Source organism: Dasypus novemcinctus, chromosome X, assembly GCF_030445035.2.
Source record: "Dasypus novemcinctus isolate mDasNov1 chromosome X, mDasNov1.1.hap2, whole genome shotgun sequence".
In the NCBI taxonomy this organism is placed as follows: Eukaryota; Metazoa; Chordata; class Mammalia; order Cingulata; family Dasypodidae; genus Dasypus; species Dasypus novemcinctus.
Genome location: NC_080704.1, coordinates 132,262,476 through 132,550,833, shown reverse-complemented (window position 1 = coordinate 132,550,833; position 288,358 = coordinate 132,262,476). Strand labels below are relative to the sequence as shown.

The 288,358-nt window shown below is 38.2% G+C and overlaps 1 pseudogene; it reads right to left on the bottom strand.

The window, feature by feature from the left end:
* Window positions 1–221,273: 221,273 nt before the first annotated feature.
* LOC101420733 (14-3-3 protein zeta/delta pseudogene) lies at window positions 221,274–223,050 on the bottom strand (annotated as a pseudogene).
* Between the last annotated feature and the right edge of the window lie 65,308 nt (window positions 223,051–288,358).

The following is a 288,358-nucleotide window of genomic DNA, read 5'->3' as shown; positions in this document are numbered from 1 at the left end:
AAGAAAGGATTGTTGAGCTTGAAGTAATGACCTCTGAAAGTGATCATATAAAAGAACAGATCAAGAAAAGAATGGAAAATATTGAACAAGGTCTCAGGGCAAAAAATGGCAGCAAAAGCATGCAAACATATGTGTCATGGGTGTCCCAGAAGGTGAAGAGAAGGGAAAAGGGGTAGAAGGAATATTTGAAAAATAATGGGAGAATATTTCTTAACCCTATTGAAGGACAAAGATATCCGTCTGTAAAACACAATGTACACCCATCTGAAAAAAAATCCTAATAGAACAACCTGAGACACATACTAATCAAAATGTCATACGCCAAGACAAAGAGAGAATTCTGAAAACAGCAAGAGAAAAGCAATCCATAACATACATGGGATAGCCAATGAGATTAAGTGCTGATTTCTCACCAGAAACCATGGAGGCAAGAAGACAGTGGTATGATATATTTAAGATAGTACAAGAGAAAAAATTCCAGCCAAGAATCTTATATCTGGCAAGATTGTCATTCAAAAATGAGGGCAAGATTAGAATATTCACAGAAACTGAAAGTATTTCTAACAAAGAGATCAGATTTTCAGGAAATGCTAAAGGGTGTGCTAGAGCCTGACAGTAGAGACAGTAGAGACAGTAGAGAGAGGCCTGGAAGAGAGTCGATAAATGAAGATTATATCTTTAAAAGTAAATAAAAGTGTCAAAATAATGGTGAAAATAAAATATGTCAGATAAAATTCAAATAGTCAGGAATAAACTTAATCAATGATATAAAGCTAAAGCACTTATATTCAGAAAACTGCAACTCAATGTTAAAAGAAATTTTAATAAAGGCCTAAATAACAAAGAACTTTCTATGCACAGATTGGAAGACTAAATATCATTAAGATGTCAGTTCTACTCAACATGATATACAGATTCAATGCAATTCCAATAAAAATTCCACCAGCATTTTTAATAAGAAAAATTGAAAACACTATTATCAAATTTCTTTGGAATGTTAAAGCATCCTGAATAGCCAGAAATATCTCAAAAAAGAAAAGCAAACCTTAATCTCCAGACTTTAAATAATATTACCTAGCTATAGTTGTAAAAACAGTATGGTACTTGCATAAAGATAGACACATAAACCAATGGAAACAAATGGATGGTTCAGAAGCATACCCTCACACATATGGTCAAGTGATTTTTGATTAGCCTGTCAAAACCACACAGCTCAGGCAGTACAGTCCATTAAATAATAGTGCTGAGAAATAGGATATCCATAACCAAAAAGAAAGGAAAGAGAACCCATATCTCACACCTTATCCAAAAATTAACACAAAATGGCTCAAAAACCTAAAAATAAAAGCAAGAACCTTAAAGCTTCTAGAAGAAATTGTAGGAAAATATCTTCAAGACCTGGTGGTATATGGGAGATTCTTAAGGGAGATAAGAGGAGGTCTGAGAGGAACTACTGATGTTCAATCAATGTATGTGGAAGTTTTAATTAGCTTTACTGTAATAGTGTGGAAATGTATAGAGTGGATGGTAAAAAATTGTGAGCAACTGCCAGTTCATAAATGGGGGTGTAGTTGAAAATCATAGTATAGGGATGTAAATGCCATTTGACAGAATGCTCAAGAATAATCTGGGAACTGAATAGCACAGTAAACCAACGGGTGGGTGAGAATTGTGGTTGATGGTTCAGATGCAAGAGTGTCCTTTGTGAGCTAGAGCAAATGTATATCACTATTGCAGGGTGTTGGGAATGTGGAGACGCATGGGAAAAATACAACTGGAGTGACCTATGGACTGTGGTTAGCAGTTATAATATAATATTCTTGCATCTATGCCAAAGATATAGTGTGTTCATAATTGGGCAGTATGGAAATTTGTGCCAACTATACACTATGGCTATGGTAACAATGAGATGATATTATCTTATCTGTAACAAATGTTCCACCACAGTGTGATATGTTGATAGAGGGATGCTTTTTGTGAATTCTGCACATGTCCATGACAGTTTTATAAGTTTACAGCTTCTGTTATAAAAATATATTTAAAAAATAATAACAGGGTGGTTTGGGGAAAAACACACCCAATATAACATAAGGACCATAATTTGTAGTAGGATTTTGACAATATTCTTTCATAATTTGTAACAAATATCTCACGACAATGCAAGGGGTTGGTGGAGGGTTGATGTATGCAACACCTGCATCATGTTATGCATGTTTGTTTTGTAAGTTCACAAATTTTACTATACTCTTTTTGTTTATATGTTATTCATATATAAATGATATAAAGATAATAATAATAGGGTGTGTTGGAGTAAAAGAATTTGTTTAGTGTTAATATTTTGACAAAGCTCTTTAATCATTTGTTAAAAATGTTTAACAACTATCCAAAGTATTGTTGGTAGAGTTATGAAATTCCTGTATGATGTTACATATTTTTGCTTTGTAAGTTCACAGCTATTAATATACTACACTTATTGTTTATGTATGAGTAATATACTTCAATAAATTTTATAAAAAGAAAAAAAATTATCAGAACCAGTATATGATTTCAGCAAAGTGATGGGATAAAAGATTAATATGCACAATTCATTAACATTTCTATGCACTACTGATGTGCAATCTGAGGCAGAAATTAGAAAAAAATCCATTTATAATTCTGACTGTATTAGGGTTCTCTAGGAAACAGAGTCAACAGGAGATATCTCTAAATGGTATGAGATTTTATAAGATTCTTTCAAGTTACTGTAGGTATATACAACCAGGTTCTGCAACAGGTTGCAAACCAGGGGATCCAATGAAAGTCCAATGAAGGTCTTTGATGAGTTTCCTGGAGATGTTGGCTGTCCAAATACAAGGTGAAAAGTTCTCTCTGTTGACATGACTTCCCCTTTTAAGGAATTCAAGTGATTGTTTAATATATCACTCAGATACTTAATTCTGGTAGCAATCTCTCTAATTGCTCATAGATATAATCAGACATAAATGTCCTTGTATTACAATTGGCCAAGTGCTTGCTTTATCAAACATCTGGGCACAAGTCCCTGGATGAGTTGACAAATTAACCTAACCATCACAGTAAATAAAACAATAAAATATTTAGGAATAACTTAGCCAAGGGCCTAAAGGACCTGTATTCAGAAAAGTAAAATCATTACTAAAAGAAACCAAAGGAAGACTTAGATAAATTGAAGGACATTCTGTGTTCATGACCTGGAAGACTATCGTCAAGATGTCAATTATATATATATAAACAAAACTGATTTACAGATTCAATGCAATCCCAATAAAATTCCCAACTACAGAAATGGAAAAAGCAATCATCAAATTTATTTGGAAGCATAAGTGGCCCTGAAGAGCCAAAAAGTTATTTCAAAGATAATGAAGTTGTAGGACTCTCACTTCTTGACTTGAATGCATATTATTTAGCTAGAGTGGTAAAAACAGCATGGTACTGGCATAAATACAGACACATTAACCAATGGAACTGAACCAAAACTCAGAAATAGACTCTCACATCTATAGTCAAGTGATTTTTCCAAAGTCGAAAAGCCCTCCCTGTGGGGCCAAAACAGTCTATTCAACAGATGATGCTGGGAGAACTGGATATCCATATTCAAGAGAAAGAAAAGAGATCTCTCTCTCAAACATTATACAAAAATTAACTCAATATATTGATATATTTGATCAAATCCAATATATTTGATCAAAGACACAAATATAAAAGTGACAAGTGCAAAACCCTTAGAAGAAAATGTAGGAAATTTTCTTGAGAGTCTTTTGGTATGCAATAGTTTTTTCAACCTTATACCCAAAGCACAATCAATAAAAGAAAAAATTGATGAATGGGACCTCCTCAAAATTAAACACTTTTGCACCCCAAAGGACTTTGTCAAAAGGGTAAAAATGTAGCCAACTCAATGGGAGAAAATATTTGGCCATCACCTATCCAATAAATCTTTAATACCCATGGTATACAGAGATGATACAACTCAACAATAAATAGACAAATTACCCAACTGAAATATGGGCAACACACTTGCAAAGGCAATTGTCAAAGAATAAGTGCAAATGGTAAAGAAACACATGAAAAAATGTTCAACACCACTAGGAATTATGGAAATGCAAATCAAAACTACAATGAGATAATTTATATCTATTTGACTGACCACTATTAAATAGACAATAAACTGCTAATGTTGGTAAGGATGTTGAGAGATAGGAGTGTTGATCCACTGTTGGTGGGAATGTAGAATGGTACAGCCACTGTGTTGGACTGCTTGACAGTTCCTAAGTAATTTGAATATAGAAATGCCATGTGACCTGGCAATACCATTATTAGGTATATACACAGAAAAGTTGACAGTAGAGACACAAACAAACATCTGCTCACCAATGTTCATAGGGGCATTATTCATGATTGTGCAAAGTTGGAAACAACCCAGGTGTCCATCAACTGAGGAGTGGATAAACAAATTTTGGTGTATACACACTGTGGAATATTATGCAGTGGCAAGAAATGAATTTATGAAGCATATGACAACATGGATGAAACTACAGAACATTATGTTGAGTGAAGCAAGACAGACACAAAAGGACAAATACTATATGATTTCACTATTATGAAATAAATATAATATACAAACTCATGGAAATAATTAGAATGTAGGTCACCAGAAATAAGAAGGAAGGTAGAGAATGGAAAGCTGATGTTTAATCATTGCAGAAATGGTACAGAGGTTGTTTGTAAATCTGTGGAAATGAATAGATATGATTAAAGTATATTATGGTGTTTGTAACTAGCGCAGCTATTATTTTGATATGACAGTGGTTGAAAGGGAAAGTCTAAGGTCATGTATATTACTAGAAGGAAAGCTTAAAATGCTAACATAGGGCTGTATAATATAGTGAAACCTCATGTAAAACATGAATGTGGGTGTCATTACATATTTAAGACCGTATTTACAAAATATAAATACAAATATATTAGAAGGAAAAAGAATAGCAACTATGTATGGCAGGAGAAGCATAGAGAGATTGAGAGGTGATGACTTTTGTTTGTTATTATTATTATTAGAATAATGAAAGTGTCTAAGAATGATTGAAGTGATGAATGCACAAATATGTGATTATACTGAATACCATTGATTGTGCACTTTGGATTTATGTTTTATTAATATGTATAAATAAAATTGATTGAAAAGTAAATCCCTTAAAAGAACAAAAATTAGGTAAAAGAGTAGGCAGTTCTCCAAAAGCATATACGAATGGCTAAAAAACACATGAAAAGATGTTCAGCATCACTTGCTATTAAGGAAATTTGAATCAAAACCGCAAGGACATATCCTTTTTCACATAATAGAATGACTACCCTTAAGCAGAAAACTACAAGTTCTGGAGAGGATGTGGAGAAGCAGGACTTCTCATTCAGTTTTGCTGAGAATATAAAATGATGTAGCCAGTGTGGGAGATTTTGGCATTTCCTTAGATAGCTAACTATGGAACTATCATATGAACCAGCAATCATACTGCAAGGTATATACCCAAGGGATGAAAGCAGAGATTCAAAAACATATTTGCACAACAATGTTCATAACTTTGTTATTCACAATTGTCAAAAAATGGAAGAAACCTAAGTGTCCACCAACCAATTAGGGAATAAACAGAACATGATATATACATATAATGGAATATTATTCAGACTTAAAAGAAGGAATGAAATTCTGATAGTTGTGACAACATGGATGAACCTTGAAGACATTTGCTGAGTGAAATAAGTCAGACCCAAAGGAACAAATATTGTATAATCTCAATGATATTAAATAATTAGAATAAGCAAACCCATAGAGTCAAAATATGTAATAAATTACCAGCAGGGAGGATTGGTATTGGGAATGGGGAGTTAATGCACACATTGTACATAATTTCTATTGGGGTAGATTGTAAAGTTTTGGTAATGGATAATGGTAATGGTAGCACAACATTTTAACTGTAATTAATAGCAAATCAATTATATATGTGAATGTGAATAAAATGGGAAATTTTAGGTTGAATATATGTCATCAGAATAAAAATGAAAAGGACAAACATAGGACACTGAAAAACATGATGAATCCTATTGCTAACAAATATTCATTAATGCAATGTGTTTGTAATACAGAGGTATATGAAAACTCTATATTTACATATTTTACAAATGATATTTTGTAAGCCAGTTTCTAACATAAGCAATTATTAATAAAGACAATAAGGGAAAGATTAAGATATTCCTAAATAAACAATAACTGAGGGAGTCCATGCCCACTAGATCAGCCTTACAAGAGATGATGAAGAGAGTTCTGCAACTTGAAATGAAAGGATAGTAGAAAATAGACTGAAGCTACATGAAGAAATAAAGATCTCTTGTAGTGGTAATTATATGGGTAAACATAAATATCAGTACTGTTTAATTGTTTTGTAATAGAACTTTTTATTTCTTGTAGTATTTAAAAGGCAAATGCATGAAATGTAATGATAAATCAGTGGTTTGGAAATCACAAGGCAAAATCACGTAAATTGTGAAGAGAACTATATAATAGTGGGGAAATGAAGGAATATAGGAACATGGTTTGTGCATACTATTGAAGTAAATGTGGTGTCAAAGCAAATGTGATTCTTATAGATTTTGACTGTTAAATTTGAGCTCCATGGTGACTAAAAGGAAATAGAAAATATTTGAGGTCAGGAGACAGAAAGTACAGTGCAGGTTGCTAGGGGTGTGGGGCAGAAGGAATGAGGAATTAATGCATAATGGGTATACATTTTCTCTTTTGGGAGATGACAAAATTTTAATAAGGGAAGTTGGTTAGGGTACCACAGCATAGTGTACGTGATTAATCCCACTGAATGGTATACTTGGAAGTGTTTGAAATGGGAAAGTATACACTGAATATATGCTCCCCCAATTTAAAAAGAAAAAATTAAAAAGTGAAAATTAAGTACATCACCCTGAATAAGATCTAACAAGGGAGTAAGAAAGACCCCAAAAGATTCTGAGTGGAGGGAGAGCAAAGAATATGTGTAACAAGCAGTATTTTGGGACATTGGAATTGCCCTGAATGACATTTGCAATGACAGATACAGGCCACTATGGATTTTGTCAAAACCTATAAAATTGTGTGGTATGAAGTGCAAACTACAATGTAAAGTATAGAGCATGGTTAGTAGGAGTGCTTCAATACGTGTTCAGTTGTAACGAATGTACCACACTATTAAAGGATGTTGTTAGTGGGGGAATGTGTGGGAGAGGGAAGGTCGGGAGTATATGAGAAATCCTATATATATTACATAACATTTATACAATCTAAATCTTTAAAAATAAAAAAATAGTTCTATTTAAGGAACATACTTACTTAGGCTACACATGCTTTAAATTATATGTTGATCAAGCTGTCACCTTCTAAAATTAAGCTTACCATATACAAATCATGTATATGTTTTGTGTGAATACACATATAATTTTTATAGTATGTTCATTTATGCTCACTTAGTGGGTAAGAATGTTGACTTCTGTTTATTCACAGATGCCCCACTTTTTCCATAATGCCTAGATCAGTGTTCCCTGTAACTTATGGTGTAGTATGTGCAAAATAGACATTGAATAAATTCTTGTACTTAATAACATAATGGAACATACACAATGTGAGCATTCAATAAATATTATTCACAAGCAAAGCCTGTGCATAAGAACAAGGCCTAGAGATGCAGGGTGCCTAAGAGTTACCTACTGAGAGCCTCCATGTTGCTCAAATGTGACCAGTCTCGAAGCCAAACTCAGCATGTAAATGTGTTGCCTTCCCCCCAGCGTGGGACATGTCTCCTGGGGATGAACCTCCCTGGCACCGAGGGATTACTACCAAGTACCAGCTGATGATGTAACTAGAAAATGAGTGTGAATAAAAGGGTCAACTAGGACCAGCAGAATATCACAGTCTACATATAATACCAGGAGTTAAAAGTGCTTTTTGACCTGAATCAAGTGGGAAATGGAAAGGACAATATGAGTTTATATGACTATGAGTCTCCAAAAAGAACTGGGAGGTTATCAGAGGGGTTGCCCTTATGGACACCTGAGCAGAGTCCCAGAGATAGGTAAAGTAGATACAACCCCACTTATTGGTTCTCTGAGAGTTTCAGAGACCCACAGAGTCTATGGTCATGGCAGATGGAGTTCAGTGCCATCTCACTTGGCCCTACTTTGGAGTTTGTGTTTCTGTGCAATGGAGCTGGACTTAGATGTGATCTTTGTCCACAAGTCTCTCATTTTACTTTTACTGGAACTGTAGTTGGTGCTGACATTTAATGTATACCCAGGGGACCTGAATCTCTGGACTGACCATGTGATAGCCAGGCCCTGAGCCTCAACAGACTTGCAACTCCTGTACTCTGTTTTATTGGACTTACCCCACTCATCTAACATGGAGGTGAAGAAGTCAACCACCATACCATGGAGCCAAGACTGCCTGCAACTGAAAGCAGGAGAATTGCATACAGCCTCCATGTGGACTCTAAGCTCCCTCTTGATATAGATGTGGAGTGGATATAACCATTCTAAGGTCCACAGGATGGAGAAATAGAGTATGGATTAGAGTGGACTTGCCGATATTCTATTCATGAACTTTTGTGATTAGTAATCGAAGAAAACGTGGCATTGGTGGGGAGAAAGTGGCCATGGTGGCTCCTGGGGGTAGGGAGTGGGAGAAAAAGAAGAGATGTGGGGGTGTTTTGGGGACTTGGAGTTGTCCTGGGCGGTGCTGCAAGAACAGTTTTTAGACATTGTATGTCCTCCCATGGCCCACTGGGTGGAATGTGGGAGAGTGTGGGCTATGATGTGGACCACTGACCATGAGGTGCAGTGGTGCTCAGAGACGTATTCACCAAATGCAATGAATGTCTCATGATGATGGAGGAGATTGTTGTTATGGGGGGAGGAGTGGGGTGAGGGGGTGGAAAGTATATGGGGACCTCATATTTTTTGAATGTAATATTAAAAATATAAGGAAAAAATAATAATAAATAAATATTATTGATTGACTAGCTTTGTTAGGCTAAACACTTTCCTAAATGTCATTCAGGAGAATTATTTTTGAGTTTAAAGTCATTTATTTGCTATTATTCATCATGTTTAATTAATGGAAAGCTGGATGGCTTAGTAATTTATTTTGGAGTAAGCCTTCAAAATGATTATTGTTGACCCTAGTGTCCTCTACCTACATTTTTAGTAACCCCCCTCATCTAAATCACTGAATACTCTCCTTTCAAACCTCATTATCTTCTCAATTTTGCTACATAAACCTCTTTCACTTTACCTGTTCATGGACAGTAGATGAGTAGAAACAATGCACAAAAGTATTTCATGTTTTGCCTGACAGGTTTTAATATGATAAAGGAGTTTCTGTGAGGAAGAAAAAAGCCTAAGTATAAAGGCCAATTTTTATTTAGAGGAACTATAGCTTTAAATTAATTAAAACAAGGATGTGCTGCCTGAGAAAAAAGTTTGGTATTGATGCATACAAATACCAGTAGTCTACTACAATATTCTGAATGCATTAACTTAATAAAAAGTATACCTGAACTGAATAAGTCATGCCTAACAGAACATATTTTTCAAAATTGATGTGAAACTCCATCTACTTACTTCTAGCATAATCCTGTCCTAGAAATTTGTATCATAAATCCCTGACTTCAATCCTAGCTGCCACTATGCTATTAGAATTTGGAGAAACTTAAAGCTTAGGTCTTCACACTAATGCCAAAGTGTTTCTCTTTGTTAAAGACCTCTTGATTGATTTTAAAGTGAGTTCTCTTTAAAACAGAAGTTCTTAATGTTTTTTGTTCCATGAAACTCTGCCATTCAGGTGAAAACCATAGACCCCTTACTAAATTCACACTCTACCATGTATTATTTAATAAATATATCACACCTACACCAAAATGTCCTCACAAGAATAATTTTTCTTAATTTATTTAAATTTAAGATCACAGACACCTGGTGAAGAACTCCTGCTCTAAATTAAGGTTGGTCTATCTTACATCGGATTATTCTATTCTTTAAAAAAACTGTCATTTCTCTAATAAAGTCACCACCAATCTATTAATTCTTTCCAGGGCCTCCTTCTGATTACCTCCTGCAGCTCACAAAATGAATAAGCATTCTAAATTAGTAAGACCATCCAAATATTTTGCTCATATTTTTGTGCTCATTTACACATAGTGCAAGAGAATGGATTCTCAAAAAAAAACTACAAGATATTGAACAAATTTGGTTTTTAAAAAAACATCCTGAAAGTATGTACACAATATAAATCCCAAGATTCCCAGAAGCCTCCTTTAACACTGTATCTACCTTCCTAGATAAGGATACTTCCATGTCATAAAAAATATATCTTGATATATTTCCATGTCATATTTTTTATCAATTGCCAACCTACTAAAAAGCACCTGGTAATCAGTCTGCTTTACGATAAAGTACAGCAACTATATGTGAATTTCCCCTTATGCATTTAAATTGCATGTCTAAAATAATTCACTTTTTGTGCCTCCACATTTTCCTAATTATTTTAATTGCCCAAGCAATTATCATTTGTCAGTTCAGAAATTAAAGAGAAACAATGATAAATACCTGACTTTGGGTTTTTTATTCTTGGAACAAATAACATTTGCTTATCACTCTGATCTGAATGGCAATGTTTTACTTTGGGTGAGAGATCTTTTTAATTCAAGAGGGAGCCAAATGATCTTTTATGCTTTCCTTAAATTGATGTCTCTCACTTGAGGAGACCTATATATGGAAAATATAATATTGCAAATTTTCTTTTCATACCAAGTCATAGAGGAATGGAAGCACATTTCAGAGTTTGTAAGAGAGGTGGGCAGAGTGGAGGAACATATGTGAATTAAAAACATAGCACATAGTATAAAAGTACTACATGGGAGATTTTTAGGTTGGGTCATAATTTAGAAAATTACAGGAGGCTATCTTTTCCACCCTTAAAATGAGAACAAGTGGAATAAGCTAAAAAACCATATTTTTAACAAAATAGAGAGCTGAGGATGCAAAGAAACACAAGTGATCTAAATGCCTTTAAGGAATGAACTCTTCTTAGGAAAGAAGAAACTTATTTGCTTAATTGCTGAACAAAGAAATGGTAATAAACTTGGCATAAACTAGGGAAAAGATAAACAAGCCTATCTATTAAGTTAATGTTAATAAGGACATGTTGGCTGGCATGGTGGATTAGAATCCTGCAAAGCCGTAATCATAGAGTAAGTGTACATCAACCTGTTCATATTTTCCCATAGAACTTTCATTATGTGCTCAGTGGCAGTATACCAAAGACTGGTGGCAAGAAAGGAGAGCTAATACTTCAAAGGGGTGGCAGACTTGGCCCAGTGGTTAGGGCATCCGTCTACCACATTGGAGGTCCGTGGTTCAAACCCTGGGCCTCCTTGACCCATGTGGAACTGGCCCTTACACAGTGCTGATGCGTGCAAGGAGTGCCCTGCCACACAGTGGTGTCCCCTGCATATGCGGAGTCCCACGTGCAAGGAGTGCATCCTGTAAGGAGAGTTGCCCAGCGCGAAAGAAAGTGCAGCCTGCCCAGGAATGGTGCCACACACACGGAGAGCTGACACAACAAGATGACACAACAAAAGAAACACAGATTCCCATGCCACTGACAACAACATAAGCAGACAAAGAAGACGCAGCAGATAGACACAGAGAAGAGACAACTGGGGTGGGGAGGGGAGGGGAGAAAAATAAATAAATAAATCTTTTAAAAAAAGACTTCAAAGATGCATAGGAGCTATGGTGAGTAAATTAAATGGACAGATAAAAGGTTGAAAATTAACAGATAAATGCAGTCCTGAGATATACCATACTTCACCAAATATACAGAATGACCTAACAAAGTCTGGGGGATGCAGAGAAATAAATCAAGGCTTGGAAAACCAGAGGAAGAGTTAGAGAGCAAAGAGAACAACCCAATTAATAAACTGATAGGTCCTGGGTTATAAAGCAAAAATAAAGCTCCTGTTATTTGGAAATTTGACAGGTGGACCCTAAAACAGAGAGTTTACAGTGTCTCACCAGTGCATGGATTATAAACTCTGAATTAATGAAAGTCCTGATCTCATCTTCATAACATTTCAAATCAGTAATGAATTAAGATTAACTAAATCTGCCACAAAGTCCAGATTCATATAGTCTCCCCAAGGAAAGAAGGATGGGATCAGAGTTCTCTAAAACTGAAGTCTCAGAACTTTTGGAGGGAGACTGACAGTGAGGAAGGACAACCTAGGAAAAAGAAGTCTGGGCATCTGTATAAGATTGCCTTGAGTAATTAGCTAAAGTCTAAGCTAAACATTGAAAGGATGAGACTTCACCAAGGAAGGCAAAGAATAAATGGGGAGAAAAACTGAACAATTATCACAGTACAGAAAGGATTGAGAAAAATTCAATTTCTCAGCAAATGGAGTTGAAAGATCATATTGAACATACAAATTATTCAGTATAAATACCAGGAAGTTCATGAGAGATGAGTAGAGCTAAATCAGTACTAGTAAAGACTACTTTAAACCTACTCTAAAAAAGTTTAAAACAAACTCAAAAAGATAGAGAAGATTATTTCACTACTTCTCAGAAAAGACATTCATCTTTTTCTTTTTCCTTTTAACATAAATGGAGTGTATTTTTTTATTTTGTATTATTTTTAATTGTCTTTTTTAAAGATAAATTGATCACAAATAATGTTATGCTAAAAAATAGAGGGGTTCCCATATACACCACACCACACCACACCACACTCCTCCCACCTCAACAACATCTTTCATCATTGTGGCATATTCATTGCATTTGGAGAATACATTTTGGAGCACTGCTTCATCACATAGATATAGTTTACATTGTAGTTTACACTATTCCCCATTTAATTCAGTGGGCTATGGCAGGATATATAATGTTCAGCATCTGTTCCTGCAATATCATTTAGAACAACTCCAAGTCCAGAAAAAGTGCCCAAATCACATTTCTTCTCTCTCCCTGCCTTCAACAACTAACATGGCCACTCTCTCCACATAAGAGATACAATTTCTTCCATTATTAATCATAATTCTTCTATAGTAGAATACCAGTAAGTCCACTTTAATACATATTTCTTCCTCCATCCTGTGGACCATGGGAGGGTGATGTCCATTCCACCCCTAACTCAAGAGGGAAGTTAGATCCCAAATGGTTGATAGATGCAATTCTCCTTGGTGTTGTAGGCATTCTTAGTTCCCTGGTGTCCTGGTTGACCATTTTCACGTCCCTGTTAACTGATCTGGGTAAGTCCAACAAACCAGAGAGAAGGATTTGCAACTCTGCTGAGGTTCAGGCCTCAGCTGGAATATGGTGAGTCCAGAGATTCAAGTCTCCTGAGTACACACTAACCCCAGGGCCAACCACAGGTTCAGTAAAAGTGACAGAAGAGGCATGTGTAGAAAATTCATATCTGAGATCAAATCCATCAAACACAGGAGTACAAATTCCAAAATAGGTCTGCTGACAAGGCACTGAACTCCAGAGCCATCTGCCATGACTGTAGAGCCCTTGCATCCCTGTAGCCCTCAGGAGTACCAGTACCTGGGGTTGTATCTACTTTGACTGTCTCTGGGATCCTGCTGAGAAGTGTGTAAGTGAAAACTTTCTGATAACTTCCTGACTTATTTTGAAGTCTCTATAAACTGTTTTATCTTTACCATTTCCCCCTTTTATTAAAGGTCTTCATCTAGTGGCATCACCAGCTAGTTATTGGAAGTATTCCCTCAGCACCAGGATGGCTTATCCCTAGGAGTCAGGTCCCAAGCTGGGAGGAAGGTAATGCATTTACATGTTGAATTTGCATTAGAAAGTGGCCACATTTGAGCAACAAGGATGTTCTCAGGAAGTAACTCTTAGGCACCCAGCAGCTCTAGGACAAGTAGAAATTTCAGGCACACAGGCTCATAAGCATAGTCACCAGTATCAAGGGCTCATCATTGGGCCATCTTTCTTCACTAGTCTCTGCTCTTGCACTTGGGGGATTGTTGCTGTTCCATTGGGGAATGTGACAGAGCTCCACTGGCTAGGAACGTAGCCTTGCTTCAATTGTCATGTATAACTCTAACTACTAGGACAATAACCTACAAATATCCATATATTTCTATATATCCTATATATACATGATGTGGAGAACGCCCTCTCAAGTCATGTGTCCCCAGTCAATAGCACCCCACCGCACTGTTTTTCCCCTAGCATAGTTGAACACTTTGTGGTCAAAGACTTCTTCAAAAATGAAATCTAATATATTGCCAAATTCAATTATTAGGAAAATGAAATAGTAATGATGGGTTTAAATGTTAAAAATATATATATACTAATTAAGAAAAACTAAAATAAAGTAAAAAAATAAATTGGGGTATTAAAAAATGAAAAATACCATAAAACTTTGTTTTTGACATTTTGCATTTTATTACTGAAATAGGTGTTGCCCTGTATGTACAGTGGCAAGGAATTTCTTTCATTTCTTCCTCAGTGTCTATATTCTTTTTTTTTTAATTTTTAATTTTGTCTTCAAAAAACTTTTAGATCACAGTAAAGTCACATATACTATGTAGGGCACTCCCATATATCCAAAATCAAAACATTTTCCCCTTTCCCAAGCAATGATTTTTTTACATGTTCATGTTATATTTGATGCAGCTGATGTACAGATATTGAAATAGAGCTACCAAATATGGTTCCATTTTGATTTACTTTATGGTTTATATTTTAGACTGTACACTTTTCAAAAAAATTTTAGTTACATTCTGGTCTACATTATGGTTTACATTTTAATTTATATTTTAATTTTAAAAATATTTTTCCTTTATTTTTTAATGTTACATTCAAAAAATATGAGGTCCCCATATACCCCCTACCCACCTCACCCCACTCGTTCCATAACAACAACTTCCTCCATCCTCATGGGACATTCATTTCACTTGGTGAATACATCTCTGAGCACTGCAGCACTGTGAGCTGCTATTCCAAGTTAGCAACCCCTGCTGTGGGCTGCTATTCTAAGTTAGCAACCCCTGCTGTGGGCTGCTATTCTAAGTTAGCAACCTACGAGGACTGGGCGGGCTTCCACGGCTCGGCGGTGAGCCCCTAGGCCAGCGCGTAGGCCTAGGTTCTCCAGGCGTGGGGGACGCGCGGTAAAAACCATGGAGACAGCCTGTGAGAATGAGCTAGTCTACTTTATTGCGGAAACACACTTGATTATATAAGGTCGGGTCAAGGGAGGGGTAGGAATTGGGGCGGGTTAACTACGGGGCGGTAGTGGATAGGCGGAACTGTGCAGGCAGCTATGAAGTAGGCGGTGATTAAGAAAGGGGGCAGATTATGAGTTGGCTAAGTGGACGGGACTGGCGGGAAGGATAGCAACGGCTGGAAAAGGGAGATAACAAAGGCTAGGAGGAGGGGTGAAGGGAGGCAGCAACAATTGCTCCTTTTGTTTTATTAAAAAAAAGGGCGTGAGAGATAGGGGGATGGGCTGTGGAGGGTGAGAGAAAAAAGGGGGCAGGATTGACTGGCGATGGGCAAATGACATATCATTTGGCCATAATGTATGCATAGCCCTTAGGGTCGGTGCGTGCCGGTGCTAGACGAAATATCTAACATGATGTTGCGAATGCTTTTTTGGGGTGGATAGCGCTGTGGCTGGCTTAACCGCGAAGGACTCTCAGACGTATAGCAATAAAGGGGGGCGGAGGGTGCACCCAAGCCCTTTACGCCGAGGGAAACAAACCCGTGCCGGCGGCTAAAGTCAGGGAGTTTCACAGCAAGCAGCTTCACAGGCGGGAAGTACGGTGGGAAGGGGGGCGAGGACAAGGGCGAGATTGAGGAGCGAGATCAGAGGTAGCAAGACGGTGGTAATGGATTTGAACAAAGGAGGAAAATACACTGTCAGCATGATCTTTGGCAAGGCGGATGATTCGTCGAATGGCCCAAGGACCAACGGTGAGACCTAGGATGATGAGCAGAACTGGGGTTATTAGCGGGAGGAGATAGGGGAGGAGGGGCTGCAGGAAGCCCCAGGAACCAGCAGTTTGGGCTCGTTCAAGTCGGCGTTGGTTGAGACCTTTTTCAAGTTCTTTTAAGCTGGAGTCTACTAAACCGGTATAGTTGGCATAGACACAGCATTCTTCTCCCAGAGCTGCACATAGGCCACCTTCTTTGAGGAGGAGGAGGTCAAGGCCTCGGCGGTTTTGCAGGACAACTTCTGAAAGGGAATTGAGGGAGTCTTTAAGATATTTGACTGCATCTCGGAGGTAGATGATATCAGAGTCTACTGCTTGTCTGAGGTTTTGGAGGGCGGAGGCTTGTGTGGCTAGGGCTGCAACACCAGTGGCAGCTCCAGCTGCAGCTAGGAGGGAAGTGACAGTGAGTACAGCAGTAATAGGTTCGCGTTTGTGGAGGTAAATAGCTTCTTGAGTGTGGTCAAAGGCTTCAAAGAAATGTAGAGGAGTGTGATAGATGACTCGAGGCGTGAGGAGGATGAGAGCACACGTTTCTTTGGTCTTGTTAAGTGTGGCAACAGATAAGCATGGGGTAAGTCCGGTGGAAGAGCAGAGCCATTGGGTGGTGTTTAGGGGAACTAAGTATTTGGCAGAGATGTTTGGGGAGGTATAGTTGGTACAGGCAGTAAGGCTAGGAGTGTGGGAAGAACGGGGGTGAATGCATAAACCTTTGGAAGAGATGTGCGTAAAAGTGAGTGGGACATGAGTAGATTGATTCCAATTGCAGGAAGAGGGGGAATCGTCGATGGAGGAAGTAAAGAGTGGTGAAGGGATAGCAAGTGGATCATAGAGGGGGAGGCTGGGGGAAAGACACAACCAGCAAGAGCGAGTGAGGTTGGGGTGGGAGGCGTTGAGAGAGGAATAGGAGGCGTTTAGGAGTTTGAAGTAGGGACTAGAGGGGATGAGAGGATGTGGTTGTATACCTGAAGCGGGGGGGGGAAGTGGGGCTTGTAGAAGGGACGACGGCGGCCGAGGTGGAAGAGATTTTGAGGGGGGTAGATGAGGACGGAAGAAGGTGAACAGTGGGTGAGGGAGGAGGGTTAAGGATGTGGTTGGGACCAATAGCAGAGGGTGGGGCGGAGACAACACGCTTTTGGATTTCAAACAAAGCGCCACGATCATAGTTGCTCATATACAACCGGAGTCCATAGGGGCGAGCGGCCAGCCATGTATCGTCGTTTGGGTTTTTTACTGTCAGCCAAATGAAGTCCCAACGGGAATTGTTGGCTACTTGGAGAGAGAGATACGGGTCTCTGTTGGGGGCGCCAGACCATCCATGGGCCATGGTCACACATCCCCAAGAGGGGCAGTAGAAGTGTGATGGGTCATGACAAACTCGAGCACTAGCAGGACAGATGTAAAAACCAGACACAGGGTTGAATTGAGGGCCAAGGAGACGGTTGTTTCGAGAAAGCAGGCATGCTGTATTCCCACCTCGACAGGATGAGGAGGAGTGGTGGCCTACTTTCGCTTTTCTGATGTTGCTTATTTGGCATTCGGGACGGAAGGAAATTCCAGCAAGAGGGCAGACGTGTGTGAGAAAGGAGGGAGCGACACTAGTAACATTATAAGCGAGAATGCGTTTTTCCGGGAATGTCTGCAAGGTCCAGTTGAATGGCTGATGGGATGAGGAGCTTTGGGCAGAGGAGGCTAGAGACAACATGAGAATGAGGAGATGAATGAGGTGGGGGAGGGTGGGGGAGCAGGAGGCAGGGCTATGAACAGAGCGGGCTTGTCGGAGGAGTTGGAGAACTTGGCGCTCGATGGGGTCATCATCTTCAAGGGAAAGACGGCTTAGGCGGCGGGCAAAGAAGCGTTGTCGACGTTGTTCGCGGCGAGAGAGAGCTGGTGTGGTCCCCATGGGCGATGGTGTTGGAGTAGCAGGCTCAGATGAATGTACTTGGGGGCGCATAGTAGTCATGGGAGGAGGACAACAAGGGAGGTGAAGATGCCAATCAGAAGCAGCCAGGCGACAGAGAGGAGAAGGCGTTGACGAAGGTTCCAATCTGTCGGGGCTGTGGCTGCGAGCAGACAGCTGAAAAGATTGTTAAAAAAATGAAGACTATAAAAAAGAAGTATAAAAGTGGGTGAGGGTGCGAGGGGAGTGGGAAGAGCATCTGCACTGAGAGTTTTTCTCTGATAAATTGTAAGGCACGTTTCGGTGGAGGTTAGGCACTTGTCAGCAGCAGGTTGTAGAGGCGGCAATAAGGCTCTTCTTGTAGACTGTGCAGAGGTGAGTCCTTTTGGGGAATCTGTAAAGACAAAGAAAGGAGAAGAGAGCCCTCATAGGGGAGGGACAATCAGCAGAAGGAAACTCGGAGAGAGCACTTATCTAATGTAAACATTTCAGGGAGGGGCTGGTTGGTGCTGGATTTGAGCGAATGGGGCGACATCTGGGCCTCCGCAGTCGATGTTGTTTCTTACGGAGGGCATAGTGTGTTCATCATTCGGTGGAACTTTGGGGTCGGTGGCAGGCCGGATGTAGCGCCCAGGAACCCAGAGCGGTTGTGGCTCGGAGTCTGGGAAGACACAAGCAAAACCTCTCCCCTGTGCTAGCAAGGGAGCTGGATCTTGCCAAGGGTTTGTGGCAGGGTCTTTCCAATGAACAAGGGGAACTTGCGAAGGTTGCCACATGGGTCCCCAATGTTTATGGGTTGGGGAGAGTCCTTTGTCATCGAAGGTCAGGAGATTGTGATGAATAAGGCAGGCAGTGATGACGTTGGCAGGGGCTTTATGGGGAGAGGAAACTTTCTTTTTGAATGAGTAGCTTGAGCTGTTGGTGAGTGCGCTCAACAATTCCTTGCCCCTGTGGGTTATAGGGGATGCCGAAATGGTGTGTGATGCGGTACATTTGTACGAAGCTGGCAAAGGTGGCACTGCGATAGGCTGGTCCATTGTCGGTTTTGAGATCCCAGGGAATTCCCATGAATAGAATGGCTTGTCGGAGTGCTTTGATGCAATGTTTAGCGCTCTCTCCTGTGAGGGGCACGGCGTAGCACAGGTGCGAGAAAGTATCAACTGCAACATGAAGATACTTAAGGCGTCCAAAGGCGCTAACGTGTGTGATGTCAAGTTGCCAGCGGGAGTTAGGCCGTAGGCCGCGGGGATTAGCTCCGCGAGGCTGCAAGGGTCCAAGAGGCAGCAAAGGTGCACATGTTTGGCAGGAACGCACAAGATGTTTACATGTTTCAATGGGGAGGTCTGGGAAGAGCTTTTGAATGGATCACGCTGAGAAGTGGAACTGAGAGTGTAGGAGCTTAGCTTGGTTGACAAAGTCTCCCAGTCTTGTTTTGTCAGTGAGGTTTTCTTGAATGGCAACTGGGCATACATGGCGGCCGGATGCTAAAGCATCGGCGAGGGCATTTCCTTGAGCTAGCGGTCCTGGCAGGCCAGAGTGACTTCTGATATGAGCAATGAACCAGGGTTGTTGCCTTTCTTCAAGCAGTCGCTGTACAAAAGCGAGTGCTTGGTCTATAGATGAGTCGCTGGGTAGAAAGGTAGCAAGTGGGAGGCTGCGACATACCTGTAAGGTGTACAAGCTGTCTGTAAAGATGTTGAGAGGCTGGTCTGGGTAAAGATTGAGGACTGCAGCGACAGCTAAGAGTTCACCCACTTGAACAGAAAGGTGATTGGCAAACATCAACTGTCGTGGCTCAAGCTTTCCTGGCACATATATGACAGCAGCGAAGCCCCTTTTTGAGGCATCAGTGAAAGCAGTGATGGCAAAGGGGATTGGCTTTCTTGCGGGCAGTGGACGGAACGGGTTGAAAAATGCTAATTGAGATACACCTTGCAGCAGTGGATGATGAGGATAGTGGTTGTCGAAGGAGCCACGAAAGAACTCTATTAGGCTCTGCATTTGAGCATTATTCATGATAAGGGAAGTAACTTCTTTTGCATCAAAGGGCCAAACAATGGTGTGTGGCGGGACGCCGTACGTCTGTATGGAGAGAAGTACTAAGTCCATGGCTAATGTGATCCAAGCCCTTGTAAATGGGCAGATTTTTGGGAGTTTACTTTTTGACGTGTGTAGAAAAAGAAGAGGACCATCTTGCCATAGGAGACCCGTTGGGGTGACTGGTGTTGGCAAAACTAAGGCAAGGATTGGGAGATCGGGAGAGAATCGCTCTAGGCGGCATTGCTGGAGTGCAGCATTTACTTGTTGGATGGCTTCTTTGGCAGCTGGGGTGATGGTGATGGGGCGAACGACTGCAGCGGATGGACTGCACTTAGTCTGCAGGAGCTCGAAAAGGGGTTGCATTTGCGCCGTTGTGATGGGGAGTGCTGATCGAAGCCAATTGATTTGTCCGCAAAGCCGTTAGAGTTCAGTCAGCGTCATGTGATCAGAAACATGGATTTGCGGGCTGGTGGGCCGAATATATTGATGAAAATGAAAGCCTAAGAACTGGAAAGGTGGCTGGGGGTTGACTTTGTCAGGTTGCACTATTAATCCAAGACTTGAAAGGTTCGTCGTAACTGCAGAGAGTAAATCATTGAGAAGTGTGTTAGAACTTGCTGCTAAAAGGAGGTCATCCATATAGTGGATGATGTATGTGTGCTCTGGATGGAACTTAGAGTGTAGCGGCTCAATGGCATGATTGACATAGAGCTGACATATAGTTGGACTGTACCGCATGCCTTGTGGTAGTACTCGCCATTGGAATCGGAGTGCTGCTCCTTGATTGTTGGTACGCGGGACTGTAAACACAAACCGTGGACAGTCTCGCGGGTGAAGAGGAATGGAGAAAAAGCAATCTTTGATGTCAATGGTGGCTGCATAAAAATGCTGAGGGACTGCAGTGGGATGCGGGCAGCCAAGCTGAGGTGATCCCATTGGCTTAATATGCTTGTTAATTTCTCGAAGGTCGTGGAGGAGGCGAAACTTACTTGTGTTCTTTTTGTTGATGACGAAGATTGGCGAATTGTAGGGACTGGTAGACGGCTCAACATGCCCTGCTTGTAGCTGTTCTTCGACGAGGGCAGAGAGAGCTTGCAGTTTATGAGTTGGCAAGGGCCACTGCTCGACCCAGATGGGCTCCTCTGTGTCCCATTCCAGAGGGATAGGGTCAGGTCTTGAAACAGGAGCAGTGGCCCCTATAAGGGGGGGCGGCGCAGCTAAGAAGGCTTCTGTGGTGATTCGAGCTTTTAGCTGGCTGAGTACATCTCTTCCCCACAGGATGGTTTGGACTGAAGAGAGGACGAGTGGACGAATTTGACCTTCGTTACCCTCTCGGTCGCTCCAATGCAGAGGGTGAGATGTTTTCCAAGAAGTAGCAGCTCCTGTGGCGCCAATGACTTGAGGGCCAGTTTCGAGGGGCCAATGATTGAAGGTGGCGATTTCAAAGGGAATACAAGAGATTTCAGCACCAGAGTCTAAGAGCCCTTTAAGCCATTGTCCGTCTATTTTAAGCTCTAAGGAAGGTTTTTGGTGACGTTTGATAGGCATTGTCCACATTAAGGTTTTGGAGCTCTCTGGAGGGCCTCTTGGGGGAGGGGCTGAGGCCTGCCCCGCTGGAAGTTTAAAGGCTGGGAGATACGTTGCGATGAGCGGCAATCGCGGGCCCAGTGATACCCCTTGCCACAGCGCGGGCATGGTGTGGGGGGGCCTCTTGGTCTGTGCAGTGCTACGGCAGGGCGGGAAGCTGCCGGTTGAGGGCACTCGCGAACAAAATGACCGGGTTGACCGCATCGGAAGCAGGCAGAAGTGGAGGCAGATGAGACAGCCATGGCGGAAGCGAAGGCAGCAGTAAGTGCTTTAGTCTGTGGGTCAATGTCTCGACAAGCTAGGACCCATTCGTGCATTGGCTTGTCGCGGATAGGAAGGATGACAGCTCGGAAGGGCGCGAGGCACCCATCGAGAATGAGTTCTTTTGCTAACGCAAACTGAGCATCTTCGTTAGTAATTTTACGTTGGCATGCTTCGATAACGCGGGCGACAAATGCCGGAAAGGTTTCTTGCGAGTCTTGAAGCATTTGCGCGAACTTGGTGGATTGTTTAGTGGAAATTAAAGAGAATGACCGCTGAACGAGAACTTTCACTCGGTGCCAAAACCCTGGGTCCATGTTTACATAGGAACGAGGGTCAGCATAGTTGTTAACTCCTGTGTAGGCATCAGCTGGATCTTGGACACCCGCTCGAACATTTTCCACTACTTGTTGATCAATAACTACTTGATAGTGAGCGCGCCATTCAAGGAACTGGCCTGGCTGAAGGATGGAACGGGCTAGAGAAATCCAATCATAAGGAAGAACAAGCTGAACCCCCAACTCTTCTATTAGTTGTCAAACATATGGGCTATCAATGCCATCTTCTTTAACGGCTTTACGAAGAGTTTTAACTTCTTCTACTGTGAAGGGAAGCCAAGTTTGAGGGCGTTGCTGCGTGGGCAGCAGGTTGAGCGGGTATAGCTGGGGGGCGGGAGAATGTGCTTCGCTAGAAGTAGGTGGGGAGCTGCTGCCATACGGTGGTGGCGAGGGATGAACGGTAGCGGGAAACAGATGAGAGAATGATGGCTTAGCAGCGTCAAGGCGGCAACAAACTGGCGGCGGGATATTTTTGGGTGCTGGACAAGATGGCGGAGCGGCGACGTCACTTTTAGGCGCCTGCCAAGATGGCGGTGTAGTTACGTCATTGTTGGGCGCCGGCCAAGATGGCGGCGAAGTCACGTCATTTCCGGGAGCCGGCCAAGATGGCGGCGAAGTCACGTCATTTCCGGGAGCCGGCCAAGATGGCGACTGTATTATTTCCGGGGCAGGGCCGGAAGATGACGAGACAGGGAGGGACGGGTAAAGGTGAGAGGAAGCGCCTTTGTTCTCGCCGGCAGGCTCGGACATAGGTGAAGAAGAAGCCGGAAGTGCGCCATTTTGGGCAGAGGTGGAAGAAGAAGGAGAAAGTCCGCTATTTTGAGGAGCTACTGAAGCGGCTTCTGCTGGCCGTGGGGAGCGCGGGCGGGGAGGTTCGCGCTCAAGAGCGGCGGCGACCTGGTCAGACAGAGAATTTGTGTCGCCAGGATCATCGGGTTCATAGTCATTGGGTTGCTTAACCGATTTGTCTCGGATAGCTTCTGACGGCGCACCAAGGAGACAGGCACGTATGGCTACTAGAGCAGGCAGCAGGCCGTGCGGAAAAGACCGCTTTTCATGCTCTATGGCGGAGGTGACTCCATCTATGAGTCGAGAGTATGTGTCTGGGCTCCAGAGCTGGCAGGTGGCAAGCCACGGATTAAAAGGGAGTAGCAGGTCCCAGTATTTTTGGAGCTGTTTCAGGGAAACGCCGACTCCATTGGTATCAAGCAGGGCGGCTAAAAGCCGAACCTGAGGGGTATGGTGTGAGGAGAGAGAGGTGCCCATAGTGGGAGAAGAAAAGACGGCGATGGGGTCCCTACCTGGAGAGCTGAAATGGTCGCCAGTAGACAGCAGCAGCAGCAGCAGAGAGGGGCCGGAGGGCGGTGGAAGGAAAGGATCCCGATCCCGGACGGGCCCCCAGCTGTGAGCTGCTATTCTAAGTTAGCAACCCCTGCTGTGGGCTGCTATTCTAAGTTAGCAACCCCTGCTGTGGGCTGCTATTCTAAGTTAGCAACCCACGAGGACCGGGCGGGCTTCCACGGCTCGGCGGTGAGCCCCTAGGCCAGCGCGTAGGCCTAGGTTCTCCAGGCGTGGGGGACGCGTGGTAAAAACCACGGAGACAGCCTGTGAGAATGAGCTAGTCTACTTTATTGCGGAAACACACTTGATTATATAAGGTCGGGTCAAGGGAGGGGTAGGAATTGGGGCGGGTTAACTACAGGGTGGTAGTGGATAGGCGGAACTGTGCAGGCAGCTATGAAGTAGGCGGTGATTAAGAAAGGGGGCAGATTATGAGTTGGCTAAGTGGACGGGACTGGCGGGAAGGATAGCAACGGCTGGAAAAGGGAGATAACAAAGGCTAGGAGGAGGGGTGAAGGGAGGCAGCAACACAGCACTACATGGTCAATGGTCCACATTATAGTTTACACTCTCCCCCAGTCCACACAGAGGGACATGGGAGGACATACAATGTTCAGTAACTGTCTCAGCAGTACAACCCAGGACAATTCCAAGTCCTGAAAATGTCCCACATCACATCTCTTCTTCCCACTTCCATTCCTGAGCAGCTACCATGGCCACATTCTCCACATCAGTGCTACATTTTCTTTGATTAATAATCACAATAGTTCATGAATAGAATAACAGTAAGTCCACTCTAATCCATACTCTAGTCCTCCATCCTGTGGATCTTAGAATGGTTGGGTCCACTCTACATGTATATAACGAGGGGGCTTAGATTCCAAATGGATGATAGATGCAATTCTCTTGCTTTCAGTTGTAGGCACTCTTGGCTCCCTGGTGTGCTGATTGACCTTCTTCAACTCCCTGTTACCTTTTTTTTTTTTTTTACTCAATAAGTCCAGTAAAAACAGGAATTTAATTTGTAGACCACTGTGTTTACACTGTTGTATTTATTTGGCTTTGTCAAGTGGTTTCAAAAAGATATGGTGAGTGGGAATGGGTGTAATTCAGTTGCTGAGCACCTGCTTCATATATACAAGGTCCTGGTCTCAATTCCTGGCACCTCCTGTGAACTCATCATGAGTTTGAACACAAATGGCATTGAAAACTTGAGCCTTCTCCTTTCCAAAGTAAACATCCTTCTCTTCTTCAACCTAAATGATGTTTTGTTCATTGGTGACAATTTCAGACTAAGGAATATCCAAAAGTCTAGATAAGACAAAAGACTAGATAAGACTTATTGGGGTAAGTCCAATAAACCAGAGGGTAGGAGTTGCAAGCCTGTTGAGGCTCAGGGCCTGGCTCTCACATGGACAGTCCAGAAATTCAGGTCCTCTGGGTATACACTAAATCCCAGCATCAACCACAGTTGTGGTAAAAGTAACAGGAGAGGCTTGTGAACAAAGATGACATCTGAGTCCAGCTCCATCATACAGAAATACAAACTCCAAAGGAGGGTCAACTGACCTGGCACTGAACTCCATCTGCAATGACCATAGTACCTGTGGGTTTCTGTAGCCCTCAGAAGAAGCAATACCTGGGGTTGTATCTACTTTATCTGTCTCTGGGACTCTGCTGAGTTTTGGGTAAGGGCGACCCCTCTGATAACCTCCTGGCTCTTTTTTGGAGACTCATAGCCATATAAACTCATTTGTCCTTTCCATTTCCCCCTTTTATTCAGGTCAAAAAGCATTTTTAACTCCTGATATTATATGTAGGCTGAGATATTCTGCTGGTCTGGTTTGACCCTTTTATTCAAGGTCATTTTCTAGTTACATCATCAGCTGGTACTTGGTAGTAATCCCTCGGCACCAGGGAGGCTCATAGCTGGGATACATGTCCCAAGCTGAGGAAAGGCAATGCATTTACATGATGAGTTTGGCTTCGAGACTGGCCATATTTTTGCAACATGGAGGCACTCAGGAGGTAACTCTTAAGCACCTGGCAGTACTAGGCCTTGTTCTTATTTCAGGTGCACAGGACTCATTGTTGGACCATCCTTCTTTTTTGGTCTTTGCTGTTGCACTTGGGGGATTGTTGCTGTTCCATTAGGGGATGTGATAGAGTTCACCTGGCTAGGAACTCAGCACTCCCTCAGTTGTCATTTTTAACTGTAACCACTATGAAAATATCCAAACATTTTTATGTACCTTGGATATATGCCCTGGAGAACTCCCTGCCAACCATCTGTCCCCTGTCAATAACATCCCACACCAGTATTCCTCCCCTGCCATTGTTGAAGCTCTGTATTCCAAAACTTCTTAAAAAATGAAGGGCAATATATCGCCAGGTTCCGTTAATAGTAAAATGGAATATAGCGATGAGTTTAAAGGTTAGATAAAGAATACATATCAATTTAGAAAATTAATGTAAAAATAAATTGGGGAATCAAAAAATTAAAAATTAAAACTTTGTTTTGGATGTTTGAACTTCCATCATTGCAATAATTGTTGCCCTGTATGCAAAAGGCAACACAACTTCTTCCATCTTATCCTCAGTGTCTACATCTTTTCTTTTTCTTTTATTTTCTAATTATTAAGCTTTTCTTCACAAAAGATTTAGATCACAGTAATTCTTATATACAGTATTCGGTACTCCCCTATATCCAACATAAAACCATTTTTCCCTCCCACAGCAATAATCTTTATACATGTAGATACCATATTTAATGAAACTGATGTACAGATATTGAGACAATAGCTTTCAAACAAGATAACACTTGTGTTTACATTGTGGTTTATATTTTAGACTATACAATTTTCTAAATTTTTAGTTATCTTTTGTTTTACGTTATGATTTACATTTTAGCCTATAGGTCCGTATGCATTTTTGGTGTAATTTAACATGTCCTACATACATCCATGCATAATCTTGTGGAACATTTACATTGCCCCACATTTGCAATGATTCCATCTATTCAATACCTCTTTCCCCCTCCTTTCAGGGCCCACAGTGACAATCAATCTTCATTGCTTGAAGTGCCATGTTCAGAGATACTTGCAACAGTGCTGAGGGCTTGACATGCTTGACTGCCCTAACGCACTGGGAGCCACCATTTCTCTCGAGAGACACAATTCCCTCTATTTGAGAACATCAGTCCTCCCCAGGCTGTGGATATACCTTCACTCTCATTGAATGGGACTCCACCCAATGATATAAAACACTATGACAAAAAGAGCACTCACACACTCCCTAGAAGCCTGTCCTACATCAGATTCTCCCCTTTAAGCATCTTAAACAGGTAAGCTTCCTTATTATATTTTTGAAAATTTTCTCAACATTGTATTCTCAAATACCTGACAATCACTTATGTTCATATTTCCTCCACCTTCCCCCCAATTTCTTGGGCAATATTACACATCCTCCCACCCTAGGCTCCCTCAAGCCCACAATGCCCACCCAAAGTTATCCTTAAGCCCCCATTGTATCCCTTCCTTGTAACATACTTACCTCTAGCTTATCATATATTTCACCCATGTAGGCATCAGCTTGCATCCTTTCTCTACACCCCAAATTACTTTAAGCCTATCATCCAGTCTCTAGCTTTCTGAGACCACTTGGTTTACTTATTTCATATCATTGAGGTCATGTAATATTTGTCCTTCAATGCCTGGGTTGCTTCACTCAACATAATGTTCTCAAGTTTCATCCATGTTATCACATGTGTTTTTAGTGTATTTGTTCTTAAAGCTGAGCAGTATCCCATTGTGTGTATATGCCACATTTTATTTATCCATTCATCTGTTGATGGGCATTTGGGTTGATTCCAACTTTTGGCAATAGTGAACAATGCTGTTATAACATTGGTGTACGTATATCGGTTTGTGTCCTTGTTTTCAGTTCTACTGGGTATATACCCAGCAGTGGATTTGCTGGGTCATATGGCAAATCTATAGCTAATTTTTTGAGAAACTGCCAAACTGTCCTAAAGAATGGCTGGATCCTTCTGCATTCCCACCAGCAGTGGATGAGTGTTCCCATTTCTCCACATCCTCTCCAGCATATGTAGTCATCTGTTTTTTTCTTTTTTTAAGAGATTTATTTCTTTATTACTCTCCCCTCCCCCCTGCCCCAGTTGTCTGTTCTCTGTGTCTATTTCTGCGTCTTCTTCTTTGTCCGCTTCTATTGTTCTCAGAGGCACAGGAATCTCTGTTTCTGTTTGTTGTGTAATCATGTTGTGTCAGGTCTCCATGTGGGCAGCGCCATTCTTGGGCAGGCTGCACTTTCTTTCACCCAGGGTGGCTCTCCTTACAGGATGCACTCTTTTTGCATGAGTCTCCCCTACACGGGGGACACCCCTGCATGTCACAGCACTCCTGGCGTGCATCGGCACTTAACATGTGCCATTTCCACATGGGTCAAGGAGGCCCGGGGTTTGAATCCCGGACCTCCCATATGGTAGACCGATGCCCTAACCACTGGGCCAAGTCTGCTTCCCTTCTGTATTTTTCATAGCTGCCACTCTTATGGGAGTAAGATGGTATCTCATTGTAGTTTTGATTTGCATATCTCTAATAGCTGGAAATTTGGAGCTTTTTTTCATGTGCTTTTTAGCCACTTATATTTCTTCTTTGGAGAAGTGTCTGTTTAAATCTTGTTCCCATTTTTTAAGTGGGTTGTTTGTCTTTCCATATTCAAGATAAAGGTGTTCTTTATATATGCAGGTTATAAGTCTCCTATCAGATATATGGTTACCAAATATTTTCTCCCATTGTGTAAGCTCTCTTTTAACTTTCTTGACAAACTCCTTTGAGGTGCAGAAGGCTTTAATTTTGAGGAGGTCCCATTTATCTATTTGTTCTTTTGCTGCTCATGCTTTTGTTGTGAAGTTCATGAAGCCATTTCCTATTACATGGTCCTGTAGATGCTTCCCTACACTGCGCTCCAATGTCTTTATGGTCTTGGCTCTTATATTTAGATCTTTGATCTGTCTTGAATTGATTTTTTATAAGGTGTGAGTTGGTAATCCTCTTTCATTCTTTTATACATGGATATCCAGTTCTCCAGGCACCATTTGTTGAAGAGGCCATTCTCTCCCAGTTGAAAGGGTTTGATGGATTTAATGAATATTATATGACTGTATATATGAGGATCAACATCAGAACTGTCAATTCAGTTCCATTGATCTGTGTGTCTCTCCTTGTGCCAATACCATGCCGTTTTCCCTATTGTAGATTAGTAGTATGTTTTGAAGTCAGATAGTGTGATTCCTCCAATTACATTTTTCTTTTTCAACATGTCTTTAGCTATTCAGGGCCTCTTTCCTTTCCAAATAAATTTCATAGCTATTTTTTCTAGTTCCTTAAAGAATGCTGTGTTGATTTTTATTGGGATTTCATTAAATCTGTACATCAGGTTTGGTAGGATAGACATTTTAATAATATTTAATCTTCCTGTCCATGAACAGGGAATATTCTTCCATTTATTTAGGTCTTCTTTGATTTCCTTCAACAGTGTTGTGTAATTCTCTGTGCATAGGTCTTTTACATGTTTAGTTAAATTTATCCCTAGGTATTTGATTTTTTAATTTACTATTTCAAATGGTATTTGTTTCTTTATTTCCTCCTGAGCTTGTTCATTATTGGTTTACAGAAATGCTACTGATTTTTGTGCATTGATCTTATAACCTGTGAATTTACTGAACTCATTCATGAGTTCCCGAATCATTCTTGTAGATATCTCATCTTTTTCTATGTATATGATCATGTCATCTGCAAATAAAGAAATTTTTATTCTTCCTTTCCAATTTGAATGCCTTTTATACCTCTTTCTTGCCTCACTGCTCAAGCAAGTACTTCTAAGACAATGTTAAATAGAAGAGGTGATAGTGGGCATCCATGTCTTGTTCCTGATCTTAGAGGGGAAGATTTTATGATTTCACCATTGTAAACAATATTGGCTGTGGTTTTTTTATGTATACTCTTTATCACGTTTTGAAAATTTCCTTGTATTACTAAATTTTGCAGGTTTTTTTTTTAATCAAGAGAGGGTGCTGTATTTTGTCAAATGCTTGTTCTGCATCTAAAGATATAATATGTGATTTTTTCATTCAGTTGGTTTATATGGTGTATTACACTGATTGATTTTCTTATGTTGAACAATCCTTGCATTTCCGAAATTAATCCCATTTAGTCATGGCGTATAATTCGTTTAATGTGTTGTTGAATACATTTAGCAAGTATTTTGTTGAGGAATTTTGTTTCTAAGTTCATTGGAGAAATTGGTCTGTAATTTTCCTTTCTTTTTGTGTCTTTGGCTTTAGTACTAGGGTAATGTTGGCATCATAGAATGAGTTAGGCAATGTTAATTTTCTTTCAATTTTTTTGGAAAAGTTTCAGCAAGATTGGCATTAGTTCTTTCCAGAATGTTTTATAGAATTTACCTGTGAACCCATCTGGCCCAGGGCTCTTCTTAGTTGTGAGGTTTTTTGTTTGTTTGTTTTGTTTTGTTTTAATTTTTTTAATTATAGAAGTTGTTTGTTTACAGAAAAATCATGTGGAAGTACACACCCTCCTCCCCATCATTATCATTGCACATTAGTGTCACAGCAGTGTTACAATTGAGGAAAGAATATTTTTCATAATTGCACTTTTAACTATTAAGTCACAGTTTTACATTAGGGATTCACTGTTCGTCTTGTACCATCCGATGGTTTTGTTTTTTTTAAAATTTTGGTAACATATTTACAACTGTTTTAGTTTCCTAGGATGCTGAAGGCAAATACCAGAAAATGGGTTGGTTTTAAACAATTGGAACCTATTAGCTTACAGTTTGAGGTCTAGAAAAATTTCCAAATCAAAGCATCATCAAGGCAATGCTTTCTTCCTGAAGACCAAATACCGATGATCCATGGCTCCTCTGCCACATGGCAAGGCACACGACAGCATAGCTGGTCTCTCCCTTCTCCTCTCCTAGTTTTGCTGCCTTCAGCTTCTTGCTTTCATGGCCCTCCATTTGTCTGAATTTTATTCTTTTATAAAGGACTCCAACAAAAGAATTAAAACCCATACTGAGCTAACTCTTAACTAAAATAACCCCATCCAAAGGCTCCACTCACAATAGGTTCACACCGACAGGAATAGATCAGCTCAAGAACATGATTTTCTGTGTTACATACAGTTCCAAATTATCACACTCTACCCTCTTACTCCAAAAAGACATGTTCTTTTCATATGCAAATGCATTCATTCCATCAGCACAATATCCTAATACCCTTAATTCCTTTCAGAAACCATGCTTAGTACAAAGTTTCATCAAAATTGTTTATGGGTATGACAATTACCTTCTGTCTGTGGAACAGTGAAACCTAGAGAACAAATTATCTGCTTCTAATGTACAATGGAAGCACAGGCATAGGATAAATATTCCCATTCTAGAAGAGAGAAATTGGAAGGAAAGCAGGAGTTTCCAAAGAATGGCATACTCCATTACATTTCAAGGTGTGAGAGTAATCTATGGAATAATGTTTTGGCTTCCTGACCTGATAGAGCAGCTATCCCACACTTTTCAAATGCTTGCACAGAGGCCATGCTCTACCCAAATACTGGGATGCTGCTCTCTCTGAATATGGGGTCAAAAATTCCACACACATCAAGCATTGGGATGGCAGTCAGACTCGTGAAACATTGGAATGGTGGCCAGAGTCTTCACTCTTTCCCAGACATCTGAGAAATCTGGGGTGGTAACATTTTTCCCGAATAATGTGGTAGAAGGCCTGCCTCTCCAACTGCAAGGGCATATTCACCCTTTCCACACACATAGGTAGGCTCACTCTCTTGTACTGAGATGTGTTCAGTCTAGTTATCAACTTCCATGGTGTTACTTTTGAAGTCATTTTTTCTTCAATCTCTCCCATTTCTATTCCTTTTAGTCCAGGCTGGCAGTGGTTCTGTTAATTGTAAAACCCTTGTCGATTCTGCATGTAGAACAAAGGGGTCCAAATCATCAGACGAAAGAACTTTCTGCAAATCAGTTTTTGCGGCGGCTTGCTCAGTCAGTAGAGGTGGGGTCTGGCTGCGGACGAGGGGTCGGTCCAGCTCTGGACGAGGGGTCGGTCCCGCTTGGGACGAGGGGTCGGTCCCACCTGGGACGAGGGGTCGGTCCGGCAGCAGACGAGGGATCGGTCTCACAAGGGGTTGCGCGGTTCGGCTGACAGGGTCGCCCGGCGAAGCCGGCGACGAACTGGGGACAAGGGAGGCCAGGCCCTTGTCGGGGGCTCTCAGGACTGGAGGGCGCACGGCAGAAGAACTACCGCGGAGACAAGGTAAACACGCAAGTCCACTTTACTGAGGGAGAGGCAACAGTTTTATAGGGGCTGGGGAAGGCTGATTGGTCGAAGCCACGCCCTGTTCTGATTGGTTGCCGGCAAAAGGTCAGTGGGCGGTACTGGACGGGGGAGGGGTGGTGGTTAGGGATTGGCTGTCGCTGTTGCTGGGGGAAGGGGTAGGGTTTAGGGATTGGTGGCTGCTGTTGCTGGGGTGGAGGGCAGACTGGATTTTTCCGCCCACGCCTGGCTGTTGCTGCTGTCGGGGGAGGGGAAAAGGGCAGACTGGATTTTTCCGCCCTGCGCCTGCGCAGGGAGAAAGAAGAAGGGTGCCGTCCCACAGGCATCGTGTGGCACCATCCGGGAGGAGGGGTGGCCACGGAAGCATGGCTGCCGAGAAGGGGAGACCTGAGGGCACTCTGCACCCATGCCGAGCTCCCTTCAGGGGTGGCGGTGAGTCCGACCAGCCACCCTATTATGGGGGCAGCGGCTTGGCCTGCCACGGCCGCTCCCCCGCCAGGCCAGCAAACCACACTTCAGCCTGAGCGGTGACCGCAAGTTTTGTAAAACTGCATTTCCTCTCCTAACTTTCACTGAAATGGCTGACTGATTCCATGGTCATTTAACCCCCGTTGTGAGGTTTTTAATGACTGATTCTATCTCTTTACTTGTGAATGGTTTGTTGAGATTGTTAATTTCTTCTTTCATCAATAAAAGCTGCTTATGTGTTCTAAGAATTGGTACATTTCCTCAAAATTGTCTTTCTTAATGGAATATAGTTTTTCAAAATATCCTCTTATGACATTCTTTATTTCTGTGGTGTCAGTAGTGATATCTTCTTTCTCATTTCTTATTTTGTGTATTTGCATCTTCTCTCTTTTTTTCTTTGTTAGTCTAGCTAAGCATTTGTCAATTTTATTGATCTTCTCAAAGAACCAGCTCTTGGTTTTATTTATATTTTCATGTGCTTTCTTATTTTCTATTTCATTTAGGTCTGCTCTTATCTTTGTTATTTCTTTCTTTCTTCTTCCTGTGGGGTTACCTTGTTGTTGTTGTTTTTTACTAATTCCTCCAAATGTGTAGTTCTTCAATTTTTGCTCTTTCTTCTTTTTTTGATGTGTGAATTTATGGTACAAATTTCCCTCTCTGTACTGCTTTTGCAGCATACCATAAATATTGGTATGTTGTGTTATCATTTTCATTAGTTTCAAGGTAGTTATTAATTTCCTTTGCGAATTCCTCCTTGAACCACTGTTTTCTAAGAGTATGCTGTTTAATTTCCATATCTTGGTGTGAAATATGGGCCTCTGGTCCTTGCAGATTTCCAACTTCACTCCACTGTGGTCAGAAATTAATTTGTATAATATTGATCTTTCTGAACTCATTGAGCCTTTCTTTGTGGCCCAGGATATGGTCATTTTGTAGAATGATCCATGTGCACTTGAGAAAAATGTATATCCTGTTGTATTCGGGTGTAATGACCTGTATATGTCTATTAGGTCCATCTCCTATAATATACTGTTCAAAGTTTTTGCTTCTTTATTGATTCTCTTTTGAGATGTTCTGTCCAAATTTGATAGTGGTGTATTAAAGTCCCCCACTATAATTATAGAGGCATCTATTCTTTCACTTAGTTTTTCCAGTGTTTGCCTCACATATTTGGAGGCACCCTTGTTAGGAGCATAAGTATTTATGATTGTTTGTTCTTCTTGAAAGATTATCCCTTTCACTAACATGTAGTATCCTTCTTTGTCTCTCACAATTGCTTCACATTTAAAGTCTATTTTGTCTGATATTAATATAGCTACTCCTGCCTGTTTTTGGTTGTTTGCTTGTAAGATTGTTTTCCAGCCATTAACTTTCAATTTCCTTGAATCCCTGGGTATAAGATGTATTTCTTGTAGACAGCATATAGATGGGTCATATTTCCTTATCCAATTTTCTTTCTGAATCTTTTGACAGGTGAGTTTAATCCATTGACATTCAGTGTTATTACTTTCAAGGAACTATTGACGTTAGCCATATTTTCTTTGGACTTGTGTTTGTCATATTTTGGTTTTTTTCATCTGTTTTTTGTCTGTTTTGTTGCTCTTACATTCTTCTCCAACTCTGCCTCTCCTATTATTTTCTTTCTTCCTGCAAAACAACCTTTAGTATTTCTTGGAGGGCAGGGTTCTTGTTGGCATAGACTCTTAGTTTCTGTTTATTTGTGAATATTTTGAACTCTCCATCATTTTTGAATGTTTGCTTCCCTGGATAGAGTATTCTTGGTTGGAATTTTTTTTTCTTTTTGTACCTTGACTATATCATACCACTTCCTTCTTGCCTCAATGGTTTCAGAAGAAAAATCAGCACTAAATCTCATGGAGCCTCCTTTGTATGTGATGGTTCTCTTATCTCTTACTGCTTTTAGAATTTTCTCTTTGTTTTGCGCATTGGAGAATTTGACAACTGTATGTCTTGGGGAAGACCTGTTGGGATTTATGCTGTTTGGGGTGTGTTATGCTTCCTAGACATGTACTTCCATCTCCCTCAGTAGATTTGGGAAGTTTCTGTGATTATTTCCTCCAACACTGCTCTTATCCCCTTTCTCTTCCCTTCTCCTTCTGGAATGCCTATAATGCATATGTTTGCACATTTTTCATTATCATTCAGGTCCCTAAGACACAGTTGGGTTTATTCTATCTTTTTATCCATCAGCTCTACTACCTGTTTGATTTCAGATGTACTGTCTTCCACATCACTAATTCTCTCCTCTGCCTCTTCTAATATGCATTTATTTGCTGAGAATGTATTTTTGATTCTTGAACTGTGGTGTTAATCACCATCGTATCTTTTATCTTTTTGCATATGACTGCAATTTCTTCTGTATTCTCTTCAAGTGTTTTCTTCATATTCTTAATCTATTCCTTTACTTCCTTAAATTGGTCACTAATATATGTTTTGACAGCTTTAATTACTTGTTCGATGTTCTCCTCTTCCTGGTTTTTAGTTTGTTCACTGGATTTGGCCTTGTTTTCCTGATTATTGGTTTGGTTTATAGTTTTTTGTTGCTGTCTGCTCATCATTTTATCTTGACAGATTTAATGTTTAATCAGTTTCTTAGCTTCTTTGTCTAGTCTTTGGGTTAAATTAGCTGTTGTTTATGCATAAGTATTATGTCTTCTCTTTGTCACTTTGTTCTTCATATTCAATTTTCTTGTTGTTTGCTAAGTTCAGTTTGAAGGAAAATATTAGAGTCAGGGATAACAAAATGAGTAAGAAAAGAAAATGTGTAAAGTAGTATTGGTAATAAATGTTAACAGAGCTGCAGTGTGAGATCTAGGAGAATGGATATTAGATTCATTTAAGTTGTGAGGATTTATAGCAGTAAGTACAGTACCTATAATGAGACAGTCAACTGAATATAGGGAGGAAAATAGTATGAATTAAAAGGCCAGGGTTTTCATGAGAGAGGGAAAGAGAAAAGAAGGACAATAATACAAAGAGTGAATAAAAGAAAGAAAACAGAACAAAGGTATTATAAATAAAAAGTCAGACAAACAAACAAAGCTAGGTGGAATGTAAGAGTAACAGTAGATGATGTAGGATCGAAAGATGTAGAGGAAATGTGATAGTGTAGGTGGCCAAAATCAATAAACACAGAAAAGAGGAAATGGAGAATGAGAAAACACAGCAAATGTGAATCACTCACTGCAGCACTTATTATATTAAAAAAATAAAAGAAAAAGGAAGAAAAAGAAAAAAAGAAAAAAAGAGAAAAAAGGGTTGAACAAAAATGGGGGAAGCAAGCAAGAAAAACAAAAAGAGAAAAAAAATAAAGAAAAGAAAAAGGGCCTTGGGGGGATAAAATGGGAGAAAAAAAAACAGGAGAAAATGCAACAATAGTGCCCATGACAAAAAATAAATAAATATAGAACCAACGTTTCAAGCTAGGAATTCTCTTTGCAGTTAAATAAAACTCAGGATATGACATTCCCCCTTTCTCCCTTCGTCACTTCTCTCTCTTCCAGGGCAGCACAAAAGTTGCATAATGGGTACAGTAGGAGAATCAAGTGGGCCCTTTTGAACCAACTCAACACAGAAGACAATGACTCTTTATTTCCAGCGTGAAAGCACTTACACCTCACCAGAAACCCCAAATGTGCTATTGGAAGCTTGGATAGCACATCCTACAGTCTCTCCCCCTTAGGTGTGCTAGGCGAATTCTAATTGATTTTCTGACTCCACCTTCTCCCAGACCAAGTTTATCCCAGGATGTTTAGGTAAATTGAGCTTTTTCAGCAGATTCACCTCTCTTTTCTTCCCAGACTCTCCTCAAGTCAGCTGGTACACTCCTCCAAGCTCAAAGAAAAATAAAACTAAAACAAAAAATGTGGAGGGCTAGGGTAATCACGGACGTCAGTTGGAATTCAGTGTGTGCTGGATTTGGGAATGGGAATTCTGGGATATTGCAGACTCAAGGTATGTGAGTCTGCTGAGCATGGGCTACCAGGGTTTAGGGGATACAGACCTGGGAACCATGCATACAGTAAACATGGGGTTTGGGAACACCACAACACAACAAAGTTTTCAGTGATCACTGTGGCCAGGCTGCCAGCCCTAGGGGAAGGTTCCCACGCACAACTTCTGACCCCCGTGTCAGAAACCTAATATTCTACCTCTTGCAGGACTCTCTTCTGTCACTGTCTCACCAAATCGACATCTGGACACCTTCTGCCCTTCAAGCCCCAAAACAGCTTGCTTGGGGTTTGGGAACTCCACAGCACTACCATGGTTTACATTTTAGATTATACACTTTTAAAAATTTTTGGTAAAATTTAACATGTCCTATATCCATCATTGCACGATCTTGTGGAACACTTCCATTGTCCCCTAGTTACCTCTGCTTTCATCTATTCTATTTCTCTTTCTTCTTACCCTCAGGGTCCACAGTGACAACCACTTCACTGCTGGAAGGACCAGATTCAGAGAATGGCAACAATGCTAAGAGATTGATACTCTAGTCTGTCCAGCCATTTTGGATCCACCAATTCTCTCAAGAGACACCCTTCCTTCTGTTGGAGATCATCAGGCCTCCCCATGATGTATGTACACCTTTTCACTCATTGTATGTTTCTCCACCCAATGATATAACATACTATGACAAGATGAGCACTCACACATTCCCTAGAAGCATGCCCCTGTGCCAGATGCACGATGTTAAGCACCTTAAACAAGTAACTCTTCCTTATTATATTTTCTAAAGAGATTTCTCAACATTAGAACTTCAACCACATACTTGGTTCAATAGATAGAGCGTCTGCCTACCATATGGGAGTCTGCAGTTCAAACCCAGGACCTCCTAGATCCATGTAGTGTTGGCCCATGCACAGTGCTGATGCATGCAAGGAGTACTATGCCATGCAGGGGTGTCCCTGTATAGAGGAGCCCCACACACAAGGAGTGCACCCAATAAGGAGAGCCACCCAGTGTGAAAGAAATTCCAGCCTGCCCAGGAGTGGCACTGCACACACGTAGAGTTGATGCAGAAAGATGAAGCAACAAGGGGAGACACAGATTACTGGGATGTTGACAAGAATAGAAGCGGACACAGAAGAACATACAGTAAATGGATGCAGAAAGCAGACAACTGTTGGGGGGAGGGGAGAGTAATAAATTAAAAAAAGAAAAAATCTCTCATGTTCATCTGCTCCTCCCAACCCTCCCCCCAATTCATTGGGCAATCTGACCCATCCTCCCAACCCACCCCTCAAGCATGCAACACCCCACCCAATAGTATCCCTATACCCCATCTTATCACTTCCCTGTACAACTATTTACCACCAATTTATCATAGATTTCACCCATGTAAGCATCAGTTCACAACCTTCTTCTCCCCCCAGTTTCTTGTAAGCCTATCATCCAGTCTCTGGCTCTCTGAGACAGCTTGATTTGCTTATTTCATATCAGAGAGGTTATGTAGTATTTGTCCTTCAATGCCTGGCTTGCTTCACTTAACATAAGGTCCTCAAGATTCACCAGTGTTATCCCATGTGTTTGTACTGTATTCCCTTTTATTGCTGAGTAGCATTCCATTGTATATATGTACCACATTTAGTTTATCCATTCATCTGTTGATAGACATTAAGGTTCATTCAAACTTTTGGCAATAGTGAATAATGCTACTATGAACATTGGTGTGCATATATCTGTTCATGTCCCTGTTTTCAATTCTTCTGGATATATATCCAGCAGTGAAATTGCTGGGTCATATGGCAAATCTATAGCTAGTTTTTTGAGGAACTGCCAAACTTTCCTCCAGAATGTCTGGATCTTTCTGCATTCCCTCCAGTAGTGCATGTGTGTTCCCATTCTTCCACATCCACTCCAACACTTATAGTTTTGTGTTTTTTTAATAGCCACCATTAATGGAAGTTAGATGGTATCTCATTATAGAAATGGCTAAAAAGCACACGAAAATGTTTTCATATTTGTTCCATTAACCACAATCTTCCATGAAATGATTTACTGTGTTAAACAGTCACATGCTCTGTAATATCCATTCAAAATGTACTCTCATTGGAACAATTTTGAAAAGATTCTCTTATGAACTATAACATATTTATTATACTACTACAGGTGTCAGTAACCAGGTTGGTTGGGGGGAAAATAGACATAATGTAAGATATTGGCTATAGGAAGTAGTAAAATTTTGATTATTCTCTTTTATGATTTGTAACAACTGTTTCAAAACAAGGCAAGGTGTTGGTGGTGAGGTAATGTATGGGTGCCCTGTATGAAGATATGCATGTTTCTTTTGTAAGCGCATAAATTTTATTATACATTTAATGTTTATGGATGTTCATTTATGAAAGATAGTTTTCAATATAAAAAAGTTTTAAGAATCAAAAAGCACAGGAAAAAATGCTCAGAACACTAGCTTTTGGAGAAAGGCAAATAATCTCTCTTTAAATATATATATATATACACATACATATGTATATATCCAAACATAATATTCATAATGTCTATGATACAATAAAATTTAAGACATTTAAAGAAGAATAGTTTTTCCCCAAAAATGAAAATAAATGAGAAAACAGAAGCACTCCTAAAAGTGACAGCTCTAATTGACAGAAGATTAACAAATAAAATAATTTAAAGGAGATATTATAAATAGATCACACAAAATTTTATCTTAAAAAAGACAATAAAAAAATTAAAAAATAAGAAAACTTTAGTAAACTAAAAAATACATAAAAAGTTTTAAAAAGAAGGTATTATAGGTAAGTGCAAGTGACTCAATTATGGCTTTCCTACACATTGCTCATCTGTCCCTTCTATTTAAACATATACTTGGTGCTGGAATTTGTAGGTGTACATCCAAGAGACTGGAATTTATGGGCTGACCATGTGCCAGCTTAGACCTGTAGCCTCAGCAGAGTTGCAATATCTGTTCTCTAATTCTTTGGACTGACCCAGGACAATTAACAAGGAGGTGAGGATCGACAACCACCATAACAATGAGAGAGTCCACAACTGCAAGCAAGAAAGTCCCATCCATCAGCTGTATGGGATGGAATCCCCTTCTAAATTAGAGGTGGAGTGGACATCCTCATCCCAGAAACTTTAGGAGTCGGGAATGAACAATGGACTAGAATGCATTTACTGGTATTCTACTATAGACTTATTATGATTCTAGCAATGGAAGAAATTACAACATTGATGTGGATGTAGTGGCCACTGGAAGCTTTGAGGGCAGGGAAAGGGAAAAACAGGTGTAAAACAGGAACTTTTTGGAACTTGGGAATCGTCCTGAATGACATTGCAATGACAGATATAGGCCATTTTATATATTCCCATAACATGTAGAATTGTGTGGGAAAGAGTGTAAACTACAATATGAACTATGGTTCATGCTCAGTGTCAATTCTCCAGGATGTGTTTATCAATTGCCATGAATGTGCCACACTAGTGAAGGATCTTGTTTATCTGGGATGGTGTGGGAGGTGTGGGGAGCGGGACTTTTGGGATTCCCTATATTTTGTGTGTAACAGTTATGTAATGTAAGTATTTTTTAAAATATATTATTAAAAAATAAAGAGGAGAAAAGGGGAAACACAAACATAATAAGGACAGCAGTAGAGAGGATATACCACCTCTTGTCTGCCACAAAGTTGCGATAATAATACCTCCAAAAAAATCAGAACCTTTTAAGACTGAGTTTGAAACCATGAGCAGCTGGAAATTATCCTTCTTAACTCTTGCTTAAGTACATATGATTGCTTAAAATAAAATTTAAATCATATATAAAAGTTCAGCCTAGAAATGGCATTTTTAAAGTTTTTAGCTTAAAATGTATGTGCTACTACAACTGAAAAATGAATTTAGCAAAGTGTCAGGGTGCAAGGTCAACACATAATAACAATTGTGTTCTTAGCACTAGCAATGAACAATCAAAAAAGGAAATTAAGGTAATAATTCCATTTTAAATAGCACCTAAAATAATATAATATATAGGAATAAATTTAACTAATGATGCAAAAGATTTAGGTACTTAAAAATACAAAACATTGCTGAAAGAAATTAAAGACATAAATAAAGGGCAATACATCCTATGTTCATGGATGGGATGATTTAATATTATATCAATATTATCTAAAGGAATTTACAAATTCGATGTAATGTTATCAAAATTCCAGGAGCATTTTTTTCATAAAATGGATAAACCAATCAAATATATAGAACTATAAAGAGCCTTGATCAGCTAAACAATCTTGAAAAAATAACTGGGTTGGAGTATCCACATATCCTGATTTCAGAGTGTATAAAAAGCTAAAGTAATCAAAAGAGTGTGAACAAATACATCTATTGAACAGAATTGAAAGTCCAGAAATTGACCACATATCTATGGCCAAGCAATTTTTGACAAGTGCATTAAGTTTATGCAGCAGGGAAAGAATAGTCTTTTCAAAAAAATAGTATTGGATACTACATGACCTCAATGATATGAAACAAGTAAACCAAGCTGCCTCAGAGAGCTAGAGACTGGATGATAGGCTTACAAGAAATCAGGGGGTAGAGGAAGGATGTAAGCTGACACCTACATAGGTGAAATCTATGATAAGCTGGAGGTAAGTATTTGTACTAGGAAGGGATAAAATGGGGGGCATAGGGTTACCTTTGAGTGCGGCTTTGCAAGCTTGAGGGGTCTAGGGATGAGAGGATGGCTAATATTGCCCAAGAAATTGGGGGGAGGGTGGGGCAACATACAAACATAGGAGATTGTCAGGTATTTGGTTAAGAGTATAATGCTGCTAAAATCTTTTCAAAAATATAATAAGGAAAGTTAACTGTTTAAGATGCTTTAAGGGAATAATCTGATGCAGGCCAGGTTTCTAGGGAATATGTGAATGCTCATTTTGCCATAGTGGGTTATATCATTGGATAGAGACACATATAATGAGAGTGAAGGTATACACACATCCTGGGGAGGACAGATGCCCTCAAATAGAGGGAATGGTATCTCTCGAGAGAAATGGAGACTCCCAGTGCATTACGGCAGTTGAGCATGTCAAGCCCTCAACACTGTTGCAAGTATCTCTGAACATGGCCCTTCAAACAATGAAGATTGACTGTCACTGTGGGCCCTAGGGGGAGGGGGAAAGAGGTATTGAATAGATGGAACCAATGTAACTGTGTGGGCAAGAGAAGTGTTCCACAAGAGTATGCAAGGATGGATATAAGACTTGTAAAATTACATCAAAAATATATAGGGGCTGATAAGCTAAAATGTAAATCATAATGTAAAACATAAGATAACTAAAAATTTAAAAAATTGTATAGTCTCAAATATAAACCACAATGTAAACACAAATGTTACCTTGTTTGAAAGCTATTGTTTCAATATCTGTACATCAGTTTCAGTAAATAGAGTATGAATATGTAAAAAGATTATTGCTGTGGAAGGGAAAAGGTTCTATATTGGATATGTGGGAGTACTGCATATTTTATATATGAATTACTGTGATCTAAAACTCTTGTGAAAATAAGCTTAATAATTAGAAAAAAGAAAAGAAATAGATAGGATGTAGACACTGAGGAAAAGATGGAAGTAGTTGCCTTGCCAATCTGCATACAAGGCAACACTTATTGCAGTGATGGAAGGCAAAACATCAAAAACAAAGCTTTTGCATTTTTAAATTTTTCAATACCCCAATTTATTTTTACCTTAATTTTTCCACTATAATATGTACTCTACATCTAACCTTTACACTCATTGCTATATTCCATTTTACTAATAAGGGAACCTGACAAAATATCGGGCTTCACTTTTCAGGAAGTTTTGGATCACAGAGAGGTTCAACAATGGCAGCAGAGGAATACTGGTGTGGGATGTTATTGACAGGGGACACATGGTTGGCAGGGAGTACTCCACATCATATATCCCGGGTACATAAAAATGTTTTGATATTTCCATAGTGGATACAATTAAAAACAACAACTGAGGGAATGCTGAGTTCCTAGCCAGGGGAGCTCTATCACAGGACCTAAAGGAACAGCAACAATCCCCCAAGTGCAATGGCAAAGACCAAAAAAAATGAAGGTCCAACAATGAGCTCTTGATACTAATGAATGTGCTTGTGAGCCTGTGCACCTGAAATAAGAACAAGGCCTAGAGCTGCAGGGTGCCTAAGGGTTACCTCCTGAGAGCCTCCATGTTGCTCCAATGTGGTCAGTCTCAAAGCCAAACAGCATGTAAATGGGTTGCCTTCCCCCCAGTATGGGACATGACTCCCGGGGATGAGCCTCCCTGGTGCTGAGGGATTACTACCAAGTACCAGCTGATGATGTAACCAGAAAATGACCTTGAAGAAAAGGGTCAACTTAGACCAGCAGAATATCTCAATCTACATATAATACCAGGTGTTAAAAATGCTTTTTGACCTGAATCAAGGGGGAAATGGAAAGGAGAAATGAGTTTATATGGCTATGAGTCTCCAGAAAAGAGCCAGGGGGTTATCAGAGGGGTCACCTTTATGCACACCTTAGCAGAGTCCCAGAGACAGATAAAGTAGATACAACCCCAGGTATTGGTTCTTCTGAGGGCTACAGAGACCCACAGGTTCTATGGTCATTGCAGATGGAGTTCAGTGCCATGTCAGTTGGCCCTTCTTTGAAGTTTGTGTTTCTGTGTGATGGAGCTGGACTCGGATGTGATCTTTTCTCACAAGCCTCTCCTGTTACATTTACCAGAACTGTAGTTGGTGCAGGAGTTTAATATATACCCAGAGGATCTGAATCTCTGGACTGACCATATGATAGCCAGGCCCTGAGCCTCAACAGACTTCAGTTCTTACACTCTGGTTTATTGGACTTACCCCACTCAGACAACATGGAGTTGAAGAAGGTCACCCACCACACCATGGAGCCAAGAGTGCCTATAGCTGAAAGCAGGAGGATTGCATCCAGCATCCATGTAGAATCTAAGCCCCCTCTTGATATAGATGTGGAGTGGACACAACCAATCCAAGGTCCACAGGATGGAGGAATAGAATATGGATTAGAGGGGACTTACTAATATTCTATTCATGAAATAATGTGATTTGTATTCGAAGAAAATGTGGCATTGGTGTGGAGAAAGTGGCCATGGTGGCTGCTGGGTATGGGGAATGGGAGGAAGAGTTGAGATGTGGAGGCATTTTTGGGACTTGGAGTTGTCCTGGGTGGTGCTGCAGGGACAATTACCGGACATTGTATGTCCTCCCATGGTCCACTACATGGATCGTGGGAGAGTGTGGGTTATTATGTGGACCACTGACCATGTGGTACAGCGGAGCGGTGCTCAGAGATGTATTCACCAAATGCAATGAATGTCTCATGATGATGGAGGAGATTGTTGCTATGGGGGGAGGAGTGGGGTGAGGGGGATGTGGGGTATATGGGGACCTCATATTTTCTGAATGTAATATAAAAAATAATTAATTAATTAAAAAATAGTATTGGGAAAATTGGATATTTACATGCAAAAGAATGAAGTTAGAACCCTACCTCAGAGAGGTGGGACACGATGGCATCCAGGTAAGTACACCAATCGTCATCTCTCCCACAAAGGACTGGCTGTGTGGTGATGGAACTCTGCCAGAGCAGGTTGTTTTGGGAACGTACAGGGCAGGAGGTGTCTGGACATTGATCTGGCAAGACTGTAGCAGAATTAGTGCTTGCTCAAGGTAGAACAGCGGGTTTCTAACACCGAACTTGGAAACCATGGGAAGGTAAATCCCTTTCCCCTAGGGCTGAAGGCTTACCACCCCCAGAGAGCTGCCATTTGGATGGCAGAGTTCTCAAACCCCATATTCCCCAAATTTATGAACCCCAGGTCCGTGTTCCCTGAAACCCCGCAACCCACATTTCACAGACCTGCATACCCTGAGTCCACATTCTCCTGGGGCTCTGTTTCCTGAGCCCAGTACTTCCAGAAACCTGGCATTGCCCTACCTACCCCTCCAGTTGCTGACTAACTCCAGGAGTGGGTGAGTTTAGGTGGGAGGTGCAGAGGGGCCCAAGGAGTACAGGTTCAATTTTCAGGTCCCCCCATTTTTATTGAGTTTGGAGGAGCATATCAGCTGACTTGGGGAGAGCCTAGGAAGAGAGGAGAGGGGAATCTGCTGAGAAAGCCTGATTTACCTAAATGCCCTGGGATAGGAAACTTGGTCTGGGAGAAGGTAGAGTCAGAAAATTAACTAGCCTCCCATTAGCACAAATAAAGAAGAGGGACAATAGAACGGACTTTCCATGCTGTAAATAGCATATCTAGGTTTCCTGGCAAGGGGAGGCTGTTCTCTTTCAAGAAATTAAGAGACATTATTTTCTGAAGTGAATTGGTTCACCAGGAGCCCTCAGGCAGGCAGTGATTAAAGGAGAAAGGGGGAAGGTCAGACTCCTAAGCAGTTTATTCAATTACAAAGAGGATTCCTTGCCTGAGGATTTATCTGGTCTTTTTAGCTGGTTTGTTTTCTTGTATTTCTTTCCCTTTTATCCACCCCATGACCTTGTTTTTCTTGCTTGCTCTTTTATTTTTTCTCTTAATTTTTTCTTTCTTTTTTATATTAGGGACTGCAGGCAACATTTCTTATTTGCTGTGCTTCCTCATCCTCATTTCCTCTTTTCTGTGTGTACCTATTTTGGCTAACAACGCTATCCCCCTTCCTTTGCATCATTTTATCCTCCATCACTTATTGTTTCCCTTACATTCCACCTCTCTTTGTTTAACCCCCAATATTTCTGACATTTTATCTCTAATTACTTCCATCTATTTTCTATCTTTTATTCACTCTTTATATTACTGTCCTTTCTTTTCTCTTTCTCTCTCTCCTGACCACACTGGCCTTTTAATTCCTCCCCATATTCAGTTTACTATCTCATTATAGGTACTCTGCTTTTCTACAGTTATAACTATACACGGATAATATGTTCAATATTCATCCTTCTAGTTCTCACATGGTTCTTCTGCTAATATTCACTATCAATACTGTTGGAGTTATGAGGTGGGTAGGTTGGTTGTTTTGATTAATTATTTATTAGTTTTCAGTGAAGAATTAAAGACAAATTTTCTGGGTAGCATCCAGGATCCTGTTTTTAGAAGTCCTTCTGCAGTTATCCTGGGGCCACTGGTACTCACGTGGATTTTCAGTTAGTCTTTAGATCCATTTATTAATTTTATTTTACCTTTAAAGAGTTTATACCTTTAATCTTAAAGGGGTGCTGAAGGGAAATGATTATTTTTTTGTAGCTGCTTCCTGTTAGCCATGGGCTGTAGTTACTGCCTAACAAGGTGTAAAACTTTTATTTTATTTTAACTGAAGGAAGATGGATCTGGCAATTTGTACGAATCTACATGAAGTTTTCATATGGTTAATAAGATGTTTATTTTGAAAGCAACATACTTAACTAAAAATTTGGCATACCCATTTTTAAAAGAGGACATTGGAATACAGAGGTCAACAAGGTTAGGTGCTTATAAAGATGGCACCCCTTTTAAAAGCTGGTCAAGGTTAGGTGCTTATAAAGATGGCACCCCTTTTAAAAGCTGGTGGGAATAGTATCTATCTATCTATCTATCTATCTATCTATCTATCTATCTATCTATCTATTTATCTGTCTAGATATATAAAAGCTGGTGGGAATAGTATATATATATAGATATATATATAGAGATATATAAAGTTATTTATTTTCAGAGGGAAATTGCAACAGATACTTAGCTTTGTTTTGAAGATGCATTTCAGGCTGTTTAATTATTGGTACTCATGTGCTCTGTCAGATGCTCCTGGTGAACTGGCACTTTTTGGGCAGTTGGTTTCATTCAGGATTACACACCAAGTTGGAATTTTTTTTTTAGTTTTTAGCTGTGGGAGTGATTAGAGCTACAGAATAAAGTTTTTTACATTTTGATTTTAATTGTACAAATTCTGGTAATTTTGACTGTTCAATAGGTGACCCATAATTAGCAAGCAAGCCTTATTTTTGCTGTAAAGTAGAGTATACAGTAGAATAGTAGGGTGGTTGAGCCTGGCACCAATTAACTGGTTACCTGCAAGCTACTGGTGGCCCCAAAGTTTTTCAGCTAAGGCAGTTACTTTATTTTATAGACAAGTTTATTAACTATTTAGAAAATGAAGTTACCAGGAATTTAACAAGTTTAATGTACTTTTGTACCTGATTCAGAATAGAAAAGATAACATTATAATTATTAGGCATATATTTATACAGGATAAAAGTACAGCACTTAATATTAATTAATGTATTACTTAATGTATAAGGATTTTGAGTTGCAATTAATAGTTTTAAGTTTCAGATTTGTAATACTTTACATGCTATTTTTCCATAGGAGCAGGCCATTATGCCAATTGTGTTTAACTTTTATTTACAGTACACTGGTAATCATGGCTCCACTTAACATGTTTTTCAGACAGTGAGCAGGTTGCAGCATAGTTTATTTTAGAGAGATTTTTCAGTATTTTATTAGCCTGCTGCATAGTGCTTTCTGGCACTATGGAACAGTGTCAGTATGGAGGTGATATCCATTGTACGCTTGACTGTACTGAGTTATCATTGGCTGCTGCAGAAGTTTGAAACTGCAACATGGTTTCCATTGACTTTAGGACCATAATCAGAGGCTGATATAGCATATATATTTATTTGAGGGGTCAATGACCAGCCTAGTTAATAACTCACATGGAGAGGCAACCTGTATTGTATTCAAGACCTGGTTTGAGTGCACAAAAGTGTTTGACAATGTTAAAGTTTCTTTCTTGATTTTATATATATTTTAAACATATTTAAAGCAACGTATTATATATTAAATGACTGTTTATTTTTTTCACTTTTACCATTAAGATACTAGCAGGCCTTTTACCTTATAGTAGAAGGAGAAAGAACTATTTTTCATTGTTAAAATAAGAATGGAAGTTTCCCAATAGAATTAAGATAACCTTTTATTACCATTTACTTAAATATGCACCTTGTGGTGACCTTTAGACAGGTTTTATTATTAAAAAGTGGGGTTTTTTTTGCCATTAATATGTTGCAGAATAAGTCCAGGTCTCGCCAAAAAACCCAAGCATGCACTCAGAAAGATGGAGGATATCAGGTTTCATTATGCACGTAGACCCAGAGGAGAGTTCAGTCTCCATATTCTGGGCCCCAAGCTGCGGTTTTCAGGGGCTTATATAGGGTGCAGGAAGCAAGAGGGAGTACAGAAGCAAATTTTGCTGTTAGCTAAGATAAATGGACCCAGGCTGAGGCAAGGCTGCTATCTTAGATTACCCTGCTGACTTGCACAAGCAAGTTCTTACTGGTACACTCCCTGCAGCCCTCAGCAGACACACATACCCAAGGGCAAGGGCTGCATTGTCAGAAAGCAGCTTGTTTCAGCATTGCACAATGGAGAAGATGGAAGGGGAAAAGGGTTGCCTCCAGAAAGGGGAAGGGGATTCTTTCAATAAATACACTCAGTTCAGGTGTTTAGTTAATAATGACTTTTAGAACTAGAACCATTTAAATGCCTCAGTTTGGAAGATGTTTTTACAAACTCTTTATTATTGACCACAACAACAAAGACTAGTTTCCTTACATTTAAATAAACTTATTAAATTACAATTACCAACCACAGAAGTTTACTTTATTTATTTAAGAGTACATGTCTAAAACTTTATTTTTTACCTTAATTTTATTAACATCAACTTACAATTTTCATTATTCCAAATATTTTGTACATATAATGTTAATTTATTTAATGGGTATTTTATAACTTAAGGGAGATTACACCCAAGCAAATTAAAACTGAAATGATTATAGTTTATGCAAGGAATGCTTTCCTCATGGGAAGCCAAAACCTCTTTTCTTTAAGATCTGAAACTGTGAATAATTTTAAAAGCATACTGACTACTGGGTTCTGAAACATTATAATCGCATCATTTGTTTAATTGTAATCCAGGAACGATTTTTCCATAGCTTTTATGGACTTTTTTTTACTTACTGAAATTCGGCAACAAAACCACTAACCACCCTTATTTTAAGGCTGTTAAAAAGTTTAAACTGGGAAATTATAGGGCAAACTAAATCTTAATTTCCCAACCTAGTAGAGAGATTTAATCTGCCACACTTAGGTTTGCCCTCAAAGCTCTTGTAAAGAGAAGGCCTTTTTAAATAGTTTTTATAATCAGATTTTTTTTGTATTCTTTTTTTAATTATATATATTTTTAAATTTTTTTATTATAATCAGATTTTTATACGAACTTTATATCCTGCTTAGTTTAATTTGGGCTCCCAGAATATTTATTCACATATATAACTGGATATTTAATTTTTAACAATTTGAATAGAGCTTTTTAAAGAATTTTTATTTGTTAATTTGATATTATTATCCTGATTTATGAAGATATACACTGAGCAAATAGGCAGACACAAATAAAATTAGACACAGAAACACAATTTATTGATGTTACTTATAATTTGCATTATTTTATATACCGTTTAGTTTAATTTGGGTTCCAGAAATATATATAACATATATAACTGTATATTTAACACCAACAATTTGAGTAAATAGGCAGATATGAATTGTTTGACACAGAAACATAACTTAGTTACTTAAAACTTTCATTTTCACAAAATAAATGTGACTGCAAAACATTTGAAAGACTCCTGAAAGTTTTTCTTAATTTGCACTATGACCATGCAGCTTTGCAAAAGAATTTTGTTTTTTAACTAATGGCTTGTAAACCAAAATGTTCCCAATGCTTTAACACATTTTTTTGTTTTGTTTTCGAACATTATATTTTACCTTGAATTTCATGAGAGAAAGCAGGGTTACTAATAGCAATAGTTCAGGAGACAGGGATGTCTCACATTTGCTTTTTCCTGGGCTTCTGGGGCAGAAGCTTTTATGAAACACCCATAAGCAAAGGTAAGGGGTGAGGCTAGGCTTGAAGTGACCATAATGAAGGTGAGTTTAGAATTTACATTTATAATAATAGATTTAGGTTAAATATACCCAGTTATAATTTCAGTTATTATTATTTCACTGTTTTATAATATAAAGGCATCTATAAATGATCTTAACACTTAGTTACAGTTTTTATTAAGTTTTAACCTTAAGGTGAAATGGATACCTTTATTAATTAAGCTACAGGAATTTTGTTAGTAAAAATTTTGTGAAGTTCTGCCTTTTTCTAGTAATGGAACAAATTTTCCTTTTTGAGTTATGTACTTAATTTACCAGCAAGAGAGTATTGGCATTTAAATATTTAGCTTTAAACTACTGTTTTACCATAAATTTTTAGGCACCAGCAACTGACAAAAGCCAAACAAATTTTTTTCTATTGTAGTTTTACAACCCTGATGTTCCCAGCCAGACTATTAAAAAGGCTATCAAGTGATTGCAGCTTTATTGTTTTAAGCAATAGCCTCCTTTTTCTTGACAAGTTTACAGTTTTAAAACACTTCAAAACATTATTATATAGTTTCACAGAAAGAGAGAGATTTGGAAAAGCAGAAGAGCTTGGGAAGAATGAAAATTTATTTTGGCCTTTGACACCCTAGGGAGGGAACTTAATTGCATTTATTTTTATCTTGCTTTACATCCCCTTTGCCTCCCCCTTCATGGCAGTTGGGTGCACAGCAATTAAATAGGAATACAGCTTATGAATAGCAGGCATGAACTCACTGGAAAGGGGCAAGCCACTTCCCCATTTCCAGCTTTCTGCCAAAATGGGCGTAAAGAACCTACTGAAATTTGCCGACCCTCCATGGGACCCAGCCATACTGACTGGGGCCAACCCAAACAAATCCGGGTGTGTGGCATGGACATGGATGACCCCCAAGCCTCAGCAAAGGGGCAGACCAGAGATGAGACAGCAGAGCACGCACAAACATCCAGACTCCACAGTTTTGCCCCATAATCAATTCGCCCCCTTGCCAATGGCAAGGGAGGGTTCCAATTCAACCAAATTTCACCACTTTACATAACCACACAACATCAACACTAGCATTGAACTGACACAAACAAAAGCACAATACTTATTAATTTGACCCACAAGTTCTATATATATACATTTTTTTTCAGCACAGCTGCCCCTGCAGCCATTACAAACTTTAGAAAGGGAGAACTTTCAACATTAACAACCGATATGAAGCAAATTCATTTGCAATTCAGCACCATGACAAAAGATTCCAGCTAGACCTTTTTCACTGTTTAATTCTACACCCAGACCAAGTTTCACTAGAAAATCTGATTTATTTTCCTGTAAACAAGCTTTTCAAAATCCAGACCAATTTCCAGGATTTTAGGACTCAAACCTGTAGCCTCCACTCTTTCAGCAGGGACAAGACTAGCACTTGATTTTAACATGCAATTAGACACACCCAAAACACCAGGCTTTCTCCCTTTTTTCTCCTTTTCCACACCTAGAGACCGGCTTCCCTGCCAAATTTCTGGAGGTACTACATTTTTGGGGGGAGGTGATCAGGCTCCCTCCCCAGGAATTAAAGCCAGGGTTTTTCCTGACTATGCTCCCTCGGGAGTCTTACTTTCCTCCACATCTGGAGTTTTTTTTTTTTTTCAGTTCCAGAATTTTTCTTTTCAGAACTTACATTTCCCTCGATTTTTTTTTTTTTTAAACAATGGGAATTTATTAGCTCATGTTTAAAATCCAGGAAAATGTCCAAATCTAACCATCATCAAGGTGATGATTTCTTCCCAAAGACCAGTTACTGGTGATCATTGGCTCCTCTGCCACATGGTAAGGCATATGGTGGCATCTGCTGGTCTCTTTCTTCTCTTCCAGGTTCTGTTGATTTCAGGGTTTCTGTGGCTTGCTCTCTGTTTTGTTCCATTTATAAAGGACTCCAGTAATAGGATTAAGACCTATCCTGAATAAGGTGGGTCACACCTTAACTGGAGGAGCTTCATCAAATGGGTTCACACTTGTGAGTAAGTAGAGAAGAAGTCTGGTCCAGGCATTTCAAGAATATAATGGAGAATATTGATGTAACTTTAGAATTGCTGATCTGCTGATTCTACCTCTTGCCTCAGTCTGCTGTTTTTCTGTTAGAAGGACTTTATTGAGTTTAGTGTTCAAGTATGCAGTCATTTCTCCCCTTGCTGAGTTCTCTCTTCTCCTTTTTCAAAATTCTATCACAAATTTGACACAGTCCCCTCTGAAGCACCATCCAGGGCAGCTCCATGTCCCGAAGACGCCTCCACCTCTCATCTCTTCCTGCCTTTCCCCATACCCTTTGTCCATTATGTCCACTTTTCCCAATCCAATGCCACCTCTTCTATGTGGACACTGGATTGGTTGTGTCCATTGCACCTTTATGTCAAGAGGAGGCTCAGATTCCACCTGGATGCTGGATGCAATCCTCCCATTTTCAGTTGTAATCACTCTAGGCTCCATGGTGTGGTGGTTGTCCTTCTTCACCTCCATCTTAGCTGAGTGTGGTAAGTCCAATAAATCAGATTGTAGGTGCTGGAGTCTGTTGAGGCTCAGGATCTGGCTATCACATTGTCAGTCCAGAGATTCAAATCCCCTAAATATATCTTAAACCCCAACATTAACTGCACCTCCAGCACATTAGCATGAAAGTCTTATGAAGGGAGATCCCATCTGAGTCCAGATTCATCACACATAAACACCATTTCCAAAGAGGGGCCATCTGCCCTGGTAGTTAACCCCATCGGCCATGACCATAACTCCCATGGGTCTCTTTAGCCCTCAAAGGAACCAATATCTGGGGGTTGTATCTGCTTTATCTGTCTCTCTGACTCTGCTCAGTTGTGCATGAGGGCAAACCTTCTGCCAGCCTCCAGACTCTTTTTTAGAAACTCGTAGCCATATAAACTCATTTCTCCTTTCCATTTCCCCCTTACTTTAGGTCAAACAGCATTTTAAAGTCATGGTATTTTATGTAGACATGGATATTCTGCTGATCCGCATTGAACCTTCCGTATAAGGTCATTTTCCAGTTGCATCATCAGTTGGTAGTTGATAGTGGTCCCTCGTTGCCAGGGAGGCTCATCCCCGGGTGTCATGTCCCACGCTGGGGGGAAGGCATTGCATTTACATGCTGAGTTTGGCTTCGTCCCTCGATTTTTATTGTGAAGAATCTGGGGGAGATCACATCTTTTCTGGATTAAATTTAATCCATGGGTGCCCAGATTGGGGTTCATCCGAGTCCTCCCAGCTTCCTAGAGAATTTGGAAGGGGCAGCAAAATGCTACCATTTTTGGTCTTCTTTTGCAATCCTGGATGAGCCCCCACTAATGTTGTAGAAGTTGAGAGATTTAATTATTTGCATATAGAAAGGCCAGGACTCAAGAATAATTTTTGGGAAGGAAAAATGATTTATTTATGACCTTCCAAGCTCAGAGGTTTTCATTTCAAAATCTGAGCCCCAAACAAGATTTTTGAGTTCCTTTTATATTGAAAGGAAGGGTTAAATTTGTTTTTTTGTTTTAGTGATCAATAGGCTTGAATTATCATATATCTTCCACATCCTAGTTAAGCTTTTAGCATGGACTTCATACATTCTAGTTAACCTTTTAGCATATTTGGTTTGCATTTTTCCTGAATATATAAAGTTTATAGAGTTTGCCTTGATAAATTGTTTCCTGGGACTGGAATTGTTGTCATGGTTACCAAGGGCAGGGCTGCAGACTTTCACTGTTCCACACCCACGTCAGGACACAGACAGCTTAGGTTATTTACAAAGAGATGAACAGCTTCCCACCCATAGCCCACATCAAAACTACTATAATATTTTATTTTCTTATCCCTTTTGCTTTCTCTAACCCTAATGTTTCCTTCAAGGGAACTTAACCAACAACAAGGAAATAGAATAAGAAGAACAAAGTGACTAAGAGAAGACTTAACACACAGAAAGAAACAACAACAAATTAAACCATAAGATGAATAAGCTAATCAGCTGAATAAGCTCAACAAAATAAAATGATGACCAGATAGCAATAAAAAATTACAGACCATATCAATAATCAGGAAAACATGGCCCATTCCAATGAACAAACTAAAAACCAGGAAGAGAAGTGGAACACCAAACAAATAATTAATCTCTCAAAACATGTATCATGGACCAATTCAATAAAGTGAAGGAAGAGATTAAAAATATTAAGAAAACCCTTGAAGAGCATACAGAAGAAATTGTAATCATGTGCAAAAACACACTGGATGTGATGGGATCAGCAGCAAAATCCAAGGAATCAAAAATACAATCTCAGCAAATAACAGCAGATTTGAAGAGGCAGAGGAAAGAATTAGTGATGCGGAAGACAATACATCTGAAATCAAACAGATAGTAAAAATGATCAATAAAAAGAGAGAAAAATCCAGCAGGGACTTAGACACCTGAATGACAATGCAAAACGCACAAACATAGGGATCATAGGCATCCCAGACAAAGAAGAGAAGTGAAAGGGGACAGAATGTGTGTAGGAGGAACTAATGGCTGAAAACACCCCAAAACTATTGAGGAAGATGAATGTACATATCCAGGAAGCATAATGCACCCCAAAGAGCATAAATCCCAACAGGTCTAGCACAAGACACATACTTGTCCAATTATCCAATGTGCAAGACAAAGAAAAAATGCTAAAAGCAGCAAGAAAAAAGAGAATCATTATATACAAAGGAGGCTCCATAAAATTAAGTGTTGATTTCTCAAAAGAAACCATGGAGGCAGGAAGGCAGTGGTATGACATAGTCAAAGAACTAAAAGAAAAGAATTTCCAACCAAGAATACTCTATCAAGCAAAGCTAGCCTCCAAAAATGATGAAGAGTTCAAAATATTCACAGATAAACAGAAACTAAGAGTATGCCAACAAGAAATCTGTCCTTCAGAAAATACTAAAGGGAGTTCTGTAGGAGGAAAGAAAAAAACTGGAGAGACAGAATTGGAGGAGAGTGTAAAACCAACTAAAATGACAAAAAAAAAAAACAACCCAAACAATATATAACAAACACAAGTCCAAAGAAAATATAGCTAATATAAGTAACTTCTTGAAAGTAATAACACTGAATGTCAATGGATTAAACTCACATGTTAAGAGACACAGAATGGAAAATTGGATAAGGAAATATAACCAATCTGTATGCTGTCTGCAAGAAACATGTCTTAGACCCAGGGATTCAAGGAGCTTGAAAGCGAATGGCTGGAAAATAATCTTGCAGGCAAACAATAACCAAAAAAGGGCAGGTATAGCTATATTAATATTGGACAAAATAGAATTTAAAATCAAAATTACATTGAGAGACAAAGATGGACACTATATATTAATGAAAGGGATAATCTTTCAAGAAGAAAGAACAATCATAATCATTTATGCCCCTAAAAAGGGCACCTCCAAATACTTGAGGTGAACACTGGAGAAACTAAGTGAAGAAATAGATGTCTGTACAATTATAATGATGGACTTTAAAATTGATGACCTCAACAAACAGATCACAATAAAGAGATTGAACCTGTCATTAAAAACCTCACAACTAAGAAGAGCCCTCCGCCAGACAGTTTCTCAGATGAATTCTACCGAACATTCCAGAAAGAACTAACACTAATCTTGCTTAAACTCTTCCAAAAAATTGAAATAAAAGGAGCATTGCCTAACAAATTTTATGATGCCAACATAACCCTAATACCAAAGCCAAACAAAGACACCAGAAGACATGAAAATTACAGACCAAAATCTCTAATGAATCTAGATGTGAAAATCCTCAACAAAATACTAGGTAATCACATTCAACAACATGTAAAAAGAATTATACACCATGACCAAGTGGGGTTCATTTCTGGTATTCAAGGATGTTTCAACATAAGAAAATCAATTAATGTAATACACCACATAAAGAGACTGAAGGGAAAAACACACATGATCATATCTATAGATGCACAAAAAGCATTTGACAAAATACAACACCCTTTCATGAAAAAGAAACACTGCAAAAGATGGGAATAGGAGGAAACTTTCTAAATACAATAATGGATTTGTATGAAAAACCCACAGCTAGCATCATTTACAATGCTGAAAGCCTAAAATCCTGCCCTCTAAGATAAGGAACAAGACAAGGATGTCCACTATCATCCCTTCTATTTTACATTGTTTTAGAAGTACTTGCTTGAGCACTGAGGCAAGATCAAGGTATAAAAGGGATCCAAATAGGAAGAGAAGAAATCAAAATTTCACTATTTGCACATGCAATCATCCTATACATAGAAAGCCCTGAGAAGTCTACAACAAAGCTTCTAGAACTTATAAATGAGTTCAGTAAAATTGCAGAGTATAAGATCAATGCATAAAAATCAGTAGCCATTCTGTACAATGATGATGAACAATCTGAGGGTAAAATCAAGAAACAAATACCATTTACAATAGAAAATTTTAAAAAATCAAATACCTAGGAATAAATTTAACTAAAGATGTAAAAGACTTATGCACAGAAAACCACATAACACTGTTCAAGAAAATTAAAGAACACCTAAACAAATGGAAGAATATTCCTTGTTCATTGATAGGAAGACTCAAAATTATTAAGATGTCCATCCTACCAAAACTAATCCACAGATTCTATGCAATCCAAATAAAAATCAACAGCGTTTTTTAATGAACTGGTAACCTGACTATGAAATTTAATTGGAAAGGAAAGAGACCCCGAAAAGCCAAAGACACAGTGAAAAAGACAAATGTAACTGGGTGAATCACATTACCTGACTTCAAAACATACTAAAAATCTAGATTAGTGAAAACACCATGGTATTGGCACAAGGAGAGACAAAACGACCAATGGAACCCGATTTGAGAGTTGCAATATAGATCCTCATATATACAGTCATCTGATATTTGACAATGCCACCAAACCCCTTCAACTGGGAGAGAATGACCTCTTCAACAAATGGTGACTGGAGAACTGGATATCCATATGTAAAAGAAAGAAAGAGGATTACCAATGCACACCTTATAAAAAATCAACTCAAGATGGATTGAAGATCTCAATGTAAGAGTCAAGACCATAAATACCTTGGAAAGCAATGTAGGGAAGCATCTATAGGAACTTGTAATAAGAAATGCCTTCGTGAACTTCACATACAAAGTATGACCAGCAAAAGAACAAATATATAAATGGTACTTCCTCAAAATTAAGGTTTTTACACCTGAAAGAATTTTGTCAAGAATGTGATAAGAGAGCCTACACAATGGGAGAAAATATTTGTAACCATATATCTGATAGGAGACATATCCTGCATCTATAAAGAAATACTATATCTCCAAAATAAAAAGACAAACAACCCATTTTAAAAATGTAACACTTCTCCAAAGAAGATATACAAATGGCTAAAAAACACATGAAGAAAAGCTCAAAATCACTAGCTATTATGGAACTGCAAATCAAAACAACAATGATAAACAATCTTCTTCCCATAAGATTGGCAGCTATCAAAAAATCAGAAGACTACAAGTGAGGGAGAGGATGTGGAGGAATGGGAACACTCATCCACTGCTGGTGGGAATGCAGAAGGGAACAGACATTCTGGAGGATAGTTTGGCAATATCTCAAAAACTAGCTATAAATTTGCCATATGATCCAGCAATTCCACTGCTGTTTACATACCCAGTAAAACTGAAAACAAGGACACAAACAGATATATGCACACCAATGTTCATAGTAGCACTATTCACTACTGCCAAAAGTTGGAATCAACCCAAAAGCCCATTAACAGATGAATGGATAAACTATAAACTGGAACAAAGGCTTAAAGGAAGGTGGGGGTTAGAGGAAGTTTGTGAGCTGACACCTACATGGGTGAAATGTATGATAGGCTGTAGGTAAGTATTTGTACAGGGAAGGGATAAAATGGGGGCATAGGAATAGCTTGGGTGGAGCTTTTTGTGCTTTAGGGAGTCTAGGGATGGGAAGATGTGTCAGATGGCCCTAGAAATTGGGGGGAGGGTGGTGGGAACATTTGAACATAGGAGATTGAGAGGTATGTGGTTGAAATTATAATGCAATGAAAACATTGTAGAAAATATAATATGGAAGGTTAACTGTACAAGATGCTTAAGTGGGGGCATCTGAAACAGAGCAAGCTTCTAGGGAGTGTGTGAGTGATTCATTTTGTCATAGTGAGTTGCATCATTGGGTGGAGACCCATACAATGAGAGTGAAGGTACACCCACATCCTGGGAAGACTAATGTTCTCGAACAGAGGGAATTGTATCTCTTGAGAGAGTTGGTGGCTCCCACTGCATTAGGGCAGTCAAGCATGTCAAGCCCTGAACATTGTTTCAAGTATCTCTGAATATGGTCCTTCAAGGAATGAATATTGATTGTCATTTTGGTTCCTGAGTGTAGAGTGAAAGAGGTGTTGAATAGATGGAATCTGTGTAATAGTGGGGCAATGGAAGTGTTCCACAAGATCATGCAATGATGTATATAGGATATGTTAAATTACACCAAAATTTATAAAAGTCTATAGGCTAAAATTTAAACCATAATGTAAAACATAAGAGAACTAAAATTTTAGAAATTTGTATATTCTAAAATATAAACCATAATGTAAACCCAAATGGAAAAATGTTTGAAAGTTACTGTTTCAATATCTGTACATCAGTGCAGCAAATATAATAAGAACATGTAAAAAGATTATTGGGAAGGGACAAAGGGTTTGATATTGGATGTGTGGGAGTATCATATATTGTATATGTGAATTACTGTGTTCTAAAACTTATGTGAAGACTAACTTAATAATTACAAGAAAAGAAAAAGAAAGGATGTAGACACTGAGGAAGAATTGGAAGAAACTGCCTTGCCACTGTACATACAGGGCAAAACCTTTAGCAGTGATGAAAGCAAAAATGTCAAAAACAAAGCTTTTCCTTTTTTTCATTTTTTGATCTCCCAATTTATTCTGACTTATTTAATTTTTCTAAATTAGTTTGTATTCCATACCTAACCTTTAAACCCATCACTGTATTCTATTTTACTATTAATGGAACCTGGCAAATATTATGCTTCATTTTAAAAGAAGTTTTGGACAAAAGAGAGGTTTAACTATGGCAGGGGAGGAACACTGGTTTGGTGTGTTATTGATAGGGAGCACATGGTTGAGAGGGAGTTCTCCAGGGCATGTATACAGGGTATATAAAAATGTTTGGATGTTTTCATAGTGGTTTCAGTTAAAAATGACAACTGAGGGAGTGCTTGGTACCTAGCCAGGAGAGCACCATCATGTTCCCCAATGGAACAGAAACAATCCCCCAAGTGCAAAGGCAATGACCAATAAAATGGATGGTCCAACAATGAGTCTTTGATACTGATGCCTACGGTTATGAGCCTGTGTGCCTGAAATATGAACTAGGACTAGAGATGCACATTGCCTAAGAGTTACCTCTGTGAGTCTCCATGTTTCTCAAATGTTTCCTCTCTCTATTCCAAACTCATCATGTAAATGCTTTACTTTCCAACCAGCATGGGACATTACTCCCAGGGGTGAGCTTCCCTGACCCTGAGGGATTACTACCAAGCACTAGCTGATGATGTTACTAGAAAAAGGCCTTGAATAAAAGGGCCAATTCAGACCAGCAGAATATCTCAACCTACATCTAATATCAGGTGTTAAAAACTGCTTTTTGACTTTGGATAAAAGGGGGAAATGGAAATGACAAATGAGTTTATATGCCCATGAGTCTCCAAAAAATGGTCAAAAGGTCATCAGAGGGGTAACACTTGCAGACACCTCAGCAGGATACAAGAGAAAGCCAAAGTAGAATGAAACCTGGATACTGGCTCTCCTGAGGGATACAGAGACCCACAGGTTCTATGGTCATGGCAGATGATTCTGGAGTTAAGTACCATGAAAACTGATCCTACTTTGGAATTTGTGTTCCTGAGTGTGATGGAGTTGGACTGTCCTTTCTACACATGCCTCTTCTGTTATTTTTACCAAATATGTGGTTGGTGTTTTGGTTGGTATACTCAGGATATCTGAATCTCTGGACTTTCCACGTGAAGGCCAGGCCCTGGGCTTCAACTGATTTGCATATCCTACGCTATGGTTTATTGGACTTATTCTGGCCACTGAACAGGGAGGTGAAGAAGGTCAACCACCACACCAGGAAGTCAAGAGTGCCTACAACTGCAAGTAGGAGAACTGTATCCATCATCCATGTGGAATATAAGTCCCCTCTTGATGTAGAGGGAGACTGGACATAACCATCCCAGGGTCCACAGAGTGAAGGAATAGTGTGTGGATTAGAGTCAACTTACTGATATTCTTCTATCGAACTATTGTGATTAGTAATGGAAGAAATTGTAGCATTGATGTCGAGAAAGTGGCCACGATTGCTGCTGATGTTAGGGATAGGGAAGTAGAGATGTGATTTGGGGGCATTTTCAGGATTTGGAGTTGTACTGGGTGGTGCTGCAGGGACAGATGCTGAACATTGTGTGTCCTGCCCTGGCCCACTGGGTGGAATGGGGAAGAGTGTAGACTACAATGTAGACCACTGTCCATGTGATGCTGCAGTGCTCCCAAATGTATTCACCAGTTGCAGTGAAAAATCAAATCAAATGAAATAAATAAATAAGTGTAAAACAAAATAAAAATAAATTTTAAAAAAGAACACTATGTCATACTGTATACAAATATCAACTGGAAATGGACCAAGGACATTAAATATAATAGCTAAAACTATAAAACTATTAGAGGATAATATAGAGGCAAATCTCCATGGCCTGGGATTGAACAGTTGACTCCAAAATATAATACAAGATGCACAAGCAAGAAAAGAAACAATAGATAAAGTTGATAAATTTTGTCTTTGTGTGTGTGTGTGTAATGTATGCATGTATGCAGAGGAATATCAATCCATTTTATCCACTATGATATATTTTATACAAAAATCACCTAATTTTTTAAATGCTGGCAATTAATTCATTTTCCTAAAAAAATAATATTCAGGACATAAATGTGGGAATTACAAAATACATCTCTGAGCAGATTTGACTTCATGAAGAATAACTGTGTGGCAGTTTGTGATTCAATTCAGTAATGGAAGAATAGAAGATCAAGCCCAGGTGCACAGCCTATAAATGTATAACAATTTGTGTAGTTAGTTGCTATTAAAAACTCATAAAATTGTATTCATGAAGCAGATGTGGCTCAAGTAGTTGAGCAGCTGCCTTCCACATGGGAGGTCCTGTATTCAGATTCCAGTGCCTTCTGAAAAAACAAAAACAAACAACAAGCAAAACAAATGAAAAAAACAACTTAGGGAAGCATATGTGGCTCAGTGGTTGAGCCCTGGCTTCCCAAAAGTGAGGTCTTGGGTTCAATTCTCAGCTCTGAGTACCACATAAAAATTTTGTATTTATTCTTACAAGGTGGCAAATGCCTGGTAAAATAATATTCCACAAATACTTAGATGAATACATTGAAAATAAAAATTATGTTCCTGGAAGGACAACTACCAAGATGATGGGGGAGTAAGGAGACCCTAGAGTCAACTCCTGCTACAAAGCAGTTAGTAAACACCCAGAGCTATCTGGAGCTATCTGAAGTAATTATGTGGGGGCACCAGGAGACCAGAGCAGCATCTTGCAACATACTAAAAGGAATGGAAGGAGAAGACTGCCAATCTGATGAGAAGATTTGTAAACAGAGTACTCCACGCTTTGGAGGCTAGTGCCCATCTCCCACTGGAGGTACAAGTGGCCTCTGGAGCTGTTCTATGGCCAGAATTGAAAGCTCCACTTCCCCAAAATGGGGGAGGAAGAGATATTTGGGCATCAACTTCAGCTACTGATGAGTAAATTCAGCTGGCTAAAGTATAATCCTAAGATCAGCTAAAGTTTCAACATGTCCAAGTCAGGAAGAAGCCAGTAGCCACCATCTTGACACTACACCTGGCAAGAGGGGAGGAAGGGCAGACTGAAAATCACAGCGCTGGTGGTGACTGGTTTCTTTACATCCAGATAAGATTGTAGCTCCACCCTAGGCCCCAGTGCCACATCCATTAGGGAGGAAGCTGCAGAGACCTGCACCAGGCTCTCCAGGAAATTGCAGACAAAGCCATGGATGCTGGTGATTATCCTATACTGGAAGCACAAGCCACCCCAGGAGCTATTCTACTGCTGGAATTGGAAGCTCTCTTTCCCAACTACAGGAGAGGAGGAGATGGTTGGCTAACGATTTCAGTTACTAATTAGTAGACTTGGTTGGCTAAGGTATAATCCTGGGAAGAGCTGGGATGTGAATCTGCCCAAGTCAGAAAGAGGCTGGTGGGTGTCATTTTGACTCTGCCCCCAACATGAGGGGAAATCGGGTTGACCAAGAAAAACAGTGAAGGTAAGAATCGGTTTCTTTCACCCAGATCAGCCTGCAGCACTAGACTAGGCTTCAGCTGTACCTCTGGCAGGGAGGAGGCTGGAGGGCTCTGCACCAGTCTATCCAGGTAACTGCAGGTACCATTGGCTGGCACAGATTGAATAATCAGAATTCTACTGGGTCAAATGAAGTCATCTTGGACCTGCCCTGCATAGATTGCTGCCCACACCTGAAGCTCCATCCCTGTGCCAGGCAGGAGAGAAAAGGGGAGGAAGCTTCATCAGTCTCTCTGGGAAACTACAGTATAGGCCTCCATGTCTTGGATTATTCAACACAGCTGTGACTCTGTCCCAACCCCTGGCAAAGGAGAAAGTTGAGAGAAGCTTCATTGATCCCAGGTTCAATGAGGGCATCTTGAGCCTACACAACTTATAGCACCAAGTACATCTTTCTTTCCTACTGCACAGCCAGCAAGGGAGAAAGAACTAAAGAGAAAAACTTCACCCAGAATAAATACTCTAGTAAACCAAATATGAAGACACCAACAAAAAATTTAATCCACACCAAGAAACAGGAAGCTAAGGCCCATTTAAAGGAATAAGATAAACCTCCAGATGACATAAAGAAGTTGAGACAACTAATCATAGAAAATTCAAACAAATCTCCTTAATAAATTCAATGAGACGGCTAAAGAGATTAATGATATTAATAAGACACTGGATGAGCACAAAGAAAAATTTGAAAGCATACATAGAAAAATAGCAGATCTTATGGGAATGAAAGGCACAATGAAATAAATTTTAAAACATTGGAAACATATAATAGAAGATTTGAGGATTCAGAAGAAAGGATTGGTGAGCTTGAAGAAATGGCCTCCGAAAGTGAACACACAAAAGAAAAGATGAAGAAAAGAATGGATAAAATTGAACAAGGTTTTAGAGAACTTAAAGATAACAAAAATGTGCAAACATACATGTCATGGGTGTCCCAGAAGGAGAAGAGAAGGGAAAAGGGGCAGAAGGACAATTTGAAGTAATAATGGTGGAAAATTTCCCAACCCTATTGAAGAAAATAGATATTCACATCCAAGAAGCACAATATACTCCCTTCCAAAAAAATCTGAATAGACCAACTAAGAGACACATACTTATCAGATTGTCAAATACCAAAGACAAAGAGAGAATTCTGAGAACAGCAAGATAAAATCAGTGCATAACTTAAAAGGGATACTCAAAAAGATTAAGTGCAGATTTCTCAGCACAAACCATGAAGGCAAGAAGACAGTAGTCTGATATATTTAAGACACTACAAGAAAAAAAAAATTCCAGTGAAGACACTTATATCCAGCAAGACTGTCTTTCAAAAATGAGGGTGAGATTAGACTATTCCCAGGTAAACAGAAACTGAGAGAATTTCTAAGCAGGAGACCAGATTTTTAGGAAATACTAAAAGGTGTACTAGAACCTGAAAAGAAAAGACAGGAGAGAAGGGCCTGGAAGAGAGTTTGGAGATGAAAATTGTATCAATAAAAGTAACTAAAAGTGTCAAAAGAGTGGTGAAAATAAAATATGACAGATAAAGCCAAATATTTAAGAAAAAACTTAACCAAAAATATAAAGCAATTGTATTCATTACACTACAACTCAATGTTAAAAGAAATCAAGAAAGGCCTAAAGAATTGGAGGAGCATTCCATGCACACGGATTGGAAGACTAAATATCATTAAGATGTCAATTCTAATCAAATTGATGTACAGATTCAATGCAATTCCAATAAAAATTACACCAGCATTTTAAAAAATTAAAAACATGATTATCGAAATTATTTGAAAGGGTAAGGGGTCCTGAATAGCCAGAACCATTAAAAAAAGGTAAGGCAAACCCTCATCTCCAGAGTGGAACCTCATATATTTGTTTGTTTGTTTGTTTTTAAAGATTTATTTATTTATTTATTTCTCTCCCCTTCCCCCCCTCCCCGGTTGTGTGTTCTCTGTGTCTATTTGCTGTGTTTCTTCTTTGTCTGCTTCTGTTGTTGTCAGTGGCATAGGAATCTGTGTTGCTTTTTTGTTGCATCATCTTGTTGTGTTAGCTCTCCATGTGTGCAGCACTATTCCTGGGCAGGCTGCACATTATTTCGTGCTGGGCAGCTATCCTTACAAGGCGCATTCCTTGCGTGTGGGTTTCCCCTACATGGGAGACACCCCTACATGTCACGGCACTCTTTGTGCACATCAACACTGTGCATGGACCAGCTCCACACGGGTCAAGGAGACCCGGGGATTGAACCGTGGAACTCCCATGTGGTAGACGGACACCCTAACCACTGGGCCAAGTCCTCCACCTCTTATATTTTTTTAATGTTATATTTTTCTTGTGATGTATATATTTTCAAAAAAATACAATTTACAAAAATGATGGGGTAGGGGAGTGGAGATTGGGGTATATGGAAACCTCAGTATTTTTATGTTTTTTAAAAATATTTTCATTGTAACAATTTTTGTGATCTATTAACTTTAATAAAAGAAGTGTAAAAAAATCATATTACCTAACTATAGTAATAAAAACCGCATGGTACTGGCATAAAGACAGACCCGTTGACAAATGTAACCAAATTGTTGGTTCAGAAACAGACCTTTGCATGTATGGTCAAGTGATTTTTTACTAACCTGTCAAATCCACACAGTTCAGACAGATCAGTCCATTCAGTGAATGGTGCTGAAAAAACTGTGTATCCATAGACAAAAGAAGGAAATTGAACCTCTATCTCACACCTTATACAATGGTTAATTCAAATGGATTAAAAAGCCTAAAAATCAAACCTATAACCATAAAACTTCTAGAATAAATTGAAGCAAAATATCTTCAAGACCTAGTAGTAGGTGGTAGATTCTTTTTTTTTTTAGAGTTTCTCGTCTTTATTTTTAATAAAAATATGATAAACCTAACTCTCAGAATGTTTAAATCATGTTTTTTTAATTGATTTTGTAAAAATATTACATTAAAAAAATATATGAGGACCCCTTCAACCCCACCACCCCCACCCCACCACTCCCCCCCCCCCCCAGCAACACTCATTCCCATCATCATGACACATCCATTGCATTTGGTAAGTACGTCTCTGGGCACCTCTGCACCGCATGGTCAATGGTCCACATCATGGCCCATACTCTCCCCCATTCCATCCAGTGGGCCCTGTGAGGATTTACAATGTCCGGTGATTGCCCCTGAAGCACCATCCAGGGCAGCTCCAAGTCCCTAAGACGCCTCCACATCTCGTCTCTTCCTGCCATTCCCCATACCCATTAGCCACCATGTCCACTTTTCCCACTCCAATGCCACCTTTTCTCTGTGGACATTGGATTGGTTGTGTCCATTGCACCTCTATGTCAAGATTCTTAAAGGAGATAACAAGAGGACTGAGATGGACTACTGATATTTAATGCATGCAGAAGTTTTAATTAGCTTTAATGTAAAAGTGTGGAAAAGTATAGAGCACATGGTAACAAATAGTAACAGGTAGTTTATAAAAGGTAATGTGACTGAAAATGGTAGTCTAGGATTGTAAATACTAATTGAAAGAATGCTAGAGAATAATCTAGGAACTGAAAAGCACAGTAAACCAAGGGGTGGATGAGAATTGTGGTGGATGGATGGTACATATGCAAGATTGTCCTTTGTGAGTTAGAGTAAATATACATCACTACTGCAGGGTGTTGGGCAAGTGGAGAGGCATGGGAAAAATACAACTGGAGTGACGTATGGGCTATGGTTAATAGTAATACTGTAATATGCTTGCATCTATGCCAAAGATGTACTGTGTTCATAATGAGGCAGTATGAAAAATGTGAGCCAAATACACAGTATGGACTTGGTAACAGTCAGATAATATCTTATCTGTAAAAAATGTTCAACCACATTTTGGTGTGTTGATAGATGGGTGTTGTATGGGAATCCTGCACATATGCATGACTGTTGTGTAAGTTTACAACTTCTGTCATAAAAAATATATATTTAAAAAATAATAATACAGTGGTTTCTGGGAAAAACACTAAATGTAAGATAAGGACTGTAATTAGTAGTAAGATTTTGACAACATTCCTTAATAATTTGTAACAAACATCTCATGACAATGCAAGGTGTTGGTGGAGGGTTGATGTATGGGACACCTGTAAGATGTTATGCATGTTTGCTTTGTAAGTTCATAAATTTTATTATACATGTAATTGTTTAGGAATGTTGGTATATAAATGATATAGTGATATAATAGGGTGATTGGGGGAAAATACTTTGGTTAGTAGTAATATTTGGCAATGCTCTTTAGTCATTAGTTAAAAAGGTTTAACAAAAATGTAAGGTATTGGTGGTAGGGTGAGTTATGAGAGTTCTGTATGATATTATATATGTTTGTTTTGTAAGTTCACAACCATTACTATACAATTACTGTTTATGTATATTTATGTATGAGTGATATACATCAATAAATTATTTAAAAATATGCTCCTGTCATCTACCACTGCCATTCCCTTTATTTAACCTATATTAACATTGTGAAATAAAATTGACATCACTGTGAAAAGAAATCATGAAATGTGTGGAAAATCAGGAAAAGTGTGGCCATTTTTTAAGACAAAATGTCTGCAAACAGAAGGTAAATAAAAGAAAATGTTTAGAAAATGATAATTCATACTTCAGCAGGTTCTCACCTAACTTTTGGTTGTAGAGTTTCAACCTACCACCAACATTCTGTGAGGCCCCTCAGGAAGGAGAGAGCAGCTTATTAATAAATCTTGGCAGAGCCCAAGGACTAGGAGAGCCTAGGGCAAGGGGCAAGGGCTCTATGTTGACAGGATGGGCATGAAGCTGCTGAGGTGGGTGTGCATTGAGCACTGCAGCACCAGAAGTACCTGAGGGTCGAAGGGGACACAAATAATAATCAACAAAGGTATGGAGAAGTGATATTGATAATGGAAAAAATAGCTTTTAAAGGAAAAACTGTTATAGGAGATGATGAAGGTCATTATATATTAATAAATTGTCAATTCACCAATAAGAAATAATTATAATAAATATTTATTCATCTAACCTAGGTGACCCAAGATGGCAGGCACACACAGGCAAAACTGAAGGGAAAGTAGAAATTCTCCAACAATAGTTAGATATTTCATTACACCACTTACAGTATTGGATAGAACATCTGGAAAGAGGATAAATAAGGAAAAAGATATGTTAATTAATATGATAAATGTGCTAGACCTAACAATTATAGAACATTATGCCCCAAAACAGGACGATATAAATTCTTTTCAACTATTCGTGTACCTTTCACAAGATAGAATATATGTTGGTTCACAAAAGAGGTCCCAATAAATTTTAAATGAATGAAATAAAAAAAAAACCACTTTCTCTCATCATAGTAGAATGAAGCTGAAAATTATTTATGGACATAGAAAGGGAAAATTCACAAATATATGGAGATTAAACAAGACACTATTAAGTAAACAGTGGGTCAAAAAGAAATTATAGGAGAAATAATTTATTATTGTGAGACAAATGAAAACAAGTGCACAACATATCAAAACATATTTGATACAGCATGTCAGTGCTGAGATAGAAATGTAAAGCCCTCATTGATTAAATTAAAAAGGAAGAAGGAGCTAAAGTTGAAGATCTAGTTGCATTCCTGAAGGAAAAGAAAGGGACTAGCATACTAATCCCAAACCAAGCTGAAGGAAAGAAAAAAGATCAGAGCAGAAATAAATGAAATTGATATTTAAAAAAAAAAAACTACAGAAATTCCACAAACCCAGAATTAGTTATTTGAGAAGGTCGCCAAAATTAAAAACCCTTAGCTAGAATCACAAAGAAAAGAGGGGAAAATACACCAGTAAATAAAATTAGAAACGAGAGTGGGATATTACCACTGGTCCCCTGGAAATAAGAAAGAACATAAGACGATGCTATGGACAACTGTATGCCAACAAACTAGACAATAAAGACAAAATGGACAAATGGAAACACAAAAACAACCTACACTGAACCAGGAAGAAATAGAGGACCTCAAAAATGCAGTCATAAGAGATTGAAACAGTCATCAAAAACATCCCAAAACATGGAGCTGCCCTGGATGGTGCTTCAGAGATAATCACCGGACATTGTAAATCCTCACAGGGCCTACATGATGGAATAGAGGAGAGTATGGGCCATGATGTGAACCAATGTATATGAGGTGCAGAGGTGCCCAAAGATGTACTTACCAAATCCAATGGATGTGTCATGATGATGGGAACGAGTGTTGTTGGGGGGGGGAGAGGGGGGGGTGGGGGGGTGGGGTTGAATGGGACCTCACATATATATTTTTAATGTAATATTATTACAAAGTCAATAAAAAATAAAAAAATTAAAAAAAAAAAAAAAAAAAAAAAAAAAAAAAAACATCCCAAAGATGAAAAGCCCAGGACCAGAAGATTTAATAGATTAATTCTACCAACCATGTACATATGATGTAATAACAATCTTGTTCAAGCACTTCCAAAAATCAAACAAGAATGAATGCTACCGTACTCATTCTATGAATTCAAAATCATAATATCAAAATCAAATAAAGATACTAAAAAGGAAGTTACAGACAAACTACTCTAATGAACATAGATACACATCAAAACACTTGCAAACCAGGAAGTGGGGCAAGAAGGAATCTGAGTGAGTGCACCTCATAATCTCTCCTAAAAAGAATCAGCTGAGGAGGGTCGAAGTCCTGTTGGACCAGACTGTTTTGGGTGTTGGCAGGGCAGAAGGTATCTGGACATCGATTTGGTGGGAAGGTGACAGAGGAGATTCTAGCAAGAGGTGCTGCAGGGAGTGCTTCACATTTGCTGTGTTTCCTCATCCTCCATTTCCTCTTTTCTGTGTGTATTGATTTTGGCCACCTACACTATCCCCTTTCCCCTACATCCTTAAATCCTCCATCATCTACTGTTTCTCTTATATTCCACCTCACTTTGTTTGGCCCCCAAATTGTCTGACTTTTATTTCTAATACCTTTTTTCTGTTATCTGTCTCTTATCCACTCTTTGTATTATTTTCTTTTCTCTTTCCCTCTCTCATGATAACATCGGCCTTTTAATTCATACTATAATTCTCCCCATATTCAGTTGACTGTTTCATTATACATACTCTACTTACTGCTATAACACCACACAACTTACATGAGTCTAATATCCATTCTCCTAGATCTCACATTGTTGCTCTGTTAACATTTATTACCAAGAACAATCAACACAGTTTATTTTCTTACTCATTTAGCTTTCCCTGGCCCTAATATTCTCCTTCAAAGTGAAAGTAGCCAGCAACAAGAAAATAGACTAAGAAGAACAAAGTGAGAGAAAAGACATAATATTACACATGAACAATAACTAATTAATCCCCAAGACTAGACAGAGAAGCTAAGGAACTGACTAAACCCGTCAAGATAAAATGATGACCAGACAGCAACAAAAAACTACAAACCAAACCAATAAACAGGAAAACATGACCAAATCCAATGGAAAAACAAAAACCAGTAAGAGGAGAAGAACATCAGACAAGTAATTAAAGATCTCAAAATATATATTAGAGCTCAATTTAATGAAGTAAATGAAGAGATTAACAAGATGAGGAAAACACTTGGAGAGGACATTGCAGACATACACAAAGAAATAACAAATATGATGGTGACGAATACTACAGTTCAAGAAATCAAAAATACACTCTCAGCAAATACCAGCAGATTAGAAGAGGCAGAGGAGAGAATTAATGGTGTGGAAGACAGTACATATGAAATCAAAAAGATAGTAGAACTGATCGATAAAGAGATTAAAAAAAAAACCCAGCTAGGACTTAGGGACTTGAATGACAATACAAAATGCACAAACATACATATTATAGGCATCCCAGGAGGAGAAGAGAAGGGAAAGCGGATAGGAGGGGTGGTGGAGGAAATAATGGCTGAAAACTTCCCAAATCTACTGAGAGAGATGGATGTACATGTTCAGGAAGCACAATGCACCTCAAACACTATAAATCCAAACAGGCCTACCCCAAGACATATACTTGTCAAATTATCCAATGCTCAAGACAAAGAGAAAATTCTAAAAGCAGCAAGAGAAAAGAAAACCACCACATACAAGGGAGGCTCCATAAGATTAAGTGCTGATTTGTCATCTGAAACAATGAAGGCAAGCAGGCAGTGGTATGATATAGTCAAGGTACTAAAAGAAAAAAAATTTCCAACCAAGGATACTCTACCCAGCTAAGCTAGCATTCAAAAATGATGGAGAATTCAAAATATTCATAGATAAAGAGAAATAAAAAGAGTATGTCAACAAGAAACCTGCCCTTCAAGAAATACTAAAGGGGGTTCTGCAGGAAGAGAGAAAAAAACAGGAGAGGCAGAGTTGGAGGAGAGTGTAAGAGCAACAGAAAAAAGAAAATGAGAAGGAAAAAAAACAAAGAAAATATGACAAACACAAGACCAAAGAAAATATGGCTAACATCAATAATTCCTTGAAAGTAATAACACTGAATGTCAATGGATTAAACTAAGCTGTCAAAAGATGCAGACTGGAAGACTGGATAAGGAAATAAGACCCATCTATATGCTGTCTACAAGAAACACATTTTAGACCCATGGATTCAAGGAGGTTGAAAGTGAATGGCTGGAAAATGATCTTACAAGCAAACAATAACCAAAAAAGGCAGGAGTAGCTATATTAATATCAGACAAAATAGATGTTAAATGTGAGACAATTGTGAGACAAAGATGGATACTACATATTAGTGAAAAGGATAAACTTTCAAGAAGAATAAATAATCATAAATATTTATGCTCCTAACAAGGGCGCCTCCAAAGATGTGAGGCAAACACTGGAAAAATTAAGTGAAAGAGTAGATGCCTCTACAATTATAATGGGAGAATTTAATACACTACTATCAACTTTGAACAGAACATCTCAAAAGAGAATCAATAAAGAAGCAAAAACTTTGAACAGTATATTAGAGGAGCTGGATCTAATAGACATATCCATATCATTACACCTGAATACAGGAGGATATACATTTTTCTAAGGTGCACATGGATCATTCTCCAAGATAGACCATATTCTAGGCCACAAAGAAAGGCTCAATGAATTCAGAAAGATCGAAATCATACAAAATAATTTTTCTGAACACAGTGGAGTGAAGCTGGAAATCTGCAAGGGCCAGAGGCACAGATTTCACACCAAGATATGGAAATTAAACAGCACACTCTTAGAAAAACAGTGGGCCAAAGAGGAAGTCTCAAAAGAAATTAATAACTACTTTGAAACTAAAGAAAATAATAACACAACACACTAAATCTTTTTTTTAAGATTTATTTATTTATTTATTTCTCTCCCCTTCCCCCCACCTCCCCAGTTGTCTTTTCTCTGTGTCTATTGGCTGCGTCTTTTTCTTTGTCCACTTCTGTTGTTGTCAGTGGCATGGGAATCTGTGTTCCTTTTGTTTTGTCATCTTGTGTCAGCTCTCTGTGTGGGAGGTGCCATTCTTAGGCAGATTGCACTTTCTTTCATGCTGGGTGGCTCTCCTTATGGGGCAAACTCCTTACACACCGTATACAGGGACACCCTTTTGTGGCATTGCACTCCTTATGCATATCAGCACTGTGCATGGGCCAGCTGCACACGGGTCAAGGAGGCTTGGGGATTGAACTGAGGTCCTCCCATGTGGTAGATGGATGCCCAAACCACTGGTCCAAGTCCGCCGCCCAAACCAAATCTTATGGGATGCAGCAAAGGCAGTACTGAGAGGGAAATTTAAAGCCATAAATTCATACATCAAAAAAGAAGAGCAAAAATTGAAGAACTAACTGCACATTTGGAGGAATTAGGAAAAAAACAACAAAATAGCCCCACAGGAAGAAGAAAGAAAGAAAGAACAAAGATAAGAGCAGAACTAAATGAAATAGAAAGTAAGACAGCACTTGAAAAGATAAAACCAAGAGCTGGTTCTTTGAGAAGATCAATAAAATTGACAAACCCTCAGCTAGACTGACAAAGAAAAAAAAGGGAGAAGATGCAAATACACAAAATAAGACATGGGAAAGGAGATAGCACCACTGACACCACAGAAATAAAGACTATCATAAGAGGATACTTTGAAAAACTATATTCCAAGAAAAAATGAAAATTCAAAGGAAACGGACAACTTCCTGAAAACACATAAGCAGCCTCTATTGATGAAAGAAGAAATTGACAATCTCAACAAACCAATCACAAGTAAAGAGATAAAATCAGTCACTAAAAACCTCCTAATTAAGAAGAGTGCAGTGCCAGAAGGCTTCACAGGGGATTTGTACAAAACATTCCTGAAAGAACTAACACCAATCTTGCTGAAACTCTTCGAAAAAATCAAAAGGAACATTACCTAACTCATTCTATGATGCCAATATTACCCTAGTACCAAAGCCAAACAAAGACACCACAAGAAAGGAAAATTACAGACCAATTTCTGTAATGAACCTAAATGCAAAAATCCTCAACAAAATACTTGCTAACCGTATTTAACAACACATTAAACGAATTACACACCATGACCAAGTGGGATTCCTTCCAGGTATGCAAGGATGGTTCAACATAAGAAAGTCAATCAATGTAATACACCATATAAACAGATTGAAGGAAAAAAAAATCACATGATTATATCTATAGATGCAGAAAATTCATTTGACAAAACACAGCACACTTTCTTGATAAAAACACTCCAAAAGATTGGAAAAGAAGGAAATTTTCTGAATATGATAAAGAGTATATATGAAAAACCCACAGCCAACATGGTTTACAATGGTGAAATCCTAAAATCTTTCCCTCTAAGATCAGGAACAAGACAAGGATGCCCAGTATCACCTCTTCTATTTAACATTCTCTTAGAAGTACTTGCTCGAGCACTCAGGCAAGAACCAGATATAAAGGCATTCATATTGGAAAGGAAGAAGTCAAAATTTCATTATTTGCAGATGACATGATCCTATACATAGAAAACACTGAGAGGTCTACAACAAAGCTTCTAGAACACATAAAATAGTTTAGTAAAGTCGCAGGTTATAAGATCAATGTGCAAAAATCAGTAGCATTTCTGTACACCAATAATGAACAAGCTCAGGAGGAAATCAAGAAACAAATACCATTTAAAATAGTAAATAAAAAAATCAAATACCTAGGAATAAATTTAACTGAAGATGTAAAAAACTTTTACACATAGAACTACACAACACTGTTCAAGGAAATCAAAGAAGACCTAAATGAATGGAAGAATATTTCCTGTTCATGGATAGGAAGCCTAAATATTATTAAGAGGTCTATCCTACCCAAACTGATCTACACATTCAATGCAATCCCAATAAAAATCAGCACAGCATTCTTTAAGAAACTAGAAAAACTAACTGTGAAATTTATTAGGAAAGGAAAGAGGCCCTGAATAGCCGAAGACATATTGAAAGACATATTGAAAAAGAAACACTACTAGCCTTCAAAACATACTAGAAAGCTACAGTAGTGAAAAAAGCATGGCATTGGCAAAAGGAGAGATACACTGACCAATGGAACCAAACTGAGAGTTCTGATATAGATCCTCATATGTATATTGTCATATAATATTTGAAAAAGCCACCAAACCCTCTCAACTGGGAGAGAATGACCTGTTCAACAAATGGTGCCTGGAGAACTGGATATCCATATGTAAAAGAATGAAATAGGATTACCAACTCACATCTTATACAAAAATCAATTCGAGATGGATCAAAGACCTAAATATAAGAACCAGGACCATAAAGACTTTGGAAAGCAGTGTAGGGAAGCATCTACAGGACCTTGTAATAGAAAATGTCTTCATGAACTTCACAGCAAAAGCACTAGAAGCAAAAGAACAATTAGATAAATGGGACTTCCTCAAAATTAAAGACTTCTGCACCTCAAAGGAGTTTGCCAAGAAAGTGAAAAGAAAGCCTACACAATGGGAGAAAATATTTGGTAACCATATATCTGATAGGAGACTTATAACCTGCATATACAAAGACTCCTTCATCTCGAAAATAAAAAGACAAACCCATTCAAAAAATGGAAAAAAAAGATTTAAATAGAGCACTTCTCCAAAGAAGAAATACAAATGGCTAAAATGCACATGAAAAAATGCTCCAAATATCTAGCTATTAGGGAAATGTAAATCAAAACTACAATGAGATACCATCTTCCTCCCATAAGATTGGCAGCTATGAAAAAACAGAAGACTACAAATGCTGGAGAGGATATGAAGGAATGGGAACACCCATTCACTGCTGGTGGGAATGCAGAAGGATCCAGCCATTCTGGAGGATTGTTTGGCAGTTTCTCAAAAAAGTAGCTATAGATTTGCCATATGACCCAGCAATTCCACTGCTGGGTATATACTCAATAGAACTGAAAACAAGTAAACAAACCGATATATGCACACCAATGTTCATAACAGCATTGTTCACTATTGCCAAAAGTTGGAATCAACCCAAATGCCCATCAACAGATGAATGGATAAATAAAATGTGGCATATACACACAATGGAATACTACTCAGCTTTAAGAACAAATACACTACAAACACATGTGATAACATGGATGAAACTTGAGAACATGTTGGGTGAAGCAACCCAGGCATTGAAGGGCAATTACTACATGACCTCAATGATATGAAATAAGTAAACCAAGCTGCCTCAGAGTGCTAGAGACTGGATGATAGGCTTAAAGGAAATTGGGGTAGAGGAAGGATGCAAGCTGACACCTACTTGATTGAAATGTATGAAAAGCTGGAGGTAAGTATTTGTACAGGGAAGGGATAAAATGGGGGCATAGGGATACATTTAGGTTGGGCTTCGTGGGCTTGAGGGGGTCTAGGAAGGGGACAATGTGTAATATGGACCAAGAAATTGGGGGAAGGGTGGTGGACCATATAAACATAGGAGATTGTCACGTATTTGGTTGAGAGTATAATGCTGAGAAAACTTTTTCGAAAATATAATAAGGAAGGTTACCTCTTTAAGATGCTTAAAGGGGATAATCTGATGCAGGACACCTTCTTGGGAGTGTGTTAGTGCTCATTTTGTCATAGTGCATTATATCATTGGACAGAGACCCATATAATGAGAGTGAAGGTATACACACATCCTGGGGAGGACTGATGTTCTCAAATAGAGGGAATTGTACCTCTTTAGAGAAATTGTGTCTCCCAATGTATTAGGGCAGTTGAACAGGTCAAGCCCTCAACACTGTTGCAAGTATCTCTGAACATGGACCTTCAAGCAATGAAAATGGACGGTCACTGTGGGACCTGAGCAGAGGGGGAAAGAGGTATTGAATAGATGGAATCAACATAACTGTGTGGGCAATAGAAGTGTTCACAAGGTTTTGCAAGGATGGATATAAGACGTGTTAAATTGCACCAAAAATATATAGGGTCTGATAGGCTAAAATGTAAATCATAATGTAAAACATTAGAAAATTGTATAGTCTAATATATAAACCACAATATAAACCCAAATGTTACCTTGTTTGAAAGCTATTGTCTCACTACCTGTGCATCAGTTTCAGTAAATATAAGATGAACATGTCAAAAGATTATTGCTGTGGAAGGGAAAATTATTTTATGTTGGATATTTGGTTGTACTGTATATATAAATTATTGTGATCTAAATCTTCTGTGATAATAAAGTTAATAATTAGGAAAAGAAAAAGAAAAAGAAGGACGTAGACACTGAGGAAAAGACGGAAGAATTTGCCTTGCCAATTTGCATACAAGACAACACTTATTGCTGTGATGGAAGACAAAACATTAAAAACAAAGCTTTTGAATTTTTAAATTTTTTGATACCCCAATTTATTTTTACCTTGATTTTTCTAAATTAATATGTATTCTATATCTAACCTTTAAACTCATCACTGTATTCCGTTTTACTATTAATGGAACCTGGCAATATATTGGGTTTCATTCTTGAAGAAGTTTTGGGTCACAGAGAGGTTCAACAATGGCAGTGGAGGAGTACTGGTGCAGGATGTTTTTGACAGGGGACACATGGTTGGTAAGTTCTCCAGGGCATATCTCCAGGGTACATAAAAATGTTTGGATATTTTCACAGTGGTTACAATTAAAAACAATGACTGAGGAAGTGCTGAGTTCCTAGCCAAGGGAGCTCTATCACAGGCCCTAAAGGAACAGCAACAATCCTCCAAGTACAACGGCAAAGACCAAAAAAGAAGCTAGGTCTAGCAATGAGCCCTTGATACTAATGACTATGCTTGTAAGCCTGTGCACCTGAAATAAGAACAAGGCCTAGAGCTGCAGGGTGCCTAAGAGTTACCTCCTGAGAGCCTCCATGTTGCTCCAATGTGGTCAGTGTCGAAGCCAAATTCAGCATGTAAATGTCTTGCCTTCCCCCCAGTGTGGATCATGACTCCCAAGGATGAGCCTCCCTGGCACCGAGGGATTACTACCAATTACCAGCTGATGATGTAACTAGAAAATGAACTTGAATAAAAGCGTCAACTCGGACCAGCAGAATATCTCAGTCTACATATAATACCAGGAGTTAAAAATGCTTTTTGACCTGAATCAAAGGGAGAAATGGAAAGGACAAATGAGTTTATATGGCTATTAGTCTCCAAAAAGAGCTGAGAGTTTATCAGAGTGTTTGGCCTTATGCACACCTGAACAGAGTCCCAGAGACAGATAAAAGTAGATGCAACCCCAGGTATTGGTTCTTCTGAGGGCTTCAGAGACCCACAGTTTCTATGGTCATGGCAGATGGAGTTCAGTGCCATCTCAGTTGGCCCTACTTTGGAGTTTGTGCTTCTGTGTGAGGGACCTGGACTCTGATGTAATATTTGTCCACAAGCCTCTCCTGTTACTTTTACCAGAATTGTAGTTGATGCTGGGCTTTAATGTACACCCAGTGATCTGAATCTCTGTACTGACCATGTGATAGCCAGGCCCTGAGCCTCAACGAACTTACAGCTCCTACACTCTGGTTTATTGGAATTACCCCACTCAGCTAACATGGAGATGAAGAAGGTCAACCACCGCACCAGGGAGCCAAGAGCGCCTACAACCAAAAGCAGGAGACTTGCATTCAGCATCCATGTGAAATCTAAGCCCTCCTCTTGATATAGATGTGGAGTGGACATAGCCATTCTAGGGTCCACAGATTTGAGGAATAGAGAATGGATTAGGGTGGACTTACAGATATTTACTTCATGAACTATTGTGATTAGCAATTGAAGAAAATGTGGCATTCGTGTGGAGAAAGTGCCCATGGTGGCTGCTGGGTGTAGGGAGTGAGAGGAAGAGATGTGATGTGGGGGCATTTTCGGGGGTTGTAGTTGTCCTGCGTGGTGCTGCAGGGACAGGTACTGTGGACCATTGACCATGAGGTGCAGCAGTGCTCAGAGATGTATCCACCAAATGCAATGAATGTCTCATGATGATGGTGGTGATTGTTATATTTGGCGGAGGAGTGGGATGAGAGGTGGGCAGTATATGGGGACCTCATATTTTTTTAATGTAGCATTGAAAAATAAATAAAGAGAAAAAAAAACCCTTGCGAACCAAATACAAAAACCACATTAAAAGAATTATACACCACAATCAGGTGGGTTTTATCCCAGATATGTAAGCACGGTTCAAGAAAATCACTTAGCATAGTAAACCATAGTAATAAAAAGAAGAAAAATCACATGATCATCTGAATTGAAGCAGAAAGTTATTAGACAAAATACAGCACCCTTTCTTGATAAAAACACTCCAAAAGACAGAAATAGAAGGGAACTTTATCAAGATGGTAAAGTGCACATAGGAAAAAGTCACAGTTAGTTTTGCATTTAATGGTGAAAGCCTGAAAGTTCTCCTGCTGAGATCAGGAATAAGACACAAATACACACTGCCACCACTGTTATTCAGTGTTGTACTGGAAGTTCTAACTAGAACAATTAGGCAAGATAAAGAAATCGAAGGCACTCAAATAGGAAAGGAAGTAATAAAACCTTCACTATTCACACATAATATTAACCTGTATCTGGAAATCCTGAAAATCCACTAGGCTAAGAGAATTATTAGACATGTTTAGCAAAGTGGGCAGGATACAAGATTAATTTGTAAAATAAGTAACATTTCTATTTACTACGAATGAGTAATCTGAGTAAGAAGAAAAAAATCCATTTATAATAGCAACAAAAAGAATAAAATATTTAAGAATAAGCTTAACTAAGGACATAAAGGACCTGTGTTCAGAAAACTGCAAACCATTGCTAAAAGAAGCCAAATACCTAAATAAATGGAAGGGTATTCTGTGTTCAAGGACTGAAACACCAAATATAGTTAAGATGTTCATAACACCCAAAGTAATTTACAGATTCAACACAATCTCAGGAAAAAAATCATAATGGCCTTTTTTGCAGAAATGAAAAGCCAATTATCAAATTTATTTGGAAAGATAAGGGGACCTGAATAGCCAAAAATATCTTAGAAGTGAAGAATGAAGCTGGAGGACTCTCATTTCCTCAATTTGAAGCATATTACTTAGCTACAATAGTAAAAACATCATGGTACTGGCATAAAGACAGGCATACTAATGAAAGGAACCAAACTAATAACTCAGAAATAGACCCTCACGTCTACAGTCAAGTGATTTTTGACAAGGTTTTGAAACCTACCAAAATGGTCCAGAACAGTCTATTCAACAAATGGTCTAGAAAAAATGGATATCCATAATCAAATGAAAGAAAGAGGACCCCTACCTCACATCTTATATAAAAATTAACTGAAAATTTATCAAGGGCCTAAATATAAAAGCTACAATAATACTTCTAGAAGAAAATGTAGGGAAACAACTTCAAGATCTTTTGGTAATCAGTAGTTTTTCAGCCTTATATTCAAAGCATGAGCAACAAAATAAAATTAATATAAATGTTGCCTCCTCAAAAAGCAAACATTTTTGATATTCAAAAGACATTTTTAAGTAAGTAAAAGGGCAGCCTACTCAATCGGAGAAAATATTTGGAAACCACATATCCAACAAGTGTTTGATAGCCATGTCGTATAAAGAGATGATACAACTCAACGATAAACAGAAAAGTAAGCCAATTTAAAATTGAGGAGGCAAGATGGCGGCTGAGTGAACATCCCTGTTAGGGTCTTCTGTAGGGAATCGGCTGGGCGGCATTGGAGACTCTTTGGGACCGGATTGTTTCGGGATTTTTGCTGGTCCGGAGGTGTCTGGACATCGATTTGGAGGGAAGGTAACAGAGAGGATTCGTCTGTGAAAGATACACGGAGATCCCAGCTACCTGTAGAGGATTCCCTCCTTGGGTAGGCTGAAACGAGGCATCTAGCCCCGCTCGGTGGGGCTGAGCCAGGTCGGGCCGTAGCGGCGGACGCCGGAGCCGGGCCGGGCTGCGCCGGCGGCGAGCGGGGCCGGGCGGGGCCGGGCGGGGCCGAGCAGGGCCGAGCCGGGCCGCGGTGGTGTGCGGGCCGGGCCGCGGCGGCATACGGAGCCGGGCGGGGCTGGTGCAGGCCGTGGTGGCGAGAGGCGGACGCCGGAGCTGGGCCGGGCCGCTGTAGCGAGCGGAACCAGGTGGAGCCGGGTCAGGCCGCGGCGGGTACGGAGCCGGGCGGGGCCGGTCCAGGGCGCGGTGGCGAGAGGCGGACGCAGGAGCTGGGCCGGGCCGCTGTAGCGAGCGGAGCCAGGCGGAGCCGAGTCAGGCCACGGAGGGTACGGAGGCGGGCGGGGCCGGTCCAGGCCGCGGTGGCGGGAGGTGGACGCGGGAGCCGGCTGGGCCGCTGTAGCGAACGGAGCCGGGCGGAGCCAGGCCAGGCCGAGGCAGCGTAAGGTGCCGGGCAGAGCCGGTCCAAGCCTCCGCAGCGGGTGGAGCCGGGCCTGCGGAGGGGTTTCTGTTCTTTTTTTTTTTTTTTTAATTTATTTTACTTTATTTTATTTTATTTTATTTTTTTTTTGGAACATCTGCAGTACTGGGGAGTTCGTGGGCCCTGGGCGGCCTATTGGGGGTTTGTGGGAAGGGAGGTGCTTGCAGACCCATTTGGGCAGACAGACGGGGGGTTTTAGGGCAAAGCGGGGGGAAGTTGTTGTTTTAGATAGTGTTGCAATTGTGACACGTGTATACCTGTATCTCTCTTCTCCCTATCCCTTCCCCACTGTTTGCCCATCCTCTTTTTCTTTCTTCCTTTCTTCTTGTCTTTCTTTTTTCTTTATTATAATTAGTTTTTTTTTTCGGTTTTCTCTTTCCCTCTTGTCCCTCATCTTCCACTTATTTTTATTTTAATTCAAGTATACAATAGGTGCTACAGGGAACACCTCACATTTGCAGGGTTTTCTGATCCTCCACTGCCTCATTTCTGTGTGAACTGATTTAGGCTACCTACACTATCCCCCTTCCCCTGCATCTTGATATCCACTATCATCTACTGTCTCTCCTATATTCCACTCCCAACCTCCCATTCTTTGATCCACAAAGTGTCTAACTCTTAATTTCTAATACCTTTGTTCTGTTTTCTGTCTATTATCCACTCTTGAAACTATTACCTCTCCTTTCTTTCTCCCTCTCTCATGAAAACAATAGCTTTGTAGTCCATACCATATTCCTCCCAAATTCAGTCATCTGCTTCATAAAAGGTACTCTACATACAGCTATAACTCTATACAATCTACATGAATCTAACCTCCATCCTTCCAGATCTCATATTCTTGCTTTGTTAAGATACATCACCAATACAACTTTACACTTTTCCCTTGCTTACACAATTGCCTTTCCCCAACACTAATACTTTCCTCTAAAGTGAACTTAACCAACAAGTAACTAGAATAAGAAGAAAAATCTGACAAAGAGAAGATATAACACCTATGCAAAAATAACAACTAATTAACCTCCAAGAGCAGACAAAGAAGCTAAGGAACTGATTAAATTCATCAAAATAAAGAGATGACCAGAAAGCAACAAAAATCTACAAACCAAACCAATAATCAGGAAAACATGGCTGAATCCAATCAACAAACCAATAATCACGAAGGGCAGCAAAACTTGGCACAAGCAATGAAAGATCTTAGAACATTTGTCACCGACAAATTTGATGCAGTAATGAAAGAGGTTAACAACATGAAGATATCACTTGGAGGGGAAATTGCAGACATACGCAAAAACATAACAGATATGATGGGAATGAACACCACAGTTCAAGAAATCAAAAATACACTTGCAGCAAATATCAGCAGACTAGAAGAGACAGAGCAGAGAATTAGTGATGTGGAAGACACTACATCAGAAATCAAACAGATAGTAGAAGGGGTCAATAAGAAGATAGAAAAAATCCAGTTAGGATTTAGGGACCTGAATGACAATGCAAAACGCTCAAACATACGTATTATAGGCATTCCAGAAGGTGAAGAGAAGGGAAAGGGGTCAGAAAGAGTGTTGCAGGAAATAATGGCTGAAAACTTCCCAAATATACTGAAAGAGACAGATGTACATATCCAAGAAGCACAGCGCACTCCACAAGTCATAAACCCCAACAGGCCCACCCCAAGACATATACTTGTCAAATTATCCAATGCTCAAGACAAAGAGAAAATCCTAAAAGCAGCAAGAGAAAAGAAAACCATCACATACAAGGGAAGCTCAATTAGATTAAGTGCTGATTTCTCTTCTGAAACCATGGAGGCAAGAAGACAGTGGTATGACATAGTCAAGGTACTAAAGGAAAGAAATTTCCAACCAAGAATACTTTATCCAGCTAAACTAGCATTCAAATATGATGGAGAGTTCAAAATATTCGCAGACAAACAGAAACTGAAAGAGTATACCAACAAGAAACCTCCCCTTCAAGAAATTCTAAAGGGAGTGCTGCAGGAAGAAAGGAAAAAACAGGAAAGGCAAAGTTGGAGGAGAGTATAAGACCAACAACAACAACAAAAAAGACAAAAAAAATATACAAACAAAATATGACAAACACAAATCCAATCAAAGTATGGCTAACACAAATAATTCCTTGATAGTAATAACACTGAATGTCAATGGATTAAACTCACCTATCAAAAGATTCAGACTGGGACATTGGATAAGGAAATATGACCCATCCATATGCTGTCTACAAGAGACACATCTTAGACCCAGAGACGCATGGAGATTGAAAGTGAAAGGCTGGAAAACAATCATACAAGCTAACAATAACCAAAAAAAGGCAGGAGTACCTATATTAATATCAGACAAAATAGACTTTAAATGTGAAACAATTGTGAGAGACAAAGAAGGATACTACATTTTAGTCAAAGGGAAAATCTGTCAAGAAGATCGAACAATCATAAATATCTATGCCCCTAACAAGGGTGCCTCTAAATACGTCAGGCAAACACTGGAAAAACTAAGTGAAAGAATAGATACATCTACAAGTATAGTGGGGGATTTTAATACACCACTATCAACTCTGGACAGAACATCTCAAAAGAGAATCACCAAAGAAACAAAACATCTGAATAGTATATTAGAGGAGCTCGATCTAATAGACATATATAGATGGCTACACCCAAACACAGCAGGATATACATTTTTCTCAAGCGCACATGGATCATTCTCCAAGATAGATCATATGCTAGGCCACAAAGAAAGGCTGAACGAATTCAGAAAGATTGAAATCATACAAAACATTATCTCTGACCACAGTGGAGTCAAGCTGGAGATTTGCAAGGGACAGAAGCCCAGATTTCACACCACGATTTGGAAATTAAACAGCACACTCTTAGAAAAACAGTGGGTCAAAGAGGAAATCTCAAAAGAAATCAATGACTACCTTGAAACAAATGATAATGATAACACAACATACCAAAATTTATGGGATGCAGCAAAAGCGGTACTGAGAGGGAAGTTTATAGCCATAAATTCATATATCAAAAAAGAAAAAAGAGCAAAAATTGAAGAACTAACTGCACATTTGAAGGAATTAGAAAAACAACAACAAAGCAACCCAACAGGAAGAAGAAGGAAGGAAATAACAAAGATAAGAGCAGAACTAAATGAAATAGAAAATAAGAAAGCACTTGAACAGATAAACAAGACCAAGAGCTGGTTTTTTGAGAAGATTAACAAAATTGACAAACCTTTAGCAACACTAACAAAGAAAAAAAGAGAGAAGATGCAAATACACAAAATAAGAAATGAGAAAGGCGATATCACCACTGACCCCACAGAAATAAAGACTATCATAAGAGGATATTTTGAAAAACTATATTCCAACAAAAATGACAATCTAGAGGAAATGGACAAATTCCTGGAAACACATAAACAGCCCATATTGACAAAAGAAGAAATTGATGATCTTAACAAACCAATCACAAGCAGAGAGATAGAATCAGTTATTAAAAATCTCCCAACTAAGAAGAGCCCAGGGCCAGATGGCTTCACAGGTGAATTCTACAAAACATTCCGGAAAGAACTGACACCAATCCTGCTGAAACTATTCCAAAACATCGAAACAGAAAGAATGTTACCCAACTCCTTCTATGATGCCAACATTACCCTAGTACCAAAGCCAAACAAAGACATCACAAGAAAGGAAAATTACAGACCAATTTCTCTAATGAACCTAGACGCAAAAATACTTAACAAAATACTTGCTAATCGCATTCAACAACACATTAAACGTATTATACACCACGACCAAGTGGGATTCATCCCAGGTATGCAAGGATGGTTCAACATAAGAAAATCAATCAACGTAATGCACCATATAAACAGATTGAAGGAAAAAAAAACATGATTATATCTATTGATGCAGAAAAAGCATTTGACAAAATACAGCACCCTTTCTTGATAAAAACACTCCAAAAGGTTGGAATACAAGGGAATCTTTTGAACATGATAAAGAGTATATATGAAAAACCTAAAGCCAATATTGTTTACAATGGAGAAATCCTAGACTCCTTCCCTCTAAACTCAGGAACAAGACAAGGATGCCCACTGTCTCCGCTCCTATTTATCATTGTCTTAGAAGTACTTGCTCGAGCACTGAGGCAAGAACCAGAAATAAAAGGCATTCAAATTGGAAAGGAAGAAGTCAAAATTTCATTATTTGCAGATGACATGATCCTATACATAGAAAACCCTGAGAGATCTACAACGAAGATTCTAGAACTCATAAATGAGTTTAGTAAAGTCGCAGGTTATAAGATCAATGCGCAAAAATCAGTAGCATTTCTGTACACCAATAATGAGCAAGATCAGGAGGAAATCAAGAAACAAATACCATTCACAATAGTAAATAAAAAAATCAAATACTTAGGAATAAATTTAACTAAAGAGGTAAAGAACTTATACACCGAGAACTATACAAGATTGTTCAAGGAAATCAAAGAAGACCTAAATAAATGAAAGACTATTCCTTGTTCATGGATAGGAAGACTGAACATTATTAAGATGTCTATCCTACCAAAACTGATCTACACATTCAATGCAATCCCAATAAAAATCAATGCAGCCTTCTTTAAGGAACTAGAAAAAGTAACTATGAAATTTATTTGGAAAGGAAAGAGACCCTGAATACCAAAGACATACTGAAAAAGAAAAACGAAATTGGAGGAATCACACTACCTGACTTCAAAACATACTATAAAGCCACGGTGGTGAAAACAGCATGGTATTGGCATAAGGAGAGACACATAGACCAATGGAATCGAATTGAAAGCTCTGATAAAGAACCTCACATATACAACCACATAATATTTGATAAAGCCACCAAACCCTCTCAACTGGGAGAGAGTGGCCTATTCAACAAATGGTGTCTGGAGAACTGGATAGCCATATGTAGAAGAATGAAAGAGGATTACCATCTCACACCTTATACAAAGATCAACTCAAGATGGATCAAAGACCTAAATATAAGAGCGAAGACCATAAAAACCTTAGAAAGCAGTGTAGGGAAACATCTACAGGACCTTGTAATAGGAAATGGATTTATGAATATCTCACCAAAAGCACGAGCAGCAAAAGAACTAATAGATAAATGGGACTTCCTCAAATTTAAAGCCTTCTGCACCTCAAAGGAGTTTGTCAAGAAAGTAAAAAGGGAGCCCACACAGTGGGAGAAAATATTTGGCAACCATATATCTGATAAGAAACTTATAACTTGCATATATAAAGAACTCCTATATCTTGAAAATAAAAAGATAAACAACCCATTTAAAAAATGGGAAAAAGACTTAAACAGACACTTCTCCGAAGAAGAAATACAAATGGCAAGAAAGCACATGAAAAAATGTTCCAAATCTCTAGCTATCAGGGTAATGCAAATCAAAACTACAATGAGATACCATCTTACACCCATAAGATTGGCAGCTATGAAAAAAACAGAAGAATACAAGTGCTGGAGAGGATGTGAAGGAAGGGGAACATTCATCCACTGCTGGTGGGAATGCAGAAGGATCCAACCATTCTGGAGGACAGTATGGTGGTTTCTCAAAAAACTAGCCATAGATTTGCCATATGACCCAGCAATACCACTGCTGGGTATATACCCAGCAGAACTGAAAACAAGAACAGAAACCGATATATGTACACCAATGTTCATAGCAGCATTGTTCACTATTGCCAAAAGTTGGAATCAACCCAAATGCCCATCAACAGATGAGTGGATCAATAAAATGTGGTATATATACACAATGGAATACTACTCGGCTGTAAGAACAAACACACTACAAACACATGTGATAACATGGATGAATCTTGAGAACCTTATGTTGAGTGAAGCAACCCAGACATTGAAGGACAAATACTACATGACCTCAATGATATGAAATAAACAAGCTGCCCTAGATAGCAAGAGACTGAACGATAGGCTTACACGAAATCGGAGGGTGGAGGAAGGATATGAGCCGATGTCTGCAGGGGTCGAATTTAAGACGAGATGGTGGTAAGTATGAACACAAAGAAGAGAAAAAAGGGGGGCAAGGGGTTGCCTTTGCTTGGGGCTTTGCGGGTTTGAGGGTGGCTGGGGAGGGACGGATGGGTAACGTTGCCCAAAAGTGGGGGGAGGGAGGGGTAGCATACAAACCAGGAGAGGGTCAGGTGTTGGTGGAGAGTAAAATGCCAAGAAAATCATATCAAAATATAATAAAGAGGGTTACCTGTTTAGAATGCTCGGAGGGGAGGGTCTGATGCAGGACGGACTCCTGGGGAATGTCTAAATGCTCATTCTGCCAGAGTGGGTGACACCATGAGGTAGAAACCCAAGTAGTGAGAGTGGGGGTGGACCCACATCCTGGGGAGGACTAATGCCATCAAATAGAGGGAACTGTATCCCTCGAGAGAAAGGGTGGCTCCCAGGGCATTGGGGCAGTTGAGTAAGTTAGGACCTGAACACTATTCCATCTATCTCTGGAAGTGGCTCCTCAGGAAACGGAGGTTGGCTATCACTGAGGACACCAAGGTGGAAGGGAAAATGGACGTTAAATGTGTGGAACCAAAGTAAATGGGGGGTAAGAGAGGAGTTTCTTGAGAGTACACAAGGATGGATATAAAACATGTAATATTACACTATAACATATAGGAGATGACAGACTGATAATGTAAACCATAATGTAAAACATAGGATAACTAAAAATGTAAAGAACTGTGTATCCTAAAGTATGCACCACAATGTAAGCACAGATGTCACCTTGTTAGAAAGCTAATGTCTCAGACTCTGTACATCACTTTAAGTAAATATTATATGAATAGGGCGTAAGAGTATCACTGTGGAAGGGAAAAGGTTTTCTGGTGGATGTGTGGGAGTGCTGTATATTATATATATACATTGCTGTGGTCTAGGACTCCTGTGAAGAAAAGCTGAATAATTAGGGGGGGGGGGAAAGAAAAAGATAGGATGTGGAATTTTTTCAAGTCAAAAATCTTTATCTAAGTTCTTTATGTAACTTTATCCAAGTTCTTTATCTATCCTTTAAGCTCATCGCTATATGCCATTCCCTAGTAAGGGACCATGAAATTATATTGGGCTTCAAATTTTGGGGAGTTCTGGATCACAGAGTGTTTCAACAATGGCAATGGAGGGATACTGGTATGGGGTACCAATGACAGGTGATATATGGCTGACAGGGAGCTGTACAGAACATATGTCCAGGGTGCATGGTAATGTTTGGATATACTCATAGTGGCAACATTTAAAAACCACAGTAGGGGGGATACTGGGTTCCTGGCCAGTGGTGCTCTGTCGTGGTCCCTAGGGGAGCAGCGACAGTCTCCCAGGTACAGTGGCGGGGATTGGGAGGGAGTGAGGGTTCAACAGTGAGCCCCTGATGCTAATGACTATGCTTGTGAGCTGATAAACCCAAAATAAGAACAAGGCCTAGAACAACTTTGTGCCTGGGAATTTCCTCCTGTCAGCCTTCATGTTACTCAAATGTGGCCAGTCTCGAAGCCAAACTCAGCATGTAAATGCAATGCCTTCCCCCCAGCGTGGGACATGACACCCGGGGATGAGCCTCCCTGGCAACGAGGGACCACTATCAACTACCAACTGATGATGCAACTGGAAAATGACCTTATACGGAAAGTTCAATGCGGATCAGTAGAATATCCATGTCTACATAAAATACCATGATTTTAAAATGCTGTTTGACCTAAAGTAAGGGGGAAATGGAAAGGAGAAATGAGTTTATATGGCTACGAGTTTCTAAAAAAGAGTCTGGAGGCTGGCAGAAGGTTTGCCCTCATGCACAACTGAGCAGAGTCAGAGAGACAGATAAAGCAGATACAACCCCCAGATATTGGTTCCTTTGAGGGCTAAAGAGACCCACGGGAGTTATGGTCATGGCCGATGGGGTTAACTACCAGGGCAGATGGCCCCTCTTTGGAAATGGTGTTTATGTGTGATGAATCTGGACTCAGATGGGATCTCCCTTCATAAGACTTTCATGCCAATGTGCTGGAGGTGCAGTTAATGTTGGGGTTTAAGATATATTTAGGGGATTTGAATCTCTGGACTGACAATGTGATAGCCAGATCCTGAGCCTCAACAGACTCCAGCACCTACAATCTGATTTATTGGACTTACCACACTCAGCTAAGATGGAGTTGAAGAAGGACAACCACCACACCACCATGGAGCCTAGAGTGATTACAACTGAAAATGGGAGGATTGCCTCCAGCATCCAGGTGGAATCTGACCCTCCTCTTGACATAGAGGTGCAATGGACACAACCAATCCAATGTCCACATAGAAGAGGTGGCATTGGAATGGGAAAAGTGGACATAGTGGACGAAGCGTATGGGGAAAGGCAGGAAGAGATGAGAGGTGGAGGCGTCTTTGGGACATGGAGCTGCCCTGGATGGTACTTCAGAGGCAATCACCGGACATTGTAAATCCTCACAGGGCCCACTGGATGGAATGGAGGAGAGTATGGGCTATGATGTGAACCAATGTATATGAGGTGCAGAGGTGCCCAAAGATGTACTTACCAAATCCAATGGATGTGTCATGATGATGGGAATGAGTGTTGTTGTGGGGGGGAGAGGGGGGGTGGGGGGATGGGGTTGAATGGGACCTCACATATGTATTTTTAATGTAATATTATTACAAAGTCAATAAAAAATAAAAAAAATTTAAAAAAATGAAATAAAATAAAATAAAATTGAGCAGGCTCAGGGAATGGATGTGGCTCAAGCAGTTGGGCACCTGCCTCCCACATGGGAGTTCCCAGGTTCACTTCCTGGTGACTCCTGAAGAAGTTGAGCAAGAGAGCAAGATGACATGACAGACAGGCACAGACAGCTGTTGCAACAAGATGACGAAGAGATGATGCAATGAGGAGGAACAATGAGAAAATGAGAGGCACAATAAGCAGAAGTGAATGTGGTTCCAGTGATTGGGCTCCTCCCTCCCACGTAGGTTTTCCCAGGTTTGGTTCCTGGTGCCACTTAGAAGAAGATGAGCAGATACAGAGAACATACAACAGACAGACCTGGAGAGCTGACAGCAAGCACAAACAACAAGGAGTGGGGGAATCAATCAACTGTTAAATCTTTTTAAAAAAATTGGGCAGGCTTGAATATTCATTTTTCCAAAGAGGAAATACAAATGGCTTAAAGCACATGAAAACATGTTCAACATCACTAGCTATTGGGAAAATGCAGATAAAAAATTCATTGAGATGCCATTTCACTCCTTTGAGAATAGCCATTATCAAAATACAGAAATTATTTGGTATAAGATATGGGCCATAGTTTGTAGTAATACTTTAATGATGTTCTTTCATACTTTGTAACAATTATTTCACAACAATGCAAAGTGGTGGTAGGGAGATGTATGGGAACCCTGTATGATGGTATGGATGTTTTGTTTTGTAAATTCACAAATTTTACTGCACACTTTTTATGTATGTTCATGTATGAATGATATACCTAAATAAAATTTTATTTAAGAAAATGACAGAGTGGAATAATGGATTGTAAATAGTATGAGCCAATTACAATTTGCTAACACAAGGTTCACCTTATTTGCAAAAGCACAAATAGTTTGAAAGTGAAATTTTTCTAAAAGATATTCCATACAAATAGTAAAAAGAAAAATGAGCTGGTGTAACTGTATTAATGGAGAATAAAATAGATTTTAAGGCAAAAATTTTTAAAGAGACAACAATGATGGAATAAAGAAGACCTTTATTTTAACATCATGGGCTAGTGATTTCTGAGGCCCATTTAAAAATAAAAATAATCAGTAACAATTAAATGAATGTACCACATTAATGAAAGAAGTTGCCAATGTGGGAGGAGTGGGGGGTGTGGGGAGTGGAGTATATGGGAACTTCATATTTTTTAATGTAACATTTTGTGTGATCCATGTATCTTTAAAAATTAAAAATAACAAAATAAAAAATAAGAAATTAAGAAGTCACTAACATTTATTCAGCATTTAATATGATACTAGGCACTTAGGTTTTACCTATATTGTCTCATTTAATCTTAAAAAATGTATATGCTATATGCTGATTGAACCATGAATCTCAGCAATGTTGCAGCCAACACTTACTCTCCAGTTCATTGGACTTGCTCAGAACAACTAACAAAATGGTAATAATGAATAACGCCCATCTCAAAAAACAGAATGCATCTACAACTACAAGTTAGAGAGTTCCACCCATCTGTACCATGTGATCTAAGACCCCTCTCAAACAGAAGGAGCATGAGCATCACCATGACAAAATCCTCAAGATTGAGGAATGAGCAAATATAAGGGGGAGATTCACCAATGGACCAAAGTAGACTTATTATTATTATATTAATAGAGGAAATTGTAATATTGATATAAAGACAGTGGTCACAGAGGTTCTGAAGGGAAGGAGAGGCAAGAATAGTTGTAACATGGGTCATTTGGGGGATGTTGGAAATTCTTTGCATGATATTGCAATGGTGGATACAGGTCATCATAATTTCTGTCAAAACCAATAAAACTGTAAGCTACAAAGTGTAAATCATAAAGTAAACCATAGACCATGGTTAGCAGCAATGCTTCAATATATGTTCATCAATTATAACAAAAGTAACACAATGAAAAGTGTTATTAATAGGGGAAAATGTAAGAGGCAGACAGGGTGGCATACACGGGGACCCCGTATATTTTTAATGCAATTTTAATGCAATTTAAAGAATTTGTGTTCCTGAGTGTGAAAGAGTTGGACTCAGATGTGACCATTCTACACACGCCTCTTTTGTCACTTTCACTGAACCTATGGTTGGCGCTGGGGTTGGTGTATATTCAGGAGACTTGAATCTCTGGACTCAACATGTGCCAGCTGGGCCCTGAGTCTCAGCAGAATTGCAACTCCTACTCTCTTGTGCATTGGACTTACCCAGGTCAGCTAACAGGAAGGTGAAGTTGGTCTACCACCACACCTGGGAACAGAGAGTGCCTATATCTCCAAGCAGGAGAATCACATCCTTCAACTATGTGGGATCTAAGGCCCTTCTTGATATAGAGGTGGAGGGGAAATCACCACCCCAGAGTACACAGGATGGAGGAATAAAATATGGATTAATTCTACAACTTATAAATGAGTTCAGAAAAGTCCCATATTACAAGATCAAGGTGCAAAAATCAGTAGCATTTCTGTACACCAATAAAGAGCAATATGTGGAGGAAATCAGGAAAAAAAATACCATTTACAATAGCAAATTGAAAAATTGAATACCTGGGAATAAATTTAACTAAAGATGTAAAAGACTTATATACAGAAAACTACACAATACAATTCAAGGAAGTCAAAGAAGACCTAAATAAATGGAAGAATATTCCCTGTTCATGGATAGGAAGATGAAATATTAATAAAATGTCTATCCTACCAAAACTGATCTGCAGATTCAATGCAATCCCAATAAAAATGAACACATCATTCTTTAATGAACTAGAAAAACTAACTATGAAATTTATTTGGAAAGGTAAGAGGTCCGGAATAGCCAAAGACATATTGAAAAACAAAAACGAAATTGGAGGAATCACATTTCCTGACTTCGAAACATACTACAAAGCTACAGTAGTGCGAACAGCATGGTATTGGCATAAGGAGAGACACACAGACCAATGGAATCGAATTGAAAGTTCTGATATAGAACCTCATATATATAGCCATATAATATTCGATAAAGCCACCAAACCCTCTCAACTGGGAGAGAATGGCCTATTCAACAAATGGTGCCTGGAGAACTGGATAGCCATATGTAGAAGAAAGAAAGAGGATTACATCTCACACCTTATACAAAGATCAATTCAAGATGGATCAAAGACCTAAATATAAGAGCCAACACCATAAAGATCTTGGAAAGCAGTGTAGGGAAACATCTACAGGACATTGTAATAGGAAATGGATTCATGAATATCATACCAAAAGCACGAGCAGCCAAAGAACAAATAGATAAATGGGACTTCCTCAAAATTAAAGACTTCTTTTTTTTTTTAATTTTTTTATTTTTTATTGACTTTGTAATAATATTACATTAAAAATATATATGTGAGGTCCCATTCAACCCCATCCTCCCACCCCCCCCTCTCCCCCCCCCCCCAACAACACTCGTTCCCATCATCATGACACATCCATTGGATTTGGTAAGTACATCTTTGGGCACCTCTGCACCTCATATACATTGGTTCACATCATAGCCCATACTCTCCTCCATTCCATCCAGTGGGCCCTGTGAGGATTTACAATGTCCGGTGATTGCCTCTGAAGTACCATCCAGGGCAGCTCCATGTCCCAAAGACGCCTCCACCTCTCATCTCTTCCTGCCTTTCCCCATACGCTTCGTCCACTATGTCCACTTTTCCCATTCCAATGCCACCTCTTCTATGTGGACATTGGATTGGTTGTGTCCATTGCACCTCTATGTCAAGAGGAGGCTCAGATTCCACCTGGATGCTGGATGCAATCCTCCCATTTTCAGATGTAATCACTCTAGGCTCCATGGTGTGGTGGTTGTCCTTCTTCAACTCCATCTTAGCTGAGTGTGGTAAGTCCAATAAATCAGATTGTAGGTGCTGGAGTCTGTTGAGGCTCAGGATCTGGCTATCACATTGTCAGTCCAGAGATTCAAATCCCCTAAATATATCTTAAACCCCAACATTAACTGCACCTCCAGCACATTGGCATGAAAGTCTTATGAAGGGAGATCCCATCTGAGTCCAGATTCATCACACATAAACACCATTTCCAAAGAGGGGCCATCTGCCCTGGTAGTTAACCCCATCGGCCATGACCATAACTCCCGTGGGTCTCTTTAGCCCTCAAAGGAACCAATATCTGGGGGTTGTATCTGCTTTATCTGTCTCTCTGACTCTGCTCAGTTGTGCATGAGGGCAAACCTTCTGCCAGCCTCCAGACTCTTTTTTAGAAATTCGTAGCCATATAAACTCATTTCTCCTTTCCATTTCCCCCTTACTTTAGGTCAAACAGCATTTTAAAGTCATGGTATTTTATGTAGACATGGATATTCTGCTGATCCGCATTGAACCTTCCGTATAAGGTCCAAAATTAAAGACTTCTGAACCTCAAAGAAGTTTGTCACGAAAGAGGAAAGAGAACCTACACCAAGGGGAAAAATATTTGGTAACTGGATATCCAATAGGAGACTTATAGCCTGCATATATAAAGAACTCTTATATTTAAAAAATAAAAAGGAAAACAACCCATTTAAAAAAATGGGTAAAAGATTTGAACAGACACTTCTCCAAAGAAGATATACAAATGGCTAAAAAGCACGTGAGAAAATGCTCAAAATCACTAGCTATTAGTGAAACGCAAACCAAAACAGCAATGAAATACGATGTTACTTCCATAAGAGTGGCACCTATGGAAAAAAAAAAAAGAATACAATTGCTGGAGAGCATGTGGAGGAATGGGATGGGAACACTCATTCACTGCTGGTGGGAATGCAGAAGGATCCAGCCATTCTGGAGGACAGTTTGGCAGTTTCTCAAAAAACTAGCTATAGATTTCCCCTATGGCCCACCAATTACACTGCTGGGTATATACCCAGTAGAACTGAAAACAAGGACACAAACAGATATATGCACACCAATGTCCACAGCAGCACTATTCACTATTGCAAAAAGTTGAAATAAACACAAATGTCCATCAACAGATAAATGGATAAATAAAATGTGGTATATACATACAATGGGATACTACTCAGCTATAAGAACGAATACAGTACAAACACATGTGATAACATGACTGAATCTTGAGAACATTATATTGAGTGAAGCAACCCAGGCATTGAAGGATAAATACTACATGAACTCTCTGATATGAAATAAGTAAACTAAGCTGCCTCAGAGAGCTAGAGACTGGGAGACAGGTCTAAAGGAATTTGGGGGTAGAGGAAGGTTGTGAGCTGACACCTACATTGGTGAAATCTGTGATAGGCTGGAGGAAAGTATTTGTACATGGAAGGGAGAAAATGGGGGCATAGAGATACCTTTGGATGGGACTTTTGGGGCTTGAAGGGGGCTAGGGATTGGAGGGAGGGACAAATGGCCCATTTAATTGGTGGGAGGGTAGGGGAACATTTGAACATAGGATATTTTCAGATATGTGGTTGAAACTATAATGTAGAGAAAACTTTAGAAAATATAATATGAAAGGTTAACTGTACAAGATGCTTAAAGGGGCGAGGCCTCTGACACAGAGCAAGCTTCTAGGGAGTGTGTGAGTGATTCGTTTTGTCATAGTAGGTTATATCATTGGTTGAAGACCCATACAATGAGAGTGAAGGAATACCCACATCCTCCGGAGGACTGTTGTTCTCAAACAGATGGAATTGTATCTCTCGAGAGAATTGGTGGCTCCCAATCTTTTAGGGCAGTTGAGTATGTCAAGCCCTCAACATTGTTGCAAGTATCTCTGAATATGGTCCTTCAAGGAATGAAGACTGATTGTCACTGTGGGCCCTTAGAGGAGGGGGAAATAGGTATTGAATAGATGGAATCAATGTAAATATGGGGCAATGGAAATATTCCACAAGATCTTGCAATGATGGATATACGACATGTTAAATTACACCAAACATTTATAAAAGTCTATAGGCTAAAGTGTAAACCATAATGTAAACATAAGATAAATATAAATTTAGAAAATTTATAGTCTAATATATGAACCATAATGTAAACCCAAATTGAACAATGTTTGAAAGTTATTGATTCGATAGCTGTACATCAGCTGCAGCAAAATAATATGAACATATAAAAAGATCATTGCTGGGAAAGGGACAAAGGGTTTGATGTTGGATATGTGGGAGTACCATATATTGTATATGTGAATTACTATAATCTAAAACTTTTGTGAAGATAAACAATAAGTAGAAAAATAACGAATGTAGACACTGAGGAAGTAATGGAAGAAATTGCATTCCTACTATACCTATAGCAGTGATGAAAGGTAAAAAGTCAAAAACAAAGCTTTTTCATTTTTCATTTTTTGATACACTAATTTATTTTTATGTTATTTAATTTTTCTAAATTTGTATGTATTGTATATCTAACCTTTTAACGCATCACTATATTCCATTTTACTATTAATGGAAACTGGCCATATATTAGGCTTCATTTTTAAAGAAGTTTCAGACTACAGAGAGGTTCAACCATGACAGGGGAGGAACACAGGTGTGGGGTGTTATTGATAGGGCGCACATGTTTGGGAGGGAGTTCTCCAAGTCATGTATATAAAGTACATAAAAGTATTTGGATATTTTCATAGTGGTTTCAGTTAAAAACAACAACTGAGGGATTGCTGATTTCCTAGCCAGGGGAGCTCAATCACATTCCCCAATGGAACAGCAATAATCCCACAAGTGCAATGGCAAAGGCCAATAAAGAAGGATGGTCCAACAATGAGCCCATGATGCTGATGGCTATGATTATGTGCCTGTGTGCCTGAAATATGAACTAGGCCTAGAGCTGCAGGATGCCTGAGGGTTACCTCCTGAGATCCTCCATGTTGCTCAAATGTGGCCATTCTCTAAGTTAAACTCAGCATTTAAGTGTATTACCTACTCCAAGTGTGGGACGTGACTCCAGGTGATGAGCCTCCCTGATCCCAAGGGATTACTACCAAGCACCAGCTGATGATGTAACTAGAAAAGTCCTTGAATAAAAGGGTCAACTAAGACTAGCAGAATATCTCAGCTTACAGATAATATCAGGAGTTAAAAACGGCTTTATGGCTTTGGATAAGAGGAGAAAATGGAAAGGACAAATGAGTTTATATGGTTCTGAGTCTCCAAAAAAGAGTCTGGAGTTCAACAGAGGGTTAATGCTTATGCATGCCTCAGCAGGGTCCCAGAGACAGCCAAAGTAGATAGAAGGCCAGGTACTAGTACTCCTGAGGGTTAGAGACCCACAGTTCTACAGTCATGGCAGATGGCTCTGGAGCTCAGGGCCATGTCAGTTAGCCCTACTTTGGAGTTTGTGTTCCTGAGTGTGACGGAGTTGGACTCAGATATGACTTTTCTACACTTGCCCCTTCTGTTACTTTTACTGGACCTGTGGTCGGTGCTGGGGTTGGTGTATACTCAGGAGACCTGGATCTCTGGACTGTCTATGTGACAGCCAGGCCCTGAGCCTCAGCAGACTTTTAACTCCTACCATCTGGTTTATTGGACTTACCGTGGCCAGCTAACAGAGAGGTGAAGAAGGTGAACCACCACACCAGATAACCAAGAGTCCCTACAACTGCAAGCAGGAGAATTGCATCCATCATCCATGTGGAATCTAAATCCCCTCTTGATATAGAGTGGTAGTGGTCATAACCTTCCCAGGGTCCACACACTGGAGAAGTAGAGTATGGAAATAGAGTGGACTTACTGATATTCTACTATGGAAATATTGTGATTAGTAATGGAAGAAATTGTAGCAATGATGTGGAGAAAGTGGACACAGCAGCTGCTGAAGGTAGGGAGAGGGAAGAAGAGATGTAATGTGGGGGCAATTTCAGGGCTTGGATTTGTCCTGTATGGTACTGAGGGGACAGATGCTGGACATTGTATGTACTGCCATGGCACACTGGGTGGGCTGGGGGAGAGTATAAACTGCAATGTAAACCAGTACCCATGTGGTGTAGCAGTGCCCCAAAATGTATTCACCAAAGGCAATGAATGTGCCACCATGATGAAAGAGGTTGTTGATGTGGGTGGAGTGGGTTGAGGTGGGTGGGGGGTATATTGGGACCTCATATTTTTTTAATGTAACATTTACAGAAAATAAAGAAGGAAAAATATGGATTAGAGTGGATTTTCTGGTATTCTACTATGGAACTATTTTGACTAATAATGGAATAAACTGTAGCATTGATTTGTAGAAAGTGGCCATGGTATATTCTGAGGGCAGGGAGGGAGAAGAAGAGATATGATTTGGGGGCATTTTTGGGACATGGACTTGTCCTAAATGATATTGCAGGGATAGATGCTGGACATTATATTTCCTGTCATTATCCACTGGTGTACTGGGGGAGAGTATAAAGTATAATGTAAATTATAATCCATGTAGTGCAGCAGTGCTCCAAAATGTATTCACCAAAGGCAATGAATGTGCCACAGTAATGGAAAAGGTTGTTGATGCTGGAAGAGAGGGGGTTGGGGTTGGGGGTTATATGGGAACTTCTTATATTTTTTAATGTAACATTTTTTTGTGATTGATGCATGTTCAATAAATACAAGAAAAATAATTTCTCAAAAAACTACTGTATATGCTAGTTACCATCTTTATTCCCACTAGATCTTTGGTGAAACTGTGATGCAGAGATTTTCCATTTTTTCCAGGATTACACAGATATTTAAGTGATGGGATGGCTCTTAACTGCTTCTTATGTGAAGAAAAAAATAGAATAGTTGTTAACGGAAGAACTTGTAACATTGATATTAGATAGTAATTGCTACTGGTTCATAAGTGAGGGGTAGGGATGAATAGGTGGAATACAGGGCATAATTAGGGTAGTGAAATTATTCTGTATTATACTGCATTGAAAGACACATCACATACACATGCCAAAGCCTAGAACACTATACAGCACAAAGTGAAAACCCTAATGTAAACTACAGATTTTGATTAGTAGCAATACTTCAATATTTGTTCATCAATTGTAAAAAGGCAAAACAAAAATATAAGATGTTAATAATAGGGGAAACTATGTGTGTGGGTTTGTTTGGGGGCGTTATATATGAATTCTGTATATTTTCAGCGTAATTTTTCTGTAAATCTAAAATGTCTCTAAATATATTATTACACATATATACATAATATAGTAATCTTATGTATATTCCTTACTTATAATGATAGCAATGAAAACAACTATTTTATTTTATTTTATTTTTTATTGATTTTGTAAAAATATTACATTAAAAAAAATATGAGGTCCCATTCGACCCCACCACCCCCACCGCACCCCTCCCCCCGCCAGCAACACTCACTCCCATCATCATGACACATCCATTGCATTTGGTAAGTACATCTCTGGGTATCTCTGCACCTCATGGTCATTGGTCCACATCATGGCCCACACTCTCCCCCATTCCATCCAGTGAGCCCTGGGAGGATTAACAATGTCCGGTGATTGTCCCTGAAGCACCATCCAGGGCAACTCCAAGTCCCAAAGGTGCCTCCACATCTCATCTCTTCCTGCCATTCCCCATACACATCAGCCACCATGTCCACTTTTCCCACTCCAATGCCACCTTTTCTCAGAGGTCCTTGGATTGGTTGTGTCCGTTGCACCTCTATGTCAAGAGGAGGCTCAGATTCCACATTGTTACTGGATGCAATCCTCCTGATTTCAGTTGTAGGCACTCTAGGCTTCATGTTGTGGTGGTTGTCCTTCTTCAACTCCATCTTAGCTGAGTGAGGTGAGTCCAATAAGTCAGATTGTAGGAGCTGGAGTCTGTTGAGGCTCAGGGCCTGGTTATCATATTGTCAGTAAAAATATTCAATCCCCTAAATATATCTGAAATCCCAATACCAACTACAATTCCAGTAAAGTAGCATGATAGTCTTATGAAAAGAGATCCCCTCTGGGTCCAGTTTCATCATGCAGAAACACCAGCTCCAAAGAAGGGCCATCTGTTATGGCAATGAACCCTATCTTCCATGACCATAGAACCCGTGGGTCCCTTTATCCCTCAAAGGAACCAATACCTGGGGATTGTATCTACTTCATCTGTCTCTTTGATTCTGCTCAGTTGTGCATAAAGGCAATCCTTCTGACAGCCTCCAGACTCTTTTTTAGAGACTCGTAGCCATATAAACTCATTTCTCCTTTCCATTTCCCCCTTACATTAGGTCAAACAGCATTTTAAAGTCATGTTATTATATGTGGACAGGGATATTCTGCTAGATCCGCATTGAACCTTCAATTCAAGGTCATTTTCCAGTTGCATCATCAGTTGGTACTTGATAGTGATCCTTCGGTGCCAGGGAGGCTCATCCCCGGGTGTCATGTCCCACGCTGGGGGGAAGGCATTGCATTTAGATGCTGAGTTAGGCTTCGAGAGTGGCCATATTTGAGTAACATAAAGGCTGTCAGGAGGAAATTCCCAGGCACAGTGCTACTCTAGACCTTGTTCTTATTTCAGGCATATAGGCTCACAAGCATAGTCATTAGTATCAGGGGCTCACTGTTGGACCCTCATTCCTTCTCGGTCCTTGCCGCTGCACTTGGGGGACTGCCGCTGCTCCCCTAGGGACCACAGCACAGCACCCCCAGCAAGGGACCCAGTACCCCCCCAGCTTTAGTTTTTAATTGTTGCCACTATGAGTATATCCAAACATTACCATGCACCCTGGACATATGCCCTGTATAGCTCCCTGTCAGCCATATATCCCCTGTCAATAGTATCCTATACCAGTATTCCTCCGCTGCCATTGTTGGACCACTCTGGGATCCAGAACTTCCTGAATATTGAAGCCCCAATATCATGTCAGGATCTCTTACTAGCAAAATGGGATATAGCGATGGGTTTAAAGGTTAGATATAGAATATGTGTTGACTTGGAAAAATTCTACATCCTATCTTTTTCTTTTCCTTTTTTTTTCCCCCTAATTATTGATCTTCTCTTCACAGGAGCCCTAGACCACAGCAATTCATGTATGCAATATACAGCACTCCCACACATCCACCACAAAACCTTTTCCCTTCCACAGCGATACTCTAACAGCCTATTCACAACATTTACTTAAGGTGATGTACAGAGTCTGAGACAATAGCTTTCAAACCAGGTGACATCTGTGCTTACATTGTGGTGCATACTTTAGGACACGCAGTAACAACTATTTTAAATGAGTGTTTACTCTATGTCTGGTGCTGTACCAAGGAGTTTAATGCAGTATTAAGTTTATTTCTTAAAATAACCTGCCAAATACTAGTATTAATATGCCCATTTCACAAATAAATTGCAAAGACCTTCTGAAGGTACATGGTTAATATAGCAAAACAAGTATCACATGCAAATCTGCCTCACTTCAAAGTCTCTCTTAACCAGCAGGCTTAGTTCTTCAGCAATTTTATTTCTAATAGGTGAAATCTAAGCCGAAGCAAACTGATTTGGGATTCCCTGGTCCAAGGTTTCTCCTCTTCCTGCTTTTCTTCTCTCCCAGTACCTATTTCTTTTCAAAGTCCATTCCAGTTATGATTTTCTCCTCCTCAAGCCTTGGATCTAATGAATTAAATTTTAGAACATGCAAAAGTGACCATGTTCAGTTTATGTATTACAATTCAAGTCAGATGCAGAGCATACCTTTCCTATCAACCTTGGCTTCTTCCTCTTTCTCTTCAAAGAACTCAGAGACAGGATAACGCAATGAGCTGAGGTAGATGAAACAAAGCACTCCTTTCTATCAATTACCCCAGATAATTCTAATTCACATAATTGGATAAGCATCCAAAATGGATTCACCAAGCAACCTTGTCTCATTTCAAGATGAGATGAGCAGATTCAGGAAAAAAAAAAGATACTTTAATAAAAATCCTCTACATTTCTGATCTTCACAAAAATCAAAAGAAAGAAATAGCACAAACTTCTCTACCATCAACAGTATTTATATCAAGGACTTCTTAGGGCTTTAGAGGAGCTACTTAATAAGAACTAGCTGGTATAATACCTCACACAGGAAAGCTGGAGGAACCTATTAGTTAATAAAGGATCTGGAGAAAATTGGGGCTGTTTAATTTATAGAGGCTGCTAACTCCCAGAGAAAGGGAATCTTGCTTTAATGTCTGAATTCCGAGAAGAGTAATGTGGGGTGTATAAGAACATCCACAGACACCAAGGGCTGAAAAGCAGAATCAGCAGCAGCAGCTACAGGTTATTTAAACAGCATCATTTAGACCATTGATACACAAGAGGAGGTGATAGTTAGGTTGGTTGGAAGGTTGAACTGTGTTGCAGTGTATGTATAGGTGCTGAGTCACTGGGAACAAGGTGAGTTTCAAAAATTGTAAATCAGTTTACATCCTCTCGTTCTACATAATTTTCACAAAAATAAGTAATATGCATCTCTGTGTTTGCCAGATTTAAATGCATCTGTACGAGATGGAGAAATTTCTTCTAATTCAAGCCATATATTGGAAGAACAAATAAAAGACAAATGAGTGCACATATATAAGAAGTTTGATAGAGCACTGAGAGAGAGGGTGAAGGTGTGGAATTCATCAGTTCACCTACCTTAGGCACAGAAAGTCTCAAGGTTGATAAATTTAGTTACTTCCTCAAAGGCATTATGTTTGTTGTCTGTGTTTCTTCTCTGAACACATGCTCATTTAAACTTTCAACTTTTGTTTTCAGAGTCCCACAGATCTTATTAACCAAGATGAAAAAATACGCATTGCTTAATGTTCCTATTAAAACTGGATAGTATTTCTAAACAGTTACAAATCCACAAAGAGGATGTTCTTTATTCCCCTCCTCACATCTCATTTTTCCTGTAACACCAGACTTGAAGTTGGAGAGAGGAAGTAGACATAAAATTACCTCTTCCAGTTCTACACTCTGAACCATTTTTTTTCCTTCTTCCCCTGCCCAGTAGTCACTTTTGAATCTGAAGAGAAAGGAGGAAGGGAAAAAAGTGATTCTGAGGAAGGAAATAGTTTGTGTGTGTGTGTGTGTGTAAGAGTAGAGAGTGATAGGGTTGGCATAAGGAGCACTCTGGAGTGGTCATCTTCAGCCTTTGGGAAATATAAATAATAATCTCATTTCACTATTGCCCTCATAACTCTGCCAAATGCTACCATACTATCTGTTGCATAATGATCAAAGACAGAAGGTATGGATGATCGATGCAATTCTCATGCTTGCAGTTGTAAGCACTCTTGGCTCCCTGGTGTGGTGGTTGACCTTCTTCACCTTCCTGTTTGATGGCCAGGGTAAGTCCAATAAACCAGACAGTAGAAGTTGCAAGTCTGTTGAGGCTCAGGGCCTGGCTGTCACATGGACAATCCAGAGATTCAGGTCTCCTGAGTATACACCAACCCCAGCACCAACCACAGGCCTGGTAAAAGTAACAGAAGAGGCATGTATAGAAAGGTCACATCTGAGTCCAACTCTGTCACATTTAGGAAAACAAACTCCATATTAGGACCAACTGACATGGTCGTGAACTCCAGAGCCATCTTCCATGACAATAGAATTTGCGGGTCTCTGTAGCCCTCAGGAGAACCAGTACTTGGGCTTCTATCTACTTGGCCAGTCTCTGGTACCCTGCTGAGGCATGCTCAAGCATTACTCCTCTGATGACCTCCCGACTCTTTTTTGGAGACTCATAGCCAGTGGACACAACCATCCCAGGGTCCACACGGTGGAGGAATAAAGTATGGATTAGAGTGGACTTACAGATATTCTACTATGGAACTATTGTGATTAGTAATGGAAGAAATTCTAGCAGTGATGTGAAGAAAGTGGACACGGTACCTGCTGAGGGTAGGGAGAGGGATGAAGAGTTATGATATGGGGGCATTTTAAGGACTTGGAGTTGTCCTGAATTGTACTGCAGGGACAGATGCTGGACATTGTATGTCCTGCCGTGGCCCACTGGGTGGACTGTGGGAGAGTGTAAACTACAATGTAAACCACTATCCATGCGGTGCAGCAGTGCTCCAAAATGTATGCACCAAATGCAATGCACCAAATGCAATGAATGTCCCACGATGATCAAAGAGGTTGTTGATGTGGGAGGAGTGGGGTGAGGGGGGTCGAGGGTATATGGGCACCTCATATTTTTTTAATGTAACATTTTAAAAAAATTAAGAAAGGAAAAAAGAGAGAAGGCAACAAGATAAATATGCAGGCATTAAATAGGTAAATAAGTAAAAATTTTAATTAGAGATTGTGATAAGTGTTATAAAGTAAATAAACAGGATGATATAATGGAGAATGAGTTCGGTCATTTTAGGTTGAGTGTTTATGCAAATCTTTTCTGGGAAAGAGACATGAACAAAGAGAATGATCCAGGTGGCAGTGGGAGCAGTAGTGGGGTGGCTGTATTAAGGAGATGAAATTAAGGTTGAATAAAGTCATCTTTCCTTACAATGTAATAAAAAAAAATTTTCTATTATCAGTGCCTGTTTAACTACAACCATACTAGGAAGGCAGGGATGTTTTCATGCCATTTTATCAATGAGGTAACTGAGACTAGGCAAGATTGCTCATTTAGAGGGACATAGTTTGTAAGAGATAGAATTAGTTTCTTGACTTTAGTCCAGGTTACATTCTAGCATACCTTTCTTCCTTAATGAAGAGGAAAACAGAAAATTGATATGGGGAAGGGGTTTCATTTGTATTGGAACAAACCATTCCTTGTCTCTCTCTTTATAGAATTCATTTCAGAAACTTTACACTTGCAGCACAATTTGTTAAGTAATATAGCTAGAATAGAAATTGAGTTGTTTGCATACATTAACCCAATAATAGAGGAAATTCTTAAATCAGAAATGCCAAAGGAAGGAAAGCTGACCATAACAAGGTGGTCCATAATGTCAGTCTGCCAAGAACATCAGGATGGATGTGTTTAAGTATTCTTCCTTTGAAAAAGATCAATGTTGATAATAGTTAATGTGTACTTACTATGTGTCAGACACATATATAAGTACTATTAATTCATTTACTCCTTACAACAACAGCATAAAGTAGGTATTATTACTGTACCTATTTTCAGATGACACAGAAAATTATTTAACTTGCCTAAGGTCATACAGGCAGTAAGTGACTTAAACACCCACTTAATGTATGAGTGTGAAAATACAACTAGTGCTGTTACTTGGGAATGTTCTATTATACAATATAAAAATAGCCCTTCCATTCCCCTACTTACTGACCCCAACCAGGTGCAAGGACAGCTCTTTATCCTGTCATCCCAGGGATAAAAGAAAATAAGGAATTTATGATTGTTAAGTTCATGTGTCAACTTGACTAGGTTATGTTGTCCACTTGTTTGGTCAAGCACACACTGGCCTGAGGGGTTATTTCATGAATTTAAATTATCAGTAAGTTTATATATATACTTACTGATTATATATATATATATATATATATATATATCCTGGGTGTTCTGTTTCCCTGGAGAACCCTGAAAACATACAGTCTACCATATATGGGTGGGCCAGTGTTCACTGGCATCTAATAGGGCCTAAAATTCTGATTTGGTGTTAAATTCTGGGGGAATGCACTGCAGGAATTCCTCTTAATTCTTAATAAACAGGTTCTAGGAGGAAGAGAAATTTCTTCAGAGATGGTATTGAAGCCAAAACAAATGCATTATATGACATTTTTTTCTTTGGTACCAACTTTCTATACACACTTGAGAGTACTTTTGCAATAAAATCAATTTCTGTTCCAAATGTTGAAGAGTTAATTATAATTAGGCCAGATATATGTTCTATTTTCATACCTGGGTCTCACAGGTAAACATACAACAATGTTAATGTCTCTGACCCTATTTCAGTCTGGGTCTGGTTTCAATCTCACTTCTGTAATCACCTTATGCTACAAATTTCATTAGAAGTGTCCCAAATGAGCAGTGAGCAATTTCCCAACAAATTGCATACAACTCTAGAAATGAGTCACCAGTGTTGCTCACTTGTGTTGTTTGTGCTTCTTTGACCTTCAGGTCTTATCCGGTTATGGCTAAAATATCTGCTCAGATGAGTTCAATCACTTTTGGCTTGCTGTGAACCACAAATTTGTCAGATAATAAATGCTTTAAAGCATTGCCATTTTAAAAGTTGAGTTATGTTCTTTGGGGACTATTTTCATCCTCACAAAAAATGCCTCCTGAAAAATCTCACCTGAACATGGAAAGAAAAGAAAATAGTCTTTCAAAGACTTTGTGAGATCTTTCTTTAAGGGAAATCTGCCTCTGGCCCTTTATACAAAAAGATCTCATTTAAACTTTAAAATAATTGGAAATATATAAAAGGAAAAATAATTGATAACTAACCCTCCAAACCTTTAATACCAGATAACCCTATAGATGATATCCATTCCACCATGAGGAATATTTTGTAAAACATGAAGAAAAAATTTGTATGCCCATTTGGTTTCATTTTATCATTTAACTCTATGTTTCCTAACAGGCTTTGTTAGGGAAAAAGCTTACCTGTTTGTGTTCAAGATCTACTCTACTTTCTGATCTATCCCATTATTGATTGTCTTTTATTTCAAATTGTTGTCTACATTGCTTTTTAAACCATGTACTACTCCTGTTGGGCAACAAAGAAAAGCATGGAGATAGATAATTGTATGCAAAAAACCATGTCTAAACTATCCTGAAAATTAGGAAAATGTCAGGTAAACTCAGCACTTAACATATTTCCTTTTTTTGGTACTTCTCTGGGGATCAGAAAGTGTCATCAGTGCAAATAAATTTTCCCATCCACTTGATAATGAATGGGTGATATTCAGTTATTTGACTCTAATGTGTAAGGCTCCAACATAATATGGAACATTTATAACATCCTCTCACTGTGGGCTTGACACATAAAAATGTTTTCAAGTTTTATTGAAAGGAGAAATTCTCTAACAAATATATCATCAGATTTATGTCAAATGATGTGATAGTTTGATATTATTTATGAATTCCAAAAAGAGATATTGATTATGTTTGTAAACTAGTATGTTCCTCTGGGGATGATAACCCATTGAATGTATTGTATTCAGCTGAGACATCTGATTAAATTTTGTTAAGATTTGGGCTTTGATTCAAACACATCATTAGAGTGTGACTCAGCATTGATTCCCAGCCCCAATGGGCTGATAAAACAGACTCTCAATGGAAGTAGATACACAGAGAATGTACACAGAGTATCCTGCAGCACCAGGAAGGAGGATGATCCTGATAGTTTACAGCTGACCTTGTGAAGAGACTAGAGCAGCTGAGTCCAGAAAGAAAACAAGCCCCAGAGGAAGAGAGGCAAACTCTATGCCAATCTACATCTGAGATCTGAAGAAGCTGGAACCATGGAGCCTTAAAGAGAAAAGAAGAAAGCTGAACCATTGTAGACATTACCCACCATCTTGCATCAACAAGTGGCAACAGACTTTGGGTGACAAAGTACCTCTTATGGTGCCTTCAGTTGGACACTTTAGAGCCTGGTAACTGTAAGCATCTACCACAAAAAAATATCCTGTTAAAAAGTCAATAGCTTTCTGGTACTTTGCATCAGCACGCCTTTGCTGACTAATACAGATGGCAAGATATTAAAGTTCAGCTATTTTGGCATGTCATTCTCCTAGAGATATATTTTCGAAAAGCTGGAACATATCAAATAATTTTAATTCCAAGTCAGTTCCTTTAATGAAAGTAACAAGTTGGGAGAATATTTATTCAAAGATAGTACTGTTCTGCTATAATCTCTGAAAAATATAGTCAATTTCTCAAAATTTATCTCAATACTGGAACACACCTGTATTAGTCAGACAAAGGGGTGCTTATGTTAAGTATCAAAAATCTGTTGGCTTTTAAAAAGGGTATTTACTTGAGGTAGAAGCTTACAGTTACCAGACCATAATAATTTACTTCCGTTACCAAAGTCTGTTGCCATGTATTGGAGCGAGATGCCTGCCGATGTTGGCAAGGATTCGGCCTCCCTCTTCCTCTTAAGGCTCTGTGGTCCCAGCTTCTTCCAATATCATATGTAGGCTGGGATAAATCTCGTCTCTCTTTCAGGGATCATTCCTCTCTGGGCTCAGCTGCTCTGATACCTCCACAAAGTCAGCTATAGAAAATCAGTCAAATGGCTCCCCTCTCTTCCCAGTACTTTTGCATTGTCAAATGGAGCCTTCTCTCTTTCCTCACATATCTGCTTCTCTGTGCGTTTACTTCCTGTGGCTCCAATATCAAAACTCCAACTAAATCCTCTGACATTTAGTTTTCTCTGTGACTTTCTGCCCACAGAGGAGGTAAGGACTTGATGTCTCACTGATGTGACCCAATCAAAGTCCTAAGCACAAATCAATCAAGTAAAAGTGAAACCTCTGAATCCAATACAATCTAATATCCCCACAGGAAAAGATCAGTTCACAAACATAATCCAATATGGATTTTTAGAATTCATATACAATATCATCTCTTTTAACAGGGAAATAAAATACATTTTCCGAAGTCTTTTTTTGCACAGACTTCAAGATTTGATTTCTTTGGATCTGAAAAATTAACCAAATTCACAGGGTGATTTGTCTCTTTTCTATATGGTAGTGCTTATTGCAGTGGTAGAGATAGGTTGGGGGAATATATAGCCTTTAAGAGAAAACCTATAGAAAGTAGATGAGAACGTGTGCAGTTCTCAACAAGACAGAGCCCTTAGCCCCAATTTTTTCTGGTCCTGACCTGAACCTTCTAGCAATGCAAAAGGTATTTTCTGAAAGTCTAAGCAATAAATAAAGGAAATGACCGCAGAACACTCTAAACTGGATTGAGGGTCTAGCATTGTAGAAGTCAGAGAATATTTCTCTAGCTAGAGAGTTTGGCCTTCCTTATCATCTAACCATCCCATTACAGATAGAATATAGAAAAAGTCAAATATTTTTCTTCTATTCCTCCCCAAAGTTAAACTACTAGTTATTTCTACCATCTGACCCCAAGCTGCTTCTTTCAAGGCAAAGAACAGTCACAATGCCATAGATCATAAATTACAGATTATATTTTGAAGCAATATCACTTTTAACTTGTACTGTCAATGTCTTAACTTACCTGACTCTTGCTTCCACAGCAATGTTTTGAAGTAGAAGCTGTTCATTTTCTCACAACTTTCATGTAGTAACAGGAGCTACAAATGAAAATGGCATGTATTTTACTCTCCAATACCACATTCAAATCATTACTTATCTTTAATGTAAATAGCACTTGCTCCTTCATGACTCAAGCCATCTGGCTGAACCATCTTTCCTTTCATTCTTTGAAGATTCTGGCATCTACTTTATAGTTTCCCTTTTTTAGAAAAAAACCCTGCCATCATTTTGGGAGACTTGAACAACTCCATGGATGACCCATCCCAAATCCTTGCATCCTTGAACTCTTTATCCTCAGTTACTTTCTCTATCTTATCCTTACCACTCTGTTACTCTCTGATGCTTTTTCACAACTGGAACTGATCAACCAATTAAATCTTAAATTCACATATTCTACTTTCAGAGCATTATCTCCTTTACTTCTAGAATTCTCACTCCATTATCTTATGGCACATGTTCTTTCTTCATTCTTTATGAGGAGACAATATAGCATAGCAATTTACTGATTCAAATTTATTAATCACTATAGGACTAGTGAAGTTGTCTATCTTTCCTTGAGTCAATTTTGATCATTTATATTTTACTAGGAAATTGTTCATTGTTTCTATTTCTTTAAATATATTCCTATAAATTTATTCATAATGTTCTTAGGATTTCTATGTTCCCAGCTGCATTTGTATTTATGTTTTTTCCCAATGTATTCTAATAATGATTTTGCTTTCTCTTTATTTTCTTTGAGCAATCTTACCAAAGATTTGTTCATTTGTTTATAGTTTCAATTAGGATTATTTCATTCTTTCTGTCATATTTATATTTTGTTTTGTTTTTTTTTACTTCTTCCCTCACTTAAGTTTGTTATATTGGTATTTTTTCCTAAAGTGTGTGTTATATAAGTCATCAAAAACAGAAAAAATTTAATAAGTCTGGACTGTGATCCATCTTTACCTATAAAGTATTACCATAAAGTCTAATAACCTCAATAAATTCATGTTGTTGTTTTTTTTTTCTTTTTCAGATTTAGTCTCTGAACTCTTTGGCTATACTGAAGGTATCAGCTCCAGGAAGCATCATGACAAAACACATAGCTAATCTAAAAAGTACATAGGGGAAGAAATTGGATAATGGGTGCAGAGTTTAAAATAATGCTTTTCAAATCAAAGTCAAAATTACTGAAAAAAGGAAAAAAAAAACCTTCAGTGTGTAGCTATCTTCCAGTGTCACTGAGGCTGAAATCTCATACAAATTGCATTTATAGACCTCCTATGGTCTAAAAAAGTAAATAAAATAAGCTTGAAGTCTAAGATCTCAGCTATCTGGTCTAGCATTCCCAGAGCAACCCATTAACAAGTACATAGTACTCACTACTAGTTCCAGTATTCCAAAAGAGGACTTTCAGGGCCAAAGTAGGCCTGAAAGAGGTTTCTTTCCTAATGAATACAAAAATGTCAAACTGAATGTCCACTGAATGGTGGAAGAATATTCTCTTCCAGAAATGGTGCTGAATAAATGGGATCGCAATATGCAAAAGAATGTAGATAGTCTCCTACCTCACACCACGTACAGTAATTAACTCAAAATTGATCAAAGACCTAAATATAAGAGCTAAAATTGTAAACTTCTCAGAAGAAGACATAGGGAAATATATTTAGGAAACTGTTAAACAGTGATTTCCTGGACTTTACCCTAGAAGAATTAGCAACAAAATAAAAAATAGATAAATGGGAAATAAAAAAAACATTTTGTATATAAAAGGACTTTATCAGGAAAGTTAAAAGACTCCTTACACAATGAGATAAAATATTTAGAAGGCTTATATCTAATAAGTGTTTAATATGTAGATTATATAAAGACTCCTAAAACTCAACAAGGAAAAGACAAAAAACACAATATAAAAATGGACTAAAGACTTGAATAGACATTTCTCCAAAGAACATAAACAAATGGCCATTAAATACATGAAAAGACAATGTCATTAACAATTAGGGAAATGCAAATCAAAACCCCAATGAGACACCATATTATATCCACTAGAATAGATACTATAAAAATAAATGAAAAATAGCAAGAGTTGTCTTGCAAAGTTGTGTAGCCATTGTGGAAAGCATTATGGGAATTCCTCATAAAGTGAAGTATGGAATTACCATATGACCCAGCAATCCCAATTCTAAGTACATAATTGAAAGTAATGAAAGTAGAGATTCAAACAGATATTTGCACAATGATGCTCATAGCAGCATTATTCACAATTGCCAAAATGTGGAAGTAACTCAAGGGTCCATCCGTGCATGAATGGATAGGAAAATGTGCTGTATATATACACAATGGAATGTAATTTGGCAGTAAAAAGGAACAAAGTTCTGAAGCATGCAAAAAAATGAATGAACCAGGCGGTGGACTTGGCCCAGTGCTTAGGGTGTCCGTCTACCACATGGGAGGTCCGTGGTTCAAACTCCGGTCTTCCTTGACCCATGTGGAGTTGGCCCATGCGCAGTGCTGATGCGCACAAGGAGTGCCATGCCACACAGAGGTGTCCGCCATGTAGGGGAGCCCCACGCTCAAGGAGTGCACCCTGTAAGGAGAGCCACCCAGTGCAAAAGAAAGTGCAGCCTGCCAAGGAATGGTGCCACACATAGGGAGAGCTGACACAACAAGATGACACAACAAAAAGAGACACAGATTCCCTTGCCGCTGACTACAACAGAAGCAGACAAAGAAGCCGCAGCAAACAGACACAGAGAACAGACAACCGGGGTTGTGGGGGGGAGGGGAGAGAAATAAATAAATAAATAAATAAATCTTTTTTTAAAAAGATTCTAATTCTATTTTAAAAAATGGATGAACCTTGAAGAAATAATGTTGAATGAAAGAAGGCAAACACAAAACGACAAATATTACATGTTCTCACTTATATGAAATAATTAAAATATGCAAATTTTAAAAGTCAGAAACAAGAATACACATTAACAGTGGCATGTATGGGGAGAGGAATGGGAATTTAATGTTTAATTGGTATAGAGTTTCTGTTTTGTGTGATGGAAGTTTTGGCAATGAATGATAGCTGTGGTGATGTAATGTAGTTAAAGCTGAATGTCATGCTCAAATTGTGTGTCTGAAAATGGATGAAAAAAGAAATTTTAGTTTGTATATATGTTACCACACACACACACGAAACAGAACTTTATAACACACTGAGAACCCTAATGTAAAAAGTGAGCTCAAGTTAATAGCATACTTATAATACTACCTTTTCATCAATTGTAATAAAATTACTACACTAATACAAACTGTATTTTCTCTCTGAATTAAATGTTAATAATGACAACCATGTGTGTGAGAGGGGGTTACATGGGAAATCTATATATTCTGCAGTATTTTTTTGTAAACTTACTACTCTAAACAAAGAATCATCCCCCATAAAAACCCCACATCACCTAGTCCAGGGCTCAGCCCAGAGTAGGTAGACAGTAATTACAGTTTTTGAAATGACTTGACCAAGTTCATTTGGTGTTGATGACTTTTTTGTGTGTATCTATTTTTTTTTAAATATATTTTTATTATCTGTTTTTGAAATTTTTATTTAATTGCCCTTTTTTGAAGATAAATAGATTAAAAAAATGTTACATTAAAAATATAAGAAGTTCTCATGTACCCCACACTCACCCCACTGCTCCAACATCAACAACCTCTTTCATCATTGTGGCACATTCATTGCATTTGGTGAATACATTTTAGAGCAATGCATGATTATAGTTTACATTGTAGCTTGCCCTCTCCCCCAGTACATTCAGTGGGTTATAGCAGGATACATAATGTCCAGCATGTGTCCCTGAAATATCATTTAGGACAACTGCATGTCCCAAAAATGACCCCAAATCACACCTCTTCTTCCATCTCCCTGCCTGCAGCAAATTCCATGCTAATGTCTCCACATCAATGATACAATTTCTTCCATTGCTAGAGTCACAATATTTGTATAGTAGAATACCAGTAAATCGACTCTAATCCATATTGTATTCCTCCATCCTGTGGACCCTGGGATGGTGATGTCCACTCCACCTCTAAATCAAGAGGGGGCTTAGATCCCACATGGTTGAGGGATGCAATTCTCCTGCTTGCAATTGTAGGCATTCTTGGAACCCAGGTGTGGTGTTTGACCATTTTTACATCCTTGTTAGCAGACATGGTTAAATCCAATGAACCAGAGAGTAGGATTTGCAACTCTGCTGAGGTTCAGGGTCCAGCTGGTGAATGGTCAGTCCAGAGATTCAAGAGGTCATCATTGGACTCATCAATATATACAATATCTTTCAGTACAACTCCAAGTATCAAAAGTGCCCTCATATCACACCTCTTTTTCCCTGCTCCTGCCTTCAACAACTCCTGAGACCACTGTTCTCCACATCAATAATATAATTTCTTCCATTGATAGAATCATGATAATTCTATAATAGACCAGTAAATCCACACTAATCCATATTTTATTCCTCCATCCTGAGAACCCTGGGATGGTGATGTTCACTCTCCCTCTAAATTGAGAGAGGGTTTATATCTCACATGGCTGATGGATGGAATTATCCTGCTTGCAACTTTAGACTCTCTCAGTTCCCTGGTGTGTTGGTTGACCTTCCTCACCTCCCTGTTAGCTTACTTGGGTAAGTCAAATGAGTTGGAGCATAGGTGTTGCAAGTCTGCTGAGGCTCAGGGCCCAGCTGGCACATAGATAGCCCAGAGATTCAAATCTCCTGATCATATATGAACCGCAGTGCCAACCACAGGTTCAGTAAAAGTGACAGAAGAGGCATGCATAGAGAGGTCACATCTGAGTCCAACTGCATCACACTCAAAAACACACATTTCAAATTAGGGCCCCCTGGCAAGGCACTGAACTCCAGAGCCAGCTGTCATGACTGTAGAACCTGGGTACCTCCATAGTCCTCAGGAGCACCCCTACTTGGGGTTGTATCTACTTTGGTTTTCTCAGATCCTGCTGAAATGTGCATAAGTGCGACCCCTCTGATGACCCCCATACTCATTTTGAAGTCTCTTAGCCATATAAACTCATTTGGTTTTACCACTTCCCCATTTTATTCAAGGTCTTTTTCTAGTTGTATCACCAGTCAGTGCTTGGTAGTAATCCCTCACCATCAGGGAGGCTCATTCTTGGGAGTCTTCTCCCATGAGGGGGGAAGGTTTTATTTCTATGCTCATTCAATGCTAAGTTTTTTATCAAATGCTTTGTAATGAATTCCCAAGAATAGTTTAGAAATACAAATTTTAGCAGTGGGGAAGCCTGTGACACGAGGTATGGACATTAAAGCAGGGGTTCTTAACCAGCTATCAACAGTATGATTTCAGGGTGCCCATGAGCTTGAACTGAAAAAAAAAATCAACTCATATTGATGTCCAACATGATATTTGTTGACTTTTCTAAAACTACACCACAGTTTAATATTCTTATTCAAGATAAACAACAACAGTTTGCACGTTGACATGTCTTTAAAAAATTAAATCTAACCCTAGCTTTCCTATATTTTGATGCATTGGATTAGTATTTAATGCATTAAGAAAAAATCACATCTGTATATTATTACATAATGTGTTTTATTATAGTAACTATATTTCAATATATGTAACCGATTTCCTTTATAATTATATTGATGCATTTAAAAACATTATTCTTGTAGAGACATGTTGGTGTGGGTGTGATATATCTGTTAAATACTGCAAAGTGGAATGTGGACTTAGTATGATTTTTATTTTGATGTAGTGTGTTCTGAGTGCAGAGTATAACTGCCTGCAAAATGGTTGGTAAAGATGGTGGAGATGGTTTTATGATACTATGGGAAAACTCGAATTTCTAAATGTTTGCCAAAAATGACCATTTGAACAAATGTTGAACTGCTTTAGGTTATCAGATATTGAAATTATGAGAAAGTTGTAAAATGTAATTTTGAATAAATTTTACCTGATTGGCAAAGGAGTCCATGGGACAAAAAGATGAAAAACCTGTGCATTAAAGCCAAGCACCATCTCCAGAATTTAGTTTATCAGAAACAATTTGTTGAAATGTAATATGTCCATAGCTTAATTATTAGACCACTGTTTCATGCTAGACACATACTCAGAGTACTCACAATTCAAAAAGAGAAGACACTTTCTTTAAATAATATGCTTAGGACTAAATTGGTGAAAGGGATAACAAGTAGACCTTTTCTAAATAAAGAGAGTAAGAAAACGAATTCAATGAACCATTGAAATATCAGCCTACATATTGAAGGAGTCATTTTCCTTATGGTAATTATGAATACATTCCATTGAGCTGTTCAAGGGTAATGTTCAAGATGAGAGAAAACCATGAGAGATAGGTATTTCAGGGTAGGGGCCTCAGATGGGGAGCTGACTTGCTATAAGGTTTTACTGGTAGAAAATGAATAAGGGCCACCTCAGTTTCCCCTGGAGTTGACATTATTTACCTACCTCTTCATTAAGCTATGTTCTTTAAAATAATATATCTACCTGCCTTTCGTATAGGATCATAAAATTACTAGGACCTCATTGTAATAGTGATGAAAATAAGAAAGTAAATTTAAAGCACTTAAAATCTCATCACATAGAATTAGTTAGGATTAAGATTTTGATGAATTCTCTTCTTGCCAGCTTTCAAATTTCAGTTGTATTTCATTAAATCAAAGGATAGATTAGCATGAAACCACCTATGTTATTGCCTGTCTCCAAGGTTTGGCCAATCTGAGGTGTGCAGTTTGTAATTAGAAGATGGAAGATAAAAGAAATTTGGCCCTGTTGAGGCCAAAGCTGTGATTTATCTTTGATTTAATGTGCTTCAATTTAACCAGCAACATAGGGAAACATATTAGAAATGCAAATTTTCAGGTCCACCCCAGCCATACTGAACCAGAAACTTTGGTGTGGGGACCAGCAATCATCACTTTAACAAGCCTACAAGTGTTCCACACTCAAGTTTGGGAACCACTTCCCTAAATAAATTTGCTACCTGAAAGTTGACAACCAGGGTGAGAATGATAATTACTAACTCTTTCTGAGTACTTATATTCCAGTAATTGTACCAACAACTTAGAATACATGATGTTACTTTTTTGGGGGGTGGTGTTTTTTTTTAATGGTATATTAAAAAATATGCGGTCCCCATATATCCCCCACCCCCCTCACCCCACTCCTTCCCCCATAAGAACAACCTCCTCAGTCACCATGAGAAATTCATTGCATTTGGTGAATACATCTCTGAGCACTGCTGCACCTCATGGTCAATGGTCCACATCATAGCCCACACTCTCCCACAGTCCACCCAGTGGGCCATGGGAGGACATACAATGTCCAGTAACTGTCCCTGCAGCACCACACAGGATAACTCCAAGTCCCGAAAATGCCCCCACATCTCATCTCTTCCTCCCATTCCCCATCCCCGGCAGCCATCATGGCCAATTTGTCCTTCAATGACTGGATTGCTTCACTCAACATAAGGATCTCAAGATTCATCCATGTTATAAAGTGTGTTTGTCATGTATTCATTCTTAAAACTGAGTAGTATTCCATTGTATATATATACCACATTTTATTCATCCATTCATCTGTTGATGGGCATTTGGGTGATTCCAACTTTTGGCAATAGTGAACAATGCTGCTATGAACATTGCTGTGCATATATCAGTTGGGTGTATACCCAGCAGTGGAATTGTTGGGTCATATGGCAAATCTATAGCTAGTTTTTTGAGAAACCGCCAAACTGTCCTCCAGAATGGCTGGATCCTTCTGCATTTCCATCAGCAGTGGATGAGTGTTTCCATTCCTCCACATCCTCTCCAACATTTGTAGTCTTTTGTTTTTTTCATAGCTGCCAATCTTATGGGAGTAAGATGGTATCTCATTGTAGTTTTGATTTTCATTTCCCTGATAACTAGAGATTTGGAGCATTTATTTATGTGCTTTTTAGCCATATTTATACCTTCTTTGAAGAAGTGTCTGTTTAAATCTTTTCCCCATTTATTAAATGGGGTGTTTGTCTTTTTATTTTCAAGATATAGGAGTTCTTTATATATGCAGATTATAAGTCTCCTATCAGATATATGGTTACCAAATATTTTCTCCATTGTGTAGACTCTCTTTTCACTTTCATGACAAACTCCTTTCAGGTGCAGAAAGTTTTAATTTTGAGGAAGTCCCATTTATCTATTTTTTCTTTTGCTGCTCATGCTTTTGATATGAAGTTCATGAAGCCATTTCCTATTACAATATACATTCTTGTATATGCTTCCCTACACTGCTTTCCAAAATCCTTATGGTCTTGGCTCTTATATTTAAGATTTTGATCCATCTTGAGTTGATTTTTGTATAAGGTATGAGATGATAATCCTCTTTCATTCTTTTACATATGGATATCCAGTTCTCCAGACACCATTTGTTGAATAGGCCATTCTCTTCCAGTTGAGAGGGTTTGGTGGCTTTAACAAAATATTATATGACTATATATATGAGGAACTATAACAGAAGTCTCAATTCAGTTACATTGGTCTGTGTGTCTCTCCTTGTACCAATACCATGCTATTTCACTACTGTATCTTTGGAGTATGATTTGAACTCAGGCAGTGTTATTCCTCCAATTTCATTTTTCTTTTTCAATATGTCTTTGGTTATTCAGGGCCTCTTTCCTTTCAAAATAAATTTCTTTTTTTTTTTTAAAGATTTATTTATTTATTTATTTCTCTCCCCTCCCCACCCCAGTTTTCTGTTCTCTGTGTCTATTTGCTGCATCTTGTTTCTTTGTCTGTGGCATGGGAATCTGTGTCTCTTTTTGTTGCTGTCATCTTGTTGTCTCAGCTCTCCGTGTGGGTGGTGCCATTCTTAGGCAGGCTGCATTTTCTTTTGTGCTGGGTGGCTCTCCTTAGGGGGTGCACTCCTTGTGCGTGGGGCTCCCCTTCGCAGGGGACACCCCTGCATGGCTCAGCACTCCTTGCACGCATCAGCACTATGTGTGGGTCAGCTCCACATGGGTCAAAGAGGCCCAGGGTTTGAACCGCGGACCTCCCATGTGGTAGACAGATGCCCTAACGACTGGTCCAAGTCCGGTTACCCCAAATAAATTTCATAGTTAGTTTTTCTAGTTCCGTAAAGAATGCTATGTTGATTTTTATTGGGATTGCATTGAATGTATAGATCAGTTTTGGTAGGATAGACATCTTAATAATATTTAGTGTTCCTATCCATGAACAGGAAATATTCTTCCATTTCTTTAGGTCTTCTTTGATTTCCTTGAACAGCATTGTGTAGTTCTCTGTGTATAATTTTTTTACATCTTTAGTTAAATTTTTTCATAGGTATTTAATTTATTTATTGAATATTGTAAATGTATGTTTCTTGTATTCCTCCTGAGCTTGCTCATTATTGGTGTACAGAAATGCTACTGATTTTTGCGCATTGATCTTATAACCTGCGACTTTTCTAAACTCATTTATGAGTTCTAGAAGCTTTGTTGTAGACCTCTCAGGGTTTTCTATGTATAGGATCATGTCATCTGCAAATAATGCAATTTTGACTTCTTCCTCTCCAATTTGAATGCCTTTTATATCTGGTTCTTGCCCCAGTGCTCAAGCAAATACTTCTAAGGCAATGTTAATTAGAAGAGGTGATAGTGGAAATCCTTGTCTTTTTCCTGATCTTAGAGGCAAAGAATTTAGGATTTCACCATTGTAAATGACTATATCATACCACTGCCTTCTTACCTTCATTGTTTCAGATGACAAATCAGCACTTAATCTTATGGAGTCTCCCTTGTATGTGATGGTTCTCTTTTCTCTTGCTGCTTTTAGAAATTTCTCTTTGTCTTGAGCATTTGATAATTTGACAAGTATATGTCTTGGGGTAGGTCTGTTGGGATTTATAGTGTTTGCGGTGCATTGTGCTTCCTGGACATGTACATCCATCTCTCTCAGTAGATTTGGGAATTTTTCAGGCATTATTTCCTCCAACACCCCTTCTGTCCCCTTTCCCTTCTCTTCTCCTTCTGGCATGCCTATAATACATATGTTTGTGCATTTTGCATTGTCATTCAGGTCCCTAAGTCCTAGCTGGATTTTTCCTATCTTTATATCTATCAGTTCTACTGTCTGTTTGATTTCAGATGTACTGTCTTCCATGTCGCTAATTCTCCCTCTGCCTCTTCTTATCTGCTGCTATTTGTTGAAAATGTACTTTTGATTCTTGAACTGTGGTGTTCATCACCATCATATCTGTTATCTTTTTGCATATGTCTGCAATTTCCTCTCCAAATGTTTTCTTCATATTGGTAATCTCTTCCTTTACTTCATTAAGTTGGTCTTTAATATATGTTTTGAGATCTTTAATTACATGCCCAATGTTCTGCTCCTCTTCCTCGTTTTTAGTTTGTTCATTGTATTAAGCCATGTTTTCCTGATTATTAGTTTTGTTTGTAGTTTTTCATTGCTGTCTGGTCATCATTTTATTGATGGGTGTGATCAGTTCCTTAGCTTCTTTGTCTAGTCTTGGGGATTAATTAGTTGTTGTTCATGCGTAAGTGTCATGTCTTCTCTTTGTCACTTTGTTCTTCTTACTCTTTTTTTCTTACTGGCTAAGCTCACTTTCAAGGAAATTATTAGGGCCAGGGAAAGCAAAATGTGTAAGAAAAGAAGATGTATAAAGTAGTATTGGTAATAAATGTTAACAGAGCAACAATGTGAGGTCTAGGAGAATGGATATCAGACTCATTTAAGTTGTGTAGAGTTATAGTAGTAAGTAGAGTACTTATAATGAGACAGTCAACTGAATATGGGGAGGATTATAGTATGAATTAAAAGGCCAGTGTTTTCATGAGAGAGGGAAAAAGAAAAGAAAGACAATAATATCAAGAGTGGATAAAAGACGGAAAACAGAACAATGGTATTAGAAATAAAAAGTCAGACAATTTGAGGGCCAAAAAAGAGAGGTAGAATGTAAGAGAAATAGCAGATGATGGAAGATAGAAAGATGTGGGGGAAAGGGGAGAGTGTAGGTGGCCAAAATCAATACACACAGAAAAGGGGAAATGGAGGAGAAGGAAACACAGCAAGTGTGAAATGCTCCCTGCAGCACCTCTTGCAGGAATCTCCTCTGTCACCATCCCACCTAATCGACGTCCAGACACCTCCTGACCTGCAAACACCTGAAACAGCCCAGTCCAGCAGGACTCCAACCCTACTCAGCCACTTCTTTGCAAGAGAGATTATGAGGTGCACTCACTCAGATGTCATCTTGTCCCGCCTCCTACATGATGTCACTTATTCTCACACTTATTATGAGGTAAGTACTATTATCCTCATTTTGCAAATGAGGAAACCAAGGTGTTCAGGTAAATTTCCAAATGTTACACAGCTAATAAACAGTGGACTCATGGCTAAACTCCAGGCAGTCTGTTTCCAGAGATTCACTTTTTAACCAGTATATTATATCAATTTCTACCTTAGAATACTAAGGCAAAGCTAGCCTGAATATTCCTATTCACAAGGCTGCATAGAAATAGATGCTGTTCTCAAAGAAAACTTTCTCATCACATGAACATAAATGGGGGAGAGAAATTTGTTTTTTTTTATTCTCAGATGACTCAAGGCATCTCATACCTCTTTTCTGTCACAGTTACTAAACTCAAGAAAATAAATTATGACCTAGTTGTCAAACTTTGGGATCAATGGCTCAGTACTTCGTAGTTGAGTCATTTGTTTCTTTAAATTATCAGTTTCCTCCTTAATAAAATATGGAAAAATAATAATACCTAATTAAAAATAAATTTGTTGTGATGATTAAATTAAACTCTGTGTGTGTATGTTTGTTGTTGTAGTAGCAGTAGTAATAGTAGTAGTAGTAGTAGTAGTTGATGCTGCTTTTTTTGTTGCCTTGCCTTTTTTATTTTTTATTAAATTGTTTTTTTAAAAAAATCCCTAAATTACAAAAAATGTTACATTAAATATATAAGAGGTTCCCTATAATCCATGCCTTGCCTTTTTTAAATAAAATTTTATTGAAGTATATCATTCATACATGAACATACATAAACAATATGTGTATAGTAAAATTTGAGAATTTATAAAACAAACATGCATATCATCATATAAGGCTCCCATACATTTCCCCAACACCAGCATCTTGCATTGTTGCAAAATATTTGTTACAAACTATGAAAGAACGTTGTCAGAATATTACTACTAACTATAGCCCATACCTTATATTGGGTGCACTTTTCCCCAAACCACCCGATTATTAATACCTCATATCAGTATTTTATATTTGTTATCATTCATGAGAGAACATTCTCATATTTGTCCTGTTAACCAGAGTCTATCATACACCATTGAATTCCCTGTGTTATACAGTCCCATGTTGTTGCCTTGCTCTTTTCTCATTAATGATTTTATTTTTTCTTTATTTATCCCTCCCTTGTGACTTGCTTGCTGTCTGCTCTCTGTGTCCATTCACTGTGCTTTCTTCTGTGTCTGCTTGTCTCCCTTTGTTGTGTGATCTTGCTGTGCAAGCTCTCCACTGGCATGGGCCATCAACACTTTATGGGTGCAGGCCAGCTTGCCTTCACAAGGAGAACATGGGATGTGAACCCAGGGACTCCCATATGGTAGATGGGAGCCCAAATGGTTAAGCCACATCCACTTCCCCTGTTGCCATGCCTTTTGATAAGCTCATCAGGGTTCTCTAAGTGGAAGGTATTTGGAAGGACTTGGAAACATGAACCCTGACTAAATAAGTTCAATCTCCACAATCTGGATCTGGTACTCGATATTTCACTCACAGTTAAACTTGTCACACTATTTCCTTAGGTTATTAGAAAAATTAGTTTGATTAATCATCTTGGAATACTTAAGTAGAATTTAGCCAACTGGGCTAGAATTTCACTATGAGATTAGCGGGCAGCTTAGAGTTACAGAGGTTTTGAATACCTAGCAAAAGTCTAGCCTCATTAGGAATTTGAAAGAGCCTCTCCAAAGTTGTTTCAGCCCTCAGGACCTCTGAACACTAAGAACACTAATCATTTTATCATTTGGCATTTACATATATGCTGATTTTTATTAGTCACACATGTTAGATTTAAGTCCCCAACCAGGTTACAAATTCCCTGAAAGCAAAGACATAAAAGAATCACATCTGTGGCAGGGGAGAATCATTGATGCTGGGTGTCAGTGATGGGGATATATGGGAGGAATTTCAACTGGGCATACATATAAGGCATATAAATGTGTTCAAATATTCATAAGGCATTGTAATAGTGGGTGGAGATTCATACAATAACTGAAAAAATACCAAATTCCCATCCTGGGGGAACTCTCCCACATTCTCTAATGGAGTAGCAAGAATCCTCCAAGTAGAGGAGCAATGACTAGTGAAAGAAGAAGGTCCACTGACAGGCTCTTGATATTGATGGCTGTGCTTATGAAATTTTGCTCTTGAAATTCAAACTTAGCCTAGTATTATAGGGTGCCTAATTGTTACCTCCTGAGGGCCTTCTTGTGCTTCAAATGTGGTTTTTCTGTAAGCCAAACTCAGCATGTAAATGCAATGACATCCTTCCATTGTGGGACATGACTTCTGGGAATGAGCTTCCGTGGCACCAAGGGATTGCTCCCAGGCACCAAGTAGCAATGCAAATGGAAAAAGACCTTGGCCCAAAGGGGGAAAATGTAAAGACAAATGAGTTTATATGGCTAGGAAACTTCAAAGTGAGTTGGTATGTCTATCCAGAAGTTATGATTATGCACGTCTTGTCAAAGACCATATTTTACCTAAAATAGTATTAAACATATGGAAGGGACCTAATGTTTATATAATTGTCACAAATATTCATCAAGTCCCCAATTTTTACTTGACACTCTTCTAGATGATATATATGCATTACATCTAATCCTTAAAAAGAGGTTGAATGGTAAATATGTTATCTACTGTGTTTGAAGAAAAAAGTAAGGCTCAGAAAGAGTATGCAACTTGCCCAAGGATGACAAAGTTAGTAAGAGGCCATGTCAGAATTCCAACCTAAGTCTGTATTACAGAGCTTCTGCTCTTAACTACTACATCACAACGTCTCCAGTTTTCATGATAATATTGCTTCAAGCCAACCTTTCCCTTGCACTGCCATAGCCATTAACAGTATTTAAGATAATTGGAAAGGAATACAAATTAGACATCAAATTACCCCCAATCTGTCTCACAGTCTTTTCCTAATCCAATACATGGTTTACAATAGTGCTAAATTAATCTTCCTGAAGCACAGATATGATCAATTCCCCCTAATGGAAAACATTGAAGAGCATTATGTTGTCTACCAAATGAACTTAACCAGGCAAGTAAATGGCATCTATAAACTGTTCTCAACAAACCTTTCCAGACTTTTTATTTGATCATTAAAATATGCCCTAGACTCAATCCAAAGAAAACAACTTGCCATTTTCCAAACATAAACTGTGTTTCTTACTTTGGCATATTTTTATGCCATATTTCTATCTTGAATAGAGTCAAATATCTGTTCAGCAAAATTCAACCCATCTTTCCAACATATATAAGATCAAATATCCTATTATAATGTCAGCAACTATTTACTGTGTTTCCTATATGCTAGGCTTAATTGTGCTTTACATGCATTAAGCAAATCATAGCAACTCTATGGAGAAACTGATGTTATCCTCATTTTAGTGATCAGGGAACTAAGAAGGGCAAAGATTTTTACACCCAAGAATTCTGCCCTGAGAGATCATCTTCTTTAACTCTATGCTATAATGACTTAAGCATCTGTAAAGAACTACTCTAAATCAATAAGAAAAATATGAATAATTCAATAAAAATGAGCAAAGGCATTGAAAAAACAATTCATAAGAGAAGAAATACAGGTGGCCAACAAATATATGAAAAGACGTTTTACCTCATAATCAGATAAATGTAAATAAAAATAACACTATTTTCCACTCACAAAAATGGAAAAAAATTAAAAGGTTCACTTATGTCCAGTGTCTCTTACAGCTTTTGGAATTGGGTAATTTTTATAGGAGTGTAAATAATAATGTCTTTGTTAAAATTCAATTTGGTTGTATGTTCCCAAATTTTAAAGTACATACAAATATCAACCAAGCAAGAAACATCCACTGTGTGCAAAAAGAGACATGTTCCTATGTTTCTGTGTCTGACCAATAAACCATTCTGATTGATACCTTATTCTTTTAATTTCATTTGGGTTTTATGAAAACTCCTGCTCCTGTAGATTTGTTTTTTCTTTTCCAGGTGATTTTGCATATCTTATGTGCTCCCCATATGCTGATTTCATACTTTTATTCTTAGTCACTTTTAAGTTCTTGGGGGTAAACTTCACTTCTACCCCTCATATACTACCCGTATTTAACAAGAAGTTCTCAGAATTCATAGATTGACCTTTCTACACACAGATATTGTCAGAATATTGTTCCTCTGTAACCATGTGTAAACATTTGCAATCATCTCAATAGCTCTCTCTATAAGGCCTTTTCCCTTAATTTCCTTATGATTGGATTGGGTGGAGCATTACATCTTCATTCCCTCCTAGAGAAAAGCCTAAATAAATGAGAGTAAATTCATTTTCTTAGATGTTATATCACAAACTCTTCATGTATAAGATACCTACTATGTGTCACTATATTTTACATTTAAACCAAACCATTATTTTGGGAAAAGAACGTAATATTATCATAATTAATATGAATAAATGGAATCTGAGCTAGATTAAGGGACTTTCCTATAATGAAATACTAGATTTGCATAATCAGGGACTGAAACCCAGTCAAGTTGATTAGCTGATCTGCATTCTTTCCAGTGCATCAAACAGCTTCCACTCTACAAACTAACCTTGGCATTACACAACACATTTTGTTTGTATCCTCCACTTAAACAAGGAAGAATGGTAGTGTTATATGAGGTTTTGGAATCAAATCAGACATGACTTTTGGCTTCAATTTCCTCAATTTAAGAAAGGAGAGAGTAAAATTATGTACCTCACAAGCAGTTAGGAGAATAAAGTGAAGTAACTAACATATATAAAGTGCCTAATCCGGTTTTGGAAACATACGATGGATTTAAATTTTGTCTTCTATCTTCACAAGTAGGCTAGCAGCCCAGCAAGCTCCTTCTAGACTCATTGAAGGGCCAAAATTGTTGAATGGGTGTCAGCTTTATTCTACTAGGAGCTGACCTGATAAGTGTTTATCTTAACCAGCACCGGTAGTTCAGGATTTCTCACATAAAATTCTTTTAAAAATATGAATAGAATGTATCCCTACATTGTCATTACTACAATCTGGTCTCCAAAAGACTGCTTCCAAATGAAAAAGTAACCAACGAATTCACATCTAATGACAAATTAAAAGTGGTATCTTAGATGGAGTTGAAGAAGGACAACCACCACACCATGGAGCCTAGAGTGATTACAACTGAAAATGGGAGGATTGCATCCAGCATCCATGTGGAATCTGAGCCTCCTCTTGACATAGAGGTGCAATGGACACAACCAATCCAATGTCCACATAGAAGAGGTGGCATTGGATTGGGAAAAGTGGACATGGTGTATGATGGGTATGGGGAAAGGCAGGAAGAGATGAGAGGTGGAGGCGTCTTTGGGACATGGAGCTGCCCTGGATGGTGCTTCAGAGGTAATCATCAGACATTGTAAATCCTCACAGGGCCCACTGGATGGAATGGAGGAGAGTATGGGCCATGATGTGGACCATTGTCTATGAGGTGCAGAGGTGCCCAAAGATGTACTTACCAAATCCAATAGATGTGTCATGATGATGGGAACGAGTGTTGTTGGGGGGGGAGAGGGGGGGTGGGAGGGTGGGGTTGAATGGGACCTCACATATATATTTTTAATGTAATAGTATTACAAAGTCAATAAAAAAATGCAAAAAAAAATAAAGTCACATAAAAACACACACACACACACACAAAAGTGGTATCTTAATGTCCTATTTTCAAATTACTTGGATTCCTACTATTAATAAAAGGCATTCACTTAAAAATTTTATATATTGTGTTGTAGTTTTTATTTCTCCCCTTGTATTAAAAAACAGAAGGATGTAGTATAGTCCCTCTTGATAGTTATTGAATTGCTGGGTTGGTCACTTTGTCCATTGGATGCTAATAGATGCTTCCTTTACTTATGCCTTAAGAAACCAAACTGGAAGTTTCTATTTCCAAATCATTCTTTCTTTACTTGAATAAATAATGAACACTATTGCTCTTCATAGACTTAATTCCCAGAATAGAGACTTATCACATGCTACTGTACCTTCTGTTGTTTTCCTATATTTGTGTCATTTCTCCTGCATGCTCCATAAGGTCAGGGATTCATCCTTTTTGCCCCAGAGTGTGTAAGAGAGTGAAGAGCACATCAGAGATTTACCTTAAACATACATTAAATAAGCTGACTAATGGAATACAAATATGAATGATATCAAGAGTTCTTAAAGTAAATTTTGCCTGAATTTTAAATTAAGATTTGGTTGAAAACTAAAAACAATTTTTATAAAGCATTGTCTAAAATGTGTTGCAATATACAATTTAACTTATTTGCATAATGACATTTGTAGATTATTTATAAAAATGTCATCATTCATTTGGTGGTGTTTACAGCCTTTAATCCTATAGAACAAACTGTTATAATATTGTGAACGATTCCTTCAGAGGGAATAAAGAAAATAATGTAAATAGGAAAACACAGTATTAAAAGTAACTCTCCATTTCTAGGACTGTGAGTCCAGCTTCCAAGTCATCAACACTCCTTATATCTTAGCTTCTTACTACTCAGTGCAACTTGTCAATTACACTTGAATCAAGATAGCATTGGTTTTGAAGTCAGAAAACATTGTTTAAATCCAAGTATGACTTTTCTTAAGTAGCAATTTACCTCTCTGAACCTCAGTTTCCTAGGTTTAATATAATCGAGGTTGCAGGGTTTTTTGAGGATTGAAATAATGAGGATTGGAAAGAATATATCTCACTTTAAATTATAAAAATTACCAATATTGGCATTCACATGCAAATTGAATGGAAAAGAGATTAAATTAAAACTAGTTTTCTTGTTTGTGAGCTATTTTGGTAAATAATTTGAAGGGAGAACAAATAAAAACTAAGGGATTTAAATGAGAAAGATTATGTATGGATTCCAATTATTGTTACCTTTTTTTTCCCTTCACTTTATTTATTTTTTTAATGTTACATTAAAAAAAATATGAGGTCCCCATATACTCCCCAGCCCCCTCATCCCACTCCTCCCCCCATAACAACATGATGGAGGAGGTTGTTGTTTTCCTTACCTTTTGACTCTCCCATAATTCTTCCCCATACATTTCAGTTAGTTGGCCTTTTTGTAAATCCAAATTTATCCAGAATTAGTTAGTTTTATAAACACATGTGAAATATTCTTTGACAATATTATAAAACACAACTTTTTACCAGAGTAGCAGTTTTCACAGGTAAAATGGAAGCATTTCCTTGTTCACAATAAAAATATGCAGAATATTACATTAGAGTTATAGCTTAAGTTTGATCTGAATATCAGAGAAGGCAGGAAAAATCAAACCCTCCTGCATGCACAAAAAAAGAATATATTTAGAGTTGCCTTTTTTCTATAATGATTGAGGCATTGCTACAATTTCAAACTCACAACAATTAGCTGTACAAACGATGCCTTCAATTTTTTATCCCTCATGCCCATTGCAATGGGTGGTAATGGCGCTTCAATCACAATTGCAGGTATACACTATCCTCCCATGTATATTCATTTTTCTCGATGTAAACCCACAATCAGCACTAAAGAATATGGTTCTATGCTATGCACTCACAGAAAATCTAATGAAAATAATAAATTATAGAGAAATAAGTTATGAGTTACTAACATGATCCCCAATACATGGGCCCTGAAATCCTTTAACATATGCCAAAACTACAATAGTGGGGGAAATGAAAAAGAAGAAAAATCCAGAGAGTCCAAATCTAGAATATAGGTTACCAGGGGATGGAGTGGAGGTAGGAAATATGGAGTATAGGATCAAAATGTACAGAGGATTGTATATGGGATTACTGTATTTTATGCATGATTGTTCTGTAAACCCAAAACCTCTCTAATTAAAAAGAAAGAACAGCTAGAGACTTCCACAGAAGGGTTTCTTCTAGGGTAGCTGTTCTCAACATATGTCCACGGAATCCTAGGATTACATAAGAGAGATCCAGAGAATTCATGAGGACCAAATTATTTTCATAATAATGATAAAATGTTATTTATCTTTTCCATTCTCACTCTTTCATGAGTACACAGTGGGGCTTTTCCAGAGGCATTATGATGTGTGATATCACATCAGATCGAATACAGATGCCAAAAAAAAAAAAAAAAACACACAACACTACCCAAATGTGGAAAACAGGAAAAATTAACATGAATTGGAAAGGACCTTCTTTTTGTTTTCATTTACATAATATCATGGTTATGCAGTGAATTCAGTGCACTACGTAGATTGTTAGGTTGTTATGAAAAAATAGATTGTATATTGCCATATTTTTGACATGAATAGAGTGGTATAGATCTCTACCACTCCAGTATATTGGGAGAAGAGTAATTATATAAAGTGCAAAAATATTTCAAGGAATTCTCCCTTGACAGAATTTCCTCTCCCCATAGCTAAGTAACCCAAATTACAGATAATATCTTACCTTCATATGTATTGATGGTCACCAAAATCTCTCCTGACAAAAATCTTTCCCTTCCACAGACATGCCACAGAACAAGAAATCTTCATGTTACCCACATGTTTGGATAGAGTCTATATTCTGGTGACCATGTAACTATATCATCTGAATGGATGGCAGGTTAAACCAAATGTCCTATGAACCATACCAAACCATATGAACTGTGTTTTATTTGACCAGAAAGTGATAAAAAAGATTTAAACTTTGAGACCTTTCACATAAACACTTAGATCCATCATTCTTTCAAAAATTCATGAAATCTGGCAACACTAAATTCACTTTCTTGCAAAGAGAATAGTGACTATGGACAAATTTCATCTCTGAGTCTCAGTTTCCTCCTCTATAAAATGATGTCTAGATGGTATGATTGTTTATTGTGATTAAACAAGATAATATTCAGAGATAGGTTACTAAATATGAAGGATTTGATAGATGATAGTAATTGTAAGAACCAATTTTTTATAGCTGTCCGCTATAGATATGGCATTTACCCTCCAATTTGACACCAACACTCCCATACCTGATTTTTCCTCCAAATACTGCTAATGAACATTAGTGGTCATTTTGTCAGTACATTTATGTTGTCACCAATTTTATTCTCTGATTCATTCAGACTTCAGAATGAAGAAATGGGACCTCAGTACAATCAAATATTTATTTAATTACAGCTCAGTTTTGCAACTCGAACATGATCAGGGCAGCAATGGAAATGCCACCTGGTGTTGCAGCTCAAGCTTGGGTGAGGCACAAGCCTGGCTGAGGCACCAGTGGAAGTGCCCTCATTACAAAGACTGAGGTGCATGGCTTATTTTGCAGCTTGACTCAGCATCCTTGCTTGATGTTTGTCATCATAACTCAGCTCAGTGTCACAGCTTGGTCTGTTTTCATGGCTCAACACTGCAGCGTGGCTTGGTGTTTAGCTAGGCTGTGTTGCAGCTTGGTGTTCATCTGGCAGGGGTGAAGATGGCATACACACTCATGAATTCATGGTCTCTCTCGATATATGTTTGCTGTGTCTCCACACTTGGTTTGGAGTCCCCAGTTGTGATGCTCTGATTGATCAATCATCTAGTACACATGAAAGCATTAGTTAGGGTTTGGAGAGCATATTATATAAATAGGATATCCTAACTGGGAGCTGCTGATTTGTTGATTATGGGAAGTGTTGACTGGCTGAATATTAAGATAATGGTTCTATTGGTTGAAAACAATCATATCCTACTGGTTGGCTCAGATTCCTCTTCTTATTGGTTGGCCCAGGATTCCTCTGCCTAGGGGTCCCAGCTCAATTACCAGTCTGCTCCTTCATTTCCCTTTTTCTCATATGGGAGATAAGGCACATTTTCTGAGTTGAGCTACTCCTGCTGTACAGGAGCATAGTTAAAAAGTGTGTGGGGGGGGGGGTGAGCAAAAGGTGGAACAAAGGACCTGGCAGCCTGATCCAGTTTCCTCAGGGCAGGTTGGAGTACAAGCTGAGATTTAATGGCAGCCACTGGGGAGAATACGTGAGAGTATAGAGTGGATCCAAAAGCCACTCGATCAAGAATAGCTAGGAGCCAGAGAGGCAAAACCTAATTGTGTTTAAAAAAAAAGTGAAATACGCATGAGAGGGACATTAAAAAAATACTTCACAGAAAGATATGCAAGGAGGTCTTTTGGGGTCTTCAACAGCAAGTGGATATTTTCCAGAACAAGAAATTGAGATATTTTATGGGCTTGCAGGAATACGTGGGGGTCTCCAGAGCCTTAACAGAAGGGACTGTAAGGGTAAAGTGTTCAACATGGGTAACGTGGACCCAGGCCTGGAGGGAATCTAGTTTTACATCAGTTGGAGTACTGAGAGTGACCATGTGAGGGCCCTTCCAAATCAGTTCAAGGATGTCTTCCACCTCTTTGTTGAAGGATTTCAGGTAGACAAGATCACCTGATTGGTATTCTTTAGCTGCCTCCTGTCCTGGGGTTGGAAGGAAAGAGTTCACATAGCCCTGAATTACCTGCTGCGTGAAGAAAATCTTCATGCACCAGGAGTGTGAAGCCATTGTCCAGTCCATCATTCACATCTGGACTGGCCGGGAGCTGTTGCAGCCCTTCTTCATCCCCAACACACTGAAACTCAGCCAAAAGACATCCATGGAACACTGCTTTACTTAATTTAGGTAGGTCAGATCCTAGTTTATGGTCAGCTGCCTCTAATTTAGCAGGTTTTGAATGCTATTTAGGACTATTTCATAGTGATTTACATAGGGAGAAACTGCAGGAAATGAAAACAGGCAAGGTTTCCTAAGGGGTGTCTGGTTTGCTCTACCCCTAGCAATAGACATTTGCATTAGAGTTAGAGGAAACAGCTGACTTTGACACAGACACTACTTCGCATTTTTTTCTTGAAGAGGAATTTCAGGCCACCCAATGACTGGCACTCATATGACCTATCAGGTGCTTCTGGTGAGCTGGAACTTCCCTGGGCAGCTGGCTTCACTAGAGTTAAGGGCACCCACACAGCTATCATAGTCAAAAGGATTGCCAGCTGGGTGGGCTTAACTGTAATAGCTGTGGGAGCGATAGGAACTACAGAGTGAAGTTCCTTCTATTTTGGCTCTAATTGAGAGTGAGGCTAGTTTTGTGTTTTGTTTTGCCAGGTTGTGATCAGAACCTGGTTTCCAGGTCCTGGGTGTGGAAAGATTACCCATAGACTATCTCGAAGAGCTTAAGCTGAAGTGGGTCCTAGTCACCTCATTTGCCATTTCCTTCCTGGTGAGAAAATGCTTAGCCCTGGCAAGATAGCATGTAGGTTTGCCAGTCACCCCCAGTATATGAGTGGGGGAGGTTTTGAAAAAGGGCTAGGAGGGAGACTTGGATTAAGCATGTTCAATAACTACTTAGAAAATGAAGTTTAACAGGACCTTATAAGTATTCAGTATTCCTCTTCATATGATCTAGGAAAGATATCACCATAATTATCAGGCATTTATCTAAGATAGGAAAGATACAGGTACAGTACTTAATACTAATCAATGCCAATAACTAATACATAAGTTTCTCTTTGAGCTGCAGTTAATAGATCTAAGTTCCAGGTTTGCAAAACAACACATGTCTCTCGGTAGAAGCAGGCCATAATGCCAATTGTGTTTAAGCTCTACTTACATCACTCTGGTAATCATTGCTTCATTTGGTATGTCCTTCACACAGCCAGCGTGCTGTAACACTGTTGACCCTGGAGAGAAGCTAGGAAGGTAAGTTCCAGTACTCCACTGTCCAGATGCATAGCACCCTTTGGCACCATGAAACACTGCCAGTCTGGTAGTGATATCCACTGTACATTTGGCCATTTTGAGCCATCGCTGGCTGCTACAAGAGTCCAAAACTGTCCATCCACTTCAGGAACACAACCAGAGATGTAGTAGATAAGTTTGCTTTTGGGGTCAGTGACCAACTTAGACAATAACTCAAATGGAGAGGCAAAATGTACCATACTGAAAGCCTGGTTTGAATGTACAAGAGAGTCTGATAATGCTAACGTCCATCTCTTTGGATTTTTATACATATTTTAAAACACTTCCAGTGCAATGTGTAACAAAACAAATGAACTTAACTTTTTAGTTCTTTGCTTTTTACTTCTACAGCTTTACCATGAAGACATTAATTAATAGGTATTTTACTTTAACAGTACAGGACAAGCTATTCATTTCAATTTAGCTTAGGAGGACCCTATATTTTTCTCTCCTCCTGGGGTCCTGGGAGCAAAATGATCAAGCTGTAAAATGTTATAATTCAAAACCCCATTAACTAGCCATTGTTATTCAAATTCTAGTTTGTATTGAGGCTGTTCTACATCACAGAAGAACACCATTCATTTGCATTTCAAGTCAGACAAGCCAAAATCTTTCCAGTGTGTGAAAATACAACTGAGAGAGGTATCCTAGGAGGTGAATTCTCCTTGCCACATCCTGCCAGTGACCTTGGAAGTCAATGACCTAGGAGGCCAATTGGACATTGCTGGGGAGCTTCTCTGCCCATAAATGAACATGCTTTCCCAATGAGATAGGAGCCCAATGACCTTGGATGCCAAGTGGACAAAACACAGAGAGGTACACACTTCTCTTCCCACTGAGCCACCACTTCCAAACTGGCAGAAGGGGAGTGGCCTTGGGATGTGGGGACAAGGAGTGGACTGACCTGACTGGGATCCTGCTGCGATCACAGTCATGTAGAAGGGTTGGTTGTGCTGGTCTTGGTCACGTATTCCTGGGTTTTGGCAACAAATATTGTCACCAATTTTATTCTCTGGTTCTGACAGACTTCAGAATGAAGACACATGAACTCAGTCAAACATTTATTTATTTACAGCTCAGTGTTGCAGCTTGAACCTGGTCGGATGAACAATGGAAATGCCCCCCCCCCCCCTTGTTGCAGGTCAAGCCTATTTGAGGCTCAAGCCTGGCTGAGGTGTCAATGGAAATACTTTCAGTGTTACAGCTCAAGCCTGGGCCAAGGCAAAAGCCTGGCCTAGGCACCAGTGGAAAGAACCCTCAGGGTGAAGTTGGAAGTGCACAGCTTGGTTCAGCATCGTGTTCAGCTCAACTCAGAACTGCAGCTAGGGTTGGCATCACAACTTGGTGTTCCTCACCACAGCTTGGCATTGCAGCTTGTCTAAGTGTTGTAGCTAGGCTCATTGTCACAGCTTGGTGTTCATCCGTCCAGGGTAAAGATGGAATTCACTCTTAGGGCTTTGTGGCCACTCTCGATATAGGTTTGATGTGTCACCACCCCTTGGGGTGCAGTCCCCAGTTGCAATGTTCTGATCAGTCTATCACCGTGTCTGTGCAAGGGCTTTCATTAGAGTTTGAAGAGTATATAGTGAATAGCATATCCTAACAGGGAGGTGTTGATAGGCTGTTTATTAATTCAGATAATGGATTCTATTGGTTGAAAACTCTTTTCTCCTATTGGATGGCTCAGGATCCCTGTTCCTTTTGGTTGGCTCAGAATCCCTCTGCCTAGAGGTCCCAGCTCAGTTTCTAGTCTGCTGCTTCAATTCACACTGTTTTTATCTCTATTACAAGAATATTTCTCTTTTACAAAAGGAGAGAAATGAATGATAAACTGACGAGGCTGTTGTAATTCAAGAAAATAGGAAAGAACTTTAAACTACGATTGATCTCCATATTCTTCAAATACAGCCTAATTTCTAAGTAAGGTAGTATATGCCCACCATGAAAATGTTACTTTAAAGATTCTACCTTTTTGGAAATAGTGTTTTTTTCACATTGTATTCTCAGAGTATTCATTCTCAGTCTCAAAGTTTCAAGATTTTAATGACCCCAAGCTATCTGAGTAGTATAATAAAAAAAAAGTTGCTTTGTTTAAGTCTAATATGTTCAAGAATAAAAAGATGGATATCCAGTTCTCCAGGCACCATTTGTTGAATAGGCCATTCTCTCCCAGTTGAGAGGGTTTGGTGGCTTTATCAAATATTATATGGCTATATATATGAGGTTCTATTTCAGAACTTTCAGTTCAATTCCATTGGTCTGTGTGTCTCTCCTTATGCCAATACTATGCTGTTTTCACTACTGTAGCTTTGTAGTATGTTTTGAAGTCAGGTTGTGTGATTCCTCCAATTTTGTTTTTCTTTTTCAATATGTCTTTGGCTATTCGGGGCCTCTTTCCTTTGCAAATAAATTTCATAGTTAGTTTTTCTAGTTCCTTAAAGAAGGCTGTGTTGATTTTTATTGGGATTGCATTGAATGTGTAGATCAGTTTTGGTAAGATAGACATCTTAAGAATATTTAGTCTTCCTATCCATGAACAAGGAATATTCTTCCATTTATTAAGTCTTCTTTGATTTCCTTGAACAGTCTTGTATAGTTCTCAGTGTATAAGTTTTTTACATCTTTAGTTAAATTTATTTTCTGCGTGATGGAGATGGACACAGATGGGATCTCTTTTCACAAGACTTTCATGCTACTTTACTGGAATTGTAGTTGGTGCTGGGGTTTAAGATATATCTAGGGGATTTGAATCTCTGGACTGACAATATGATAGCCAGGCCCTGAGCCTCAACAGACTTCAACTCCTACACTCTGATTTATTGGACTTACCCCACTCAGCTAACATGGAGTTGAAGAATGTCAACCACCACACCATGGAGCCTAGAGTGCCTACAACTGAAAGCAGGAGGATTGCATCCAGTATCCATGTGGAATCTAAGCCTCCTCTTGACATAGATGTGCAATGGACACAACCAATCCACGGTCCACAGAGAAAATGTGGCATTGGTGTGGGAAAAGTGGCCATGGTGACTGCTGGGTGTGGGGAATGGGAGGAAGAGATGAGATGTGGAGGCGTTTTCGGGACTTGGAGTTGTCCTGGGTGGTGCTTCAGGGACAATTACCGGACATTGTAGATCCTCCCAGGGCCCACTGAATGGAACTTGGGAGAGTATGGGCTATGATGTGGACCGTTGACCATGGAGTGCAGCGATGCCCAGATATGTACTTACCAGGTGCAATGGATGTGTCATGATGATGGCAGAGAGTGTTGCTGTGGGGGGAGTGGTGAGGTGGGGGCAGTGGGGTTGAATGGGACCTCATATTTTTTGAATGTAATATTTTTTAAAAATGAATAAAAAAATTTTAAAAAAAGAATAAAAAGATGAATCATCTTCTGTAGCTGTACTGCTTATTCTGTTTTCCCCTAACCCTCCTCCACAGATCCATTCCCTGTCATTTTCTAATCTGTTCTGCACTGTTGGAAGGTTGATCTCTACTGACAGCATTACTGGTACTCTTTCGTAGGCTGGCTTCCAGTTAGGTGGCACCAGAAGGAGATTAGAGGGCTGGAAGTGAGGGAGAGAGTGGTAAGAGGCCCCATCCCCACTCTCTTGCTGTGCCTAGCTCTTATTCCTTTATGGCCATACTTCCTGTAGGGCGAATACCCTTCCACAGCTTTAAGTGCTCTCAAAACTCCTTGCCTCTTCAGACTTAGAGATGGTAATGACTTCCTACTGTAATTATTTCCTGGGAACCTCCACATCCCTTACTAGTTCCCTTAACCCGGACCATACCTCTCTTAAGTAGTCTATTGAAACATTGAATTAAGTTGTATATCCTGAAAGGACCCTGACTTATACAGAAGTCATCGCCAAACCTAATAGTTTATAATTATATATACAAATATTTATAATAAATTTTCGAACTATATTTTTAAACCAGTAAAAAGAAAACCTTTTAATAGTATACAATGATTCTATAAAGCTTGTAATATTTATCATTGAATAGACTTATGACCATTTAAGTGTTTCCTTTTACAAAGGCAAGCTCATATGGATTTATGCCAGGTTAGTATCATTCATTTTGTTATAAGAGAAAAAAAAAGAATAAAGTAATCCTGGCAACAACTCTAATTATTGCTTTATCTGACAGATTGTTAACTATCAAAGAAATCTCTTGAATCAATTGATGTTGTATGGTGAGCATGACAGTATTCCATGTACTGGAAATAATAATTGTTTAGTAACAAACTTTTTTAGCCTTGGGGTTGAGTATGCCTTGAAACTCAAGAGACCAAGAAATTTTCACTTTTATGAAAGTCAGAGCATTAGGATATTGAAATAAGTGTGCTTTCAGCACCTTGGCATTTATGAAAGAAAAGTAACTAAGAAATGTGTTAACAAGGATTTACTAAAAAAATTCACCCCTAAGACCTGTCCAGTACCAAAGACAGACTTTTTTCATCAATATCTTTTCATTTCTAACCAAAACACTGGTCAATAGACATCAATGTTAATCATGATGTTAATCATGAACACTTGAAATATTCTAAAGTACCTATTAAATTATTAAAGAAATCAAGATATGCTATGCCTAGTTTTGGTTTTATGTAAACTTAATTACATTATTTTATATAACTTTGGTAACTGCTAATGGACATATGTAATACATTTAAGAAATAAATTTGCATGCCTATTTCATGAAAAATGTGTTCAGAATTTTGGCCGAAATGACAGGGAGTAATAATGCTGTCTGAAATATCTTGTTAATTGAGAAGAATTTTCAAGGCCATTAACCATTTTACACATATCTTATACAGCTCCCTACCATATTTTATACAGTTTTTCTCTGTGTGGTCATGTGTTCAATATAAATGTAAAATTGCTAGGTTGTGTTTCATAATGACTTTTCTTTCTTACCAATTTCTGAACTCACCACAATTGTTACATTTGCAATAATCAGCAGAATGGTTGCTATTCATACTTTGGGTAAATATTTGTATTTCTTGTTGTTTACTTGATAATATATTCTGCTTTAGGCTATGTGCATCTGTGATGGTGACAAGGAAATTCGAATCTCTCAAAGATGATGCATTTATTAAGCTTCACTTCGAGTCAGTAGAGGGAGAGCTTCTCTAAAATGTAATACCAAGTGAGTTACTTTTACTTATTATCTCTGTAGTGAAAGAGAATGTGAACATGACATGTCATCTTATGCTGATCTGAAAAATATGGAGTCCATCCACTGCCAAGTACCTTTTGTGTTTCACATATATGTGGGTAAGTAAAGTGCAAAAAAATGAGTCTGCTCTTTTAGCAGCAGAGTTTTCAAACATGGGAATTTGGGTAGAATATACCTGTGGACCCTACAACATCTGTCTCTGCCTCATTGTATATCTAATCATCACTCTTGCTTTATGAATTGTACCTCTTAAATATCCCTGGAATACATCACAACTCTCCATCCCCATGCCACTTACCTAGGCCAAGCCATCCTCAAATCTTTCCTGCACCATTGCATTTTCCTCCTAAAACTTCCTTCATCCAGTCTTATCTCATTCCAAAATACTTTATATATTGCAGCCTGTACTTTCTAAAACACAATCATCTCACCTGCCCCCTTTCCATCTTGCCGTAAGGCTTTCCATTGCCCACTGAGTTAATTTTAAATATCTTAAGGCATGTGAGTGCAGTCTCATCTCCTGTTGCTAACTACCACCATCACTATGTAGTAATATTTTATGCTTTATTCTCACTAAACTGGTTATAGCGCCACATACATTCATTTACTCTCTCATAGCCAGATTTTGCACCTGGTAGTTCCTTTTCCCTCGACACCCTTTACCACCACCAACCCCACTTTTTCTGAATTTATCTCTGATTCATTCCTCATGCCTCAGCTAAGAGGTCCTTCCTCCAGGAAGGCTCCTCTGATCCTCAAATGCTGTCATAGATTCCATTCCTTTGGTTTCCAAAGTACTCTGTAATTCCTTGATCATGTAATTTAATCCTACTGTGTTTTAATTGCCTGTTTGTCTAGCTCTTTCACCTGACTTCAAGTTCCATAAGAACAGTTTTGTCTAGTTCATCATTACACCCCCAATATCTTCCATAATGGTTGCAAATAATAGTTCTATTGTTAAATGAATGGCCTCCTATCACATATCCAGAATTTTTGGCTTCAGAGAATCAGTAACCAAGTGGACAACCTGAAAATGGCTGAGCTTTACAGTTTGGGGGAAAGGGAAACTGACAAGTTATTTTGCATATCCAGAAACTGAACCTATTAAAGTGCTATTCTATATAAAGGGTGCACTCTTCAAGGATTTTTTTTTACATTAGTAGTAAAAGGTACCCACAGAAGCTTTAAAATTATGAGGAATTTCCATCTTTTTAAGTCAGTGTTGGCGAAATTTAAAATATCCTCTTAAGGCAGTGAATTCTCTCCACATGATGTAGAAAAGAATGCAAGTGGTTTTATTATTGAGTAAACACTAAACCAGATTACAGCACACGTCATAGGCAATCTGCTAGGAGTTAGGAAGACAAAAAAAAATTCTACCTTTAAATTCCAAGCACTTACAATTCATTACATATGTGTTCTCCACATTAGTGGTAATTTGTGTTCCCATAAGAGGACCTTACAAAACCATTTTCTATGCTTTCTTTCGTACTTCATGACAAACTCATTTGCTTATTGAAGTTTTAGCAAATTGTCTTTGAAGGATTCCTAAAATTATTGCTAGGACAAGCAGTTGGTTATAGCTCAGAGCAAAGCACTTCCACAGTGCCTGGGAGATAAAGACATTGTTTCTTGGTATTTACATGTCGAAGAATGGCTCCCATATCCTTAAGTAAAACACTCTTAGGTTTTGAAGAGTGTTTAAGAGACTTCCCTAGCCTTTAAAAAGATCTATGTAAATAACAAAGGTACAGAGGAAGGATTCATAAACACTAGCTTTCACACAGAAATATGCTGAGAAAGGGAAGAGGAGAAGTTACTTTCCCTTTTGGCAATAGGAAAAATTCATTTTTTCAATTTATCCTTACATCAGTCAGTTCAAGTATATAGATAGGGCTTTGTTCCACCTTAATATGTAGGCCTCCCTCGTAGAACATAATTATTTCTCTCCTAATCCATATACCTCATTATTAGGAGATAGGATTGTTTGTTCTTTACTTCCATCTATAAAATCAATGTATTGGGAAAGCCAAACTCATGACTTTTTTAAAAAGTATGTACGCTAATGTTTGCCAGAACTACATTTGATGTGGGCTACGGGTGGGAGGCTTTTTGTTTCTTAAGAGATAACCTAAACTATCTGTGACTTGTGGGTGTGGGATGATAAAAGGCTGCAGTCCTGCCCTTGGTGACCATGGCAAGGATTCCAGTCCCAGAAAACAGTTTGACAATGCAAGATCTATAAACTTTAAGTATTCAGGGGAAATGCAAACAAAATATGCTAAAAGCTTATCTAGAATGCCTGAAGTCCATGCTAAAAACTTACCTAAGCTGTGGAAGATATATATGCTAATTCAAGCCTATTGAGAACTGAAGCAAAAGGACCATTTAACCTCTCCTCTCCATATAAAAGAACTCGAAAGTCTTGTTCAGGGCTTGGGTTTGCAACAGGAAGCTCTCGAGTCTGGCCGTCTGTCATTAAACCATTTTTCCTTCTCAAAATCATTCCTGAGTCCTGGCCTCTCTATACACAAATAATTGAACCTCTGTCAAATTCTACAACACATTACTGGGTCCAACCTTTCTCTTGAACTCAAGACTCATATACAGCGAATATATTAAAATATATAAAGATTGCTACTGCATTGATATTGACCAGTCAGAAGAGATACCAGGCCTTTACCCCATATAGGGGTGTCTGTATATATGTGAGGGGGTCTAGTAGGTCTCTAGCCAGACCTTCCCTTACTTAAGAAAACCTTGGCCCTCAGTAAACTGCTTCCATGCCCCAGGACACAAGCTAAAATATAACAAACCTCCTCCCAAGTAAATGATGTACAGAAGGCATCTTAAACTATAATTTTTCTCCTGGCTGTACAATTCCTTCCTACAGTAACATCACAGATCCCATTTATGTGATTCATGTGACAAAAGCATAAATTCTGTTATAAAATGTCTTTGTTCTGAGACCCTATATATTGCCCCTCATTTTTGCACTTCTTTGCAGAGTGCTATATACATACTCTGGACCACTGCCACAAGAGAGAATCTCTCCTGTCTGTAAGTCCCAATAAATAAAGCTCATGTCTGACACATTGTTGATTGAGTCCTTTGATCTTGACACAGCCCTGACCCATGCCCTTCAGGAGTTGGGTTGCAACAATATGCAACTGCCTATTTGAAATCTCCATTTGAATAACTAATGGGCATTTTAAACCTAACGTGTCCAAATCTTAAACATGTCCAAAACTTTCCATCTTTATGCTGCTACTCCCACAGTGTCCCCCATACTCGTAAATGTTGACTCTGTTCTTTCACTTCTTAGACCAAAAACCTGTAGTCAACCCTAACTCTTCTCTGTCCAGCTTGTCAGGAAAACCTGATTTCTCAAACTTTAAAATGTGTACCCAAATCTAAACCCTTCTCATCACCTCCACTACTAACATCTTAGTCCAACTACCATCGTTTTTGCCTAAATTTTGCAAAAACCTACTAACTAGTCTCCATTTTGTACTTTGTGTCCCTATATTTCCTTATCCATTCAAAAGCAAGAATAAGTCCTTAAAAATGCACATCAGATCATGTCTCTCTTTTGCTCAAACCTCCAATGACTTCTTATTTTACTATAAGGCAAAATGTGTACAAGAGCCTACAAACATTCACATTTTCTGGCTCTTATTACCTCTGGCCACTTTGCTGTACCTAAAACATGCAAGAGCATGCAACTTTGGGATTGTTGCCAGATTTTCTCTAGATTCTTGGCTAAGCTATGGGAAATAAATTTCAAGAGCAAGCTAGATTAGTTAGGCCAGTAATTTATTATGGAAGGGAGTAAGGAGAAATGGGAGAAAATAACAGATTATAGATTCCAGGTAGAGAGGAAAGGGTCTGAAAAGGGATAAAGAGGGTTGATTTATAGACTACGATTCCCCATTACAGATTATAATACACCCAGGTTTACTAGTGTACTGATCCAGATAGAGGTGAAAGGCAAAAACAGGGGTTTGTTTGCCTTTGGCGCTTGCATTTGAAACCATTAGTTATTCTGCCCCTTTCATACCGACAGGAGAGGAGTCCCGCTTGTTTGCTGTTTTGATTTAATACACCGCCCAACAATCCCCCTGGAGAGCCCAATGATAAGGCCCTGGGAGAATATTAGGGCCTTCTCCTGGCTTCCAGAGGAAATTTCATTCTGAATGGAGGTTCTCACAAGGGTCGTCTACCAGCCATCTTGTGTGGTATTCACAGCCACTTGGATTTCCTGCCAGGTTCCAGCTCCATCTACTGAAACCCTATTTTAGTAGCCTGCCTCAGGATCTTTGAGCTGGCTGTTACTTCTCATTTGAATTCTCATTCCCTGGCTATGACATGACTCTCTTCTTCACTTTCTTCTTCTTTTCTTAAAAGTAATTTTTATTTGAGATACAATTTACATGCCATAATATTCACCATTTTAAAGCATACAGAATTGCAAGACCATCAGCACTTTCTGATTCCATAACTTTTTCATCACTTCAAAAGGAAATTCCATATCCATTACGCAGTCACTTCTTTTTTAACCCTCCTCCCAGGCCCTGCCAAACACTGATTTACCTTCAGTGTCTATGTATTTGTTTATTCTGGTTATTTTGCAAAATTGGAATCATACTGAAGCAGACTAGTTTAGGGAATAAAAAGATGAATTTGGAACCTGGCAACAAATCACAGCCATGAACCACATGGCCATGGGAATCCCACCTGAAGGAAAGACCCTACAAGATAGCTGCTGGAAGAATCTCACAAGAATTCCCAATTCAGAATGGGATTTGACTTGGATTAAGGAAAATTCTTGGAATTTCTCAAGGGACCTTATCATTGGGCCCACCCAGGGAATTGATGAATGGGGTAAACAATCAAAATAGCAAACACTGGGACTCTTCCCCCAAGCATTAACAAGGAGCAGGGTAATCATTGGTCTAAAAATAAAAAAATAAATAAATAAAAAATAAAAGTAATATAAAGCAGGGAGGAAAAAAGTATTAATTAATGTAACCTAGCAACCTACTGCCTCGGTCTTCCACTGAGGTGGAGTGGACATAACCATCCCAGGGTCCACAGGATGGAGGAATAGAGTATGAATTAGAGTGGACTTACTGACATTCTACTATGGAAATATTGTGATTAATAAGGGAAGAAATTGTAGCATTGATGTGGAGAAAGTGGCCATGGTAGCTGCTGAGGGTAGGGAGAGGGAAGAAGTGATGTGATGTGGGGGCATTTCCAGGACTTGGAGTTGTCCTGGGTGGTACTGCAGGGACAGATGCTGGACATTGTATATCCTGCCATGGCCCACTGGGTGGACTGCGTGAGAGTGTAAACTACAATGTAAACCACTATCGATGTATTCACCAAACGCAATGAATGTCCCACAATGATGAAAAAGGTTGTTTATGTGGGATGAGTGGGGTGAGGGGGGTGGGGAGTATATGGGGACCTCATTTTTAAAAAATTTCTCTCCCCTTCCCCCCACCCCTCAGTTGTCTGCTCTCTGTGTCCATTCGCTGCGTGTTCTTCTGTTACTGCTTCTATCTTTATCAGCAACACCGAAAATCTGTGTTTCTTTTTGTTACATCATCTTGTTGTGTCTGCTCTCCCTATGTGCAGCACCATTGTTAGGAAGGCTGCACTTTCTTTCGTGCTGGGCAGGTATCCTTATGGGGTGCACTCCTTGTGCGTGGGGCTCCCCTATGTGGAGATACCCCTGTGTGGCACGGCACTCCTTGTGCGTATCAGCACTGCACATGGGCCAGCTCCACATGGGTCAAGGAGGCCCGGGGTTTGAACCGCCAACCTCCCATGTGATAAGCGGATGCCCTATCCATTGGGCCAAGTCCACCTCCCCTCATATTTTTTTAAAGTCTCATTTAAAAAATAAATAAATGAAATCATTAAAAAAAGAGAGAAAAAAAAAGGAAACCACCTTAAGTCAGTCCTAGAGCTGGTAGAAAGGATGCACAAAAAAGAGCTATGTCAATACCAATTCAGCACTGAATTCCATTCCTTATTTGGCAAAGGAACAAGTAAAAGCCAAAAACGGTTGTAATATGATGGGGAAAAGTGTTAATTAAAAACTGGAGGAATTGCATGGGAAAATTAGACTTCTCAGATAGGCTGTAACTTCTAAAGTATCCCATCTATGGAGAAACAGAAAATAGGCTTGCATGCTAGGTTTAGAGATATAAATCATGTAATTTTCCTTTGTTCAGGGTGCTAACCACATTTTCTGGTTGTGCATACCATCTTGCAAAATCGAGAATAGATTCTTTTCTTCTTAAATTAAAAAAAAAAAAACAATGCAAACACAGAAAATAAATCGGCCCTGATTTTTGCTATTATGCCCTTTCTTTCCTGACCTGGACCAGAATTCAAGTAGACCTGGGGACTTTTATTCTGTAATGGGGACTTGTATTCTGTAAGTCAGCACTTTTTACCATTTTTGCCCCTTTTTAGCTTTTTTCCTCTCTCTGCCTGGACCAACTCACAATTATACCTGGAACCCGTATCTGTTCTTTTCTCCTATTTCTCTTCTCTAATTTTCTTAATAAGCCACTGGCCTAACTGAACTGGCATGTACTTAAAATTCTTTTCTATAACATAGAGCCTAGAGAAAATCTAGCAATAATATTATACATGGTCTTTTGTGTCTGGTTTCTTTCACATAGCATAAAATTGTCAAGGTTCATCATGTGGTAGCATAAACCAGTACTGTTCTCCTTTCATGGCTAAGTAATATTTATCCATTTATAGTTGATGGACAGGAGCATTGAATTTTAATTATTAAAGTATAAGTTCAAAATTAGTGCACAAAATTATCATTATTAATGTCAAAATCATACATGATGCAAACAGAATGCTGTATGGATATAGTAGGTAAATTATTAGTCAGCCATTATTTGTCAGACCACTTCTAGCTCTGATTTTTTTACATATGTGAATGTGTAACCAAGAGTTAAGAGTTACCAAATGATTATGGTACCAAGGAAAAGCAGGGTCTTTCTTCCTGTTGTGCCTTTAAAGCCAATTCCTGAGATATGCTTCATTAATGACCAATTAATTTATTGGTTGTGCAAGCAAAAGATCACTGTGTCCTCCTGGCTCAAAACTGCCTCTCTTATCTGAAGAAATTGTAATATTCCTAATATTCTAATAACATTGGAATACCAATAAATAATTGGCGTGGAGCTGAACACATGTTCTTTCGTTAATAAACACTAAGGGGCCGAACAGGATGGAGTTGGGTGGGGTAGCAAACAAAGGCCAGTCTGAAGGATTTGGGATAAAGGTCAATTACAAGGTCTTTCATATTGATATTAGAGGTGGGTGGAGTGGGTAGTATCTCAATAATATGTATTCAGAAGGGTGTGCTCAATCTAGAATTATCATCAGAATAGCAAGCATACCCAAGGATGAGATTATGACTAGAGCAACTATAAACACAGGAGAACCACCCTAACCAGTTATAGTAATGTCAGGTATTAAACTTTTGCTGTTTTATAATGTAAAGCAATCTATATAATGATTTAATAGCCATAATTATTTATTAATTCTTAGTCCTTGGTTACAACTATGATACTGAAACACTATATAGATGCCTTCTACTTTCCAGTATACTGTAGAAAAGTCAAATACCTGAAATTACTGAAATGTATTGATCTAGAATACAGATACCTTGATCTCTAACAATAGTTGTAAAATTATATAACATTTATCTTGTGATTGTTAAAACCTGGTGACTCACCCCTGTTTGTACCCACTCCCCATCCTGTTTCACAATTTTTAAATCTTCTCTTATATTTTCACTAGACAGCCACTTAATGTTCATTAATGAATGAACCTGAGCCAGCTCCTCTCCAATTACTCCTTAATATAAAACTCCCTTTCCTTGGATATACAAAACTATCAGAATTGCTGCATTTGGGGAGCTAGACATTAGGCCAGGAACCACCTAACCTCCTAGATATGTGATCGTAATAAAACTCTCTGAAATGGCAATGTCTCAGAAATTGGTAATTAATGATGCATATCAGGCAATGAACCACACTTTTGCTTGGTAACAAATGTAGTATTTTAATTAATAAAGTTTAATGCATTAAGTTCTCCTCTTTAAATTCTAAGAACTTGGTATTTGGGATGGAATCGACCAGTTCCTTAGGGCTACACTAGAGTTTTCAGCCCATGCCTATACTGGCAGCCCACTGTAGGTATGACCGTGGATTTGAACTGGAGAGAACTTGCCAAGGCATCACTTTCAAGAATTAATCCATCCGTGTAACAGCTTTCCCAAAATACTGTTATCTGTACTAAACAGTATTCAGTGAGGCAATCAACTGGGGGCTTACCCGGTAAGCTCAAATACATGTGGAATTGCCAGAGACATCTTTGTGACATCATGACTCTCAAGGATCTGCCCTTCTGGAACTGCCCAGCAAAATACTAGTGTCTGTGGCCTTTGGTGTTGGAGGATGTGCAACCAGATGTTATCTAGGTTCTTGACTTTGCTGCAGAAATGAATTTCAAGAGCACATTGGGTGAGTTAGGCCAGTAATTTATTCAGGTAGGGAGGGAAGAGAAATGGGAGAAAACAGGTCAGGATTCCAAGGTAAAGAGGAAGGGGATGAAAAATCATAAAGTGAGCTAATTTACAGGCTACAATCTTCCATTATAGGTTATAAATGTCTAGGTTTATTTGCATAGTATCCAAACAGGGGAGAATTACTAGTACCTCTCCATCCCTCTTCCTCCCAGTCCCTAGCCACCATTAGTCTATTTTCTGTCTATCTGGATTTCCATGTTTTGTATATTTCATATAAATGAGATCATATAATATATGGACTTTTGTGTCTGGCTTCTATTACTTGGCATAATGCTCTTGAGGTTTATTCATGTTATAGCATGTATCTGTAATTTATTCTGTTTTTATGGCTGAATAATATTCCACATTATGTTTATCCATTCACCAGTTGATGGGCATTTGAATTGTTTCCACTTATCAATTAGCATGGATAATGTTGCTATTAATAATCATGTACTAGTTTTGGTGTGGGCATATGCTTCACTTTTTTTAAAACAAATATCATATTCTCAGAAAGGCCTGCCTGGACCATCCTTGTAAAATTTATAACATCCTATCCTTCTCCCTGCCATACTCTATTTTTATTCTCTGGACTTCTTTTCTCCATGACAGCAAAATCAGTACTGAGAGAGAAATTAATCATATATTCATACATCAAAAGGAAGAAAGAGCTAAAATTGAAGATCTAACTGCACACATGGAGGAATTACTTAAAAAAAAAAAAAAACTAAACCCAAAGGAAGAATAAAGAAAGAAATAACAAAGTTTAGAGCAAAACTAAAGGAAATAGAAAATAAGAAAGCACTTGGAAAAATAAACGAAACCAAGAGATGGTTCTTTGAGAAGATCAATAAAATTGACAAACCCTTAGCTAGACTAACAAAGAAAAAAAGAGAAGATTCAAATACACAAAATAAGAAATGAGAAAGGAGATGTCACCAATGACCTCACAGAAATAAAGACTATCATAAGATGATACACTGAAAAACTATATTCCAACAAAAATGACAATTTAAAGGAAATGGACAAATTCCTAGAAACACATAAGCAGGCTACATGACAAAAGAAGAAATTGATGATCTCAACAAACCAATCACAAGAGACAGAATCAGTCATTAAAAACCTCCCAAATAAGAAGAACCCTGGGCCAGATGACTTTACAGGTGAATTCTACACAATATTCCTGAAAGATATAACAGTAATCTTCCTTCAACTTTTCCAAGAATTACAAAGAGAATGAACATGGCTTTACTCACTCTGTGATGCCAACATTACTCTAGTATTAAAGCCAAATAAGGACACCACAAGAAAGGAAATTACAGATCCATCTCTCTAGTGAATACGTGGGTTTAATTTCGGGGATGCAAGGATAGTTCAACATAAAAAAATCAATTAATGTAATACACCATATAAACAGATTGAAGGGAAAAAAGTCACTTGATCATATCTATAGATGCATAAAAAGCATTTGACAAAATACAGCAAACTTTCTCGGTAAAAACACTGCAAAACATCAGAATAGAAAGATTATATATGAAAAACCCACAGCTAACATCATTTACAATGGTGAAATCCTAAAATCTTTCCCTCTAAGATCAGGAAAAAGACAAGGATGCCCTCTATCACCTCTCCTATTTAACATTGTCTTAGAAGTACTTGCTCGAGCACTGAGGCAAGAACCAGATGTAAAAGGCATTCATATTTGAAAGGAAGAAATCAAAATTTCTCTATTTGCAGATGATATGATACTATACATAGAAAACCCTGAGAAGTCTACAACAAAGCTTATAGAACTTATAAATGAGTTCAGTAAAGTCACAGGTTACAAGATCAATGCACAAAAATTAGTAGCATTTCTGTACACAAATAATGAGCAATCTGAGGAGGAAATCATGAATCAAATACCATTTACAATAGTAAATTTAAAAAGTTAAAAACCTAGGAATAAATTTAACTAAAGATTAAAGCACTTATACACAGAAAACTACACAACACTTTTCAAGGAAATCAAAGAAGACCAAAATAAATGAAAGAATATTCCCTGTTCATTGATAGGAAGACTAAATATTATTACGATGTCTATACTACCAAAACTGATCTACAGATTCAATGCACTCCTAATAGAAATCAACACAACATTCTTTAGTGAACTAGAAAAACTAACTTTGAAATTTATTTGGAAAGAAAAGAGACCCTGAATATCCAATGACATGTTGAAAAAGAAAAGTGAAATTTTAGGAATCACACAACCTGACTTCAAAACATACTACAAAGCTACAGTAGTGAAATCAGCATGTTATTGGCACAAGGATAGACACACTGGCCAACGGAACCGAATTGAGAGTTCGATATATATCCTCATGTATAGAGTCATATGGTATTTGACGAGGTCACCAGACCCTCTCAACTGGGAGAGAATGGCCTCGTCAACAAATGATGCCTGGAAAACTAGATATCCATATGTAAAAGAATGAAAGAGGATTACCAACTGACACCTTATACAAAAATCAACTCAAGATAGATCAAAGACCTAAATATAAGAGCCAAGACAATAAAGACCTTGGAAAGCAATGTAGTGCGGCATCTACAGGATCTTGTAATAAGAAACGGCTTCATGAAATTCACAACAAAAGCATGAGCAGCTAAAGAACAAATAGATAAATGGAACTTTCTCAAGATTAAAGCCTTCTGCACCTCAAAGGATTTTGTCAAGAAAGTGAAAAGAGAGACTACACAATGGGAGAAAATATTTGGTAACCATATATCTGATAGGAGACTTTTATCATGCATATATAAAGAACTCCTATATCTCAAAAAGAAAAAGAAAAACATCCCATTTAAAAAGTGGGAAAAAGATTTGAACAAACACCTTTCCGAGGAAGATATGAAAATGGCTAAAAATCACATGAAAAAATGCTCAAAATCACTAGCTATTAGGGAAATGCAAATCAAAACAACGAGATTCCATCTTACTCCCATAAGACTGGCAGGTATCAAAAAATCAGAAGAGTACAATTGTTGGAGAATACGTGGAGGAATGGGAACACGCATCCACTGCTGGTGGGAATGCAGAAGGATCCAGCCGTTCTGGTGGACAGTTTGGCTGTTTCTTAAAAAACTAGCTATAGATTTGCCATATGACCAGCAATTCCACTGCTGGGTATATACCCAGTAGAACTGAAAACAAGGACACAATCTTATATATGCATACCAATGTTCATAGCAACACTAGTCACTACTGCCAAAATTTGGAATCAACCCAAATGCCCATCAACAGATGAATGAATAAATATAATGTGGTGTATACATACAATGGAATACGACTCAGCTATAAGAACAAATACAATACAAACACATGTGATAACATGGATGACTCTAGAGACGCTTATGTTGAGTGAAGCAACCTAGACATTGAAGGACAAATACTACATGACCTCTCTGATGTGAAATAAGTAAACTGAGCTGTCTCAGAGAGTTAGAGAGTGGATGATAAACTTAAAGGAAGTTGAGGGGTAGTGGAAGGTTGTGAGCTGACACCTATCCGGGTGATATCTATGATAACCTGGAGGCTAAAAAGAGTTTATTTCAAAGACTGTGGCAGAAGAAACTAAAAATAGGTCTTTTCTTCTCTGGACCCATAAATGAACCTTCAACAATTGTGAAGCACACATCCCAGTGTCCACATATTCTCCTTTCATCTAGTTGATCAGAAAGTATCTATTAAAATCTTCAGTAATAAAATAAGAAATAAAATAAAATATGAAAACTCATCCTAATAACTACTTCACTAGAAAACAGGAGGATCTTTCTACAAAAAAATCTTTGACCTTTTATCAACCGATGATATAATGTGTTTCCTTTTTTACCTTTTATTATTATTTTTAAAGATACATAAATCATATAAAATGTTAAATTTAAAGATATGATGTTCCCATATACCCCACTCCCCACCCCGCTACTCCTCCCACATTAACAACCTCTTTCATCAGTGTGGTACATTCATTGCATTTGATGAATATATATTTGATGAATATATATTTGAATTATAGTTTACATTGTAGTTTATACTCTTTCCGAGTCCATTCAGTGGGTTATGGCAGGATATATAATGTCCTGCATCGTTCCCTGCAATATCATTCAGGACAACTCCAACTCCTGAAAAGACAGATTTTAAATTGCCATGAGAAGGCTGATTTCTCTGACAAAGAAGTAGTCAAATATAGCAGATAATTTATAATAAGCCTGGCCAGCATCTGCCAGAGTCATTGTAAGATATAGGACAGGATTAATTTTCACAAGGTGAAATAAAAACTGACAATAGAAGTCTTAAATACTTTATTGGTATTTATAATTTTATGTTGAAATGAGTTGCCAGTCTCAAAATTGGGTGGTTGACAGTCTCTCAGCAAAAGGGAAATCACAAGCCTGAGAGATAATATACATCGGAAATTTGTCTCTTAAATTTGGTTTGGATGTTAATTAACTAAGATTTTGTTTAAGGCTATAGTTAATGCTAACATACTCCATCCAGAAAATTAAGTTATTTATTGCTCATGAAAAATACGGCTGTGACAAAATATTAATCAATGAATTTGTTGGGAAAGGGAAGCCAAACAACAAGTCCTGATTTTCAAGCAATGCCAGAGTATCTGCCCCTTATATAACAAAATAAACAAAACCAAACAAAATCTTGTATTTTCCTGTGTTTGATTATAATTCTGTCTGATATACCACAACCTTCAGTGAAGTAAAAAGAGTGGTCTAGTATATACGGGGTAGTAACAAACAGAACTGATCAAGAAATGTAAAACTACAAATAGAAAGAATGCATTACACTTACTGGGGACTGTCAGACATGATGTGGAACACATAACTCCATTGTGTTAACAAGGCATACACTGGATATAAGTAACCACGTTCAACAATAAATGATTACATGACCAAGTGAGTGGTACAGATAATATATTCTTTGGCACTTCAGAGAATGGAGAGCTCTGGTAAATTGGAGACATCATAGAGAATTTCTGGGAAGAAGTGGAATATGAGCTGAGTCCTTTAAATAGAGTAGAATCTGAACCATGACCTGTTTAAAAATATCTATTAACTGGATGTAGCAGAGTGATTAAGTAGAGCAGTGGGCTGGTATGTCTGAACTCAGTTGTATTCAAAACCAATTATAAAGATTTTGAACAAAATTGGGCCTCAGGCTTCGCATTCATAAAATGAACGGGTTTGAGTAGATGATTTCTAAGGACCTTTGAAACATCCTCACATTCAATTGTGATTTGAAGATTAATTCCATGCTTCAATGAATTACATGCTTGAAGAGAACCACTTTCTTTAACATATTTTTGTGATGTTTATCTTCTGATTCAGTCTGATTCAGACTTTTACCCAGCTCAACAAGCTTTGCAGGACTCTCAACACAGCTGTTTACAAGAACCAGGATATCTACATAAGTATGTGAAGTGCAGTGTGTGTTTAAAAATAGGCACTGAAGGAAGCTGCATCTATCTTTAGAGTTTCTGCCCTTCGCAAAGGAGGGCAGGTGCTTCTTAGCCAGCATGAAAATGAGCCCAGTTTCTGAAGATTTTCCATGTTTAAAGGAAGCCATACATCTCAATTTTTGGGTGAAATCTCTAGATTTTTTTATTGCTTTTAAGCCATATGGGACACTATGCCCTCTGGTCAAAGTACTGCACGTGTGTCTGCCAAAATAAGTCCAAGTGCTGCCAGTTTGAAACCTGTCTTGTACTATATGCCCCTATTATTCAGCATAAAATTAATTTTTAGGTACCTTGACTGCTATGTTATTGTCAATTTGCATATTTCAAGATAAAAACTTTTCCTTCATAAATGGATCATATATTTGACTGAGAGTCAGGCAGGCAAGAAACTTGAGTCAGACACGGGGTTGAATTTATTCCAAGCCACCGCACCTGCTCATACTAAGTCACTTACAACCAATAGCACATAATTGTGAAATATTTAACTAAAGTTAGTATGGGAAATTAAAGTATTTTTTCTCTGTATGTATAATTATTCTACACCATGGGATAGAAATCAACACTGCATATATCACTTTAACTTTTTAAACAGAAAAATTCAGCATTTGACCTGTACTCATTTTAGAAATCAGTCATAACCTTCTTATTTCTCTTAAGAGCTGCTGCAAACAGGCAGTAAATAGGGAGGGATCCTTCCAGTGCAGTCACTACTTCTCAATGCTTCACATCCCATCCCATTATTAGCTGCTTAAGCAAAATAAACTGATCACAATTTTAGAGACACTTGATTATTTGCTTTTTAACCTTCAAAAGTTGATCTATGCTGAGAAGATAAGTCAACACAGGTGTTTAAACCCATCATCACAGTTTCATTAACTGGCTATTATCAACAGCTCTCATGGCCACAGAGGGAAAAAGTAGACTAAGCTAAATACAGAACAACGTATTTGAAATATTATCTCAGGTTGTAAGTTTTATTTACTTGACACAATTGGGAGATGGGGAGATTTAGCTTTGTGTTTCCTGGAATAGGACCTGCCTTTCCAATTCATAATCTCTCTTAGTTCCTCAGGCGTCTTCTATTGTTGGGAGGCAGAAAGGAAAGATTTCACTTCTGGGGTTCTGATTGCACTGGCTCACTTGAAACATTCTCTCTTTTTTTTTGTATTTTTTTGTCTTTATTTATTTTTTAATGTTACATTCAAGAAATATGAGGTCCCCATATACCCCCCACCCCCCTCGATGTATTCACCAAACGCAATGAATGTCTCATGATGATTGGGGAGGTTGTTGTTTCGAAACATTCTTTAAGGGGCATATAGGAGCTAAGTTACATACTATAAGAGTCTGGGTTATGTAGAATATAAATCTTCATGTCATATTGTCCTTTCTCTAAAGTTTGTCTCAAACCATGTCTCATACCATGTTGGTATGGCTCCGCAGGTCATTGTTCATTAACATTCATTTCACAAAGTATAATGTACAGCTATTACAACGAATGAGACAATATTTGAGATGGAGTTGAGAAATGATTAAAATACAAAGAGAAAAAAATAATAACAACAGCCTAGTAAAAATGGACATTTTTAACTTATTCCTGGGGAGAATGAGATCTATCTCTGAGACCTGATACAGGTATCACTCCCAAAAAATTTGAGAAGTAAACAGCTCTTCTGTGTTAGAAGCAGAGGCCATGGAAACAGTATATAATTTTCCCATAAAATCAGTGAAATGTAGAGTGAGTAGGAGCCATGAAAATTCATTTCATATTATACAGTGTTCCAAGTCCTTGCAGCTCTCTTCACCATGCCAGTCCTAAAACTTTCATTATGTGCTGTTATCCCTGTATGGATTACTTTCTTCCCTTTATTAAATTACTTTATATAATTTAGCACTTTCTCTACAAATGGCAATGCACTACTTGCTGAGAATTCTGGTCTAGGGCATGGCCTTTCCCTTCTAGAGTCGCTGGCAGGATATTTAAGTCTTGGCTTTACACTCCTGTAGTACACAAAATATTAAAAAAAAAAAAAACCTTCTTGATCAATCCTCATTGTATTACCAACATTATATTTTATGAATGTAATTATCTTTATTTATATGCTACTTTGCCTTCATATTGACTCAGATATGCATATAAATCTAAGCAGTTAGATGTTAAACTCTTCAAAGCAATTCACTGGTCTTCAAAGAATGTATATCCAATATCAAGTGGTTAACTCCACAATGACGATATATTTAATAAATTTTATGTCATTTTACGTTTCTAAATTAAAATGGAAGTTTTCATATTGAGTAAAACAATAATTTATATATGCAAAAAGACAGCTGGTTCAGAGAAAAGAGCATTAGATATGATGAGAGAAAAGGTTTTCAAGGCAAGTCTCTGGACACTGGGTGAATTTGAGTAAATCACTTAAAATTTCTGCACTCCAATTTCCATCTCTGTAAAATGGGACAAAAATATTGTCCTTCCCCTCCTATTACTGTGACATGAATTATAAATTATTCATTATCACTAAACATTGTTAATTCTTTTTGATAATATGTTACTTTTCTTTAATATTATTCTTCATATGCTTCTCTTCATCCTACTAAATTACCTCCATTCTTTAAATATTTGTTCAGATACCTTTATATTCCACCAATATTCCAAAACATTCCATATAAATAAGGTGATGAGTTATGCCTATATATAGTTGTGTAATTAATTCAGGATCCTACAGATTTCTTTTCCATTACCTTTAAAAATAAATCTTCTCTTTTAACAAGCAAAAGTAAGAAATAGGATACACTCTCATACTGCTTCAGAAATGTATACAAATCTAAGCAGCTGGATGCTAGGTAATAACATATGCTGTTAATAAAGCTACTATATATGAAATACTTCAAGTGATAATTTTCAAAAATATAGAATAATTTACTCTGATAATAATTTAGCATTTTTAAGATTAAGAAGGTCTTTAAGGATTTACAGGATGATACTAAAATTCATATGACATTTCAAGGAACCTAGAATAGACAAAATAATCTTGTAAATGAAGAACAAAGTTGACAATGTCAAAGTGTATAACAGTTGCATTAAACAATACAGTGTGGTCCTGGCAGAAGGATAGGCATATAGACCAAAGGAAAATAATTGGGAGCCCATAAATAAACCCTCAAGTTATGGTCAATTTGATTTTTGACAAGTGTGCCAAGCAATTCAACGGAGGCAGTAATTGTATCTTCAAGAAATAGTGCTGTGACAATTGTATATTCACGTGAAAAAGAATGAAGTTGGATCCCTAACCTCACATCGTATACAATCATTAACATAAATGAATGATAGACCTAAATATAAGAGCTGAAAATATAAAATTCTTAGGAGGAAACATAGCTGTAAATCTTCATGAATTTGGGTTAAGCAAAGTCTTCTTAGAATATGCCACTACAAGCACAAGCAATAAAAGAACAAATATATAAATTGGACCAAATAAAAATGAAATCATATGTGCTTCAAAGCCACTATCAGGAAAGTGAAAAGGCAACCTATGGAATGGGAAAAATATTTGCAAATCATATATCTGGTAAGAGTATAGCATCTAGAATACCTAGAAAACTCTCACCAAGTCTAAAGTAAAAATGGGTGTTGTTTATGGTAGCATATTGTGCATGCAATTAAGAGCAATGAATGACATTTTTAAATGTGGTTAAAAGGAGGAAATTTTAGGTTATATATATGTTAATAGGAAAAAAATTTTAAGAAAACATAAAACATAAACTGTACAACACAGTGAACACTATTGTAAATAGTGCAATTATACACAGGTTCTTTCATAAATTGTAATAAATGTGCCACATAAATGAAAGTATTGATAATAGGGTAGTATATTCGAACTCTGTATTTTATGCATGATGTTTTCTGCAAACTTACAACTCATAATAAATAAAATAAACTAAAACAAATAGGCAACCCAATTAAAAATTGGCTAAAGATCTGAATAGAGATTTCTTCCAAGAAGATATACAAATGTCTAATAAGCACATAAAAATGCTCAACATCATTAGCTATCAGGAAAATGGAAATCAAAACCATAATGAAATACCAATTACACCCACTAGAATGGCTTAGATAAAAAGGACAGAAAATAACAAATGCTGACAATGTGGGGGAGAAACTCACATCCTCATACTTTGCTGGTGGGATTGTAAAATGTTTCAGATGCTTTGGAAAATAGTTTGGCAGTTTTTCAAAAAGTTAAATATAGAGTTACCATGTGACACAGTGATTTAATTACTAGTTACATACCCAAGATAAATGAAAACATGTTTGCATGCAAAAACATGTACAAAAATGTTCACAGCAGCATCTTTCATGGAAAATATCCTAATGTTCATCAACTTATAAACGAAATGTAGTACATTCATACAATGGAATATTATTTAGCTATAGAAAGGAATAAAGTGCTGATACACACTACATTAGTCTAAGTGAAAGAGGATAGTCTCAAAGGCTGTATATTATAAGATTTCATTTATGTGAAAGACCAGAGTAGGCAAATCCATAGAGACAGAAAGTTCATTAGTTGTTGCCGGCAGTTGGAAAAGAGGAGGAAATGGGGACTGGCTGCTAATGGGTACAAGGATTCTTTTTGGGATGATGAAAATATTCTAAACTTAGATCTGGTGATGATTACAAAATTCAATGATTGTACTAAAAAACATAGAATGTTACAATATAAAAGGATGAATTTTAAAAAATAAGATGGTACTGAAAACTACATGTGATGGAGCATATATGGGGACTCTACTTTCTGTATGCTTTTTCTGTAAACCTAGAAGTGCTTTAATAAAATAAAAAATTTAAACATAAAATTACCATATGACACAGCAAATTCTACCCCTAAGTATATATCCCCTTAACAGATACATGTACACGACTGTTTATAGCAGCCCTATTCACAGTAGCAAAGCTGGAATTAACCCAAAAATCCATCAAAGGATAAATGCATAGACACATTGTGATACATCCACACAAAGAAATATTATTCTACCATAAAAAGGAATGAAGTTCTTATATCTGCTACTACTTGGACAAACCTCAAAAACATTTTGCTAAATAGGAAAAATAAGCCAGACCAAAAAGCCATCTATTGTATGGTTACGTTCATATGAAATTTCCAGAATAGGTAAATTCATAGAGACAGAAAACTGTGTGGCTGGTAGGGGCTGGGGGAAAGGGTGATGTGTGAATAACTATATAATGGGTATGGAGTTTTATTTTATAATGATGAAAATGTATTGGAACTAGATAAAGGTGGTAGGTGCAAAATACAGTGAATGTACTAAATGCCACTGAATTGTTCACTTTAAAGTGGTTACTTTTATGTTACATACATTTCATCACAGAAAAAAATATATAATAAATTGGTAAATTCACATCTGAAAATATCTGTGGAGTACATAACAAATAAAAAGGATTATAACTGCCTATAGAATCAATCAGGATTATCTGCAAATACATGAATCCTTTACCATAGGAATAAAACAGGTTATCAACGCAAACAATTATACCACAGAATAAACTCTGAAACTGAGTATGTGAAATTTCCATTCCAAAAGAGAATTATTGAGGGAAGAGGGTACTAGATTGACAATAGTCACCTACTTTATTGTATCATATAACGTAGTCTAAAACACCTGGATGGTTGAGTCATTATTTTATTTTATATCCAAACACTTTGCATTTTACAAATATACTTTTTCTTATTTCCACAGGCTCCATTATAACTAAGCCATCTGCAAAGTATATAGGGGCTCTTCATTTGTACTTGTCTTCTCTCTCCTCCCTCTCCCTTCAGTCCCTCCCTGGTCTCCTGCCATTTCTATCTCTCTTTGTCTCTCTCTGTCTCCCTCTCAGTCTCTGTCTCTCTCTCTCTCTGTCTGTCTCTCTTTCTCTTTCTCATACCCATATCCAAATAAAAAGCAGGAGGAATAGACCTCATCAACTTATCCCAAAAATTCTGAATCTCCTTGGAAATATCATCTAAGCAACTGTGTATTTACAGTTGTTGAAGCCATGTAAATTCCAGTGTTAGAATGGACCACTCATTTGCCCCCTTTCCCCTTGGTTCATGTAAATTTATAGCCCATATAAAGGAAATAAGAATCAATGTAAAGAATTTAACAATATGAGCCCTCATTGAACACTAACTTTTTGTTATTATTATCACTTTCTCTGTAAAAGTCTCTCAGTAGTTGAATTGACAATTGCCCAAATTAATATGAAGTTGCCTAACTGTGCTAAAACTGTATTGGTGTTAAAAATTGTGTTGGACTCATTCCTCAAGTTTGAACCTCTTCCCAACACTGACCAATATACTTCCAATTTACATCCAGTGATCCTAATTGAGAACCAACCATTAATTCTGACATTCACCACAATGTGTTCATGCGTGTGAGTGCTTTCATTCATACATGAACTTAGAAAATACCCCATGCTCCAACTCCCTATCCTAGGTACCTAACCCTTTCAAAAGTTTCTGGTCCTGTGACTGAAAGTGGAGAAGAAGAGTTTTAGATCTGGCATTTGCTCCCCAGGATGAAATAACTGAAATCAGCAGAATAGCATGATAAATGCCAACTGCTGTGCATGAGCCAATTCCAGAGGGAGAGTAAGCTTAGAAAATTTTTCTCTTGCAAATAATGTGCTTTAATGCCTAGATACCAAAGTGGCAGTTTCCTTAGAAACACAACGATAAGGGAAGATTACATCAAACCTGAATATAAACACCTTAAGTGTGTAATTATTCTATGAACATAAAGAATGTCTATTCTAAATTGTCTCTTTTGTGAAAATAAAGTGTAAACCTTGCTATTTGGCATTGCATTTTTATTTCACTTATTTTAATACTACATTTAATGAAGAGAGATTTGGTTAAGTGTGAAATGGGAAATTATAGTAATCCAATAGAAGAAAAGTTTGCTGTTTCACATATTTCTAATTCCTGAAAAATTTAACAAATGCTCAAAGACCTCCCTTCTATCATTTATCCCCCTTGAGATTTCTTCCTTAACCCATTAGTTTTTCAAAACTGCATTGTAGTGCAGGTTTGCCAGGGGGTAAGGTTGGTTAGACAGTCCATGGAACTGGGGGGAGGGTTGGGAGAGGGAGCAGGTGAACACTGGGGATTGGTGGGTATGTGGTTGAAACTACAATGTTGGGAAAGCTTTTTTGGCAATATGACAATGAAGTGTTACTGGTTTAGGATATTAGATGGGGGAGCATTTGAGAGAGGGTGCACCTGGGGCAGTTTTCAAGAGAATATGCGAGGAATCATTTTGTCAGAGTGTGCTGTATCAGTGGTTGGAGACCCACATAATGAGCAGGAAGGGGTTGGACTCCCATCGTGGGGAGGCCCGATATGTTCTCAAAACAGAGGGGTGGGTGTCTCTCAAGTGCATGGGCGATTCCTGATAGGGAGGACACAACAGTGTCTCAAGCCCTCAGTGTTGGTACAAGTAATAATGAATCTTGTCCTTCAAGGAGTGAAACCAGGTGGTCACTATGGGCCCCAAGGGGAAGGGAAGGAGGAATAGAATAGATGGAACAGGGGGTATTTTGGGAGTAATGGAAGTGTTCGACATGATCTTGCAATGATGGATACAGGCCTTGCTAAATTTCATCAAACATTTATAAAAGTGGTCTAAAACGTAAACCATAGCATAAACCACTGACTGGTTAGTTGCTGTGTTTCAATCTTACCACATCAGTTGTAACAAATGTATCATCTCTATATAAAAAGGTTATTAATATGAGAATGGAAAAAGGGGAAAAATGTTGAGTAGATGTGAGTCCCCTGTATTCAGTAAGTGATTTACTGTGACCTAAAACTTTTATGAAGACAAAATGTAAAAAAGTAAGACCCTGGGGAATAAATGTAATAAAATATCACTGTATCTATAGGGCAACAGATATTACAGTTCTGAAAGGTAAAATGTCAAAAAATTTAAAATAGTTTTCATTATTTTTTAAAATCCCAATTTTTAAATTTTATTTATTTATTTTTTGGTTTTCTGTCTTTTAATTCTTATGTTTAAAACTATCATTATTATTTCATTTTCTTATTGTGTTTTGCTGTTTTATTGGCTTCATTTTTTAAGAAGATGGATCACAGAAGTGTTACAACTGTGGTAGGGGAGGATCATTGGTGTGGGGTGTCAGTGATGGGGGATACATGGGAGAAAGTTCACCTGGGCATAACTATAAGGCATATGAATGTGTTAAACTTTTCATGGGTCATTGTCACAGTGGGTGGAGATTTACACAATAACAAAAAGAATATGGCATTCCCATCCTGGGACACTCTGCCACATTCTCTAATGGAATAGCAGCAATCCCCCAAGCACAGGGGCAATGACTAGTGAAGAAGAATGGTCCATTGATGGTCACTTGATATTGATGACTATTCTTCTGAGCCTTTACTCTTGACATTGAAACTTAGCTGAGTGTTGTAGGGTGCTTTAGAGTTACCTCCTTTTTGTTCAAATGTGGCCTCTCTGTAATCCAAAGTCAGCATATAAATGCAATAACTTCCTCCCAGCATAGGGTATGACTCCTGGGGATGAGCCTCCCTGGCACCAGGGGATTGCTACAAATTACCAATAAGCAATGCAACTGGAAAATCAAAAGACCTTGACCAAAAGGGGGGAAAGTAAAGACAAATGAATTTATATGGCTAAGTGGCATCAAAGTGATTCAAGAGGTCATCTCTAGTGGTAATGCATATGCATATCTCAACAGGATCTCTTTGGCAGTCAAAGTAGATACTACACCCAAACGGGTCTTCTCAGGGCTCTGGGGGCATCCAGTCAGGGGAGATAGCTCAGGAGTTTGACCCCTTGCCAGTGGGCCCTACTTTGGAATTTATGCTCCCCAGTGTGACAGAGTTGAACTCAGCTCTGGTTTCCCTACACATGGCTCTCCTCTTTTTTTACTTGAACTTATAATTAGGACTGAAGTTGGTAGGTGTACATCCAAAAGACTTAAATCCTTGGGTTGTCCATGTGCCAGCTAGGTCCTGAATCTCAATCGAGTTGCAAAACCCACTCTCCAGTTAATTAGACTCACCCAGGACAACTAAAGGAGGAGATGATGGATAACCAACATTTCAAGGAACTGATAGAGTCTACAACTGCAAGCAAAAGTGTCCCATCTATCAACCACATGGGATCAAAGCCTCCTTTCAATTAGAGGAGGATTGGGCATCACCGTCCCAGAATCCTCAGGGTTAGGGAATAAACTGTGGACTAAATTAGACTTAATTGGTGTTCTACTATAGAATTATAGCAATTTTAGAAACAAGAAATATCACTGATGTGGAAGCAGTGGCTACTGGAGGTTCTGAGGGTAGGGAGAAGGAAAAACAGTTTAATATGGGGGCTTTTTCAGGACTTAGGAATCACTCTGAATGACATTACAACAACAGATACAGGACATTATATATTTTGTCATAACCTACAGAATTGAGTGAAAGAGAGCATGAACTACAATGTAAACTATAATCTATGCTTAGTGGCAATGCTCCAAAATGTGTTTATCAATTGCAATGAATATACAACTTTAATGAAGGATGATGATAATATGGGAAAATGTGGGAGGTGTGAGGACTGGGGCATATGGCGATCCCCTATATATTCTCTGTAACACTTTTGTAATCCAAGTGTCTTAAAAAATAAAAAATGAAAAAAAAACATGCATAGTAATCTAAGTATCCTTTAAAAATAAAAAGAACTATAAATAAAATAAAGTACATTGTTTATTTTCCATAGGCCTGTGAATTTTCCAATTATCCCTGTTATTGATAACTGCCTTCATTCCAATGTGGATGGAGAAGATATCCAATATCATTTAGACAGAAGAAATTATAAGAGGCAGGCCAAGATGGCATCAGAGTAAGTACACCCATATCATTGCTCCTACAAAAAAAGACTTAGTGGGGACAAAATCCAGCCTGAGGGACCTGTTTCTGGAACTCACAAAGCAGGAGGCAGCTGTTCATCGACCCAAAGAGATTCAAACAAAAGGAGTGATATTTCAAGGTAAAACCATGGGTTTCTGCCTCTTCTCCAGGACAAGAAGCCATGGCTTTCCCCAAAACTCACTGGTCACTCAGCCAGAGAAGAAAAATTCTGAAAGTAGGAGGGTTCTGGTGAATGGTGGAGAGGGTTTCTAGAAGTACAGGTTCAAATGTCTGGACACCACCTTTATGGGCTTTGAGGAGCATACCAGCTGACTTGAGGAGAAACCAGGAAGAGGGGAGAGGTGAATCTGCAGAGGCAGCCCTATTTACCTAACCTCTGTGGTTAGGTATGGGAGAAGGTGAGGCCAGGCAATTAACTAATCCTGTGGAACATACCAAAGGGAGGGGGGCAGTAAGAAGTGCTTGGTAGGCTTCAAAGAGCATATTTAGTGTCCCTGTCAAGGGTGGGTGCTACCTTTCAAAGAGACTGAGAGTCATTATTGTCCATGGTGATTTGGTTCACCAGTGTCCCATTTGAATCTCAGAGGGGTGCTCTTACACTGGCTTCCTGCTGCCCTGAGAGAGAAGGCCATGAGTAAGGAAGAAAGGGTGAAGGATAGATTCCTAATCAGTTTATTCAATTGCAAAGAGTCTACCCTGTCCCTTGAAAGGGACTTTTTTTGAGGAGCAGGTTGACCCCGAAGGAGGTTTTGGGTCAGTGGAGAAGTTTCAGCCTTGAATGTGCAAGGTCTCTGATTCAGTTCTTAGCTCCTCTTAGAGTAGTGACCCTATAAGATATTAGCTGATACTTGCAGACAGGGAAAACATAGATATTACTCTTGCATTAGCTTCCCTTGGGCCTCTTATTTTTCCTAAATAAAAGCTAAAGGGGGAAGTCGGTTTATTTTATTGTTTCATAAATGCCTTGCTTGAGGCCTTCTGCTGTATTTTAATTTTTTCTTATCTTGAATTTCCTTCCTCTTTATTCCCCCAACCATTCTTTTTTTTTCCTTTTTTCATTTAGGTACTGCTGGATTATTTATTATTTGCTGTGCTTCCTTGTCTTCAAATTCCTCTTTTCTGTGTGTACTGACTTTGGTTACCAATGCTATCACTTCTATCCCTTTTCCTTCCTACATCTTTCTATCTTCCACCTTCTGTTGTTGAACTAACATTCCACTTCTCTTTGTTTAGCCCCCAAAATTTCTGGCTTTGTATTTCTAACACTTCTATTCTGTTTTCTATCTTTTATTAACTCTTTATGTTATTGTCCCTCATTTTCTCTTTTCCTCAATCCTGAACATGCTAGCCTTTTTTTAAACAATTTTTATTTTTATTTTTTATTAAATTATTTTTTAAAGATACATAGATCACAAAAAAATGTTACATTAAAAAATATAAGAGGTCCCCACATACCCCACATCCCATTCCCCCACTCTTCCCATATCAAAATACTCTTTCATCATTGTGACACATTCATTGCATTTGGTGAATACATTTTGGAGCATTGCTGCACCACATGGACTATAGTTTACATTGTAGTTTACACTTTAATTCATATTATATTCTCCTCCATATTCAGTATCCAATTTCACTGTAGGTACTCCACTTTTTTATTCCTAAGTATACACTGCTTACGTGAGTTTAATATTTATCCTCCTATGTCTTATACAGTTCTTCTGCTAACATGTACTACCAATTCTACTATTATACTTTTTTTCTTTTCTTACTTCTTTTGCTAATCTTTTTCCTTCAAGGTAACTTAGACAACAACAAGGAAATAGAATAAGAGCAAAGTGTCAAAGAGAAAACTTAACACACACAAAAACAGCACCTAAAAACACCAAGACTAGAGGAAGAAGCTAATCAACTGAAAAAAACCACAAAGATAAAATGATGACCAGACCGCAACAAAAATTACAAACCATACCAATAATCCAGAAGACATGACTCAGTCAAATGAACAAATTGACAACCAGGAAGAAGAGCAGAATATTGAACAACTAATCAAAGTCTCCAAGCAAATATCATGGATCAACTTATTGAAATGAATGAAGAGATTAAAGATATTGGAGAAAATACTTGAAGAGTATACTGAAGAAATTGTAAACATACATGAAAAGAAAACAGATATGATGTGATGAATGACACAATTCAAGAAATGAAAAAAAAACACACTCTTGGAAAATAACAGCAGATTTGAGGAAGCAGAGGAAATAATTAGTGATGTGGAAGACATTACATCTGAAATCAAACAAATGGTAGAATTGACAGATTAAAAGATAGAAAAAAATCCAACAAAGACTTAGGCATTTTAAAGACAACTCAACCTGGGTGGTGTTGCAGGGACAGTTACTGTACATTGTATATCCTCCCATGGCCCACTGAGTGGAATGTGGGAGAGTGTGAGCTATGATGTGGACCATTGATCATGAGGTGCAGTGGTGCTCAGAGATGTATTCACCAACTGCAATGAATGTCTCATGATGATGGAGGAGACTGTTGTTATAGGGGGAGAAGTGGGGCGAGGGGGGTCGGGTTTCTGGGACCTCGTTTTTTTTAATGTAATGTTAAAAAAATAAAAATAATAATAATAATATAAAAAATAAAGACAACTCAAAATGCAAAAACATATGCATTATAGGCATTCCAAAGGAAAAGAAGGGAAAGGGGACCAAAGAAGTGTTGGAGGAAAAATGGCTGAAAACTTACCAAACCTAATGAAAGAGATGGATACACATGTCCAGGAAGCACAGCACATCCCAAACAGTATAAATCCCAACAGGCCTACCCCAAGATATATGCTTATCAAATTAGTCAATGCTCAAGACAAAGAGAAAATACTGAAAGCAACAAGAAAAAAGAGAACCATCACATAAATGGAAGCTCAATAAAATTAAGTGCTGATTTCTCATCTGAAACCATGAAGGCAAGAAGGCAGTTGTAAGACATATTCAAGGTACTAGAAGATAAAAAAATTCCAGCCAATATTCTATCTATCAATCTGGCATTCAAAATGATGGGGAGTTCAAAATATTCACAAATAAACAGATAATAAGAGAGCATACTAATAAGAAACTTGCCCTTCAAGAAATACTATGGGACGATCTGCAGGAGGAAAGAAAAAAACAGGAGAGACAAAGTTGGAGGAGATTGTAAGAACAACCAAAAAGAGAAATAAAAACAATATATGACATACAGAAACCCAAAGAAAATATGGCTAATGTAAGGAATTAATTGAGAATGATAACACTGAATGTTTATAGATTAAACTCACCTGTCAAGAGACACAGACTGGCAGAATGGGTAAGAAAATATGACCCATCTATAGCTGTCTACAAGAAACACACCTTAGACCAAGGGATCCAAGGAAGTTGAAAGTGAACAGCTCAAAAACAATCTTACAAGTAAACAATAACCAAAAAAGAGCAGAAGTAGGTATCCTAATATTGGACAAAATAGACTTTAAATGCAAAACTATTTTGAGAGACAAAGATGGACAATACATATTAGTAAAAGTGGTAATCTTTCAGGAAGAAATAACAATCATAACCATTTATGCACCTAATCTGGATGCCTCAAAATACATGAAGCAAAACACTGGAGAAACTCACTGGAAGAATAGATGTCCCTTAAGTTGTAGTGGGGGGTATCAATATACCATTATCACCATTAGAATATCTCAACAGAGAATCAATAAAGAAACAAATATTTTGAATAATATATTAGAGGATCTGAATCCATTAGACATATACAGAAATCTACAAATAACTTTAGTAAGATATACATTCTTCTCAAATGCACATGGAGCATTGTCCAAGATAGACCACATGCTAGGCCAGAGAGAAAGTTTCATTGAATTCAGAAAAATTGAAATCATACAAAATAATTTCTCTGACCACAATAGAATGAAGTTTGAAATCTGCAAGGGCCAGAGACCCAGTTAGGCATTAAGTTATGGAAGTTAAGTAACACAATCTTTATCAAATAGTGGGTCAAGGAAATCCCAAAAGAAATCATTAACGACTTTGAAACTAATGAAAATGACAACACAATATATCAAATCTTATCAGATGCAGCAAAAGATGTACTGAGAGGGAAAGTCATAGCCATAAATTCACACCTCAACAAAAAAGAAAGAGCTAAAATTAAAGAACTCACTGCACACCTGGAGGAATTAGGTTAAAAAAAATAAAGCAACAAACTAATGCAAAGGAAGAAGAAATAAGAAAGATCAGAGCAGAACTTAATGAAATGGAAAATGAGAAAGCACTAGAAAATAATGAACAAAATAAAGAGCTGGTTTCTTGAGAAGATCAATGAAATTGACAAACCCTTACCTAGGCTAATGAAGAAAATGAGAGAGAAGATGCAAATACACAAAATAAGAAATGAGAAAAGGGATATTACCAGTGACCTCACAGAAATAAAGACTATCATAAGAGGATACTTTGAAAAACTTTATGCCAACCAGATTTAGAGGAAATAGACAAATTCTTAGAAACACATAAGCAACCTACATTTATGAATGAATAAATTGATGATCTAAACAAACCAATCACAAGTAAAGAGATAGAATCAGTCATTAAAAACCTCCCAACTAAGAAGTGCCATGGGCCACTCAGATTCATAGGTGAATTCTACAAAATATTCCAGAAAGAACTAACAGAAATCTTGCTTAAAATCTTCCAAAAAATCGAAATAGAAGGAACATTGCCTAACTCATTTTATGATGCCAACATCACCCTAATAACAAAGCCAAACAAAGACAACACAAGAAAGGAAAATGACAGACCAATCTCTCTAAAGAATCTAGATGCTAAAATCCTCAACAAAATACTTGCTAACACCTACTTGCAGCACCTACTATTTGGTTTGTTGGACTGGTTCATTGAACTTACCCATGTCATCTAACAGGGAGGTGGGAATGGCCAAACAACACAGCAGGGAACCGAAAGAGTCTGCAACTGTAAACAGGAGAATTCCATCCATCAACCATGTGGGATCTAAGGCCCCTCTCAATTTAGAGGTGGAGTGGACATAACCATCCCAGGGTCCCCAGGATGGAGGAATAAAATATGGATTAGAGTGGACTTACTGGTATTCTACTATAGAATTATTATGACTCTATCAATAGAAGAAACCGTATCATTGATGTGGAGACAGTGGACATGGGTGTTGCTGAGGTCAGGGAGAGGGAAGAAGCAGTATAATATGGGGGCATTTTCAGGACTTGGAATTGCCCTGAATGGTATTGCAGGGTCAAATGAAAGACAGTATAAATCCTGTCATAACCCCTTGAATGGACTAAGAGAGAGTGTAAACTGCCGTGTAAACTATAATCCATGCTGTGTACCAGTGCTCCAAGATGTATTTGTTAACTGAAATGAATGTTCCACACTGAGGAAAGAACTTAGTGATGTGGGAGAAGTGTGGGGGTTGCAGAGTGCGGGTATATGGGATACTCTTATATTTTTAAGGTAATATTTTGCAGAATCTATCTTTTAAAATTAAAAAAAATCTATTAATTTTTAAAAGACAATTGATAATCTTTAGACCGTCACTTAACCTAGAGTCTTAGGAAATATATAATAGATATTTCACTCATATTTAGCAAATAAAATATCCAAGTCTTTGGTATAAAAAGAGAAGTTATAAGTGTCCAACATCAATTAATTACCCATTTATCTATATTTTTCTTGAAGAGAAGAGGTCTAATTGAACTAACTGAAGGTGAAATTAAAGGCAGGAACTTACAACCCTCAGTTCTTCCCAGTTTTAATCAATGTAAACTAGGAGCTGTAACGGCTACAACTTGATGTTCAGACATACTTCCTTTAGTTCTCAATCCGTGGTCTTCTACCAGTCATATGGTTAATGATCTAGTTTGTCCATATTGATTAATATTGTGATTTCAGACAAAACGAGAGAGAGAATATGGGAAATTATGATACATATCTGTTGCATATATTTCAATATGTTTCTATTCTTTCTCTTTGAATAATTGCAAAATATCCTAACACTAATCAAAAGAACGATGGAATGGCTATATTAATACTAGACAAAATAGATTTCAGAGTAAAGAGTATGATCAAGGATTAAAAAAATCAATTCATAAAGATAAAGGATAAATTCACCAAGAAGAATTAGCAGTCATAATTTCTTATGTATACAGTAATAGATTTTCAAAATACTGGAACCAAACCTGAGAGGAATTCTAAGAGGGAAAATCAAATTAACAATTATAGTCACATATTTCAATAACTATAAATAATTCATAAAACAAAATAATGGATATAAAAGTACTGAAAAACACTAGTATATTTAGAACATGTCACCCATAAATAGCCAAATACATATTATTCTCAGGTACACATGGAATATTTACAAAGTTAGACCATATTCTGAGAGGAAAAAAAGTCATAATTTTAAATGAATTCATGTAATAGAAAGTATATTTATATGACTACATTGACATTAATTTAGAAATTAAGAGAAAAAAAACCTGGATAATCCCATATATTGGTAAACTAAATAACAACTCCAATTAAAACTTTAAGTTCCACCAATAGAGTGGACTTACTGATATTCTACTATGGAACTATTGTGATTAGTAAGGGAAGAAATTGAAGCACTGATGTGGAGAAAGTGGGCACAGTAGCTGCTGAGCTAGGGAGAGGGAAGAAGAGATATGATGTGAGGGCATTTTCAGGACTTGGAGTTGTCCTGGATGGTACTGCGGACAATGTATGCCCTGCCATAGCCCACTGGGTGGATTGTGGGAAAGTGTAAACTACAATGTAAACCATTATCCATGTGGTGCAGCAGTGCTCCAAAATATATTCACCAAATGCAATGAATGTCTCATGATGATGAAAGAGGTTGTTGATGTGGGAGGAGTGGAGTGAGGGGGGTGTGGAGTATGTGGGGACCTCTTATATTTTTTTAATGTAACATAAAAAAATAAAGAGAGAGGGAAACGGACTTGGCCCAGTGGTTAGGGCGTTTGTCTACCACATGGGAGGTCCACGGTTCAAACCCTGGGCCTCCTTGACCCGTGTGGAGCTGGCCCATGCGCAGTGCTGATGCATGCAAGGAGTGCCCTGCCACGCAGGGGTGTCCCCCGTGTAGGGGAGGCCCACGTGCAAGGAGTGCGCCCCATAAGGAGAGCCGCCCAGTGCAAAAGAAAGTGCAGCCTGCCCAGGAATGGTGCCGCCCACGCTTCCCATGCCGCTGACAACAACAGAAGCGGACAAAGAAACAAGACGCAGCAAATAGACACAGAGAACAGACAACTGGGGTGGGGGGGTGGCATTAAATAAATAAATAAATCTTAAAAAAAAATAAAAAGAGAGAAAACAAAATTTTTAACTTCCAAAGGTTAATTAGGAAGCATTTAATACTGAATGAAAATTAATATACAACCTATCAAAATAATTGGGAACTCACCACAGCAGTACTTTTAGGACAAATAAAGCACTAAATACCTGTATTAGAACAGAAAACAAGATCTCAAGTCAATGGCAATAGCTTCCACATTAAAGAAATAGAAAAAAAGAACAAATTAAGCAGAAGAAAATAAATGTTAAAGTGCAAAAATCAATTAAATAGGAAAAAACAATAAAGAAAATATCGAAAAAAAAATGGTTCTTTGAAAAGATTAGTTAAATTAATAAACCTTTAGACAGACCGATAAGGAGACAAAGGGAAAGCCACAAGTGAACAATAGGAATGAAAAGGGGCTATGTCTAATGATTCCAAAGACACTAAAATAAGAATAAATGAATAAGTAAGCAATTTTAGGTCAATAATTTCAACAACTTCTAAGAAATTGACAGATCATTGAAAAGTACTATTTCCCAAAGCTCACACAAGAATAGACAAGTGGAATATTTCTATATTATATACTCAAGAGATTTAATTTACAGATGAAAATCTCCCCACCAAAGAAATTCCAGGTACACATTTTCATGGTAAATTCTAACAAATATTTGAAGAAAAATAATTCCAATTATTCACAAATTCTTGCAGATAAATGAGGAGGAGGACATACTTTCATATTCCGTCTAAAAGCCTGGCATGATTGTAATATGCAAACCAGATAATGAAATTAAAAAAAATTAAATGGCAACCCTGAAACCCCCTGAAGAAGACTACTACTAAGAACATAGCTGAAAAGGCCCCACCGAGACCCTGGCCAAAAGGTCCCCTTTGGAACTACCCCAGGTTCAAGAGGAAGCCCTGGATAACTCCAAACAAACACTTCCTCATTAGTCCTCTGAAAACTAAGAGGTGGGTACCATAAGGCAACCAATCATAAAAAACAGCTGGGGCCCTCCCCAACTTTTAAGAAAAGATAAGAGTAAAGGACATAAAAATGGCTATCCCAGGATCCCACACACACATTTCACACTGTAGTACACCTGCATCCATGTCTGGGTTTGTGTGCTATCTATTTTCTTGTTTCTTAATAAACTCTTTACTCACTTGCCTACACTAAATAAATAAGCAAAGAAATAATAAATAAAATTGAAGACCTATATCTCTCATGAATATAAATGCAAAAATCCCAAACAAAAATTAAGCAAATTAAATCCAATGTCACAAAGTATTGTTTATCCCAGGAAAGCAAGGATAGTTTATCATTTGGGAAAAAAAAAGCCCAATGTAATTCAACATATTAACAAACTACAAAAGATATATATATATGATTATGTCAATAGATAAAGGGAAAGCATCTGATAAAATCCAACATCCATTCCATATAAAACCTCCCATAAAAGTGTGAATAGAAGGGCATGACAGAGGTGGGGCAAGATAGAGTCTGAGTGAGTGCACCTCACTGTCTTTCCTGAAAAGAGGCAGCTGAGTGGGGTTGGAGTATTGCCAGAGTGGGTTGTTTTGGGGGCTTGCAAGGCAGGAGGTGTGTAGACATCAATTTGGAGAGACAGTGACAGAGGAAGTGCTTGCTAAAGGTAGAATTGTTGTTTGCAAGTATGGAGGTCAGAGACTGTGGAAAGGTGGGACCCTTCCTCATAGGGCTGGGGGGCATGGTGTTCCCTGAGAACTGTCAGTTGTGTGGTGGTGTTCCTGGGCTGTGTGATCCCCAGATGCATGGTCCCCAGGTCCGTGTCCCTTAAGTCCCTGTAGCCCACATTCCACAGATATACATACCCTGAGGTTGCAGTGTCCTGGACTTCCCTTTTCTGAGTCCAGTGCTCCCAGAAGTCTGGGATTGCCTAGCCCTCTGGTTTTGGACTGTGAGGGATTTGGTGCAGGGTGCACCAGAGGGGATGGGCAGGTGCAGGTTCAATTTTCTGGTCCCCCCCCCCTTTTTTTTGGTCTTGGAGGAGCATACTGGCTGGCTTGGGGAGAGTCAGGGAAGAGAGGAAGTTGAATCTGCTGAGAAAGCCTAATTCACCTAAATACCCTGTGATAGGAAACTTGGTCTGGGAGAAGGTGGAGCCAGAAAATCAACTAGCCCTCTCATAGCACACCTAAAGGAGAGGGACTGCAGGAGGTGCTTTCCAAGCTCCCAAAAGCATACTTGGGGTTCCTGGTGAGGTGTGGGTGCTCTCTCTTTGGAAATTAAGAGTCATTGGTTTCTGTGTGGAGCTGGTTCAACAAGTACCCACTTGAATCTCCTACCACAACACTCAGAAAGCTTTCCTGCTGCCTGGGAGAGAGGAAGTGAGGAAGGGAGAAAGGGGGAACATCAGATCCCTAAGCTTTATATTTAAGTACACGGAGGATTCCTTGCTTAAAACTTTGTCTAGTATTTTGTTGCTTTGTCATCTTATTTTTCTCTCCTCTTTATCCCCCCAAGGCCCCTTTTCCTTTCCTTCTTCTTTCTCTTTTTCTTTTTCTTGCTTGTTCCCCCATTCTTTTTTTCCTTTTCTTTCATTCTTTCTTTCTCTTGTTTTTTTTATTATTTTTACATTAGGTTCTACAGGGAGCGATTCATGTTTGCTGTATTTCCTCATTCTCCATTTCCTCTTTTCTGTGTGTATTTATTTTGGCCACCAACACTATCCCCTTTCCCCTACAACTTTCCATCCTCCATCATTTATTGTTTCTCTTATATTACAACTCTCTTTGCCTCCCTACATTTTGGATTTTTATTTCTAATACCTTTGTTCTGTTTTCTGTCTTATATTCATGCATTATATTACTGTCCTTTCTTTTCTCCTTCCCTCTCTACTGAACACACTGGCCTTTTAATTCACACTATATTCCTCCTCATATTCACTTTATTGCCTCATTACATGTACTCTAATTTTCTTACTGTTATATCTCTACATACCTTACACAAGTTTAATATCCAATCTCAATCATCTCACGTGGTTCCTTTGTTAATATTTACTATCAATACTACTATTACTCATTTTCTTTTCTTTCTCCTTTTGCTTTCTCTGGCCCTAATATTTTCCTTCAAGTGAACTTAACCAAAAACAAGGAAATAAATAAGAACAAAGTGACAATTACTTAACATGCATGCAAAAACAACATCTAATTAAACCCCAAACTAGACAAAGAAGCTAAGCAACTGATTAAACCTGTCAAGGTAAAATGATGACCAGACAGCTACAAAATACTGCAAACCAAACCAATAATCAGTAAAACATGCCCCAATCCAATTAACAAAATACAAACCAGGAAGAGGAACAGAACATCGAACAAGTAATTAAAGCTCTCAAAACATATATTAGGGACAATTTTGATGAAGCGAAGGAAGAGATTAAGAATATGAAGAAAACACTTGAAGAGAATACAGAAGAAATCACAATCATATGCAAAAAGATAATGGCTATGATGGAGATGAACAGCACAATTCAAGAAATCAAAAATATGCTGTCAGCAAATAACAGCAGACTCGAAAAGGCAGAGGAAAGAATTAGAGCTGTGGAAGACAGTATATCTGACATCAAACAGATAGTAGAACTGATCAATAAAAAGATAGAAAAAAATCCAGCAGGGACTTAGGATGACAATGCAAAACATGCAAACATGTGCATTATAGGCATCCCAGAAGGAGAAGAGAAGGGAAAGGGGAAAGAAGGGATGTTGGAGGAAATTATGTCTGAAAACTTCCCAAACTTATTGAAAGAAATACATATACATGTTCAGGAAGCACCACAGACACCAAACAGCATAAATTCAAACAGGCCTACCTGAAGACATATACTTGTCAAATTATCTGATGCTCAAGAAAAAGAGAAAATACTAAAAGCAGCAAGAGAAAAGAGAACCATTACATACAAAGGAGTCTCCATAACATTAATGCCTGATTTCTCATCTGAAACCATGGAGGTAAGAAAGCAGTGGTATGACATATTAAATGTACTAAAAGAAAAAAAAAATTAAATGTACCCCAGCAAAGTTAGCATTAAAAATGATGGAAAGTTCAAAATATTCACAGATAAAGAGAAACTAAGAGGGTATGCCAACAAGAATACTGTCCTTCTAGAAATTCTCAAGGGAGTTCTGCAGGAAGAAAAAAGAAAAAAGAGACACAGAGTTGGAGGAGAGTGCAAGAGCAACTAAAAAGAAAAAAAAACAGAAAAAGAAAATCAAACAAAATGTGGCAAACACAAATGCAAAGAAAATATGACTAATATAAGTAATTCCTTGAAAGTGATAACACTGAATATCAATGGATTAAACTCTGCTGTCAAAAGACTCAGACTGGCAGATTGGATAATGAGATATGACCCATCTACATGCTGTCTACAAGACACACATCTTACATCCAGGGATTCAAGGAGGTTGAAAGTGAATGGCTGGAAAACAATCTTACAAGCAAAAAATAACCAAATAAGTGCCAAATTAGGTATATTAATATCAGAAAAAAGGAGCTGAATTGCAAAACAGTTGTGAGAGACAAAGATGAACACTATAAATTAGTGAAAGGGAAAATCTTTCAAGAAGAAAGAACAATCATAAATATTTATGTTCCTAGAAAGGCTGCCTCCAAATACATGAAGCAAACACTGGGAAAAGTAAGTGAAGGAATAGATGCCCCTACAATTATATTGGGGGACTTTAATACAACACTATCAACATTGGACAGAACATCTCAGAAGAGAATCAATAAAAAAACAAACACTTTGAACAATATATTAGAGGAGCTGGACCTAATTGACATATACAGAACATTACCCCCAAATTCAGCAGGATATACATTCGTCTCAAGTGCACATGGACCATTCTCCAAGATAGACCACATGTGAGGCCAGAAAAAAGACTCAATGAATTCAGAAAGTTTGAAATCATACAAAATAATTGATCTGACCACATTTGAAGTAAGCTGGCAATCTGCAAGGGCCAGAGATCCAGATGTTGCACCAAGATTTGGAACTAAAACAACACATTCTTAGAAAAAGAGTGGGTCAAGGAGGAAATCTCAAAAGAAATTTATAACTACATTGAAACTAATGAAAATGATAAGACAATATATCCAAATTTACAGGATATAGCAAAAGCAGTACTGAGAGGGAAATTTATAGCCGTAAATTCACACATCAAAAAAGAAGAAAGATTTAAAATTGATGAACTAACTGCACACTTGGAGGAATTAGTAAAAAAAAAAACAGCAAACTAATCACACAGGAAAAAGAAAGAAAGAACAAAGATCAGAGCAGAAATAAATGAAAGAGACAATAAGAAAGCACTCACAAATATAAACAAAACAGAGAGCTGGTTCTTTGAGAAGATCAATGACATTGAAAACCCTTAGCTAGACTAATAAAGAAAAAAAGAGAGAAGATGAAAATACCCAAAATAAGAAAGGAGAAAGGAGATATCACCACTGACACCATAGAAATGATGACTATCTTAAGAGAATACTTTGAAAAAATATATTCCAACAAAAATGACAATTTGGAGGAAAAGGACAAATTCCTAGAAACACATAAGCAGCCTATATTGACAAAAGAAGAAATTCATGATCTCAACAAGCCAATCACAAAAGATAGAATCAGTCATTAAAACCTCCCAACTAAGAAGAGCCCTAGGCCAGAAGGATTCACAGGTGAATTCTACAAAACATTCTGGAAAGAACTAACACCAATCTTGCTTAAACTCTTCCAAAAAATCGAAACAGAAGGAACAATGCCTAACTCGTTCTTTTTTTTTAAAGAATTAATTATTTCTCTCCCCGCCCCCCAACACCGGTTGTCTGTTCTCTGTGTCTATTTGCTGTGTCTTTTTTTTTTTGTCCACTTCTGTTGTCGTCAGTTGCATGGGAATCTGTGTCTCTTTTTGTTGAGTCATCTTGTTGTGTCAGCTCTCCGTGTGAGTGGTGCCATTCTTAGGCAGGCTGCACGTTCTTTCACACTGGGCGGATCTCCTTATGGGGCACACTCCTTGTGCGTGGGGCTTCCCTCACTGGGGGACACCCATGTGTGGCAGGGTACTCTTTGTGTGCATCAACACTACATGTGGGCCAGCTCTACATGGGTCAATGAGACCCGGAGTTTGAACCACAGACCTCCCATATGGTAGACAGACACCCTAACCACTGGGCCCAGTCTGTTTCCCACCTAACTCGTTCTATAATGCCAACATTACTCTAGTATCAAAGCCAAACAAAGACACCTCAAGAAAGGAAAATTACAGACCAAAATCTCTAATGATCCTGGGTGAAAAAATCCTCAGCACAATACTTGTCAATCACATTCAACAACACATTAAACAAATTATACACCATGACCAAGTGGGATTCATTCCTGGTATAGAAGGATGTTTCAACACAAGAAAATCAATTAATGTAATACACCATATAAACACATTGAAGGAAAAAATCACTTGATCTTATCTATAGATACACAAAAAAGCATTTGACAAAATGCAGCACACTTTCTTGATAAAAACACTGCAAAACATCAGAATAGAAGGAAACTTTCTGAACATGATAAAGAGTATATATGAAAAACCCACAGCCAACATGGTTTACAATGGTGAAATCCTAAAATCTTTCCCTCTAAGACCAGGAACATGTCAAGGATGCTCACTATCACCCCTCCTATTTAACATAGTATTAGAGGTACTTGCTTGAGCACTGAGGCCAGAACCAGACATAAAAGGCATCCAGATTTGGAAGAAAGAAGTCAAAATTTCATTCTTTGCAAACGATATGATAATATATAGAGAAAACCCTGAGAAGTCTATAACGAAGCTTCCAGAACTTACAAATGAGTTCAGTAAAGTTGCAGGTTAAAAGATCAGTGAGCAAAAATCAGTAGCACATCTGTACACCAATAATAAGTAATCTGATGAGGGAATCAGGAATCAAATACCATTCACAATAGTAAATTTTAAAAAATCAAAACCTAGGAATAAATTTAACTAAAGATGTAAAAGACTTATATACAGAAAACTACATAACACTCTTCAAGGGAATCAAAGACCTAAATAAGTGGAAGAATATTCCCTGTTCATGGATAGGAAGAATACCATTATTAAGATGCCTATCCTACCAAAGCCTATCTACACATTCAATGCAATCCCAATAGAAATCAACACAGCATTTTTTAATGAACTAGAGAAACTAACTATGAAATTTGCTTGGAAAGGAAAGAGGCCCAGAATGGCCAAAGACATATTGAAAAAGAAAAATGAAATTGGAGGAATCACTATCTGACTTTGAAAAATACTACAAAGCTACAGTAGAGAATACATCATGGTGTTGGCACAAGGATAGACACACTCACCAATGGAACTGAACTGAGAGATCTGATAAAGAGTCTCACTTATACAGCCATATGGTATTTGACAAGGCCACCAAACCCTCTCAACTGGGAGAGAACAGCCTCTTCAACAAATGGTGCCTGGAGAAGTGGATATATATATATGTAAAAGAATGAAAGAGGATTACCAACTCACACCTTATACAAAAATCAACTCAAAATGGATCAAAGACCTAAATATAAGAGCCAAGACCATAAAGACCTTGGAAAGCAATGGAGGGAAGCATCTACAGGACCTTGTAATAGGAAATGCCTTCATGAGCTTCACACCAACAGCATGAGCAGCAAAAGAACAAATATATAAATGGGACTTTCTCAAAATTAAAGCCTCCTGCACTTCAAAGAAGTTTGTCACGAAATTGAAAAGAGAGCCTACACAATGGGAGAAAATATTTGGTAACAATATGTCGGTTAGGAGACTTTCATCTTGCATATATAAAGAACGCTTATATCTCGAAAATAAAAAGGCAAGCAGCCCGTTTAAAAAATGGGAAAAAGATTTCAACAGCCACTTCTCCAAAGAAGATATACAAATGGGTAAAAAACACATGAAAAAAATACTCGAAATCACTAGCTATTAGGGAAATGCAAATCAAAACAACAATGAGATTACATCTTACTCCCATAAGACTGGCAGGTATCAAAACATCAGAAGACTACAACTGTTGGAGAGGATGCGGAGGAAAGGGAACACTCATCCACTGCTGGTGGGAATTGGGAATGCAGAAGGATCCAGCCATTCTGGAGGACAGTTCTGCGGTTTCTCAAAAAACTAACCATAGATTTGCCATACGACCTAGCAATTCCACTGCTGGGTATATACCCAGTAGAACTGAAAACAAGGACTCAAACTGATATATGCACACCAATGTTCATAGCAACACTATTCACTATTGCCAAAATTTGGAATCAATCCAAGTGCCCATCAACAGATGAATGGATAAATAAAATGTGGTATATACATACAATGCAATACTACTCAGCTATAAGACCAAAGTCAGTACAATCACATATGATAACGTGGATGAATCTTGAAAACCTTAATGTTGAGTGAAGCAACCCAGTCATTATGGATAAATACTACATGATCTCTCTGATATGAAATAAGTAAGCGTAGCTTTTTCAGAGAACTAGAGCCTGGATGATAAACTTAAAGGAAGTTGGAGGATAGAGGATGGTTGTGAGCTGACTCTTATATGGGTGAAAACTATGATAACCTGGAGGTAAGTATTTGGATAGGGTTGGGATAAATTGGGGGCATAGGGATATCTTAGAGTGGAGCTTTGTGGGCTTGAGGGTGTCTAGGGATGGGCAGGTGGGTCAGATGACCCAAGAAATTGTGTGGACAGTGGGGTAACATTTGAACATAGTAGATTATCAGGTATGTGGTTGAAATTATAATGTAGAGAAAACTCTTTAGGAAATATAATATGGAAGGTTACCTGTTTAAGATGCTTAAGTGGGAGCATCTGAGAGAGGGCAAGCTTCTAGGAAGTGTGTGAGTGCTGATTTTGTCATAGTAGTTTGGTGAGAGTAAAGTTATACCCACATCCTGAGTAGAACTGATGTTCTCAAACAGAGGGAATTCAATCTTTTGAGAGAACTGTTGGCTCCCAATGGGTTAGAGCATTCAGGTATGTCAAGCCTTCAGCCTTGTTCAAAGTATCTCTGAATATGTTCCTTCAAAGTAATGAAGATTGATTTTCTTGCTGGGCCTTTAGGGGAGGGGGAAAGTGATATTGAATACATGGAACCAGTGTATCTGTGGAGCAATGGAAGTGCTCCACAAGATCATTAAACGATGGATATAAGAATGTTAAATTGCACCGAAGATATGTAAAAGTCTATAGGCAAAATGTCAACCATAATGTAAAACATAAGATAATTAAAAATTTAGAAATTTGTAAAGCATAAAATATAAACTATAATGTAAACCCAAATGGAACCATGTTTGAAAGCTGTTGTTTTAATATCTGTACATCAGCTGCAGCAAATATAATATGAACATGCAAAAAGATCATTGCTGGGAAACTGACAAAGCGTTTAATATTGGATACATGGGAGTACCATATATTGTATATGTGAATTACTGTGATCTAAAACTCATGTGAAGACAAAGTTAATAATTAGAAAAAATAAAAAATGAAAGGATGTTATCACTGAGGAAGTTATGGAAGAAATTGCCTTGTCACTGCACATACAGGGCAACACCTATAGCAGTGATGAAAGGCAAAATGTCAAAAACAAAGCTTTTTCATTTTTTGATACACCAATTTATTGTTTCTTTATTTAATTTTTCTAAATTACTATGTATTCTATATCTAACCTTTAAACCCATCACTATATATATATATTTATATAATATATATAAAATATATAATTTTACTATTAATTGAAGATTAATTTGAATAAATTTTGGACTGCAGAGAGGTTCAACTATGGTGGGTGAGGAGCAATTGTTTGAGGTGTTATTTGTGGGGAGCACATGGTTGGGAGGGAGTTCTCCAGGGCATGTATACACTGTATAAAGAAAGGTTTGGATATTTTCATAATGGTCTTGGTTGGAAACAACGTTTGAGAGAGTGCTGAGTTCCAGGTCAGGGGAGCTCTATCCCATTCCCCAATGGAATAGCAACAATCCCCCAAGTGCAATGGCAAAGACCAACAATGATGGATGGTACAATGAGTCCTTGATACTGATGTCTCCAATTTTGAGCCTGTGTGTCTGAAATATGAACTAGGCCTAGAGCTGCATGGTGCCTAAGTTTTACCTCCTGAGAGCCTCCATTTTGCTCAAATGTGGTCACTCTCTAAGCCAAACTCAACAAGTAGATGCATTGCCTTCACCCTAGCATGGGACATGACTCCTAGATATGAGCCTCCCTGGTGCCAAGGGATTACTACCAAGCACCAGCTGATGATGTAACTAGAAAAAGACCTTGTATAAAAGGGTCAACTCAGACAGGCAAATTATCTCAGCCTATATGTAATATCAGGTGTGAAAAACTGCTTTTTGACTCTGGATAAAAGGGGAATGGAAAGTGCAAGTGAGTTGATACAATTATGAATCTTCAAAAAGGAGTTGGGAGGTCATCGGAGGGGTGATGCTTATGCACACCTCAGCAGGGTACCAGAGATGGCCAAGGTAGATGGAAACCCAGGTGCTGGTTCTCCTGAGGGCTACAGAGACCCATAGGTTCTATGGTCATGGCAGATGGCTCTGGAGTTCAGGGCCATATCAGTTGGTCCTACTTTGGAGCTTGTGTTCCTGAGTGTGACGGAGTTGGACTCAGATATAACCTTTCTACACATGCCTCTTCTGTTGCTTTTACTGGACCTGTGGTTGGCATTTGGGTTGGTGTATAATCAGGAGACCTGAATATCTGAACTGTCCATGTGATGGTCAGGCCCTGTGCATCAGCAAAGCTGCTACCTTCTGTTGTTGGATTTACACTGGCCAGCTGACAAGTAGGTGAAGATGGTCAACCACCACACCAGGGAGCCAAGAGTGCCTACAGTTGCAATCAGAAGAATTGCATCCATCATCCATGCAGAATCTAAGCCCCCTCTTGATGTAAATGGGGACTGGTAATAACCATCCCAGGGTCCACAGGATGGAGGAATAGAGTATGGATTAGAGTGGACTTAAAGGTGTTCTGCTGGGGAACCAGTGTGATTAGTAAGGGAAGAAATTGTAGTAGTGATGTGGAGAGTGTGTCCATGGTTGCTGCTGATGGTAGGGAGATGGAAGAAGAGATATGGTGTGTGTGGGGGGGGCATTTTTAGGATTTTGAGTTGTCCTAGGTGGTGCTGCAGGGATGTATACTGGATGTTTTGGGTCCTGTTGTGGCCCAGGGGTTGGACTGCAGGAGAGTGTGGACTATAGTGTGAACCACTGTCCATGTGGTGCATCAGTCCTCCAGAATGTATTCACCAGGTGCAGTGGATGTGCCCCAACGATGGAAGAGTTTGTTAATGTGGGAGGGTTTGGGTGGGTGAGGTGAGGGTTTTATGGAGACCTCATATTTTTTTAATGTAACATTTAAAAGAAAATGAAGAAAAAAAATAAAACACATGGAAAAAATAAAACTATTACTGGTTTAAGGGAAATAAATACCTCAATTGCCAAATAAATGATTGTAAAAGTTAACTGAAAAAGGAACAATGCAAACCTTATGTATACATACTCTTTCCCATCTCATAATCTTTGCTCTTACTTTCTGTCCCCAGTTATTCCATACTTGGCTTTCACTTCTTCTACATGACTAAGCTTAAATGTCAGCTTCTCAAATAAGCTTTCCCTGAAAACCATTGCCAAACTAAACCATCCCCTTGTACTTTTAAATTATATCAGTTTTGTTTATTTCCTTCATAACAGTTATAACCTTCTCTATGCATTTGCTTACTTAGTGTTGATCTCTCTTTCATGCTAGAATATATGCTCTGTGAATGAGGGCTGGAACTTTTGTCTGATTTTTTTACTAATTCATCCTAGGCACCTAAATCAGTGCCTAGCATACAATAATTGCTCAATAAACAGAAAAACATATTTTAAACACAATTGATATTTTCAAATAAATTTGGTAATAATTTAAAAGCAAAAAATCCTGACTTCTCGCTAAAACACAAAAAATAAATATACATCAAAAATGACAAGTAATATAACGTATATATTTTCCCAAATACAGAAAAACAAAATTTGAAGACAATTGCTTAAGTCAACTGGAAACCCAGTCAAACCTTTACAGACCACACTGTGTTTCAGAATTAGAACTAAAGCCCATAAAAAAACAGGGAAAGTAAAATAAGGCCCAGTCTTAGAAGAAGTAGAATACTAGGTCGATTAACAAAAGCAGAAGCCCTGCTATAGAATTTCTATGCAAGGTGTAAGCACATTTACGGGAACGTGGCAGAAACCAAGTTAATAGAAAAAGGGTTGATCCACTTCAGGCTTAGTTCACAAGCAGAGGGTAAATGATTCTACCTTTGAGGATTTGAGGAGATAGAGGTCAGTGAACCAGGCAGCTTACTATAAAATATCATATTTATTCCAGTGGTGTAAAAGAAATATATTTCTGACTTTTGAAGAAATGGACTATATCATCAATAAAAGACAAATGTATTTAAAAGTCTTAAGCATAAAAAGTCTTCTAAGCTATAACATATAACTTAATGAATATCAAAAGAAAGCATGATAACAGGAAAGTCATGAGAAAACTATAAATGGTAAAAGCTCATCTTCCAACTTGAATAAAAAATTAATGCACATATATCAGAGTCTTTCTGAGATCTAGTTGTTAAGTTTAAAAAGAAAATGAATAGTCCATTAATATAAAAATAAATTGAAACAGGATGAAATAAGTTAGAATCTCAACAGCAATTAAATGAATACAAATGAAAACAACTTAAAATTCCATTGTTTATATATTAAACTAACAAAAATACAAACAGTATATAAAGTTAATTGCCAGTGGGAAATTAAGGAAAAGGAGTGCTTTTACACTGGAGGTGACACTGTAAATTGACTCAGTTTTTCAGGACAGTAACTTGGCAATATATGAAAAGAATAAAGAAATTATTCATAATTCTTCTAATAATTCCATTTTAGGGAATATACCTCCAAAGAAATAATGTAAGGAAAAAGTGATTTGAACTACAATATTCATAGCAGTGTTCTTCAAACAGTTAAAAAAAAGTGATAGAATTCTCCAAAGAAAAAGAACCAACAGGATGTATATATATATGTGCGTGCATGCACGTGTGTGTGTGTGTAGGAATTGGTTCACATGAACCTTAGAATGGGAGGTCAAAATTCCATAGGTAAGGTCACATGTTGGCAACTACAATGAAGGTTTCAATAAATTGCCCAAGGGAAGACAGTTGGCTTAAGTAGAGACAGAAATTTTTCTTTTTGACTATGGAAATTATCAGTTCTCTAAATCCTTCACCTGACTGCATGAAACTTCTCTCACTGCTGATGGCAATCTCCTTTATTCATTGCAGATATAATCAGCCATCGATAGAATCAAGTGACTGATCTGACTCCATGAAATTTTCTAATAGTAATTAGACCACTGATTCCTTGACCAAATAATTGGACCCCAAAAGCTAGACAAGTTGGCATATGAAATCAACCATAGCAATCCACAACTTGTGAATTTCACACCCATACACATCTCCTTAAACCATACTTAATCTCTAAATGAGCAAAAATAACAGTCATACATTTGTCTAACATAATTCAATAGCCCTGAGTACAATGGAAAGTACAATATTATTTTCCCTAGAAGAGAATACAAATTGCTGGGTAACTGTCACACTTTAACTTGATATCTTCTAACTTAAACACTGACATAAAGGCAATACATCTTATGTTATATGATAAGGGTATAAGATAGGGAAGAAAACAAATATATTTCATATATATTCATAAAAAAGAAGAAACACTCATAGATATTATAAACTTTGTTTCTTCAACTGGCCATGTGGACTTCATATTTATACTTGTCTTAATCCACTGTCCATTCCCTATTCCCTTTAACATCATAAGAACCACAACTCATTCTTTGCCTAGTGTGGTGACTCAGATCTCCTTTCTTGAAGGGTATGCACTATTAATAGTCTTCTCTAGATTGGCTTTAATCATGGTTTGGTAGTACTAAGAAATATCCTAGAGGATCTTCTGTATTCCAAATAAACTCTTCTTTGCATCCACTGTGTAGAGTAGCAGTCCTATTTCCCCTTGATAGTCAGGATCAATCACACTAGTCACTACAGTAATACCTTTCTTTACCTGTTTATTCAGAGACATGAGAAGGTTGGGTGGCAATCTTAACTGCCAATTCCATGTAATCATTGTTCTGTCTCCCAATGGAAGCACTTGTACATTTTTAACTGAGACCTCTAGGACAGAAATGCTTAAGGTGGCAGGGACAGGAAGCAAAAATATTTCTAGTGGATCACTAAGGTTAATAGGAGTAGTACCACTCCATTTCTACCACTTGATCCCTGGAATTGTGTAGACCTGTTATGGAAGAAACAGTACCATAGAGTTGACACCAATTTAGAACATATACAGCTTCCTGGAGAAAATGTTCTTAGTCCTGCAAGGTACTGCCACCCAGTGGCGCCAAAACTGAGATTTTAAAAGGCCATTTCACAGTTCTATCAATCCATCTGCTTCAGGATGATGGGGAACATGGTAAGACCAGTGCATTCCATAAGCAGATGTCCATTTCTGTACTTCATTTGTTGTGATGTGGGTTCCTTGATCAGCAGCAATGCTGTGTGAAAGAACATGATAGTGAATAAGGCATTTTGTAAGTTCCTGAATGGTAGTTTGTTTTTTCCTTTTTTTTTTTTTTTTTTAGTTTTAACAGAGACATTGCAGGCAGGGAAGGCAAATCCACATAAGAATATGTCTCTATTCCTGTAAGAACATGATGGAAGTGGTCCAATGTAATCAATCTGCCACCAGGCAGCAGACTGATCACCTCAGTGAAAGGTGACATACTGGGGATTAAGTATTGGTTTCTGCTGCTGGCAGTTTGGGCACCAGCAGTGGCCATAGCCAAGGCAGCCTTTTTGATCAGAAGTCCATGTTGTTGAGCCTATGTATTTTAGTTTGCTAAAAGCTGCTGGGAGCAAGATACCATAAATAAGTTGGCTTTTATAATAGGAATTTATTAGGTTAAAAGCTTACAGATCTGAAGCTATGAAAATATCCACATCTTGGCATCATCAGAGATCTTGTCCTGAAGCTTGGCTGCTGGTGATCACGGACTCTCTTTCAGAAGGAAAGGCACAGGAAGGCAACTGCTTAATTCTGTGTCACCTTGCTTCAGCTTCTGGCTCCTCTCTCTGTGGCTTCATTTCTTCCAGTTTCCTTTCTGAGCTCCTGGGTTCCTTCTTTCCATCTCTGCAGCATTTTTCTCTGTCTCTGCTTTCAGTCCTCCATTTACAAGGACTCCAGAAAGAGCACTAATTCCCACCCCCAGGTCATACCTCACTAAAGTATTCCAATCAATGGCCCTCCAACTGAATCTAATCCAAACAAGGGTTCCCACACCCACAGGAATGGATTAGGTTCAAAAACACGATCTTTTCTGGGATCCACAAAAAAGCTTCAAACTGTCATACTTCATCCCCTGGATCACCAAAAGAATTTTTTTTCCAAATGCAAAATATATTCTTGCCACCACAATATTTCAAAAGCCTTGAATCATTTCACTAGCAATGCTAAGTAAAAAATCTCATAAAATCCTAGCTAGGCATACAATCTGTCTCGGGGCAAAATTTCCCTCTAGCTGCAGACCTGTTAAACTTAAAAAGCAAGTTATCTACTTCTAATATATCAAGGAAAGAGAGTCACAGAGTAAATGTTCCTATTACCATAGAGAGAACTTGGAAGGCAAACAGGGTCGTGGGTTTCAAACAGTTCTGAAAACCTACAGGGCATACTTTATTAGATATCAAAGGCTGAGAGTCATCTATAAAACTATGGTTTCTTTTCCTTGGAGTTTAAAGTGGGAGACACACATCTTCCAAAGGCTTACCCAGCAGCAATCTTCTCAATTCCACACTCTTCAAGTATCTGAGTGGCCAATGAACTCTAGGTTTCACCATCTGAGAACACTGAAATGACAGCTATACTCTCCAAAATCTCTGGGGCATGGGCCCAAACCCCTCAGAACAGTAGGTTAGTGACCTAACTCTCCCCAATACATGGGGAATGTGCCTCACATTCTCCCTAAAAATGGGGTGAAAGGACCACCATCTTCAAATGTTGGGGAAAACTCATCCTTTCCCCACAGATGGGTGGGGCCCTTCTCCTGGGATAAGAAGATGTCTTAAGACCAGGCTTCAGCTTTCAGGGTTTTACCCTTGAAGTCATTTTTCAGTCAATCTCTCCCTTTTCTGTCCCTTTTAGTTCAGGCTGGCAGTGAAACCAATCATACAGATCTCACCAAAAAAATTGTTGGTTTAGCATGCAGGCAATGGATCCAAAATGTCAGGCAGTCTTTCCACAAGTCATTCCTGGATAACTGAACTTCCAGTCCTGACTTACACTGAAAAAGTTGTCTGGTTTCCAGTTCAGTTAAATCCTCACATGGGGCTTTATTCTCTGGGAACATGTTTCCCAGAAGCTTGAACTTTTCCAAACCATCAATTTCTGGTCTCTTTGTGGCCAGGAGTTAGGTACTCAGATTATCCCTTCCTCTTGCATTTTGCTGTAAGCTACAAGGAGAAGCCAGGCCCCATTTTCCACATTTAGTTTGGAAATCTCTTCAGCTAAATATCCAAGCTTGTCACTTTCAAATTCTGCCTTCCATTGAACATCAGGTGTCAATTTCACCAAGTTCTCTGCCACTTTAAAACAAGGATCACCTTCCTTCCAGTATGCAATGACACAGTCATCATTTCTTTCTAAGGCTTCATCAGTAGTATTTTTAACATATTTTTACCTAGTCTCTTCAAAGCAATCTAAATTTTTCCATCAAGCATCCCACAATTCTTCCAGAATTGACCCCTTACCCATTTATAAAACTGCTACAACATTTTTGGTCTTTGCATAGCAGCAACATTTTCCTGGCATCAATTTCTGTTTAGTATGTTAAAGACTGCTGGCAACAATATACCAGAAATGGGCTGCCTTTTATAAAGGAAATTTATTAGGTTAAAAGCTTACAGTTCTGAGACTATGAAAATGTCCAAAATCAAGGTGTGGAAGTTTGAGATTACTTGTGTACCCCAAAAAAGATAAGGATTGTTTGCAAACTGGTCTGTTACTCTGGGCAAGGTACCCTTTGATTGTATTAGATTCAGCTCAGATCACTTTCTTTAAAGTATGCTAAGATTAGTGCTTTGATTCTACGACATCAGTAGAGTGTAACTCAGGTCAAGTTCATATCCCCTTGGTGGGTTGATTTAAATGGGCATTCACTCAAGAAGGCATGGAAGAAGATACACAGGAAGAGAAAGAGAGCTCCATAGACATGGCAGAAGAGATAATTTTGATCATGTGTCCCCTGGAAAAGTAATGAGTCGTTCAACTGATAGGTTGCAGCTGTGCCCAGTAAAATCAAGCCCTCTTATCAACCTCTACCTGAGAGAGAGGAAGGCTGAAGCCTTGCAGAGATCACCTGCCCTCTTACTTCAACACAAGACTTCTGACTTGGGTGAGAAAGTACCATTTATGATACCTTGACTTGGACTCTTTAGGACCTATTAACTGTAAGATTTACCTGAAATAAATACTTTTTATAAAAGGCAACTGATTTCTGGTACTTTGCATCAGCACACCTTTGGCTTACTAATACACAACACATCATCAGAGATCCTGTCTTACTGAAGGTCGACTGTTGGTGATCCCAGAATTTTCTCTCAGATGGCAAGGCACATATAAGCATCTTCTCTTCCATATCTCATTCCTTCAGCTCCTGGCTGCTCTGTCTGTGACTTCCTTTCTTCCAGGTTCCACTCTGAGCTTCTGGGTTCCTATTTTCCACCTCTGTGGCTTTTTTTGTTCTCTCTCTGCTTTCAGCCCCCTATTTACAACAGACTCCAGAAAGAGGACCATGAGTACACTGGGTCATTCCTCACTGAACTAATCCAAAATTCCTCAAAACTGATTCTCATCCAGTCAAAGGGTTCTACACCCACTGGAATGGATTAAGTTCAATAACATGATCTTTTCTGAGATCTCCAAAAAGCTTCAAATTGTCACACCATGCATAACCTCCCTCCCTACCATCATAGAGACTTTGTTCATGAGACCATTAGTCAATGAAGAATGGCTAGGGAAAGGGTCCAACTGTTTTCTGCAGAATGAATCACCCCAACCATTCTTTGATTCAAATTCCTCTTTCCTGAAATCACCTCCTGGTGAGCACTCACATGGGAAAGAAATATTTTCTTGATTTTAACCCACAGTAAAATGTTTACCCACATACTTCTACCTCAAATTTCTTTGTCACCAATTTTTCATTCATATTCCTTCCATGTTGCTGATGAACCACCAAACTATTGGACACAACACATATATGTACTTTGAGATATTTCTCCTTTGAATCTAAAGCAGGGGTTCTTAACAAGTGGTCTGTGAGCTTTAATTTAAATACAAAAAAAATCATTCTTCAGGGGACTTCTTGGTGTGGGTGTGATATATTTATTGAATAATACACATTATAGTGCAGGCTTATTTAAGGGTCTATTGTTTTCAACTGGCAAAGGGACTCATGGAAAATAAGAGGTTAAGAACCCCTAATTTAAAGGAGAAACCAGGTGCACTGTTCAAAGTTCTGCCCACTGGGAGGATTTCCCTTAACTACTGTCTTTCAGGGATATCCCAGAAAAGGGCTCTAGTGCAGCAGCTGTCCACATTCAAGTGGAACCTGTATAATATGCAGAACCATCTATAAACCAGGCATGAATATTCTCTTCCTCACTCAAGACATTGTATGGAACTCCCTAAGAGGCCATATCTGTAAGCTAGGAAAAAGGAAGTAATATAACAGGAGTGGGAGCCATGGACATTTGGGATACTTCCTCATGTAACTTATTTTGCCTTCAGACCTACTTGAGCTAGTTCTCATCTATACCAATTTTATATGATGATGGAGTGCTACTGTATATGGCTTGGTGGTCAAACAACACACAATTCATAAATGGCAACTCAGGTCTCATGGTACATTTGTGATCCATGGTTAGGCATTTGGTTTCCACTAAGACTGAGTAGCAAGACAAAAGCTGTTACTCAAAAGGAAAATAGTTCTCTGCAGGGGATGGAAGGGCTGTGCTGCAAAAACCTACTGCTCTGTCTTGTATAGGGACCTGCCAAAGGCTCCAGACTGCATTTCTATTTGCACTGACACTTGCAGCATCATTGGATCTTCTGCATCGATTGGCTCAAGTGGCAGGGCAACTTGCAGGGAATCCTAAACTTGTTGCAAAGTCTCTTCCTGTTTCTGTCACCACTCAAAACGTAGCAGCTTTTCAGGCCACTCAGTTAATGGGTCCGAACAGCACACCCAACTGTGGAATATGTTGCCTTCCAAATTCAAAGGGGCAACTAGGCATTGTGTCTATTTTTAGCTATAGAAGGGTACAGACACAACAGCATATCCTTCAGCTTAAAACTGTGATTCTAGCAATGGAAGAAATTTTATCATCGATGTGGAGCCGGTGGCCACGGGAGTTGCTGAGGGCAGAGAGAGGAAAGAAGAGGGTGTTTTTTTGGGACTTGGTGTTGTCCTAAATGATATTTCAGAGTCAGATGCTGGACATTATATATCCTGCCATAACCCACTGAATGAACTGGGGGAGAGTGCAAACTACGATGTAAACTATAATCCATGTGGTACAGTAGTGCTCCAAAATGTATTCACCAAATGTAATGAATGTGCCACAATGATGATAGAGGTAGTTGATGTGGGAGGAGTGGGAGTGGGATGGGGTGTGGGGTAAATGCAAACCTCTTATATTTTTTAATGTGGCGTTTTTTGTGATCTATGTATCTTTTTAAAAAAAGGCAATTTAAAAAAAAAGAATGCCACACAACACAGGACGCCTAGAAATTTCACTGATACAGAAAGACCATGTATTTATTTCATTTTACTTTATTTTTATATCAATGTTACAAGTTACTCCTTTAACACAGTATAATAACTACAATAACAATAATAACAATAAATCTACTTTGGTCCATGGTTACACTCCCCCCTAATTTTTATTCATTCCTCAACCTTGAGGGATTTGGGATTTGGGATGATGCCCACCCAAACTTCTTCAGACTGTGGAGGGGAGTAGATATTATGGTACAGAAGGAAAGGAACTGTTTTGCTTGCAATTGAATTAACTCCTTGCTTTGGGAGTGGGATTGGTCCATCATCATTGCTTTGTTAGTTGTCCAGAGCAAGCCTGAAGAACTGGAGAGTAGGAATTGGCCACAACTCTGCTGGGATTCAGGGCTCGACTGGAATATGAACAATCTGAATATTTAAGCCTTTGAAAAAAATACTTTATGAGTACATTGAAAATTATATGTTCAAATAAAAAGACTACTTTAGAAAACTATGTACTTTGTTTTTTTGGTTGTGGTGTTCTGTACATGTCTTATAGGTCTAGTTGGTTGCATGTACTGTCCAAGTCCTGTACTCACTTATTATATTCTCACAGATGGTTTATCCCTTATTGAGTGGGTTGTGTTAAAGTCTCCTATTATTAGTGTAGAATGTTTGATTCTTTCCTTCAAATTTGTCAATTTTTGCTTCATATTTGGGCTCTACTGTTAAGTGTATATATATTCAGCGTTGTTACAACTTCCTGTTGAGTTGTCTCCTTTATCAGTATGTAATGACGATCTTTGTCCTTCAAATATGTTTTTGATTTGGAGACTATTTTGTCCTATATTATTATAGCCACCTCAGCTTTCTTTTGGTTACAAATTGCATGGAATATTTTTTCAATCCTTTCGCCATCAACCTATTGGTAAATTGAGTGTAAGATAAGTCTCTTACAGACAGCATATATTTGAGGCATTCTTTTATTTTACAGATTATTTTTTTTATTTAGCAAAATTTATATTGTCTTTTTTAAAAAAAGATACATAGATCACACAACATGTTACATTAAAATATTTAACAGGTTCCCATATACCCGACTCCCCAACCCCCCACTCCTCCCACATCAACAACCTCTTTCATCAGCGTGGCACATTCATTGCATTTGATGAATTTAGTACCTTTTGAATATATCTTCCACTTGACTGAAGAATTTATTCCATTTGCATTTAAAAGCAGTACTGATAATATAGAACTTTCTTCTGTCTCTGAGATTGTCTATTCAATTGTTTATGTTGCTAGGAATGGATGTGCCCACTTCTCTACATTTAATGAGACTTTTTTTTTTTTCTGGGAGAAGTGCTCCAGGTCTTGTTGCCTGTACAGCCTTGGCAGAAACTACAATGACCAAGCTGTGGTGGGGAAGGGAACGGGAGCAAACTGAGACCAGAATCTACAGAATCCCAGTCTTCTTAGAAGCAAGAATGATACTAAGAATATTGTATGTCATCAATCTCTTCTCAGAGAGCTCAAATGTTTCCTTTGATCAAATTTTACAGCTCAGGGTCATATGTCGGAGAAAGAACATGTGGATCCTTTTATATGACCATAGTATGAAGTCCTGAAGGTCAGCTTTTTACTTAAAATTTTGTAGATTCCTTAGGGTAGGTAGATGAGTTGGCTTAAGAAATAAGGGGGAAGTGTCTAAATAGGAGCACAAGGTGAGAAGTTGAGTGGTTGGAGAAAATTAAACTCATATCTTATCCTGACTTGTCAGCCACTTTTGGCTATTTGTGCCATGGAGCATAAAATAGATTCCTAAATCAGCCAAAGGCATAGTTTGGACAAAATAAATGTCATTAGAACCAGAAATGACAGGGAGTAAAAGCGGAGGGTAAGACACTATATAGGATCTTTCATTTAAATGGAGTAACTTCTTCCTCTCCAAAAACTCTGATATGAAACTGGATGATGACCTTTCAAAGGAAGATATGTAGAAATAAGTGGGCTGAGATTCATACAGAAGAGCAAAGTGACTTTATCTTAAAGATAAGCTGTGACCAAATTGATTGGATTGAGTCTAGGAAAATAAATTTTGTATTTTGTTTTACAAAAGTCTGTATCAGGGGATGGAGGACTTGGTCCAGTGGTTAGGGCGTCCGTCTACCACATGGGAGATCTGCGGTTCAAACTCCGGTCCTCCTTGACCCATGTGGAGCTAGCCCATGCGCAGTGCTGATGCGCGCAAGGAGTGCCGTGCCACGCAGGGGTGTCCCCGTGTAGAGGATCACTATGCACAAGGAGTGTGCCCTGTAAGGAGAGCTGCCCAGCGTGAAAGAAAGTGCAGTCTGCCCAGGAATGGTACCACACACGCACAGAGCTGACACAACAAGATGACTCAACAACAAAAAAAGAAACACAGATTCCCGTGCCTCTGACAACAACAGGAGTGGACAAAGAAGACGCAGCAAATAGACACAGAGAACAGACAACCGGGGTGGGGGTGGGGCGAGGGGAGAGAAATAAATAAATAGATAGATAGATAGATATAGATAGATAGATAGATAGATAGATAAATCTTTTTTTAAAAGTCTGTATCAAAGGAGAAAACAAAAGGAAAACAAAGTCTGGATCTCAGGGAAGTGCTGATATCTCTTTGAGGGCACAGTTTATTGAATATATGGTATGTAAACATATGTGACAGTCACCTGTGTCCTGGTGCATAAGCCTGATACTTAAACTAATATCCACACATTTTCTTGCCAAAGATGGAGATTACTGTGCTTACTGGTAATTTGTGAGATGGCTTGTGCAATTTTTAATTAGACTCATGTTCATAACAGGGAAGATGGAAGGAAACAACCCTTAGTTCTTTACCTCTAATATTTGATGCATTCCCACTCTTCTGAGAAAATGCAAGAATATTGCTCTGACAGATGACAAATAAAGAGATGTAGAGCTGGCCTCCAAACTACCTACCTAACGGCTACCAGTTACTAGTTAACACACAAACTTGAATAAACTACCTGTGTCTCATTCTGACATTTCTCTTCATACAATAAATATGGTAAAGATTTAGGATACTTGGAATTACTGATAAATGTTTGGAAAAACTGGAGAAATATTATAAACAATAAAAAATATGTTAAAAGGAGTAATAAAATGTTAAAATGCAAAAAAAAACGGAGTAAGCAATCATGATTAGGAAAGTATAAATGAGTAGAACTATGTTATGTTGGGGAAATAGATTTTCATATACTCCCAGATAGGGTCTGCTGAGGGGGTGTATTAGTCAGTCAAAAGGGGTGCTTATGTAAAGTCCCAGAAATCTGTTGGCCTTTACAAAGTGTATTTATTTGGGGTAAAAACTTACAATTACAAGGCCCTAGGGAGTTCAACTCGAGGTTAGTTCTTCATCAAAGTCTGACAAATTCTGTTGCCATATGTTGAAGCAAGATAATGGGTGATGTCTGCCAGGGTTCAGCCTTCCTCTTTCCTCTTAAGGCTCCATGGGCCAGCTTCTTCTGATCTCAACTGTAGGCTGGCATAAAGCTCTACTGCTCTGTCTTAGTCAGCTGCAAACTATCAGATGAATGGCTCAGCTCTCTCTGGGAACCCAGGATCAAAGCTCTCTCCTCTTCTCTATCTATGGAGCTCTCTCTATTCCCATGTATCTTCTGTGTTTTCCTTAAGTGTCTGCATATGTAGCCTACCAAGGAGGCAGTGACTCAACCCTGCATTCCCTAGTGACATGGTCAAGTCAAAGCCCTATTCATAACATAATCAAGTAAATATAAAACCCCGGAATTTAATACAATCAAATGGAATCACACCAAGAGAAACAGATGGCTTTACAAATATATTCAATATCTCTTTTTGGAATTTATAAATAAGATCAAACTTCCACAGGGGGTATTGATTTCCTTGTGGCATGCCCATGGTGTCCAGACATCCCTAGAGCCCTTGGGAGCACTTTTATAAGGATTTGTTTATATTGGGAATTTATGAAATGTGCCTGAGACCTGCATGAGTGTAACCTCTGGAAGACCTCCCAACTCACTTTGAAATCTCTTAGGAATAAAAATTCTATTTTATTTAATATCTCCCCTTCTGATCAAAAACTTTTACCAAATGCATTGCTGATTAACACTTGGTAATAAACCTGGGTATGCTCATCCCTTGGAATTGTCCCATACTGGGGGGGTGGGGGTGGAGATAGTTATTTTATTTGGAGAGTTTGGCTTAGTGAGAGGTCACATTTGAGTAACAAGGAGGTTTTCAGCAGGTAAGTCTTAAGCATTAATTCTAATTGGGCTTTTTTCATTATTACAGGATGTGACAGTTTGATAATATTTATGAATTCCAAAAAGTGATATATATTATGTTTGTAAACTGGTCCTTTTCCTCTGTGTGTGATATTTGATTGCATTACAAAGGTTTTACCTATACTTGCTTGTTATGATTGGGCTTTGATTTGACCATGCCATTATGGTGTGCAGGGTTGAGTCCCTGACACCTTAGTGAGCTATATAAACAGACATTCAATCAAGGAGAGAGAAACAGATACACAAGAAAAGATGATAGGAGATCTATAGGCATGGAAAAGGATCCTGCAGCCCCAGGAAGAGAGATGAGTCATTTGCCTAACTGAGACTGAAGAGGACAGAGCAGCTGAGCCCTATGCCAGCCTACAGCTGAGATCAGAAGATTTGCCCATGGAGCTGTTAGAGGAAAGAGGAAGGCTGAGCCCTCAGGAATATTGCCCAACATCTTGCATCAACACATAGAAACAGATTTTGGGTGAGAAAGTACTTCTTATGATACCTTGAGTTGGACTCTTTAGGGCCTTATAAGATTTTACCCCAAATAAATACCCTTTATAAAAACCAACAGATTCTGGTACTTTGCATCAGCACCCCTTTGGCTGACTAATACAGCAGAATAAGGTTCCCAGTGTAAGCATTAAGACTGAGGATTTGACCTCATTTCTTTTATTAGGCAAGGCTTATATATTACAATTTTTTTGCCATGTTATTTGAGAAAGTAGCAGGGCTTCCCCAGGAGGAAAGTTTAATATTTTGTTAACTACTATGTGGACCTCTATCTTCTGTAAAACATACCCATGACAATAGAAGTATGGTTAAGCGCATTTCCCCATATACTACCGCACTATCAATATGTTGGACTAGTGACATAACTTTGTTATAGATATCGAAAGAGTATTCTTATATGTGTATTATTAACCACAATCCTCAGACATGACAGTTCACTATGTTATACAACCCTCCGTTTTATCCTCTAGTTTTCCTTCTAACAACAAACATGACCCAAGACTTTCCCTTTTAACCACACTCACACACACACACTTAAGCACTGTTATGCACACATTGCTGTGCCTCCATCACCTATGCCCATGATCAATACATTATCATCAACCTAATTACAAATTCTGCACATATTAAGCATCAGCTCACTATTCTCTACTCCCATTATATCTCCTGGTAACATACTTTCCAGATACTACCTCAATAAGTCTGCTTACTGTACTTAGTTGAAATCAGTGAAAGCATACTATATTTGTCTTCTCTGTGTGGCTTAATACACTCAACATAAGTTCCTCAAGGCTCATCCATGGTTCTACATGTGTCAGTACTTTATTCCTTCTCACAACTATATAATAGTACATCTTATGTATTAATATATACCATAGGTTGTTAATCCATTCTTCTGTTGATTGTCAATTGATTTGTTTTCATTTTGAGCAATAATGAATAATGCCACTATGAAAATTGGTGTGCATGTATCTGTTTGTGTCCCTGCTTTCAATTCTTCTGAGTGTACACCTAGTAGCAGGATTGCCAGATCATTAGGCAATTCTACATTTAGCTTCTTGAGGAACTGCCAAACTTTCCTCCACAGTGGCTGCACCATTCTATATTCCAACCAGTAGTGAATGAGTTTTCCTATTTCTCCATATCCTCTCAAACACTTGTAGTTCTCAATTTTTTTTAAAAATAGCAGCCAGTATAGTAGGTGTAAAATGATATTGTGCTGTAGTTTTCATTTGCATTTTCCTAATTGCTAATGATATTGAACATCTTATCATGTGCTTTTTAGGTATTTGTATTTACTCTATGAAAAAGTGTCTGTTCAAGTCCCTTACCCATTTTGAAAATGAGTTGTTTGACTTTTGGTTATGAATTAAATAATTTCTTTATATATGCTGAATATTAGACCTTATCAGATATGTGGTTTCCAAATATTTTCTTCCATTGAGTAGACTGGCTTTTCACTAAATGTTTAAGACTTTTTTTCCATATGTTTAAAAAATAATCATGCTTACCATACAGTATTCCCATATATCACCCCATCACCAGCATCTTACATTGTTGTGGCACATTTGTCAGAAATGATGAAAGTACATCATCATAATATTACTAATATTACAGCTATCTATAGCCCATAGCTTATATTTGGTGTATTTTCACTTTCTTGACATACTCCTTTGAAGCAAACAATCTTTTAATTATTAGGATGTTCCATTCATTTACTTTTTCTTCCATTTTTTGCATTTTGGGTGTAAAGATTATGAAACCATGGCCTACCTCAAGATCTTGTGGATGCTTCCTTACATTGTCTTCTAGAAGATTTATGGTTCTGACTCTTATAGTTAGGAATTTTTTGTAATAATAAACTTTACTTTTAGAGAAGTTTTAGATTTACAGAAAAAGTGCACCAAAAGTATGAGGAATTCCCTTATAACCCATATACCCACACACATAGTTTCTCCTATTATTAAAATCTTACATTATTGTGGTACCTTTCTTAAAATTGATGAACCAATATTGAAGCATTGTTACTAACCAAAGTCTATGGTTTACATTATAATTTACATTTTGTGCCCTACAGTTTTATAGGCTTTGACAAATATAAAATATCATGTGTCCATTATTGCAGTTTCATATAGAAAAAAAATCACTGACTTAAAAATGTCCTGTTCTCTACCATTTCATCCCTCTCCCTCTGTTCTGAACTTCTAGCAACCAATATCTTTATATCAATGTTACAAGTTCTTCTGTTAGCACAAAATAATAACTACAATAAAATTAAATCTACTTTGGTTTGTGGTTACGTAAACCTTATATTTGTTCATTCCTTAATCTTAAGGGATTTGAGAAAATGTCTGCTCTGATTGCCTCAGTCTGAAAGGGGACTTAGATACTTATGAGTCTTCTACTGTTTTTTTTTTCTTTTTTTGAACTAATAATTTTCAAAGGATTACTGATGCAAAATACCAGAAATTGGTTGATTTTTATAAAGGGTATTTATTTGGGGTGGGAGCTTACAGATACCAGGCCATAAAACATATCACTTCCCTCACCAAAGTCTTTTGCCATAAAATTTTCAGGACTTTCTATATATAAGACCAAGCCATCTAAAAATTGTGAAAGTTATACTTCTTCCTTTCTCATTTGTTTGACTTATTTCTGTTCTTTTCCTGACAGCTCTAGCAACAATTTCAAACACAATGTTGAATAAAAGTCATGACAGTGGGCATACTTATCTTATTCCAGACCATAGAGTGAAAGCTATTAGTCTTTCACCATTTCATATATTGGATGTGGATTTTTCATATATTCCCTTTATCATGTTAAGGAAGTTTCCTTCAGTTCCAATCTATTGAAATATTTTTAGCAAGAAATACTGATTTTTTTCCAATGCCTTTTCTGTGTAAATAGAGATGATCATATAACTTTTCTCCTTTGATCTCTAATGTGGTGTCTTACATTAATTGATTTCTTTATGCTGTATTGTCCTTGCAAGCCTGGGATAGAATCCACTTGATCGTGATATATAATTCATTTAATTCATTTAATGGGCTTTTGTATTCAATTTGCAAGCATTTTGTTGAGGATGTTTGCATCTAAATTCATTAGAGAGGCTGGTATGTAATTTTCTTTTCTTGTATCCTTTTTTCTCTCTCTCTTTATTTTTTTAAAATGTTACATTCAAAGAATATAAGAGGTCCCCACATACCACCCACCCTCCTCTTGTATCATCTTAATCTGACTTTGCTAATAGGGTGATGTTGCCTTCATAGAATGAGTTAGGTCATATTCTCTCCTCTTCAATTTTTGGAGCAGTTTCAGTAGGCTGTTTTCAGTTCTTTTTGGAATGACTGGGAGAATTCAACTTTGAAGCCATTTAGTCCTGGGTTTTTCATCTTTGGGAGGTTTTTATCTGTGAATATTTTGAAATCACCATCATTTTTGAATGCCAGCTTTGCTGGATAGAGTATTCTTCACTGGGATTTTTTTTTCTTTTAGTAACCTGACTATATCATACTACTGCCTTCTGGCTTCCATGGATTCAGATGAGAAATCGGCACTAAATCTTATTGAATTTCCTGTGAGTTTCCCATCTATGTGATGGTTCTTTTTTCTCTTGCTGCCTTCAATATTTCTTCTTTGTCTTGAACATTGGATAATTTGACAAATATATGACTTGGAATAGGCCTGTGGGGTTTATACTCTTTGGGGTGCGTGCACTTTCTGGACATATATATTCATCTCCCTCAATGGGATTGGGAAATTTTCAGCCATTATTTCTTCCAACTCCCCTTCTGTCTCCTTCCCCCTCTCTTTCTTTTCTGGGATGCCTATAATGTATGTTTGTATGTTTTGTGTTGTCATTCAGATCCCTAAGTCCTTGCTAGATTTTTTCTAACTTTTTATCTAACAATTCTATCTGTTTGATTTCATAAGTACCCTCTTCCACATCACTAGTTCTTTCTGCTACCTCTTCAAATCTGCTGTTATTTGCTGAGAGTGTATATTTAATTTCCTGAATTGTGCCACTCATCACCATCATAACTTATCTTTTTGTGTATGCTTACAATTTCTTCAGTATGTTCTCCAAGTGTTTTCTTAATATTCTTATTCTCTTCCTTCATTTCATTAATTATCAATGATATTTGTTTGGAGAGCTTTGATTAGTTGCTCAATATTCTGCTCCTCTTCCTTGTTTTTAGTTTGTTCATTGCACTGGGCCATGTCTTCCTGATTATTGGTATGGTTTGTAATTTTTTGTGGCTGTGTGGTCATCATTTTATCTTGATGTGTTTGTTCAATTGATTAGCCTCTCCTTCTAGTCTAGTGTTTTATTTAGGTGCTGTTTGTGTGTGTTAAGTGTTCTTTTTGACACTTTGTTCTACTTATTCAATTTCCTTGTTGTTTTCTAAGTGCCCTTAATTTCCTTAAGATTAAAAAGATTAGGGCCAGGGAAAGCAAAAGAGGTAAGAAAAGAAAAAGTATAAGAGTAGTATTGATAGTAAATGTTAGCAGAAGAACTGTGTAAGACCTAGGAGTATGAATATAAAACTCACGTAAGCAGTGTAGAGTTATAGGAATAAAAAGTGGAGTACCTACAATGAAATGGTAAACTGAATATGGAGAAGAGTATAGTATGAATTAGAAGGCCAGTGTGATGAGGAGAGAGGAAAAGAGAAATGAAAGGACAATAACAGAAAAAGTTAATAAAATATAAAAAACAGAATAGAAGTGTTAGAAATAAAAAACCAGAAAAAATTGGGGCTAAACAAAGAGAGGTGGAATGTATGAGCAACAACATAATTTGGAATATAGAAAGACACAGGAAGGAAAAGAGGTAGTGTTGGTAGCCAAAATCAGTATACACAGAAAAGAGGAAATTGAGGAAGATAAAACAAAGCAAATAGGAAACAAGCCAACAGCACCTAAGTAAAAGAAGGTAAAAAAAAAAAAGGAAAAAAAAAGGGGTGGGGTGTGGTAAAGAGGATGGAAAGACAAGAAAACAAAAAAAAAAACCACAACAAAACAGACACACCCATAGGCAGGGAGTCAACCAAACATTAAGAAAAATCAGACTTCCCTCTTAAGCCCCTGTAGAACCTGTCAGGCTGTTGGTGTTTATCAATCAATTACCCTGAAGCTTTCTTGCTGCAGATTTTGAAATGGGTTTTAGTGAGTAAACTAAATTAAATTATGTAACAAAAGTAATTTTTTTAGGAAAATTAAGAGACCCAAGGGATGCTGATACAAGGGTAATATATGTTTTCCTTGTCCTAAGGTATCAGCTAGATGTTTACTCTCAGTGGAGCTGGAAATTAAACTAGAGACCTTGCATATTCAAGGCTGAAACAACTCCAATGAGCTAAACTTTCTTCCTGGAGTGATTTGCTCTTCAGAGTCCCTTTCCCCAGGGCAGGATCATCTTTTTGCAATTGGATAAACTGCTTATTAAGAATCTGTCCCACCCACCCTTTTTTTTTCCTAACTGCTTTCTCTCTCAGGGCAGCGGGAAGCCTCTGTGTGAGTGCCCTTTTGAAATTCAAATAGGACCGTGGCTCATTAACTCACCACAGAAAATAATGACTCTCATTCCCTTTGAGAGAGAGCACCCACACCTTGCTGGGAACCATAAATATACTCTTGGAAGCTTATTAAGCACTTCCTACTGTCCCCCTCTCTTAGGTGTGTTGCACAGGACTAGTTAATTGCCTGACTCCACCTTCTCCGAGACCAATTTTCCCTATCCCAGGGAGGTTAGGTAAATCAGGCTGCCTCAACTGATTCATCTTTCCCCCTTCCTAGTTTCCCCTCAAGCCAGCTGGTATGCTCTTCAAAGCTCAACAAAGGGGGTCCAGAAAATTGAACCCACCCTTGGGGGGCCCCTCCCGCCTTCACCAGAACCCTCCCACTCTCAGAGTTTCTCTCCTCTGACTGTGTGCCCAGCAAGTTTTGGGAAACCCCACAGCTTCCTGATCTGCAGGATGGGCTTAGCCATCCCATACCTCCAGCCTCAAGTGCCAGAAACTCATGCTTTTAACTTGAGCAATCAGTTTTTTTGTCACACTCTCTCCAGATCAATATCCTGAAGACGTATGCTTTGTGGGTTCCCAAAACTGCTCACTCAGGTAGCATTTTATCCCCATTCAGCCATTGTTTTGTAGTAGAGATTATGTGGCTCACTTACTCCAATGCCATCTTGCTACTCCCCTGGGAGGTTTTTGATAACCCTTTCAATCTCCTCACTTGTGATTGATCTGTTGAGGTCTACTATGTCATTTGTGGTCAGTATGGGTCATTCGTGTGTTTTAGAATTTCAACCTTTTTAATCTAAGTTGTCCAACATGGCATACAGTTTTTTATAATAACCTCTTATGAATCTTTATTTCTGTGGGGTCAGTGATAATGTCTTTTCTCTCATTTCTGGTTTTATTTATTTGTATTTTCTCTGTTTTCCTTTGTTAGTGTGGCTAAAGGTTTGTCCATTTTTTTAGTCTCAATAATCAAGGTTTTAAAAAAATCTCTGTTTTATTCTCAATTTAATTTAATTCTGCTTTAATGTTTCCTAAGTCTTTCTTTCTGCTTGCTTTGGGATTAGTTTGCTGTACTTACCTAGTTCTTCCAGATGTGGAGGTAGGTCTTATATTTTGGCTCCTTTTTGCTTTTCGGATGCAGGCATTTAGGGTTATAATTTTCCCTCTCAGTATTGGCTTAGCTGCTACCCATAATTTTTGTTATTTTTTTCCATTGACCTTGAGATATTTAGTGATTTATCTTTCCATTTCCTTCTTGACTCACTGATTTTCTAAGACTGGGTTGTCTAATTTCCATATATGCATGAAATTTCCAGTTTTCTGCCCATTATTGATTTCCAGCTTAATTCCTTTGTGATCAGAGTGCTTTGAATAATTACAATATTTCTAAATTCATTGAGACTTGTTCTGTGATCTAACATTACTTATCCTTGAGAATGATGCATATGCAATAAAGAATAATGCATATCTTGCAGTTTGGAGGTGGAAAATATGGAAATTTGGGGCATTATCTCCTCAAGCACTCCTTCTGCTGCCTTTCACTTCTCTTCTTCCTCTGGGACATCCATAATTCATATTTGTGCATTTCATACTCTCCTTCAATTCCCATGGGTTCTACTCATTTTTCCCATTTTTTTTCTATCTGATCTTCTATCTATGCACTTTCAGATGTCCTGTCTTCTAATACACTAATTTTTCTTCTGCCTGTTCAAATCTGTTTCTGTACTATTGTAGTGTATTCTTTTCTCTATTTTTTAAAATGCTACATTCAAGAAATATAAATGGTCCCCATATACCCCTCATTCCCTTCTCCCTACTTTTCCCACATCAACAACCTCTTTCATCACCTTTTTGCCTTTCACTATCATTATCATAAGATGTTATTTTTTATGCATGCTTACAGTTTCTCCTGTATGCTCACCCAGTGTCTTTTTATTTTTTATTTATTTTTTATTGATTTTGTAAAAATATTACATTAAAAAAAATATGAGGTCCCATTCAACCCCGACACCCGCACCCCACCACTCCCCCCGCCAGTAACACTCACTCCCATCATCATGACACATCCATTGCATTTGGTAAGTACATCTCTGGGCATCTCTGCACCTCATGGTCAATGGTCCACATCATGGCCCATAGTCTCCACATTCCATCCAGTGGGTCCTGGGAGGATTTACAATGTGTGGTGATTGCCCCTGAAGCACCATCCAGGGCAACTCTAAGTCCCAAAGGCGCCTCCACATCTCATCTCTTCCTGCCATTCCCCATACCCATCAGCCACCATGGCCACTTTTCCCACTCCAATGCCACCTTTTCTCTGTGGACCTTGGATTGGTTGTGTCCGTTGCACCTCTATGTCAAGAGGAGGCTCAGATTCCACATGGATACTGGATGCAATCCTCCTGCTTTCAGTTGTAGGCACTCTAGGCTCCATGGTGTGGTGGTTGTCCTTCTTCAACTCCATCTTAGCTGAGTGAGATGAGTCCAATAAATCAGATTGTAGGAGCTGAAGTCTCTTGAGGCTCAGGGCCTGGCTATCATATTGTCTTTTTAATATCCTTTATCTCTACCTCCATCTTCTTTAATTGATTTAGGAGAATTGTGTGGACAGCTTTCTTTAGTTTTTCCAAATTCTGCACTTCCTCTGGCTTTTTTGTTTCTTCCTTTAAGTGAGGCATATCTTCCTGTTTCTCAATATGGTTTGCAATTTTTTGCTAATATTTAGGCATCTGTTTAATTAGATGGGCTTACTCCATTTCTCTCTCTTGCTTAAGACTCTTCTTTGACAATAGTTCCACTATTTCTAATTCTTTAGAATTGCCTGTTATTGACTGCAAATGAGGAAAAAAATGAAAAAAGAAAAGAAAGAAAAGGAAAAGGAAAAAAGGAAGAGGAGTTGGGCAAAAAGGACCTCCATTTCAGAAAACCTTTGTTTCACTAGTCCTTTCCTCACCAGTGACCCATGCTGATTGACCTGGCAACCCTGATGCCCTGCAATTCCTGGCTGGTTCCCCAATACCCACATCAATTGCCCTGTAATCCCACCACTTCCTTTATGCCTGGCAAGCCTGCCTGTCTCCCATTGCTTCTGGAAGTTGAGTGCACTCTGCTGCTCCCTGCTCCCTACTCCACCAACTTGTATTGACCCCTGAAATTAAAAAAAAATTTTTTTTGAGTCAAAGTATGTTTTTTTTACTTTCTTTTTTATTCCTTATTTTCTTTTAAATGTTACATTAAAAATTATGACGTCCCCATATACCCCCCATCCCCCCTACCCCACTCCTTCCAAATCAACAGCCTCGTCCAACATCATGGCACATTCAGTGCTCCTGGTGAATATATTTTGAAGCACTGCTGCACCACATGGACAGTGGTCTACATTGTACTCTACACTCACTCACAGTCCTCCCAGTGGGCCATGGAAAGACATAAAATGTCCAGCATCTGTCCCTGCAGCACCACCCAGGACAAATCCAAATCCTGAAAATGCCCCCACATCATATTTCTTCTTCCCTCTCCCTACCTTAAGCAGCTACCGTGGCCACTTTCTCCACATCAATACTACAGTTTCTTCCATTACTAATCACAATAGTTCCTCAGCAGAATACCAATCAGTCCACTCGAATCCATACTCTATTCCTCCATCCTGTGGACTCTGGGATGGTTATATCCAGTATCCCTCTACATCAGGAGGGTGCTTAAATTCCAAATGAATGATGGATGCAGTTTTCCTGCTTGCAGTTGTAGGCCCTCTTTGCTCCCTGGTGTGGTGGTTGACCTTCTTCACCTCCCTGTTTATTTCTCTCCCCTTCCATTCCCCATTGTCTGCTCTCTGTGTCCATTCACTGTGTGTTCTTCTGTGTCTGCTTGCATTCTTGTCAGCAGCACCAGGAATCTGTGTTTCTTTTTGTTGTATCATTTTGCTACATCAGCTCTCTCTATGTGTGGTGCCACTCCTAGGCAGGCTGTGCTTTTTCCATGCAGTGCAGCTCTCCTTATTGGGTGCATTCCTTGTACGTAGGGCTCCCCTACATGAGGGACAACCCTGCATGACACGACACTCCTTGCGCACATCAGCAATGTGCATGGGCTAGCTCACCACATGGAACAGGAGGTCCTGGATTTGAACCCTGGGCCTCCTATATGGCAGGTTGACACTGTGTCAGTTGAGCCAAATCCACTTCCCAGCCCCTGAATTTTTGATGGATTGATATTCAACTCTTTGACACACAAATACCTTGCCAAGAGGTCTAGTTTCATTGCTATTTCTTTCTCAGTAAGTCCAATCAGAATAGTGTCTTCAAAATAATGGACCAGTGTGATGTCTGGTGAAAGGGAAAGGTGATCAGGGTCCCTGCAGACTGGATTATGGCATGGGACTGGGGAGATGATATTACCCATCACTGCCTACAGGGAAATGCAAATCAAACCTAAAATGAGATATTATCTTACAATTATTAGACTGGCTAGTATAAAAAAAAACAGAAAATTACAAGTGTTGGAGAAGATGTGGAGGAATAGGAGCACTCATCCATTGCTCATGAGAATATAGTATGGTGTATCCACTCTGGAGGAAATTTTGCCAGTTCCTCAGCTAACTAAACAGAATTTCCATATGATCCAGCAATCCCACAACTGGCAATATTCCCAGAAGAATTGAGGGCAGTGACACAGTTATAGGCACAACAATGCCGCCCGAGGCAGCATTGTTCACAATTGCCAAAAGTTTGGGGCAGCCTAGGTGTCTATCAAAGGATGGATGAATAAAATGTGGTATATACATATGATGGAATATTACTCATCGCTAAGAAAGAATGAATTACTGACACATGCGACAACATGGATGAATCCAGAAAGCCTTAGACTGAGTAGTATAGGCTGGTCACTATGGCCAGGTATTGCATGATTTTACTGATACGAACTAAGGATATTGAGTAGACTAACAAAATTAGAGTCTGGAAGTTAGGTTACCAGGATATAGAAAGGGAATATAGAATGGTAAGCAGATGCTCTACCTGGGCAGAATCTATGATAAGGTAGATTGGGGAGGTTTGGTAGTGTATTGCGTTGATGGTGGTGTAGCAATATATATAGGGTCAATTATGCTGGAGTGTGAGTGTGAGTGTGGTTGGGTGTGGGCTAGAGGACAGATGAACTCGGGGTAGGTAGAAAATTGTTTGAGAATACAATTGTGGGAATCTTTTTTTGGAAAATATGGCAAAGGTAGTCACTGGTGCAGAGTGATGGTGGTGGGGTGATGAATGGGAAGGGTGCAACTGTAGTATGTCTCTATGGAATGTGAGGGTGTTCATATGGTCATAGGGTGTTATCTCAGTGAGTGGAGACCCACACAATAACCAACAAATATTCAATTCCCAACCTGGGGAATCGCGCTACACTCTCTAATAGAGTGCCAAATATCCCTAGAATATATAAGTATTGCTTAACAAAGGAAAATAGATCAATATATCAAGCTCTCAATATTGATTCTTATTCTTACGGACCGTCTCATGTAATTGAACCTGAGTCTAATAATATCTGTTGCCTAAGATTTGCCACTTGAAAATTTACTTGTTATTCAAATGTGGCCTCTCTCTAAGCCAAACTCAGTAAATTAGATCATTACCTTCCTAACAGTGAATGACATGACTCCCAAGTATGGGCACGCCTTGCACAATGGTATTACTCCTGAGAACCAAACAGCAATGCATTTGGAATAAGCCTTGACGAAAAGGGGTAAACATTAAATACAAGAGAGTTTTTAGAGCAAAGAGATTTCAAAGTGAGTCAAGAGGTCATTCCATAGGTTATGGTTATGCATGTTCCAGGCAGATCTCATTAACTACCACATTAAACATAACCTTAAACAAGGGCACTCATAAGGTCTCTAGAAACATATGGACATTATTGGTAAGGCATGCAGCCATGAGAAATTGGCACCCTGTAAGTGAGTCTTACCTTGGAATATATGATAACCTATTTCACCGATGTAACAGGGTTAGACTCATTTATTATTTCCTACGTTTGAATTTTCTATCCCTTTTATTTGAACCCATAATTAGCACTATACCCATTAAATATATGTCTGAGAGACTTAAATTTTCAGTCTGTTCATAGGCGAATTGAGCCATGAATCTCAGCAAAATTGCCACAGAAACTTACTCTCCAGTTCATTGGACTTGACCAGGACAACTAACAAAATGATGATGATGGACAACAGCCATCCCAAGAAACGAAGTGTATCTACAACTGTAAGCAAAACAGGTCCTTCTAACTGCCCCATAAGATCTAAGCCTCCTCTCAACCTAAGTAGAGTTGGCATAACCATCCCGAAATTTTCAAAATCAGGGAGTGAACAAACATGAGGGAGGAATGCAACCAATGACCAAAATAGACTTAATGTTATTTTAACGATGGAAGAACTTGTAACATTGATATAAAAACAGTTGTTACTAGAGTTTCTGAGAGTGGGGAAGAGAAGAATAGGTAGAACATAGGGCATTTTTAGGACATTGAAATTGTTTTATATGATATTGCAATGATGGATACAGACATTTATACATTTTCTCAAAGCCTGTAAAATTGTACGGTACAAAGTGTAAATCATAATGTAAACCATAGTCCATGGTTAGTAGCAATAGTCAATATTGTCCATCAATTACAATAAAACTACCACACTAAGGTAAGATGTTATTAATAAATGAAAGAGGGAGAGGGAGTGGGTTAGATAGGAATCCCCTTATATTTTCAAAGTAAAATTTCTTTAATCTAAAACTTCTTTAAAAATGTGTATTATATGAAAAAAAAACTAAACATGCATGTCATCATATGGGATTCCCATACATCACCCCACTGCCTTCACCTTGTGTTGTTATGAAATAATTGTTACAAACTAAGAAAGTACATTGTCAAAATAATATGAATAACTGTAGTCCATATCTTACATTTGTTGTATTTTCCTTAACCCACCAGATTATTAACACTCTGTAATCATAGTGTATATTTGTTATATATTATATACTTGTTATGTATATACTATATATTTGTTATATATATATATAGTCTTCCAATCCATGAACTTGGAATATCTATCCATTTATTTAGGTCTTCTCTGAATACTTTAGCAAAAACTTTTAGCAATGTTTTGTAGTTCTGATTACAGGTCCTTTATGTCCTTGGCTAAGTTTATTCCTAAATATCTTATAATTTTAGATACTATTATAAATGTAATTTTTCCTGACTTCCTCTTCAGATTGCTCATTAGTCATGTATATAAATGCTACTGATTTTTTGCATATTAAACTTGGATCCTGCAACTTTTCTGAACTTTTCTATTAATTCTACTAGCTTTGTTGTGGATTTTTCAGGATTTTGAGATATATGATCATATCATCAGCAAATAGCAAAAGTTTAATTATTCCTTTCCTATTTCATGCCTTTTATTTCTTTATCTAATCTAATTGTTTCAGCTAGAACTTCTAGCACAGTATTGATAATAGTGGTGATGAATATCATCCTTGTCTTTTTCCCAGTCACAGTGAAAAACTTTTCAGTCTTTTTCCATTTGGTACAATGTTCCTTGTGGGTTTTTCACACATGCATTCTACTATGTTGAAAAAGCTTCCTACTATGCATATTTTGGTGTGTTTTTATAAGGAAAGGATACTGTATTTTCTCAGATGCCTTTTCCTCATACATGAGAATCTGGCACTCAACCACTGAGCTACATTCACTTCCCAACGGGAGTTGTTGGGTTTTTTTTTTCCATTTTATTTTTGTTTTTGTTTTTGTTTTTAACAGGTACCAGGGATGGTACCTGGGATCACATTCATGGGAAGCAGACACTCAACTACTTTAACTACATTCACTTCCTTCTTCTTTATTTTTGGTTCAACTTATTTTAAGGCTTTAAAATTGCCCAGCTTGAGTTATCAAAATAGGGCCAGGGACTCAGTAATGCAGCACAGATTCACTTTAAGGTGCCTGAGACTGAAGACTCCAAAAAGGCATTTTTTTCTTCTTGCAGTTTCCCAGCTGGCCAGCAGATGGCACATTTTGGTAACTCTTTCCACAGAAGTGTCACTTTTAACCTCCACTTGCCAGTGATTCTGGTCTAGCCAGAGATGAAATTCAAAGCAAGCTCTGCTGTCCAAACTCACTGAAAGAAACCACACTTCACTCTCCACTGCACTGTACCTCTTCCCAGGAATGAAGGCGTCTGTTCACTTCTCAGTTGGCTGTAGTGAGCCATGGGTTTTATCCAGGCTGTTCACCTTCAGGGTGAAGTTGGGTGCCATTCCTGCCATGGGGGATAGTAACTCATGGTTTTCATTTTGGCTTCTTCATCTCGCTGTCCCTTGCTTTCTTCCATTGTTTTTGTGTAAGAATTGAGCACCACCTATCTACTCTGATGCCATCTTTCTGGAACTCTAGGACGTCTTTTGTTCCATGTTTCAACCAATCACCTGAACAAATTGTTAGAACCCTTTCTAACCCCTTGAAATACAACATTTAATCCAGAATATCTGCTTAGTTATCCCATATCAAATACAGCCTGATCTTAATTTGTGTATGTACCTTCCGGCATTGTCCCACCAACTTTACTCCATTCTTACAAATATTCCCCTGATTTCTGACCATATAAATTGGAAAAATAGTGCAGTGCTTTTGGCATATAGTACAGTGTTTCATAGGTCAGACTTTGGTCCTCAACTTTCAGAACTTAATGGAATATCAGTCCAGTTACAGGTCTGCAAGAAAAGTGGATGGTAGGGGTGAGTCATGAAAGGAATTAGAAGTGTCTTGAAAGCCTGTTACCCCAGGGTATTCCATTATAGTTCTAGCTTTTAAAACAGGGGTAATATCTTCAGAGGTGTGACTATTGTTTCCTCAAGGGAGACAGTTACAAGGTTATAAGTCATAGCAGGGCTAATTTCTTCAAGTGGGGATTAGGTGGCTGATATTTCAGGGAAGCCTGGAGGTGGGGTGGTTCATTCCTTAGAACAGACATTTATAGGTTTATCTGGAAAAGAAAATTCTGCAGAATTTAGACTTCAATGTCCTCATATTTATCATCAGCCTATATGTTCCCATTCCAATATTGAGAATCCCATTCCTTCTCAATCAATGTCTTCATTTTAATAGCAAGCAACCTGCAAAGTTAGGAATTCAATTCACATTGTAATTCATCTACTTCTGCAATGAGATTCTGGTCCTAATTTTCTGAAATCTCATGTGTGTGGCTATAAGAAATAAGAGTTTCTTTCAGGGCACACATAGAAACTTTCCTGTCCTTCATGCATTGCTTTAGCTGGAATTTGAAGCTTGGAACTCATCTTTTTCTTTGACAAGTATTTCCAGTGTATTTATTAACAACCATCCAATATACATTCTAAGATCTAAAAATGTGTTAAGGCTTCAAAAACATTTTTTCCCAAAAAACTTTCCTCTTATAAACACATGAGCAACACAATAGTGATGTTTTGTGTTTCTCTATTTTCAATTCAGGCCATGGTCTATCAGCACCATCTTGATAACTGAAAATAAAGTCCTTGGTGCCTTTTAATCTAATCAGAGCTTAGATTCTAATTAAAGAACCAATTACAAAAAGCCCAGAAAAAACTCAGAAATCTCTTCCTTAAGATTCAGTTTCTCAGGGCTGTGGACTTGGCCCAGTGGTTGGGGTGTCCACCTACCACATGTGAGGTCCCCGGTTCAAACCCCGGGCCTCCTTGACCCATGTGGAGTGGCCCATGAGCGGTGCTGATGCGCGCAGGGAGTGCCGTGCCACGCGGGGGTGTCCCCACATAGGGAAGCCCCATGCACAAGGAGTGCGCCCCATAGGGAGAGCCGCCCAGTGCAGGAGAGGGTGTAGCCTGCCTAGGAATGGCACCACCCACACGGAGAAAAGACACAACAAGATGACACAGCAAAAAGAACCACGGAATCCCGTGCAGCTGACAACAACAGAAGCAGACAAAGAAGACGCAGCAAATAGACACACAGAGCAGACAACCGGGATGGGGGGGTAGGGGAGAGAAATAAATAATAAAAATAAATCTTTAAAAAAAAAAAGATTCAGTTTCTCGAAAACAACCTTGGTACTAATATCTGTATTAGTCAGGGTTATCCAGAGAAACAGAATTTACAGCATACACACACCCACACACGCACATACATGTACGTAGGTAAATATTGTCAGATTTATTCCAGAAATTGTTGCACATGACACTGGTGATTGGCAAGTCTGAATTTCATAGGGCAGGCTGCAAATTGGGAACTCCAGTGAAGGAAGTTTCAATGAATTCCCCAGAAGAAGCTGACTGGCTGAAGCAGATATTGAAATTCTTCTTTCTGACTGCTGAAATCATCACTTATCTTTTAAAGGCTTCAACTGATTGGATGAGACTTCTCTCGTTGCTGAAGGAAACCTCTTTTTTAGTTGTAAATGTAATCTGCCCCAGTTGCATTCAAATGACTAGTGATTGAAACCCATCAAATAACTTTACAGTAATATTTATGATATTGATTGCTTATCCATACAGCTGGACACTATAACCTAGCCAAATTGACACATGCAATTAACCATCATAACTACATTACTGTTATGGTAACAAAGAGATTTTTATATAGACATTAAAAGTAATAAAAAATAATAATAAAAACTTAAAAAGTAATAAAAGTGAGAAATATATTTTACATCTAACTATGTATGTAAAACTAAGTAAAAGAAAAATCTGAGCACAAAGTAGTAAACACACCATATAACCATCTTCGTAGGCACAAGAATATTATAATTGATTTCTTCCGTAAATTTTGGTAAGTTGCTTAGTTCTGGTAATTTGTCCATACCATCTAAATTTTTAAAAATTATTGGCATCAATTCATTCATATTACTCCATAATTTTTTACGTTTAAAAGATATATTAAAATGTCATTTTTCATCTCTGATATTGTTTATTTGTGCCTTTTCTCTGCTATTCTTGGATAATGATGGTAAAGGTATATGAATTTCATTAATCTTTTCAATCAATCAACTTTTGGCTTTGTTGAATTTCTCTACAGTATATTTGTTTTCTACTTAATTTCTGCTCTTATCTTTATATTGCTCTATATTCATTGGGTTTAATTGGCTGCTATCTTTTCTAACTTCTTGAAATGTGTGTTTTTGTCATTTGCTTTTGCCTGTCTTGTTTCTAATATGTTTGCAAGTGCAAACTTTCCTCTAAACACAGCTAAATATATATCCCACAAGTTTTATAAGAACATATTTTCACTATCATTCAATTAAAAATATTTTCTAAGCCCCATTTTTTTAAAGAAGCTTTATTTATTTTTTATTTGTTTTTTTTTGTTTCTCTTCCCTTCCCTGCCCACCCCCCCACACACACGAGTTGTCTGTTCTCCATGTCCATTCGCTGTGTGTTCCTGTGTCCGATTGTATTCTTGTCAACCGCACTGGGAATCTGTGTCACTGTTGTGTCATCTTGCTGGGTCAGCTCTCTGTGTGTGGGGTGTCACTCCTGGGCAGATTGCACTTTTCTCACACTGGGTGGCTCTCCTTACGGGGTGCACTCCTTGTGCATTGAGCTCCCCTACGTGGGGGACACCCCTGCATGGCACAGCACTCCTTGCACACATCAGCACCGCACATGGGTCAGCCCATCACATTGATCATGAAACCCTGGGTTTGAACCCTGGACCTCCCATGTGGAAGGTGGATGCTCTATCTGTTGAGCCAATAAATGTTACATTGAAAATATAGGGGAGAAGTGGACTTGGCCCAAGTATTCCTAAATAAAGGTAGTTTATATTATCTGTGAGTTTTCGTTTAGTGCATTTAAGGGAGCATTACAAAGTATTTGATATATTTTAAAGTATTTTGGATGAATATTTAAAAGAAGAGGGCTATTTTCAGTATGGACACTTTTTATAGGAATCTCAGATAACCCTGATGACCTCTGGCTTCAATTCTACAAACTAAAATATGAACCCAAATTATTGTATTCACAAGGAGATAACATATGACTAGTCAAATTTTGTTTTTCAGTTGTCAACACCATGGCATTTCTCATCCCTGTAAAACTCAAAGAAGCCAGATGATCTAGTACCAGTATAAATATATAAAGGCCATTTGAAAAAGCTTACACAGTGGAAGAAAGGCCAGGTGACCCATCTTGTGCCACTGACTTTGACTTTTGTGGAGCACCAAACTTTATGTCAATTGGGTTGTGAAAGCAAACAATTCTGGCTAAATAGATTTGAACAAAAACAAGAGAAGCACTTTTGCTTCACAATGACCACTTCTCTCATGTAAGCTTCTCTGGTTATTGCAGTCTTTGCAAAGTTTATTTTCTCTAAAGCTTATAGCATTTACAACCTGTTCATAGCAACATAATTCTTGTGCTCTAAAAGACAGTATTAGATGGTGACTAAGGCTCTTAGAATAGCCTGCCTTAGCTTAAATCCAAGTTATTCTACTTATTAGCTGTATAACATTGGAACAATTACATAACCTCTCTGTGTCTCAATTTGCTTGTTTGGAATAAGGAGATGATAATATTGCCTATCATGCATGGGTTTTGATAATACAAAATTTAATACTCATAAATTGCTGAGAGCAATGCTAGATTTTTCCCAAGTAGTTTATCTTGATCCTTTTGAATCTATTATTAGTACAGAACATAGTATATAGTATATTCTTACAAAGTACCAGTTAGCATGACTATGGAGTTAAACAACAACAAAAAATGAGCTATCTGGAGACCAAGTTTACAATCTTGAATATATTAGTACGAACTCTAACTCATAGCTTTCCCACATTTGTTCAAAAGTCACCTCACCATACATTCAAGCCATATTTAAATTTCTAAGGGACGTTGAGGTTTTAGATATGACTACAAGGTCCCATGGTACAAAAGGGAGAGAGAGACTATGTAACACAATACATGTGGATGAAAAGTAAAGAAAGTTTGCCTGGAGAAGTTGATAACTGAGTTAATTCTTGCACAACGGATGGATTAATCAAAATTGTAGCAGAAGAACAATTGAAACATGAAGGTTAGAGTAATAAACTCTGTATTTGAGGAACTACAAGTAGTTTAGTTTTGATGGGGCTTAAATACAAGATCAAAATTTATGGAAAATGAAATTGGTAAATCAGGTGGGTGTCAGATCATGCAGAGCTCTGTAGACCATGGCAAGGAATATGATCATTATTCTAAGTAAAATTGTAATGAGTGAATGCATGCTGAAGAAAAATAAGTATATAGTGTTACCTCTACTAGCAAAGCAAACTGTTTCTTGGAGAAGTTGAAATAACAATACTCTAATAATCTAAACTAGCTCACCAGCAATTCAGACTCATGACTAACACCTCATAATAGAGCACTGAAGAAATTCTCGCCAAGATGACAAGAGACTAAAGAGCCTATGAACATGGATTCTAACAATAGTTTAAAATTCCATGGGAAGCGGACTTGGTCCAGTGGTTAGGGCATCCATCTACCATATGGGAGGTCCACGGTTCAAACCCTAGGCCTCCTTGACCAGTGTGGCGCTGGCCCATGCACAGTGCTGATGCGCGCAGAGTGCCATGCCATGCAGGACGGGGTGTCCCCACGTAGGGGAGAGCCACGCGCAAGGAGTGCGCGCTGTAAGGAGAGCTGCCCAGCACGAAAGAAAGTGCAGCCTGCCCAGGAATGGCGCCACACAAGCAGAGAGCTGACACCACAAGATGACGCAACAAAAAAACCAACAGATTCCCATGCCACTGACAACAACAGAAGCGGACAAAGAAAAATACGCAGTAAATAGACACAGAGAACAGACACCTGGCGCTGGGGTGGGGAGGGGAGAGAAACAAATAAATAAATCTTTAAAAATAATACTCCATAATGCAGGTGTAGGTATAGTTTCATCTTTCTTCCCTTTTGTAAACAAAGTATAATATTCTAAGTGATATATTAAGCTTAGTCTTAAACATTTGAACATTTTATGCCTTTTCAGTCTTCCAAGAACAGAACACTCATTGTAAAATTAAAGTCCAGAAATCCCTCAGTGAACTTTACATTGGCTTAGTGTAACACATAGTTTTTGACAGTCGCTAATGGCATTTTTATGATTTTTCCAGATTTCTATGAAAATGTGAGAAATCCCAGATGCCAATAATTTTCAGTTCTTTAGAATTCATTTCTGGGATTAGAGGTTTAAGAGCTGACAGCTCTTAGATTCATTCCAATAGAGGTCAAAGACCCTTACAACAAATCCTATTGTAACAAACTCATACGTGTATGTGTTTTCCCACATTTAATGTATATTGTTATTTTCTGTCCCATTACATTATAAGGTTTATGAGAGCAAAGGACCATATCTTTATCATCCACAGACACTAACATAGGACCTATAGGTACGTAGTGTTTATTGATTAACTAACTGATTAAATAAATGAGTAAAATTTTCATGAAATTACTTTGTGTCTCCATTTAAAAAACCCACAAGTTCTATTTACATATTATATTAAGTACTTTGTTTTGAAATGAATGGTAGCCTGCTTAGGAAGCCGTTTCTGCTTCAAAAGGAGATTGAGTAGCTACAAGTTTTTTTTCCAATGACGACTGATTCTCAAAGCAGATGTATTTGGTTATGTGTGTAATGGTTGTTTAGGGAATACCTGAGTGTAAATTTCATTTTACGTAAGATTCAGTTAAAATATTGATCAGAAGAGAAGAAGGATGCTTCGAGCCAGGTAGTAAAATGACTGAGAAATTGATTCTGATTAGAAGGAGAAAAAATAAATATTTTATGCAACTAATCTCTCTATTTCAACCACTGTAAACAGAAGTAGAAAGGAAAGCTATTAGCAAAGACACCGTGAGAAAATCCTGCCCTCTTATTTCCTGATAGTTTGTTTCACGCTAAGATTCAGAAAATTGGAAAAGGCAAAACAGCTAAATACTAGCAATTTGTTCACCATATAGTGACCCAGGTCTCAACTTTAAGCTCATATCTTATGGTGAACCTCCCTGGTACCAGTTGCATGAGATACATTAATATGTGTTCTCAGAGCAGTTAGAACTTCCCAAATCAGAGCACTTATACTATGTCAAAATTTACTCGTTACTTCTTAATCTCCTCTTTCATGAATGTATCCTCAATACCTGGTCCCATGACTGGCTTCCCTTTTCAGCCTCTTTTTCTCTCATTCCCCTTTTCAGGCTCTACCATCCAAATAGGGCTAAAAATGTTGAATTTCCAGAGCAGGACATTCTTTTTCTTATCTCTAGATCTTTTCACATACTGTTCTCTCTGCCTTGAGCCTCTAAGCCCCATTCTTCGGTGATGAAATAATTCTCACCCTTCATTTGTCTGCTTAGGTATCATTTCCTAACGCTCAAATTTTAGTTGAAGGACTCCTATTATGTATTCCAGTTTTACCATAATGTGGCACTCATCCCATTGTGTTGTAATGACTTATTTCATGGCATGAAGGAACTCATCTTATCCTCAAAACCTAGCAAGTTTCTTGCCACAGCATATGAGCTCAATGAATATTTGGTGACTGCATAAAACAAATGCATTCCTACTACAGATAAAGGAATCTGACAAATGTGGTGTGGCACAGAGATGCATATTTCACAATTCTTGCTCACAACATCAGGAACGATCTAAATAGATACATAACTAATGACAGTACAAAGTAGGCTATAATGAGTGCTACAATTGTGGCAAACATGCACTCTGGATTTTCCAGAACAGTCTTGATTTCAAATAATATATCACATTTTTCTGTAAGTATAGTAGTTATCAAAGCATGTGTTCTGATTTTACAGTTCAGAAAATGCAGTCACTGTAGCTATAACTAAAGTAAAAGAAACATGTCGTGGGGCGATAGAAGATAATTAGTTCCAAAGAATAATTATTAAAGGGAGTGGAATATCTATTGGATTTAAAATGGGGGCAGCAAGACATGCAGAAATGGGTGGAGGGGAGAAAGATTTGGGGCAAAGGAAACAGCCTGAGCAATAATTCTGAGTCATGAAGATGAAGAATGGAGCCAAGAAATGCTGTATAAACTAGTATGACTGGAATAGGGAACAAGAGGTTATTTTAAAATACAAGGAATATTAGAAATAGCAAACCAATGCCTCATCTTTGATTAGTTCCAAGCAAGTTGCTATCTTTCTCGCAGGGGAGCTAAATTGAATGTCTACTTAAAAAGAAAGGCTGCAGTGGCTTCAACACTTGGTAAGGTTCCAGAGGTACCAGAACTGTGAACACTTCTCAGGGAGGAACTGAAACTTTAGGAAGAGGTGTGTATTAGAAAGAAGCCTGGTGGGGTGAAAGTATGGGAAGAACAAGAATGCTGCACTTATTTTCTGAATTTACCTTAATTGTATATCTTTAATTGTGAGACTTAACTATTTTAATAAAGAATTCTATTTAGGCATGGGATATAATTGAGTAAAAGAGCATAGTAATTTATATATTCCTCAAGCATGCCTAGGAGAAGCATGATTTAAATGAAGATAAGCAAAGTACCTAAGAGGAAACAGTCTTTTATCCTAATATATTGACAGTAACATCCTTATACTTAAATCTCTTTTATCTATACATAGATTATCTGAAATATCACCAACAAGAATGTGCCTTTAGTTTATTGATGGATAGCTCACACAATTATTGCTTAATAAATTCTTCATTCAAGTGATTTCTATCAATAACACTAATTTAATTGAATATTTGCTTTTGAATCTATGATGTTATTTAAAATTAAGTTTTGTGAATTTCACATCCTACTAAAGGCAGCATTTCAAACACATTCACTTAGGCTTATCTCTACTCCTTGGAATGTTTGAGAAAGGACATTGTGTTTCTGCTATTCTATGCATAAGTCGCAGATATGAACTGTCTCATCATGACATGGTGAACATGAACAAAGGAACAAGATAGGGAAACTAGGATGCTTCTCTAATCTCCTAGCTCCAGGTCTTCTCATGTTTTATCCTTCTGGTTTGTTCCAGAGATTCATTTCATCAGATAAACTCAAGTTAAGTTATAAATATAAAACTTTCCAAGGAAAATGAGAAATTATTTTTGAATTATCCACATATTGACACTAGATCCTTACCTAGAACAGGTCTAGTGACCAATTAACCCAAACTTTTCATTTTAGGAACTAGGAAAGTAAAACCAAGATAAGTTAAAGAACTTTCACAGAATCAAACATCGATTGTGCAGTTTATTCAGTGAATATCCCTTGTGTGAATAGAAAACTGTGGAGTTGTGCAATTGACAGAGGTCCTTAACTTCCAATCATTGTTTCTTCCACTACCTTCCTCTATATGAATAGGCAGAAATTGACTACATAACAAAGTATTGGCTAGTTGTGTATTGACTTGCAGTAATATTTCATGTATCGCTGATACTAATAGAAATAATGAATATATTTACAGTACTTATGTCAGATTCCGAACTAATCACATTTATACATCTCATTCAATCCTCACAACAACCCCCTGAAGGAAGTAGTTCTATTATCTCCATTTTTCAAATGAGGAAAGCAAAGTTCATCAAGGTCAAGTAACCTGATTAAGATCCATTTACTAGTAAAGAGCAGCACCAGGTTTTAAACCCAAGTCCATTTATCCTCCTAGTATTCGCTAGTAATCACTGTACTTCCTCAGTAAGGTGACAGCATTTAAGTCTTGTACCAAATTAAATTACACTGGTCTTTGACTAGGCTCACTTAGTGCTTAGACCTCTCTGCTCACTTGATTGTTTGCCCAGTGCCCAGGTCAGCTCTAAGAAAGTTATACAAAAACCCATTCCCTTTTATATTATTCATTAACTAAAGGTAGAATCTCAATCTGCAATATACAGGGGATACATGAAGAGTAAATATTTCTTAGGTGCTAATTTCCTATTCCCTTCATCTTTCTTCTAGTACTCCTTTATGTTGATGTTTAATGTTCTGAAAAATTAATGACTTAATTTCCAGTGTTTATTTATTATAGCAACACTGACAGGAACATCTTAACCAAATATTTTTGAGCCCCTCATTTCTGCATAGCAGGAGAGAAAAAAAGCTGAGGAAGGGGGAAAGAGGAGCAGCAGAGAAAATCGTTGAATATTTCTTTCTTCTATTTGCTTTAGAGGAAAGATTAGAGCCCCAGTTATGAATCATAAGGGTGATAACAAAATTCAGAGAAAAAGAGAGCAAAAAGGAAATCCTATCTTTACATCTCATTTGACTCTACAGCTTTTCCAGGGCTAATACCAATAGTAATAATGTGTTAATGAAACTTAAATAACAGAAACATATAAAATATATACATTGAACATTTATATATGTATTATATGTATCAATGTTGACTGCTGAAATAAGAATCTTCTTGTAGTTTCCAGCTTCTATCATCCCTGATCAATGGCTACAGAAATGCAAAAAAAGGAGTTTTGTAAAAATAGCTATGAAGACTATGAATAGGGATATAATGTGAAGTTTACTTTAACTTTTGTGACTTACACATAACTTGAAATTACTGGATCAACTTACGTTTATTGCTATTGATGTTTTCCAAAAATATAGCACTGATGATGACTTTTCCCCAAAATTATGAGCGTTCTCATTTCTGTGTTCTATGCACAGGATTAGTGATTTCCTCTAGACTAGGGCTTGGGAAACAATAGTACATATTTAAGTCTTTGTAGACTACACAGGGACTCTGTAGCAAATATTTAGCTTTCCCATGGAAAGCAGCTATGACAATCTGAATTTGGAGAAAAAAAAATCCCTGTGGCTGAGTACCCTTTGACTGCATTAGATTCAGTGAAGGGATCTTGACTAGACCACTTTTGTAAACATGTATACATATATATATATAATAGACCTTTTGAACTTACAAAACAATCATGCAAATGTGCAGAAATTCTCATACAACATCCCTTCACCAACACATTACATTGTTATGTAACAACTGTTTCATATTACAGAGATTATCATCAGATTATTACTATATTACCACTATGATCTATATCATATATTTGGTATATTTTTCTATACGTACCTATTATTAACACAGTACCTTCTTTGATATTGATGCAAGAATATTACATATTGCTGTTATCTATAGTCTGTAAGTACATTAATTGTATTTTCCCATGCATCTCCATATCCCTACCACCTTGTAATAGTGATGTACATTTGTTATAGTTCATAGAAGAACATTCTTATATTCCTACTATTAACCGCAATCTTCATCACTACAGGTTCACCATGTTATTCAGTCCTTAGATTATTCTCTTTCTTTCAATTGACATTACATCCATAGAGTACCCCTTTCAGCAACAATTCCATTTATAAATCAGATGTGTTAGTTATATTCATGATAATGTGTTACCATCAACTCTATCCACTTTCACACTTTTGCAGTCAAGTTAAATGAAAATTCTACATACATTAAGCATCAGTACCCCTTCTCAGCACTCATCCTATCTCCTAGTAACCTATACTCTAGGTTTAATTCTATGTTTATTCTTTGTATTTAGCTCATATTAGTGAGACAAAACAATATTTTTCCTTTTGTTTCTGACTTATTTCACTGAACATAATGTCCGCAAGTTTCATCCATGTTATCATTATATGTTCAAATTTTACTTCTTCTTACAACAGCATATATTCCTTCCTATATATATATCACGTTTTGTTTATTCACTCATTGATTGATAGACACTTGGGTTTTTTCCATCTTTTGGCAATTTTGAATAATGCCACTATGAACATCAGTGTGCAAATATCTGTTCACTGTTTTCAGTTCTTCTGAATGTACTCCTAGTAGAGTGATTGCTGGATTATTTGGAAGTTCTGTATTTAGCTTCCTGAGGAACTGCCAAACTGTCTTCCACAATGGGTACACCATTCTACATTCTCACCAACAGTGAAGGAGTGTTCTTCTATTTCCACATACTCTACAGCACTTACAGATTTCTGTGTTTTAAATAATGGCGATTCTATGAGGTGTGAGGTGATACCTTATTGTGGTTTTGATTTGCATTTCCCTAATAGCTAGTGATATTGAATATTTTTTCATGTGCTTTTTGGTCAATTGTATTTCCTTTTTAGGGAAATGTCTACTTATTTACTAGATGACTTTTTTAGGAAGTACCAGTGATTGAACCCAGGACCTCATATATGCAAAGCAGGCACTCAACCACTGAGCTACAACTACTTTCCAACTAGGTCACTTTTGATAGGACTCTGTCAGTGAGGCGGAACCCTGGTTGGGACCCACCCTCTTGCTGGGTCTTATATAAACTGTGGATGCACAGAAAAGGGAGCTCTGCCATTTTGATCCAGCCATGTGATAGAGAGAACTTATTAGCCTAAGCTGAGGTACAAAGAACTCAGGAGGTTGGATCCACAAAAGAGCTCAAGAATGAAGAGTTAAACCACATGTCTGATCACCCACAGCTTAGCTCCTGGAGACAGTGAACCTAGATGGGAAGGCAGGGACCTCAGCCATGATTGGCCACCATCTTGCCTGACCATGTGGTAAGACATGAGGATCAGGGTAGCTGGCTTTGGTGAGAAATCATTTTTGATGGAGTCATGATTTGGACATGTTCACAAGCTCAGAATTGTAAGGTTTTGCCCTCATTCATTTCCCACTATAAAAGCTAACCCATTTCTGGAACTTTGCATTGACAACCTTTGGCAAACTAATACAGCAATCATACACATGGTAAACAAAAGAACTTTCCAATAAAACCCTATTTAAGGCCACTGAAATTTGAATTTTATATAATTTTCACATCATAGTATATTATGTTTTTTGTTTATTTTTTTAATTACAAAAGTTGTAGGTTTACAGAAAAATCATGTAAAAATACAGCATTTATATATACCACATTTAAATAATTGTACTATTAACTACAGTCCATCATTTACAATTGGGTTCACCATGTTGAACTTTCCTATGGTTTACCTCTTAATTTTTACTCTAGATACATAGGTATGACCAATAATTCCCCCTTTTAACCACATTCACATATATAATTAAGTGCTGTTAGTAGCACTCACAATGTTGTTCTACTATCACCATCCTTCATTTCCAAAACCTTCCATCAATTCAAATAGAAATTCTGTACAAGTTAAGCATTAACTACCCATTCCTTACCCCAAACCTGAACCTTTTTAAGCTTTCTTCTAGATTCTAACTCTATGAGTTTGCATATGCTAATTATTTTATATCAGTGAGATCATAGAATATTTGTCTTTTTGTGCCTGGCTTATTTCACTTAATATAATGTCCTCAAGGTTGACCCATGTTATCACATGAACCAGAACTTTTTTCCTTTTTAGTGTTGAAGAATAATTGTGTGTATACCCATTTTGTGTATCAATTCATCAGTTGCTGGACACATGGGTTGCTTCCATCTTTTAGTAACTATGAATAATGCTACTATGAACTTCAGTGTGTGAATATCTGTTTGAATCCCTGTTTTCAATTATTTTATGTACATACCTAGTAGAGGAGTTGCCAGGTCATGTGGTAATACTAAATTTTGCTTTCTGAGGAACTAATAAACTGTATTCCACAGTAGCTGCACCATTCTACATTCCAAACACCAAGCAGTGAGTGTTTCTATGCCTCTACGTGCTTGCCAACACATGTTCTTTTGTTTTTTTTTTAACCGTTTGTGGCAATTTGATACTATTTATGAATTCCAAAAGTAGATATTAGATTATTAGATTATTATGATATTAGATTACATTTGTGAAATGGTTTCTTACTCTGGGTCTATTAGGTTGCATTAAATTCAGAGGTTTCACTTTTACCTGATTAAATTAATATTAGGGTTTTTATTCAGCCAAGTCTGTAGGGTGATGAGTCCCTGCCCATCAAGGGGATGAGGACTCACAGAGAAAATGACATAGCAGAGAATAGAGTTGAAGTTGTTGATGCTGGAGCCTTGGGAAGTAAATACAAAGGAAAAGAACACAGAGGAATAGAGACAGCTCCATAGACACAGCAGAGGCCCATTGAAGAGAATGAGACTGAAAGCCTATAGCTGCAGCTGAGACCAGAGAGAAATTAACCCTGGTATAGAGACGACACTCATCTTAGCCTACAGCTGAGATTGGAAGAAGCTGGGATCATGGACATCACTTGCCATCTTGCTCCGTCACAAGACCAATGAGTTTAGGTGAGAAAGTATATCTTATGGTAACTTGAGTTGGTCTCTTTAGGCCCTTATGACTGTAAACGTCTATCCCAAATAAATTCCCTTTATAAATGCCGATCACTTTCTGGGACTTTGCATCAGCACCCATTTGGCTTACTAAAAAGCACCTCTTTGTGAATTTCATTTGCATTTGCCAAATAGCTAATGTAATGAGCATATTTTCATGTGATTTTTAACCATTTGTATATCCTTTTTGGAAAAATGTCTGTTCAGTCTTTGGTTCCCCCCCTTTTTTTTCTCTCTTTGAAAAAAAGACCCCAAGGCCTTCATTGCACTTTTATTTGAATGTAATACTTGGGACAAATTTCCAAAAGGGCCAATATTTCCCAATTTATCTGAGGTCATAATAGAACATCAACAATACAGTTTTTGGGATTTCAGTTGCTCACTCTTATCATTAAGACTCACTGCCTCCCATCATCAATATTTATTGAGCATTTACAGTGTACTAGGCACAATAGAACATACAGAAAACATTGTCCCTGCTCTTGAGGAGCTTACATTCTAAAAGAAAAAAAAATACACCTCTTTTAAAATGGTATTTCTGTTTGGTGTTTTCTGCAAGATACTGAGGAAATAGTCTGTAGGGTGAACTTTGGGTATAACTTAGTCCCATCTTTATTTAGAGAATAGAGGAAGAGAAAGGATTTAAAGGCAGACAATGACAGACTATTCAAGATATTAGTAGGGCTTAAAGGGAAATAGGTAAACATAATCTCATCAACTAAGGAGAGCATTGCTGCAGTAAAGAGGATGAGGGAAATAGTTTGTGGGATGCAAGCAAAGGAAGTAGGGTAGTTTCTTAGACATTGAGTGGAGCCAGAAAGTTCATGGGGCCTTTTTCCAAGTACATGGCCACCGAGAAGGAATGGTTAGTGACAAGACAGAAGGTTAAAAAAAGGAAGGTAATCCTTTGCACCTGACAAATAGAATAAAGGATCAAAATCGAAGGCAGGCTACAAGAGTATCAAGAAATTCTTAAAAACCAAAAGTGGAAGCACAAAAGTTACAGTTAATGCTACCCAACATTCATGATGGGCCAAGAACATTGTGGCTTGTGGCTTCCTAAGTTAGAAAATGCCATATACCAAAAATTTAAATGGAATGCATTACTTTTATCCAATTGAGAGCTCACCCCCCCCCCCAATAGAAATGGATCTGGGGCGGGGGGGGGGTGGAGAAGGAGGGTGGGAAAGGAGAATGGGACATGGTTGGGAACAGTAGTTACATGAGTAGTATTTTTGTCGCTATGATAAACTTTGTATTTAAACTTGGTAAAAGCCCATTAGCTGCCAAAAGGGAATAAGGAATAAATTTCCAAAAATGTACAATTTCTTTTAGAGAAGTTTCAAAACCAAAAAACTAATTCACATGAAAAGCTGTAGAGAAAGTAGTTGAAAAGTCCATTCATAAAACTTTTATTCCACTTACATCAACTTAATACACGTATTCTTAACAACTATGCTTGGATTGTTCATGAAAATTTCATAAGACATTAAACAAAGCTAGCCATCATCAAGTTATTTCCCTGTTAACTATTTTTACAGCACATGCATGTTAGGCAAGTATCAAAAAAAAAAATCACAAAAGCAAAAAACCTAAAAAATGTTTAAATACATGGTTTTTTTTGTTTTACTGCTGTGCTTAATACACATGAAGTAATGGATATCAAGCAACTCATTTTTTAGTGCATCGCTACTTGTACATTTGTTCTTAGGTTGCCTAAAACATTTAAATACAAATAAAATGAGTGTAGCAAAAATAATGAAAGCAACAGCAGGTAACTTTAGAAATAATGGAATGTGAACCGTTTCTGCCCTTCTCCAGAGCAAATTGGGTTGCAACTTTGTCTAAAAGGAACACTTCTGCAGCTGTAGTCAAAGGTGTGCACACTGAGATTGTGTATTCCATAGATACACATGTAATATCCATGGGATATCTATTTCTACCACAGCCCTGAAAGTGCTACAAACCTTAAAAGTACCCACAATAACTACACTGTGACTGGAACCAATTATCCCTTTTACCCCCCACCAGGACAAACCAATATGTAGGCAGTTTTCTTTGCTTAGACATGGAAGCAGTTTTAACACTGGCCTTTGTGAAGCCACAATGTACCCAAAGTACTAAGCCAAACATTGATAACTTGTATAAAAATTCCACATCCCCATATTGGCCACCTCAAGATGAAAACAGATAATTCCCTAAATGTTAACTGGCTCTACTCCCCTAATATTAAACATAAAAACCAAATGGGAAATACAGATATTCCAATAGAAGTAACATAAACCTGTCATAAATTGTAAACAAAAAACTATTTGTGGGACAGCATGGATGACAAATGGTTTACTGTGTAAATTTTAGAATGAGGCAGACAAAGTTGGAAGGTTGGTTAATTTTCCCCTCCTTCTCCTGCTTCAGCTTCATCTCCTTGGGTATCTGATGTCCACAATGTCAAGTTGTCTCTCAGTAATTGCATTATTAGCGTGCTGTCTTTGTATGACTCTTCACTTAATGTATCAAGTTCAGCAATGGCTTCATCAAAAGCTGTCTTTGCAAGAGAGCAGGCTTTCTCTGGGGAGTTCAGAATCTCATAATAGAACACAGAAAAGTTAAGGGCCAGACCCAATCTGATAGGATGCGTTGGTTGCATTTCCTTTTTGCTGATTTCAAATGCTTCTTGGTATGCTTGTTGTGACTGATCCACAATCCCTTTCTTGTCATCACCAGCAGCAACCTCAGCCAAGTAACGATAGTAGTCTCCTTTCATTTTCAAATAGAAGACTTTGCTCTCTGCTTGTGAGGCATTGGGGATCAAGAACTTTTCCAAGAGAGACAGTACATCATTGCAGATATCTCTTAGCTCGGTCTCAATTTTCTCTCTGTGTTCTCGAGCCATCTGCTGTTTTTTCTCAGCACCTTCCGTCTTTTGCTCAATACTTGAGACGACCCTCCAAGATGACCTACGAACTCCTACAACATTTTTATAAGCAACGGAGAGAAGATTCCTCTCCTCATTGGATAATTCAGCTCCTTGCTAAGTTACAGACTTCATGCAGGCTGCCATGTCATCATATCGCTCAGCCTGCTCGGCCAGTTTGGCCTTCTGTACCAGCTCATTTTTATCCATGACTGGATGTTCTGGGTCCGGAGTAGGTGGCCATGGACAGACGGGGCTCAGCAGTCTCTTGGTTCCCCTTTATTTAATTTTTTTTGAAAGTCATGAGTTAACAAAGCAATCATGTTTACCATACAGGATTTCCATACATTACTCCACCAACAACAAATTACATTGCTCTGAAATATTTGTTACAATTGATAAAAGAACATCAAAATATGACTACTGTCTAAAGTCAGTAGCTTGTATTTGGTGTGTTGTTCCCACAAACCATCTGAATATTAATAACATGTATTAGAATTGTACAGTTGACATATAGTTCATGAGACAATGTTTTCATATTTGTACTGTAAACCACAGAGTATCTGTCACCTCGGGGTTCACTGTGTTAAACGGTCCTCATTCTCATTCAGTACGTCCAATATGTACACAAAGTGCCTCTCAGTTTCATTGTAGAATTATGTTGTCATCAGATCAGTCAATTTTAGAACATTTGCATTAATCCAAAAGAAAAAATCCAATACCACGTACATACACTCTGATGGCCAGGCTATTGTGTCAACTTGGCCAGGTAATTCTGCCCAGTTGTTTGGTCAAGCAAGCACTGGACTAACTGTAATACAAGGTCATTTATGGAATTTAGTCACCATTGACTTTACTGCGGTGGTAAATCATAGCTGGTTATAATTACATTAATCCCGGATGTTGCCATCAGCAGTGAGTGATGCTTAACTCAATCAGGTGAATCCCTTAAAAGGAGAAGTGATTCCAGCAGTGAGAGTGAATTTCCCAGCTCTTCTTTGGACAGGCAACATATCCCAGAACTCATCAAAAATCTTCACAGGACTTTCATTGGATCTCCTGTTTGCAGCCTGCCTGTGGAACCTGAACTTGTGCATCCCCACAGCTGCATGAGATACTCTGATACATCTCTTACTATCAACAAATATCCCTTGTTGAATCTGTTTCCCTAGAGAACCCTGACTAATAAAGCTTGGTACTGGGAGTGGTTCTTGAGGAACAGAGTCTTAAACATGGGATGTCTGAGGTGGTTCTGGGAGTTTTGTAATTGTCTTTCTACTCTAATTGGACTCAAGGGTACTGATGAGTCCTTTCCAATAATGAAGAGGCTGCTAACAATCCATGGCACAAGTTGGCAATCAAGATATGCAAAATAGCATCATTGGATTCCCCTACTTCCACACTTATAAGAAGCAAGGATCTGGGTGAGAGTGTTTTTAACATCTTAACAGAGTTTTGTGGAGTCAAATGGTATAATAATGTTGGATGGATCCTCCTGGATAATGTTATCAAAGAAAGAGATGAGTTAAAGGCTTCAATTTTGAAAATTAAACACTGAAATGATGACATGAAAGTTTCTAATTGTGCTTTGAAAGAAAACCTTGTCCCCTGTAGCCATAGACTCGAAATATCTGAGAACCATATGCAGACTCTCATTGTTTGAGTAGTGGAGTTACAAAGGATGCTAAAATCTCAACTTTGCAGGATTTCTGTAGTTAAAGTGAAGGAATTGATTGGAAGAGTGGAATCCAGAAAATTGGGATGGAGATGATATGGAATGATGATGATATTGATAGACACATTGGAACCCTGAATTCTGTTGAGACTTTGCCAGATAAACCAACCATGGCCTGCCCTGTCCAGGCCACACCTTGACAACCTTGTATCATTCAGCCTCCAGCCTGCCCCAGGGAGTCTGAAATAACTTCCAGCCCTGAAATGGGTACCAGTCAAGCTGAAGCCTGCTTTGGCCAGCCTCTGGCCTGCTCTAGGGAGTCTGGACCTCCTCACAGCCCTGAGGTACATACCAGCCAATCTCCAGCATGCACTACCAAGCCTCCAATATGTCCTGAGGAAACTGTCTTCCAATTCCAACCCTTGCCTGAAGAGATTAATCCAGTCTCACCAGAAGAAAATGCAAGGGAATTCCCCAAAGTCAGTAGCTTGCAAGGCATTTTTAATCCTCCTTACCCAGCTTCACCACCTCTCTTGTCTTCAAGACCTATTACTAGACTAAAATCACAACAAGCCTGCAAAGGTGAATACAGTGTGACCCATGAGGAAGTAAGGTGTACTCAGAAATAACTGCATGAGTTTTCCAACTTATATAGACAGAAATCAGGGCAATCTGTGTGGAAATGGGTACTAAGTGTGTGGGATAATGGTGGAAGGAATATAAAGTAGGATCAGGATGAATTTATCAATATGGGCCCACTAAACAGAAAGTTTGCTTCCAACATAGTAGCTTAAGGGATTAGAAAGGCTCTAAATGTTTGTTTGGGTGGCTGACTGAAACATGGACCAAAATATGGCCTAACATGTCAGAGGTTGAGATGCCTCATTTGCCCTGGTATGCAGTAGAAAAGGAAATTCAAAGGCTTAGGGAGATTGGAATGCTAGAATGGATTTATAATTTGAGAGCTGCCCACCCACCCCAGGAATATCCAGAAGGCACACTTTTAACCAGGACTGTGAGGAATAAATTTGTAAGACTAAATCCATCTTCCCTGAAGAGCTCTGTAGTAGCTCTTCTCTGTAGTCCAGGTATTACTGTAGGGATGGCTGTGATGGAATTAGAATCCTTAAACATTATGAGAATGATTGGATGTCAGTCTGGTAAAAGTCAAGTATCAGCAGTTAAAGTCAAGGGGGTGTAGCTACTGCAATGAAAAGCAGATTCAGAAATGCATTCAAAATAGTCTGAGTCATGTAGTTATGGCATTGGCTAATACATGATGGGGTATGTAGCAGTGAAATAGACGGGAAGTATACTAAATTTCTTCAGGATGTGTATAAATAGAAGAGTTCTGGATCGAGTAAAGGAAACGTTAACTCAAATTACAGATGCAGAGAATCATGGCTCCTTAATCAATTCCCACACTTGAGATAGTTTACAGACGCAGAGCCCCTTGAATGAGGAGGAGGCCAGGTCTCCTTGGGGAAGGATCCTGCTAAACTGCCCAAAATTTATACTCTACTTTTTTTGTCTTTATTCATTTTTTTAATATCACATTAAAAAAAATGAGGTCCCCATATACCCCTCACCCTCCTCACCCCACTACTCCCCCCACAGCAACATTATCCTCCATCATCATGAGACATTCATTGCATTTGGTGAATACATCTCTGAGTATCGCTGCACCTCATGGTCAATGGTCCACATCATAGCCCACACTTTCCCATATTCCATCCAATGGGCCATGGGAGGACCTACAATGTCCAGTAATTGTTCCTGCAGCACCACCCAGGATAACTCCAAGTCCCGAAAATGCCTCCACATAAATGTATACTCTTAATCTTCCTCCCACATTTTCTAAGGAGATCTATGGCCTTTCACCAGAGTAACAGTGCATTGAGGAAAAGGAAATGATCAGACATTTCAGGGATTATTAGACACTAGCTCAGAAGTGATATTAATTCCAAGAGACCCAAAACATCACAGTGGTCCACCAGTCAGAGTAGGGACTTATGGAGGTCAGGTGATAAATGGTGTTTTAGCTCAGGTCCATCTCACAGTGGGTCCAGTGGGTCCCCAGACACATTCTGTGGTTATTTCCCCAGTTGCAGAATGCAAAATTGGAATAGACATACTCAGTAGCTGGCAGAATCCCCAAATTGGATCCCTGACATGCAGAATGAGGGTTATTATGGTTGGAAAGGCCAATTGGAAGCCACTAGAACTGCCTTTACCCAGCAAAATAGTAAACCAAAAGCAATACTGGATTGCTGGAGGGATTGCAGAAATTAATGCCACCATAAAGGATTTGAAGGTTGTAGGAGTGGTGATTCCCACCACATGCCAATTCAATTTTCCTATTTGGCCTGTATGGAAAACAGATGAGTCTTGGAGATGACAGTAGATTATTGTAACCTTAACCAGGTGATGACTCCAATTGCAGCTGCTATCACTGATATGGTATCATTGCTTGAGCAAATCAACACATCCCCTGGTACCTAGTATGCAGCTGTTGATTTGGCAAAAGTTTTCTCAATTGTTACTAATAAGAACCACCAGAAATAGTTTTCTTTCAGCTAGCAAGGTCAGCAGTATACCTTCATTGTACTGCCTCAGGGTTATATCTGCTCTTCAGCCCTATGTCAACATATTGTCCACAGGGATCTTGATCATCTCTCCCACCTGCAAGACATCACACTCATCCACAGTCATTAATTATATTGATGACATCATGTTGACAGGATGTAGAAATAGCAAAGACTAGGACTTATTAAACTTATTAGAAAGGCATTTGTGAGAGAGAGAACGGGAGATAAATCCAACTGGAATACCAGGTCCTTCCACATCAGTGAAATTTCTAGGTGTCCAGTGGTATGTCAAGATATTCCTTCTAAAGTGAAAGATAAGCTGTTGCATCTGGCTCCTCCTATGACCAAAAGAGGCATAATGCTTAGTTGGTCTCCTTGGATTTTGGAGACAACACAGTCCTCATTTGTGTGTGCTACTCCAGCCCATTTACTGGGTGACCAGAAACTCTGCTAGTTTTGACTGGGGACTGGAACAAGAAGAGTGTCTGTGTCAGGTCCAGGCTGCTGTGCAAGCTGCACTACCACTTGGGTCATATGATCCAGCAGATCCAATGGTGCTGGAAGTTTCAGTTGCAAAAACAGATGCTGTCTGGAGCCTTTAGCAGGCTCCTATAGGAGAATCACAATGCAGCTCTTAGGATTTTGGAGCAAAGCCCTGACGCCCTCTTCAGATAACTACTCCTCTTTTGAGAAAGAACGGTTGGCCTGCTACTGGGCCTTAGTAGAGACTGAACACTTAACCATGGGCCATCCATCAAATTACCATGAGACCTGAGTTACATTTCATGAGCTGTATATAGTCTGACCTACCAAACCATAAAGTTGGGCAGGCACAGCTGCACTATATAAGAACGTGTAAGTTGTATATAGGAAATAAGCCTGGAGTGGGTCCTGATGGCATGAGTAATTTACATAAGGAAGTAGTCCAAATGCCCATGGTCACTACCCCTGCCATGTTAACTTCTCTTTCCAAGCCCACGGCTTTGGCCTCTTCTGGGAGTCTCTTACAATCAGTTGATCTAGGAAGAGAAAACTCAGGCCTCATTTACAGATGATTCTGCATGATATCTAGGTACCACCCAAAAGTGAACAGCTGCAGCACTGCAGCCCCCTTCTGGGAAATCCCTGAAGAACAGTGATGAGGGCAAATCCTCCCAGTGGGCAGAACTTAGAGCAGTGCACCTGGTTGTTCATTTTGCTTGGAAGAAGAAATGGCCAGAGGTGCATTTGCAAATCAATTCATGGGAAAATTGGTGACAAGGATATCTGGGAAAGAGGTAAGTGGATTAACCATTTTGAGTGGGCAAAAATCATGAAAATTTTTCTGTCCTATGTGAATGCTCACCAGAGGGTAACTTCAGCAAGAGGAAGATTTTAATAATCAAGTGGATAAGATGACCTGCTCTGTCACTAAAGCTCAGTCTCTTTCCCCAGCCACTCCTGTTATTGCCCAGTGGACTCTTGAACAAAGTGGCCATGCAAGTAGGAATGGGAGTTATGCATTTGCTCAGCAACACAAACTTCCCCTTACCAAGGCTGACTTGGCTACAGCCACTGCTGATTGCCCAATCTGCCAGCAGCAGAGACCCACACTAAGCCCCCAATATGGCACCATTCATTTGGGGTGACCAGCCTGCTACCTCGTGGCAGGTTGACTACATCAGACCACTTCCATCATGGAAGGGGCAGCAATTTTTTTTAACTGGAATAGATACATAATTTTGACATGGGTTTGCATTTCCTGCATGCAATGCTTCTTCCAAAACTACCATCTGTGGCCTTACTGAATGTCTTATCTACTGCCATGGCATTCCACACAGCATTGCTTCCAATCACGGAACCCATTTCACAGCAAGTGATGTGTGGGAATGGGCACATGCCATGGAATTCACTGGCCTTACGATGTTTCCCTTCACCCTGAAGCAGCTGGATTGATAGAACAGTGGAATGGTCTTTTGAAGACTCAATTACAGCACAAATTAGGTGACAATACCTTGCAGGGCTGGGGCAATGTTCTCCAGGAGGCTGTGTATGCTTTAAATCAGCATCCAATTTATGGTTTTGTTTCTCCCATAACCAGGATCCATGGGTCCAGGAATCAAGGGTTGGGAATTGGAGTGGTACCACTCATTATTACCCTTAATGATCCAATAGGAAAAGTTTTGATTCCTGTCCCTGCAACCTCAAACTCTGCTGGTCTAAAGGTTTTAGTCCCAAAAGGAGGAGTGCTATCACCAGGGAATACAACAATCATTCCACTGAACTGGAAGTTAAAACTGCCACCTAGCCACTTTGGGCTCCTCTTACCTCTGAATCAACAGTCAAAGAAGGTAATTACTGTACTGGCTGGGGTGACTGATCCTATCAAGGAGAAATAGGACTGCATCTACATAATGGAGGTAAAGAAGAGTCTGCCTGGAATACAGGAGATCTCTAGGGCATCTCCTAGGACTGCCATGTCCTATGATTAAAGTCAATGGAAAATTGCTACAACCCAATCCAAGCAGGATTTACAATGGCACAGAATCTTCAGAAATGAAAGTTTGGGTCACCCCACCAGGCAAAAAATCACAGCCAGCTGAACTGTTTGCTGAAGGTAATGGAAATATAGAATGGTTAGTGGAAGAAGTTAGTTATATAGATGAATTTTGACCATGTGACCAGTTACAGAAGTGAGGACTATAATGGTTGTGAATCTTTCTTCCTTGTTTCATTATGATGATAGTATATATACACAAAGTGAATTTCTTTGTCTTTGTCCCCTAATTTTCCCCTTATCATATAACAAGTTGTATCCATTTCATGTCATAATATTTCAGGATGTCAAGTTGAGAGTGAATATTACCCGAGAATGTGCACCTTATTCTGTATGGAATTACTGTGTTTTTGGTTGCACACAGAAGAGTTGAACATTGTTAGGTGGAAATATATATGTGCATGTGTGTTATTGTTTTTACTTAGAGACTTAGAATGGTTTAAGGTAATGTGTTTGGTTGCCAAGTTGACAAGGGGTGAACTGTGATGGTTGGGCTATTGTGTCAACTAGACAAGGTAACTGTGCCGTTTTTTGTTCAAGCAAGCATTGGGTTAACTGTAATACAAGGGTATTTATGGACTTCAGTCACTATTGACATTACTGCAGTGGTAAATCATAGATAGCTGGTTATAATCACATCAGTAAGGGAGATTGGCATCAGCATTGAGTGACTCTTAACCCAATCAGTTGAATCTCTTAAAGGGGGAAGTGATTCCAGCATTCAGAGAGAATTTCCCAGCTCCTCTTTGGACGGTCAGCATCTCCCAGAACTCATGAAGAATCTTCATTGGAATTTCATCGGAGCTCCTGTTTGCATCCTTTCTGTGGAACCTGGATTGTGCATCCCCACAGCTGCATGAGAGACTCTGATAATCTCTTGCTATTGACAGATAGATAACCCTCGTTGATTCTGTTTCCCTAGAGAACCCTAACTAATACATACAAAATTATAAGTAACCCTTTACTAGCATTGATATAGTAACTTCTTTGCCACTGATGTAAAAATATTGCAATATTGCTGCTAACTATAGTACATAAATTACAGTAGTTTTATTTTCCCGTGTATGTATTTATATCCATATTCTTAACACCTTGTAACAGGGAGTATTTCTGTACTTGTACTATTAACCACAGTCATCATTCACCACTGAAATCACTATGTTATACAGTCCCTAAATTATCCTCTAGCTTTCTTTCAGTTAACATTAACCTCCCTAGACTACTCTTAGTAACAACCACCTATATAAATCAGCAGTGTTGACTATGCTCATTATAATCTGTTACCATCAGCTCTAACCATTTTTCCACATTCAAAATCCCCCTTATTAACATTCTACATACATTCAGCATCAGCTTCCCCTTCTCAACACACATTTTATTTCCTAGTAACCTGTACTCTAGAGTTTACCTTCATGAGTTTACTCATCATATTTAGTTCCTATTAGTGAGACCATACAAAGTTTGTCACTTTTTGTCTTGTTTATTTCACTCAACATAATTTCCTCAAGGTTCATTCATGTTGCCACATGCATCCCAAGTTCATTTCTTCTTAAAGTTAACAGTATTCCATTGTATGTGTATACCACATTTTGTATATCCACTCATCAATTGATGGACAGACACAGGCTGTTTCCATCTTTTAGAAATTTTGAATAATGCTGCTATGAACTTTGGTGTGTAAATGTCTATTTTGAAACTTTTTTCAGTTATTCTCAATGTATTCCTAGTAGGGGCGTTGCCATATCAAATGGCAGTTCTGTATTTAGTTTCCTGAGGAATCTTCAAACTGTCTTCCATGAAGGCTGCATATTTTACATTCCTAACAACACTGAAGGAGCGTTCCTATTTCTCCAATCCTCTCCAGCACTTGTAGGTTTCTGATTTTTTAAATGGCCATTCTGTAAGGTGTAAAATGATAGCTCATTGTAGTTTTGATCTGCCTTTCCTATAACAGCTACTGATGTCAAGTATTTTTTTCATTTGCTTTTGGCCCTCTGCATTTCCTCTTTAGAGAAATATCTATTTGGGTCTTTTGCTCATTTCTTAAATGGCAAGACTAAATATCATTAAGATGTCTTTTCTACCCAAATTGATTTACAGATTTAACACAATCCCCCCAAAAATGCCAACAGCAATTTTTACTGAATTAGAAAAGGTAATTATGAAAATTATTTGGAAGGACAATGGGTTCCCAAATAGCAAAATATATACTGAAAAAAAAGAAACATGATTTGAGGAATCATGCTATCTGATATTAAAGCACACTACAAAACAACTGTGGTCAGAACTCATGGTATTGGCACAAGGACATAAGAATGGAACTGAATTGAGAGTCCTGTACAGATCTTCACGTATATGGCCAACTGATATTTGACAAGGTCACAAAGCCCACTGAACTAGGACAGAAGGGCCTTTTCATCAAATGATGCCTAGAGAACTGGATGTCCATATCTAAAAGAATGAGAGAGGGTCACCATATCATGCCCTATACAAAAATTAACCCAAGATGGCTCAAAGACCTAAATATAAGAACCAAGACCATAAATCTCCCAGAAGATAATATAGGGAAGCATCTATGAGATCTTGTAGTAGTAAATGATTCATAAAATTTATACCCAATGCAAGAACAACAAAAGGCAAAATAAATAAATAAGACCTCTTCAAATTAAAAATGTTTGTGCTTCAAAGGACTTTGTCAAAAAAGTGAAAAGGCAGCCTACTCATGGGAGAAAGTATTTGGGAGCCATTTATTTGATAAGGGACTAATATCCAGCATATCTCAAAAATAAAAAGACAAACCTACTTTAAAAATGGGAAAGATATTTGAATAGACACATTTCCAAAGAAGAAATAGAAATGGATATAAAGCACATGAAACAGTGCTTAACATCACTATCTATTAGGGAAAGGCAAATCAAAACTACAATGAAATATCACCTTACATCTATTATACTAGTGACTATTAAAAGCAGAGAACTACAAATTTTGAAGAGGATGTGAAGGAAAGGGAATATTCATCCACTGCTTTTGGGAATGTAGAATGGCACAGCTATTGTAGAGGATGGTTTGGCGGTTCCTCAGGAAGCTAATTACAGAACTGACATATGATCTAGCAACCCCAGTGTTGGGTATATACCCAGAAGAATTGAAAGAGACACAAACAGATATATGTATAATAATGTTCAGAGTGGCATTATTCATTACTGACAAAAGTTAGAAGCAACACAAATGTACATCAACAGAAGAATGGATAAGCAAATTGTGGTATACACATACAATAGAATATTACTTAGATGTAAGAAGTGAATCTTTAACACATGGGACAACATGGATGAATCTTGAATACCTTATGTTGAGTGAAGTAAGTCAGTCACTGAAGGACGAGTATCACATGACTTCACAGATATAACTTAAGCAAATTGAGCAGATTCACAGAGTAAGAGTCTGGAAGATAGGTTATCAGGAGATAGAAAGGAAGTATAGTGTGGTGAGCTGATGCTCAATATGGGTACGACTAATGATAAGGTGGACGGGGGTCATTGGGACATAGATAGTGATAGTGGTGCAGTGGTATAAGTGGGGTTGGTGGTGTTGAAATATGAGGCTGAGTAAGGTAGAGAGCATTGGGTTGAACTATCTATGAAACTGGGGGGAGTGCTTGAAGGAACAGGTGAACTGTGGGGATTTATCGGTCTGTGGTTAAAACTACAATGGTGAGGAGGTGCTTTTGGCAAATTTGGCATGGGAAAGTTACTTGTGCAGGACATTTTGAGTGGAGGGAGATGTGGGATAGGGCACATGCTTCTGTTAAGCATGAAAGTATACAATTTGTCATTGGTTGTTATCTCAGTGGGTGGAGACCCACACAACAAACAAATAAATATTAACCCCCCATCCTGGGCAGTCTTTTTATGTTCTAAATTAGGGGGGCAAGAATCTGTTGAGACCATAGGCTGGGCCTGATGAAAGAAAACAGTCCAGTATGTCAAGCCCTCAGTATTAATGCATATAACTATGAAACTTATTCTTCAAAAATTGAAACTTAGTGGTTACCATAGTTTCCAAGGAGGGGGAGGAAAGAATAAAATGGATAGAATAAAGGACTTTTTTATGGCATTTGAATTGTTCTTCATGATCTTGCAGTCATGGATTCAGGCCATTATACATTTTGTCAATACCTAAAAATGTGTATGGTGCAAAATGTAAATCATAATGTAAACTATCAACCAGGGTCAAAAGCAATGCTTCAAAATTGTTCACCAATTGTAACAAACATATCATCACATGTAAGATGGTATTAATAGGGAGAGAGGGCAGAGTATATGGGAATCCCCTATATTTTCTCTGTGATTTTTCTGTAACCTAAAGTTTCTTTGCAAATAAGTTGAAATACAAATAAGACACTGGGTGGACATACAGAAAAAAGTCACTGTACATAAAAATAATAGCTCTTACAATGATGAAATACACAAAGTAAAAAAATGTATTTGCTCTTTTTATTTTTATTTTTTGCCTTTGTTTTTGGGGAGGTTTTTTTTCATCTTTATTTTCTTTTAAATGTTACATTAAAAAAATTTGAGGTCCCCATATACCCCCCAACCCACCTACCCAACCCTCCCACATCAACAACCTCTTCCATCATTGTGGCACATCCACTGCACCTGGTGAATACATTCTGAAGCACCACTGTACCACATGGACAGTGGTCCACATTGTAGTCCACACTCTCCCCCAGTCCATCCAGTGGGCCACGACAAGACACACAATGCCCAGCATCCATCCCTGCAGCACCACCTGGGACAACTCCAAATCCTGAAAATGCCCCCACACCATATCTCTTCTTCCATCTCCCTACTATCAACGCCACTGTGGCCACCCGCTCCACATCACTACTACAATTTCTTCCCTTACTAATCACAATGTTTCCCCAGCGGAACACTGGTAAGTCCACTCTAATCCATACTTTATTCCTCTATCCTGTGGACTCTGAGATGGTTATGTCCAGTCACCTCTACAGCAAGAGGGAGCTTAGATTCCACATGGATGATGGATGCAATTCTCCTGCTTGCAGCTGTAGGCACTCTTGGCTCCCTGGTGTGGTAATTGACCCTCTTCACCTCCTTGTCAGCTGGCCAGTGTAAGTCCAAGAAACCAGAGCGTAAGAGCCACAAGTCTGCTGAGACCCAGGGCCTGGCCATCACATGGACAGTTCAGAGATTCAGGTCTCCTAAGTATACACCAACCCCAGTGCCAACCACAGGTTCAGTAAAAGTGACAGAAGAGTGCCCACTCTAAGCCAAACTCAGCCTGTAAATGCATTACCTTCCGACCCCTTCCCGTTGGGGACATGACTCCCTGGAATGAGCCTCCCTGGCACCTGGCACCGAGGGATTACTACGAAGCACCAGCTGATGATGTAATTAGAAAAAGACCTTGAATAAAGACATCAATTCAGACCAGCAGAATATCTCAGCCTACATATAACATCAGATGTTAAAAACTGCTTTTTGACTTTGGATAAAAGGGGGAAATGGAAAAGACAAGTGAGTTTATATGGCTATGAGTCTTCAAAAAAGAGTCAGGAGGTCATCAGAGGGGTGATGCTCAAGGTGCTGATTCTCCTGAGGGCTGCAGGGACCCACAGGTTATATGGTCATGGCAGATGGCTCTGGAGTTCAGCACCATGTCAGTCGGCCCTACTTTGGAGTTTTTGTTCCTGAGTGTGATGGAGTTGAACTTAGATATGACCTTTCTACACAGTGCTCTTTTATTACTTTTACTGGGGAGGTTTTTGATTGCAGAGGGTCACAACTGTGGCAGGAGAGGATCCCTGCTGTGGGAAGTCATTGATGGGGAGGTGTGTGTGGGTGCCCCTAGGGCATGCCTTTACGAAATATGAATATGTTCAAATGGTCATGGAGTGTTGTCTCAGTGGGTAAAGAACCACACAATAACCAAAAGATTATTGAATTCCCATCCTGGGAAGTAGTGCTACATTCTCAGAGTGGAAAGAATCTCTAAAATATATTGGCAGTGCCTAGTGATAGAGGACAGACCACTATACCAGGCCCTTGATATTAATTCATGTACTTATGAACTTTGTTCTTGTAAAATTGAAACTTAGCCTAGTTATTGTGAAACAGTTACATCCTGAACGCCTCCTTGTTACTCAGATGTGGCCTCCCTCTAAGCCAAAGTCAGTATTTAAGCTCACTGTTTTCCCTCTGGCATCGAACATGAATCCCAGGTATGGCCCTCCCCAGCAGTGATGGATTATTACCAAGTGACAACTAGCAATACATTTGGAAAAGAACTTTGACCAAAATGGGAAAATATTAAATACTAATGAGTTTTTATTGCTAAGATATTTCAAAATGAGTCAGAAGGTCGTTCCAGAGGTTATGCTTATGCATGTCTCAAGAATATCTCACTGACTGCCACAGTAAACAGTACTTCAAGTAGAGGAGTTCCTGTGGGCCCTAGAGACATCTATACACTAGGCAGAGCAAACATTCTCAGAAATTTGGCATCCTGTAAGTGGGCCTTTTCTTGGAATATATGTCCCCCAGTGTGACAGAGTTACACTCATTTATAATTTCCCTACACATATCTCGTTCACCCCCTTTATTTGAACCTATAATTTTCACTATACTCATTAAATATATATCCCAGAGACTTAAATCTTTGGTCTGTTCATATGCCAGTTGAGCCTAATTGCTCTAGCTAAAACTTCACACACAATATTTAATAACAGTGGACTCCGTGGGCATCTTTGTATTGTTCTCGATCTCAGATGTAGGACATTATATATACTGCCATCACCCACCAAATGTACTGGGAGAGAGTGTAAACTACAATCCATGCTGTATGGCAGTGCTCCAAAATGTACTCATCAAATGCAATGAATATACCACACTATTGAAAGAAATTGTTGATGTGGGGAAAATGCAGGGTGTGGGAGCGGGGCATATGGGAATCCCCTGGTTTTTTTTTTTTTAATGTAACATTTTGTATGATCTATGTATCTTTTAAACATAAATAAAAATAAATGTAAAAAGATAGAGAGTATCATTTTAAAAATTAAGATACCACTAGTCACCTATTACAATGGATAAAATCCAAGAAAATGTCAATACCAAATGCTGCCTAGGATGTGTACCAATAAAAATTCTCATTCATTGCTGGTAGCAATGTTAAATAGTACTGCCACTTTGGAAGCCAGTTTGGCAGATTCTTGCAAAGCTGAACATGGGCTTACCATATGATTTGCAGTTATACTCCTTGGTGTTTCCCCAAGAGTTTAAAATGTAAGTCCACACAAAACTCTGCTTATTAATGTTTATAGCATCTGTATTCATAATCTCCCCAACAAGTGAATGAATAAAAATCTATGGTACTCCCAAGCAATGGATTATTATTCAGCAGTAAAAGGAAATGAGTGATTAAAACTAATGAAATGAATTATTCTTGGGAATTCTTTATATTGCTTATGTAACATTTATGTAATCTAAAGCTTCTTTAAAAATAAAAAACATTAATTAAAAATCATGTTGCCGAATAAAAGAAAAAATTTTGTATGGTTACCTACTGTATGATTCCAGTTATATTACATTCTGGAATAGGCAAATTTACAGAGACAGTAAAAAGATCAGTGATTATCAGGAGTTCGGTGGGTTATGGATGAATATATGAAGCACGGGGGATTTTTTAGGGCAATGTAACTATGCTGTGTGATACTGTAATGGTGGATACATGTATGACATTATGCATTTGTCAGATATTCATGTCTTGTGTTCAACTGTTCAATGCAAAAAGTGAACTTTGAGTGTCTGGTTCAAAAGGACAAATATTGTATGAAATAATTACTTATATGAAGTAATTAGAATAAGCAAATTCATAGCGTCAGAATCTAGAGCATAGGTTACCAGGGCCAGGTTTGGGGTAGGAAATAGAGAGTTAATGTTTGAAATGTATAGCATTTATATTAGGTTAATTGTAACATTTAGATAATGGGTGATGGTGATTGTAGGACAAGACTGTCAATGTAATGAGCAACAACTAATTATATATGTGGTTAAAAGGGGAAATTTGCAATATGATATTAGAATATTTTTTTAAAAAACATAGTGTTGTACAAAACAAATAATAAATCTTATTGTAAATTATGGACTATAGTCAATTTTATTATTATAGTTAATGGTAGAATTATAAAAATGTTCTTCCATAAACTGTAACAAATATACCATACTGATGCCAAGTGTTAATAATAGAGAAGCACTTGGGAACTCTGTAATATATATACATTATGCATGACTTTACTTTAAACCTACTACTCTAATTACAAAAAAAATAACTTTAATGCAAACTATGGACTTTAGATAATAATAATAATAACTGTACTGGTTCATTATTTGTAACAAACCACCACCCAGAAGCAAAATGTTAATAATAAGAGAAACTGTATAGGGTGGTTGTATATGCGAACTCTCTGCACTGTCGGCTCAATTTTTTTCTGAAATAAAAAAATGAAAGAAAAGTAAACTCAGTAAGTATTTGAAAGAAAAAACACCAGATTATCAAGTTTACAAAGCTTAAAATTCTTCCCTACATGGTAGAGAAAGAACAGCTTTCTTACATGACTATTACGTCCACAAAAAACCATGACGTAACTTCAAATGTCAGTATTGAAAATATCAGGGACAAGTTGTTTTGTGAGGGAATCAATAACTTTCAGGAAATATTCAAGGTTTCTTATATCTGACAACCAGAACTAGATAGAGTGACCTTGTTATTTTTTGTCTATTTCAGGATTCTAAATTTTTTTTTGTTTGTTTCTGAATGTGAGATGTGATGTATATGATCACAGCAGTGGCAAGGCTAATTGTCATTTGGCTTCCACAGACATGAGTTCCAGCTAGTTGCATCATTTCTGCTCTCTGGACTCAATTTATTTAAAATTAATCAATTCAGCTAAACATTCTCTGAGAGCCATTCTAACTCTAATATTCTAATATTTTAAAATTGATCATTAACTCAATATTGTACTCCCTGTAAAGGAAAGTAACTTTTTCTGCTCTCTGAGGGAAGCATGTAAAAAACAGTAAAAGAATAATTATATAATTGTGGTTGAGTTTATTTATGCAAGAACCCTTGGTAACATGAATATGCCAAATTTAATTGTTAATGTAAAATCTTTACTGAGCACCCAATTAGATACTGAATTGACTTTTATTTTGAAATTGCCCTCAGTTTTCAGAGAAAAAAATGGCAGGAAAAGCTCACATCAGGCATGCTAAAAATGAAAACAAATGTAATCTTGCAGCCATGTACATGTCCAATCCGAATCATCCTGCTACTGTATTTCCATCTATTACCCTGGGTAATGTGAAAAAAAAATGGCATTGGCATGACCTTGAGATAAAGATTTAATCATGTTCCCTTGAATATACTTAAGAAGGTAGAAGCATCATATTGGGCATATTAATCAGGTTTTTAGAATCCAAAGTTAAAGGAATACATTTTATAGTTAAAATGCTATTCTCCAAAACCTGAAGTTACCTGGATATTTATTGTATCATAAAATCTATCCCACCATATGAATGGCTTCAGTGACTCTGAAAGAGGTCTTCTTGAAATGAATTTAATTTCAAATTATTTTATTCCACTTGAAGATAAATTAGAAAATCTCAGGCTCATAAATTCAGAATCATGCGCCTGTACTTACAGAAGTGCAAATATATACATATTCAGGATTACCTATTGGAGCAGTACATATATTTTGTATTTACTAAGATTATTCCTGGGAGCAGGATATATACATTTCAAGGAGTCTTTTACTCCCTATGCTAAGCCTTTTAAAGATAAGCTCATAAATGGGCATCCCAGAGATATCACATTTGTGTTAGAATACTTTCTCCTAATATTATGTTCTAAAATGTATTTCTGCAAGTAGTTTTGATATCTATACTCATGAAGGCAAAAAAATTAAGTGGAAGCCATAGTCAACAACTAATGAATTACAGGCACCTTTACCATACCATTGGTGACCTTGATTATGATCATGTGGGGACCTTTTCTGATAGAGTAAGGAGCTCTGTAATTCAGTTGCCTTGTGATTTAATTCTGCTCTGATAAGCAGAAATTGCTAAAAGCTATCAAAGCCTGCCTGTGTTATTGTGCTGCAGACTGTTCATCTCCTGGGACAGACATCAGAATACATTGAGCTAATTAGTTATCTCAGTTGTTAGTAACATGGTATTAATTGTTCATGAAGCTAAAGTTGTGGGTCTCTTTTAACACACATTTAATGGTTATCATGTGAGGAAAATTTATGTGATGCAGAGACAGGCTGAACACCTGATTCCTGCATTAACCATCTTTTAGATTTGAGAAATCAGTGAATAGAAAATGAATGGTTCTGTGCAAATACAATTTTGCTACTTCTAAACTCAAAGTACATTTTTTCCTGATTTGAGTTAGTGGGAACATCTCCAGAAATGGTGTTTATCTGAGAGTAATAAACATCTGGGTTCACATCCCTTTGCTGGTCTCAAAATTTCACCAGGAATCTTAAATGGTAATCACCAAGTTATAGTGCCAGGAGTTAAGGTGAAGTGAGTGGGCTGCCTAGGGTACAAAATTTAAGGCAGTACTCATTTTCAAGGCCATGCCTTCTTAAATGAGTGCCTCTTTAAATTTTATGCCTCAGATGTCTCATTCACCTCACTTTAGGCCTGGCCATGTCTAATAGCCACATGTCTATAAAATTGATTATAAGAATGTATATTCAGAGCAAACTAAACTATGAACCCAGATAATTTATGAAACACCAAACTAATTTATAATACTGCATCAATTTATTCTTCCATAAAATCTTAAAGCAAACATTTTAAAAGTAACACAAACCAAAAATAAAACAAAGTTCAGTTGGACAATTTCTTTTTTTTATTTTTTTATTGACTTTGTAAAAATATTACATTAAAAATATATATATATGAGGTCCCATTCAACCCCACCACCCCCCAGTTGGACAATTTCTGACTGCAGGTAGACATACATGATTTCTAAAACAATTGGACCTGAACAATATCAGAACATTGAAATATATGCATTTAATGCAATTCCAACTTCATTGTCAAAAAAAGGAAAAAGGAAACTACATCATGAATGCACTTTGGTTGACACCCTAATTTCCTTTTAAATTGTTTATCTCTTTCATTCAGGGAAACAAGTGCACAGGTGTATGAATGTCTTTGCCTGGAAATGATACTGTCCCCTACTAAAATCATTGATAGCCTTTGACCCCCAGTATCCAGGAAGCGAGTGCTGAGAGCTGCTCTTGGTTTGTGGGTTTGGAAAAATCAATGAAACCATTTTATTAGCTCTGTGGTTGTATCACCTTGGGGAAAGTAATTATCCTCTATAAATCTTGGTTTCCTCATCTGAAAAGTGGCTAATCTCTACACCATATGTATACCGGGGTTTAATGAGATAACAGATGTAAAACAAGTAGCATGGTCTCTCACACATAGTAATTTCTCAAAACATTGTAGCTTCTAGAATAAATTTTGCTAATCATCTGTGAAGTGTATTATGGGATGTCATTAGGAGATGTGATTCCAGAAACCGGGTTTTATTTACTTTAGGAAAGCACTTCAGGAGAACGGGGCAGTGGAAGTTGGTCAGTAGTATTTTTTCACTTACGATACATCTCTTGTGCCCAAAGTTCCTTTTTCATCATTTTCAAAAGTCCCTTGGTAAAATGAGCTTTTATTTCATCAGGATGACTCTCACCATTTAACTTTTAGAAAGAGAAGGAGGTAAAGGGTATGTTGGAAAGAAGATTCCAGGGAGAGATGTGTCTTGTCTTTCGTTGGTCATGATGGTCTGTAATAGAAAGATTTTCTTGTTAGAAAAGCATACTTAACTTGTTTACTCATGATTCAGTAACTATGATTTTTATCATTCAGCAAATAGAATACATTTCACAATTTCTATTTTCAAGAGTGGTCATTATTGATCTATGTTACTCATTCTCCTTGTATATCATATATTTTACCATAAAGAATATTACATAGGATTTGGAGCTCAAGGGTTCTATTGATTTCATATGACTTACTAGTCTAGTACTCTAATTTGGCTGCCTCAGTGACTTTTTAGAACTTAAAACTTTTTATGCTTTTTATACATTTTAGAAGGCAATATGTTTTTGCAATGATGGCAAATTGTAGCAGTGTTTATTATCAATTATAGTTAATGAAAACCTGCTTACTCTCTTTTCTTTTAAAAGGCTATTGCTAGACTTTTATACTGTGGACCAATATTTCTTTATGAAGATTCCAAGTATTTTGAAGGGTTGGGGAAGCATATAAGGTCACTATGAAATTTGAAACGAATTTATCAACATTAACCATAGAACTGTTCTTAGGTACTAATAAGAACTGACAGTATTTGCGTTAAGAAAGCAGACACCATTTGATGAATAAAATATTACATGCAAGGTTCTATTTTATTGTTTTGTGCTTTTGCATTTTCCACATATGTGATAAGCTATAAGTAGTTCTTATGTAATTGTATCACAATGTCAAGCTTGTTTACCCCAATTATAAGTGGAGGCAGAGAATAAATAAGTGTATGACTTCTCTTACATGAGTGCTCTAGATCATTGTTTGTCAAAATGTGATTGTGGGCCACCTAACAAAGGGAATTGGATGAGAAGGTCAAGAAAATCTTTTCAGGAAAAGGAAATGTTGCATCTAAGCTGAGACCCATATTCTAGGCAGAGAGAATAGGATATTTGGTATACCAATGTCCTTCCATGGTAAAATGTGAGTGCTTCTCAGCATTTGAATGCTATTCTTACTTCTGTTGTTTTTGGGAATTCCATTATCTGATCTTATTCCCCGAGTCGTGTTATAAGGATCAGTCAAGACAAATAATATTTTCCTTGAAACTGCCTTCACAGAGACAAAAACATAAATTGCTTGGAAATAATAATGCTGAAATACACTTTGGAGTTTGGGATTCAGTAAAATCAATTATCTCATTTGTGCACCTAGATTGAACACAATCAGAGTAATGCTCCCAGAAGCTTAATCAATATCTTCTCCTCATATTTAATATTGAGATCTGCAGAAATAAAGATGAAAACATGGAAAAGTTTTAAAATTATTTTATCAGCTCTGGTCATAACAGACAGTCTAGAGCAATTGAAGTGTTTTTATATCTGTTCTGATTTTGTCATGTATTTCATGTAGGATGAATGGATAAACCAGAGAGTCTCAATTTCTATTGGTATAATGTATATAAGAACAATCTATAGCTAAGTTTATGAAAGCATAATAAAAAAAATGGGACTGAAGTGTAGTCAGAACCCTGGAATATGCCCTTGTTTACATTAATTTGCAAAAGGTGATTCTGGTCTCCCTGGTGTCTCCTGGCCTTCTCAAGATTTGTTGGAAGGATTCTTTATGCAACATAGGTTAATGTATTAATACTTTAGTAATTAAATACATGCAAAGTTATATTCTTTTAAGACAATGCCAAAATTCTACAGATATTTAGACAAAATGGGTTTGAAATATTTATTTTTACCACTGCCTATTTCTCAGATTTACTGCCTCCTCTGCAAGTAGTTAACTTCTTTTTTGGGAATGTGAGGGGTTATAAAAAACAAAACAACAATAACAACAATAAAATTCCAAGCATTCTGACTTTAACTGTGTAGTCATCATGGCACATTTATACTTATTTCATTTCTATAACTTGAAATTAATAGATGCCAGAGTAATATCTGGCATTTGTGGTTTGAGCTGTAATCCATGATTAGTTCAATTTGAGATGGAGTTAGAGCTAAGGGCACTATGGTTATCTGATGGTTATCAGAACTATATCATTTTAGAACCACAATTGTTTTATTCTATTTTGATATAAAAATACCTTGGGATATTAAGGAAAAATCCATTTTTTTTACACTAACATCTAGGAATGTTAAATTTGAATATAATTCTTTGTCTAATTTTTGTTGAGGAATCTGATTTTGGAAATAATACAGAAAGGAAAACAAAATATATGTCACAGATATGTCTGGTCTTTGGCTTTGAACTTCCTTTGTATCACTCATTATGAATATTGTGTAGCAGAAATGTAGAAATAATTGTTTTGAAAATGTTACTGTTGACAAAGTATCACATTTACCAATTTAATGTTAAATAGACTAGATCTGTTATAATTTGACTTAGCATGAATTAATTTGGAAGCTTGCTAGGGGTTCTAATGAGTGATGCCACAATATGGTAATATAGTGAGCCTAAAACTGTGTGCAGAAACTCTACCCACTGGCTTACATTCCTTTAGATTACCAGCCTGCTTTGGAGAGGAAATCTGCTATTGGTTAATTCTCCATCATTCCACTTTGCTGTGGTGTCTGTCTATGTGTTTTTATCCATGCCCCATTCCAAAAAAAAATGTGACCAATTTTATATTTATTTATGCTTGCTCTTTCTCTTATATCTTTATTGCCACTTTTCTGAACAGTGCACTTTTGTTTGGATGATAGCTGAACACAACCAAAGCCATTAAGCTATTGACTATGCATTAGAATCAACTTTTTAATTGTAAATTACATCAAAGAGACCAAGAAATAAATGAAAAAACTTATTCTCTCTTGAAAGAAAAAAGCTACTGTATGTTGTCAAAATGTATCTACTTTTTCATATACTTGCAATGATTGTATTTTGCAATCAAAATAACCTGTGCTATGAGATTTGTTTATATTAAAAATGCCATTTTCTTGAGATGAGATTATTTACATTCAATTATATTCCTCAAAATTCCTCATCTATAACTCTTGATTTCAGGTTTTACTCTTTGTGCATCTTTTGAATTTGAGACAATATACAGTGGAAATGTTTTCAATATTTAGTAATTAAGACGGGAGTGCAGCTATGGAGAAACCAAATACAATTATAAATATTTTAGGCTTCTCAGAATATATTGGTTTTAGAAGGAGAAGACTCATGAAATAAGTAAGCTGTTTTTGTTTCTGTTTTTGTGTTTTTATTTTTCCACTATCTACTATTGGCCTGATTGAGATTAAATGTGGGAATATAAGGAACTGAACTTAGTTATACCTTAGATTCTCCTACAAGTATCTTTAATTTAAAGGGATTTTGGCTAGAGGAAACAAAGGAAAACAGTGGGAATTTATGATAAATGAAAAAATAATGAAGTAATTATAGTTTGACTTGTCCACCAATAGGAATAACTGTAGCATACAGAAGAAATCCAAGCTGAGAGCTGATACAAAAAATAACATTTAAGCCAAATATTTATGAAAAAATGTTATTATCTTAACCAGAGTCATGTATACAGATGTATCTTGGACTATTAAAAGTGGGTCTATTTTATTTTTGGAAAATAAATATCCTGTTGCATTTACTACTTCAGAGAATTTCAACTAGGCCATGTGCTTCCCAGTCTCTGTAAATCAGAATATATTTGAATGTAGCAATGATGGTGCTGTTGCATTTATTTTAACACTTAAATTTAAGTAAAATTAAAATTAAAATCTGTTGGAGATTTGGACCTGAAGGGTATTAGGAATGAAAGAAAGAGAAAAGGGAGAAGGTAACAAAGAGCGAGAAGGAGAAAATTGGGATCAGGGGGTCTGCAAGTAATGACTCATCAGACAACTTTATTGTTTACAAGGGGCTCTTCATATACCCCAGTGTATGTGACAACAAGCAGGAACAGGTAGCCAAAATGACAATAGGCAGGAACACATAGCCTACCTGACATCAAGCAGCATTACCCATAGTCTAAGGAATTTTAAAAAATCTTATCTCAAGGTACAAAGTCTAAGTGTTCTATTCACTACAAAAGATATGTGCTCATTTTTTTCTTTCAGCCTTTAACAGCTTCATTCCATTTGCAAGGAACTCTTAATTACTGCATTCCTTAGGTAACAAACGTAGCCATGGAGACAGCACTAGCATGGAGACAGCACTTCTCTCCTTGTGAGGCCACTGTGCCTCAGTAAAATCCATGAAATTTATGCCTCTTTTACAAATGTTAAAATATAACTTTCAGCAAGAAAAATGTATTTTAAGGAATCAGTATTTGTATTGCTCCCCCATGTGAATAGTGGTCCCTCAAAAATACCTTAACTATCACTTTCCAGAACCTGAATGTGATCTTATAAGAAATGAAAGTCTTTGCAAATATAATTACAATACTCTGGAAAAGATATCATCCTGATTAGGGTGGGTTCTAAGTCCAATGATAAGTGTCCTTATAAGAGACTGAAAGGGGCGGTTAACTTGGCCCAGTGGTTAGGGCGTCCGTATACCACATGGGAGGTCTTCGGTTCAAACCCCAGGCCTCCTTGACCTGTGTGGAGTTGGCCCATGCACAGTGCTGATGCACGCAAGGAGTGCCCTGCCACGTAGGGGAGCCCCACGCGCAAGCAGTGTGCCCCACAAGGAGTGCGCCCCACAAGGAGTGCGCCCCACAAGGAGTGCGCCCGGTAAGGAGAGCCGCCCAGTGCCAAAGAAAGTGCAGCCTGCCCAGGAATGGTGCCGCACACACGGAGAGCTGACACAACAAGGTGACACAACGAAAAGAAACACAGATTACCGTGCTGCTGACAACCACAGAAGCAGACAAAGAAGACGCAGCAAATAGATGCAGAGAACAGACAACCAAAGGGGGAGGGGGGAGGGTCAGGGGAGAGAAATAAATAAAATAAATAAATTTTTAAAAAAACAGACTGAAAGAAAAAAATACAAACAGAGATAAAGTAGTAGGACACATAAAGTTGGAAGCATGGTTTGGAGTTTTGCTTCCACAAGCCCAGGACCATCTAGGACCACCAGAAGCTGGAGGAGTCAAGGAAGGATTCTTCCTTAGATCCCTTAGGGAGAACATGGCCCTTCTGACACATTTATATCAAGGATCAGGTCTCCAGAACTTTGAGAGAATAACGTTCTATTGTTTCAAGCCTCAAAGTTTGTGATAATTTCCTATGTCAGCCCTAAGAAACAAAAACACTATTATACAAGGAGTTCCTAAAACAAAAAAGTATAAAATTATCAAACAAATCAATTGTAATTGTTAAAAGCTGTGAACAAGCATGCCACAGAAAATATATGAATAGCTAATAATTATATGAAACATGCTCAAATTGATTAATTTTTAAAGAAAAGGAAATGTTGAAAATAATTATATTTTGCACAATGTATCAATTTTTGAGACTACTATGACAAATACCACACAATGGACATAATGGACTGGTTTAAGCAAGGGGAAATTATTATCTCATGGATTTGTAGCCTAGAAGGATTGCTTCAGCCTGTCTGGGCAACTGCAGGCCTTTTTGGCCTGTGTGGATTGGATGTCATGTGCCTGGGATGCCATCCCCACACTCCATAGGATAGGAGGGGAGCTGTGTGTGATTCTTAAGCCACTCTCAGTATCTGCAGGTGCCTTCAGCCCGTAGAAACCAGTTTGTTTGACCCAGCAAGGGAGAAAGTACAAGAAATTTCTTAAATTAAAGTGACAAACTGCCCAGAATAAATACATCTATTAGGCCAAATGCCAAGACACCAATAAAAATTGCAATCCATACAAAGAAACATGAATACGTCCTAGTTAAAGGAAAAAGATGAGCCTTCAGATGACACAAAGAAATTGAGATAACTGATCATAGATACTCAAACAACTCTCCTTAATAAATTCAATGAAATGGCTAAAGAGATTAAGGATATTAAGAAGACACTGGATGAGCATGAAGAAGAATTTGAAAGCAGACATAGAAAAATATCACAACTTATGTGCATGAAAGGCATGATAAATCAAATTTAAAATACACTGAAGGCATATAACAGTAGATTCAAGGAGGCAGAAAAAAGAAAGAGTGAGCTTGAAGACATGACCTACAAAAGAGAAAACAAAGAAAAGAATGGAAAAAATTAAACAGGGTCTCAGGCAACTAAATGATGGGAAAGTACATGAAAGCATGCATGTCAAGGATTATCCAGAAGGAAAAGAGAAGTGATGAGGGGAAGAAGGAATATTTGAAGAAAGAATGATAGAAAATTCCCAACCGTATTGAAGGACATACATATCTGTGGCAAAGCAGCATATCATACTCCTATCCAAATAAATATGACTAGACCTACTCTGAGACACATACTAATCAGAATGTGAAAAGCCAAATTCAAAACGAATTCTGAGGAAAACAAGAGAAAAGTGATGCATCACATACAAAGAATGCCCAATAAGATTAAGTGCTGATTTCTCATCAGAAACCATGGAAGCAAGAAGGCAGTGACATGATATATTTAAGATTCTGCAGAGAAAAACTGCCAGTGAAGAATCTTATATTCAGCAAGATTGACTTTCCAAATGAGGGCAAGTTTATAATATTTACCGATTAACAGAAACTGAGAGAGTTTGCAAACAAGAGACAGGCTTTGTGGGAAATACAAAAGGGACTGAAAAGAAAAGTAAGGAGAGAGTGCTTGGAAGAGAGTATGGAAATTAAGCTTATATCAGTAAAGGAAACAAAAAGTGTCAAGATTGGTGAAAATAAAATATGACAGATAAACTCCAAAGGTCAAAGTGGGTGAAGTAAAAACTGCCTTTTCATTAATATCATTGAATGTTAATGGATTCAACTCCCAAAAATAAATACAGACCAGCAGAATGAAGAAGAAATTCTGAGCCACCCAAATGCTGTCTGCAATAGACTCACCTTAGATCCAAGAAGAGACTCCAAGTGAAAGGATGGAAAAAGATATTCAACACATTCAGGAACCAAAAACAAAAAAAGAAAAAAAAACACAAATAAGAAAGAAAACAAACAAACCTGGAGTAGCTTTAATTATGTATGATGAAATAGACTTTAAAAGGAAAATTGTTATTAGAGACAAGGAATGACATTATATATTAATAAAAGGGCTGATTCACCAGGAGGAAATAGCAATCATAAATGTATGTGCCACTAATAAGAATGATCCAAATTTCATGAGGCAAACACTTGAAAAACTGAAGGGAGAAATAAATGTCTCTACAATAATAGTTGAAGACTTCAATTCAGCACTCTCAGCATTGCTTAAAACATCTGGGCAAAGGATCTCTAAAGAAACAGAAATCATAATAGGCATATACAAAACACTTCATCCCAAAATAGCAGGAAATATATTCTTCTCAAGTGCTCATAAATCTTTCTCCAGGATAACAATATTTTGGGTCATAAAGCAAATCTCAATAAATTCAACAAGATAAAAAAAATAAAATGGACTTTCTCTAATCACAATGGAATAAAGCTGGAATTCAACAATAAGTGGAAAAATGGAAAATGCGCAAATATGGAGTGTATTAGTCAGACAAAGGTGTGTTTATGCAAAATACCAGAAATATTTTGGCTTTTATAAAGGGTACTTATTTGGGGTAGAAGCGTACCATTACCAGGCCATAAAGCATAAGTTACTTCCCTCACCAAGTCTGTTGTCAATTGTTGGAGCAAGATAGCTGCCAACATCTGCAAGGGTTCAGGATTCCTGTGTTCATCTCTTCCCAGGGCTCATTTCTTTCCAGGCTCAGCTGTTCTGCTATCTTCACAAGGCCAGCTGTAGACTCTCAGGTGAATGGCTCATCTCTCTTCCTTGGGCATCTGCCATGTCTAATTGAGCCTTCTCTCCTCCCTCACATATCTGCTTCTTTGTGTGTTTACTTCCTGGGTTCCAAGATCAAAATTCTCACCTCCCTTCTCTGCAATTCATTTTCTCTGTGAATCCCTGCCCACCATGCGGGTGGGAATTCAATGTCCCACTGACATGGCCCAATAAAAGCCTTAATCATTATTTAATCAAATAAAAGTAAAACCTCTGAATTCAATATAATCTAATATGCCCAGAGGAACAGACCATTTTACAAACATAATCCAATATCTATTTTTAGAATTCTTAAATAATATCAAACTGCCACATTGAGAGTAAACAATACACTCTTAAATAATCAGTTCATCAAATAAGAAATTGTGAGAGAAATCAATAAATATCTCAAGACAAATGAAAACAAAGACACAGCATATCACAACTGATGGGATGCAGCAAAGACACTGCTGACAAGGAAAACAATCACCCTCCATGCTTACATTAAAAAGAAGTAAAAGGTAAATTCAATGAGCTAAATACACAGCTGGAGGAACTAGAAACATAACAGTAAACTATTCCCAAAGAAATCAGAAAGAACGAAATAACAAAAACCAGAGCAGAAATAAATGAAATTGAGAACACACACACACACACACACACAAAGAAGGAGTACTGATGCTTAATATATGTAGAAGTTTTATTGAACTTGACTTTAAATGTCTGAAAATGGATAGAGTTGATAATATACATTATATTGACTAGCAGCTCGTTTATAAATGGGATTGTGCCATGTAAATGTCCATTGAAAAAAAGAAAGAGAATAATCAAGGAACCGAATAGCATAGTGAACCCAGAAGTGGTTGAGAATTGCAGTTAACAGTACAAATGCAAGAATGTCCTTCTGTGAACTAGAACATATGTATGTCAATATTGTAGGGTGTAGGAATGTGGAGATGCATGGGAAAAATACAATTAATATAACCTATGGACTATAGTTAACAGCAATTATATAATATTCTGGCATAAAGGCCAAAGATCTACTATGTTAATAATTGGGGATTATAGAAATAGTATTCCAAATGTACAATATGGACCATAGTGAGTGGTAATAGTCTGATGATATTATCTCATAATTTGTAACAAATATTCTGCAACGGTGTGGTGCATTGGTTAAGGGGTGTTGTATGGGAATTCCATATATGTGCATGACTGCTTTGTAAGCTCACAACTTCCGTAATAAAAATACATTAAAAAGTATTAATAAAAAGTATAGGCATAATTTTAATTTTTTTATTGACTGACTACCACAAAGGTTTTATTAATTTATCATCTTGTAAAAGTCCATCAGCTCAGATTTCTCCATAGTTTACCAGAATTTCTCCTCTCAAAATATATATATTTTGTCTAAAATGATGGATGAAAATTGCATCTTGTTACTTTAACATGCATTTATATTATATAATACAGATATTAAACTCCTTTTCTTATTTTTACTGGCTCTAAGAATTTCTTCTTTTGTTAGATAGCCATTTGTTCCTTTTGTCTTGGAGGGTGTTTGACATTTTATAATTAGTTCACAGAACTCTAAAATATTACAGATATGACTCCTTTATCTGTCAATAGTTAGAAAATAGTTTCCCAACTTTATTATTTTTCAACTTCTATTTTGCTTGCTCTTGAAATAGGAGTTTTTGTTGTTCTTAATGTCATTGTTTCTTTTGTGGTTTTTTTTTGCCATTCTTAATGTGAATAATTCTTTCAATATTCTTTTTTAATTTATTGAAATATATCACTCATACATAAACATACATAAAAATAAGTGTATAGTCATAGCTGTGAACTTACAAGACAAAAATATACAACATCATATAAGACTCTAGTACCTCACCATAACATCAATATCTTGCATTATTGTTAAACATTTTTAACTAATGATTAAAGAACATTGTCCAAATATGGCTATCAACCTAAGTATTTTCCCCCAAACCACCCTATTATTATTATCATCATTATCTTTATATCATTTATATATCAGCATACATAAACAATAAGAGTATAGTAAAAGTTGTGGACTTCCAAAGCAAACAAACATAATATCTTAACAGGGATCCCATACATAACCCTCCACCAACACCTTGCATTGTTGTGGGACGTTTGTTAGAGATTATGAAAGAATATTGTCAAAATCTTACTAGTAATTATAGTCCTTATTTTACATTTGGTGTATTTTGCCCCGAACCCACCCTATTATTATTTTTAAATATATTTTTATGACAGAAGTTGTAAACTTAAAAAAAAATGCACATGTGCAGAATTCCCAAATAGCACCCCTCTATCAAAACACCACACTGAGGTGGAACATATGTTACAGATAATATAACACCATGTGATTGTTACCACATCCATAGTGGACATTTGGCACACATTTTCCATACTGCCCCATTATTAATGCAGTACATCTTTGGCATAGATTCAAGAATATTGTATTATTACTGCTAACCATAGTCCATAGGTCACTCCAGTTGTATTTTTCCCATACTTCTTCATGTTCCCACCACCCTGCAATAATGATGTACATTTGCTCTTGCTAAAAAAGGACACTCTTGCATCTGTAACATCAACCACAATTCTCATCCACTTCTTGGTTTACCATGCTACTCAGTTTCTAGATTATTCTCTCGCATTCTGTCAATTGGCATTTACACACCCAGAATATCATTTTCAGCAATATCTCCATTTATAAGCTCGCTGTTACTCACTATGTGTTACCATCCACTCTACGTTTCCACACTTTTACAGTTAAGCTAATTAAAGCTTCTACAAACATTAAACATAAGTAGCTCATCTCAGTCCTCCTCTTAACTCTGTTAAGAATCCACCACCTACCATCAGGTCTTGAGGGTATTTTCCTAGAATTTCATCTAGAAGCTTTATGGTTCTTGCTTTTATTTTTAGGTTTCAGATCCATTTTCAGTGAATTTTTGGATAAGGTGTGAGATAGGGATACTCTTTCCTTCTTTTGGGTATGGATATCCAGTTCTTTCAGCACCATTTATTGAAAGGACTTGTAGAAATTTATTATAGTTATGAATTCCAAAAATAGATAATGGATTATATTTCCAACTGGGTCTATTAGTGGGCATGAATGAGTTATGATTAAGGCTTTGATTGGGCCACATCATTACAGTGTTGAGTATCACAGATAAAAGGCATGGCAAAGGACAGAGATGGAGCTTTTGGTGTGAGGGGTTTGATGTTGGAGTTTTGATGATGGAGTTTGATGCTGAAGTCTTAAGCTGGAGCCCTGGGAAGTAAGCTCACAGCAGAAAGAGAAATTAGCCACAGGAAGAGAAGAATGCTGCACCCAGGAAGAAGCAAACCCTGGGAAGAAGGGAACCTTGAACCCAGAGAAAAGCAAGACCCTGGAAGGGATGAATCCAGGAAGCCTGTACCCTTGCAGCCAACAGCATCCATCTTCTTCCAACATGTGAAAATAAACTATGGTGAGGGAAGTAACTTATGCTTTATAGCCTGGTATCTGTAAGCTCCTACCCCAAATAAATACCTTTTTAAAAACCAACCGGTTTCTCATATTTTGCATCAGCACCCTTTTGGCTGACTAAAACAGAATTTGGTACTGAGGAGTGGGGAAGTGCTTTTGCAATTACCAAAATGCTGGAATGGTTTTATAAATGGGTAAGGGGTATGGGGGGGGGGGGAGGCTGTGAAATGCTTAATGGAAAAAGCCTAGATTGCTTTCAAGAGACTGTTGATAGCAATATGGATGCTAAAGAGACTTTTTATGATGCCTTAGAAATAAATGATGAAACTATTACTGGTAAGTGGAGGAAAAGTCATCCATGTTTTAAAGTTGCAGAGAATGTAGCAACATTAACTCCCGGTGTTTTATGGAAGGCAGGATTTTAAAATGGAAAGCCCAGGCATTTAGCTCAAGAAATTGCCAAAATAAACCTGGAGAATGCAGCTTGGCTTCCACTTGCATCTTATAGCAAAATGCTACATGAAAGAAATGTACTGAGGACTGAACTGTCAGGCATAAAGAAAACAGAAACTAATTCTGGAAATTCCAAGCCTCTGGAAATCAAGCTTCCAGAAGAAAGTGTCCGAATGGAGGACTTAACTAAATTTGGAACTTGTAAATCAGAATTGAAGATGTGGTTATCTAGGAAAGACTCATGGAAAGTCTTAATATCTGATGGCTTGGAACCCTGCTTCTTTCATGCCAAACCAACAAGCTGTTTGAGAGAGCTATGTGAACAAAACCACTGTCAGCCTGCAATAAAAGGTACATGGAAAGGAGGGATTGAAGGGGAAAGATCTTCAAGAGGAACACCATGGAGACCGAGATCTGGAATTAAGACATTCCCATAGGCCAAGTGTGGATCCCCACTCATGTGTAGAGAGAGGGTGACTTTGCCCCAGAAATGGAAGAGAGTGGATGTTCCTGTCTGATGTTCTGGGAGAGTTTTGCTGCCCTAGGGTGCAGAGAGGTTGGGCACATTCCCCAAGGATTATGGCCATTAAGTTCAGCAATCCACAGGTCTGATTGGGTGGACCTGTCCCCCAAAGGTTAAGGAAGGCCAGGTGGTCAACTCCTTGCTCTGAGAGGGTTGAGCCTGTATGCAAAAGTTTAGGGGAAAGGTTGTCTTCACATCACTGTACTAGGGGTGTTAAGACTCTAACTCAAAGATTGGGTAAGGTGTAGCAATCATCCCAACAGTCTTGGAGGGAGAGTTCTCGAGCTTGGGTGACACCCAGATGTGTGATGAGGGTGGAATGAAGAAAATGGCCATTGGGCAAGCATGTGGAAAGGATGGGTTCCCATAAGGCACTAGACAGAAGAACCATTATCCTAAAGATGACTCTCAGACTGAAATCAAATGGAGGATGTCCTGCAGGTTTACAGAACTGTAGAGGACCCGTGACTCATGTTTCCCTCCCAATTTTTCCTTATCGTAATCAAAATGTTTATCCTTTGTTCATTTGTGTATTAAAAACAGATAAATTATTTTGTAAGTTTCAGAGGTCTATATAAGAAGGGACTTTGCTCCAAGAGAAACTGCATTTCTTTCAATTTATTGTGATATGATTAATACTTGCATTGTTACTGATTTAAGGCTTTTTGAATATTGTAGTTCCTTTTTGGCATTCCAAGGGTGGAGTGTATCTATTTGTTATAGTTATGAATTCCAAAATTAGATATTGGATTATGTTTGTAATGTGGTCTATTGCTGGGCCTGATTGAGTTATGATTAGGACTTTGATTTGGCTATGTCATTAGGGCATTGAGTCTCCACCCCTTGGTGGGTGGGCACTTACAGGTAAAAGGCACTGCCAAGGACAGAGTTGGAGTTTTTGATGTGAGGGTTTTTGATGTTGGAGTTTGATGCTGAAGCCTTAGCTAGTAAGCTCACTGAGGAAAGAGAAGCCAGCCCCAGGAAGAGAAGAAATCTGAGCCCAGGAAGAAGCAAGCCCTGGGAAGAAAGGAACCTTGTACCCTGAGTGAAGGAAAAGCCTGGGAGGGGTTAATCCAGGAAGCCTGATCCCTTGTGACCATCAGCAGCCATCTTACTCAAACACGTGAAAATAGACTTTGGTGAGAAAAGTAAATTATGCTTTATGGCCTGGTGTCTGTAAGCATCTACCCCAAATAATACCCGTTATAAAAACCAATCATTTCTGGTATTTTGCATCAGCACTGCTTTGGCTGACTAAAACAGAACTGTTCTGTCCAAGCTGTGTGAGTTTGAGAGGATAGTCAAATATCACTTGACCATTCATGTGAACATCAGTTTTGGAACAATCAGTTTGGTTCCAAATGTCTATGTATCTATCTTCATGCCAGTACCATGCTGTTTTTACAACTATAGCTAGGTAATATGATTTAATGTCTAGAGATGAAAATTCACTACCCTTTTTAAATGTTTCTGGTTATTCAGGACCATTTACACTTCCAAATAAATTTGATATTCACGCTTGCAATTTAAAAAACGCGGAAATTTTATCAGGATTGCATGAATCTGTATGTCAATATGAGGAGAAATTACATCTTAATGATATTTAGTCTTCTTATCCATAAGCATGGATTGTTCATCCAGTTATTTTGGCCTTCTTTGATTTCTTTTAACACTGAGATGCAGTTTCCTGGATACAATTGCTTTCATTTTTGTTTTTTTTTATTTCTGAGTATTTGAATTTTATCTGTCATATTTTATTTTCACCACTCTTTTGACACTTTACTTTTATTAATATAACCTTCATTTCTAGAGTCTCTTCCAGGCCTGTCCTGTATTTACTTTTCAGGCTCTAGCACACCTTTTAGTATTTCCTTAATATCTGGTATTTTGGTTAGAAATTCTCTCATTTTCTGCTTATCTGTGAGTATTCTAAACTCACCCTCATTTTTGGAAGACAATCTTTCCAGATATAAGATTCTTGGTTGGGGTTGTACCTATTTTGACTGTTTCTGGGATCCTCATGAGACATGACTGGTGTTTCTCAGTGCTATGGAGACACACAGGTTCTATGGTCATGGCAGATGGCTCTGGAGTTCAGTGCCTTGTCAGTGGGACCTACTTTGGAATTTGTGTTCCTGAGTGTAATGGAGTTGGATGCAGATGTGACATTTCTACACATGCATCTTTTGTCACTTTTACTGAAGCTGTGATTGGCACTGGGGTTGCTGTGTATTCAGGAGACTTGAATCTCTGGACTGGCCATGTGCAAACTGGTGCCCTGACCCTCAGCACAGTTGCAATTCCTACTCTCTGGTTTTTCGGACTTACCAAGGCCATCTAACAGAGAGATGAAGATGGTCAACCTCCACAACAGGGAACCAAGAATGCCCACAGCCCCAAGCAGGAGAATCACATCCATCAGCCATGTGGGGTATAATTTAGAGGTGGAGAGGGCATCACCATCCCAGGGTCTACAGGATGGAGGAATAAAATATGGATTAGAGTGGACTTACTGGTATTCTGTTATAGAACTATTGTGACTCTAGCAATGGAAGAAATTGTATCTTTTACATGGAGACAGTGCCACAGCAGTTGCTGAGGGCAGGGAGAGAGAAGAAGAGATGTGATGTGGGGGCATATTCGGGACTTAGACTTGTTCTAAATGATATTGCAGGGACAGAGGCTGGATATTATATATCCTGCCATAATCCACTGAATGTACTGGGGGAGAGTGTAAACCACAATATGGACTATAATCCATGTGGTGCAGCAGTGCTCCAAAATGTATTCACCAAATGCAATAAATGTGCCACAATGATGAAAGAGGTTTTTGATGTGAGAGGAGTGGAGTGGGGTGGAGTGTGGGGTATATGGGAATCTCTTATTTTTATATGTAACATTTTTTATGATCTATTTATCTTTTTAAAAAAGACAATTAAAAATAAGAAAAAATAAAAAGAAGATTTGATTCTTTTTTGGAAGTTTTTCTCTTGTAGTTTCTTAAATACATCATGCCACTGTCTTCTTGCCTCCATGATTTCTGGTGAGAAATCAGCACTTAATATTTTTGAGTATCCTTTATATGTTATGCATTGTTTTTCTCTTACTGTTCTCAGAATTCTCTTTGTTTTCATCATTTGATGTTCTGATTAGTATTTTGTTTTGGGGTTGGTATATTTGGATCTTTTTTGGATGGGAGTACATTGTGCTTCATGGACATGAATAGCTATGTCCTTCATTATTGTTGGGACAATTTCTACCATTATTTCTTCAAATATTCATTCTGCCCCTTTACCTTCTCTACTCCTTCTGGAACTCCATGACACCTAGGTTTGCATGTCTTTTCCTGTCATTTAGTTCCCTGGGTACTTTTTCAATTTTTTCCATTCTTTTCTTCATTTATTCTTTTGTATGTTCACTTTCAGTGGCCATTTCTTCAAGCTTACCAAACTTTTCTTCTGCATCCTAAAATATGCTATTATATGATTCCAGTGTATTTTTAATTTAATTTATTACACCTTTCATTCCCATAAGATCTGCTATTTTTCTATGCTTGCTTTCAAATTCTTATTTGTGCTCCTCCAATGTGTACTTAATATCCTTAATCTCTTTAGCCATCTCATTGAGTTGATAAAGGAGATTTGTTTGAAAATCTATTATTAGTTGTCTCAACTCCTTTATGTCATCAGGAAGCTTATATTTTACCTTTAACTGGGTCATATTTTCCTATTTCTTGGTGTGAATTTTAATTTTTTTTTGTGTCTTGGAATATAGATTTCTAGAATATTAATTCTGGGTGCAGTTTTTTCTCTTCATTTTAGGGCTTCCTCCCATTTCTCTCTTGCTGGTTGTGTAGTAGTAGACAAGGATTTAGTTGTTACTAAATTCTGTGGAGATTCAAGCTGCCTTCATTGTACTGAAGACTGATGAAGCTTTTCCCAACTTACTCCTTTGCCAGTAGTAGGAACAGAGTCACAGCTGTGTGGAATAATCCAATTTGTTCAGACCTAGACTTTAATTGTCCAGAGAGACCAATGAAGCTTCAAGCCCCTTTCTTCCCAGCCTGGTGTGTGGATGGAGTTGCAGTTGTGGGCAGCAATCTATGCAGTGTGGGTCCAAGATGACTGCAGTTGCCCTTATAGATTTTCAGTCATTTAGTCCATGCCAGACAAATATACCTGCAGCTACCTGGATAGGCTGGCACAGGTCCCGCCAACCTCCTTCCTGCCAGAGGTGGAGTTGAAGCTTAACCTGGGGTTGCAGGCTGATCTAGGTGAAAGAAACTGGTTCCTACCTTCACTGTGATTTTTGGTCAGCTGGGTTTCCCCTCACACTGGGGGCAGAGTCAAAATAGTGGCATATGGGCTTTTTCTGACTTGGACAGTTTCAAACTTTAGCTGTTCTTAGGGTTATATTTTAACCAGCCAAATTTACTAATCAGTAGCTGAAATTGGTGGCCAACCATCGCTACTTACCCTGTTTTTGGAAAGTGGAGCTTCCAATTCCAGCTGCAGAATAACTCTTGGGTGGCTTGCTCTGCCAAAGTGAGATAATTACTGGCCTCTGCAGCTTGGCTGCTAATTTCTTGGAGAGGCTCTTGTTGGTCTCCCCCTCTTCCTCCCTGCCAGAAGTGGAGCTGGGGCTTTAGGATAGTACTGCAATCTAACCTGGATGAAAAGAAGCCAGTCTGTACCAGCACTGTGATTTTTCAGTCCTCCCCACTTCCCCTCATACCAGGCATTGAGTTAAGATGACAGCTACCACCCTCTTTCTGAATTGGACATGTTCAAACTTCAGCTGTTCTTAGGATTATACTTTAGCCCACCAAATTTACTCATCAGTAGCTGAAGCTGGTGCCCAACCATCCCTTCCTCCCCCATTTTTGGGACATGGAGTTTTCATTTCCAGCCACAGAACAGCTCCCAATTTGGATTGTGCCTCCAGTGGAGGATGAACACCAGCCTCCATGGAATGGAGTGCTCTACTTATGAATCTACTATGCAGATTGAAATCTCCTCCTTCCATTCCTTCAAGGATGTTGCAAGATGCTCTTGTGGTCTCCTGGAGCTCCCAAATAGGTACTTCAGCCAGTTCCAGAGAGCTCTGGGTATTTAGTAACTGCCCAGTAGCAGTATCTGGCTCTAGGAGCTCCTTACTTTGCTGCCATCTTGCTGGTTTTCTCAATATTCTTTTATTGTTTGCAGTTTGGGTTCAATACTTGAAAACCTTTTCTCACATTAAAATATTCACACAAGAAATTTCTGGTTTTGTTTACAACCAGAATTTTCTAGAATTTATGTTTTGGCAAAGATTGAGGTAGAGATACATGTTCTAGTTCTCAAACTCTTTTGTTTTTAATGCCATGTATTGTACACTTTATCCACTGTTCTTAAATTAATGGAAATGCTTCTACAGCAGTATTTTCCGGGAACGCAGTAGCATCAAATATAAATATGCATTTCAAGAAGAACTATTTTAGTCATTAAGGACATTTGGAAAACTTGAATAATTTAATTAAAATATTTAAATATTGGACCTCTCAGATATTCATTATGTTACTATTCTTTATAAGCCTTTAAAGGGGGATACATAGTAATAACCCAGAATTCTTTTTCACTGAACATCTCAAAGAGTTAAAAATCCGTAGAAAATATCCTGAGAGGAATTGCTTTTGATATTTCCTTTGAAAATTATATTTTTACTGTGGTAGTTGCAAATAAATGGTTATGATTGTACAAAGATATTTTAATTTTGTCATTGAAATGTTAAAATATATTTTTATTAGAGTAGTTGTGAACTTACAAAACAATCAAGCACATGTATGGAATTCCAATACAAGACCTCTCTACCAATACCCTACATTGTTTAGAACATTTGTTCCAATTATGAGATAATTTCATCATTCTATTACCACTAACTATAGTGTATAGCATACATTTGGTATATTTTTTCCCAACCTCCCCTATTATTAACACAGCACATCTTTTTGGCATTGATGCAAGGATATTACAGTCTGATGATAAAAATAGTCCATAGGTTGCAGTAATTGTATTTTTCCCATGCTTCTCCGCATTCCTGCCACCTGGCAATTGTGATGTACAATTGTTGTATTTCATAGGATGGCATTTTGTATTTGTATTATAAACCACAATTCTCACCCACCTAAGGAAGTGTTCACTATGTTATTCAGTCCCTAGTTTATTCTCTAGCTTTTTTTCAGTTGACATTTAGATTCTTAGAATTCCCTTTTCAGCCACAATTCCATTTATAAACCAGGTGAATTAGTTCTACTCACTAAAATGTGTTACCAGCAAGCAACTTTATCCATTTCCACAGTTTTGCAGTCAAGTCAATTAAAACTTCTACATACATAAAGCATCAGTACCCCTTCTCAGCCCTCTTCGTATCTCCCAATAACCTATACTCTATGTTTTAACTCAATGCATGCGTTCTTTGTATTTAGTACATATTAGTGAAACCCTTGCAACATTTTTCCTTTTGTGTCTGGCTTATTTCCCCTAATGTAATGTTTTCATGATTCATCCATGTGATGATATGAGTCCCTATTTCATTTCTTCTTACTGCAGCATTGTATTCCATTGCATGTATATACCACATTTTGTTTATCCATCTTTGGATAAACATGGAAAACATGGGCTGTTTCCATCTTTTGGCAATTGTGAATAACACTGCTATGAACATTGTTGTACAAATATCTGTTTGCACCACAGTTCTTCACTTCTGCATATATTCTTTGTAAAGGAATTGCTGGATCATATGGAAGTTCTATATTTAATTTTCAGATGAAGTGCCAAACTGCCTTCCACAGAGTATGTGTATATTTTTTCCTGTGTTTTTATCCAAAAAGACTAGTTATTATATTTCTTATCAGACTGTTTCTAATTAAATAATTTTATGCTTTATTTTATTATTTTGTCTCCTACTCTAAATGAGTTTGTTTTGATTTGTTTGGATTTTAAAAGTTAATATTTCTTTTATCTTTATCCATTCTTGAAGAATAATAAGTTTTAAAATGTTAACTATCTGGCATTTTTGCTCAGTACATCTATTACCACATCCTCTCAAATTCGTAAGTTCTCATTTTTGTTAATTTTAAAATATTGTGCAATTCAATCTGTCTTGTTTTTCCTCTGGACTTCTACAGTGGTTGCCTTCCAATCTATTTTGTGCTAACTGCCTTAATGATCTTTGAAAAATTTCAAGCCTTCAATGACACACATTTTCACTTAGAATAAAATATAAACTCTTTTTTGAATGTAATTTTTCTTCATATTTAAAGAAGTTTTAGAATAAGTAAATGTTACATAGAAATACAGCTCATCCCCTCTCACTCCCACAATTTTACCCATTAACAACATCTTTCATTAGTGCCATACATTTGTTACAAATGATGAATAAATGTGGAAACATTGCTACTAACAACTGTCTATAGTTTATATTATGGCTTGCACCTTGTCCTGCACCATTTTAAAGATTTTGACAAGATGTATAATGGCCTGTATCTGTCATTGCAATGTCATGCAGAATAATTCCAATGTCCCAAAAAAAGCCCCATGTTGTACCTCTTCTACCCTCTCGCCACCTTCAGAACCTCTCATGACAGCTGCCTTTATATCAGCCTTACTAGTTTTTCCAATACTAGAAGAATAATAAGTCTACTTTAGTCCATAGTTTCATTCCTCCCACCTTATGTTTGTTCATTCCTCAATCTTGAGGATTTAGGGATGGTGATGCCCACTCTGCTTCTGACTGAGAAGGAGTTTAGATCACATGGCATGGATTGAACTGTCTGGCTTGCAGTTGTAGATACTGTCTGTTTGGGGGGATGGGGTTTTCTATTATCCATCTTTTGTTAGTTGTCCTGGGTGAATCTGATGAATTGGAGAGTTGGTATTGGTTGTAAATCTGCTGAAATTCAGGGCTCATGAACAGGCAGAAGATTTAACTCTCTGAGTCCCTATTTTTTTAAACTTTTTTATTGTATATTTTGAAGATACATACAACACAAAAAATGTTACATTAAAAAATATAAGAGGTTCCTGCGGCGGCTTGCTCGGTCGGTAGAGGTGGGGTCTGGCTGCGGACGAGGGGTCGGTCCAGCTCTGGACGAGGGGTCGGTCCCGCTTGGGACGAGGGGTCGGTCCCACTTGGGACGAGGGGTCGGTCCGGCAGCAGACGAGGGATAGGTCTCACAAGGGGTTGTGCGGTTCGGCTGACGGGGTCGCCTAGCGAAGCCGGCGACGAAGGGGTCGCCCGGACAAGCAGGCGACGAACTGGGGACAAGGGAGGCCAGGCCCTTGTCGGGGGCTCTCAGGACTGGAGGGCGCACGGCAGAAGAACTACCGCGGAGACAAGGTAAACACGCAAGTCCACTTTACTGAGGGAGAGGCAACAGTTTTATAGGGGCTGGGGAAGGCTGATTGGTCGAAGCCACGCCCTGTTCTGATTGGTTGCCGGTGAAAGGTCAGTGGGCGGTACTGGACGGGGGAGGGGTGGTGGTTAGGGATTGGCTGTCGCTGTTGCTGGGGGAAGGGGCAGGGTTTAGGGATTGGTGGCTGCTGTTGCTGGGGTGGAGGGCAGACTTGAGTTTCCCGCCCACGCCTGGCTGTTGCTGCTGTCGGGGGAAGGGAAAAGGGCGGGCTGGATTTTTCTGCCCACACCTGGCTGTTGCTGCTGTCAGGGGAGGGGAAAAGGGCAGACTGGATTTCTCCACCCACGCCTGGCTGTTGTTGCTGTCAGGGGAGGGGAAAAGGGCAGACTGGAATTTTCCGCCCTGCGCCTGGCAGGGAGAAAGAAGAAGGGTGCCGCCCCACAGGCATCGTGTGGCGCCATCCGGGAGGAGGGGCGGCCGCGGAAGCATGGCTGCCGAGAAGGGGAGACCCGAGGGCACTCTGCGCCCATGCCGAGCTCCCTTCAGGGGTGGCGGTGAGTCCGACCAGCCACCCTATTATGGGGGCAGCGGCTTGGCCTGCCGCGGCCGCTCCCCCGCCAGGCCAGCAAACCACACTTCAGCCCGAGGGGTGACCGCAGGTTCCCACATACCCCTCATCCTACCCCACCCCCATTTCTCTCACATCAACAGCCTCCTTCATCATTGCAGTGCATCTATTGCATTTGATGAATAAATCTTGGAATACTACTGCACTGCATGGATTATAGCTCACATTGTAGTTTACACTCTCCCTCAGTACAATCAGTGTGTTATGGCAGAATATATAATGTCCGGCCTCTGTCCCTGCAATATCATTTAAGAAAACTGCAAGTCCCAAATATGCCCCCACATCACATCTCTTCTACCCTCTCCCTGCCCTCAGCAACTACCGTGGCCACCATCTCCACATCAATGATACAGTTTCTTCCATTACTAATCACAATAGTTCTATAGTAGAATATGAGTAAGTCCACTCTAATCCATATTATATTCCTCCATCTTATAGACCCTGGAATGATGATGTCCACTCCACCTCTATATCAAGAGGTTGTTTATATTCTACATGGTTGATGGATGCAATTTCCCTGCTTGGAATTGTAGGCACTCTCTGTTTTCTGGTGTGGTGGTTGAACACATTCACCTCCTTGCTAGCTGACCTGGAAAAGTCCAACGATCTGATGAGTAGGAGTTGTAACTGTGCTGAGGCTCAGGGCCCAGCTGGCACATGGCCAATCCAGAGATTCAAGTTTTCTGAGTATACACCAACCCCAGGACCAACCACAAGTTCAGTAAAAGTGACAAAAGAGTCATGTTTAGAAAGACCACGTCTGTATCCAACTTCATCACACTCAGGAACACAAATTCCAAAGTGAGGCCCACTGACAAGGCACTGAACTCTAGAGCCAATTGCCATGACTGTAGAAACTGTGTGTCTCCATAACCCTCAGAAGAACCAGTACCTGGGGTTGTACTTACTTAGAACTGCAGGGTGTCTAAGAGTTAACTCCTGAGACACCTTTTTTGTGGATATAGTGTTAATTATAGATTCAAATAGAGGGGGCATAAGAGCCAAATGTAGGAAAATATAAGTTTTTCTAACTCCAATATATTATGATGATATGTTATTATGTATTCCAAGGTAAGGCCCATTGGCAGTGTGCCAAATTCCTGGGATTGTCTGCCCTGCCTATAGTGTCTAGAAGTCTTTAGATACCTTAGGAGCCCCTTTACTTGCTCATTCTTTACTGTGGCTGTCAGTAGGATCCTCCTGAGATTTGCATAAACATCACCTTTTGGAGGGCCTCCTGATTCACTTTGAAATCTCTTAGCCATAAAAATCTCATTTCTATTAATTTTTCCCCTCTTTGGTCTAGGTCTTTTTCCAAATGTTTTATTTGTTGGGCTTGGTAATAATCCCTTGGTGCCAGGGAAGTTCATCCCTGTGATTCATGTGCCTTGCTAGGGGGAAGGGATGGTAATCAGCTTAAAATATACTCTTTACCACAGTACACAGGCCCTATAGAATTTAACTCCTTCCTATAATTCCAAAACTAACTTGACACATTCTCCTCTTTGCTCTCTATACTCTAGTCAGACTGTCCTGCATATAGTTCATTGAACTTGAACATACCAAGTACCTGCCCATATTTCTTGTTGGCTAGGTGCTTCTCATTTTTTATGTCTCACCTTAATAATCATTTCCTTAGACTTTCTATCAAACCATCCTCTTTGTTTACCTAAAGTAAGTCACACTTATGACAATTTATTCTACTTTCTTTATAGTCATAAGTTATAAGCTCAATTAAGATAGGCACCATATTGGTCTTATTTGTTATTTTGTCCTGAGACAAAGAGATAGAAAAGATAGAAAAATTTCATTAATATCATCTACCTCACATAACCAATGTCTTCTTTTATGGACTTATTTTTCTTTTACTTTTTTTTTTTTTTGGTACTCATTCTTGAGATATTTTTACCAAGAGAATTGTGAGCTATCTAAAATATTATTACTTAAAACTGGCGATGGACTTGGCCCAGTGGTTAAGGTGTCCGTCTACCACATGGGAGGTCTGTAGTTCAAACCCTGGGCCTCGTTGACCCATGTGCAGCTGGCCCATGTGCAGTGCTGATGCATGCAAGGGGTGCCCTGCCATGCAGGTGTGTCCCCTGCATAGGGGAGCCCTACATGCAAGGAGTGTGCCCTGTAAGGAGAGCCACCCAGTGCAAAAAGAAAATGCAGCCTGCCCAGGAATGGTGCTGCACACATGGAAAGCTGGCACAACAAGATGATGCAACAAAAAGAAACACCGATTCACATGCTGCTGACAACAAGAGAAGTGGACAAAGAAGCAGACACAGCAAATAGACACAGGGGAGAGAAATAAATAAATAAATCTTAAAAAATAAAAATAAAATAAAATAAAATATTGTTACTTAAAGCTATTAGGTTATGGTGTGGAATATTATGCAGCAATAGATAACTAGAATAGGCGCTGAACAAGAATAGTAATTAACCAAACAAAAAACAAAACAAAAAAATAAACAAATGGAAAAAACAACTCATGGGAGTCAATGTGACTCAGTGGTTGAGCTCCATCTTCCCACCTCCAAGGTCCTGGGCTAAATCCCTAACCCCAATACCATAAAAAAAAAAATTAGAGGCACATAACAGCAGATTTTAATTGACTGAAGACAAAGTTAGGGATATTGAAGACAGAATGTCTGAACTTGAAATGACAGGAGACTGGAAAGAGAAAAGAATGGGGGAAAAAATGAACAGCATCTTGGAGAATTGAATGGCAATGCAAAACACACAAATATTTACATTATTGGTTTCCCAGAAATGGAAGAGAATGGGGAAGGGACAGAAAGAATATCTGAGGAAATAATGACACAAAACTTCCCAACCCTTATGAAAGACATAAATACCAATATCCAAAAAGGACAGTGCACTCCAAATAGAATAAATACAGATAGACCTATTCTGAGTCACTTACTATTCAGAATGAAAAATATGAGAAATAAAGAAAGAATTCTGAAATCAGCAGGAAAAAATCAAAGTGTCACATACCAGAGCAACTCAATAAGATTAAGTGCCAACCTTGAATCAGAAACCATGTAGGCAAAAAGATAGTGTAACAACGTATTTAAGGTACTGAAAGGGAATAAATGCAAGCCAAGAATTCTGTGTCTGGCAAAGCTGCCCTTCAAAAATGAGGGTGAGTTTAAATTCTTGACAGACAAACAAAAACTGATAGAATATGTCACCAAAATTACAAGAGATACTAATGGGAGTGCTGCATTCTGAAAGGAAAAACAAAAACAAAAATCAAAACAAGTGCAAAAGACTGAGAGAAGAGTATAGAAATGAAGGTTATTAGAAAGGATAAATTAAAGGGTAATTTTACAAAAAAGGGTCAGATATGACAATGGAAAGCCAAAGGATAAAATGGCTATGCCTTTAGAGTAACAACATTGAATATTAAAGAATTGTGCTCCCCAGTCAAAAGGCACAAACTAGCAGAATGGATTAAAAAATATAAGCCATCTATGTACTGTCTACAAGAAACCCAACTCAGATGTAAGGAAACAACCAGTTTAAAAGCAGAAGGTTGGAAAAAGATATTCCATGCAAATAATAACTAAAAAATATCTAAGTGGTGATACTAATTGTATGAGTCAGCCAAAGGTGGTGCTCAAGAAAAATACCAGAAATCTGTTGGCTTTTATAAAGGGTATTTGTTTCAGTTAGAAGCTTATATTTACCAGGCCATAAAGCATAAGTTACTTCCCTCACCAAAGTCTGTTGCCACATTTTGGAGCAAGATGTCTGCTGACATCTGCAAGAGTTCATTTTTTCTGGGTTCCTGTCTTCCAAAGGCTCATTTCTCATTGGACTGAGGTGCTCTTCTTTCTCCACAAGGGCAGTTGTAGACTATAAGGGAAAAGCTCATCTCTCTTCCTGAGGCTTCTGCCTGTGTTTAATGGAGTCTTCTTTCCTTCCTCATATACCTGCTTCTCTGCATATTTACTTCCTGGGATCATCTATCAAATCTGCAACTAACTCTTCTACCATGTCATTTTCTCTGTTAGTCCCTGCCCCCTTGGTCGATGAGGATTCAACATCCTACTGACATGGCCCAATCAAAGCCTTGATCACTATTTAACCAAGTAAAAGTGAAACCTCTGAATCCAATATAATATAACATGTCCATATGGACAGACCAGTTTACAAACATAATCTAGTATATATTTTTGGAATTCATAAACAATATAAAACTGCTACACCCACCCTCTGAATTCCAAAAAGATGTCACAATATTAAGAAAAAAAACCTTAATCAGTGCAATGCTAAATAATCATATGACAATCAGTTTAAATAAATACAGTTTTTCTTGGGGCAGAGTCAAGTCTGGTTGTAGACTACTAAAAATTACAAAACCATTTATCTACTTCCAGTACACAAATGGACAGAAAAAGGATAAACATTTTCATTATCATAAGGAGAATTTAGGAGGGAAATATGAGTCACAGGTCCTCTACAGTTCGGTAAAACTGCAGGGTATCCTCCAGTTGTTTTTAAAATTTGAAAGTCATTCTTAAAACTATGGTTTCTTCTCCCTGGAGCTTCGTGAGGACCTCCCCTTTCCATAGGCTTGCCCAATGGTCATTTTCTTGTTTCCACCCTCATCAAGCATCTGGATTTCAACCAAGTCTCAAATCTCACCCTCCAAGAGCATTAGGGTGACTACCACACTGTACTCAATCTTTCGGTTAGAGTCTTAAACCCCCTAGTACAGTGAAGTGAAGACAACAGTTTTCTCCCTAACCTTTGGCATACAGGCCCAACTCTCTCAGAACAAGTTAGTGACCTGGGTTTCCCTAATCCATGGGGTACAAATCCACCCCTCTCTGACCTATGGGATTGTGACCTTAAACTCACTAATCCTTGGGGAATGTTCCCCACCCTTTCTGTACCCTGGGGCAGCAAAACTCTAGCTGAACATTGGGCAGGAACATCCACCCTCTTCAACTGCTGGAGCAAACTCACCCTCTGTGCACATGGGCGGGGTTCCTCTTCGATCCAAGGAGATGCCATAATTCCAGATCTCATCTCCCATGGTTTTCCTCTTGAGGTTGTTTCCCCTTCAATCTCTCCCTTCCATATCCCTTTTATTACAAACTGACAGAAATTTTGTTGATACAGCACTCTCACAAAGTTTGTTGATTTACCATGTAGGAAGCAGGGTCCAAGCCACCAGACAGGAAAACACTCACAGTCCTTCCTATATAACTGCATTTTCAATCCTGATTTACAAGTTCCAAATTTATTTAAGTCCTCAAATGGAGCTATCACCTGGGATCTTGATTTCCAGAGGCTTGGAATTTCTGGATTCAGTTTCTAGTTTCTTTGTGCCCAAGAGATCAGTTCTCAGCTTTTCTCTCTCATCTAGCATTTTGCAATGAGCTGCAAAAGAAGCAAAGCCACATTCTCTGAATTTACTTTGGAAAGTTTTTTCAGCAAAATGCCCAGTCTCACCATTTTTAAATTATGCCTTCCATATAACATCAGAAGTCAAGCTTTCTAAGTTCTCTGCAAATTTAAATCATGGATCACCTTTCCAACAGTTTCCAATAATAGTTTCATCATTTACATCTATGGCATCATAAAAAGTCTCTTTAGCATCCATACTGCTATCAACAGTCTCTGCAAGGAGATCAACCAAGATGGCATCACTTTAAGGGGGCACTCAGCAGCTATCTTGCAAAACATGGCTGAGAAGGGGCAAAATCCTGTTTGAGTGAGTTGTTTTGAAGCATGAGGCTTCTGGGCGTTCGTCTGGAGGGAACTGGACAAAAAGACAAAAAGCCGTGAGTTTCTCACCCCAGGTGCTGGAAACAGCAGGTGGCTAAGATTCACCCTCAAGGCAAAAAAATACTGCAAACTTCCTGTCTCCCACCAGTCACTGAGAAGCAGGGCGCATCCTCTGTGAGTAAGAGGGTTATGGCAAAGGGTGGAGAGAGGTTTCCTTTCTGTGAGTTTGGTTACCTGGACCCACTTGGATCTTTAGAGAGCATATCAGCTGACAAGAGGTGGTCCGGTGAAAAGGGGAGAGGCAAATCTGCTTAAGCAGCCTCATTTACCTAGGTGACAGGAAAGAGGAATTTGAGCTTGAGAAGGTGGTGTTAAGCAATTAAATTGTCAGGTGTCGAAAACAATCAAAATTCCAACTCCCCTAAGGGAAGTAGGCAGTGGTAAGGGTCTATTTAGGGTCCCCTGGGAGGAGGGGGAGGTCTGGAAGAGGATTGAGAGTAATTTTCTGTGGTGATTTCAGATACCAGTGTTCCATTTGAATTTCAAAGGGGAAGTCAACCTGACCAGGAGAGGTAAGAGGACATACAATCACATAGGCTATCTAATGCTGCTGCCTTGGGAGAGAAAGCAATAAGAATAGAAAGGGGAAAGGGACAAACAGGCTTGTGTAGTAGGAATCTACACAACTGCAAATATTCAATCCTGCCCTAGGTACAGTGACTGAATAGCTCTCTAGGTAACAGACCCAATGAGGAGTCTCCATTTGAATATATGAGGTCCCTGGTTCAATTCCCAGCTCTCCCTAGAGAAGGGATCCACAGGGTTATCAAACATCCAGCTGACACTTTAAGACAGGGAATACACAGACATTTTCTATATTAGCTTCTCTTGGTTCTCTTATTTTTCTTTAAAAAAATGTTTTTTTAATTAAATTTGTTTATTGACCAAAACCCAATTCAAAACCTTCAGAGGGAAGGCAGCAGGGTTATTGATTGATGAATACCAGAAGCTTGAGGAGCACCTAAGAGGCCTAAAAAGCAAGGTTGTTTTTTCTAAGTTTTTGTTTTATTGGTTGTTTGAGTGTTTATTTTTTGTTCTTTTCTTTCCCTCTTTCTCCCCACATGCATTTTTTTGATTAGGTGCTGCTGGCTTGTTTCTTTTTTTTTTTTTGTATTTCCCCCTTCTTTTGTTTCTCCTTTTTTTTTTTTTTTTTTTTTTGGTATACCAGTTTTGCCTAACTATGCTATTTCTTTTCCTTATTTCACCTTCACCTTCTTATCTTCTGCTTTTTGTGTTTGTTTTTACATTCCACCACTCTTAGTTTAGTCTTCAAGTTTTCTTTTTATTTCTATCTCCCTGGCGTTTTCTTTCTTTTTTAACTTTTTTTCTCATTGTATTTTCTTTTTCCTTCCCTGTCTTCTCATTTTATCTGCTGGACTTTTAATTCACTCTAGATATTTTTCTCTATTTGTTTTTTCATTTCATTGTATGTACTATATTTTATCACTCGTATTCCTCTGCATTTATTACATGAGTTAATTACTCATATTCCTAGGTCTTATATGGTTCCACTTCTACTTTTTATGATTATTACTATTATCCTTTTTCCCTTCTTATCTCTTTCCCTTTCTCTGGACCTAATCTTTTTTTTTTCCAAGGGAACATAGACAACAGCAAGAAAACAGAATAAGAGGAACAAAGTGTCAAAGAGAAAACTTACCACACACACAAATAGCTACTAAATAAATCCCTAGAGTAGAGAGAGAAACTAATATACTGAATAAGCTTATCATGATAAAGAGATACCTAAACACCAACAAAAAATTATAAACCATACTAAAACTCATTAAGACATGGCCCAATCCAAAGAAGAAATTAAAAACCAGTAGGAGATGCACAACATGGAACATTAATCAGAGCTGTCCAAAGAAATATCATGAACCAACTTAATGAAGTGAAGGAAGAGATTAAGGATATTAAAAAGACACTGGGAAAATACATTGAAAAAAATTGTATTCATACATAAAAAGATAAGGGATATAATGGTGATGAAAGACAAAATCCCAAAATCAAAAATGCCCTGGAAACAAATAAGAGCAGATCTGAATAGGCAGAAGAAAGAATTAGCAATGTGGAAGGCAGTACTTCTGAAATTAAACAAATCATAGAACAGATAGATAAAAAGATAGAAAAAATCCAGTAGGGGTTTAGGGATCTGAATGACAATGCAAAATGTGCAAATAAATACATTATATGCATCCTAGAGCGAGAAAAGAGGGTACAGAAGGAGTATTGGAGGAACTAATAGCTGGAAACTTTCCAAACTTATTGAGGGAGATGGATATACATGACCTGGAAGTGCAGCTCACTCCAAACAATATAAATTCCCACAAGCCTATTCCAAGACATATACTGGTCAAATTTTTCAATGCTCAAGACAAAAAGAGAATACTGAAGGCAGCAATAGAAAATAGAACCATCACATAAAGGGAAGCTCAATAAGATTAAGGGCTGGTCTCTCAACTGAAATCATGGAGACAAGAAGGCATTAATATGGCATAATTAAGGTGCAAAAAAAAAAAATTCCAGCCAAGAATTTTCTCTCTAGTGAAGCTGGCATTAAAAAATGATGGAGAATTCAACATACTAACAGACAAACAGAAATTAGGAGAGTATGTCAATAAGAAAAATGCCCTTAAAGAAATACTAAAGGGATGCTGCTGGTTGAAAGGTAAAAACAGGAGTGAAAGAGTTGGGGGAACTTGTAAGAAAAATATAAAAAGAGGGAGAAATAGAAACGATGTATGACAAACATAAAACAAAGAAAATATTCCTAATGTAAGTAATTCCTTGGCAGTAATAATGCTAAATTTAATGGATTAAACGCACCAGTCCAGAAACACAGATTGAGGGAATGGATAAGAAAATATGACCCATCAATGTGCTGTGTGCAAAAATTCCACCTTAGACCCAGGGATCAAGGATGGTGAAAGTGAGTGGCTGGAAAACAATTTTACAAGAAAACCACAACCAAAAAAGGACAGAAGCAGCTATACTAATATTGCAAAAAATAAACTTTAAATACAAAACTATTTTAATAGACAAAGATGGACACTATATATTAGTAAAAGGCATAATCTTTCAAGAAGAAAGAAGAATCATAAACATTTATGCACCTAACCAGGGTGTCTCAATAAACATGAGACTAACCTGGAAAAAGTAAGTGGGGAAATAGATACCTCTACCATTATAGTGGGAGAGTTTTATACACCATTATCACCATTAGACAGAACATCTTGACAGAGAATCAATAAAGAAACATGAATAATATTTCTTTAGATGATCTGGACCTAATAGACATATACAGAACACTACACAAAAATACAGCAGGATATATTTTCTTCTCAAGTACACATAGATCATTCTCCAGGATAGAACCCATGCTAGGCCACAGAACAACACTCAGTGAATTCAGAAAGATAGAAATTATACAAAGTAATTTATCTTACTACAGTGGAATGTACCTGGAAATCAATAAGGGCCAAAGAACTAAATTAGGCACAAATATATGGAAGTTAAACAACACACTCCCAGACAAACAGTGGGTCAAGGAGGAAAATACAAAAGAGATTAGTAACTACTTTGAAATGAATGAAAATATCAACACAACATATCAAAACATATGAGAGGGAAATTCCTAGGCACAAACACATATATCAAAAAAGAGAAAAGATGTAAAATTGAAGACCTAAATGTAAACCTAGAGGAATTAAGAAAAACAAAATCACCACAAAGGAAGTAAAAAGATGGAAATAACCAAGATAAAAGCAGAACTAAATGAAATAGAAAATAATAAAGCACTAGAAAAATTAAACAAAACAAAAAGCTGGTTCTTCAAGATCAATACAATTGAAAAACCATTATGTAGACTAACAAAGAAAGAAGAGAAAAGATGCAAGTACACAAAATAAGAAATGAGAAAGGGAATATCACCATTCACCCTACAGAATTAGAGTATCATAAGAGGATACTTTGAAAAATACTAACAATACTAACAAGAAGGATTACTTAGAGGAATTGGACAAATTCACAGAAACACAGAAGCACTCTATATTAATGAAAGAAAAAGTGATGAACTCAAGAGACCAATCACAAGAAATGAGATTGAATTAGTCATCAAAAACCTCCCAAATAAGAAAAGCCCAAGACCAGAGAGCATCGCAGGTGAAATCTAACAAACATACTGCAATGAATGAACAATAATCCCCCTTAAAGTTTTCCAAAAAAATAGAAGTAGAAGGAGCATTACCTAATTCATTCTATGATGCCAACATTACCCTAATACCAAAGCCAAAGATGCCACAAGAAAGGAGAATTATAGACCATTCTCTCTAATGAACCTAGATCCTCAACAAAATACTTGTTAATTGACTCAATCAACACATCAAATGAATTATACACCATGACCAAGTTTAATCTCTGGTAGGAAAGGATGGTTCAACATAGAAAATCAATTAATTTTAATACACCACATAAACAGTTCAAAAGAAAAAAAAATCACATGATCTGCTTTATAGATGTAGAAAAAGTGTTTGACAAAATACAGCACAATTTCCTTATAAAAGCACTGCAAAGGATAGGAATAGCAGGAAACTTCCCCAGCATTATAAAGGGTATATATTAAACCCAAAGCTAACATCATGTACAATGGTGAAATCCTAAATGCTTTCCAAGTTCAGTGTCAAGACAAGGGTGCCCTCTATCACCACTCCTATTTAATATTGTGTTAGAAATACTTGCTCAAGCATTTAGACAAGAAAAAGATATGAAAGGCATCCAAATTGGAAAGGAAGAAGTAAAAAATTCACTATTTGCAGACAACATGATGCTATACATGGAAAGCCCAGAGAAATCTACAAAACCTTCTAGAATTTATAAATGAGTTCAGTAAAGTTTCAGATTATAAGATCAATGTACAAAATTCAGTAGCATTTCTGAGGAATCTGAAGAGGAAATCAAGAAAAAAAGTTCCATTTACAATAACAGCTAAAAGAATCAAAAACATAGGAATAAATTTAATGAAAGATGTAAATGACTTATGCACAGAAATCTACACAACACTGTTAAAGGAAATCAAAGAAGACGTATGTAAATGGAAGAATAGCCCCTGTTCATGGATGGGAAGACTGAACATCATTGAGATGTCTATCCTAATGAAAACTGATCTACAGATTTAACACAGTCCCAATAAAAATCAACACAGCATTTTTTACCAAATTGGAAAAACTATGAAATTTACCTGAAAAGGAATGAGGCACTGAATAACCAGACATATTGAAAAAGAAAAATTAAATTGGAGGCATCATACTACCTGACTTTAATACATGCTAAAAAGCTACAGAAGTCAAAACTGCATGGTTTTGGCACAAGGATAGTCATACTGACCAATGGAACCTTATTGAGGGTTCTGATATAGATTCTTGCATAAGCTCTCATTTGATATTTGACAAGGCCACCAAGTGCACTCAACTGGGAGAGAATGGCCTCTTCAACAAATGGTGCTTGAAGAAGTAGATATGAATGATAAAAAGAAAGAGGAACACCATCTCATACCTTATAAAAAAATCAACTCAAGATGGATCAAAGATGGCCCCAGGTTAGATCCCTGGGGCCTCCTAGTGAAAAATAAGAAGAAAAAGCATGCATGCAAGGTGAGTCAGTGCCTCCATGGTGAGCTGAGAGCCCATGTGGTGAATAAAGTGCCTACACAGTGAACCAAGTGCCCATGCAGTGAAACAAGTGCACACATGGGTGCTTCCATGGCTAGCTGAGTGCCCATACAGTAAGCCATTCACCCATGTGAGTGGCCACATTGTGAGCTGAATGCCTGCACAGTGAGCTGAGTGCCTGCATGGCAAGCCAGTTGTCCATGTGAGTTCCTGTGTGGTAAGCCATGTGCCATGTGGTGATCCAAGTGCCTGCCCACATGGTGAGCCAATACCCATGTAGCAAGCCTGTGGGCATTTGGTGAGCCAAGTGACCATGCAGCAAGCAGAGAGCCCATGTGATCAACTGGTGCCTGCACATGTGAGTCACACAGCAAGATGATGATGCAACAAAAGAGAGACTAAGGGGAGAATCAATGGAAGTGCAACAGAGACCAGGAACTGAAGTGGTGCAATTGACAGGGAAACTCTCTCCACATTAGAGGTCCCCAGGATTGAAACCTGGTGAATCCTAGAGGAGAAAGATGAGAAGAGAAGACAAAAAATGAAATAGTTACAGAAGATTACATATCAAATGGACATATACAGCAAAAGCAGCAGGGTGGGAAAGAGGGTAGGGAAGAAATAAAAAGATGGATCAAAGATCTAAATATAAGATCCAAGACCATAAAGTCCTTGGAAGATAATGTAGGGAAGCATCTACAGGACCTGGTAATAGGAAATGTTTTCATGAACTTCACACCCAAAGCATGAGAAGCAAAAGAAAAAATAGATTAATGGGAACCTCCTCAAACTTAAAACCTTTTGCATCTCAAAGGAGTCTGTTCAAAAAAGTGAAAAAGACAGCCTACCAATGGGAGAAAATATTTGGTAACCACATATCTGGTAGGGGCCTAATATCCAGCATATATAGTGAAATTCTATATCTTGAAAATAAAAAGAAAACCCAATTTAAAAATGGCAAGGGATTTGAACAGTTATTTCTCCAAATATGACATACAAATGGCTAAAAAGCACATGAAAAGATGCTGAACCACACTAACTATTAGGGAAATGCAATCAAAGCTACAATGAGATACCATCCTACACCCACTAGCCTGGTGGCCATTAAAAAGACAGAGAACTGCAAGTGTTGGAGAGGATGTGGAGGAATGGGAACCCTCATCCACTGTTTTTGGGAATGTAGAACAGTCCAGCCATTGTGGAGGGCAGTTTGGCAATTCCTCAAAAAACTAACTACAGATCTGCAAAATGATCCAGCTATTCCACTGCTGGGTATATACCCAGAAGAACTGAAAACAAGGACATGAACAGATATATGCAAACCAATGTTTGGTTGTCAAAAATTGGAATCAATCCACATGCCCATCAACAGATGAATGGAAAAACAAAATGTGGTATATACATACAATGCTGTAAAAAGGAATTCAGTATTAACACATGGGATAACATGGATGAATTTTGAGGACCTTATGTTGAGTGTAGCAGACCAGGTATTGAAGGGAAAATATTACATGACCTCCTGGATATGAATTAAGCAAATCAAGCTGACTCAGAGAGGTAGAATCTGGAAGATAGGATTACAGGAAATAAAGAGTGAGAAAAGTGTTGTGAGCCAGTGACCAAATGGTGAAATCTATGAGAAGGTGGAAGTGAGTGGTTGTGCAGTGAAGGGATATGACAGGGGTGTAGTGATACTATTAGGATGTCCAGTGCAAGTTTGACAGTGGGGAGCACAGTTTGGACGGTCCAAGCAATTGGGGGAAGGTTTGGAGGAGGGTTGGGAGAGGGAGCAGTTGAACCCAGGGAATTGGAGGGTATGTGTTTGAAACTATAATGTTGGGGAAACTCTTTTGGCAATATGACAAGGAAGGGCTACTTGTTTAGATTGTTGGATGGGGAGACATTTGGGATAGATGGCAACTGGGGCAGTCTTCTAGAAAACGTGAAAGTAATCATTTTAACATAGTGTGTTGTATAAGTGGATGGACACTCATATAATGTGTGAGAAGGTGTTGGACTCCCATCCTGAGGAGTCAAGGCATGTTCTCAAATACAGGGGTGGTTGTCTTTAGAGAGCATGGGCAGTTCCTAATAGGGGAGGACAGATCAGTGTGTCAAGCCCTCAGTGTTGTTACAAGTAATTATGAATATTTCCTTCAAGGAGTGAAGACTAGTGGTTGCTATGGGCTCTGAGGGGAGGGGAAGGGAGGAATAGATTAAATGAAATGGGGTATTTGAAGGCAATGGAATTGTTTTAGATGATCTTGCAATTATAGATAAATTACATGTTGAATTTCAGTAAAAATTTATTAAACTATATGGTCTAGTGTGTAGACCATAATGTAAACCATTTCCCATGGTTAGTGGTTAAATTCTAATATTTATACATCAGTTGTAACAAAGATATCATCCACATATAAAAAGGTTATTGATACAGGCAGGGGGAAAAGGAGGATAATGTTGGGTATATGGGAGACCCTTGTGTTCTGCATGTGACTGTGTTGTGACCTAAAACTTCTTTGAAGAAAAAGTGAAAAAAAGTAAGACACGGGAAAAATGGAATAAAATGTCACTGTACAAATAGGACAATAAACATTAAAGATGAAAGGCAAAATTTAAAAAAGCAAAAAATAAGCATATATATATCATTTTTTGTGTTTTCATTATTTAAAAAATTATTATCTTTTTAGAGATACATAAATCACATGAAATGTTATATTAAAACTATAAGAGGTTCCTATATAGCCCACTTCTCCCACATTAACAACTTATTTCATTAGTAACATACATGCATTGCATTTGATGAGTACAATTTGGAGCATTGTTACACTGCAATGGGTCATAGTTTATGTTATACTTTACAAGCTCTCCAAGTCCATTTAGTGGGTTACGGCAGGATATATAATGATCTGCATCTGCTCCTGCGATGTTATTGAGGAAAACTCCAAGTCCCAAAAATAACCCAATATCTCATCTCTTTTTCCCTCTCTCTGCCTTCAGCGATTCCTGTGGACAGTCTTCACATCAATGACACAATTTCTTCCATTGCTAGAGTCACAATAATTCAATAGCAGAATACCAGTAAGTCCACTCTAATCCATATTTTATTCCTCTACCTTTTAGGACCCTGGGATGATTATGTCCAATCTACCTCTAAATTAAAAGGGGGCTTAGATCTCACATGGCTGATGGATGGAATTCTGCTGCTTGCAGCTGTAGACTCTCTAGGTTCCCTGGTATGGTTGTTGGCCATCTTCACCTCACTGTTAACTCACCTGGGTAAGTCCGATGAACTGGAAAGTAGGTGTTGCAATTCTGCTGAGGCTCACGGTCCAGCTGGCACATGGGAAGTCCAGAGATTCAATACTCCCAAGCATAAACCAACCCCAGCGCTAACCATATGTTCAGTAAAAGTGACAGAAAAGGTGAGTGTACAGATATCACATCTGAGTTCAACTCCATCACCCTCAGGAGCACAAATTCCAAAGTAGGGCCCACTAGCAAGGTACTGAACTCCATAGTCATCTGTCATGACCAAAGAACAGGGGTGTCTCCGTATCCCTCAGGAGCCCATCAACTGGGGTTGTATCTACTCAGCTGTCTGCTCTCGGGAAGCTGCTGAGATGTGCACAAATGTCACCCCTCTGCTGACCTCCTGACTAATTTTTAAGTCTCTTTGCCAAATAAACTCACTTGCCTTCACCATTACCCCCATTTATTCAAGGTCTTTTTCTAGTTGCATCAATAGCTCTTGCTTGGTAGTTATCCCTTGGTGCCAGGGAGTATCATCCCCAGGAGTCATGTGCCATGCTGGGTGGAAATTAATGCATTTACATGCTGAGTTTGGCTTAGATAGTGGCCACATTTGAGCAACATGGAGGTGTACAGGAGGCAACTCTTAGGCCCCCTGCAGCCCTAGGCCTAGTTGAAATTTCAACCACACAGGCTCATAAGCATAGTCATCAGTATCAAGGGCCTATCATTGGACCATCCTTCTTCACTGGTCTTTGCCCTTGTACTTGAGGGATTGTTGATGCTCCATTGGGGAGTGTGACACAGTTTATTGGAATGGGAAATCAGCACTCCCCCAGTTGTCATGTGAAATCGTACCCCTTATGTCAAAACACAATGAACTTCTGAACATGCCTATATATCCTACATGCATTCCCTCAAGAACTCTCTCTCCCATGCATGCATCCCCCATCAATGACACCCCACATCAATCCTCCTCCCCTGACATAGTTGAACCCCCCTGAGATCCAAAACTTCTCCAAGAATGAAGTCTAATATATTGCCAAATTCAATTAATAGGAAAATGAAATAGTACTGATAAGTTTAAAGTTTAGAAATAGAATAAATAATAATTTAGAAAAACTAAAATAAAGTACAAAATAAATTGGGTATTAAAAAATGAAAAATATCTTAAAATTATTTTGATGTTTTTCCTTTTATTACTATAGTAGGTGTTGCCCTGTACTAACAGTGGCAAGGCAATTTCTTCCATTTCTTCCTCAGTGTATATTCTTTTTTAAATTATGTTTCCAAGAAAGCTGTAGGTCATATTAAGGTAACATATAGAATATAAGAACTCCCATGTACCCAATATCAAACCCATTTCCCCCTTCCCCTACAATAATCTTTTTACATGTGGAAGTTACATTTGCTGCAACTGATATAGAGATATTGAAACATAGCTACTAACCATGGTTCTATTATGGCTTATATTATGGTTTACATTTTAGATTGTGCAGTTCTATAATTTTTAATCACATTTTGGTTTACATTATGGTTTACATTTTAGATTGTGCATTTTTATAAATTTTTGGTGATATTTAACATGGCTTGTATCCATTTTTGCAGGATCATGCCAAGCACTTCCATTGCCCCCCAGTTACCCCTCTTCCAACTATTCTATACCTGTCTCCCACTCCCCTCAAGGCCCACAGTGACAACTAAGCTTCACTGCTTGAAGGACAAGATTTTAATATACTTGCAACACTGCTGAAGGTTTTACACACAATTCTGTGCTCCCCCATTGAGAATCACCCTTGCTCTCAAAAGATACCCTCCGCTCTGTTTGACAGCATCAGGCCTCCCCACAATGTGGGCATTGTACTTTCTCACTCATTGTATTGGTCTCCACCCACTGATATAATAAACTATGACATGATGAGTAATCACACTCTCCCTTGAAGTCTGCCTCAGGTGCACCCTCTTCCAGATGACCCCTATCAAACACCTAAACAAGTAACCCTTCCTTATTTTATTTTCTAAAGAGTTTTCTCAACATTATCATTTCAGCCACATACCCAACAATCTCCCATGTTCCCTTGTTTACCTCCAACCTTCCACCCAATTCCTTGGACCATCTGATACATCCTCCTAACTCAAGTCCCCCTGCAAAGCCAAACCCAATAATATCCCTGTGCTCCCATCTTATCCCTTCATTGAACAACTACTTACCTACACTTTATCATAGATTTCACTCATGTGGCCATTGGTTCACAACCTTCCTTTCACCCCCCTATTTCCTGTAAGCCTATATTCCAGTCTCTAGCTGTTTGAGACACCTTGATTTGCTTAGGCTGATCAGAGAGGTCACGTAGTATTCATCCTTCAATGTCTGGCTTGATTCACACAACATAAGGTCCTCAAGATTCATCCATGTTTTCCCATGTGTTAATAATGTATTCCTTCTTACAGTTGAGTCATATTTCATTGTATGTATATACCTTATTTTGTTTATCCACTCATCTGTTGATGGGCATTTAGGTTGACTACAACTTTTGGCAATAGTGAATAATGCCGCTATGAACATTGGTGTTCATATATCTGTTCATGCCCTTGTTTTCAGTTCTTCTGGGTATATGCCTAGCAATGGAATTGCTGGGTCATATGGCAAATCTATAGCTAGTTTTTGAGGAACCATCAAACTGTCCTCCAGATTGGTCGGGTCCTTCTAAATTCCTATTAGCAGTGGATGAGGGTTCCCACTCCACCACTTCCTCTCCAGCACTTGTAGTCCTCTGTATTTTTAATAACTGTGAGTCTACTGGGTGTAAGATGGTTGTAGGTTTGATTTGCATATCCCTAATACCTAGTGATATTGAGCATCTTTTCCTATGCTATTTAGCCATTTGTATTTTTTCTTTGGAGAAGCATCTTTTCAAATCTCTGCCTACTTTAGTTTTATTATTCCTAAATTTTTATGCATTTTATTTCTTATGTTTAGACCTACAATTACTATTTCATTTTGCTATTAATTGTACTTGGTGATATTCTTGACTTTATTTCTGAAAAAATTATGTTTCACAGAAGGGTTGCAACTGTGGCAGGGAAGGATTATTTGTGTGGGGTGTCAGTGAGTGGGGATACATGGGAGGAACTTCACCGGGACATACATATAAGTTATATTAATGTGTTCAAATATTCATGGGGTATTGGCAAAGTTGGTGAAGATTCACACAATAACTGAAAGAATAATGAATTCCCATCGTGGGACCTCTGCCACATTTTCGATTGGAACAGAAACACTCCCCTAAGTGTAGGGGCAATGGCCAGTGAAGAAGGATAGTCCATTAATAGGCCCTAGATATTGATGATTATGCTTATGAGCCTTTGCTCTTGAAATTGCAACCTAGCCTAGTGATGGAAAAGTGCCTAATAATTACCTTTGGAAAACATCCATTTTTGAGGTTAAGCGACAGTCGGGGCCTGCCTCACCCGGCCGGAGCCTAGGGCTAGCATGCAGCTTGGTCGAAGTAGCAGGCAAGGGTAGGCAACCCGCCCTCTGTAACTTTCCCAGCACGGAATTCGTGGCCTCAGCCAGAGGCCGAGCTCTTCCCCCGCTGATAAACGCCTTACATGGCCGCCAGAGCAGAGCCCACTTCCTTGTTCTTCTTCCTCCCTGCTCCTTTGTTCTCTGTTTCCCGCCACTGCCCAGGCTGATAAAGCAGTACGCAGGCACAAGGCGCGAAACTGAAGTCTGCCTTCCACCCCAGCAACAGCAGCCACCAATCCCTAAACCCTGCCACATACCCTAATAAGGCATCCCAGCAAGAGCTCCGTCCTGCCCCCATGATAGCCCTATATAACCTCTGTACATCCCCCAATAAACAGCTCTGTTACAGCTACACAAGGGTGTCTCGTCTCTTTCGTCCCCGCCGCCCTCCACACCTTGCACGCCTCCGCCAGAGACTCGGCCAAGTCTCTCGCCTCGCCCTCGCCTCCGGGAAGAGTCGCCTGGCCCATGGCCCCCCGTCCCTCGGCCAGGCTCAGACCGCCGCTGCCGCACATTTTGTACAAATTTGGCCTCTCTCTAAGCCAATTCAGCTTACAAATGCATTGCCTTCTCCATAGCGTGGGGTGTGACTCCTCAGGATGAGCTTCCCTAGCAATGCAGGATTACTACCAAGCATGAACTACCAATGCAACTGGAAAAAAACCTTGAATAAAACGAGTAAAATGTAAAGGAAATGAGTCAATATGACCAGGAGACTTCCAAGTGAGCAAGGAGGTCATCCCATAGGTAACACTTATACACTTTTCAGCAGGATCTCATAGACTGCCAAAGTACATGCTACCCCAAATAGTTGGACTCCTAAGGCCTCTGGAGACACCCAGGTCCCACAGTCTTGGTAGATGGCTCCAGGCTTTGGTGCCTTTGCCAGTGGGCCCTACTTTGGAGTTTGTGCTCCTGAGTGTAACAGAGTTTGACTCAGCTGTGTGTTCTCTATACATGCCTTTTCGGTTTCTCCTATTTAAAATGATAGTTGGTGCTGGAGCTGGTAGGTTTATGTCCAAGAGACTTGAATTGTTGGGCTGTTTATGTGCTTGCAGGGTCCTAAGCTTAAGCAGAGTTGTAATATCTCCTCTCCAGTTCAATGGACTTGCCCAGGACAACTGAAAAAGAGGTGAAAATGGAGAACCACCATACTAAGGAACTGAGGGAATCTACAACTGCAAGCAAGAGAATCCCATCCATCAGCAGTATGGGATCAAGGCCCCCTTTCAATTAGAAGTGGTGTGAGCATCCACCAATCCTCAGGATTGGGGAATAAAATATGGACTAGAGTGAGTTTACTGATATTCTACTATAAACTTACTATGCTTCTAGCAATGGAAGAAATTATATCATTGAAGTGGAGACAGTGTCCACTGTCAGTGCTGAAGGCAAGAAGTGGGATAAAGAAGTACAATATGAGGACATTTTTGGGACTTCGAATTGTCCTGAATGACATTGTAAAGACAGATACAGGCCATTGTATATCCTGACATAACCTATGGAATTGAGTTAGAAAGAGTGTAAAGTAGAAGGTAAACTATAATCCATGCTTAGTGGCAGTGCTCTAAATGGACTGGGGAAGAGTGTAAACTACAATATAAACTATAATCCATGTGGTGTAGCCATGCTCCAAAATGTATTCATCAAATACAATGAATGTGCCACACTGATGAACGATGTTGTTGATGTTGGAGGAGTGGGAGTGTGGGGAGTGGGGTATATGGGAACCCCTTATATTTTTTAATATAACGTTTTGTGTAACCTATGCATCTTTTAAGAAAAAAAGACAATAATAAAAAAGATAGTTTAAAATGAAAAAAAAGCAATGTATGTACCACAGTAATGAAAGACATTGTTAATGTGGGGAAGGGTGGGATGTGTGTGGAGTGGGACATATGGGAATCACTTATAGTTTTTATGTAACACTTTGTGTAATCTAAATATCTGTTAAAAATAAAATAAATATATTTAAAATAATTATCTTTTAAAAATTGATAATTATATATATGTAGATACATAAAGTAAAAAAAAAAAGTCTCTGCAAAGCAATCTGGGCCTTTTCTTATCAAACGTCTCACTATTCGTCCAAAAATAATCCTTACCCATTTATAAAACCTTTCCATCATTTTGGTAATTGCAAAAACACTTGCCACTCTCAGGTACCAATTTTTGTATTAGACAGCCAACAGGGGTGCTGATGCAAAATATCAGAAATCTGTTGACTTTTATAAAGAGTATCATTAGGGGTAGAAGCTTACATTTACCATGCCATAGATCATAATTTACTTTCCTCATCAAAGTTTGTTGCCATGTTTTGAATCACAGATGGCTGCTGACATCTGCAAGGGTTGAAGCTTCCTGTGTTCCTTTCTTCCTGGGGCTCATTTCTCTTTGTGCTCATCTGCTTTGCTTTTTCCACAAGGACAGCTGTAGACTATCAGGCAAACGTTTTGTCTCTCTTCCTGAGTCATCTGCCTGTATTTAATGGAGAATTCTCTCCTTCCTTATTTATCTGCTTCTCGGTGTGTTTACTTCCTGGGATTCAGAAAAAATTATCCAACTAACTCTTCTGTCATTTTATTTTTCTCTGAGTTCCTGCCCCACCCCAACATCCTACTGATGTGGCCCAATCAAATCCTTAATCATTATCTAATCAAGCAAAAGTGAAACCTCTGAATTCAATATAATATAATATGCCTACAGGGATAGACCAGTTTACAAACATAACACAATATCTATTTATGCAATTCATAGACAATATCAAACTGCTACACTAATTTAGGACAAAACAGATATTAAATGTAAAAGGAGGAGTGCATCCACTAAGAGACACAATAACGCTTCCATTGAACTGGAAATTATGATTACCACTTTTCTATTTTGGACACCTCCTTCTTCTGAATCAACAGGTAAAGAAGGAAACTACTGTACTTACTGGGGTGATTAATCCTGACTATCAAGGTGAAATAGGACTGCAACTACACAATGGAGCTAAAGAAGAGTTTGCCTGGAACACTGAAGATCCCCTAGGGCATCACTCAGTGATTCAAAATCAATAGAAAACTGCAACAACCCAATTCAGACAGGACTCACAATGGCCCAGAAACTTAAGGAATCAAGGTACCTTCAAAGAACCAGAGCCAACTCAGATGCCTGCTGAGGGTAAAGAGAACATGGAATAGGCAGTGGAAGAAGACAGTGATAAGTATGAACTACAACCACATGACCAATTACAGAAACAAGGTCTTTAATGGTCATGAATATTTCTTCCTTGTTTGGTTATGAGTCTTAGTGTTTGTACATAAAAGAATTATCTTTGCTTTCTTCCTTATCTTAAGTATTATCATTTCCATGTAGTAGCATTTAAATTATAGGGTGTCAAGTGTGGGAGTGAATATTACCCAAGGCCTTGCATCCTATTCTGGAGAGATTTGGTTAGTACATTTCCAATTGTACACAGGATAGTTGAGCATTGTTAGGAGAAAAAAATCATTATTTTTTATTTATAGATTAAGGATGATTTAATGTTATTTTTATGACTGCCAAATTACCAAGGGATGGGTTGTGATGGTTAGGCTCATGTGTGAATTTGTCCAGTTAATGGTACCCAGTTGTTTGGTCAAGAAAGCACTGGCCATATTTTACTACAAGGATATTTTGTGTACTTAAATCTTCAGCAAGTTGACTGTATCTTTGGCTGATTACATTTACAACCAACTGAGGAGATTGCCTTCAGCAATGAGAAATGTCTCATACAATCAGTTGAAGACATTAAATGTAGACATGAATTCAGCAGTCAGAAGACTGAATTCTTATCTCTCCTTCACATAGCCAGCTTCTGCTGGAGAACTTATCAAGGAACTTTGTCAGAATTCCTGGCTTGCAATATACCCTATGGACTTTGGACTTGTGCATCTCCATGGTTGCATGAAATAATATTATAAAATCTTTTTACAGATATCTAGTTTTTACAGATATCTCCTGTCAATCCTGTCTCTCTAGTGAACCCTGACTAATATGCCACTTCAGGGAGTTGCCAGAATATTGTGCAGAGTCAACTTTAAGTGGGGCTTGATTTCATCCTTTTAAGGAACTCCTTATGCAGTCCACAGCTGTGAGTAAAAGGAAGAAAGACTGACAGTGTGACAGAAGTACACACAGTGGCAATGTAAGCCACCTGCTGCTGCTCATGTAACTTTATTTGTACTTTGAAAGACAATTCCTTAATACTATTTCCACTTGGCAGTAGTATATACTTTGGCATATATGATTTGTGATGACTGCAAGATAAAAAAATTTTCAAATGCCAGGCATTCAGTCTCTATGAAAGCCCACCAGTAAGTGAAAAGCTGAATAAAGGAAAATAGATATTTATTGTAGAAGGCAAGGTTTTGCCTTCAAAATGTAGAAGCCTCTGTTGTGATTCTTTTATCAAGGATTAACATGGGTTTCATACAGAATTTCATACTATCCAATACATGTCTAGTTCTGGATTGGTTGGGTTATAAGAGCAAAGTGACAATTCTTCTTCAAGGGGATTGTAGCCTACACCATCTGGAGCTCATTCTATTATTTTGATACCTTACCCAAGGCTTGTAGGTTACTTAATAAATGGATAGGAACAGAATACTAATGTGTTTTATATAATGAGTCCCAACAAATATTGTACCTATTTCTTAAAGTTTAGGAAAGTAAGATGCAAGGAATTGTCTTTCTCTTTGGAAGGATTATCACATTATGTCCCATGCCACTGAACTCGCTGTAAACTTTACCAATGTCTCAGGCTCTCAGATTTGCATGGGATTCTTTATTTGGTCAGATAAGCATACTTCACAAAGTTATCTAAGATAACTGCTGCTACTTCATGCTTGCCTGTTCCTGTCATCAACTGCTTTCATTAGTATCAACCACAGTGATATCCTGTGGGATTATGTCAGTGTCCCTGAGGATTAAATTATAGCACAACTCCGAATAGTTAATATAACCCAGAGATAAGATGTAAATTTTTAATGTGATACCTAGGTGAAAGCTAACATATTTTTGCTCTTGGTATTTGTCTCCTGGTATGGGAGAAAAATATTTGCCTAATCAATAGTTGGGTACCATAGGTTATATTGATTTGTTCCAGAAACTTATTTTCTATAATAGCATCTGAAGTTGGAAATGCCACCTGATTGAGCTTAAAATAATTCATTGCTGCATATTAAAATGACCATCTTCTACACAGGCCAAACAGGTAATTTAAATGAAGATATGAAATGATTCATTTATTTCATTATTTGGCCATTAATCACATCATTTTCTCCAGGTAATTTTTTTTCTATTTTTGTAAGACAGGGAGCCTAGAGACTTTAATATGACCCCTCATTCATTCAGTAAGGGATTAAAGTGGGGGTTCTGCTCATTACTAAATATATCTATTCCTACTTTGTATCAGGAACTTGAATAGTAACAACAGTACAGCTTGGTGATCTGCGGTCACCCCTCGGGCTGAAGTGTGGTTTGCTGGCCTGGCGAGGGGCGGCGGCCGCGGTAGGTCTATTCCAAACCGCTGCCCCCATAATAGGGTGGTTGGCCGGGCCCACCACCACGCCTGAAGGAAGCTTGGCATGGGCGCAGAGTGCCCTCGGGTCTCCCCTTCTCGGCAGCCATGCTTCCGCGGCCGCCCCTCCTCCCGGATGGCGCCACACGATGCCTGTGGGGCGGCACCCTTCTTCTTCTTTCTCCCTGCGCAGGCGCAGGGTGGAAAAATCCAGTCTGCCCTTTTCCCCTCCCCCGACAGCAGCAACAGCCAGGCGTGGGCAGGAAACTCAAGTCTGCCCTCTACCCCAGCAACAGCAGCCACCAATCACTAAACCCTGCCACTTCCCCCAGCAACAGCAACAGCCAATCCCTAATCACCATCCCTCCCCCATCCAGTACCTCCCACTGACCTTTCGCCGGCAACCAATCAGAACAGGGCGTGGCTTCGACCAATCAGCCTTCCCCAGCCCCTATAAAACTGTTGCCTCTCCCTCAATAAAGTGGACCTGTGTGTTTACCTCGTCTCCGCAGTAGTTCTTCTGCCGTGCGCCCTCCAGTCCTGAGAGCCCCCGACAAGTGCCTGGCCTCCCTTGTCCCCAGTTCATCGCCTGCTTCTCCGGGCGACCCCTTCATCGCCGGCTTCGCCGGGCGACCCCGTCAGCCGAACCGCGCAACCCCTGTGAGACCTACCCCTCGTCTGCTGCCGGACCGACCCTTCGTCCCAAGCGGGACCAATCCCTCGTCCCAAGTGGGACCGACCCCTCGTCCGCAGCCAGACCCCACCTCTACCAACCGAGCAAGCCGCCGCAGTGATCCATTGGTCTGCAAAACTGATCTTATAAATCCTCTCATTGAGCAGAGTAACCCAGTGATGTTCTGAGTTCCCTGATATTATGTTTATCTTAGAGCTAAAGACCAGTAATCCCTGAAAGGAGTGAGTAATTTCTTTTTGCCAGGGTACAGGCAATCTGAAAATGGCATAAGGCCTTTAAATTTTTTCTCAGGATTTTCTTTTTAAATTATTTATTTTTATTTTTAAAGAAGCTTTAGATTATATAAGTGCTACATAAAAATGTAGGGGATTCCTCCCTCTCCCACATTTTCCCAAATTAACAACATCTTTCATTACTGTGGTACATTTGTTACAGTTGATGAACACATAGAAGCATTGTTACTAATGGTCTCAAGGGTTCTCTGCCTCCTTATCATTCAAAGGTTGTGAGTCTATTAAGTAAGGTAAGTCTTTGATTTGAATAAGAGTCAGTGACTCATTATTTTGATGGTTAAAGTTGTAGATTTTTAACTGGATTTATGATTGTTTTCTGTTTTACACATCAAGTAAAATGTTAGTGGGCTTCCCATCTGTTTCAATCCTAGATACTCAATGTACAATTTTCTTCTAACAAAAATTCCTGATAATCAAATTAACATGAGTTAAAAAAAAATGGCCATGCCCCAGTCAAGTCGGTTGAATGAAATGTTTCAAGTCTCTCTGTCCCAATAGTAGCTTTGTACAGTCATCAAGAACAGGCAAAAACATCTTTCTAAAGCTTCAGAAAACAGGTCAGGTATCTTAGTAAAAAGACAAACACAATATCAAGAAGAAGACAAGTTAAAAACGTGGATCTCCTGGCACCCTGGCTGCCTCTTTTCCCATGTCCTGACTGGCTCATTATAGAATCAGTCAGTTGTCACAATGAAGATCCCTGTTCCCACTTTCAGAGGGAGCAGAATAATCATCTTTCAGTTGATGGAGGCATGTACTTCTGACCCAAACTGTTTGCTGGTGGTCTGAAGGACTCACTGTTGCAA